The 288,358-nt window shown below is 33.9% G+C and overlaps 6 protein-coding genes across 7 annotated transcripts; 3 read left to right on the top strand and 3 right to left on the bottom strand.

Annotated features, from left to right (window-relative positions):
- Positions 1-113,377: 113,377 nt before the first annotated feature.
- LOC129954219 (putative nuclease HARBI1) lies at positions 113,378-113,953 on the bottom strand. Its single transcript, XM_056067979.1, has one exon. The coding sequence runs from the start codon at positions 113,951-113,953 to the stop codon at positions 113,378-113,380; it is 576 nt and encodes a 191-aa protein (XP_055923954.1).
- A 34,073-nt stretch (positions 113,954-148,026) lies between these two features.
- On the top strand, positions 148,027-149,270 carry LOC129938943 (probable rRNA-processing protein EBP2 homolog). The gene is made up of 3 exons (XM_056046783.1): positions 148,027-148,186; positions 148,252-148,335; positions 148,392-149,270. Exons 1-3 carry the CDS (start codon positions 148,127-148,129, stop codon positions 149,163-149,165), a joined length of 918 nt encoding a protein of 305 aa, XP_055902758.1. The 5' UTR covers positions 148,027-148,126; the 3' UTR covers positions 149,166-149,270.
- Positions 149,271-150,321: 1,051 nt separating this feature from the next.
- On the top strand, positions 150,322-170,684 carry LOC129940278 (protein zwilch). The gene is made up of 9 exons (XM_056048565.1): positions 150,322-150,519; positions 161,660-162,369; positions 162,427-162,593; positions 162,660-162,733; positions 163,020-163,219; positions 163,282-163,562; positions 163,622-163,748; positions 170,228-170,355; positions 170,426-170,684. Exons 1-9 carry the CDS (start codon positions 150,382-150,384, stop codon positions 170,494-170,496), a joined length of 1,896 nt encoding a protein of 631 aa, XP_055904540.1. The 5' UTR covers positions 150,322-150,381; the 3' UTR covers positions 170,497-170,684.
- A 1,258-nt stretch (positions 170,685-171,942) lies between these two features.
- LOC129939019 (chaoptin) lies at positions 171,943-235,581 on the top strand. Of its 2 annotated transcripts, none has more exons than XM_056046877.1 (21): positions 171,943-172,290; positions 184,410-184,643; positions 184,705-184,771; positions 184,839-185,485; positions 185,559-185,734; positions 185,797-185,931; positions 185,996-186,215; positions 186,289-186,507; positions 186,580-186,666; positions 186,733-186,867; positions 222,338-222,412; positions 222,481-222,574; positions 222,775-222,905; positions 223,119-223,232; positions 223,302-223,444; positions 233,224-233,365; positions 233,425-233,898; positions 233,968-234,270; positions 234,332-234,573; positions 234,634-234,820; positions 234,876-235,581. In XM_056046877.1, the coding sequence occupies exons 1-21, from the start codon at positions 172,288-172,290 to the stop codon at positions 234,975-234,977; spliced, it is 3,930 nt and encodes a 1,309-aa protein (XP_055902852.1). In that variant the 5' UTR covers positions 171,943-172,287; the 3' UTR covers positions 234,978-235,581. The 2 variants fall into 2 exon arrangements, with proteins under 2 accessions (XP_055902852.1, XP_055902851.1); XM_056046876.1 differs by having other exon boundaries at positions 185,987-186,215.
- Positions 193,833-202,554, bottom strand: LOC129939020 (zinc finger protein 652-like). Its single transcript, XM_056046878.1, has 3 exons — positions 202,168-202,554; positions 201,829-201,999; positions 193,833-195,776 (listed from the first exon to the last, which is right to left on the bottom strand). The coding sequence occupies exons 1-3, from the start codon at positions 202,279-202,281 to the stop codon at positions 193,983-193,985; spliced, it is 2,079 nt and encodes a 692-aa protein (XP_055902853.1). The 5' UTR covers positions 202,282-202,554; the 3' UTR covers positions 193,833-193,982.
- Positions 235,582-242,582: 7,001 nt separating the features above from the next.
- On the bottom strand, positions 242,583-260,891 carry LOC129941603 (probable 2-oxoglutarate dehydrogenase E1 component DHKTD1 homolog, mitochondrial). The gene is made up of 13 exons (XM_056050275.1): positions 260,685-260,891; positions 254,502-254,634; positions 254,232-254,439; positions 253,882-254,101; positions 253,599-253,760; positions 253,410-253,483; positions 252,692-253,185; positions 252,372-252,639; positions 251,846-252,263; positions 251,436-251,759; positions 251,177-251,365; positions 243,129-243,214; positions 242,583-242,965 (listed from the first exon to the last, which is right to left on the bottom strand). The coding sequence occupies exons 1-13, from the start codon at positions 260,803-260,805 to the stop codon at positions 242,861-242,863; spliced, it is 2,802 nt and encodes a 933-aa protein (XP_055906250.1). The 5' UTR covers positions 260,806-260,891; the 3' UTR covers positions 242,583-242,860.
- Positions 260,892-288,358: the final 27,467 nt, after the last annotated feature.

Below are 288,358 nucleotides of genomic sequence, written 5' to 3'. Positions count from 1 at the left end.
GCCGCTGAAGCAAATGGCTTGAATGCCGAGCTCTTTAAAGAAGCTGGATGTAAGTTGGTTAGGAGCATGCACCAACTTATCTGTAAGATATGGTCTGAAGAAAGCATGCCCTGAAAAAACGAGACCCTCTAAACTGCACCAACTATAGGGGTATCCGTCTACTTAACATCGTTTACAAAATATTCTCTGCCGTAATATGTGAACGTCTAAAGCCCATCGTCAACAACCTGATAGGTCTTATCAGTGTGGTTTTAGACCAGGGCTGTCCACAGTCGATCAAATATTCACATTACAGCAGATCCTGGAAAAAGCCCAAGAACACCAAATTGACACCCACCATCCTTTCACCGATTTCAAGGCCGCATATGACAGAAACTACAGGGTAAAACTGTATACAGCCATGTCTACTCGTCCGTTTGTGCAGGATGTCCATGGAGAATTCACGCTGCTCCATAAAGATTAGAAACAACTTAACAGACCATGATGTCAAAAAAGGTTTTAGACAAGGTGATACGCTGTCATGCGATTTTTTTAACATCGTACTTGAAAGAATAATGCAGATCTCCCACGTCAACACTAGAGGCACTATCTTTGAAAAGTCTGTCCAATAACTAGCACATGCTGATAACATTGACATAATCAGAAGGCTTTTGGGTGTATTGTGGCAGATACGGCAAAAAAGGGTTTAATGGGTAATGTGGGCAAAACAAAGTACTTGCTGTCGTCAAGAAAGGACTTACAACACCGAAATCTCGGTCATAACGTCACAATCGACAGACGTAACTTTTTGGTAATCAAGGACTTCGTCTACCTAAGTTCCGCTATAAACACAGAAAACAACAGCAGCGCTGAGATCAAACGGAGAATACCTCTTGCTAACAGCAGTTCCTTTTTTTTATGGCAAAGTCCTCTCTGGGGCTACGAAAGTGTCGCTATATAATACACTCAATATCCCCGTCCTGCTATACTGTGCAGAAGCATTTACTAGACAAAAGTGGATGAAAGCACCTTGGCTCGGCTCGAGAGAAAAGTTCTTCGTGTGATCTTCGGTCCCATATGCATCGAAGATGAGTGGAGGAGAAGTTGGAACGACAAGCTGCACGGGCTGTACAGGGACGTTGACTTAGCCAGAAGGGTAGTCGAACAACTAAGATGGCTGGGTCACGTTAAGCGCATGGAAACCAATGCTCCAGCCCGGAAATCTTTGAATCCACACCCACAGGATAGCGCAGTAGAAGAAGACCGCGGATCAGGTGGTGGAAGAGATATCGACTCCAAATAAAGGTTTGAAAAAAAGGAGAACATTTTGGTTAACCCTAAATATCTTACGAACCAAAAACGCTAGAGACTTGAATTAAATTTTATATAATATATTGTAAGGTGATATCAAAGAAGTATATTTTTTGAAAAAAATCCATTGTACAGTTTTTTTTTATAAATCAAAAAAAAAAAATTTAAAAAAAAAAGGTGTCACCTCCAAAATTTTACGACTAAAATATGATTTCATCTCTAAAACAATTTTGTGCAACGAAGAATAATGTTTTTGACATCCGAAAAAAATTTTGAAAAAAATAGAATTGACATTTTTTTTATAAAAAATGAAATAGCTATAACTCCAGCCTATGAACTTGGTGGTAGCACACACAAGTTGTTGTTGTTTCATTCTAAATATTCAACTAAAAAAAAAAACATTACTCAAAGTTGGTAAAAATTGATTTTCGACTCAAATATCTTTCAAAAATTTGAAATATTAGCTTCGAACTATTATTTTACAGAAAATATTGTTTTCGATATTCAGTAATTTTTATATAAAAATCTAACAGTCCGTTTTTTCATAAAAAATAAAATCTACAAAAAATAGTACGCAAATTTGGTAAAAATTGATACGAGTAAATCTAGACAAACTTTTAAGCAAGAAAAATCGTCAGACGTGATGGGAAGTTATCAGTGTGGGTCGCATCCCAGGCTTTTTTTTATTTATTTCATTATTTGTATAATACAAACTATTTGAAGTAGATATCGCTATTGATTTTTGACATATGGACGACGAAAAAAGCTTCCTGAACTTGCGCACATACGGACTTGAAACGTCTAGAAATGTCAAAATTTTTAATGCGACAAATCGGACCAATTATAATAATATAAAGTCACTGCATCGGAATTTTAGTTCTTTAGTTCTTTATTTAAAAGGAATAGCATTACACAGTAAGATACAATATTATCTTTAAAGCGCAAGCTTTATATATAAATTCAAATTCGTGTGCTACTTTAGGAGTGATTTAACAAAGCAAAATTTGAGAAATGTTAATTATTTAAAGATATACATATGTGATTCAAAAACCGTACTCAAAAATTAACTAAAATGTTATTAAAAAAAAACAGTTATTTTAAATTAATAGTATTTGCAAAATAAACAAAAGAATATTTAATTTAAATTAATAGGTACTTATTAAAATATATAACATCCATCTTAATTAAGTGTCCCTAGGTATTATTTAAGCCTTAGTTTGAACAAAGCCATTAATCTAACAAAACGGGGTAAGGAATTCCATTGACGGATGGCATTTATGAAAAAATGACGCTCAGCTATTAGGAAAGTATATCGTTCGGGTATGAGATCACATGATCTCGTACACTGTGGAAAACGGATTCTATTATAAAGGTAGGAGGGTTGATGTGTTTGCATGATATTATGAAGCAGAATTAAATTGGACATCATCAGCATACATATCAATGGAGCAGTTTACAAGACATGAGGGAAACTCATTAATGTACATAACAAAGAGTAGTGGTCCCATAATTGATCCCTGTGGCACACCTCTGCTTAAAGGCAAGCAGTCCCAAATACAATCACCAACTGCAACTGCTTGAGATCTACCTTGAAGGTATGAGTTAATCAGCATTTCTGACATTGATGAGAACTTAAACTGCTCTTTAAGTTTTTTCCATAATATACTATGGTTCACAGTATCAAATGCTGTAGAAAAATCTAATAATGTGAGAAAAACAATGTTGTCATTATCTACCGATTGTCTAATATCTTCTACTACATTTATTAGGGCTGTTGTACAGCTATGCCTTGGACGATAGCCAGACTGGTTTAGGCAAAGTAACCGATTTGTATGAAGAAATTTTCGTATCTGTCCATTCATAATTTTTTCAAATACTTTTGATAAGAAGGGTAAAATAGCAATAGGATTGAATTCATCTTTGTTCTTGGGAACAGGAACAATTTTTGCATATTTCCAAGAAGTAGGAAAAACACCACTCATAAGAATGGTATTAAACAAGTGCGTTATATACCTAAGAACATAAGGAAGAATAGCCTTTTCAAAAACCGGATGTATATTATCGAATCCAACAGAATTTGATTTAATCGATAAAAAACTTTCTAATACTCCAGACTCTTCTACTCTTTTAAAATTGAAATCTCTTATTGCTTGTTAACAAGGAATACGAGTATTTCTTAGTTCATTATGAGCGTTGTCTGAGTTTGAATGAATATCAGGTGTTGATATGAAGTTCTTGTTTAGTTCATTACAGTCAATGTTTGTAGTTATTCAGTTTGTTTGCCTTCCAACTCCAATTTCTTTTAGGTTTTTCCAAAGTTTGTGTCGGGCAATAGATGGATCAAGCCGTGGAGCATAAAACCGTTTTTTAGATTCTCTTATTTCATAAATAACCTTATTCCTCAAAGTCTTGTAAACATTTAATATCGCATTTGATCTAAAACGTTTCCAACCTTTATATGCGTTATTTCTCTTGATTGCTAATGTTTGTATGTAGTTCGTAAACCAAGGTTGACCCTTTGATCGTGAAGTCTTTGTTTTAATTTTGACATGAGTATTAACAAGATCAACTATGTTGTCTTGTATAAAAGCGGTTTGATCATCTACTGAGGTCATTCCATACACTCTAAACCATTGAACTACTCTCAAATCTTCTTCAAGCTGAGTTAAATTTATGTTCTTGAAATCACGATAGCTATAGTTCAAACTTTTTACTATTGGCTCACATTGGAAAGTAATGTGGATAAGGTCATGACGAGAAAAGCATGAAGCAGAAAGCTGGCTGAAATGTAGCAATTTATATAAATGACTTACAAAAAATATATCAAGTAGGGTACAACTATATTTCGTAAAGTGAGTAGGTATTGATGTATTAACTGGGTAAAGATTTAGCATTTGCATACTGTCAACAAGGTTCGAATCTACGAGAAGGTTACTGTTGAAGTCTCCAGCGACTATTACTAGTGGCGAAACGTATGAAAGTTCCTCTAACACCACTATAAGTGGGCTTGTGTCAATGTTCCGATTCGGTCTATATACTGTTCCTAGGAGAATATTGTTTTCCTTACGAGTTATATTTACAAACAAGTAATCAATTTCACTATTGGAGCGTGACTCAACAATTACTCTACAATCCAAAATTCTTCGAACATATATGGCAACGCCACCCCCAACACGATCAACCCTATCAGATCGAAAAAGCTTGTAGCCATCTAATCATACCATACATCGCATCATTATAATTTCTCTTCTTCTTATCTTCAGATCTAAACCAAGTTTCTGACACACAGATCACATCAACCTTCGAACCCACAAACAAATACCTGAATTCATCCAACTTATTGCATAAACTTTGTGCATTTATATGGCAAACTTGTAAGCCTTTTTGCTGATTACATATTATATTTAACATTGAACGCGTGTTATCATTTTTATTCGTGTCAATGAAATCCCTGTTTGTATACATTTTAGGACCAACCATTAATATAAAATAATAATAGAAAGTGCCCAAAATATGCACACTGTCTGCCAGCGACAACAAGCTGCAATAACCCTTTTCAAACAAAAACTAACTAACCCGGACACAACATTTTTTAAAAATTTTCTTTCGAGATCCTTACATTAAAATGTTGTTTTTACATAATTTTTTGACCTTGGCAGTTGGATACTTTTGTTAGAGTTTAAGTTCACAGTTGTAGTTTAAAGTTCTCAAGTGTCAATTATGAAAACTATGATAAAACATATCGAATTTTCCTTTTTTAACGATGCTACTTCTTAACTTCTAAATATTTAAATCTTAGATTTGAATATTATTAGTATAGACAAATCATAATCAATAAAGTTCAAATCTTCATACTACATAATTCCCAGGAAAAAACAAATAAACATGAAACTAAAAATATATGTATTTGTATTTTACAAAATGACGACTGACGGATGAAGAACACATAAATATTCTACTTTAACAAAAAGAAAAAAAAGAACACAAAAAAGTACAAGAACAATGCATCAAATTCAAATAAAAATGAATTCTAGAATTCCCGGGAAATATATTTATGTACGTTCTACGACACAAGTAGTATTCTAAAAAAAGCACCTGGAATAGAAGTTCTTATTTTTTATATTCAAAAATGCCTGATGTGTGTTTCAGTGCATAAATCAGTTGCCATCACCGTGAATTACAATCCATTCAAATTCCCATTCACAACCATGGGAATTCAAACAGCAACAACAACAACAGCAACAAAAATACACGCGCTGATGATGATTTTTGATTTGGCGCTTCTCTTTTTGAATATTTAGATTGACAATTGACTCGATTGCCATGTCAGCATGTTTCGTCATTCGACGACATTCAGTGTTTTTGAAATCCCAACTGAATAACAAAATCAACACCATCTCTATGTGAGAGGTGACAATTAGTCTCTGATGGCAATTTTGCATATTGTTAGATATTGCAAAAATAACATAAATTAAAATATAAAACAAAAAATATGCGAGGAAAACGGAAATACACTCGTAATAGAGGGGGTGCAGTATGCAGTACATACGACTGTGCGACGACGCACGGAAGCTAAAGCTCTATATACAGACAGACATTATTCAATTCGCCATTTGTGTCTGCCTGCACTTTAACAAGTTCCATGACCATAGCTGGCTATAAATCACACTCCAGAAAACAGGCCGTGGTTGACTTTTGAAATATTGGACAGTTTTGCCGTGCAATTTTTTGTTTTTCAATTTTTATTTTTCGTAGGTAGGTTGTAGGTTGTACTTTCGACTCGAATCTTCTGGGGTAAGGTCTATAAGGCCGTAAAATGGTGTGTGAATAGTTCAAGCCGAACAAGCCCCCATCATAGAGCTGGAGCGCGTTTTTCTTTTATGAAATGAAATTCCCTGATTTAAGGCAAATACACAACGGAAACGGAAATTTTAAATTGATTGGTTAACATGGATGGAAGAAGCAGAACAGCGGAAAGCAGTAGCAATGGTAGTAGCAGCAGAAAGCTGGAACATTTGAAGGCTATACGAGACGAGTGTAGTAGCGAAAGCGATGCGAATGGTGCGATGGTACTTTGGTTCCAGAACCTATACGCTACGCTGTGAGTTGTGTACGCTCGGTTTGGTTCTGTGTTTTTGTGTACATACGCGCAATGTACAGTACAGTGTACAGTTTATAGGGTACACGGTGGGGCGACGCAGTAGAGAGAGAAGCGAGCTAGTGAGATTCTATGATGCAACTCCAAACGCGACATGGGGGTGCAATTGGTGTAATTTATTACTGGAAAATCAATAACAATTCAAATGGCTGCGACACGGTAGCGTTAGCCCTACAAATTGATGCTGCTACTGCTGCTGCTCTGCTTCGAAAATGCAATAAGGGCAGGACTTTTATACGTTTTATGTACCTACATTTTGTATATCCTAACTTGCAACTTGGAACTGATTTGTTTGTTATTTTTACTGTGTTTTTTTTTTTTGTTTACGTCATGCGTTTTCCTGTTGCAGTTTCGGTTTTATGATTTTCAATTGATTGAGTTATTTAAGGCCATCACAAATGTTATAAAATTAATAGGTATTTGTATTGAATTTAGTATTAGCAGTAGTACAGTTTCATAGATATAAGTTGGGTATAGTTAAGGAAACGACTAAATCCAAATCCAAAATTTATCAAAAATACCACAACATGTGTTATTAAAAAGCTGGGAGAAGATGGGTTTTTCTTGCGTAGTTGTTGCGTTCTTGAGCTAGAGCAGGGCCCATACAGCTTCTGCAAAAGTCATTTGAGAATACACCAGCCGCGTGGCGTGCTTTCTTAGTAGACAGTGTACGGTTATGGCACCTATTATCGAGCTTATATGCGATCTGTTTAAAGATAGCAAGCATCTTGATCGCTGACCTGACTTTCTTCATAGCGTCTTGAATTAGCAACAGTTTGCAAGTATAGATTGGTATTCCAGCATTTGCCTAACGTGGTATAATGGGTTGCATTATTGTGGCCGTTCCTGGCCAATTCATCAGCCTTACAGGTCCCTATAATGACTCTATGCCCGGCACCCAGCAAAGGTGAATATTAAACTGTTTCGCCATCTCCATTAGAGATGATCGACAGTTATGGACTGTTATAGAGTTTATAGAGACAGAGTCCAGAGATTTGATAGCGGCCTGGCTGTCAGAGAAAATACGGATATCAGATGTTGATATCACGTTTTCTTTAAAGCTAGACAAGACTTCTTTAATCGCCAAAAGTTCCGCCTTGGGAAGGCAGAATGAGAGACTTAATTTCAGTCGTTCAGAGTACACACCTCTACTAAACCCTTCTTTTGTTTTTGAGCCATCTGTTTAAAAATGGATTGACTTGTCTTCCAGGAATGTCCTATCCTCCCAGAAAGATACGAAAGGTATAGAAATCTGGAAGTTTCTGTCGAATTGAAGTTGGGGGATGGTGTAGTCTGTGTGCTTTGAAATTGATTCTAAATACCTAAGAATCACGGAGTAGCCAATGTTGTTGTTAGTCCACTGCGATATGAAGCTATGAGGCGAATAGCAGAGCTTACAGCTATTTGTTTGCTAAATATATCAAAAAGTTTTAGGTAAATTAAGGTCAAGGTGTCCAGTGCCGCAGATGGGGTGGTGCAAAGCGATCCGCTTATACATAGGCAAGCTGAACGTTCGACTTTATTTAAACTTCTGCTAATTTGTTTCCAATCTTTATGGAGCAGCGCGAATTCCCCATTTTCATCTAAAACGGATTAATTCGGCAGCGATGCCAAAATACGACATGACTCTGTACAGCCCGTCCCTGTAGATGCTGTCATATGCGATCTTGAAATCGATGAAGAGATTGTGGGTGTCGACATGTTCTTGGGTTTTTCCAGGATCTATCGTAATGTGAATATTTAATCAAATGTTGTCTTTCCTGGTCTAAACCACATTAATAAGGACCTATCAGGTTGTTGACGATAGTCTTAAGACGTTCACATATTACGGCTTAAAAGATTTTGCAAGCGATGTTAAGCAGACTGATACCTTTATAGTTGGTGCAGTTAAGAGGGTCTTCTTTTTTAGCCGAATTATTTCCAGAGCTCGGAATACAAGCCATCTGCTATAGCGACTTTGTTAGATTCCAGTAATGGTAGTCTTTAATTCTTCTAAGTCGGGAAATCGAGATATTTGGCTTTCGTTGTCTATATTGAATGGATCATAATGCCTTATAGGCCAAATTTGGTCGTATTTCTCCTGGCTTTATTAAGGGGCACTCTCGTCCATATAATTAAAGGGAGAAGAGGGATTCACTTTTTTAAAGTTTTTACTGAATGCTTAGAGGAACTTTCTCAATAGAGTTGAATGAAGAATTGTCATTAAGAAAAAGCGTAGAAACTGAGAAAGAAATGGAATTCCTACGCAGTATATTGCAGTATTGGCGCTGCTGTTTTTTCCCGATTTTCTTTAGTTCTAATGACTCTAAAACACCGGAAGCTTTAATCTTTTTTTGATAGACTCTTTGTAGCTCAAATCAAATAATGACTTGACAGTGGGTTTGGTACTTTAAGCCCGATTCGGATTAAAGGTTTTCATTCAAAAACCAATCATAATAGTTTTATACCAAGGAAAAATAGTGACGCATTGTAGACTCACTGTGCTATTCTTGAGTCCTCGCAGTAAATGAAGGGTCAGATGAAAGTCGTAGGGCTTATTAAAAAACTCTGAAAGCATGTTGAATATAACTTCAGGACCTTGGCTAGAGTATTTTTCAAACTCTATGATAATTAGGTAGCCATCAGTATTTCTTTCAATGTCATCGAAATTTGAGATTTAGATATCGACTTGTTTAAGAAAGATTGAACCTCAACCAAGACTTACTATTATTTTGTTTTTCAACTACTTCAAATGCCGATCAGAACTTGGGAGAACTTGTCTTTGGCTCAAATATGGCGCTAACCACAATAAACCTTTAAGTACTATCTTCCCAGATAGGAACGAATGGGTGAACAATGTTCCTTAAATGAATGATTTGATGCTGGAGTAGGTGTAGTTTTCGTTTCTAAAACACTTGCCAAATCTTTCAGACTTTATTGGTATCGATTTCTGTTACAATTATAAAAGCCAAGCTTGTAAATAACTGTCGCCTAATAACTTAATAGTTCTTACTTTCAGAATACTATTAGAGTCTGCTGGCAACCACTCAGTTTTTGGGAACGAGAGAACTGACCTCAATAGACTCGCTTATAAACACTTCCTCCTGTGAACCAAAACAGGTCATTGGTAATAACTAATAGGAGAAAACCTGTGCCGTGGCCAGCAAATTATGGCCTAAATTTGACAAAACTAGTTATTGTGTGGCATTATTTTCGACAGCGCAAAATAAGACAATGAATGAAGTTAACGATTACGATGAACAGGAAGATGGAAGAGAAAATTCTCATGAGTGAATAGACGTGTTAAATAGTAGTGTCTGGCAAAACAGCTTAATTTATACGCATAGTTTGTAAAAGTCCAAGAGTGTGTGTGGAATACGATCTACTGCATTAAACCGACAAATTTGTTCAAAAATCAAAAGGCACTTAGTAAACAAAACAAAATTAATTAAATTTTACGAGTGTCACGAGCCTCGTTTTCTCTGTACATTAACTCCATCAGTTCGTATTTTTTTTGTTTCCTCTCTTTGAAATAATGTCTGGGGTTAAGACTCACGCCTTTGATAAAGAGAATGCAAAAGCTGTTACACATGCAACCTTCAAAAGAAATACTCCCTGAACTAAAATATTCTTTCCCGCAATATTAAAAAAAATCTAATCAAAAAAAAAAAATCTAAGGGAAAAACCTCTGCCAACATCACTCCCACTGCTATGTATGTCAGCTAGGTTTTTAAACTCCCGATCCGAAATGGACACCCTGATAAAAGACCAATCAACCGATTTCGTCAATAGCCTGTCACTGTTTTCTCTTCAAACATTATCGTATGCGGTGACTTTAACTGTGACCATTAAGGGCCCAGCAGATTGCAGAATTTTTTACCCAACACGGAAACCTACAAATTTTTAAGCACGACAAATCGACAGACGGGATGGGAAGTTATCAGTGTGTTTCGTATCCCAGCCTTTTTTTTATTTTACATGCATGCCTTTTTTTAATTTAAATTTTGTACATAATAAATGTTGAATAATGAATTACCCAAACAATTAAATAAATAAAATGTTTATTTTATTTTAAAAAGTAAGGTATGCCACTAATAATGGAAAACCGCTTTATCCTTTTCATGAAAGTTTCCATGACTGATGCGCACATTTGCGGTTGTAAGACTTCGATAATCAGTCCCGTCTTTAAGATCTTACATTGTAGGAATAGGATTGTTTCGTTGTTAATTAGACTAGATTAGCGATTTAATTGTATAGTGTTCCATTTTTAGGAATTGTGTAGTTTTTACTTGTGAAATGGCAGCTTCAAGAATTACTGCTTCTCATATTCGGGCTATTCAAAATAAAACTTCTTTTTGGAAACTCTATTTAAATTTTCACTTATTCATTAAAAGAATTAAAAGTTGTGTTCAATTTGTTGTCCTATTTAAGTAATTATTATGTTAAAACTTAAAAAATATAACTTTTTATTTAAACTTTTATCGCTTCATATAATATTGGAATATAATTTGAATCGATATCCTTAAAAGTAACTTATCGAATTTTGAAAATGTTTGTGCATTCAATTTGAACAACAAATAAATGTGGAACAAATTCCTTCTTTATTAGTTTATAACAAACTTTGTTGTGTCCTTGTATTTGTATATACGAATAGTTTTCGTGCGAAGGAATATTTTCAAAAACTTCTCTCATTATTATCTAACTAATGCTCTTTTCACTCTACACAATTTCACATTGTGTTTTGTGTTGTGTATATCTTTTTTAAAAGGAAACGCATGGGACTTATTTCTATATATTAACATCAGGGAACACAACTTTAACAATACTGCAGATATGACTCTTGACTATAGAGAAAATGAAATGCTATACGCCCATCATCGCCATATTATAAGACTTGATAAAACCTAGTTCTTTGTCTATTTTCTAAAAGCATGTAATAAGAAAAAAAAACAACAACCATCTAACGACGACAACGACAACGACCGACAACTACAACAAAATGACAAAATAGCCAACGTCTATGTTTATCACAGCTTGAAGTTGAATCCTTTAGAATAATAATGATATGTTGTTGTTCTATACCCCTAAGGAGTTCAAAAATTCCTCATCTCATGGTGCAATATCCGCTTTCAACAACATATCCTATAAAACTACACAAGAGCGTATGTTACGGTATACAGTACATCTAAGAACAAGCAGCAGCACAGCCACAGAGGATAATGCATGTCGTCTTCAGCAGAGGAAGAGAGTATGTCGGAGACAAGGATTTTAATGAGGAGGTACACAAAGATTGCTCTCATGCAATCGGTCAGTGTCATATTGAGGTCAATTTTATAATACGTTACGTACATTTATATATGAAAGCAATTCGAAAAATACAGACAATATATATATTTTAAAAATATGATTATAATGTGGGGAAAAACATTTTATGTATTAAATTATTACAAAGGCGTGGCTTAAATAAAAAGTAATAAATGGAAAAGGTTTTTTGGAATATGACGGAAAAAAGTCTGAGTTATGTTTGAAATAAATGTCCAGACTCGATCTTCCATTTATTGAATTCTCTATTATTTTGGCCCCATGGGTTTATCGTATATAAACCATTTTTGATAGTAACTGACAACGCATTAACATACCAGCATTTACATATTAATTTACTATCGACACAGTACAGAGGAAAAAGCGTTATTACCTGAATATACTAAGCATCGGAAACTTTTACAATCTGTTGATCAGATAGAGTAGCATTTTATACTGAATAAAAAACACTTTGGTTTAAGAAAACAGATTAAGAACTTTTTAAGTTACTTTTCCTGCAAAATGTAAAAACATGATTTTATAGTAGGCTCTGAAAGTTGAAACCCTACTGGTCTCCACAAACATGTACACTTCGACACACGAACCACGTTTACCTTCGAAAAGGTTTCTAAAACAAAGAACAGCGGTTATGAAATGCAAAAAGTTTCAAAAAGGATGTCAAGTTTCAGTTTCAGTTTTTTTATGTTTAAAGCTTACACAGTAAGATAACAGATATCTTACAAATTTGTGTGAGCCTAAGACTTAACTTAACTCGTCCAAAAAGAACAGTAGACCACAAACAAAAAATACAATTTTTTCATTTTCTCATCGTCGTCATCATCCCCCCTGATGAAATATGTCCCCAAGTAAACCGTCACTATGGGTCAAAGTGCCGACGCTAAAAATGGTAACCATTTCGCTGTAGATAACTTCGAAAAAACAACAAATCAATAACAACTAACGAACAATCCACCACAACAAATGCCAAAAGTCGACCCCAGCGAGCCAATTATTAATAACGAAGACAATTTTATAATGGACAAACTGAAGAATAAACCTCCAACCCGGTCGTCCACCGTGTAGGATTTCGGCCAACACCTCCCCTTTTATAAATTTGCGGACATCATCTCACTAAACAAAAAACATACAAACAAAAACTACTATACTAATACAAGCAATACTGTTACGAAACCCTTATACGTAGCGACTCTAAACACACTAACTCTCCAATCAAAAGAAAAATTTGTTGAACTAGAAAATTCGCTTAATAAGATACACTGGGATATAATCGGTTTAGCAGAAGTACTCGTAAGGCGACAAGGCGAAAGCATACAAGAACTCAACAACGTAAATATATTTGCTTACTTCGAAACTAAACAAGGTCTTTATGGCGTCGGTTTCGTTATCCATCATACAAGTCTATGTACCAACTGAGAAAGCAACTGATGACGAGATGAATCGCTTTTACAAGACACTGGAAATAGCGACAGCACACTTTAAAACAGAGATTTTACTGATAATCGGTGATTTCAATGCTAAATTAGGTTTCAGGAAAAATGGCGAAGAAACCATTATGGGAGAATATGGCTACGGTAATCGAAATGAAAGAGGTAGTCGTCTTACCCAATATATTTGGCAACAAAAACTTATAGTTGGAAACTCGTTATTTAAAAAAAAAACCGCAAAATCAATGGACCTGGAATTCACCAATCCAAAAGTACAAAAACCAAATAGATTTTATTCTTTGCAATAAAAGATCGATCCTTAAAGATGTGTCCGTACTTAATAACTTTCAATTCGAATCAAATCATCGGATAGTACGCGCGGAGTTGTTAATCAACCATAAAACTAGACAACTTCATAAAACTACAAGAAAAGTATTAACAAAATCGATAAGTACAGATATCATCAAAAGTTATAATGCTGATCTTCAACAACGATATAACATTATATCAAGGTTAAATAAACCTACTCAAATAGAAAAAACTATACAAAAATCTGCAGACAGATTCTCAAAAACCGCAAAAACTATCGAGTGAAACTCTAAATATGATAGAACTTCGTGATAGTATTCGAAAAAAGACCAATCTGAATGCCAAAGAAAAACAAGATCTGAAAAATATACGGAAGAACATCAAGAAACTTTGTCTAGAACACATCCAAAAATTCAATAACAACCTCTTAAAGACAGTAATCGAAGAAACGAGTTCAATAAAAAAGGCAAAGAATGCAATCCAAGATTATAAAGAGTGGATAACAGCAATGGCGGATAATGATAAAAGAATTCACGAAAGGAAGAATACTAACCAAATAAAGATAAAAGAATTCACGAAAGGAAGAATATTAACCAAATAGCTACAAACTTCTACATTGATCTATACAAAACACGCATAGTAGACACTGATGATATATTTCTAGAGCAACAAAACCAGGAAGAAGATTTTCCACCATTTCTTAAAAGTGAAATAGAGCGAGCAATAAATAGTTTAAAGAATGAAAAAAGCAAAGGAAACGATGGGATATTTGCTGAATACCTAAAGTTCGGCAACATTTCACTGGCCAACTGGTTGACTACTATTTTCAATCAGGTTTTGGTCACCGAGGAAGTCCCAGACCAATGGACGAAATCGGAAATAATTCTCATACATACTCGTAAAAAGGGAACAGGGACGATATCAACAATTATCGCCCAATAAGCATAATATCATCGATATACAAGGTTTTTGCGAAGTGTTTATTTGAGAGAATCAACCTTTTGAACAAGCCGGTTTTAGATCAGGTTTTTCGACAATAGATCATCTACAAACCGTTAATCAAATAATAGAAAAATGCAAAGAGTATAACATCACAATATACTTTCCCTTCATCGATTTTGCAAAAGCGTTTGACACAGTAGAGCAGAGATTTATTTGGAAGGCGTTTCTCAATCAAGGTGTAGACGAAAAAATAGTTCGAATACTAAAGAACATGTATGACAGGAGCACATCCCACATAAAAACAGAATGCATCGGATCAGATTTTAAAATATCGCTAGGTGTAAGGCAAGGAGATCCAATTTCACCAGCACTTTTTTCCATAGCCTAAGAAAGAGTATTTAGAAAACTAGACTGGGAAGACAAAGCATTGAAGATAAATGGCAAATGTCTATCAAACCTCCAATTTGCGGATGACATCATAATTATCACAAACAGCAGTGAAGAACTTCAAACGATGCTGAACGAACTGTGCTCGGAATGCGGAAATATTGTGTTGTCAACAAATCAACAGAAAACTAAAATTATGACAAATGGTGCTTCTGATCCAGTTAGTGTTAATAACAATATATTATAATACGTTGAAGACTACACATACCTTGGTCAGATTATCTCATTCAAAGACAAAGAAAAAATTATTTAGAGCAGCGAATGACGAACCCTTGGAGGCAGTTCTGGAACGTTAAGTATCTTCTTACATTTAATATTTCGAATAAAACAAGAAAATATGTGTTTGACTCAACAATTCTCACCTATGGGTGCCAAACTTGGCAATTCACGAAAAACACTGAAATGAAACTCCAATCATGTCAGAGAGCAATGGAGAGAGCTAATTGAACGTTCATATTGCCCATCAAATTAACCATCAGAATATAAGAAGTCAAACTACTTTTGAAGACGTTAGACACAGGCTTAAGAAACTTAAATGGGAATGGGCAGGACATGTAATACGTACACCTGATAATCGATGGACAAAATTAGTAACCGAATGGATACCCTTAGAAAGCAAAAGAAGCGTAGGTGGATAACATAAACGCTGGAAGGATGACATCCGAAAAATATGCCCACTTTATTGGAGAGAAGCACTAGATAGAAGAAGATGGAGAAGTCTTGGGGAGGCTTATGCTCAAATAACCTAAAATTATACCTCTCTTTTCAAATAATGTATATATATATAAATTAGTTTTAAACCTTGATTGAATTATTTGTTTCTTGTAATTTAATTAATTTTACGTACACATACTTGTTTAAATGGAATGTAAATGTATTCAATCAAATGGTAATTATAAAATTATTGTAAATTTTAAAGTATCAATGAATGAATAAAGCTTGGAGTAATAATAATAATAATAAGACTTAACTTTAGATAACAATAAAAAAGAGGCTGGGATGCGACCCACACTGATAACTTCCCGTGCCGTCTATCGATTTGTCTTGCTTAAAAATTTTTAAGGTTTTCGTGTTGGGTTAAAAAAAGTTGTCAGTTTAAATTTTTTTAAAATTACCAACAATATTTTTCATATAAGGAAATAGTTTAATTTGAAAATCTAGTCGAAAACACATTTTTACCAATTTTAGTAGGGTTTCTTAAATTTTTACAAATTGGATGAATAAAATTAATTTGAGAGATCAAGAACCGATCATCAATTTTTACCAAATTGGCGTTCTATTTCTATTTTTGGATTTTTATAAAAAAAACTACTGAATATTGAAAACAATATTTTCTGCAAAATAAAAAGTTTTAAGAGAATATTTTTAATTTTCTTAATTTGTGTCGAAAGTAAATTTTTACCAAGTTTTAGTATTGTTTTTTTGTTAGGTTTTTATTTTTTGTAAAAAAAACTGCCAATTCGATTTTTCTCAAAATTTTATCAGAATAATGAAAAAATTATTTCTTATAAGATAATATAAGTTTGAAGACAAAATCTCAAATTTTTGAAAAGGTATTTGAATCTAAATTCAATTTTTAAAAAGTTTGAGTAATGTTTTTTTTTCGGTTTTTATTTTTATAACAAAAAAAAATGTCAATTCGATTTTTCTCAACATTTTACTAGATGTTAAAAACTTTATTTTTCGTTGCACAAAATTGTTTTAGAGATAAAATCATTTTGTATTGGAATATGAATGAATAATTTCACTGATAACTTTTTTAATAAAACACGTAAGCCTACAAGCTTTCAAGCAAGACAAATCGATAGACGGGACGGGAAGTTATCAGTGTGGGTCGCATCAAATCCTCTTTTTTGTCTTTGTGACGTTGTCTTAGCGATATTTTTTACGACGTTTCTCTTTGTGGGCTTTATGTCATGAGCATCAGAATTAAATCAAGCATAAGCTCTAGGTCTAATCCCACGACATTTTTCCAGTTTAAAACCCAACACAATTCTCTTACCTTATTGCAGTGGACCCCGCAAACGCAAAACTCAAATACAAGTATTTCCTCATATCAAAAAGAAGCTATCGTTGTGGACAGTTCAGTTTGCTTTCAGTCTTGAAATTCTTTTAAGAGTATAGTTTATTTGCTTAAAAACAAATTTAATTTCAAATGAAATCCAAACAGTTAAGCGAATCCGTGGACTTTAAACAAACATAATTCATATAGTTTTGCATTGACCGACATTTCATGTATACACAAAATTTATATCAGAAAATTCAAGATTATTTGCCATTGCAACTTGCATATACCCATAACCTATATTATGCATAACTAGACTTCAATAGAAAGTTCTCTAAAATGGGTCAAGTGAAAGAGATAATAAAGGTTGTCTGTATTGTTTAGAATGTCTGAGATTAGTCTTGTTAAATTATGTTTCGTTTTATCATTTTAAATTTATAAGCATCTCTCTTCTTTGATTCTGATTTAAACTTTATTAAGGGAATTTATTGTGTATTTTTATTAAGATTTGAAGATTTTTTTGAAGTGAATTTAAAATAAAAGAGTGGAATGCAGTAAGATTTTTCAAATTGCTGTTAATATATTACAATTATAATGAGTTTTTGTGTATTTCTGTTCATTTTTGTGATATTTTTAACGATTTAGTAAAATTTGAATTGAAGTAAGGCAAAAGTTAAAAAGATGATTTGAATTATTGTAAAAGTATTTCGTATCTTTGTTGGTCTTTGAATTAACTTCACATGGGAAGTTATTGTAAAACGTCCGACTTGTAATATAAATCTTAAAAAATGCTACCTTAAGTTGATAAAAATTGGCTTTCGACTTAAAAGAAAATGGGAATAAAAACAGATATTAAAATCAAACAGGCTGGGATGCGATCCACACTCATAATTACCCATATAATAATAAATTATAAGTTTTGAAGAAATTTGAAGTCAATGTCAATGAGTAATTTGACTTCAAATTTCTTCAAATCTTATAATTTATTATTATATGGGTAATTATGAGTGTGGATCGCATCCAAGCCTTTGTTCTTATAATACTTGAGTCAAACACTAGTTTTTATCAGTTTTTGTTGTTTTCATGATTTGTAAAAAAAGTTGCTTATTGAATTTTTATAAAAAACTTAACTAATTTTTTTTTAAATATTTGAATCGAACATAAGTTTTACCAATTTTGTTTATTTTTTTTTAAGATTCTTATTTCGTATAGAAAATTAAATTTTTAAATTTTCTTGAAATTTTTATAAATATTAAAAACAATATTTTTAACTCCCCACAGGAAGTTATCCTGGTAATAAGTAATAATTCCGTTTTGTTGAGTTGAAAATGTTGACATTTCTCGACATATCAAGTTGTAAAACCAAGATTTTTAAATCTTTGCTTGTGTAAGCACGTTCGTACGTTTATACGTCCGAGCTTTCTTTATAAAATTTCAAATTCTATTTTGGTTAACGAAATTTTTAGTCAAAACCAATTTTTATTAATTTTAGTAGCCTTTCTTAAAAGTTTTTTTGTATTTTTAATATAAACAAATACAAATCGGATGAATGAAATCAATTTGAAGTCAATGTCTTCTATAATTCGCGAGATATCAAGAACCGAACATTAATTTTTAATAATTTTGCGTACTATTTTTTATGAAAAAACTGACTGTTGGATTTTTATAAAATGTCGAAACAATAGTTTTTATAAGATAAATTAATTTGGAGCTAATATCTTAAATTTTTGAAAAGATATTTCAGTCGAAAATCAATTTTTACGAACTGTTATTATTTGTTTTTAGGTTTTTATTTTTTTGTAAAAAAAACTGTAAATTAGATTTTTCTCAAAATTGTACTGAATGTTTTTTTGAAACATTAAAGTAGTTTAAAGACAATATCTTAAAGGTTTGAAAAGATATTTGAGTTGAAATTCAGTTACCAATGTAATGTTTTTTTTAAGTTTTTATTTTTTATAAAAAAAAATGATAATTTGATTTTTCTCAATTTTTTTTTTGGAAAAGATGTTAAAAACGTTATTTTTCGTTGCACAAAATTGTTTTGGAGATGAAATTATTTTTATTCTTAAAATTTTCGAGGTGAACATTTTATTTTTCAGTTTATTTGATTTAAAAAAAAACCGTTTATTGGTTTAGTTTCCAAAAATATACTGGTTTGGTATCACGTTACAATATAATATAAATTTTTATTCAAGTCTTTAGTGTCATTGGTTCGTGGATATTTAGGGTTAACCAAAATGTTCACCTTTTTTTTAAACTGCTATGGTTAAAAAAAAACCACCCACTCAATTGTCTTGACAGCCCTTTTTGCATTATTATTTGTATAACAATATTTATCTGAAGTCAATATATCCTCTGGTTCTTGAGCTATGGACTACGAAAAAAACGTCGAGAAATTTTAAAATTTTCAAAACGACATAATTTGTCATATGCGAAGTTAAATAAAAGATTTTTTATAAATACAACAAAATTTAAAAAATATTTACCACTTCGAATATTTTTTTAGAAGCAATGATATTTATTCAAAAATAATTTAATATGACGAAGAATAAAGTTTTTAAAATCTGGACAAACATTTTTAAAGAACTGAGTTGACAGAAATTGGTAAACAGTAATTTTCGGGTATCTTGGCAAACAATATAGGTAGTTATTTTAAAATAGTTGTACCTTATAAAGGATATTGTTACTACTAGTTGATAAATAAAAAAATTCAATTATAAGTTTTCTTAACAAATAGAAAATCTTCAAAAATTCTAATGAAAACTGCTAAAAACGATTTTCGACTCGAATATCTCGACAATAAGTGAGAAAATTTGCTTAGAAATTATTTGATTTTGCACAAAAAATTGTTGTTGATATTTACTTAATTTTGAAAAAAATGTTGATTGACACCTTTTTTACAAAGAAAAACGAAAATCTGCACAAAAAATCTACATAAAACTGGGATGGAATCGTCTTAGGTGATAATTGACTATCATTTTTATTATAGTAGTACAAATTAAATTGTGATTTGAATTACTTGAGTTTTAAATAAGATACTGACTTCCAAGTTGTTTCTTGCCACAGAAATATTTGTAGCTATCACATTTTAAACAATTTAGTTAATTTCTTAAGCCGTATTTAACATAATTATTGCTAAGCTTAATAGATGATTTAGCTAATTTTAAATAATTTTAACTATGTCTTAACAATTTGCTAAAGTTAAGATCACGGAATGGTAACTTTAAGTTTTGGCCCATACAACACCTGTACAATTATTATTATATAAGAGCAGTGGATGGAATGGTCCAGTCAATAGTTGGGAATTCCGATTTATAAAGTCAGTTTAAGCGTATTTCCACTGTTTATTTTCACGAACTGTCACTTTTTAGACGCAAAAGGCAATTAGCAATTTACTAGTTAGCAAAGGTTATCAATTTCAGAGTCCCCCAGTAAATTGGTAAATATTTAGCAAATTGCTAACTAGTAAATTATTAAACCCTCAACAAAAGGTTGTTTTAAATTTTGCTATAAAAATATATATATAAAAATATATTGAGTTAACTCTTCAAATAAAATTTTAAATATCACAGATTAAACTTTTGTTTTCGATTACATATTTTCTCTTTCAATAATTTCTCTTGTTAATAAAACTAGCTTTTTATTAAATACTATGATTTGAGTTTTAAGCTTGTACAAATGAAAAGTTATCAGTGTGGGTTGCATCAAAGCCTTTTTTTTAGTAATTATCACTGTTGAGAAGTGTTCAGATGTATGTATCACATTTTTGGAATAGTTATTGAATTCTTTTGCTAAAATTGATAAATATTTAAAAAAAATTATTCACTCACTAAAACACTAAGCCCCTTATAAAAACGTTGTTTGAAATTGTTTTAATATTTATTTTGATAAAAAGCGTACTTTTATATTTTTCTTAAGGTTCAAAATACACAACATAAATTTGTGTAATTACCAAAGCAATATCTCAATAATTTTGTTGTGAAAACTAACCGACGAGTAATAAACTTTAACCATATGTAAGTACATTTCGTTTTGTATCTATTGTTTGCGTTCTATATATATTTATAATATGTGTGGCATGTTTGATACTTACGTCAATATATTTTCAATGCTTACCTTTAACATTCAACACTTAAGTGTTTTATTTATCCATAGCATAGAAACATTTTATGCAGACACATGCACAAGCAACATGAATTTCATTGGGGTAGTTCTATGACTTTGAATAAAATCAGAAATTAAGTTCCAAATTCCACAAGAAATATTCTCCTTTAATTAATAACAGATTGAACATATTCCAAAATGTGCTCATTCAAATTATATAAAATTCATAATAAAAGTGTATGTTAAAGTGGAACTGTTAATAAAATTTGCACTCATTTAACATAATTCTCCTTCAAATTTCCCCTTGAATTTTAAAATTAACCACCCCTTTTTTGCTCAAATAACATACAATCCATTTATCCTTGTTTATACTGATTGGGGTGGTTTTATTGCAACTTGTATCAATATTTTATACATTTCAACATGTTTATATTTTTGCTTTGGATAAGGGTTTTTTTAAAGAAAATTACGTCAATGTTCTTAAATGCTTATAGGACAAAGATTTAAGCATAGAGAAGCTTGAGTATACGGAATGTTCTAAGTCGATAAAAAGAATTTTTTTGAAGGTGTAAAATTTTCCATTGGTATAACTGTAAAACTGCTGCAATACGTGTTTGAGTTTTTTTTAGCATACGCTTCGCAACACGACTAGCCAATATAAGGTTTCATTTATACAAAGAGTATTTTATTCGACGTATGGTTTTTAAGGAGGAATACAATGCATCGAAAATAAGTGTTAGAATTTAATTAATGTTTTAAGAATGATTTCACATAAATAATTGCCGGAGGTGGCTCAAATAAATTCCAGTCGAAAGGAACTATTTTCGACGACTTTTGCAGAAATTGGGCACTATAACACGCCAAATATTCTCTTCCAAGGCTTCAATCGTCTCAGGTTTACCTGCGTTGACAACAAGCTTCGCATAACAGTTCATCGGTGTTAAATCGCACGATCATGGAGGCCACTACTGCCATAGACCCACTTCCTGAGAAAATGCGTTCGTCAAAGGTTTCCTTCAATAAATTGATTGTTTCGTCGCATGAACCGAACCATTATTTTGGTCAGACATTTCCACTATCTTCAAACGTTTTTCAGGCGAATAATTCTTTTTATTAACTTCCAATAGAATGTTATAGTATGGGTACTATCTGTCGAAATGAAAAATAAAAAAAAATTAAAAAAATATTTGTCACCTCAAAAATTGTATGAACAAAATATGATTTTATCTCCAAAACAATTTTGTGCAATGAAGAATAACGCTTTTAACATTTGGTACAATTTTGAGAAAAATCGAATTGACAGTTTCTTAACAATAAATAAAAACCTAAAAGAAGCATTACTAAAAGTTGGTAAATATTGATTTTGGTTCAAATATTTTTTCAAATATTAAAAAAATTGCCTTCAAACTAATTTTATCTCTCAGAAAATATATTTTTTTCGACATTTAGTAAATTTTTATATAAATCCAACAGTCTGTTTTTTTTCATAAAAAAATAAAATCTACAAAAAATAGAACACAAATTTGGTAAAAATTGATGTTGTCTCGATATCTCGTGAACAGTAGAAGATATTGACTTCATTCATTTCAATCGTCCAATTAGTTTTTGTTTATGTAAGAAATACAAATTTTTAAAAAAATGCTTCTAAAATTGGTAAAAATTGGTTTTCGTAGACAGGATGGTAAGTTATCAGTGTGGGTCGTATCCCAGCCCCTTTCTATGAAATGGCACTATCAAATGACAGCTATCAACTTCGAAAAAAGTATTGCCAGATTGAAGGCTAGAAGTGTGCCTTGCTGTTATTTAAATAAAAAATAGAATTTTTCGTGGAATCAATAGATGGTTATTTTATTGTTTATGTGGAGGTATGTTATTAACATTAAAATCAACGCATCTATTTTTGCGGCAAAATGTCTTTTTCATACAATTTTCCATGACCAAATATCTTTTTCATAAAATTTTCCATGACCAATTCGCACATTTGCTCTTGTATAACCTTCGATAACTTCACCATTTCCATGTTGAAGGTCTTAAATCGGTTTATGACCATTGACGTTAATTTGTACTTGCTCTTAAGAAAAAAATCTAAAAATGTTAAATTAGATCTCGGTGGCCAATTTTTACCCTGTCAGCAAAGATACGGCCTTAATGCATTACAAGTGTTTACTAAACTTTAAATGCCGTAAGGCCTACATACAGGCAACTTTAAACATAGTACGTTTATGGAATGCTTAGTTGTAAAGATCGTCAATCGATGGGTTTTCATCAACAATAGGCGCAGTAGACATGTGCATTCAAGAGGACATAAGCGTCCACAAGTTTTTCTCAAAACCCACCTCTGTCTATCAACTCCTACTCTCATCTCCCCGTGGTGAACGTGGGCGCCTAGTACCTTAACTGCAGATTGGGTTCCAACCCTAGTGGAAAGTTGTTGGGCCAGCAAACGAGAAAGGGGTTAGAGGTGTTTCCACTAAGGCACCTCTTTTTATCCAGACGGCAGCGATGGAATTCCCGAGATGGAATCAATGGTGGCGTCTACAGTTCCAGTAATTTTGAACTACTTTGTGAATACTTTATAGGGCTTCTTCGACTTATTCGGAGACCAGGCCTATAAGGAGCTGTATTATCCGGCTCCCCGTCGTTGGAATTATACTAAGGATTTGACCCTCCAGGGGTGGTGCCGTGCACGTGGAATGTTAGGTCCCTTAACAGACCACGTGCGGCCGAAGAATTAGCTGTGGCCCTAGACGGCTATAAAGCAGAAATCCCCGCCATCCAGGAAATACGATGGGATGGGCCGGGCAAAAAGAGGATGAAAAACTGCGACATTTATTGTGGTGACTGCTACCGAGAAAACCAACAGCGCTTATTTGGATGGGGCTTTGCAATTGGAGCCAGACTTAGGCAAGTAGTCTTGAGCTATATGACAACACCAAAGATATGTTCTTCGAGTTCTTAGACAAAACATACGAGCAGGGTCCTAGATACGATATTAAAATAGTCCTGGGCGATTTTAATGTCAAGCTAGGAAGGGATGACATCTTTGGTGGAATAATCCGAAAAAACAGGCTGCACGACAACACTTCCGACAACAGATTCAGGCTCATAGATTTTGCTGCGGGTCTAAACGTTATGGTAGCCAGTACGCGTTTTTCACACCTCAACATCCACAAAGGAACTTGGAGATCTCCAGATCAATCTACCGTCAACCAGATTGACCTGTTGCGATCGACGCCACTTCAATCATCATGAATGTCCGAACTTTCCGAGTAGTTTAAGTCGACTCGGACCACTATCTCGTTGTAGCCAAGGTAGCACTTCAGGTTTCCAGACTCAAGGCAAAACAGAATGATGCTGGGAGAAGGAACAACGTCGAACGGCTACAATCACAAGAGATCGCTAAATTTTTTTCCGACCGAGTTACAAGTAACCTATCTCGAAGTTCCCCGCCGCCAACACAATGTATCGAAGACCAGTGGCAACATTGCCAAGATGCAATCAGAGAAGCCGCCTCTGATGTGTTGGGTTTTAAGAAACAACCCCTGGTTTGATAAGGGATGTCAGCATGCAAATGCAACCAAACAACGGGCACGCAAAGCGGCGCTGCATAAAAGGACGAAGCTACTCATGAGCTCTATGAGCAGAAGAGAGAGAGGCACAGAGACTTCTCAAAAATGGGTTAAACGGTTAATGAGGGCAAATTAAAATACATGCTGTTGTCAAGAAAGGACTCACAACACCGACGCCTTGGTCAAAACGTTACCATCGACAGACGTAACTTTGAGGTAGTCAAGGACTTCGTCTTCCTAAGCTCCGCTGTAAACGCAGAAAACAACACCAGTGCTGAGATGAAAAAAGAATAACTCTTGCTATTCGCTGTTCCTTTGGGGTAAGAAAGCAATTGAGTGGTAAAGTCCTCTTTCGAGGGACCAAAGTGTCGCTATATAAGACCCTTATCATTCCCGTCCTGCTATAAGGTGCAGATGCATGGACTTTGACAAAAGCGGATGAAACCACCTTGGGTTGGTTCGAGAGAAAAGTTTTTTGTGGGATCTACGGTCCCGTATGCATCGAGGAGTGGAGGAGAAGATGGAACGACGAGCTATACGGGCTGTACAGTGACGTAGACTTAGGCAGGAGGGCGAAAATTCAACGACTTAGATGGCTGGGTCACAGCCCGGAAAGTCTTGGAATCCACACCAACAGGACAGCGCAGTAGAGAAAGACCGCGGATCAGGTGGTGCGCACAAGTGGAAGGTGACCTTTTTAAAAATGACCTGTTTAAAATAAAATAAACAAATATTTTAAAATAATTTTAATATCAAAAACATCTACTGTGAATTTTGAAAGCCATTTTTGCACATCTTGGCTTTATTATTTTGTAAAACTAAATTTATTTGAAGTAGATATGTATCTCTTCCCGATCTTAAGATACAGTAGGTGAAAATGTATCTCCAAAGTGCTTACACTTTTACAGAAATATTTCTAAGATCTATGGATCTAAATGTCTAGAAAAACGTCATGAATGTGAAAATTCGAGAAATTCCACCATTATAAATTTGACAAACCTACCGATTCCAATAATTCCCAATTGGAAGGTAGCAAGAGTTAAATTTCTCAAGGAAGAGAAAAAACAGTTTGATCCAGTTTATAAAGGTTTTCACCTCAAAAAAAATCCAACAGTTTTGAAACTTGGCACACTTATTAAGGCCCCAAGAATCCGACGTGAGCTCGAGCGGCAGGTAAGAGAAACATTGTGTTTGTTTTAGTTTTTCACTTCTATATCGAAAACTATTTGTCCTATCAAAAAAATTCGTTTCCATAAAATTAAAGCTCATTAAATTTTTGAAAACCGATTTCGATGATTTTGTTCGCATAGAATTTAGTTTATAAAATAACTCTATCGTCAGTGAAGAGAAACATGAGTTTTTGTCGGGTTTATATTAAAAACTATTTGTCGTTTTAAAACATAATTTTCTACAAAATTAAGGCTTATTAAATTTTCTAGATAAATATGGTATTTATTTGCTTGCACTTGTTTTAGTTTGTTAAATAACTCTATTGGCATTTAAGGAAAACATGTGTTTTTTTACACGAAAATAAAGCTTATTTAATTTTTTAAAAAATATGGTATGCTTTTATGGACATGAATGATCTGGGACTCACAATGCTATTTCCTATTGCGATGCACTTCCTATATGAGTTTCCAGAAACGGTTTTAGGTACACAATCGTCATCTAAGTGTTAAAAAAATTCATCACATGTTTTTGTTATTTTACAAATTAAAAAAAAACCAATTAATATCATATTTCTTTAGAAAATTTAACAAGAATTAATTTTGTAGAGATTATTTTTGATACTGAAAAAACCATAACAAATAAGAAAAAAAAGTCATGAAAGCTTTTTTTTTTATAAATTTGAATGGGATTTAATTTTGTTTAACAAACATTTTTCGTACGGCAAATAGCTTTCGAGATAAACGTGAAAAACTGAAACAAACACCATGTTTCTCTTAACTGGCGCTAGTGCTCACGTCGGATTCTTGGGGCTGTTTTTTGGGTCATCAACAGACATCCCTTAGTAAGTGTGACAAGTTTCAAAACTGTTGGAAGTTTTTGGAGGTAAAGGCAATTTGTTTCGTTTATTGACTGGACTATTTATGATAATTAGGAAGCGAAAAGTATAACGTGGTATCTCAAAACTTTGTCTTGAAAGAAGTTGTGTGGTTTAAAAATTGACCTTTACTTAAAATAATGTTGGTTTGCAAATATTCAGCGAAATATGCACCCTTAGGAAATATGAAGGTATCCCGATTCTTCCTTTTGATATAAAATGTTGGACCAAGATAATAAACCAAGAAAAGAAACATTTCCTCAAAAAGATTTTATTTTTTAAAGTCATACAGGGCGTATGAGTGTTTTTTGTTGTCAATCAATGTTTGTGTTTAATGTTAATTAAATTTCGAGCTTATTTTGTTGCTTCAAATGTAGTTCTGTCTTAATTATATCAAATCTAATATTTTTATAAATTCGAATATAAATTACAGCCTGAATAACTTCTGAACCATTTAAAAATAAAATAATGTAAATTATAATTAATTAAAATGTTACAAGGATTTATTCAAAAGTGAACTTCTTTTAGCAGGCTTACTTAAATCATAGTTGTAATATATGAACTCCAAGTGGAATCAAAGGTATGATCGTAATCCATAATGTTAATTGAAAATACATTTAGGTTAGTTACGAGGAGAGTGGGGAGTGTGGGGGCTAAAAATATGCCTTCTACGAGTTGGTTGTGATATTATTGTGAATGCGTGGGAATTATGCTGAAATCAACCACAAAAAACACTCCATATTTATGCAGGTTAATATATGAGTAGGTACAAGGATCTGGATCTGGATGTGGATATCTACAAAAGGTACATAGAATCAGAATGCAACAAAAGAGAATAATATGCGTCAGATGCAAGATTTGTGTCTATGCAAATGGCGTGCAAGTAATGAGACCAGGAAAAAGGATTTATTTCCTTTCACTCTGACGGTAATGAATTACGAAGAAAAAACAGCAGGGAGAAAAGAATTTACGTTTTGTCGGCAAAACGTATAATTGGATGACATCAATTTTAAAATCCTGCACGCATATTTCTAGTGAGCGGCAGTCAGCAGTCGGTAGTGGCAGCGGCAGTTGATGGTGACGACGGTGACGGTAACTGTGACTGTGACTGTGACGATGACGGTAACGTTGAGCACTAAGGAGAGACACAAACTACATTAAAAATATACCTACCTACAATACATATGTGGATATTTTTGCCAAATCCTTATCCTAACATCGTCATAGAGAGCCTTATAACACACTCGCGTACTCGCATATGGTTGTACATATGTCCTTATGTCATACAAAATGCATTGAAAGGGATATTTTTATGTATGGAAAACTAGAATCAACTGGCGTAGAAGTTGTTTTCCCTAATTAAATTTTTGCCAGGTAAATTATATGGAGTGGTGGTACACTACACATGTGTACCATATATGTTGTGTGCATTGTTGAGAGTTGACGTCATTAGCGGAGAAATAAGTTCAACATTGCAGTCAGGTGGAATATCTATTGTGGTGTCGTATTTTCCTTAGAGTTACTTTGTACTCGTGTATGTAATTTGAAGTGAACTCAATTTATCTTTTGATGTTTTTTCATATGTACCTCAGTACCTATGTATGCCTTCAGGCCTGGGTCATGATATAATGTATGTTTTTTAATAAAACAAAATAAAATATCATATTATAAATTACTTTGGAAAGAAGAAAATAGATCTAAGCGGAATCTGAACTAAATGAAAAATACCTAGATTCTTACCAAAATAGAAGTATTTTTAATCATAAATTGAAAATGTGTTTTAAAATTATATTTTTTTGGTAAAATCGTTCCTGATTTGTGTTTGTGGAAAGTACACAAGGAGTTGATTTCAAGTCCCCCATAAGAACTCAGACTTTCAGTTAAATGAATTTTGAGTCTATTACTTAAATAAGTTCGAAAAATAGAAACATATACAAATCTTTTTGAGACTTTCTTAATTCATGAAGCTGTGGAACTAAAAAGATACTTTTCTGATATATTCCTAGAGGTTTATGAAGTAAACCAAACCCGTTTGTGCGATGTAATTGATACCTTCGGAAACAAAGGGTTAATGAAATTAGTGATGGTGTTCCAGATTTATAATCTCTATTTTAAATATTCTGTTTAAATGTGTATAGTAACGTTTTGAAAGTAAGTCTAGTTCCTGTAAAAGACTTTGTTCTTAAAAGAAGGCAATCACATAAAGTTTTTTGAAAATATTGAGTATATCTCATAGAGTCATTATAGGGGCAGTCATATATTAAAGGCTGTTTTTCACAATCAAAAGAAACAAGAAGATTCAAAAGTAATCGAGTGTAAGCTGCGGATCTGCTTGATTAAGCTGCGAATGAGATATTTTACAGAGAAAGTAGCTTAAAACACTAAACAGCCTTCTAAGTTTTTCCACACACAAAATTATGCCTTAATATTGTTCCGTTTTGACGTGAAGGAGGGGCAAACACACAAACAAATAATCCGGTTTAGTATCTAGACCAATCAGTACGTACAATGAACTCTAACAAGGAGATGTTTGGCCTGATTTTTCCTTGAAGAGGGCGTTGGATGAAGTAATTTGGGACTTTCGCAAGTCAACAAGAGGGACCATCGTTGCCAGGACCTGCCAGATACTAGCTTATACAGACGACATCGCCATTAACAGGATAACCGTACAAGCTGTACACAGCAGCTGTTAAAATACATACGAGTAGAAGCAGAAATATGCGGGCGGTTGCTCGAAGCTAACAGAAACTACTAAAGTCTGTGAAATTCCAAAACTTCTAACCTGTTACTGTACAGGATTCTGGTTCTGTCAGCACTCTCATAGATCCGGACCATGAGTGCTTAGTTAAAGGCACTCCAACCAATTTCAAGTGGAAGGTCTTGCGGAGAATTGTTGGCTGCTTATGTGAAGATGAACGATTCAGGAGACTCTATAAACATAAACTGTATGCATGATAAGAATTCAGATCGGTACACTCCGTTGATCTGGACAACTAGCTTATTTGATTGAAGGGGAACCAGCTAGGAAAGTCCTTGTAGTACATTTTATGGTAGGCGACTGTCGACAGCGTTGTAGACCATGCATAAATGTAGAGAATTATTGTATAGGGCAAGGACCGGATGAAAACCTAGTGATATCAAAATTATAAGGCAAGATCAAGATTTATAAAACAAATAAATAAATTAGGTGGCGCAAAATTCCGTTGAGAAATAGGGTGTAGTGAATTACAACAATCAACCATTCCTGTGTGCGAGTATTGTTGTGAGGGATAGAGGAGACCTACAGATTTAAGCCAAATCCAAACGGCTTATTTGAGAAAGCACTTTTCTTCACAAGAATTTCTCTTGGCGGATCTGTCGATTCCTCTCAAGAGGCAGTACTCGTGAAAAAAAAAATTAGATAGCACAGGTAGGGTGACAGACCAACGCACTAACCATCATGCCACGGGTTCTACACAATCATGATTTATATTACTTAATAATTGAGAAAAGAACTGTTTTGTTGGTGAAATAAAAAAAACGTAGCAGCTCAAGCATTATCTTAACAACCGCCTTCTTAATCACCTTAAGTAAGTATTTCACTATAGATAATCTTGTCGATTACTTCATTTTGAAGAAAGTTGCGTTTGATATTTTAAAAACATTCACTTTTAGAAAATGGATACCTTCGATTTTAATGAATTCCTCCTTCCACGGCTCTGTCCTGTCTCCAACATACTTTTTCAATTTTGTAAATGACCTCCTATATTTTAAGCAAGTTACTCATTCACTGACGACAGTATCTTAAGTTTTTTATTATATTTGAATACAGATTTACAACCCTGCTCTTCGGATGTAGATTTTCAACGGAATGCATGATAACCCTAATAAATTTTGACACTGTTTTGAACATTGTTAAAAGCGTCGAAAATTTACTGCTGATGGGGCTTTGTCGTTTAAACATTAGAGGCCACATGGGGTGAATCGTTTCCACAGGCTTAAAAAAGTGAAATTAGAGTTCTTAAATCATTTAAACAAAAATGACAATTAACAAATGACATCAAGTGGTAGAAGGCAAGTTTGGGAAGTGACTTCGCTAAATAGAAAGCCAAAAAAATACATGGCTGTGCTTTGAGCGTTAGTTTCCTTGGCCTGGAGTAATTAGTTATTCCAGTGCGGCCTCAACCATTGTTTACTACAAATATGCTTACATAAGCTTTAAATTAACCAACCGAAACCAAGAGAAATGTTAAAGAACTCTACAACTGACATGATAAAAACAGCTAGAAGTCTTAAAATATCCACCCATTGTGTTCAATTTGTTTCAGGCTAGGGTATAACACTGATCTCTGAGCTTGTAGTCCGTTATCTCAGTATTCAAAGAAGAGCGTTGTTTAAAATCATTGAAAATATTGACATCGTTGATTAATTTATGTCAGTCGCCCTTTAATACCTTTATTAAAAAAAAGCTATGCTCTATTGGAATAACAAGTTGTATTCCTCCCCTTAAACAATTCACCCGTAAAAATTACGCCACCAGAACTTCTCATAAATATGCCCTTGAGCTCAATTACTACTTCAAGCACAGAAATCCGTTCTTCAACCGTACTACACGAATGTGGAATAATTTTTTTTAGCAGAGCTTCTTTTGATGAAATGGTAACAAAAATCCGAAGTGTCGCAAAGTTCCTTTCCGTAGTATATATTTGGCAAATTACTGAAATCATAAAAGAATAGCTTCAAAAAGCTGCACAAAATTTTTCTTTTAAAGATACAATTAAAATATTAAATATTATTTTCTGACAGGTTATTTCTTTAGCTTTTTTGTATAGCAACATAAAATAACTCACTAAATTTCAATTTGCAAACAAAAATAGAAATGTTTTATCCTTAAAATCTATTTCCTGTTGCTCAGACAATCAATTAGCCTGTAAAATACTAGTAGTATGCATTCTCTGATGGATATAGCAACAAATTGATGTTTTATCTAAGCTATTAGATTACAATCCAAAGACTATTCGTAATACTTTAACTACATGTCCCCCCATCATATTTATAGCTAAAATGCATGGCTATGCTTTTCTGATGCCCAAAACTTGATCCTTTCACATAACTTAACCACTTATAAAGAGAACAATATACAATATATCTAAATGTATCTAGATATGTATGTATAAAGATATGGAAGAATTCTCGAGGGCATCTGTCTGCCGGTCATTTCAACTCTTGGACAAAAGTTCATTTATCTTGCACTTCAGTCCCATTTTGCAAACTTATTTATGGCTCAAGCCACATACAAAATACTTTCATTTATTGTGAACGAGTGTACTTTTGTTAAATTATTCTGAAACGGAGATTTCTTTTTCTATACTTTTCGTTGGTTGGTTAGACCATCAACTATTTAAAAAACAAAAAACATAGAAACATTCAAAAAACAAAACATATATGCACGTTATACAAGGTGTTTCAACGAAATCCTCTCACACAGAAAGAACAACCTGGGGTTATATGAAATCAAAAAACTTATAAAACAATGTTTTCGGTTCTCGTAGGATTATTTGAATTCCAAAAATAATAAAAACCCTCATAACTTGAAAAGGAACCGGAAACGAGGAACTTACCTCATAAGCATTTCCTTGGGCGAGGACTGTTTGTAACACCCTGTATATTGTATTGTTCACTATATACTTCCTTGGGCTTCGTGTTTGTCTAGTTGACAGGGAATGTATACGGACGATTAAACGAACCAAAATAAAACCGGCATAAATGACAGCGAGGGGCATACACCATCAGCACGCGAAGAAGAAAACGAAGAAAAACAACATAGAAGAGAAGAAGATGCAAGACATGGAGAGGGAGATGGAGATGGAAATGGCGATGGCGATGGCGGGAAGGATGCAACATAAAAAACTTTACTCTTCTTGATGTACGAGACACAGAGTACAATTGATGAATAATAAGTTTTGTCCCTTCAGCAGCTGTCCAAAATAGGAGAGACAGTTGAAAAATGATTCGAAATGCAGAGACAAACCCCCTCTTGTTTTGCCTTTTGTTATCATTACTTTGTGTGTGTTATGCGAAAAGTGAAATGTGTCCGTCTCCAACTCGGACTTGAAATCGGTTGAAAATAAAAAGAAGTTAAAAGTTCTGTGTTGATGATTAGAAAAGTACATTTTTTTTGATTTAGATGAGAAAACTCAGTTTGACATAAATTTTTGAAGGAACTCATACACCCTCGAATCATTTTTGACTCTTGAGTATAGAAGGAAGTGTTGTTCAATGGTCTTTGGAAAAAATCATCGCATCATGTAGTCAATTTCGCTTTTTTGATTCTTTGGTGACATTAATAGGACAGATAGACCAGTGGCATGGTGTAGCTCCAAATAGATACAATTTTTCATGACATATCAAAAATTGGCGTTTTTTGATTACTATAAAATAATGTGGATGTTTCGGTATCGTTTTTATGATAAAACCACAGTGCAGCTTTTAGAAAAGGACAAGAAGGCTTGAAACGAGGTGCCAGTACTTATTGGTTTAAGATTCGTATATATTGCAATAATAGGGAGAGAAAGAGTGTCGTACCGCAGTCCACATTCACGAAGTACGGCTTGTTACGATGATCTTATATATAAACTACACCATTCAAGCCGATGCAGAAGACTCGTGGGTTTTTGTTTTTAAAAAATTTTGTTTGCATCTTTACCTTTTTACCAAATTTCCTTGTTTTAATATATTCTTATAGTAAATACTTATCTCTGAATCAACAAAAAGAAAGCTGCTGTACGGAGACTTTTTGGACTATGTGTATATGTGGATACGTGAGTTCGCCTCCTACCTTTATCAAGTTTAGGTTGCAATTTGTTTTGAAAATAAAAAGAGAGATAATTCGGTTCCCCGATTATTCCGCCATCCATGTCTTCTAAGTGTATGATAGACAGACTTAGACCACCCTTCTCTAGTTTTCAATCGTTATATCTGTGGTAACCTTCATCTAAGAAAGTCATTGACATAGCATGTCACCGTGAGACAAAGCATCGATTATCTTCTTCTTTGCTGCCATATTTGAGTTAAAAATAAATGATTACCTACTTTTTTAAATTTTATAAAAAACTGTCAATTCCATTTTTCTCAAAATTTTACTGAATGTTGACAACAATGTTTTTCAAAAGATAAAACTAATTTTAGACAATATCTCAAAGTTTTGAAAAGATATTTGAGTCGAAAATCGATTTTTACCAATGTTGAGTACTGTTTTTTTAGTTTTTTTTTTAAACTATCAATTTGATTTTTGAGAAAATTTTCCCACTTGTTAAAAAAAGTTATTTTTCGTTGCACAAAGTTGTTTTTTTTTTTGATTTATATAAACCGTTAATTTGATTACGTCGCGGACGCACGGACACGAAAGCACATACATATCTTTCCAAAAAAATATTTTATTTCGACTCTAGGGACCTTGAAACGTCGAGAAATATCAACATTTTCAATTCGAAAAATCGAACCGATTACAATAACTTCATATGAGAAGTTAATAAAGTTGGTTACATAAATTTATCATAGTTATTATCGTCACCAATCATGTTAAACGTTCTGATTTGAATACTGTAAAATGGACTTATCAAGTCAAAAATGGAAATTAATCCCTCGGTCCCTCGTTACCATCGTTTTTTAGGTTTTCAATCTTAGGAAGGAAGATAACTATTAGCTTCTTGCGTTCGCTAACAAGTTAAGAATTTTCTCAGTGCAGTTCTCCGCGGTGCCTTTTTTAATTATTATTAATTACACAGTATCAATCATCATCAAACTACACTGATTTCTCTAACTTGTTCCCAGGAGCAACCACGAGGAGGTGCAAGTAAGCGCTTCTTCATATAGCATTTCCTATGTCTACATGGAAGTCAGTTTGACCTACATTTTTAGCAACATTACGTGTTCTACAAAAGGTGATAGTTGAAGGTGTTACATAAACCGAAAAGAATTGTAAGGCGTTGAATTCGCTCAACGTAAGCGCCACTCGTGGATATTGGCAAAAGCATTTAATTAAGTTAGGCAACGGCCTAGTCACTGATAAAGCTTCGGTTCCCATCGATCACCGAAATCAAGCATTAGTGAGCGTGGTTAGTACACAGATGGGTGACCATCTCGAAAACTACCGCGGCCGTATGCTGTTCTCAAGCGTTAAAGTCTGTTGTTCTTTCTCCTCTGTCCTTCTGTCATGTCTTTTTATATAGTCGAAGTCGCTCAAGGTGCTGTGTCTCTACTTTTTACATTTATGTGCTGAGTAGTATGTAATTTAATGTAAATTAAGTTGTTACGACATTAGTCAGCATTGAGATTGCAATATATTAAATAAATCAAGGTCAGATTTAAATGAGTGTGTTTTGAAGTTTTCGAGGTTAAAATAGAATAACCCAGAAACAAGATCGTTCTCAATAACCTTTCAAAAAGATTCCTCACAATGCCGCACTTTCTTTTTCAATTGATTGTTTATGTGAGCATGATAATATACAAAGTAGTCCAAATGAACTCCCAGGTACTTCACAACAGTCTTTGATTCGACGGGGAGATAATCCGAAATTATTATTTTAAGGTTTCAAATCTGAATTTCCGCGTCTCATTGGCCTGCGGAACAGTATGGTTTCACACTTAGTGTTGTTTATTTTAAGCTTACACACCGAGCGGAATAATTGCAGCTTACCAAATTTTCCTTGCCATCCTGTTTGAATGTCTGCAATTTTGCCTAAATAAGAACCCAACAAGAAAGAAAAACATAATTATACACTAGAAATATGAGACTTATCTCCCAAAACCAGAATTGATCAGTTTTTCCAAATATACCAGAACAAAAATCAAAACGAAACTCAAACAAAAACAATATAAGAAAACATTAAGTAGCCACAAGGGAAAATTGATCCGACCAAAAAGTTAAATGATAAAGAAACTAAAACTGAAATCAATACTTTCCACCTTGCCACCTTGAGTAATAAAGGTTCATACCTCCAAAATATCTAATGAAATCAATGAAAAAAATATATTAGGGAATTTAAACAATAACCTTAACATTTGCACATTTAATGTAAGGACTTAAAGGACAGAGGAACGACAGGTGGAAGTGATACTTGCAATAACCAACATCAAATGTGATATCATAGGGCTTTGTGAAACAAGATTGTTTGGCCAAATATAAAGAGATCTGACAAATTTAAAGAAAAACATTGTAGACATTATATTGTTTATACCGAGGGTATTTGATCAATAAGTCTTGACATAAAAACACAAAAATACTATAATCCCAATATATACACAGCAAAACATAATTCAACTTAAAACCTTTTACAAAAATCTAGAGCAGGCTTATAAATGAATGGAATAATGGATTCAATAGGTGATATTTTATTATTTATTATTATTATTTTTTTAATGCAAAACATGGGACAATGAAAGAAGTAGCAGAACATCTTTTTGAACATTTTGGATATATTACTCTCAAAATTGAGGGTACACCAGCAAAATTTTGGAACTTTGTTTTCAAATTTCATTTATTTAATATTTTATGTGCTGGTTTCTGGCATCATACAGCAACCATTCCTTCACAAAAAACGATGTGTGTTTTGGATGGTTATCTTGTTTCAAGTAAAAGGTTGCTGATAAATTCAGTTTTTCTGCAGACTGACGAATATTTCTTTTAAGAACGTCCAAAAATGTCCACTTGTCCATAAATGTGTCAATAAATTCAAAGTTCCTAGTCCCACTTGCCACCATTGACCCCCATAACATAACATTTCTTCTCCCATACTTAAGAGTGACAAGCACATTCTCGGTCTTGAACTGAGTATTGGGCTTTCTCCAAACAATTTGCTTTCCATTAGACCCAAATAAGTTAATTTTGGCCCCTTCTGAGAACAAAACATCATTTTCTAGAAACTTTGGGATTTGCTGAGGTGCTTTTTAGAGGACTCAGGACGTTTTCGCTTATAAATTCTGGAAATAAGAGGTTTCCGAGCAACTTTGACTTTAAAATCATTCTTCCGAAGAACGCGACGAACAGTTTTGGTTGAAATTGGTCTTTCAATAAGAGTCGCCATTTCGGCCGACAAGTTTGGTACCTCGAATTTTGTTATTATTCGTTCGTCTTGCTGAGAAAAGATTTTTTTTTCGCCATAAATACAAAATGAACGCTTAATTTTGTGTCATGAAATGTTGAGATAATGCAGTTTTTTTGTAATAATACCTTTTATTTATCGTGAAGTAATGTTTTTTGTATTCGTAAGAAAAAAATAATAAAAATAGAAATTAAAAAGAATTTTGTAAAAACACTACATTTTAAATATAAAAAGTAACAAATAACTAACTCTCAATTGAGTGTATGCTCAATTTTGGGAGCAACTGTAGAAGAAGTTATAATAGTGGAAGAAAGCTTTTTAAGTGGCTTAAAAAATGGCCTTAAAAATATTAGTTTAGACTTCGAAAACTTTAAAAATGCTAACGACAATATATTTCTTCTTAATTTAATTGACGTATCACCTTTGATTGACATTTTAAAAACTGAAAAAAGTGCAGGCAGTGATGGAATCGAATCTGAAATGCTAAAATATGGTAGGGAAGCTCTGACACCAGTAATAATAAAACTCTTTAATTTTATACTGACACACCAACAATACTTGTACCTAAGACAGACCAAGACGAAAATAGCGGGATGGGAAGTTATCAGTGGGGGTCGCATTCCAACCGCTTTTTATTAAGTTCAGAATTTGCAATTAGTTAAAAAATAATATTGACAAATAAAGCTTTAAATAATCGGCGTACATTGTTTTTGTTTATCCACATCCAAGAAGCAGTGTTGTGAACCTAAAAGAGAATAAGTAAAACTGATGGTAATGTCGTCAGCAAAGCTTTAAAATGGATTATAAGTTACAGAAAGCGATCATTAATGTAAATGAGAAAGAGTGTGGTAGACAGGTCAGACCCCTGTAACACACCAGCATTTATTTTGTGGTGTTTAGAATTGAAACAATTTCTTAAAGATAATTACTCTAATGCAATGAGGGAAGGATCCATCTAAACCAATGTGAAATCACCAGTGGACCTTTTGTTGCTAAATCCGTACTGCCGGTCTTCCTTTAAATGATCTCTAAAAGAAGCAACGTGATGCAGAGTGCGGTCAATAATTAGAGGATGAGATGGTCCTACCCATGTTGGAAATTTAGGTACTTAATATTTTATACCAACCTTCTCCAAATCGTGTGTATAGGTTATATCGAGTTAACATTTAAGGCCACACAATAAAGGATTTTAAGGATAATTTAAAGTGAAAAAAAGTTGTGTATTTGATCCATTTAAATGAAATTATGTTTATCCCCTCAAAATACAGTAAGTTCTAATTTAATGCACTTTTAAAACTGAAATTAATAAAACATTTTAAAAAGTTGGTTAATATCATAAGGGGGGGCAGTTAATGTATTATTATTATAACTTATACTTCAAATAACTTGTCATTTATTTTAATAGGTATAAAACACAAATTCAAATATAATGTAATGTAATCCAAGTTTTCAAACAAAACTATCCGTCATTTATCTACCTTTTATGTTTCTCATTCATTATACCTACTCATCATCAACTATGCTCATATTATTGTCAAAGACCTAAATTAAAACAAAAAGAAAAAGATTACATCTTCTGCTTATGTCCTGACTTCAAGTGAAATATATATATGTACTTCAACGTTATCTTTATCTTCATTTTCATCTTCATCCTTCAAACCACATAATACCATTCATATTTACTCAAGCAACTAAATTAAACTTCATTAACTATACGAACTTGGCTTTAGTACGTTGTATCTATACCTACCTTAACGTTAAAATTGCTTTCTAGAATGAGCGCCATCTTCTTTCGAAAAGAAGTTTAATTTCTTATATTATTTTCGCCACAGAATACACAAAACTTCGTTATTAACTGCTAATTAATGTTACTTACTCTATAAAGCGTCTCCGTATAACTATTTCCCTGAACGTTATCCCATCAGTTTCAACAAATTTTCATCATTTATTTGTTCAGAATTCTACTCTGATGCTCTTCGCTCCTCGGTCCTCGGTCCTTGGTCCTCTTCTCATCCTGCATCCTACGTCCTTCTTAGCTGCCTCCTTACAAACATACACATTATAGTGTTCGTATGTTTGTCCTTGCAGATGCCATTTTGCCGTGCAAAAATTGAAAATAAGAAGAAAAACTGAACCCACTTTCAAGTTTCAAAGGCAACCGACTCGACTGACTTTACGAACATTTCAAATAGCTGAGTCCTCGCGTTTACTATTTCTCGTTATCGTTATACAAAAATAGAAAAACTGAAAGAAAAGTGAATAATTAGCAATAAACATCCAGGTGATGCAAATGCTGGAAATGAACGGGAATTGTGCATAAATTGCTAATTATAAAAAACTTTTAGTTAGTGGAAAAGTTGAATGGGTACAAGAGAACATATAGATGGAATACAAAGCTAAATCTTTCTGGGGTTTTGACAATTAGAAAGAAAATAATGACAAATGTTAATGCCATCGCATCGTGTTGGGATATTACACCCTTACTTTTTATACTTTTTATATAATCAATCAGCTGTAAAGTGGTTAATTAACTCAATTGTATCAAAAAAGTCTTAAGAACTTAATTTAGATGGTGGAGCAAAACAAGACTTTGTATTACTTTTCTTATTTATTGTATTTTATTTTGATGAAAACAAAGATATTTTTGCTTTAAGTACATCAGTGTTTATGTGATCTAAGATTTTAGCCAAAAATGTAAACGATTCCCCAAAGAAATGACTATTTTTTGTTATTTTCTTGCCATATTAGGTCTTGTGTTGGGCGCCATTTATAAAACCAACAAATTGTCATATAGATTAACTCTCATTGTTTTAAATTCGTTAAGTTTTGCTTTTGGGGAATAATGTTATACAATATAGGATACTTCTTTGACCATACGATATCCTTCATTTGACAATAGAATAGAACGACAAACGACAACGATATATAGCGAGACAACATCAGGGAGTTCAACAATAAAACGGCAGGCAGCAGTATAGTATGCTCGATATGGTTCAGCTATGGTATCTATCTATTTGTACATGGTATATTGCACAAACTAACTTGAAACTATCTTCCTGGATCATAAATTAAACTCATATCAGTGGAAAGATAAAGAAGATTTATGAATAAGAAGCATGAGAATGGGGAGGTGGTTAATGTATACATACTTGCATATCTACCTGTTTCGGTTGATTCAACAATATAATGGCTTTGTTTGAGATCTAAATGGGGCGGTGGTGTTGGAGGAATACCTTCTATAGCACCTTTTATATACATATGAATGAGTATTTAAGCTTCATTATTTATTTTGTGTATCTATTTTCAACACTCATTTGAGAGATTTAAACTTTGAAAAGTGATGTTCTTGTAAGAAAGTTATAAAAGATAAGTATTTATGTTAAAAGTGATTGGGATGAAATTTTATTTGTTACTTAAGTAAGACATTGTAAAGTTCTTCAGGAAACCTTACATTCAATGAGAATACTTCTCTTCTGATTTTGAATTTCAACCCGCAAACGCTCTATACTTGTCTCTTCTATTTGATCCTATAATAAATATGCAACCAGTGTATTATAGCCTCTAGGCACATCAGAACGTTGTGTCAAATCTGCAAAAGATAAATAAAAAAACTACTACTAGAACCGTTTGGAAATACGAGAAATCCAACTGGGATGGTCTCTGAACGAATTCGTCAGGAATCTTAACTGGGCACTATGCTTCCTGGATATTGGTGTGGATTCCAGCTGAGATATGATTACAAACTGAATTCTTTGCGGAAGGAGAAACCTATAGAAAACTCATGGTATGATTTGAGATGTAAAGAAGTTAATAGCATCAAAGATGTAAGTTTCCGGATTTATAAAGCCAAACCCACTGAAGAAAACCGGAATAAGTTCAAACACGCTGGAACGACCTGCAACGGTCGGATTCGAAGTTTTTTAAATTTATGGAAGGCAAGAAATTACGGCAAAAAATAGTACAATTTCACAGATCATTTTTATTAATGATTTCCTGTCTTTAACATCTAATCCAATACATTGTTTCGTTGACGATAGAACTCTTAGCTTTTCATATTCGTTTTCAGACTCACATCCCTCTTCTTTTCATGTGGAACTGCAACGACAAAGTATTGTAAGCTCATTAAATTCTGACATAAACAGCATTGTTCAATGGCGATTAAAAAACCGCTTGGAATGTAATGGTTGTCTTCAAAAATGCCGCAAGGTATTTGGGTTTCCTTTGGCGATGCAAGAAATATTCCACCCTTCTGATCTGGCTGTTATCATACGTCCAAAACTTGAGTATAACTCTTATCTCTGGGCTGGTGCTCCTGCAACTTACTTAAGCTTCTTGGAAAATATTGAACGTAGATCATTTAAATTGATAGATGATAATATCATCATAAGTTCATTTACTTCGCTTGAACATCGTCGTAAGGTCTCTTGTCTAACCCTTTTTTACCGTTACTTAAACGGCTTATGCTCTAGTTAAATAGCCAGGTGCATTCCCCCCTTAAATAGTTCAGCCGTAATACTCGCGCCTCTAGGAATACTCATCAGTATACCGTCGAGGCCAACTTCAGCCGTACTGTCAAATACAGAGATTCGTTCCTTAGCCGTACTACGCGAATGTGGAATACCTTTACCTTAGCACACCCTGTCTTTCCCAGTCATTGCAATATTCAGGAATTTAAAACCAATGTGCTCCGACATCGCCTTTTGAACCCTCTATTCTCTTCCTAGTGCTCACACTGTGCCTCTGCATAATAAGGGAAGTAATATCCCCTTGAGTGTGTGCTTATTATACAAAAAAACAGAGATAATACAAATTTCTAGTAATTTGCACTACGTTTTCTTCAGTTCTTGCACTCGTCTCCAATGACACTAATTTTGTAAGCTCGATTTATAAGGCCAATTTGTTTGCAGTACAATTTTTTGTTAATTCGATGCTGCTAACGAGTGACATGACTTCTCCTGTATTCCAAAGCATAAACGATTCTATGGAATGCATCTATTTTCACACTCGTGCAGTTGCAAGAGTACTTAAACCTCTTGACATTCATAAATCCGTTGGGCCGTATAGTTTCCCTTCTATTGTTCTGAAGAGGTATTTTTCAACGCTGACAAGACCACTGCGTAAGCTTTTTCATCTATCGTATTCTCCAAGTCTGTTTTATCGGAAATTCTTGCATTTGGTATTGATGAATCTCTTCTTCGGTGGGTTAGAAATAACTTTTCGGGCATTACAAAATGTTCAAAAACAATGTGTAGCGTAGTTTAGTGTACAAGAACGAGAATATGCTCCTTTAGCCGAGAGTGTAAGACTCAAATCATAGACATCAAATTGCCACCAATATCAAAGCTCAACATTTCACACTCAACCCTGAGAAGAAATCTGCATAATGAGTGCTTACTTACTAGGCTGAATGATGGACACAACAAATATGAAGCCACACTATTAACTTCTTTGCTATCGCTTAAAAGTTTGGACCTCACAGCAGCTTGAATTCAACAACGATTTTGGGAAAAAATCATCTTTTCTGACAAGACATATTTATATCACGGCGTGGTCTGAATTAAGAAACAAAATTGTAACATCTGGGGCTCGAAAAACCCGAAGTTAATACCCCGAGAGACTAACTGAAACTATCTTTTTTGAATAAATTGTGGAATGGTGTCACTATTAAACCATTTTTCTATGAAAAGTCAACGAAGGTCGTTGCAGAGCAGTGTTAACCGATTTATTAAAAAAATAAAAACATGGATTTCGATGACCTCTGGTTTATTTACATCGATGTCAATCGAAAATCGGAGCGACATAGGCTACTGCAAGCAGCCACTTCAACAAAGTCTTATACCGTAATTAATGGAAATGTTTTTATTTACTTATAACAAAGAATTTTCAAATAGGGAAGATGGTGAAGGAAATTAATGACCGTTCACAGCGTCCAACCCATCACAAAATAGAGAAAACTACTTTGGAAAAAAGTAAAACGACGCACAGTCACATCTTATTTTTTAATTCTGTCCAAGTGGCTGTGTATTATTGGAGCACCAAACTTGGCAACTTGTCCAATTGGAAAACATACGTGCGTTGCTTCAAATGGTTTATCTACTTAGATTCTTGCGTCTGTTTGATAATGCTTGAGTTTAAACCAAGATCCCTACGCCATGAATAACATTCTGATTTTATATGATTCGATGATTAGTGCAAGGGTGTGTTCACAAATTAAAAGTTAACAAGTCCTTATTTTAAAACCGGATTCAAGATGCTAAATTCTAAGTCTTTGGACAAATTTCAATTTCGAAGATTTCGCATTTTGACATTTGACGAGTTTTTACGCCAGTAATTAAATTGGAACGATATGCTCTCGAAATTCTATACATTAATTCTTGCAGGAAATTTGCTAGTTTTGTTAACGAGAGAAAACCACTGACAAATAGCGCACTCCTATTTAAACTAGTGCGTTGGACTGTCATGCAAGGGGTCTTGGTTTCAATACTTCCCTGTGCCACCAAAATTTATCACGGGTATTGCCCCTTGCGAGGAATTGACAAATATTCCAAAAGTAATTCTTGTCATAAAAATGGCTTTCTCAAATTAGCCGTTCGGATTCGGCATATAAACTCTAAGTCCCCTCCATTCATGACAACATTACTCGCACAGAGGATTGGTTGAGAGTTGTATGTCACTTGGCCCTGGTTCTTTATGGACTGTTGCGCCACCTAATTTAATTTATTTATTTACTTATGAACCTTTAGAAATAATGGAATTCAAACCTATGCCATTTTCGTACATGATTTAATGGTTGGTAAACCTTCTTCCAATAAGGGATCTCTGTAAATGATTTACTATAAAATATGACACAAAATTAGACTGAAGTTAAAAATCGTTTGATTGTTTCTTCGTAGTTTTTATAAATCTGCCAAAACTCTTATCAACTTTGAGTCCTGCTAAAAATAAATCACCAAACACTCTTGAAGACATCGTCGGCTTAAATTTTAACAACGAGACCTTGACTAGGGTCCAGGCCTCAGCGCCATAAATGAGTGATGATTTTAGATGCTCGAGAGAGGACTTTACTTCTCAATTGCCTTCTAAGTCCAAAGAAGCAGCGATTTGCACGAGTTATGATTTCAGTACTGGTGTCGTTGTCCGTGTTTATAGCGGTGCCTAGGTAGACAAAGTCCTCAACTGAATCGAAGTTATAGCTATCCATGGTGACGTTTTGTCCAAGACGTCGTTGTTCAATGCCCTTTTTTTATGACAGCATAAACGTGGTCTTGCGCTCATTGACCACAAAACCCATCTTCTTCGCTTCCGTCGCAATGCTCAAAAACGCTTCTCTGACATTACGCTTTGATCTTCCAATTATGTCAATATCATCTGCGTATCCGAACAGCTGGATGGACCTTTGGAAGGTTGGGCCTCTAGTGTTGACGGTTGAGTTTTGCACAATTCTCTTCAGAACAATATTAACGAAGTCGCATGACAGTGCACCTTGTTTAAAATCTTTTTTGACACCTGATCTTTTCCGACCTTGATAGAGCAGCGTGCATTCTTCATCGTGATTCTACACAAACGGATAAGTTTAACAGGGATGCCAAAACTCGACATTGCTCTGTAGTGCTCTTCCCTATGGATGCTGTCGTACGCGACTTTAAAATCGCTATTGATTTGAATCTCTTGGGTTTTTCCCAAGATCTGACGTAGTGTGAATATTAGGTCGATAGTGAACTTTCCTGGTCTGAAGCCAGGCTTCAGACATTCACATAATACGGCAGAGAGGACCTTACAAGCAATGTTAAGGAGACTGTTGCGGAGACTGTAGTTGGCGCAATTTAAAGGATCTCCTTTCTTATGTATCGGGCATACTATGATGAGATTACACTCATCGGGCATGCTTTCTCCCGACCCTATTTTGCAGATAAGTTGGTGCATGCTTCCTACCAAGTCGTCGCCTGCTGCTTTGAATAGTTCGGTAGCGATGCCGTCATGTATCTATCTTCACTTCGTCGAGGTCGGGTAGGCGGAATTCTTGATCTGCGTCGCCTATGTTGAGTGGCTCTATCTCACTTATAGCGGACTTTGGTTCGTCATCGCCATTATATGATTTGGAGAAGTAGTCTTTCCATATTCTCAACATAGACTGCGGGTCTACAACGATGTTCCCCTGATCGTCCTTATAGGCTTCGGTTCGTAGCTGGTACCCTTACGGTTTTTTTTTACCTTTTGGTAAAATTTCCGAATGTCATTGCTTTTGTGATATCCCTCTATCTCCTCGATTACGCGCTTCGTTTTTCGTTTAACAAGCCGATGTTCCTCTCTTTTCTTCTGCTCGTAGCGAGCAGCTGTGGTCCTTCTGGGCAGCGCCATTCTGTATGCCTGTTGTTTCGCTGCGTTCTTTTTGCCGGCATTCGTCGTCAAAATAGGGGTTTCGCTTTGGTGGCCGTGTGAAACCTAGCACTTCAGAGGCGGCATCTCTGATGGCTGCAAGGCAATGTTGCCACTGGTTTTAAATGCTTAATGCAGGCAGCATAGGACTCCTTAAGAGGTTATTAGAGACTCAATCGGAAAAGGACATGGCAGTCTCTTGCGATTGTAGCCACCTAACGTCGAATCTTCTCACAGTACTTCCTTGTTTTGGCTTGGTTCGGGATATCCGTAGCCATACTTTGGCTAAAACGAGGTAGTGGTCCAAGTCAATGTTGGCTCCTCGGAATGTTCGGATATCCTGTATAATGGAGAAATGTCGTGCGTCGATCGCAATGTGGTCAATCTAGTTGACAGTTGATTGATCAGGAGATTTCCATGTCCCCTTGTGGATATTAAGGTGTGTGAACTGCGTACTAGCTACCAGAACGTCTCGCCCCGCAGCGGAATCGACCAGCCTGAATCTGTTGTCGGAGGTGGTGTCGTGCAGTCTGTATCTTACGTTAACGCTTAGCGTTAAAATCTCCTAAGACAATTTTAATGTCATAGCCAGGGCACTGCTCATAAGTCTTGTCCAAGAACTCAAAGAATATGTCTTTGGTATCTTCATTTTTCTTTCCTGTTGAGGCATGCGCACATATTAGGCTTATATTGACAATTTAGCTTTGATGCGGATTGTCGTGATGCGCTCGCTCACACTGTTGAAGCTTAAGCCTGATTCTAGTTCCAACAACAAATCCACACCCAAATAGACGCTGTCTTTGTTCTCGGTATCAGTCACCGTTGTATACATCACAGTCTTTTAGTTTGCGTTTGCCCAGTCCATCCCATCGCACTTTGTTGGTGCTTCGCAACTATGAAGCTTTTACGTGGCCAGGAAGTCACCCCGACGCACGGCACAACCCCAAACCTAGAGGGCCAGATCCTAAGTATAACTCCAAGGAAGGGGAGCAGGATATAGTGCTCCTTATAGGCCTGGCCTCCGAATAAGTCGTAGAAGACCTATAAGGTGTTCACTAAGTAGTTCAACTTTACTGGAACTGAAGACGCCACCATTGATTCCATCTCGGAAATTTTTCCGCTGCCGTCTGGATAAATAGAGGTGCCTTAGTGGAAACACCCCTTTCCCCTTTCTCTCGTTTTTTTTGACCCAACGACGATTTTACGATCTTAATACTTTTATTAAAATTTTGTTTTTAAGCCATTCTTAAAATGAAAGACAATTATACGAGCAAAACCAAAGCCTTTCCTTGAACTTTTGCAGTTCAGAATTTCTTTCTCTAAGAACAACTTTAAATTTTGAATAAAACGGTGATAGAAAAAGACAAAACCAAAAATTCTATTGCTAACTTACATCCACTAAGTTATCTCAACTGACCTTACCCCTTTTTTCCACATACTTGAATAAGAAAAAAAGCTCAAACTTTCTAAAAACTTCATTAAAGATTTATTCAAAAACAACTTTCTCCAAAATTTTCAAAACTATATTCTTTCGTTTCCAATTAAACAACCTTAGCTTACATTCGTATATATGTTTGTGCATGTGTATAATAAATTGTAACATTACTTCGTATTCTGTCCAACTTCAAGCAAGTTGGAATATTTTTCTTCTGAAATCCTGAACAGGTTAGTTATAGTAATTCCAGAGTGGAACATCAACACACTGGTATCTGTATCGTGTGCCTGTGTCGTGTGTCGTACTACGAGAATCTACGTATCGTTCAAGGAAAAGTTCAAAATGGACACTTTTTCAACTTTTAATTACTTTTTGCAAAACTAGGTCACTACTATACGAGGATATGAATAAACTATAAAATAGTTGCTATATTATTCGTTTATCAATTGTATTATAATGGAATGAAGTTATATACCAAAAAACCCAACTACAGCACCATAAGGACCTGTTTTAGTTTTTCTCTTCATTTGACAAAAGTTATCTTTTAATTGATAAATTGGTTCATTGAATTTGCGCTGATCTATGTGCTCCATAGTTAATTTGACAGAATATTTCTTAATGATGATCCCGGAAAGTTAGGGCAGCGTAAAACAGCTGTTCAATTTCTAAATTGACACATTATTTGCAATCAGATGGAAGCAGAGCATAGCAAAGGAAAGGATACTCTGTAAACCAATCTAAAATACTCTCAAACCCAAACCACCAACTGGCAAGTAGCACTCAATTGTCAGTGAATGAAAGAATCAACTTTGACATGATTTTGATTAAGTTCCCATCATGGAGCATCCGTTCCGAAGGTATACTATAACTATAAAGACTTCGATTTCTACATAATGTCCATCAGCTAACATCTAACATCCTGCCTCCCTCACATTCTCAGCAGCTTAGTATTAAGTCAAAGTGGCTAACGCAAGTTAAGAAGAAATATTTTGAAAATTTAGAGAGAAATTTGCCCCCTAACCAGAACGATGCATACAGTTTAATCAAAATCCATTCGGAAAACCTCAAAAATCACTGAATTGCATTTTCTATCTGATTCCCTAACCTAAACAAAAGTCATTGTGCTGCTATGGTCCGGTAACTGTTGTGTTCCTGTTTTTATATGTACCTACATACATATGTATGAGCCAATAGATATAGATTTCATATATGCAGACAGGAGAAACAGCAGCAGGGTAGCAGACAGGAGAGCTGAAGAACTGAAGAGCTGGAGACTTGGAACTGTATATATAAATAGAGCACCAAACACAAAACAGAAGCCCACAATCGGAGCATCTCTGCTGGATTGGTGCACGTTTGAAGTTAATGTTAACGTAGATTGCTGTAATTGCAATCCTTGTACCGCCAGTGGTCAGCAGAATTTATTGTTCTTCGAAAGACTATCATTATTCTCTGACTTAATCGGAATTGGAGTTTGAGGTTTTTTGTCTTTGTTTGTACTCTATATACAACACCATACATGCATCTAGGAAAGTATCCTATAGATACATACATACATGCAGGTCCTGCTGCAGTGCAGACTATAGATACATACTACGATACAAGTAGACGATACAAAACAGGAGAATTTCATTTTTAGAACTTTGAACAAAGGATTTTTGAGGTAAAATTAGGCTTTGAAATAGGTGAACAATTAGAATGAAAATCTGTGATGCGATACGGTTTTGCAGTAGCTAGCTGTAGCAGCAGCAGCAGCAGCAACATAGAAAGCATAGATATAATTTTTCCGAAACTAATTGAGTGTTATGGTTTTATTTTATATTAATTTAAGTTTTGCATTAGTTTTGGCTTTGGATTGTCTTTGCAGCAGAATTAAGCAGAAATGTAGAAACCAAAGATATTTATTGCTGGTATTGAAAACCCATATAATTTAAATACTACTCTATTGAGTATCTTATGTATAGGTATAATATTGTGTATATGAAGAAATCAACCAAGTGTGTTTTTTGTGTTTATCGAATTATTATGTTATAAAAGGACAAAGGATTGTTAAATTCTGCATGTAGGAAAACAAACTTAGCAAAGCATGAACATTTGTTTTATACAACTTTATATGCAATTGGACGATATGATCATTTATTTATACATCCATAGATATGCATATATTATTATTAAGCTTTAATATAGTCAATTACGAGTATATCGATAGAATCGATGAAGAAGTTAAAGCTTATCTTTTTAATTATATCAAGCTATCGATTCGGGATTAAATTCTTCTGTCCGTTTTTAAAAGTCTTAAAAGAAACCTTGTTTGATTGGTTATCATTCAAATTAATTAGGTTTTGTTTAAAATAAATAAATTATGTATTGAAAAATATAATATCACTAGCTGACCTGACACACGTTGTTTTGTCATATAAATCATTTCTAGAGAATATTTTGCTAGAAATAAATATTTTGTAAGCGAGTGAGGATGTGGTTGATACATACATAAGTGCGAGAGATAAGGAGCACTGTAAACGGTGACAAAATATTAAAAAAAAAGAATCAACAAACCATTTTTTTTAAATTTATTTAAATTAATTCATATCGATGATTATGACAATACAACAGAGTGTACAAAATTTTTTGTGATCCCATCTTTTCCCAATACAAACAAATTGGATGGTTTGCTCCCTCGAGAGCACGTTACTTATAGTTCTCCGTGTGAAAATCATTTAGTGCTCAAACCTAAGAAGCAGACAGGAATCGTTTGGCCTTGAGAGTTACTGATAGTCAGTGCAAATGCCAATCTAATTGAAAATTAAATGCGTGCCGTTGCACGACCGTCGTTGGTTCAAATTATGACGCAAAATTTCTGGAGATTCAACCTTCACTTGTAATTCATGCGGTGGCATGCCTGGTAAATCCAATGAGTTCAAAAACTCAGTTGGATAATTTGCAGCTTCGGTAGCATCACGGTAGATTTGTATGACACCAAGTCTCCTGGTAACAAATATTGTATCTTAAGATTTAATTCGTTGACATCCACATTTTGGAATCTTGTGAATCAATAATTGTGCAGAAATCAACTTTTAACGTCGAGTATATCTAAAAGTTATTTTGAGAATATTTCAGCGAAACCATTTTTCATACTTTTTCAACACCACCTGATTGGAGTAACAGAGTGCAGCAAAATAGTCTGCCGTTGTTTTTTATATCTTTCAATGTCCTGTTCGACGCGCCTCAAGCGAATGTTTGTGTGTGATAGTGCATTCATCTCAGATGATAATTTTTCACTGTTTCAGCACTGTGCCAAGGATGATTGTTTCTTTTTATATTGCACACCGCGTCTGGGTTACTGTGGCAGTTTAAATACTGAATGAGCTGTTCTGCCTCCATCCAATAAAGTTGCCTTAATCTCAAAAGATGCAACAGCCAATGCCATACCAGTATTTGATCGTAGAAAGAATCAGCGAAATAGTTAATGCTTTGCCAGTTCCACCTGGTGCATGCCAAAAAAGAATCCATCTTGTCCTGCCGAAACTGCGACAATAATGTGGTCAAAAATGGTTCTTTGTTCTTCATTCATAAGTTGGAGTTGCGAGAAATAATCGCTGCCATTTATACAAAATTGTATTGTAGTTTACGATTCAATTTAGTGTCTATTAATTAAGATGTATTTTTATTTGGTGAATACCGAAATGACTGAGTGGTAAGTTGGCAACGATAATGCAAAGATCCTCAATAGCAATCAAAGCTCCATTATACATAGCGTCTATCCTAAGATCGTTGCACCGTGTGCGATGTTGATGCAATTAAACCATAGCACTTAGGAATATAAAAAATAGATAAACACCTATTCTCAGATCTATCTAATGTATATGAAAAATTTCATTGAAATTGGTTAAGCGGTTTCGAAGGAGTATGGCAACTAACACTGTGACAGAAGAATTTTATATATTAGACTAGCGGACCCGACAGACGTTTTCCTGTCTACACGTCTTTAATATGAAAATTTCAAACTTTTTTTAATAAGCTAAAACATTCTGGACCATTTTGATGAAAGTTATTATTCAAATGTTATGAAAATATCTAACTTCATTACATGTAAATTTATTGCAATTAGACTAATCGATAGCGTGTGAGTTTGTGTAATGAAATATTCAACTTGTTTTAATTAAAGATAAAAAAGCTTACACTCAAACTATTTTATTTAAAAAATATATTTTTTATTTACAAAAACTTAATTTATCGTAATGGATGTACAATATTTTTGGTTAAACCCTGAGGTGTATAAATAAATAAATTCGATGGTTTTCCAACTCTGGAACACGCAACATATAATTGTCCGTGAGAAAAACATGGGTTTTCTAAATCTAAGCCACAAATTGTCATTGTTTGGCTTTGTGACTTATTTATAGTCATAGCATATGCCAAGCGGATTGGAAATTGTAAACGTTTGAATGGTATAGGCGAATCTGAAGGAATCATTGGGAACCGTGGTAAAAGTACAACTTCACCTTGAAATTTTCCATTTAAAATAGTGGCTTCAAGAATGTTGCAAAATTATAGGTGAGCTAATTTTCAGTCGCAAATTATGTGGTGGCATTCCAGGTAAATCTAGTGAATTTAGAAACTCTACAGGATATTTTATTTATTTTTATTTTATTTATTTATTTATCTACGATACGAAAATATCAACAGATTTGAAAAAATATAACAAGAACAAAGTAAAATAAATTATAAATATAATGTATGTACATATAAGCAAAAGCAGAAATAAATAATTAAGTTAAAAATCAACATATTTGAGAGAATTTTTTAAAGTTTCTCTGGACATGCAAAATATATCAACATCTTCATTGGCAATATTAAACAGATTGATACTACGAGAAATAGGCTCCCGCTGACCATACAAGGTAGAGTGGCGCTCAGCATACAACAATTCTCTTGATCTTAATGATCTTGACGGTGCATAAACATTCATTAAAAAAAGTAAATTATCACATTTGATTGAAAAACATAAAATATCACGTATAAAAATAACACTAAAAACCTTCCTTCGCTTTTCAAGAGTTTCAAAACCCAACAACAAACATTTAGAAGTATAGCTCAAAGAGACATTAACAGGTAAAACAAAATTTCTCAAAGCAAATCTCAAAAAACATTTCTGCACTCTTTCAATTCTGTTAACTTTTTTTACTGTAGTAGGAAACCAAACAATGCTGCAATACTCAAGGACAGGTCGGACTAAGGAACAATAAAGAGACTTCACCGTATAAGGATCTTTAAAACCAGAGGAATTTCTTTTAATAAATCCTAAAAGGGAATTAGCTTTTGAAACTATGCAGTCAACATGGCGCTCAAAACAAAGTTTGGAATCAAAAACTACACCAAGATCTTTTATTTCAAATACCCTTAATAGTTTAATGTCATTCATTAAATAATCCGACAAAATTGGATGCAAAATGCGATTATAAGTCATTACAGCACATTTGTCATAATTAAGCACAAGGTCGTTAGTAATACACCAATCATGAAATCTATTAAGTTCATTTTGGAAGGCAAAACAATCGTTAATAGATTTTATTTCTTTGAAGATTTTTATGTCATCAGCAAATATAAGAACATGACAATTACGAAAAACACTTACAAGATCATTAATGTACAATAAAAACAAAGAAGGACCCAAATGGCTTCCTTCTGGTACACCCGACAAAGCTAAGATTTCCTTAGAACGATAGTTGCCTATGTAGACAATCTGTTTTCTTCCTAATAAATAAGACTCAAACCATTTTAAAACTAAGCCATCAAAACCATAAGCTTTAAGTTTTGCCAACAAAATATTCAAGTTAGTTCTGCTGAACGCTTTTACAAAATCTGTGTAGCACACATCAACCTGTGCACCGGATTCCATAACAGATGAACAAAAATGGGTAAACTCAACTAAATTTGTGCACGTTGATCGACCTTTATAAAACCCGTGTTGAAATTCAGAAATAGAATTACCAATTATGGAAACAATTTTTTGGTGCATAAGTTTGTCCAAAAGTTTGGGCACTACTGGCATATGGCAAATAGGCCTATAATTAATAACCAAATCCTTCATTCCAGATTTGAATAGAGGAATTATACATGAAGTCTTCCATTCATCTAAATAAGTTCCTGTTGAAAGGGATTTATTAAAAATTATTTGTAAAGGCAGACTTAAGACGGAAGCGCATGATTTTAAAACAATAGGGTAAATCCCAAGCAAATCTGGAAAAGTTGTAGGCTTAAGCTCTTTAAGCGCAGTAAAAACTTCATCAAATTCAACAAACATGGAACAACAATCTGTTATGGGTGCTAAATTACATCGAAAACTTGAAAACGAATTAGACGAACTATAAATTTTTTGAAAATGACTAGCAAACATGTCAACTATTTCATTTGAATTTGTTGATGAAACTCCATTATATTCCATGCGATCAGGAAAACCAACACTGCTTCGCTTATCATTTACAAATCTCCAAAAGGCCTTAGGATTACGTTTTAAATTTTGTTCAATTGACTGGCAATAGGAACTATACAAAAATTTAGATAAAAACAGAAATTCTTTTCTAAGTCGACAGAAAAATTCATAGTCCGAGGGCAAATTAGAAGTTTTAAATTTTTTATGGGCTTTTGTTTTCGCACTTTTGAGTTTTAATAAACGTGCATTATACCAAGGTGGATGATTATTTACTCTTTTTAATAATTTAGGCACATATAGATTTAAACCTTCAAAATAAATATCCAAGAAGATGTTGAAACATTCACTTAATGTCTTGTATTTCAGTTTACATTCCCAATTAATAGAGTCAAAAAAGCGATTTAATGAAGATAAGTTATTACAATTAAATTTAAAGATAAAACTTTCATTATCATTAAAATTACAAATATTATTAAAATTAAAGTTTTGAAAACTTATTTGCACAGCCTTGTGATGAACAGAGTTTGATAATAAAGGGGAACATTCAAATAATTTAGATTTTAAATCTTCATTAACAAACAAAAGGTCCAAAAGTCTATTTAATGAATTATAAATACAATTTATTTGCTTAAGGCCGAGAGAAAATAAACTATCAATTACAATTATTTCAGACTCAGAATTTATTCGACTAGGTAACATTTTATCATCATTTAATTTACGTTCCCAATAAATATCACCTAAATTAAAGTCACCAAGAATACATACATTTAAATCATTATATTGAGAAAGAATAGATTCAATATTAAAGATATGCTTGTTGAAGACATTCGCAGATGATTGAGGTGGAATGTAGCTTAAAAAAAGTAGCAGGTCTTTTGATGCAGCCACATGTATCATGATACAGAGTTGTTCGATGTTGACAACATTTTCTTCCAACACAACATCCAAGTTAACAGCATAAGCCCGAATTGGACGGCGAACAGCCACAAGTATACCCCCTCCGCGACTTTTAGAGATGTCAAACCGATCAAGACGAAAAATTGAAAATATGTTGACATCAAATATTTCGCTTGTATTGATGTGAGCATGAAGCCAAGTTTCAACAAAAACAAATACATCATATTCATTATTTGAATCTATTGCAAAAAAGAGCTCTCTTAGTTTCGAAGAGAACCCACCCATGTTTTGATAATAAATGCAGAGATACTTATTTTTATTGATGACGGCGGCGGTAGCTGCAGCGGCGGTGGTAGATGTAGGCTGAGAAGAAGAACTTGCAGTTTTATTTGAGTCTATGTTCGAAAGTCTCTCCGAGTCGCAAATAAGTTTTTTGTTTGGCGACGAAATTCTCTCACATAAACCTGTTTTGGCCAATTACTAGCAGTAAGAACTTCATTGGCAAAATCTTCTGGCACTCCAATTTTAAAAGTTATGTATTCCAGAGATGCAGGGTCAATGTCTTTTTTAATAAGCTTAAAGCACTTAACATCAGGTTTATTTATTTTAAGTTTGTTTGAGACATAATCTATTACAGATTCACATGATGTGGAATTTGAGAATTTAGACACATGAAACCATTTAAGTTGAGGGAGAGAGATAACATTCATATTGCTCTCCATCTCATCAATCCCAACAACACTATTTTTCTGCTGTTTATTATGTAAGTCTCTCTTATTTTCAGTTAGATTTTGCATATCACTAGTTTTGTTTGGGCAAGAGTTTACATGTTTTGATGCACAATTTCTTGAAGAACCACTTTCCGTAATATCAGATGCCGAATTATCGTTTAGGTGTTTGTTTAATGTACAAGGCGACTCGGCATGCATTGGCAAAGGTGGGACTATAATAGTTTTATCACTTTCTATTACTACCGGTAAGGAAGGAACAGGGGAGCTCTTTTGATTAAGAGATAACTCTTCAAGTTTTAGTTTAAGAGAGTCAACAACAGAAAAAAGCGCGCCAAATTGAATAAACAGATCGCGAAGGGAAAGTTTAGCACAATCAGAGCAATGGAATTGAATTTTCGAGTTAGGTTTTAATAGATCTTTATAAGTATCTTCGGAAATCTCAGCACACAACTTATGATATGCATTTCCACACATTAAACCGCACTTTACACCTTCATCTTTTAAAATATTAGAGCATCCAAAGCATCTAAGACTCGGTTTTAAGTTAGCCATTCTGAAAACACAACCTCGCTCTTCAACAACTCTTGGACTTCCAACTCTTGGATAGTTGACAACTTCGTCAGGATCAACAACAGTGCCAATCGATTTAAATGTAATTTCAACACCAGGCAATGACTGTTGTATTTTAAAATTGATGGCGTCAACATCTAAATTTTTTGCGGCTAAAATAGCTCGCTCTAGCAGACATTCATGATTAGTATAATTATGTCTTAAATCTGGAAAGATACTTGTTATTAACTCATCTTTGGTAGCCACCATGTTGAAAAAATATATTGTTTATCTTCATACAATTGAATTTTAGCGTTGCCAATGTCTAACAATTGTTCAGAGAATCCTGACGCTAATGGATCATTTTGAAGTCGAACGCTCATATTAATAGTAAGGCATAATTTAGTGACACTTGGCCATAGATAAGATTCTTTCAAACATGCGTTTGTTTCGTCTGCATATGACGCGCGTGGAATGACTGGTAATGTTTGTCTGAAATCACCATACAGCAGCAGTAGAGCACCACCGAAAAGCAGAGCATTATTTTTGATATCTTTCAGGGACCTGTCGAGAGCTTCAAGCGAATGCTTGTGGGCCATTGTACATTCATCGCAGATAATAATTTTACATTTTCTCAAAACTTCAGCCATGCCTGAATGCTTCTTTATGTTACACATTGCTTCGGGATTTGTATGAACGTTCAAAGGTAATTTAAGTGCTGAATGCGCAGTCCGTCCACCATCAAGTAACGTTGCTGCAATGCCTGATGAAGCAATGGCCAATGCAATATGATTTTGAGATCGAATCCGCGTAAGTATCAGTGCGATAAGAAATGTTTTACCAGTGCCACCTGGAGCGTCTAATAAAAAGGATCCACCTTGTTGTGCTGTAATTGGAACGTTAATTTGATCATATACATTTCGTTGTTCAGCAGTAAGCAATTGTTCATTTTCCGCAACAAAAGTAGCCAAAGAAGTCTTATCGACCTGGTGTTCACGTTGAACATCGCTGTTGATGATGTCTACTGCTGGGCGATTCGGCGCTGGCATTCAAAAATGGATGAGCGGCATGTTTGAAATAAGAATACAAATATCCTCAATAATTATTAATGACTCGTTGTATATTTCGGCGGAGAATTCAATATTAAGATTTTTATTAGTAATTCTAGTCCGATGCAAAAATGCTCACTCATTGAGTCTTTATATTTGTTCCACAGAGCAGATTCATCAGACGGAAAACACGTTGTCAATATTATTGAAAATAATTGACGAATTTGTTGTGGAGATGAGCTCAGTGCTGCATCTGCAAGTGTCAGATCCCAATGGTTATCATCATGGACTAATTGGGCGTTCCGAGTACGCCGACCAATGTTTTTTGCTCTTCCACGAAGACGTGGCATTTTTCTGTATAAGGAAAATACTGTAAAATAATACATAACGAAATGAATATTTCATTTTATGCTTTTTTACTTTATTCATATATTTTTGTATTCATTTATATTCAATTATTTAAATTTTATTTGCATACTATTTTATTTTACATATAACTGCTAGATGGCGCTTTTATAGAAAGCTTTAATCGCGCCATAGACCCTTAAGGTGCAACAGTGCTTGTTCCTAATAGCACTTTGCAGCTAGATGGAGCTAGGGGCGTAAAATCGTTTTTTTTTTATTTTTTAAAACCTTTTAAAATTGAATCTTATTTAATATTTGACACTGCGATGGTAGCGCCGTCTGTCGGAGCGGACAAAATAGTAAATCTAAACCATTCTCAGATCCCCTTGAACACACACAAAAAATTTCATCAAAATCGGTCCAGTCGTTTAAGAGAAGAATTATATATATTAAGATTTATTTTATTTTTTTAGCTAAAAAAGAGGATATATCTAAAAATATTATAAAAAGCATTTTATGTAAAATGAACAAAGTTTGAAGTCAAATCTTTTTTCTTTTTCGAGATACTTGACTAGTAACTTGAAAACCATTTCCATTAATTTCTAGTTGCTTTTTTTTATTTTTTTGTCAATAGTCTCCTGCAGTAAATTGATTGTTTCGATTCGTCGCGCCAACCCCAACCTACCTATTATTGTGGTAACAAATATATATGATTAGCAAACGTTGTTAAGTATTAAGTTCGTTTATTATAGAATGACAAATAAACATGCAAACATTTTTGGATGTATTTTTCTAAATATTAAACTAATTGTTAAAAATGTTAAGATTAGTTCCTTAACAATCAATCTGTTAAATTAAAAGAGGTTTAATATTCCTTTTACCTAGCTCGCACTATAAGTTATCAAACAAAATGGAAAAACATGACTTTTTCAGGATGGATGTTTGATGATGGATTAAACAATATTTGATATTTTCAATAATTTAAAAATATATCTCAGGTACATTATACTTCAAAATCACATTTAAACCCAGCACAACAAGTAATTTAGTTTTAAGCTTCGTTCTCGTTGATTCTCACTGATGATTGATTAATGTTACAATTACTATGAAAATAAAGTCCATGAAACTTCTCGAACTGCTGATCCTTAGAAAACTTCGCTTAGGTTTGGCTTCAAAGCCTGGCTGAAGGTTCACGCTGACGCAACTTTTGAAACAACAATAGCATGCTTGCTAGTTGTTAACAAAACATTCGATTTCCTTTTAATTTTCTGTCCACCTTGTCCACGTTATACACAGTTTCCTTTTAAATCGTAAATTCTACTTTTTAAATAGAAAACACTGACACCACTCTTAAATATGTCCTAGTGGGGATTGCTCAAGGATCGATCCTCGGACTTGGCTTGTTCAATTTCTACACTTTCCATCAACCGATCAATAACACACAGACAACAACACTTCTATTCGCTGACGATTCAGTTACTTATAATACCTCTAAAAGCCCTGAAATAGCTCTCCAGAAAATTAAAGAAAACATATTTAGACTCTGGGAGTATTATCTTCAATGGGGAATCAAGATTTACTCCCCCCGAAGCAGAGCTTTTGTGTCTCAGAACAGTCTCAAAGAATGGTTTAGAAACACAATGTTAACTGTTATCCCTGAAGCTCCCTGACAACATGGTAGTAAGACCCAAACAAAGCCGTGAAATATCTTGGGATCCCCTTTATTTAAAGATTTAAATTCAATCAACACTCTAAATAACCCTTCTAAAGGAAAATGGTACCTTTTCTCTTTACGCAAGAAAGGCGGTTTTCAAACCCAGACAAAGTTCTTGTTGTATGAGCAACTAATTCTTCTGGTTCTAACCTACTGTTTCCCTATATGATACTCAATAAGTCCCACCTACATTAAGGGGATGCAAGTCTTTGACCGTAAAGTTCTCTGAGCTTGCACTTTACTCTATAGGAAACCAGATTCCGTCCGCTTTTATAGCAATACGGGACTTTACGAAGTTACTGGAATCTTCCCAATCAACGAATACCTCCACCTCCTTGGTACTTGTTGACGGAAATGCCAACCCATTTCAACACTCTTGTAAATTTAATTTCAGAAAAATCAACCGACCTAGATCTAAATGTGTTGTCCATAATGGTACATCCGCTTAGAATATCTAATTACAACAGATAAGGGCGCATGGTACTGATCACACCATCCGCTATTTATCATCATCCAAAATGTATCTTTAAATGTGAGTCATAGTCAGCGTATTTCAAAATATACTTGCTTACTTACGGTGGCGCTACAGCCCTCACTTAACAAACTTCTCCATCTAGCTTGGTCCATAGTTCTCTACTACGCTGTTCTGTGGGTGTAAACTCGAAGACTTTCCGGGCCGGAGAATTGATTTCCATGCGCTCTACGTCCATCTCAGATGTTGTACTTTTATCATTGTGGCTAAGTCTACTTCAGTTCATCTACTCCGCTCACCTTCTACGCATACGAGACCGTAGATCACGCCAAGAACATTTCTCTCGTTTCCGTTTATGCCAATGTCATCAGCATATGCGAGTAATTAGGTAGACTTTTGAAAGATAGTGCCTCTAGTGCTGACGTGAGAGCCCGACACTATTTTTTCAGGAGCAATGTTAAAGAAATCACATGACAGCACATCGCCTTGCCTAAAGAATTTTTCGATAACAAAAGTTTCTGTTAAGTTGTTTCCAACCGTTATGGAGCAGCGTGAATTTTCCATGGTCATCCTGCACAAACAGACTATTTTGTCAGGGATGCTAAAACTAGACTTGGCTTTATTCAGGTTGTCCCTATATAGTCTGTCATATGCGTCATTGAAATCGATGAAGAGATGGTCTGTGACGGTTTGATGTTATTGATTTTTTTTTCAAGGACATGATGTAATGTGAATATTTAATCGACTGTGTACTTTTCTTTTCTAAAACCAAAGTGTTAAGGACCTATTAGGTTGTTGACGTTATGTTTTATATGTTCCTATTTCAAAATATATTTGTATTAAAATTTTCAAACTATCTTAGCAGAGCCCCTTCTTCCTATTAATATCTTTTGAAATTTAATTTTGTTGAATACCTACTAAAAAATGTATTTACTAATATGTTACAATAATTTGTGTTTTTTGTTGTTTTACAAATTTCAAACAAGGCAACATCATTTAATTACCATATCAACAAGTATATTGAAACTAATACAGTAACCAAAACAACAGCACGTCACATTTAATTGAAAGTTCTTACTGTTTTGTTAGATATCCCTTTCGATTGGCAATTTAATTTTATTTCGTTAAAAACAATGAATACAATTTTGTTTGAGGCTAACCAAATGTATTCTAAAACACAATACTGAAACAGAGAAAGGACCCAGTCATGCTGTTAATATAGATATCCTTTCTCTATGTAGGTATATTTGCATCTATATTATTGTAATTGTTAGCCAATATCTTTGTAATTTAATAGATTTTTGGTTTAATTTAATTTACACGAAGTGCAACCAATTGCCTCGACGTCGTCGTCGTCTTCGTCGACTCGACATTTATCCTGGACATGGAAATTGAAATAAATCTCCGTCTTCTCGTCCTCGTCGTTATATTTACTATAGTATATAGATACTTTAGCATTTGCATCTTACAAAACATTCTCACATTGAATGCTAACAATTGAAACAATACAAAAAAATATAAGATCCTTATTCTTTGCATCATTAAGCAAACTGCATTTTCGTGAAAAACTTTTTCGAGTAAGTTTTATTTCTTGTTTTTTTTTTCTTAGCAGTATTTTTTTTTTTTTATTTGTTTAATCATCTTAAGTAGTTTTTCAGTTTGCACTTAAGACCCTATCTATGGCTGGGCTGGACATGGACACGGGGAGGAAAAAGTTAAGCTGCGAAGTTTTCTAGCAGATGGAAGAAGATTGGATCATTGTGGATTTGAGCTGAGGAATGAACCTTATATCTCTTTAAAAATTGCTGCAGACTGGGATGTTAAATCCGAAAGTAAGGATATAATGTTTTGATTAATGACAAATGGAGACACCAAACTGGAGCTGTTTAAATTCTTCTAGACGAAAAAGAAAAACTAAAACTAGATTGAAATTCTTGAGGGTGCACAGAACAAAGTTTATTTTTGGTGACAATTATAAGCTGAGCTAAATTTGCCCATATAATGGAAAAGTAAATTATTTCAGAGAGTTAATTTTTTTCGTGTTTAACTTAATAAAAAAAAGGACAAGATTTTATTCTCCATAAGAAAGAAAGAAGTCCACTATTTTAAATGGACAAGGGACGCAATTATTTAAGGGCGAATTAGGTGACAAATTATAACTGTTTGTTTATTATATATTATAACAGGTGCCCATTGGTCTTAACGCTTGAATATCAAAATAAGTGGGGAAAACAGAGTTGGTTAAACCATTGTACATTCTGCGAAAGAAAGAATCCTTGATAATAATACTATATACATATACTTTATAATATAAGGTTTTTTTTTTTTTTTTGACAGGAGGAAATCTTCAAAAGACACTTGGCAGTATTCGACACCAAGTAGTGTGGGACTTTTAACCACTAAAACCACCTCTTCATCAGGACCAATCTTGAAGGATCCACTTCCGATTTTTCTTTCTTAATTTTGTACAATCACTTTGGGGGAAGTTTAAACTTTTAATACTTTCCCATGTTTTTTTAGACCATAAGCTCATGAGGCTTGGTTCTTCTTAATCTCCGAACATGGTTTCTTATATTCAAGACGGACTCCATTTCAGAATTAGTATGACTTTGCAGTCTCTGGTTGTGCGATACAGCGTATTTTTTAACAACTTCTGTAACCATTTCTATTTGCAAGTCACGATGTAGATCGATATTTCTTATGTACCAAGCTGCATTAACTATTCCACGAAGGGTTTTATTTTGGAATTTTTGGATGATTTCGGTATTTGTTTTCTTTGTACAGCCCTATAATTGGATTCCATAGGTTCAAACAGGCTTTAGTACTTGATTATACAGCATTATTTTGTTTTGGATTGATAAATCAGAGTTGTTACCAAGCAACCAGTACATTTTTCTATATTTCAAGTTTAGTTCTTCTCTTTTCTTTTTGATGTGCTCTTTCCACTTAAGCTTTGCATCCAATATTATTCCAAGGTATTTGGCCGTATTGGCGTAAGGTACAGCTTGATTATTAATGATTATTGGAATATTGTTTATCTTTTTATTTGTAAAGTTTATATGTGAAGATTTTGTTTCATTGACTTTGATACGCCATTTTTCGGTCCAAGCTCTCACTGTGTCGACGGCATTTTGTAGTTTTACTGCTGCCTTGGAGACACATTTGTCGGGTACCAAAATTGCGGTATCATCTGCAAAAGTAGCCATTTTGGTGTGATTACCAACTGGAATATCCCTTGTGTATAGTAAATACAGGGTAGGACCTAGGACACTTCCTTGTGGTACACCGGCTTCTATTTTCTTCAATTTCGAGTATTCTTGATCGTACCTTACTCTAAACAATCGGTCTGAGATGTACGATTTTAATATTTCAAAGTACTGCCTGGGAAGATCCCTTTGCAGTTTGTACTCAAGTCCCTCTTGCCAAACCTTGTCAAAAGCTTGAGCAACATCTAAGCAAATAGATGAACATACTTGTTTTTCTTCTAGTGCTTTTTCTATTACATCCGACATTCTATGAACTTGTTCTATCGTGGAATGTTTATTTCTAAAGCCAAACTGATGGTTTAGGATTAACCTTCTTTCTTTTATGATTTTGCTAAGTCTCTTCAGAAGCAGTTTTTTAAAAACTTTTGCATAATTGGTATAAGCGATATTGGTCTGTAAGCCGTCACTTCTGTAGGTGGTTTACCTTGCTTTGGTATGACTTCAGCAATTTTCCAATGGTGCGGGACATACCGGTGCTTAAGGCATGCATTTATTATACATTGGAGTTTTATGAAGGCTTTCAATGGCATTTCTTTCATAACCTGAGCAGTAATTAGATCGTAACCTGGTGATTTTCTATTTGGTAGTTGATGTAAACAAATACTTTTTATTTCCTTAAGTCTTACAATTGGTATTTCACTTTCATCTATCTTATAACAAACTGTAAGTTATTTTCAGCCGCGTTTGATGAATATGGCCTTAAAACATTCGCAAGATGTTCAGCGAAAAGGTTAGCTTTTTCTTTCGGGTTACCGATCCATTTCCCATCTTGAGATTTCAAGGGCGAGTTTTGTAACTGCGGTCTTTTGAGGCGCTTGGCTGCTTTCCATAGCGAAAAATCGGTTAAAGCATCAGTCGTTGAATTCCTTAGGAATGTACTGAGTGAATCATTTTTGAATTTGTAAATTTGTCTTTTAAGATTGTTGCTTATACGGTTAAACGTTGTTTTATCATCTGGAAATCTACTATTTTGACATTTTCTTCGAGCTCTTCTTTTCTCTATTATCAACTCTATTATTTCTAAAGGATACTTTATTTCATTTTGTCTTCTATTAGAAAATGTTGGAGTAATTTCTTCAGCGGCCTATTGCACATCAGCAATAAATTGTTCCACTTCATGGTCAATTTGCGATTGTATCCATATGAGATCTTAAATTTATAAAACTTAAAAGATTTTCTCTAAAATCACTCCAGTTTGTTTTCTTATTTACAAGCTTTGGATTACTTTTTTCTAGTACTTCCGATTCACTTAGTGATAGAATCACTGGAATATGATCTGATGACAGGTCATAATTACCTTAGACACTAATGTGATTTCGTTTGATTCCTTTAGCTATGAAAAAGTCAATAAGGTCTGGTATTTTGTTAGTATCGGAAGGCCAGTAAGATGGCGACCTGGAGGAAAAGAATTCGCAATTGTATTTACGGCCTGCTTGGAAAAGTCTTTTGCCTTTTGTTGATATAAGTCTTGAACCCCAATGGGTGTGTTTCGCATTGAAGTCTCCGCCAACAAGAAAGTTATGCCCAAGAAGATTAAATAGATCTGTATAGTCATCTTCTGTCAGGGAGCGCCTTGGTGGGCAGTATATAGCTGTTATCTTAAACTCTTTCTTTTTCATACCAATACTAATAGTTGTTACTTGCATATTTTCACTAGTAAACTTAGCTTCTTCATAATGTTTTAAGCTTTCTTTTATAAGAATCGCCGATCCACCTCTTGCCATGTCAGCTGGATGTTTAGCGTGTTAACATGAATAGTTTTCTATTACATTATCTAGACTTTGCCCATTGGAGAAATGAGTTTCGGACACCAGGCAAATATTGATATGTTCTAGATCTAAAAAGATTTTTAATTCGGATGAATGTTGTATAAGACCGTTTGCATTCCATGTAGCGATTTTAAGTGTTCTGTTCATCATTGTTTTTTAAGAGCGACTTTTTCGCTTAGCAGTTTGATATTCAAATCCTGTTTATCAATTCTTTTAAGAATAAGTTGTAGCATTTCTTTTATGGAAGTCTCTTCATTCTTCCGCACATTTTTAACAATCTCAGAATAGGCTTTCTTTTCATCACTTTTACTTTGAACAGCCTTTTTAGACGGTTCCTTCTTAGTATTGTTTTCAGCAGTTAAATCGTTATTTACTGTGTTTCTGGGTTTGTCTCTAGCAGATGTATTTTTGCTTAAAGATTATTTTATGCAAATGTTGAACTTAGCTGGTTCAACATTTCGGCCGGTAACTCACGAATAAATTCTTCAATGGTCTCTTCCAATGCGTCAATTGAAGCGGGCTTGTCTGTATAGACATGAACTTTAACATAGCCCCACAAAAAATAGTCTAAAGGCGTTAAATCGCACGATCTAGGCGGCTGATTGACCGGTCCCGAACGGGAAATAAAATGTTCACCGATCTCGCCTCCCAATAAGTCTATTGTTGCATGTGCTGTGCGGCATGTGACACACACTTGTTGAAGCCACATGTCATACAAGTCAAACTCTTCCAATTTGGGCAAAAAAAAGTTGGATATCATCGCACGGTAGCGCTCACGTTACATAACGATTCCCATAATTTTTGAAGAAGTACGGTTCAAAGCTGCTACCAGCCCATAAACCGGTCCAAACTGTGACTTTTTCTGGATACATTGCAATGCTTTTGGCTTTGCCAATTCGACAATTCTGCTTATTTACGTACTCATTGAGACAAAAATGAGCTTCGTCAGTGGGTCGATTAAACTAACCATAAAATAGAAGAAGCGCGCTGATAAACTTTCTGAACAGCAAACTGCATTTTTATTATAAAATTCAATAATTTGCAAGCATTGTTCGTTTCTGAGACGATTCATGGTTAAATTATAGACCAAACTAAAGATGTTTGACAGTGAAACAAAACACGAAACGTGTGTCAGCTGTCTAAGCCAATGTTGCCAAAAAATAACCTTTGCCTTAAGAGTAAACTGATGTTAACTTCTGATAATTCAAGTATTGCTTCTATATTGTTTGAGCTAGAGAGTGCAAATAGCTATTTCAACAAAATTGTGAGTTAAAATATCAATAAATGACATGAAATATTCTACCAGTGTTTAAGTGACGTAAAAGTTTCGGTTAAAGTTTTATTTTCTATCATCTTCTCTTTCTTAGAATGATGCTATAAAGATACTCAAGTTTTTTAAAAGGGTATGTCCAAATGTTAAACTTAAAGTTTATAAGAATGTAGGTTTTGTAGATACAGCCAGATCAGGATGTGTATCCAACTCAACGTATCCAATGTGAGGATATACGCCAGGGTAGGTGTGATCATAAAGTTGGAGTGGATGAGAGCACAACCTTCCAAACGGACAACATTTGTTAGCAACAGCGATCACGCGCTTCTTAGTATGGAAGCACATTCACAACCAAGCTGATCTAGCATCTAGATGCATTGCTTCTTCGATGTTAGGAACACAAGTACTATAGTGGATAAAACCTTCGTTTTAAGCTGTTCACGACTCTCAAAGGTCGTCAGTTGCCTTCATTGAAGACCTTCATTGGTTGATCTGGGGTCTATCTCATCAACTGAAAATACCGATCAGCTTATTTCACAAAAATTAAGCGATACACTCACAAATAAAATATGTTTTAAAAGTTGTCCTAAATTTAAATCTCGAATAAGAAAATAATATCGAATAATAAAATATGATTTTTAAACGGAATTTTAAGGCTAAGTTAAAACACAACTATAGTTTCTGAAAATTTTTAATATATTTATTAAGTTTTGAGAATTCTTAAACTTAACGCTTTCATGGTTTTGAAAAATACGTTTTGGAATACAGTTATTGTGCTGATTTCGAATCCGAACTCAAATTTTAAATATCTGCTCCAATTATTAAAATGCTTGTTTTCAAAATAATTCTTATATTTTTATATTCATTATATTAAAACAAAAAATGTAGATAGCGAACACTCAAAGGGTTTTGTATACCTTTAATATGCCAAAGACAAAGTGTGAGCATTAGGAAAAGAGGGAAGGGTAGGATGGGAGGTGCACATTGATTATGAATTCCTGAACAATGATAGCGAAAGATAGAACTTGGCAAGGCATTCCACATTCGCATAGTACGGCTATAAAATGAATCTCTGTACTTCATATAGTACGGCCGAAGTTGGGCTAAAGGGTAAGCTGATGGGCATTCCCAGAAGCGCAGGTATTACGGTTAAATAGTTAGTAAGAACCTGTTTTTGTAATTAATCTTTCAGCATTGCTACAATATTTGTGTTTCAAAATTTTATGATTGAAGATAGGGAATAACGATTTGAAAAACCAAAACCAAATTTTATTGAAAAAAGAGGCTGGGATGCGACCCACACTGATAACTTTTCATCCCGTCTGTCGATTTGTCTTTTGTTTTCTATATGAACTCGTACAAATTTTTACTAAATTTGCGTTCTATTTTTTGTAGATTTTATTTTTTATGAAAAAACTGAAATTTTATGAAATTACGGAATATTGAAAACAATATTTTCTATGAAATAAAATAAGTTTGAAGCCAATATTTTTAATTTTCGAAAAAGCTATTTGAGCCGAAAGTAAATTTTTACCAAGTTTTAGTATTGTTTTTTTTAGAGTTTTATTTTTTGTAAGAAAACTGTCAATTCGAATTTTTTAAAAATCTTACCAAATGTTGAAAACAATATTTCTTATAAGATAAAATTAGTTTGAAGCCAATATTTAAAATTTTTGGAGAGATATTTGAGTCACAAAGCAATTTTTAAAAACTTTTATACAGTTTTTTTTAGGTTTTTATTTTTTGTTAAAAAATGACAATTCGATTTTTCTAAAAATTTGCCATAATGTTGAAAACAATATTTCTTATAAGAAAAAAATAGTAAGAAGCTATTATCTCAAAGTTTTGAAAAGATATTTGAGTCGAAAATCATTTTTTACCAACTTTTATACATTTTTTTTAGGTTTTTATTTTTTGTAAAAAAAACTGTCAATTCGATATTTCTCAACATTTTTCAAAATGTTGAAAACAATATTTCTTATAAGATAAAATAAGAATGAAGCCTAAAGTTTTTGAAAAGATATATGAATCGATATTCAATTTTTACCAACTTTGAGTAATGCTTTTTTTAGATTTTTATTTTTTATAAACAAAAATGTCAATTCAATTTTTCTCAAAATGTTATCAGATGTCAAAAACATTATTCTTCGTTGCACAAAATTGTTTAAGAGATGAAATCATATTTCAGGCGTAATATTTGGAGCTGACAATTTTTTTTCAGTTTTATTGATTTATAAAAAAAAAACTGTTATGTTTATTTTTTTCAAAAAATATAACTGTTTGGTATCACGTTACAATATATTATATAAAATTTAATTCAAGTCTTTAGCGTTTTTAGTTCGTAAGATATTTAGGGTTAACAAAAATGTTCACTTTTTTTCAAACTGCTATGGTAAAAAAAACCACCCACGCAATTTTCTTGAGAATCCTTTCTGCATCTTTCTGCCTTATTATCTGTATAACAAAATTTATTTGAAGTTGATATCTCTTCTGGTTCTCGAGCTATGGAGGACGAAAAAAACGTCGCGAACGTACGGACGTACATACATACGGACATACGGACGTACAAACGTACGAACGTACACACGCACGCACAGACATCTTTCTAAAAATCTTTTATTTCGACTCTAGGGACCTTGAAACGTCGAGAAATGTCAAAATTTTCAATTTGACAAATCGCACCCATTACAATAACTTCCTATGGGAAGTTAAAAATAAAAAAACTAATTCATTAATTTAAAAAGACTTACAAATTTTTCGAACTATAAAATGGAATATTCCAAAAATCTGACGTGATATAGTAATTTTAAAGTCGTATTTTATTTGAGATCATTGAAAAAAATCCGAAAAGTGCCAGTAACGAAACCTTACCTTTTAATTAAACAGCGTAATTAAGACCTTGGAAAGAAGAGACGATTTTTTTTTAAATAATTTGTAATATAAACAAGAACAGAAACAATAAAAATCAATCAATCTAATCTAGTCCAACAAAAGTCCGCTAACATTGAAGCGTTCCAATGGCCTTGATACTGCTTTTATATACTGGCGATGATGAAAGCGCTCACCGTGTTCACAGTTAAAATAACCACAATCATCCGGAAAGAACTCCAAGTAGAATGTAAAAAGTGGATTTCTAAGGACATATTACAACCCAATTGTTGGTATGACAAAAGCATATTTTCGACAAGCTCAACACAGTGGTCATTCCTCTTATTTCCCAGAAAATTTTGTGCTACAAGGGGAAGTAACTCTTTTTGTGGATCAATTAGAGGGCATTTTTGACATTTTTCTGCCCAAACAGCTTCGAGTTTGCTACGACTTTCAAATCCCAGCATATTTGCCATTGGTGTTCCTTATATTCAATCAGCAGCAGAAAAGACTCCTTCATATGAACTGCGTAACCAATAGGAATCAAAGGTAAAATATTTCGGTTATTTAGCAACAAATTTTTTAAGCTTAACTTAGAGCTATCTATGAAAAGTCTCCATTCACTCCGTTTATACGTTAGGTTAAGGGCTACCATCAAAGCACAGACATCATTTCAATAAACTAAATTTTCATCTATTTATCGCTGGAACTCCTTTTGTCGAGTACGGAAAGATGTTTTAACCACTCCTCTTCCTAAAAGATTCCATTTTTGCAACCTCGAGCCTAGAAGTTCTGCTTTGTTCTTGGACAATTCTGAGTCCCTTACAAGATCATTCAATTCAGCTTGTGTTATCCCCTGTGGCTGTGTAATTCGTATTCTGACATTGAAGAAATTGTTGGTGTAGCAGGTGTAGGTGTTATTTCTTCTTTGTCAATGTAATGGCTTTTTGGAATCGGGTGAAGATCGCTGTGTGGCATAGAACGAGAAGCCGATGGTACATTTGCATACACTCTATTATTCTTTTTTTTTAAAGAAAGTCCCTTGCCTCTTACAAACACATGAGTCGTGAGGCAGAAAGAACAATCCGTTTCATGACTAATTGATTCCCGCCACTGCATTGGTACTGCGAACCGAAATATTTTTTTTTTTCACTCATCCGATTTCTTTAACCTGTCGCACATGGATTGCAAAAGAAATGCGGAGCCCAGCTTTTATCTTGATGTTTTATACTTTGTTTAAAATAGTAGGAATAGGTGTCTTTTATTGTCAGGGATATGAAACACCTTTGCTTACAAAATACACCTTCACCTGTAATGTAACAAAAGTTGTCGGGATTATTTACACATTTTCGTTACATTTTTCAATATAATAATTTTTTTTTTAATTTTAACACTTAAAAACACTGAATATAACACTAAAGCACAATAAATTTACCATTAAAAAAATGCAAAGAACAGAATAAATCAAAATACACAAGTCTTTTAAAAGATGGCACATGTAAACTCCGGCACGGAAATATTCGAACTAAACTCATTCAAAAGAAGCACCATTTTATACGGGTTTTTAGTAGTTAATTAATAGATCTTTCGGAATTCCAATGCTAGTTTCCAAACAACCCTATACTTTTATTGAAATGGGGAAATATGTACCCTTTCAAAGGTCGTAAACCTTTACGGGTATAAACTTTCAAGTGGTATAAAAACCGAAAGTCGATTGCAAAATTTGTGACCCTATACTATTGGTTGGCAGTGCAGGTTGTTTCAAAACAAATTAAGGACGATAAAATTCAATTTTTATTGAAATTTACATTTTATAATCTTACTTACTTACTTACTTAAGGTGGCGCTACAGTCCGGGGCGGACCTGGGCCACAACCAACAAGCGTCTCCAGCCAGCTCGGTCCCTAGCTAGCTGTCTCCAGTTTCGCACGCCAAGTTGGTCGAGGTCCTCTCCCAACTGGGTGCGCCACCTGAGTCGCGGTCTTCCTCTACTGCGCCGTCCCTCGGGATTGGATTCGAAGACCTTCCGGGCTGGAGCGTTGATGTCCATCCGCTCTACATGACCTAGCCATCTAAGCCGTTGGACTTTGATTCTGCTAACAAGGTCAGTCTCGCTGTACAGCCCGTACAGCTCGTCGTTATATCTTCTATTCCATTCTCCATCTATGCGTACGGGACCAAAAATCGCCCGAAGAATTTTTCTCTCAAAGCATCCTAAGACGCTCTCATCTTTCTTTGACAGGGTCCAGGCCTCAGCGCCATAAATGAGAACCGGGATGATGAGTGTCTTATAAATGGTGATTTTACATGCTCGAGAGAGGACTTTACTTCTCAATTGCCTTCTAAGTCCAAAGAAGCAGCGATTTGCAAGAGTTATTCTTCGTTTGATTTCAGCGCTGGTGTCGTTGTCTGCATTAATAGCGGTGCCTAGGTAGACAAAGTCCTTAACTACCTCAAAGTTATAGCTGTCCATGGTGACGTTTTGTCCAAGACGTCGTCGTTCAGTGTCCGTTTTTGATGACAGCATATACTTGGTCTTGCCCTCATTGACCACTAAACCCATCTTCTCCGCTTCCGTCGCAATGCTCAAAAACGCTCCACTGACATCACGCTTTGATCTTCCAATTATGTCAATATCATCTGCGTATCCGAATAATTGGATGGATCTTTGGAAGATTGTGCCTCTAGGGTTGACGGTTGAGTTTTGCACAATTCTTTCCAGAACGATGTTGAAGAAGTCGCATGACAGTGCATCGCCTTGTCTAAAACCTTTTTTGACATCAAATGCATCGGTAAGATCTCTTCCGACCTTGATAGAGCAGCGTGCATTCTCCATCGTCATTCTGCACAAACGGATAAGTTTGACAGGGATGCCAAAACTAGACATTGCTCGGTAGAGCTGTTCCCTATAGATGCTGTCATACGCGGCTTTAAAATCGATAAAGAGATGGTGGGTATCGATTTGAAGCTCCTGGGTTTTTTCCAAGATCTGCCGTAGTGTGAATATTTGGTCGATAGCGGACTTTCCTGGTCTGAAGCCACACTGATAAGGACCAACCAGGTTGTTGACGAATGGCTTCAGACGTTCACATAATACGGCAGAGAGGATCTTATACGCAATGTTAAGGAGACTGATGCCTCTGTAGTTGGTGCAGTTTAGAGGGTCTCCTTTCTTATGTATCGGGCACACTATGCTGAGATTCCACTCATCGGGCATGCTTTCTTCCGACCAAATTTTGCAGATAAGTTGGTGCATGCTCCCTACCAAGTCATCGCCTGCTGCTTTGAATAGTTCGGCGGTGATGCCGTCAGCTCCAGCAGCTTTGTTTGACTTAAGTTTAGATATAGCTATCTTCACTTCGTCAACGTCTATATAATCTATATTATTTAAAAACAATCGTAAATTGTGGGACTAGAAAAAAAAATCAATATTATAGGCTGTTGTTTTGAGGGTTTCGCAAGAAAATAACCAAAGTAAATATGTATAACGCCAGCTGCAAAAATCAATAAATCCGAAAAATGCAAGCATCGCAAAAACTTAATCTAAAAAAAATGGCTTTTACTCATAAAATTGTATTTAGCACTGAAAGACAAGTCAAATTTATGTAAAATAATTCCAAATATTTTTCCATAGTGAACACATTCTGATGCATTGAATTGCTTAGTTACAGTTGAAACTTCACGCTTTCTGAAACAGCTTTTAGTTCTCTTATTTATACAGAAATCGTTTCTCGGTTCTCATAAAATAGAACTCCATTTTATTATCAAATTACTTCTAACTAATAACATTAAACGAGCAATTTGTATTCACTTAACTCTAAATAGACTACAGCGAACAACCACCACCGACCGTAACAACAACCTTCTACATTACTTCTACGTAAAGTTGCGAAAAGTGAATTTATTTAATTACACATTACATAACAATAAATTGCACTTGATAACTTTACTACATACGACTAATAGCTGGGTATAGTCCTCTTTTTATTATAACTTAACTATAATAGGTTATAGGGAAATGGGTATATTTGGGCTCCTTAAATATCGATCCTTGAATTCCTAGAAATAAAAACACAAGCTCGCTCATTGATATTTTTGATAAATTGTTTTCATTTAGACCAAACTTTTGGACATGGATGTTGAAATAAATTAAAACAAAATGAACCACATATTGAATGTGAAAACTGTGCGGTCATCAGGAAAACCATAATTGGCCTATAAACTGGTAGTTTAGTCAATTTCATTGAACACCCATGAACCATTGAGAAGAACTGATGCAAATAATTTCGACAAGCGTTCCTATCGTTCGTTTTTAGTAAACTAAAACCTCAACAACTATTTTGCGACAGGTATGGATCAAATGTTCGCTAAAGGATTGTGGTCATCCAGGACTACAAAAACAAGGTTTGGTTGGGTGTTATAAACTTATATAGGTAAATATGTATTTAAATTGAGGATGGGATTTATTTTAAAGGGTTATGAATTCAAATAGGAATTTAATTTGTTATTATTTTTTTTCTTTTAGCTTTCAATTGAATTTCATAGAATTAATTTGTTTGCAATTGATGGACAGTTTAGTTGGAAAAAATTAAATAAGTTTAACTAAATATTGTTGTAATATGTGCAGTGGATGATGATTGATGAATATTAGAATGCAATGAATATTCCTATTTGTTTATGTTTGATAATCAATTGCACTTTGAAGTGGATTTTTTCCACTTGAACATTTGTTTTGATGTTAATTAAGTTGTGTTATTTTTGACATTAATTATATTTGAAATCAATATTATTATTATTATTGAGGGTTAGTTAATTTTGTTTTTAATTTGCTGCAGCATAGATTTTACAAACTGTTGATATTGCTATTTGTTTTTGATTTAGTGATATTCTCCAAGCTCTTCTATCAATCCTATTTGGGAAGGAAACCTAAAACATCCATGTCAATTGCAACAACAATTATAATATTAATCTTAATATTTCTAATAGTAACAATTGTGAACAGATCTTTACTTCTAAACCTTATTGCTCTAACAAATTCCTCTTGATTCACCAGAATATTAGAAGTTTGCGTGTGAATTTCGCTTGCCTTGTTTTCCACCTAAATTCTTTTGCTTGTTTACCTGACTTTTTGTGTGTTTCGGAGATTTGGATATATAATTTTGAGAAAAATGATTACTTTTTGCCAGGTTATAACTTTTTTGGTAAAACAAATGATGATTATTGTGCTGGAGGTGTAGGTTGTTTTGTTAAGGAAAATTATGAATGTATATCAACTGTGTTAGATTTTGTGAGCGCTGATATATTAAAACTTACTTTTAAATTAGATAAAAGAGATTTTGTTTTGCTTTGCATTTACAGATTGCATAAATATAGTTTAACGGTGTTTATGTATGAATTTTCTAAGCTCTTGTATGCCGGAAAAGCAAAAAATTTATTAATATTGGGAGATTTAAATATCATTTTGGAAGATTCTGATGCTGTTTCTGCTTATGTGTCCTTACTTGCAGCTCATGGTTTGGCTTCTTTTATAACCGAACCAACAAGACCGGTTTCCGGAACATGTTTAGACCACATATATGGTCGTTTTTCCAATTGCTCTTTTGACACAATAAAAGGCGTATTCAATTTAGGTATAACTGATCATGCCATGACTGGTCTTTTGATGAGTTCCCCTGGTAGCATTGAACCATTATCTACTGATAAAAGTTTTGAAGTAACTAAAATTGACTATTTAAAATTAAAAAGCAAGCTTTGTTTTGAAGAGTGGCAATCGGTTTACTTAGAAAGTGATGCCTCGAAAGCTTTTGATACTTTTTTCGATATTCTTTAAAATTATATTGTCCAATCCAGTGTTATTTTCAAACTAAGGAGTAAACATAAAAAACTTAAGCCTTGGATAAACAACTATAAACAAAAATAAACTAAGAACTAAAAGTATCAAACAGTATTTGTGGTGATCCTTTGAACCAAAACAAATTTTTTTTAAACCCATAACTGCATTTGAACTTTTGAGAAGTATTGGTTCGCTCAAAAATTCGAAGACTTGAGGAGCTGATGGTATCTCAAATAATATGCTTAAAACTATAGCTTGTTACTTAGTTGATGTTTTGGCTTATTTATTTAACCAAAGCATCTTTTCAGGAAAATTTCCGGATGCGTTGAAGTGTGCAGACATTATTCCTATTTTTAAAAAAGGATCAGCGAAAGAAGTGAACAATTATAGACCAATTTCAATTCTATCTTCTGTAAGTTAGATTTTTGAAAAAAGTACAAGAACAGATTAATTGATTTCTTAAATAAAAACAACTTCTTTAGTTCCCTGCAATTTGGGTTTCAGAAAGGTAAATGCACGGAAGACGCTCTTCTAAAATTTTGCTCCGAGATTTTCTTTAACCTAGATAGTAAAAAGTGTTCAGCTGGCTTGTTTGTCGATATCACTAAAGCTTTTGACATGGTTGATCATGATATCATGTTGTCTAAATTGGAAAATGCTGGTATTCGAAGCTTTATGAGAGATTGGATTGGATCCTACCTTGTTAATAGATCATTACGAGTAAAAATTAACAATACTAGAAGTGGCTTCAAATTTCTTAATATTGGAGTACCACAAGGCTCTGTGCTTGGTCCAATATTGTTCTTAATTTACATTAACTTTTTATTTAAATTACTATTCAAGTCGAAAATTACCGCTTTTGCAGATGATGTTGGTTGTGCCTATGGTGCTGATAGTCCCCTTGATCTTGTTGCAGATATAAATTGGGATTTGAATCTTTTTAGGTCGTGGTTTGCTGAACATAAATTATTAATAAGCTCTAAGACGAAAATTATGTTCTTCAGCCTTTCTTCTCAGAATGTTTTCGAAAAGGAAATCTTTTTTCATGAGCCTGAGTGCAAAAAGTTTAAACTACATAGTTGCTCTTGCTCTTCTGAAACAAGCACGATCACTTACTGTGACCCCCTATTTTGTAGTGATCTTTGTTTTCAAATTGAAAAAGTGGATGTTTTTCAATATCTAGGACTGCTAATCGACTCAAAGATGACCTTTAGTAATCAAACTGAGAATTTACAAAAATATTTTCGTACTACACTCAGGCACTTCTTCTTTCTCCAATAAGTTTGCTCACCCGACCTTCTTAAAAAAATTTATTATGGGATTTTCCACTCTAAACTACAATATGGAATTGCTTGTTGGGGCGGAACGCACTTTTGCAAAGTTAAACCAATTCTTACTCTCCAAAAGTATGTTATTAGAATAATAAGCAGAAAACGGCGACTGCATCACAGCTTTCCCTTATTTGTGAGACTAAAAATTCTTCCAATTCGTCACTTCTATTGTTTCAAAGTCCTAAAAACTTTTTTTTTTGCGCTCAGGAAATCTAAATTTCAGAATTTTAGACAGTCATAACCTACGAAACAACTTGCAGTATCTTGTATCTATTCCTAACTTCCGGACTACTACTTTTCGAAATTTTTATACTGCTGCTTCTTCTAGATTATTTAATAAACTACCTTGTATGTTAAGGTCACTTATTTTACCAAATCTTTTTATGAAACATCTTAAGAGTTGGTTGTTTGAATCTGATTTCGGTGATTTGGAAAAAATTATGTTTTCATAAACTTAATGTTTTTTGTATTTTCCTTTTAATTTCTGGTGAATTTTTGGGAATTGGTTTTCTAATTTGTTGAAATTTTTGTATCTGGTCGTTCTTTTTGTAATTCCTTAATTAAGATTTTCTGGACTTTGCTTAATTATTTTTTTAATTGTGATTCTCTTTGATTTATTTTCCAATTGTACATATTTTTATTTATACTTGAAGTTTAAAATTATGGTTCACCCCACCCAATTTATTTATTTGATTTTTTGTTAATTATCGAAGTGGCAATAATATTTTCTAACAATAATGCCACTACTTATTTCAAAAATTTTATTTACATTTTAGTCTTATTGAACATGATGTATCTAAACTTATTATAAGAAATAAATTAATTTTTAAACCTAAAAAAACCTAAAACCTAAGATATGGCAGCCCTAGATTTTAAAATGTAATACTTATGTAATCAATTCTATGGGTATTACCAAAACATTGGCGGCCTGCGAATTAAAGGAAACAAATGATCTTAGCTTCTTCATCTCAAGAAAATGATTTTATTGCAACCTCTTAGGCATGGCTTATAAGCTTCTTCAAAGGTTACCTAATAACTCTTTTGTTAAACACAAGTATATTCGTCTTCAAAGGGAATTCAATATTCTTAACAAGTTTCTTTATAAAATGTTTATTATCTCGGTTGAAAGTAGTTTAAAAGAAAATAGTAAATGCTTTTGGACGTTCATTAAAAACAAAAACAAAAAACAGTGGCATTCCAAAAAATATGCAATACAAAAGTGCTACCTATTCCGTTTTGACTACGATTTGAAATTTGTCTGCTTAATAATTTGAATCAAACTATGCAAATACCATAGGTCACCAACAATCTGTTTATGGCAAAGACCACGATCAATGTTGGAAGATTAGTTATTATCAAGTCTGAAGTTGAAAAAGCTTTTTTAAATGTGAATAATGTAATGAAAATCGTCCGGGTCCAGATGGAGTGGCTCCAATTGTCTAAAAATTTGTGCTGCAGTACTCTCTGAACCTCTTTCTTATATTTTTAATCTCTCTCTTACTAAAGGTGAATTTATTTCTGAATGCAAAAAATCTTTCATAATTTCTATCCATAAAGCAGGATGCAATCTGAAACTATCTAACGATCAATCTGCAAACTATCCACCATTCCAAAACTTTTTGAAAAAATTGTGTGTGATATGTTTTTATTTTTGTTTAAGGAAGTAATATCACCTATCCAGCATGGCTTTGTATTTGGCAGGTCGACAACTACTAACCTTTGTATTTTCACAACGTTCTCAATAAAATTGAGGCAGGGTATCAGATTGACGTCATCTATACGGACTTTTTCAAAGGCCTTTGATAGAGTCAGCCACACTTTTCTATTGAACAAACTAGAATTGGGTTTCATTCAAATATTTTGCAGTGGTTGAAATCTTATCTTATAGGACGCATTCAATTTGTTTTCATTGGTAATGTTCTCTTTACTCCTGTACATGTGTCATCAGGAGACCCTAAAGGTAGTCCTTACTTTTTTATCTTAAGTTTTATAGATGCATAAAACAAACTGATGATTGCCTCCGCTTGCAAGATGACCTTAACAATTAACATGCTTATTGAATGGTGCAAGAAAAATCAATTATCTTTAAACGTTTCAAAATTTCAATGTTTTTTATTCTATCGTTCTTACTATCCTATTTTCTACGAATAAAACTGCAGTAGTGTTCTTGAAAGAGTAAATGAAAAGAAAGATCTTGGTTTTTGACCTCAAACTCAATTTTAACTCCATACTTGGTTTTATTAAAAGAAATTCATCAGACTTTTCAGACCCTGAAGAAGAAATCATTCATTAAGAATTGAAAGAGTCCAAAAGGATTTCACTAGGTTTGTTGTATGGAAACTTGGATGGAATATTGAAATGTCTTCATAGGTTTAGAGTCACTTGAAAATCGACGTAAAATCTTCTCTGTTTTATTTGATCGTGATATTCTGTCGCATCATATCAACTGCCCATACCTTCTATCTTTAATTGAATTAAATTACGCAGTTAATGAACCTATATCTCGCTGTGTTAGGGAAACCAATTCTGTCTCTAATGTAATAGACTTTGACTTCTATTTTAATAGAGTCACCTTAAAAAATAAACTTGTGTTCCATTTCCTCAATATTAATTGAAATTTATTTATATTTTTTATTTATTAATTTTTTTCTTTGTTTAAATATTAATTCAATTTTAATTTTAAGTAAACTGTAAGATGATTAATAACCTCTGTTTGCTAAATAAAGTAAACTAAACTTACTTACTTACGGTAGGATGGGATTCAAAGGCTTTTCGGGCTGGAGTGTTGATGTCTATTCTCTTTACATGACCCAGCCATTTAAGTCGTTGAAGGTTGAACTTTTGTTCGTTTAACCAGGTCCATTTCGCTATGCAGCTCGTACGGTTCATCTTCTTCTCCACTTTCCATCTATACAAAGTACCAAAAATCAATTGAGATGTTCGAGAAAGGACTTTAATACTCAATTGTCTTCTAAGTCCATAGAATCAGCGAATTGCAAGAATTATTTTTCGTCAAGACGTAGTCGTTCAATGTGCTTTTTCGATGATAGCAGATACTTGGTGTGTATTGTGAATATTTGAGCAATGGTGGATTTTAATGGTCTGAAGCCACACTGGTAAAGACTTATTAGGTTACTGATGAACGGCTTCAGACGCTGCTGCTGAAATTTCACTTAACGGGCATGCTTTCTTCTGACCATATTTTGCAGATGAGTTGGTGCACGCTCCCTACCAAGTCATCGCCTGCTGCTTTTAATAATAAGGTAGCGAAGCCATCAACTCCTGCAGCTTTGTTGAACTTCAGTTTCTATATAGGTATGTTCACTTCGTCGAGGTCGGGTAGGCGGAATTGTTGATCTGCGTCGGTCGCCTAAATTTAGCTTTTCTATCTCACTCTTAGCTGAATTTGATACGTCATGACGTTGTATAATTTGTAGAAGTTGTCCTAACAAATTCCTTTAAAAAGTGACAGGAACCTGATTTGCAAAAGATTTGTAAAGTATTTTATCAAAAACAGTGGCGTTTATTTTTAAGGTTTGAAAAGAGCCTTAATATTCGTGTTTTTAGTATCATCATTGTTTTGATGAAATAGAAATGATCAGTGTTTGACACAATTCGGTCATGCAAATTTAAAAATTCAAAATAGTGTCAGAAGAAGAAAATATTGGAATTGTGTTGGATCTCCGGTAATTAACTTTTCATAAAAAGTTACTTCCATCAGTCCGTTTCTAAAAAAAAATTATTAATAAAATCTTCTTTAATCTTAATCTCTCTCGACTCGAATATCCTGGTAACATATAAAGATATTGGCTTCAAATTTTTTACAATTGGTAAGATTTTTAATAAACTTCAACTGCTACTACTTGAAATCAGTCAAATCGGTTCTCAAATGTTGCGGAAAAAAAACTAAAACTTAAAACTGGAAGTATCACACGAAGATCGTACCATGCGAATAATTTTGCAGAAATATGATTGCAATGGCCAAAAAAGACAACATATTGATTAATTGTTTGTCCATGTCTGATGAGGCCCATTTTGACATAAACGGCAATGTTAACAAGTAAAATTGTCGTATATGGAACAAATCAAATCCAGAAACAGAATTTGGTTCCAGAAAAATGGAGCAACTGCACAAACATATGTATAGCCGGCCCAGTTATGGCGTAGCTCCAACGAAAATTCACAAACAAATTTATTTCCAGGAACTCCACTTTTTGCTAGCCCTCAAATACACCTGACATGACTGCACTACACTTTTTTGTATGGGGTTTTGTCAAGCAAGAGGTGTACAAAACGAAACCGAGAAATTTGATTAAATTGAAGCAATTTTTTGATCATCATTTTGATATGTGTGGGTGAGCGTGGAGTTCATTTGCGGTCTATAATCTTTATAACCAATATAATATTTACTGTAAAATTTAATTTTCTATCCAATAAAAAATATTGAAAAAAAATTATATTGTGATTGAAAATTATTAAAACTACTCGTAAGTGGAAATTTATTATTTAATAACTAAGTATCCCTGCATAAACTACGATGTCCTGGCCATTGATAAAAATTATATCTTTAGTACACCGTACGATGAAACTCTAATTATCGAGGGCTTGATTTCTCAAGCTTTTGTTGAAGTATATAGAACAAACTGTTTTTTTTTTATTTTATCAAAATCTTAAAACTATTTTAAAGCTAGACAAACATTCTTAAGAAACTAGCGTACATTTCAAGAACTTAAAAGATATCCATTATCTTATAACTGCTGCCGTTCGGCCTAAGAACAATTTTAATACTAAATAACAAGAACCTAATCTAAAACCAATAAAATTAAAAAAAAAACTTGGTATTTTTTATTTTATATTATAAAACGAATTAAAAAAAAAAAACACTACTTAAAATTACTTCAAACTGCTTAAAAACTTTTCTTAATTTTTTTTGGTGCCAACCTGACTGTCCCTTACCTAATCCTTAAATCTATGTAAGCCGGCGAAGACTTTTGGTAACTAGACAACTTTAAATGACATTCTCAATTTGAAGCCACCAAAACTGGTTCTCCTGTCTCACTGTATCTCTTCGGTCCTTATCGAAAACAGTCATACTTAACCGAAGGCGCTCGGCTCCATCCATCGATCCATCGATTTCGATCAGTTGGCTGATGACCAGAAGGCGGATCCTGAGCTGCAAAGTCAGTTGATTGACAACAAATTTTCACTGGTTCTTAAAACTGTCATGAATCCTTACGTTACTAAAAAATTTCGAAAAATTATTTTGGAAAAGATTCATGGGTTGTCGCACGGTGGAGTACGAGCAACAAAAAAATTGCTGCAACAAAAATTTGTATGGCCCAGTGTGCGAAAGGAATTAGCAAGTTTTGTGTATTGCGTGTCAGCGTTCTAAGCGACATACAAGAGCACCACTTCAGAAATACGATGAGCCAGTTGAACGGTTTGAACACATCCATGTGGATATAGTTGGTGCGTTACTATCATCGCACGGATTTTCTCATTTATTGACAATAATCTATCGACAGACCAGATGGCCTGAAGCTATACCCATTATGGACTTCATGGCTGAGACTATTGCAAACGCGCTTATTGTTGGATGGATCTCGCGATACGGTTTTCCAGCACGAATTACAACGGACCGTGGCAGACAGTTTGAGTCAGGCTTGTTCAACAACGTTCTAGGAGTAAAGCATTTGAAAACAACATCGTACCATCCACAAGCGAACGGCATGGTGGAGTGATGGCATCATTCCCTGAAAGCTGAGCTCAAAACAAAAATTCCTGCTAGATGGTCGGAAGAACTTCCTCTTATTCTACTTAGGTTGCGCGTAACCTGCAAAGAGGACTTGAACGCATCGCTGAAAATTCCAGGTGAATTTTTCGCTTCAAGGAAAGAAAACGTACGATCCTGAGTTTGTGCGCAACTTATCAAAAACAATCGATAAAATTCGACCGCAAAACACAATACATCACAACTCTGGGCAAATATTTTGTATTCAACTAGCGCTCTCAAGCTGCAAAATTGAAACAGTTTCTTGAACCGTACCGGGCACCCATAAGCAAACATAGGTCGGATAGAGCCATGTAGCAAATCACCTTCACCCTGCTGTCAAGACGGCTGCTAAAAAACAACCGTTTTGTCAGGGCAAAAGCAACCCTAGCTCTGACCAAAGCAGCACTCATATGTCTGTCGAAATACAAATACTTTACTACACTTTTATTCGCCAATGGCTGTCAATTTAGTCAAACGACCACTAGATTTGTCCAGTTCTTTCTCGTATACCTTGAGGCTTCATACAGTGGACTCTTGAACAAAATAGTTTTACATTTCTGAATGTTGATTATCAACTTCAAGCCATCGCAATATTGTTGAATCTTGTGGAAGTCAACCTGTAAAACTGTCTTGATAACCTCAACTTTTGGGGCCGTTCTGTTCGCAATTAGGTCAATTAGGTTACGCTATTGCCTGAGTCAGGCTTGCTATCAGATCACTGGTGTAAATACTCAATAAGATCGGCGAGTTAACCTGTTTGGATCAATTAAATTAATTTGAGAGATATCGAGAACCAAACATCAATTCAATTTTTACTAAATTTGCGTACTATTTTTGTAGATTTTATTTGTTTATAAAAAAAGAGACTGTTGGATTTTAAAAAAAAAATCTGTCAATTCGATTTTTCTCAAAATTTGTCTGAATGTTGAAAACAATATTTATTATGGACGACGAAAAAACGTCACGTCACATTTACATGCACTTACAGACATCTTTCTAAAAATCTTTTATTTCAACTCTAGGGACCTTCAAACGTCGTGAAATGTCAAAATTTTCAATTCGACAAATCGGATCCATCACAATAACTTCCTATGGGAAATCAAAAATGTAATTTGGACGGGCCTTATGAATATAGTAGCTTTTTTCATGATTTTTAGAAAGGAAGAAATCTGTCTTGAAAAACGGCACAGCAAAGTGGGCGTTGTAGTGGAATGGGTAGCAATTACCTATTACGCGACCTCGGAGCTAGATTGAAGTTGGGCTTTTTTATTCTACTTTAAATTTAAAAAAAAAAATGGTTAAAAGAAGCGTCTTTTTCTCGCAATAGTGTTGGTCTGTAGAATTAATAAGGTATTTTAGTTAAAGCGTACGAAGTCACTAATTAAAATTTATCTCCCTCCAAGAGTATTTCTTGTCACGAAAAATGCATTCTTAAATTAGTGGTTTGGATTCGACTTACAACTGTAGGTCCCCTGACAACATTACTCACACACAAGAATGGGTTGTTAGTCACTATAGGCCTTAGTTCTCAACGGATTGTTGCGCCACCTAATTTATTTATATTTATCAAATTCATCTGGATTCTCTCATAGAACTTCTCACCTCAACAAACATATCAATGCATATATTTATAAATTTGTATTTTTTCAATATTTAAAATATGTTCATCCCTTTATTAATTAAAATTACCTTTTAGACAATTTTATCCCAAAGTAGGTACTTCAGTTTGGCTTCGTGGCATCTCAAGCACTAGAGAGTTCGTGTACATTCTAACATACCTCCATAGTTAGCCTTCTATAAGTATATGACACTCAAAACCCAACAGGTGATGGATACGAGTGGATAAACTCACCGACGAGCGACGTAGCCGCCGCCGCAAAAATCCTTGATATCACAAAATAACGAGCTCCTTTGATTTGATGATGAATTTGCTACCATTAATCATCATAAATACCACAAAATTTCGTCACGTTAGGTATACTATACAATACTCGCAGATAAGTCAGTCGCAGACAACATCAACGACCCTTGATGTTGATAGCCGAGACCGAGAGTCCTCTGTATACGCTTTCTTTTTTTTTTTGGTGCATTCCCTGGGATGAATCTAAAATATTAATGTACTCGGGATGCAAACTCATGCACACACTGCTCCAAACCTCACCTCACCAAGTAGAAAATGCTTTAAATAGTTTTAAATTCTATCAAGGGTTTCAGTAACGGATAAAGGATAAAATATACCGAGGCCGAAGTTAAAGGGAGTCATGCAAACTCCCACCAACCAAACCACATCCAATTAACAAAATATCCACAACTTCTGTCACTATCGTCGTCGTCCTGGTGGCATTGTCATTGTCGTTATCGTCGACGACGACGACGGCCGATTCCGTGCGTCGCCGTCCGTCGGTCGATGGGTCGGTTAGTCGTTTGGTCGCTTGGTCGTCTGGTTGGAATTGAAAATCCAATCATATATTGCATTGTTATCCATACATGTAATTGTCATGGATGGATATGCATTCATTTAACAAATTAAATGCAACCCACGAATCGAAAGCTTTTGTATGTCAGAGTCCTTCCTCTCTCTGTTACTATTCTCGATCTGGACAAAAAGGACGACAACGAGGACGATGACGACGACAGCACACGAATACTCCAATATCCGGACGACGACATTTATGCAACTTCAGCTGGTTTTTCGGAAATCCTTCCATCTCTCAACTCAATCGCTTCACTTCGCTTCTCTTCAAGTTAGGCGAAGGCAAGGACTATAGAGCAAACGAATAGTACGTAGCTTTATACTGTACGCCTAACTGTTCGGGGTCTAAAATGAATTCCTATTATATTTTGGTGGTAGGTAGCGTATTATCAAATTTCAATGCTGTGCTTTATAGGGCATACGATATATACATAAGTATAGAAATATTCATTAATATACAACGGGGCCACGAACGAAAGAACGAACGAATGAAAAACGGTTTGAAACATATGGAGATTGATGGGGCTCACGTTCCCTTATTTGTAGAATTATATCAAGGGCTAGAAATATGCAGCTGGAAAGTTTAATTCGATCTCTTTTATATTACAAAACATGCAAACAAAAATTATAAATTCACCGAACTGCAAAGGTAATTGAATATGAATTCAGGGGCATTTAAATTAAATGTGAGAGAGGATGCTAAAGTGGTCCTTAGTACACCATTTTCATTGGGCTAACGATTTCTGTCAAGCTCTGATCATTTTGATTATGATTAACAATATTAAGATAACAGAAAACTTCTTTTTTACTTAATTTTAAACAAACTTCAACAAAAACCTCAAAAAAAACCTTTTTCGAAAATGGAAACAGACGAATTTTCGAAAGTTTAAATAGATGTTACGTTATTGATTATTGCTTTTTTTGGATGTTATGGATGTAGGAAAAGTTAAGAGAAATGTAATACGTGGCTTAAGTAGACCTTTTAGAGCCTCGTTTTCATTTTTTTATGGGGCTTACCTCTACCTTAATCTTGATTCATTAATCCACTCAAGTAATTGATGCGATTTTAAACGTAATGTGAAGTGGCAGAACATAGATTTTTAAGCAGTTTGAAAAAATTACAATATCAATATTCACAAGAATTCTGTTTTCAGTAACATTCTATATGCTCAATTTTTTTTTAAGTAGATGTAGAGGTATTTCCTGTTGATGTTGTTCATAATTCCAATTGTTGGGCAATGAAAGTTGAGCATATATTTAGAAATGGAGAGATGCCTCCTTTTCCGCTAAAGTTACATTACCTACAGAACTGGTTAAAATTTCCGTTATATAAGTTTTCATTTAGACCAAGTAGTTCACATCTTGTTTTGGAAATTAAAGACGTTTGTCTGTAAGTAAAGTCATGAAAGTATTTTTAACTTCCCATAGGAATTTATTGTAATGGGTTCGATTTGTCGAATTGAAAATGTTGACATTTTTCCACGCTCCAAGGTCCCTAGAGTCGAAATAAAAGATTTTTGGAAAGATGTCTGTTCGTACGTTCGTGACGTTTTTTTAGTCGTCCATAGTCTAAGGACCAGAAGAGATATCGACTTTAAATAAATTATTTTATACAAATAATAATGCAAAAAGATGCAAATATAGCTCTCAATAAAATTGCGCAGGTGGTTGTTTTAACATAGCAGTTTAAAAAAAAGGTTAACATTTTGGTTAACCCTAAATATCTCACGAACCAATGACGCTAGGGACTTGAATTGAATTATATATCATACTAGCTTTTACGCGACTTTGTCCTCATTAGATAGTTTTTTTTTGGATAGTAGTATTAAAAAACCTGAGCTGTATTTTTTTGCACTTTGTTTGAATTGTGCCGAGATGGGATGAGGCCATAATAAGTGTGATTGTCATAGGTTAGATTAATACATTTTAAGAAGAAGACGGGTACTGCAATATATTTTTATATATGACGTTTTTCGTTGTTCCTTCCTTGGAAAGAACGTAAAGATTTTGTGGGTTTGAGACGCGTGATCATGCTACACATAATTGTCCATGGGAAAAGCAGTTTTGTTTTCCAAATTTACACCTGCAACTTTCAGCGTTTGCCCCAAACTTTATTTATAGTTATTTCAAATGCTGCTTTCAGAGGAAACTGCACTCTTTTAAACTGAAACGGAAAATTGGTTGAATTTATCGGAATACGGGATATTGAAACTTTTGTTTCTTTTGCTATTCCAGTCTTGATTATAGTTTTTATAATATTTCATCCTAGGTGAGTAATCTGTAGCCATGTACCATTACATAATTTTGGTACGTCAAGATTTCTTGCTAGCTACTTGCTCCGTGTCCATAACGTTGTCTACTGAGAGGTACTCGACGATATCTCCCTCCACGTCCGACATAATTTGTTTGTTTATCTGGCTAAGCGATATGCATCACTAATTGCGTCAGAGTCCCATGATGAATCACAAAGACGGCGTACTTTGAACGGTGAGCGCAAAGAAGAACTGTTTTTACGCGAAATACATGGGATGCATTTCAAGGCGCAGCTTTTGATTATGACCCTATAATTGATTACATTAATCATTGATTAGCTCTCATTGGTCAGATGGATAAAAAGTGCACACATTGTGAAGCACTAAAATGATGGAAAGACGAAACTCCGGGCACGTCTTGTTCTGATGTTAAAGTTTCACTCCCATTACTTGGCGAGCCAGAAAAACCTCTAAAATCTCTGTTTTTATAAACAATAAATCACGTCGATTTTTGAGCCGTATAAGAAAATATAGTTTGTGTTTCCAAATGACATCTTTCGGAGTAGACAATAAAGTTGTTATGCCTGGATTTTCACCATTACTTTTACAATTCAAAGGACAGATTTATCATAGGATTGGCTCATTATTGCCTACAAATGATCAGCCAAAATGTTTGCAGATTTCATGGGTGAAGAAAATTGTGAGGTCGACCGAAGATGCCAAAACATTGAAAGATTTATAATGGATACTGTTTTGAAAATTCAAAGAATCTGCACAATCACAGCCGCCTCATTAACACTTTCAAAAAAGCATTAGAAAGAATGCCATATACTTGTATGATAGGTTTAACAAGTTCGACCACTTATTTTAAAAGGGTTAGAAATGCGTTGTTTTCCCGTAATACCAATATTATCTAAATATTATTCAAATCTTTTGTAATTTAGGAGTGAAAGCGATCAGATTCCCGCAAAGTAGTTTTTCAAATGGGAATGCGTTGTTTTCCCGAGGTCAAAAGTAACTCAAGTCCTTTCTTAAATATCAAACTACCTACTCACCAAATTTCATTTAAATCTGTTCAGTAGTTTAGACGTAAAAGCGAACGGACTCACTGAATTTTTCCATAGGAATGCATTTTCCCGGGGTTAAAAGTAGCGTATGTCCTTTTTCGGGTATCAAAATATCTCCATACCAAATTTCATGCAAATTGGTTCAGTAGTTTAGGTGTGATCGAGTAACAGACAGACAGAGTTACTTTCGCATTTATAATATTAGTAAGAAGTAAGATAAGATATTTTAACGTTAAATCAAACAAGTATATGTTTGAAAAAATATCCAATTAACGGGATTTTTATAATAAAAAAAAATGAAAAAAATGTCACCCCGAAAATTTTACGATAACAAAATGATTTTTCTACAAAAAAATTTTGTGCAACGAAAAATAACATTTTTAACACCTGGTTGAGAAAAACCAAATTGACAGTTTTTTTAACAGAAATTAAAAACCTACAAAAAATTACTCAAACTTGGTAAAAATTGAATTTCTACTCAAATATCTTTTCAAAAACTGGAGATTCTTCAAACTTATTTTATCTTATAAGAAATATTGTTTTCAACATTCGGTAAAATTCAGAAAATTGATTTTCGACACAAAAATCTTTTCAAAAAAAAAAGATATTGGCCTTAAACTACTTTAATCTTTTAAAAAATATGGTTGTCAACATTCAGTTAAATTTTAAGAAAAATTTAATTGACATTTTTCTAACAAAAAATTAAACCGGCTCGCATACCAGCCTCCTTTTTAACAAGTTGTTAATTAGCTGTGAGTAAGTAATTCTTCTCTTTGATTTCAGAACTCTTAATATAAACTTATTTAGATTAAGATTTACATACTTATACAGGTTGATTTAACCATGGAATCACATATTTTATGCTTCGCAGATAAGTCGGTTAATTCGATTATTCAGAAAGACGTCTCGCCATTTAACATTTCTCTGAAAGGTGATGAACTCGGTTCAGTTTCACATCCAAATATTTGTACTGATCTACAATCTCCAAACTCAAACCGATTTATATAGGTTTGACTCCTTGCAGATCATTACTTTTGATTTGAATGCTTTTATTTTATGGCCCTATTCATTGCAGTATTTCGCTAAGCGATCCATAACATAACTTAAAGATTTTCTGGTAATTCTAAAAGTAGCACAAGATCATTTGCATGCAAAAGAACATTGATTTTTAAATCAGCGATACGTACTGCACCAGAAAAGAAGTCTTCCACATCGTTTATATAGAATGAAAATTACAGTGCACTCAGAATGCAACCTTGTTTTACTCCTTTACTTGTATTAAAACATTTTGAATATTAGAACCAACCCATAAAGCTGCTTTGGTCTCTGAATACAATTCATTTATAAAGTGTTAGAGTTTTGTTGAAAGTCCTTATTTCAACAGCTTATAAAAGAGAGCATTTCGATTTATAAGGTTAAAGCCAGCCAAAAGGTTGAAGCCACAAAAAAAGGCTTATACTCGTTTCTAGCTTGAAACGCCTTAATAATGGATGTTATCGTGAAAATATGATAAATCATCAAATAACTTTTTCAAAAACCAGCCTCAAAGTCCGAAAGGATATTGCTTACATCCACCCAGTTTTCTTGTCTATTCACAAGTAGACCGCAGAATAGTTTTACAGGATAATTTATAAAGTAAATTTTTTAAAATTATTCAAGTGTCTTTATTTGTAGAGCGAAAATTTTGAACGATGATGGAACTTCATTTCTGTAAAATATTCTATTGAACAATAATTTCAATTGCTTATGAAAGGCATCAGTCGCATTCTTGAAAAATTAATACGGGATATCGTCTTCTCCAGGGCTTTTTCATTTTAAAAATTGCAGTTTTGAGTTCATCAAGAGTGCTTCCCGCATCCAAAATTTTATCCAAGATCAGTAGCTCCCCAAAAGAAAATTTTAAAACAGACTTTTGAAATGTGCAGATAAATAACCAGCAGACATTCCTATGCCAATTCTAAAATGTGCACCATTTATATTTCTAACCAGAATTCTTTGTACTTTTAATTTTGCCAAGAGTAGCAGCTTGGTTGTTTTCGAAATCAGTTTTGTTTTGACCAAAGTTAAAAATTAAATTGACCAAATATACTTAAAAATTACCACTTAAAGTGAAAAAAATAATGACAAAATGTTTTTACAAAACTGTGAGTTGAGCTATCAAATGAGAGACCGTTTTCAATTGATTCTGTTTAAGTTAGAAATTCGCACCCGAGACCATTTTACATATGATATGTATAAAGATAAAGAAAATGTTCGTTACTTTTTGAAAACAAATCTGTCACTTGTATTTTCTCAAAAACTCAAAAATTAAAAGTCAGAAAACTAAAATAGCGCCAAATGAATATGCCAAAAATACTGACGAATTTCAATTCTGCACTTCTTGAATTTATTATCCGTTATCAAAACTAAATTTATTTGGAGGCTGGTTTAATTATTTCAAGATTGCAATACGTATACTATACATTTTTTTGTGAGCCTGAGAAATTATTTTAGAATAATTATGCCGTAAGGACATCATTGTATGCGACGCGGCCTATAAAAAGGTGGCTTTTGCCTCAAAAACTGAATTTCGATAAATCAGCTGTTAGAGATAAAAAATACATTTCGTCAGTTTTCGTTAGTTGATCTCCTTGCTCTTCATTGTCTAGAATCTCTTATTGTTTAAAGGAACCAAGGGAGATGCTGTAAAATAATTTTTGCAGCGTTCAGTCGTTTTATTTCATTTTCAATTGCATTCGTGATTCTGTATTTTCAATAAAATTCAGTTTTTCTTACATTTGTGCTTTTTTTTCTACATTACATTACACCTCTAAGCAAATAAGGAATATCTGGTTTTTACCATGTATAAAAGAGGGTCTCATAAACCGGGGCTTATATTATACTATTGAGGTATTAATTCTTTAATGAAGTACTTTTAGACATACATATGTGTTATGTATTTATTGCTTCCAACATCAAAATTTGTAATGTTTTGTGGAAAGGTCTAATGATACTAAAAAATCAACCTTATTATCAATTCCATAAAATTAAATCAAATTTTAAAAAGGACAACTTTTGCAAGAAATATTTTATATCGATTGGCATACGCATTACAAATGCAGCTTTAAAACTTATTTATGCTTGAATTTAAACAAGTAATTCAAACTTTAAGACAAATACCACATAAAGTTACTCATTAAAAACCCAGCAGTTGAATAAAATTAACATTATCCTACTAACCTACATAATCTTTACATCGTTCCACAACATTAAAACAGCAGCCTGAGTAGCAGTTTATATAACAGTTAAGTCAATATATTTTTTATCCGCTCATCACTAAATTCGAAATTGGAGAATCTTAACCCCATGTTATCCTAACAGTAGGATCCACATCTCTTAGCAGAAGCCTGCACTGTGTATTTCCTTTGGAATCTAAATGTTCATATGTTTTCCTCCGAACTTTAACATACAATATGCAAGTCATGCGCTTTAGAATCTTTTTATGAAATATGAAGGTAAAAACTGTTATTGCATGGCAGGATTTCCAAAAACGAAGCAAAAGAAAACATTGAAAGGGTTCTGAATACCTAAAGTTTGTATTTATTTACATATTTTCCGTTTTTGTATATCAAATACCTATTATTTGTAATGCATATTTACTCTAAAATTGGATAAGGATAGAGATGCACGGCCCTATATATAAAAATATTCTATCGTTGCCTTAAAAAGAGGTTGCCTAAGAAGAGATTTTGTTAATGAACATATTTTTTTCTTAAATATCCGCTAATTCCGGGAACAATTTTAGCCGAAAAATCGAAATTTTGTTTATGACTTTAAAATATATAGAGTAAAAGTTAACTCTTACAAATGTTGTATTTTTAAATTGTGTTGATTCAATCGATCATACCATCATACAAAAATAGGTGTGTAAAAATAAAAATACGATTTAAAAAAAAAGTGGATATTTTGAACTTCCCATAGCAAGTTATTGTAATCGGTCCGAATTGTCGAATTGAAAATGTCGACCTTTGGTAGAAGGTCCAAGTTTCTAAGAAGCTGCATCACGTCAAATAACCACAACGTTGGTTCCATCACATCGTCTTCATCTTTTTTTCAGAATCCGGCATTTTTTTTAAATTCTTTTCTATAATTGGTGTACAAAGAATTAAATTTCTGTATATCTTGAGGTTTATCAGCTTCGGGATATCTTTGGTATTTATGTTCTACAAAGCCGACAGAGTCACAAAAAAGTTGATACATTCTAAAATAAATTTTCTTTCATCTTCTTTTGGTTTTGACAATTTCACTTTCACTCGCAGAGGTCTTTACTCTTCTTAATTGTCTGTTTATTATCCCGAAATTTTTCGTCGAAAACCAAGTTTCATCAATTTTATCAGACATTTTTTGAAAGTTTTTTTAGCTTATAAAATAAATACAGATTGAATTGACGTTAGTACCAACATTTTGTATGAAATGGAAAAATTTTGAACTCATTAGCTTCATTTTTTTTCGAGATATATGAATCTCAAGATATTCAATTCAATTTTTCTAAAAACTAAACCAATTTTTGAAAACAATATTTTTCGTAAGATAAAATTAGTTTGAAAATTAATTTTTGACAACTAAAGACTAATCGACACACGGGCACGGATGGAAAGTTATCAAAGTGGGTCGCATCCCAGTCTCTTTTTGTAATAACTTTTGAGATATTACCCTTAACAATGTAAGCTTCAAGAAAAACTGAATAGATTTAAGGGGAGTTACCAGAACACACTGTTCTTAAGGTTTTGAATATGGGATAAACAACAAAGTTGGGTAAAGCATTTCACATTCTTGCTGTGTGGCTGAAAATTAATTCTCCCCTGATACCATTTTAGAAAAAAAGGCTGGAATGCGACCCACACTGATAACTTCAAATCTCGTTTGCAATTTTTCGTGTTTTGTTAACAAAGTTGTCAGTTGAATTATTTTGAGAAAAATGAAAATTACCAACAATGTTTTGCATATGATCAAATCGAATGTCGAAAACAATATTTTCTGTGAGATAAAATTAGTTTGAAGTTGAAAGCAAATTTTTACCAAGTTTTAGTATTGTTTTTTTTCAGGTTTTTTTTTGGCAAAAAATGTAAAATCGATTTTTCTCAAAATTTAACTGAATGTTGAAAACTGTATTTATTATAAGAAAAAATAGTTTGATCTCAAATTTTTGAAAAGATATTTCAGTCGAAAATCTTTTTTTACCAACTTTTATTAATTTTGTTTAGCTTTTTTATTTTTTGTAAAAAAAACTGTCAATTCGATTTTTATTAAAATTTTACCTGATATTCTCGTTAAATAAAATTATTTTGGAGATACAATTATTTTGTTGACGTAAAATATTTGATGTTTTTTGTTCATTGTTTTTGTTTTATAAAAAACCGTTAATTGGATTTTTTGTCCAAAAATATATTTATTTGGTACACGTTACAATATATAATACGCAATTTCATTCAAGTCACTGGTTCGTAATTTTTTTTGGGTTAGCCAAAATCTTCACATTTTTTACTTGCGACATATAGGAACTATATATATAGGAACTATATGGCAAGTTTTGCATTCGTGCAAAATTTCGAACTCGAGATTTTAATCAAACATTATATTACGATGGTAGAGAAGTCAAAAAAGGGGGTTCAGCGATTCCGTCCGTTTGTCCTGTATGTCTATCAACACTCCTACAACGTAAACCATTGGATCGATTGAGTTCAAACTTAGAAGTTAAGGTTTTGAGCAGATTCGCCTTAGGCGTTTTTAAAATTTTTTTTTAAAGATCAAAACGAACAGTGACCCCAATAATATTTTTTGGTAAAAAACGAAAATTCGAATTTTCTCAAACCAATTGATGTTTTTGAATTTACTCTTAAATTTTATTTTTAATTTGGCTTCTTTAAGTAAGAAAACATATTTTTGTCTTGCTCTGGAAAGGTTCTGCTCATAGAACTGTTTTGGTGTTTTTTTTTTAATTTTCTCAGCAACTTATGAACCAATTTCAATAATTTTTTTAAACAAGCTGTCAATTGAAATTCAAAATTCAAATTCATGGGAATTCAAAATTTTACTAATCAAATTTGAATTCACGCATATATGTATAAATATGCGTAAATTCTCAATATTCGTAAATTGTGCACACATTTTGCATCTCAATGTGTAATTTTAAATTTGATTAGTTAAATTTTGAATTCTTATGAAGGTTACTTGGATTTCAAAAAAGAAATTCTTGATCTGATTGGCTAAACAGTTTTGTTTGAATAAATAAATGTTTAAGCTTTAGGAATTAATTTTAGGGGAAAGCAGCGCCGAAGTTAGCTTTATTGGGCCCTAAACCTGAAGAGTAAATGGTGACCCCTCTGCATATATTCTCTTATATTGTGTGGTTTATAGTTCATACAAAATTAAATATCTACTTAAGAAAACGAAATCCATAAAACTAAAATTAATTTTATGTATAATAGTAGTTACAAGAATATATACATTATGTATAGGTGCCTACACCTACGACTTTTTTTTTACAGATTTTTACTCAATTTTTGAAATATTGTTTTCTCGATTTTTTTAAGGAGCGAAGTCTTTTATAAGTTCTTCGAAATCTATTTCATGAAGCAAATCACTCTCAATACAGAGAAGCGATAGTGCATTAAGTCTTTCCTGCGTTATAATTGTTCTACAAGGACTCTTAATTGACTAAATGATCTTTCCGCAGAACAATTTGTCACCATCAGACTCAAAAATAAACGTAATGCTGTGTCTACGTTCGGAAACGTATGATGTATTTTTATCTTAACACATAATCTGATATAAATTAGGTTGATTGAAAAATTTAAAATTATAGCCATTTTTGTGTATCACATAACGATGGAATTGTATTAACTCGTCAGCAAGAAAGAAAATCAAATCGTTCAGAAATGTCTTTACGTATTTGATCTCTGGAATAAATTTGTGTTCTTAACTTATCGATAATAATATTAAAAGTATTTATTCGAAACCTATCCTTCGGGCTTAGATCTACATCGGGTGCATTACCACCGTTAGCCATTTTTTGAGAATTCGTTTTTGTGTTATCACGTAGTTGTAGTGTTACGTCTTCACTTTGCAAAAGCTAACTGATTTTTTGGAAACTTTGTAAAATATCTTTCCAAATCATAAGCATTTATGCAAATTCTAGTTTATTCATTTTGTTTAGTAAATCAACAGCATCCCCTCTTAATGTATCATCTTTAGAAATGTCGTTTAAAGTATCTAGTAATTTATTATATGATTTAATGATAGCAAAAGTAGCTACAGAATGAGCTTCCCACCATCAAATTATCATTTTAAAGAGCAAATTTGAACGTTTGCCATTTGTTGGTAGTTGTTGCAGAAAAAAAATTGTAAACGATTGTATGACCGAAAGAAAATCAACTTTGATAGGATAGCAATCCACAACACAGCGACCAACAAGATTTAAAGAGTTTGATGCACAAGATACATAGATTGAATATGGATTTGTCAGAAGAATTGTCCCTTTATATAGACCGGACATATTTGGACCATTGTCGTATGTTTGCCCTCTGCATTTCAAAATTGATATGTTATGTTCACTCAGGTACTTTAATGCTTGATCAGCAATACCGGATCCAGTATGAGAATGCATCTTCAAAAACGTTAAGAAGCGTTCAATAGGCTGGCCATCTTTAAAATACCGCAATACAATGTTCAATTGATCCACATAAGACAAATCTGGAGTAGAATCTACAGACAAGCTAAAATACCCAGAAATATTTATTTGTTTAATGATTTCCTCGCGAACTCTTTGAGTGGGCAAGAAAGCATCAAACTTTGCTATTAATTCAAGAAGACCCTAAACACTAATTTTACCTTCTGCGTATGTTCGTCGAGGTTTAAAAAAAAAGAATCATTATGTTTGTTTTTTTTGGTCAGGATTTGTATTTTCATCAGCTTCTTTATTTCATTCTTTTCAGTTACCAAGTTAAATTGTTTATCATACTGATCGATCCAGATGGAACGCCTTTATTATGATTTATTTTATTCGTTATATTAAGATTACTTTATTCGTTATAATGTTAATGTACAAACAGTTAATGACCACTCGAATAGACAGTTTGATTCAATCTGAATCTTAAAACTATGTAGGGACGCCAAAGAAGTTGGTGTTTATAAGAATTTGAAGAGTTGGTACATAACATCATCTACATTTCCATGAATACCTTAATTTGAAGATTTGTGAAAACCTATTATCCATTTTGCTCGTATGAGCAATAAAGATTCGGTTGCTTCTTCTTACTTTTGTGGCCCCCTTTTTCGTGATGCCCCAGGCCTGGGCCTGGTTGGCTTAAGGGTAAATTCTGGACTGGGGGAAAGGGATAATTGAACCGAACCGAGATTTGAGCACTTAACTAGCATAAAATGAGCCCTACATTACCCCATCATTAGTTTTTTTAAATTTTGTTTGGTTTAAAAAATCTCCATAAATTTCAACTTTGCTATTCAATTTAATGGGTAAAAGGGTGGAGATACTAATTTGGTTTTTCGCTAACTTAGGAGCTCAAAAAGAACCATTAAATTCTCTCATCATCAGTTTTTTGAAATAATGAACCTAAAGGTATGGTGTTTCCAGCTTGACGTCAAGCTGGGAACACCACAAGTTTGAGGGGGAAGGTATTTTTGAACCAAGTCGGGATAAGAGCACAAAAAGAGCCCTAAATTTCTGCATCATTAGAATTTCGAAATTTGATTATGGTGTTTCCAGCTTTACGGACCTGTTTTAGACACTTACCTACACAACCAATAGGCGATTGCATTATTTAAACATACACGTTCTGAATCTGTCTTATCTCCAGATAATTTATTTTCCATCCTGGTTCTTCTAATATGAAACTAAAATAAAGCTATTTAAAAGAAAAAGCTTTGAATGAACTAGCTGAATCAAAAATAATTGTTTTCGTTAAGTATGCTTATAAGAATTTTTTTTTCCGGGATGAGTTGTCCTGGGATGAGTTGTGCCTTGGGATGAAAGTAGCTTACCGACAAAAACTGACGTGTATTCGATTAGTTATTCAAATACACTAACCTTTTTCGTTAACATTATATTTCGCGAGTATTTCATATTTTTATTGTAATTAAAAGTTAAGTTTTTTCAACAAATTATAAATTTATATTCAATAAAATACAATTCGCTTAGTCTATGGAAAATTCTCTTTGTTTTGACACCTTATTTTTTAAAATTAGTTCCGTATGAAAAAGGGAGACATGCTAACGAAATATAGTACCGTTTATAGAACCGTAATTTTGTTTTTATAATTAACAAATGAACCGATTTCAATATTTGATGATAAAAAGTGATAATTTTTTGGATTTTTGAAAAAAATTACTATCCGATATCTCGAAAAAGGGTCCACATTTTTTTACAAAAGTAAAATCTAAAACGTATGTATATTTTCAATCACTAAAGAACTGCATAACAAAAATATTTTTAAGGAAAAATGGAAAATTTGTATATACATAGCTATGTATACAAAAATTAATTTAGATAAATATTTTCAAATCAAATGACATTTAAATCTTTGAGGACAAACTTATTTTACAGGTATATTTTTAAATCTTATATGCATAAGTACATACTTTTTTAAACTGACTCTTTGTATAAAGCAGCAAGTTCGTGCGATTCAGTCGTGCATTTTAATTAAATTGATATGGTAAAAAAACACCCACTCATTTGTTTGAAAGTCCTTTCTGCATTATTATCTGTATTATGATTAATTGCTTCTGAACCAGATGTCTCTGAAATTGGTTGGTTGATAGGTTGTGAACTTAAGACATTATCAGTAATATCCGGAGAAATTGTTTACGTTTGAACTATTTTTGTTTTTATCGTCTTGAGATGGATTAATTGTTTGAATTTCTTTTGTACAATCAAATTTTTTATAGAGTTCTACATTTTGTTCATAAAGTAAATCACTAGAACAAAAATCTTCATTGGAAGTCTTAGCAATAAATTGCCTATTGCGCCTAAAATAATTATTTCCATAGTACCATTCTTTTCCAGTTTTTTAAATATAACTAGATCACCAACATTTAATAAAGAAAGTAATTTTGAGTTCCGATCATAATAAAATGTTTGTTTCTCTTTTTATTCTTTAATTTGTTTTGAATTTCCGATTCATTTAGGTTGTTTCTAACAAGAACTGAGTTCCGATGGCGTAAGATGCATACTTCCTATTGGTGAAGTGTTGTATTTTAATATTCGATATTGAAAATTGTTTATATCATTAACTTCAAAACACCTTTTAAGAATATTCTTTGCAATGGCCACACCTTTCTCTGCTAAACCATTACTTTGTGGATATCTAGGGCTTGAAAATCGGCTCAAAATCAGCCGAACCGAAAGGACTATTATCGCATTTTAGAATTGCTGGGTATCCAATTTTGTTGAAGATATGAGAAATAACATCAATTATGTGTTTCGATGTTTTGTTTTCAATCTTTGCAGCAGCTAAGTAGTTTGAATAAGCATCAAATAAAGCAATGTAGTCTCTGCCTGCATATTCAAAGAAGTCCACAAGTACACTATTTGAAAAGGATATTTAGGAATTTCTTCTTGGACTAATAGCTCTTTTTGCATATTCGGTTTAAACTTTTCACAAATATTACAGGAAGAAACTAGTTCCTTTACCTATTTGAGAATTCATTCATTGCACGAGAAAGAGTTTTTCAATCCCTAGATGTGGTTGGAGAAACCAAATAGATACTTTTCGTTGCAATTCTGATGGTACAATTAGTCTATGATTAAAAAGCAGTAATCCATTTTCCAAATGTAGTTCCGATTTTAGTTTAAAAAAATGCTGACTTAGATCATCTAACTGATGAAAACCTGGCCAACCATTTTCTACATAATTGCAAATCCTAGCATATTTCATCCTCATTTAATATTTTCTGATACAAATTGTAGTTCTTTTCCGAGCAACAAACTGATTTTGTGATTGAATTAACGACTCCCGATAGCCCTTCAATTACCGATATTTCAGTTTGTTGTGCACGTGATAAGCAATCAGCTACTAGCAATTCCTTACCCGGTTTATAGATAATAGCCAGTTGCGGACATTTTAATAGAAACAAAAACATTGGTTAAGATTGACCAATGTTTCAAGTGACTTATGATCGCTTTCAACTGAAAACTCACGGCCATACTAAAATAAATGAAACTTTTGACATGCAAATACAATTGCCAATAGTTCCTTTTCGATTTGGGCCCATTTTCGTTCACTTTTACTGAGTGTTCGAGAAGCGAAAGCTACAGGATGTCAATTTTGAACTAAAACGCACCCCAACCCATCCTTCGATGCATCAGTTTGAATAACTACCGGCTGTTTTGGATCATAAATTTCTAGAACTAGATCCGATGTAACAACCTGTTAAATTCGTTTTCGTGTTTTTCTGTCGAGTTAAAATCAACATCATTCCGTGTCAAATTTCGCAATTCCGCTGTTTCTTTCGATAAATTTGGAATGAACGTTGCTAAATACTTGAGCAAACCCATACATCTCAAAATATCTCCTTTGCTTCCTGGTTTTTTCATTTTCAAAATCGCATCCCTATATTTTAAATCTGCTTTTGATTTTTCCTTCGAATAGTATATTACCCATAAATTTTACTTCCCGTTGACGATATTAAATCTTATCCGGATTAAGTTTAATATTGATTTTTCTAGCTCTGTCCATAACCAAATTCAAAACTTCATCATGATTTTCTTTATTTTCTCCACACACAACTAGGTCATCAAAATAAACAACGACTTCCGGTTTATCTCCAAAAATTTGAACCATCTTTCGCTGAAACATTTCCGGTGCACAGTTCAAACCAAACGGCACACGATTAAATCTGTACCTACCAAAAGGAGTCATAAATGTTGTTAATTCTGAGCTCGCCATATCTAATTCCATATGCCAAAAACCGCTTGTCAAGCCAATAACAGTAAAAATGTACTTGTTAGCCAGCTTAGATGTTAACTCATCAATGGTTGGAATTAAAAAATGCTCTCGTCTAATGCACTCATTAAGAGGTTTCGGATCCAAGCAAATTCGAAGACGACCATTAGGCTTCTCAACTATTTGGGTAGTCAACGGTTGAAATTATTCCATCTTTAACCATTGACGCAAGTTCTGACTTTAATTTATCAATGAGTGAAATTAGAATTCTTTTTTTATAATGAAGGTCTGGTTTTGAATTTTCCTTAAGTTTTATTGAAAAAGTTCTTGGGAACTTACCAATTCCATGAAAAACATCACAATATATATCAATGAACAAATCTTTTAAGTCCTTGCTTACTAAATTACTCACATCCAAAGTGTTTTACTAATCCGAAGCTTTCACAAGTATCTAATCCAAGAACAGGCTCACACTTGTCATCAACAAAGAAAAAAAAAACTTGGCACTTTTTTCAGTTTTATTACCTACATCTAAGCATTTAAGTTCTACAACTCCAAAAATAGGCACTTTGTTGTTATTATAATCGAAAACAGAGAAATCATTATGGTGACTATGATATTTAATATTCAATTTTCTTATTAAATTGATTGAGAAGCAATTAACATCAGCACCTGTATCTATTTCATATTTAACAATCTTATTTCCAATACTATACTCCTTTGTCCAACGCATACGACTAGATCTTGAATCTAACCTAAAAATTGTTTTGTTTTTTGAAGAACTTAAACTTTCTATCTCCTTACATACATATTTAGATTTATTACCTTGCACATCACTCCAATTAATACTAGAAACGCTTTGCTTTCTGCTATCAACTTTTGTTTCATATGATGGTTTTCTTGATTTGCGTCACATCTTTTGAAAATGTCCTTTCTTTGAGCACGAACGACAGATAACATCCTTCGCTTTGCATTGATTTATGTGTCCTAATGTCCATGGCATACCACAATTAAAGCATGATCGATGAATTGAATTGATAGATTCATCTTCAACATCGTTTTTAATAGAATGAAGAACTACTCTTCCATCAAGAATACTTTTGTTGGTATTACTGCTTCATATGTCTTGCAGGTCTCAATAACGCGTTCCAGCTGTTCATCACGACCATCAAGCAACTTAAGTTGCAATTTTTTGTCGTAAACTCCAACAATTAGTCTGTTGCGAAGCAATCGATTTTCGTAAGATGCGCCACATTCACACTTGTAATCACATAGACGAACCTGTGCACGCAGTTGAGTTTCAAATTCCATAAAAGACTGCCGTTCTTTTTGAGAAAGAATATTGAATATGTAAGATACCATGGCAATGTTACGTTGTGGCTTACAAAATTCATCAAATTTTTCTAAGACATCTTGTAATGAACGCTGAGTACCAACATCACCACTCTGCATAGTTCCAAGAAAGGAATTTTTGCTTCCATCGTTGGGAAATAAAGTATTATAAATATTTGCAAAACTTGTTCCCATTAACCAAATAAATGTTGCAATTTTGGTTTGTTCTGGAGAGCCTGATTTTCCATTTGCAATCATATACACGGTAAAATTCCGTTTGAAATTTGGCCAATCGTTTACTAGATTGCCACAATCCAATTCCGCTATAGCACGTTCGTTGTTCGCCATTTGGAACAATCTGCTAGTCCAAAATCCGTAAAAACACTGATCCAATTAATTAATATTGATTTTTTAATTCAAACTTGTTGGTTCCTTTCGTTCTGAAACCATGTAATAAGTAGCAAAAACGACTTATTATATAAATTACGTTTATTACATAACGAGAATTAAATGATGATATGTCAAACTAATTATTTTACAAACATTAAATATAATAAAATCTTAGATTTAAAATATAAATATATAGCTGAGTGATGTGCGTTAACAAGTAGATATTGAAACATTTTTATTCATATTATTACAGTTCTTGAGCTATGGACGACGAAAAAACGTAGGGAACGTTCGGATTCTAGTTACCTTGAAACGTCGATAAATGTCAAAATTTCCAATTCGACAAATCGGACTGATTACAATTTCTTCCTGCGGGAATTTAATAAAAGTACATAAGTATATAAACACACGTACAGATGGATGGAATGGTGGAAATAATAGTTATACACCTAAGTGAATGTCAAGATACATAGATTTACTCAGGCTTGTTTAGGTTATTAAGTACAATGTCTTGACTACTACATTTCCAAACGTTTAAATATAAAATCAATTCAAATTAATACGAATAAATTACCTTCTCTTTACAAGCCATTTTTAAACAATTTAATATACATATGTACGTTCCGCAATATAAATAAAATTAATTTAAAGATAGTTAAAGTATGTATATTAGCTCTCAATATTCTTTCTCGTAACACTATTTACCATGTACGAGTATATTTCAAAATATATTTTACTAATCTCTGTCATATTCCTCAATAATTTTAAATGTAAATGAAATTAAAAATAAAAACCATCATTTAAAGCCATTTGCATAGCGAAACATCAAAAGACCAAACCTCATAAATAAAACCATATCCTTTTTATAAGTTAAAAAATAACACGACTTCATAAATAATTGCATACGAGCAGGTACTTCAAGATAATAGAACAGCAGTTAAATTCGTCTACGAATTGTTGTTTTCCACTGCAGGCAGGAATACCTATAGTTTAGCTACTACGTCGTTTAAGTTCACTGTCAACCCGGGGCCGGGACTGGGACCGAAAGAATCCTGAACCACATTTAACTTCGGTCAGAAGACAAAGTAAAACCACTTTACAGAAAGTTTTGTAGAGAAATCTTTGGAATTTTAAAAATTTTCCGTCGCATGATAGAAAAACAAAAGTATAATAAAAACAACAAATAAACAGCTCTCGCATTCTATCTGCATTACTAAATAACAGTGAATGCAAAAGTACTTAGCGTTTTTATTTAATTGCAACTTCCTTGGGGTTATATCTTGTATTTCTTTTTTCGGATGATATTTTGTAAATGGGACCCTTTCTTGTTTTTTAACTGGGTTGGGTAGACCTAGACATAATGTAGAACTCGTTTGATTAAAAGATAAAATGCTTTAAAAACCAAATGCACATATGGGTCAACTGGAATGGCAGAACGAAATGCGGAGTTACTTTAGGAATATGGTTTTAAAAAGGGTGTGAATGAATGTGCATACTTTTTACTAAAATACCAAGAATGGAGCACAAAGTCAATGTTGTTTTTTGACTTAATCCTTTGGTAATATGAAACTACGAACACAAGACCTACATTTACGTTTGCTGCAAATTATTTTTTAATATTGAAAAGGCGTTAGCGTATTTCTGATAGATAATGAATGAAGACAATTCATTTCAATTCATTATTAACGGTACGCTAAAGTCCTTACCTTGAAGGTGCAACGACTAGCAGATATGAATATAAACATTGGTGACCTAGTTTCCAAAGATAAAAAGTTCAAAGTCATATATAAGGTTTTCCAATAAGGGCGGGTAGAGGATGAAAATTTCAATCGTGCAGTGTACTGTGTGACACGTAGCACCGCGGCCATCCTACTGGAACCACATGTCGTCTAGATGCATTTTAGTTATCATTGTTATGTAGGGGTCGCTGTTGACTGTGGCCGCCTCACTAACGTCGGTTTCAAAAAAGTACGGACCAATTACGCCGCCGGCCCGAAATTTACACCAAAAGGTAACTTTTTGAGGATGCAATATCACCTAGTGAAACTCGCGTTAGTTTCTGTCTTCCTATATACCACAACTTGTTGACACAGACATTTATCTAAAAATGCTCCTCGTCACTAAAGATGATTTTTTGGCCAAAATTGGGGTCCTCTTCCTTTCATAACTTTCATTAATGATTGGGCATAAACATCTGAATAATAAACCAAAGAATTGACAGATTTCACCAAAAAAAATGGCCGCCATGTATACATATGATGAAATAGTTTGTTTTAAAAAGCTGGATTTGCAAACGAGATTTTTAATCGCAAAGCAATTTTTACCAATTTTGCTTACTTTTTCTTATAATAATATATAATATTAAAGTTGAAAAACAATAATTAACAAATTTTATTAATTTTGTTTAGGTTTTAGTTTTTTGTAAGACAACTGTCAATTCGATTTTGGGTTAACCAAAATGTTAACCTTTTTTTTAAATTACTATGCTATTTTTGAGAGTCCTTTCTGCATTATTAACTGTATAACAAAATATCTCTACTACGAAAAAAACGTCGTGAACGTTCAGACGTACAAAAATACGAACGTACGTACTCACGCACGCACAGACATCTCTCTTAAAATTATTTTGAAGTCAATATCTTCATTTATTCTCGAGGTATAAGTCAATTCATTTTTATAAAAACTAAACCAATTGTTGAAAACAATATTTTTTAATACAAGTAGCTTGTGTTATTTGTTCGTGAGATATTTTGAATTAACCCCAGTTTTCACTGGAATTTCATCAATATTCAGTCAATTTTAAATTATAGGGTGCTTTTTAAAAGCTATAAGAAATTTAAAAAAAAACATACAATTCAGAAAAGTGCATGAAATATTTATTTGAATCGATAGTACGGTCTATATAATTTAATGTTTGAGGATTATTTCATGCTCATGTTGATTTTGAATGAGCCTCAAATGGTCCATCCACTAAGTACAATTTTGACATACTCTTTCCAAAATTTTTGCCGGTATCTCACGAATAAATGCTTTAATGTTATTTTTGTAAAAAAAACTGTCAATTCGATTTTTCTCAACATTTTTAAAATAATGAAAACAGTATTTCTTAAAATATAAAATAAGATTGAAGCCCAAATTTCAAGTTTGTGAAAAAATATTTAAATCGATATTCAATTTTTACCAACTTTGAGTAATGTTTTTTTTAGATTTTTATTTTTTATAAAAAAACAGTCAATTAGATTTTTCTTAAAATTTTATCAGATATCAAAAACATTATTCTTCGTTGCACAAAATTGTTTAAAAGATGAAATCATATTTCAATCGTAAAATTTTAGAGGTGACAATTTTTTTTTTCAGAATTATTGATTTATAAAAAAAACCGTTATATTGATATTTTTCGAAAAATATACCTGTTTGGTATCACGTTACAATATATTATATAAAATTTAATTCAAGTCTCTAGCGTTTTTGGTTCGTAAGATATTTAGGGTTAACCAAAATTTTCACCTTTTTTTTAAACTGCTATGGTAAAAAAAACACCCACGCAATTTTATTGAGAGCCCTTTTTGCATCTATCTGCCTAATTATCTGCATAACAAAATTTATTTGAAGTCGATATCTCTTCTGGTTCTTGAGCTTTGGAAGACGAAATCTTTCTAAAAATCTTTTATTTCGACTCTAGGGACCTTGAAACGTCGAGAAATGTCAAAATTTTCAATTTGACAAATCGGACAAATTACAATAACTTCCTATGGGAAGTTAAAAATGTAAAAAAATCAGTTGCATGGACATACTCGGAAGAAAACAAAATTAATCGAGCGCGTCAGATTTTCAAAGGGGATGTTAAGTAAACCTACAAGAAGGATCTTCTTAGTCTGAGAATTTGGATGTGACCCAAACTCTTGGCCACTATTAGAAGTTTCAAAAAAAAATCGCCGTTTTGAAATACTCAAGCGCGTCAGATTAAGATTTGTATGGTTCATTTTTATACCCTAAACATGCTGTCTCATAATCTGACGATTATCTGACGGGAGGTATAATCTGACAATGTCAATCTGACAATGTCAATTTTTGTTTGTATTTTTTTCAAATCTTTTAACTAATTGAAGACCTGAAAAAACATGCAGAGAAAACAGTATGTATTCTTTAAAGTACAAAACTTTTATTTATGAGAAAATAAGTACAAAAAGTAGAAATTTGTTTGAGAATTATTTTCTCAATCATCATCTTCGTCTGTATCATCATCTTCCTCTTCTGGCTCGATTTCATTCATTTACATTTATACATTTCTTTAATGTATCTAATGTAAATTTGATAGTTTTTTGTAAATTAGTTTCACCACAAAACACACACTTTACATTAATGTCACTCATAGTAACTTTTTTTAAATTTGAATTCACATAATAAACATCAAAATTGCAAAATAATTTCAGGCGTTACAAATACGTTGTAAACGAAAAAACAACTGCGCGATCAATTGTCATGGCGTCATGGCAACAGAACCCACAGTGGGGACGGAGTGAGAAAGTCATAGATAGAGAAAGAGTGAGAGAGTAATAGAAACGCGGGAAGAAACCGGCATGATATACCTTACCTGCACCCATTAAACTTTATCGATTATTTTTCCTTACTTCGGCTTACGGACATCGTCACATTATATATTATTTGAGCACGCTAAATTATTGCCTTCAAAATAAATAAAAATTTAGGCACGCTCGAGAAAGTCAAGATGACGTTTTTTTACAAGTTTGTAACCAACCTTCTTCTTATTGTCAATCGCGTTCTGGAAATAATTGTGCAAAACTTAACCGTCAACACTAGAGGCACAATCTTTCATAGATCGGATAAACAGATGATATTGACATAATTGGAAGATCAAAGCGTGATATCATTAGAGCGTTTTTCAGCATTGCGACGGAAGTGAAGAAGATGGGCTTAGTGGTCAATGAATGCAAGACCAATTATATGCTGTCATCCAAAAAGGGCATTGTACAATGACAATTTCGTCACCATGGACAGCTATAACTTCGAGTTAGTTATGGACTACCGGAGAAAAATTCTCCGGGTGTTTTTTTTCCCATATGCCTACATGGAAAATGGACGAACAGAATTAAAGCCCAACGGCTTAGATAGCTATAGGTCATGTAGAAGGAATGGACATCAACGCTCTAGTCCAGAAGGTCTTCGAATCCAATCCCGAGGGACGGCGCAGAAGAGGAAGACTGCGACTCAGGTGGCGCACGCAGCTGTGTGAAGACCTTAACCAACTATCCGTGCGAAACTGGAGACAGCTAGCTAGGGACCGAGCTGGCTGGAGACGCATGTTGGTTGAGGCCCAGGTCCGCCTGGACTGTAGGGCCACCTTAAATAAGTAAGTAACTTCTGACACTAAGTTTCTAGCTGCTGGTAGATATTCTATCAAACGTCAACGCACTGGTAGCTAGTTGTAAAACATTGTAATATTGTCACTATTGTTAGTTCTACATATTTTAACAATTATTCGGAAAATTGGTTTTGCACTGTTTTACTTTTCACGAATTCCTGAATTATATATGGTTTATATCAAGTGCAATAAAATTAATTTGTTTCCTTTCACCTTAATTAAGGTCCGTACATCTACATCCCCCTTTGTATATTCAGAATATAGCATTATTAACCTAAAGCTTATTGTTTTGTTCACAACTTAAGCTGTTTCATACAAATTACTAAAATACAAAAATAAAAATTCTCATCTAATATATGTACACAAAAATACTCAACATAAAATGTTAAAACTATGTTAGCTTATAGGTCGCTGAGTCGAGTTAAGGTTAGCTACCTAACCTTTAGCTACCACATAACCTATATCTGCCATAACTAACTATAGTGCCTTTGCTTGGTTGTTAAATTTTTAATTTCAATTTCTGGTTCTCACTCTAAGTTTAATCAAAACTTTTCGCGCGTTCGTTGGCATAATGAATTTCTAGGCAAAACAATCTGGACTCGAAATATGTAGGTATTATATATAGGACTTTATTTTATATGCAATATTATATACAGGGTGTCCTATAAGTAATACGCTTATCTGAATGGTGGTAAAAAAGCCAGTTATGGCCTAACAGATTTTGATATCTTATCTTAAGGGTTTTCAAGTAAAAACTGTTTTAAGAAACATTTCGACAAACACCTTTTTTAGTCATGTTTTAACTCATCCTGTTATTAATGTTTTTGGCATTTAAAAATAAAATAATGTCGGGACAAATATTTTTTATAAAACAAAATTTGATGGGCTTAGCAACCCCTGACCTTTCATAATACACATTCAGTTTGTAATATTACTTATGGGACACCCGGTATACATACGTACGTTATTTAAGCTATTGGCAAATGCTTTTCTTATTTCTTCAGCCAGCAGTCGCATCAACGCCTCTCATTTCAAATTAGGTATTTTTCATCATTTTAGGATTGAATTGAAAGTCTTCCTCTTCATATTTGGAAAACGGAAAATGTCAACTTATAACTAAGTCATTGTCATAAGATGCAATCTAGGTTTCAAATGAATTTGATTTTGCTGAAATTCGTGACTCAAAAAAAGTTGAAGAAAAAGTAAAAACAAAATATAGTTCATCTTCGCAGAGAGTGATTCATTACAACTTTAGAGCACTTGAAGGCATCAGAGAGCTGCCATACTTCTGCTTCTGCAGTATTAAGGACAAGGCAAAACTATGGTAGTTATTCTTCAGGTCTTATAAACTACATATATGAGTTATCGTGTGTGCATTTATGATTTACTTACTTTGCATATTTTAAGAAGGCAAAACACAGAAGTAAGTAGTACAAGAAGTCTACATTATAAATAGAATATATAGAACATAAGTTACGTAGGTATAAAGTTGATATGAAAATACAAGCCGAAATAAATGAATGTTGTTTTTAATTTTGCAGGATTAGAATACAATGTTGTATCTGCAAAATGTACATAACATATGCACAATTTTTTGTTTATGTAAATTTTATAAGCATTATTTGCAAGTTTTCAACAAGGAATTTGAGAATTGTATAAATATATACTCGTAGTAAATGCTTAAAAAGACACAATATGCTATGGAATAGGGTACCTTATTCTAAAGTCTTCTTTTTATATTTAGCTCTAAGTATTTATTTGCTTAGGGATTTGGATATTGAAAAAAAAACAACAGTTCACATGATGATTAAGTTTTGGGCCACAGAAAGTTTTACTGCGTAAAGGTTTTTTATTTCTACTCTGTTCATTGGATTTTTAGTTCAAGAAAACAACAAGTTTTAACAGAAAGTAGAAATTTACATGACTTGAAAAGTGTGAAACTTTACATACTCACTTTTTGGAAGATAGCCATTTTATCAGCTTTTTAGGATCAGCTAGTACCTAGTGTTCGGAAATAATTATAACTTAAGGTGGCGCTACAGTCCTGTGTGAACTGGGGCCTCACCCAACATTCTACTTCTAGATCGATGCCTAGCTAGAAGTAGTCGCAGTCGTTGGACTTTTAACTATGTGGCTAAGTCTATGTCACTGTACAGCTCGTCGTTCCATTTTCTCCTCCAATCCCCTACTCTGCAAATGGGACTGTAGCTCACGCGGAAAAATTTTCTCTCGAAACGACCCAAGGTGATAGCAAACGCTTTTGCCATAGTCCATGCTTCTGCATCGTATAGCAGGACGGGGGGAAATAATGGCTACCTTTCTTGCTGTCCATATCTCAAGAAACAGTAGAGATATCGAATTCAAATAAATGTTGTTATAAGTGCATGGTTTTTACTATAGCAATGTACAAAATTATGGTTGATTAACTTTTACAGTATATAATGTGACGTGATACCAAATCAACAAAAAAAAACGGATGTCCGATTGGAATATCTCAAATAAAATTAAGCCATTGACTCCAAAATTATTTTATTCTGTGCAAAACTTTATTATTAATGTAAGATAATGTTTTTAGAAAACTTCAATCAGTATTTTTTTTATAACAAATAAAAACTTTCAAAAATGCTGCTTAAATTGATATAAAAAGATTTTCCACTAAAAATTTCTGTAACACAAATAGATATTGTTATCAAACTTATTATTAGTATTACATGGAAAACAGTGTTACTTCTTTAAGTTGTTTTTTCAGAAAAATTCAATTGACAGCTATTTTTTTACAAAACACAAAAACAACAAAAAAAAACTAATAAGAAATGATTTGCGTCTTAAGTAGTATGAAAACAAATTGACTTCGAATTTTTATCTTACACAAAATATTTTTGTATTAATAATTCGTTGAACTTTTTAACAAATCAACGGAAGAACACGGATTGCAAGTTATTACCTTGGGTTGCATATCAGCCTTTTTTTTATTGATTTCCTTATTTATTTATTAATTGATAGCAACAAACATACAAGAACATAGCATTTCAGGAGTTATTTTGTAATATCGCGTAAAATTGTATTGAAGAAAATAATATTAAGTTACATTTGTATGTAATGATCGCAGCAAAAAGTAATCATTACCGCTTTTTTATCAGTAATTTTGTTTTCAAAAGTACTCGTAGCATGATTGTTCGTGCATTGGACTGTCATGCCAAGGGTCTTGGGATCGATATGTCATCTTAAGTTTTTTTCACGGGTACTGCCTCCTGTGAGGAATTGACAAATTGTCAAAGAGTTATTCTTGTCATGAAAAGTGCCCTCTATCGCTGAATGGTTCGCACAGGAATGGTTGAGAGTTGTAAGTCACTAGGCCCTGATTCTCGATGGATTATTGCGCCACTCACCTTATTTATTTATTATTTAGCGGAAAATTACAAGCCAATAAAGTATTTAAAAAAAGATTTTGAAACAAGTCTTTTGACTGAGGATTTGAACATTTCTCACAAAGCTAACAAAGCAGGAAAAAATAATCACAATTATCACAACTATTAAACGTTAAATTTCATCTATCTGACAAAGTGGTTTGTGCGGAAAGTTTAGGTGTTAAATTGTATTTTGAAAGATTGCTTTTGAATTGCAATTAGTCAATATCATCTGCTTATCCGAGTAATTGGATGGAATTTTGGAAGATTGTGTCTCTAGTGTTGACTGTTGAGCTTTGCACAATTTTTTCAAGAATTATATTGAAGAAGTCGCATGACAGTACATCGACTTGTCTAAAACCTTTTTTGACATCAAGTGCATCAGTGAGATCTTTTACGACCCTGAGAGAGCAGCGTGTACTGTCCTTCGCCATTCTGCACAAACGAATAAGTTTGACAGGGATGCTAAAACTAGACATTGCTCTGTAGAGCAAATCGATAAAGAGATGGTGGGTATCGATTTGGAGCTCCTGGGTTCTTTCCAAGATCTGCCGTGATGTGAATATTTGGTCGATAGTGGACTTTCCTGGTCTGAAGCCACACTGATAAGAACTGATCAGGTTGTTGACGAACGGTTTCAGAAGTTCCCATAATACGGCAGAGAGTATCTTATATGCAATGTTAGGGAGACTGATGCCTCTGTAGTTGCCGCAATTTTTCGTTCACCTCTACGTTGGCGTTTATTCTCATTATCGACACTGCTGTTCGAAGAAAATCATTGCCTTACATCACCTATATAACCCCTAAAATTGTTATTAGTCCGTTTCAGCTTCGTATTTAAAAGCAAGCAGGTTGAAGAGACCTTTGTCATGAAAGCCGCTTTAAACAGTAATTTTTGTTTGAAATTAAATAAAAATGGTCTCAAGAGTCTTATGAAGACATTTCTGCTTGTTTAAATACTCGTAAATAAAGAATTTCAACGGTTTTATAAGCGTTATTCTTATGTTGAATACATACATATACTGAAAAAGAAAGAATTCAAACACTTAATGTCAAACTTACTTATTCCTGTTGTTCATATCTTCCAAATTAAAAGATTTGAAAGTGCTTTATGATAACAAAATTTAAATCTCGATTTAATATTTTAATGGTACAATTCTTATTGTCATAACTAATATTAATTCTTGATTTAAATATAAACAATTTCTTACAATGTTACTAAATCATTTAGCATTCTGACAATAAAAATGCAAAATTCTTTACTTTCCTTACATAAATATAAACTGTGATATCAAGAAAACTGTTTTCTATAACGAACTAACTGCCCCGGGTTTCTCATGTCATGATATGATATTCTTAACCTATGATATTCAATTGGACGCTAAAAACGCAGTCATAAGTTATAGGCCATAGATTACCATACTTAAAGTTATGATGTACAAAGCACACAATGGGAATATATCTATCAAATGCAATCTGTGCAATAACGGGAAGAGTTTTTGCAAGAAAATCTAAACAACCTTTATGATCGTCACATATCCATCATATATAAGGTGGTTAAAAGTAATTCTTTGCCATGGTTAAATGATTTTATAATAGATTTGATTAAAAACGAAACTAGCGGTTTTTCATGATATCTTTAGTTTTTTCGAAATTTGAACTATGAACATTTATTGAAACCAGATAACCAATCTAGGAAAAAACCTTTGGAAAATCGTTCGTAAATTGGGCAATGGTAAATGAATTCCTGAGCCTAATGGTAACATAGATTGCAACCAACTTAATGCCCAGTTTGTGTCTTTATCTGTTCCCAAAAAAAAATAATTCAATTGACTCTCGTGGATCTGCATATGATGTTTCCAGTAATGAAATTGACGAACAAAGTTTTAATTTTACTTGTGTCAAAGACGAAGATATCGCCGAGGCAATGCTGTTCATTAAATCAGGAGTGTTAGGCATATATGGGATCAATCCGAAGTTCTTGAAAATTGTATTTCCTCATATTCTAAAATACATAACTCATTTATTTAATTCTAAATTAACTACTTCTGAGTATCCAAGAATATGGAAATATGCGAAGATACTTCGTATCAATAAGACTTTAAACTGTACTAAACCAGAATATAGGCCAATTGCTATCCTACCACTCCTATCTAAAGTCTTTGTAAAACTACTTTTAAAAAGTGCATCTGTTTTAAAAGTAGTTTACACCTAACATAGAATAGCCTGCTAGATACAAACCAATCCGTGTAAAACGGCGCTTTTAGTTGTTTTTGATGATATACGCAGAACGATGGACATGAGTTGTGCTACATTCTTATCGTTGCTAGATTTTTCAAAAGCGTTCGACACAGTCGATCACTTTGTGCTGTTCCAAAAACTTAAGTATTATTTTAAATTCTCTCGTTTTGCGGTGAAACTTCTGCACTCAAACTTATCTAATCGACAACAATGCGTTGCTGTAGGAAATCACACATCTTGATTTCTGACAGTGCCAGCAGGGGTCTCTCAGAGTTCTATTCTTGGACCTCTATTTTTTCACTTTACGTTAATGAGCTTCCTCGACTGGTTAAATCTTGTAAAGTTCATATGTTTGCTGATGACTTCCAATTATACCTGGGCACTCCTGTAGATAGCATAAGAAATGCTACTAACCATGTTAATAAGGATCTAGTAGTTATACAACAGTGGGCTCCCAAGCATAACTTCACCCTCAACCCAAGAAAATTTAAAACTTTGTGTATTTACAAATGCGTTCTTGATAAGTCAAGCTTTCCACCGGTTCTGCTGGGTGGCTCAGCTATTGAATTTGTAACATCTGCTAGAAATTTAGGTATTATTTTTAACCATACTTTAACATGGAATCATCATGCAGCTTCTACAGTTGGAAAATTATTTAGTGCTTTTGCGTCTACTGTGTACATCCCAAAGGGTTGTTCCTGTCAGTAGTAAGATGTTGCTTGTAAGGCGAAAACTTAATGTTATATACAACAACTTTGCCAGATACATCTTCAATATTAGATATTACGACCATATTTCATGTTATTCTAAACAAATAACGTTTCTGACTTTTGATAACCTTATAAAATTTAGAACTCTTATTCAGCTCCACAGTATTATACAGTCTCGTCAACCTGATTATTTGCACAACCGATCAACTTTTTCAAATTCGATAAGAACTGTTGTACTGATCCAGCCAAGATTTGTCTGCATGCAATCTAAACTTACATTTTTTGTCCATACCACTCTATTATGATGACTATTAACTAACTCTTACAATTAGAAGAATAATAAGCACAAACGCATTCAAATATTGTCTTTTAACGCATCAAACATTCGTCTGACAATGGGCAGTGTGAATAAAAACGAGTATGACGAGTATTTACTTACAAGTAAAGTGTAACGAGTATTTAAACTCCAAGTAAACCGATGTGAATAAAGCGTCGAGTTTACTTGTGACCGTGTACTCGTCAACCCGAGGGTTTACTAGCAAGTATTTACTCGCGAGACAACTGAATTCACAAAAAAGGCAAGTAAATACTTGTAGCGCCACACAGACTACGCATCATTTACTGTTGTGACTTGTTCTGTTTTCGCCTAACGTTCTGTTTTCGCCTAAACTGACCTTGACTCCCCGTCATTACTCACAAGTCAGTTGTCGTTCCCGTTTGTTTTTATCCTCTTGCAGCTATGGATGAAAGTAGTGTGACTTCGGGTTGTGACAATAGAGCTATTTTTGTAGCGTTATTGAAAGAATTTAGTGTTGTGCTAAAGAAATCCATGTTGCCTAAAGTTGCATCTGCTAAAGAGAAGGCATGGGGATGTTTAGTCGACCAATTTTCGAAAAATGTTGGGAAGCAAACTAGTGTTGGACAGATAAAAAAGCTATTGAACAATATGAAAACCGCAGTCAAGAAAAAAACTGATGTCAACGCAACTGGAAATAAACCAATAACATTGTTGTCATGGGAGGCAGATTTCCTAAAAATTTGCGATTCAAACGAGGACCCAGTTTATTGCAAAATACCTGGGGCTTCATGCGTTGGATTGGGAGCAAGTTCTACATCTGAACTCAATGAGGAGAATGAGAATAGGGAAGACGAAGATGACCCCGTTGACATGTTAGCATCAAACCAGCCCATCACACCAGTGACTTGCATACGTAAGAGCGATGCGACGAAGTTGAAAAAAGATAAGAAATTGAAACTCTCAGCTGAAACTGAAGAGACGTCAAAGTTGACAACTGGTGAGCTGCAGCGTTTATTATTACTTGAACAAATTATCCGCTATCCGCTATTACCAAGGAGACAAACATCACCATCATATCGGCGCACCACGTCCTGAATTCCACTCACTCGCCAAATCCTGCCATCATGTACACTCCCTGGCCATTAGCGTCCACACTTGTAATTTTTTCATTAGCGTCACAAGTCATCTGAATGTTTATTGTTGTTTTTCCTTTTCTGTTCACATACTCGTCGCCGAATTCCGAAGGTTTCATAATATGCACGTGAGTGCAATCTATAGCACCAATGACAGTCGGAATGCGAAATTTTGAAGCACAATCTGCCTTGGCCTGATCCATATCTTCAATAGTGCGTGAAAATTTAATCCAATCTTCAGACTTCGACACTATTTTATCCAATAAACTTGAAAATGTTCTGCTGACGGTACTTCTTTCAACCCCCATGTCGTTGGCAACACCACTTTGGAATCCTGGATCACTAACGTATCTCAGAAAAATTTCCATCTTTTTCCGTGCAGTTAATCCTCCACCCCTTGTATCAGTGTTTTCATCAAGAAAGTGCGAAGTGAGAAAATCTACGTTTTCGCTCTCAAACCGTAATAGTCCCTTAGATAGATCGGGACTTATATCACGCCGGTCTTTATAACGTTTCACACCACGCAGGTTCATAAATGCAGCCATCTTTCGTGTACAAGTACGACTGCAAGTCTGGGGTCGGGTTGACTTGCGAGTAGACGAGTATTTACTTGCTACAGAAGTATTTACTTGCGTTTATTCACACCAAAATTGGCATTTTTCCGGGTTTTACTAGCCTCTCAAGTATTTACTCGCGAGTAAGAGTAAATACTTGTTTTATTCACTTCAATTTTGGCGTTTACTTGTAATTTTGATATGTTCAAGTATTTACTTGTCCTACTCGTTTTTATTCACACCGCCCAATGACTTATAATAACTTTTTTGGCAATTTTTGGCAAGTTTGTAAGTAACCTCAGAGATTTCAGTATTCTCAGCAAAAAAAAAAAATACTCTTACATATTCTTACTTCTTTACTTTTCAGAAATCTGACAACAAAATTTGTATGATTTGATTTCTCAAGAATTTAAATATCAAAAAGGATAAAAAGAAATAGAAAGATAATTTGAATGTTAGGTGAGAATTTAGTTTATATTTATGTAGTTAATTTCACGGTCTGTCAATCACCTTGAGAAAATTCTCAAAAACATTATGAATATAAACTGGCCAATTATCATACGATTTAAAGACACTTGAAACACTTTATATTTTACAAACTTGATAAAATGTATCGTTTTGATAAAAATCTGTACTTATTGTTGTTTTTGTTTAATATTATTATGCGCGCCAAGCGGACATGAATACCCTTAAAATGATTAAACACATTGTGAGCAATTTGAAAGAGAGGATAGGATTAGAAAGGAGATACTGATGCACATTGGTTTTAAATTTCTGCGCATTGCAATGAGTGAGAAATATTCCCACTTTCCACATTCGTGTAGTGCGAATAAAGAAAGAATTTCTATACTTTACAGTACGTCCGAAATTGGGCTCAAGGGCAAACTGATGAGCATTCCTAGAAGAACGGAGGAATGCAACTAGCTATAGGATAGGAGCGATCAAATAATGACAGGCATCAAAACTTACGACGGTGCTAGAGAGATACAAAAGTTTCAGTTAGTCAGTACGAAAAATACTTTTTACGCAATTGACAGCAATGGCAACTTAGGATTTGGCACCCCTTTTTCGTTGGGAGGTTCTTCCTTAAGAAAGCAGGGAACATATTCCAATTGTAATTCGTTCTCATGAGCAAGAATTAACTACAAAATTCACAGCACGTTTCAAAGATGAACTAGCTATATGGACCTTATTTGAAGACACCACTAAAGCATTGACAATGACACATCCTACACCCCGAAACACCAACCAAGAGCCGTTCAAGACAATTCCTAAAAATTCCCAAAATCATCACAGCTTCGATTACGAGTATTACCGACCTATTGCACTGCTTTCCATTCTCTCTAAATTTTTTGAAAAAATTATCGCGAGACGGATATTTGCAGAAAAAAGGCACATTCAGGACAGCACGCTTTTAGACAGAACAGAAGTACATACACTTGTTCACTTGCTAGAGCACAATCTCGCAGAAAATCTTTCTAAAACCAAACATAGTCTAGTTATGTCATCGGATCTACAAAAAGATTTTGATCGCGCCACCATTATTCTCGTCCTTACACAAATGTCACATTGAGGGGTCCCCTTTCGGATAGTCAAACTTATTGCGTGTTTTGTGACTTCAGGAACCTTCCGAGTTAATGTTGATGGTTATAAACCCACACTATTTAAACTGGAAAATGGAACACCTCCAGGATCTCCTCTCTCGGTAGCAATTTACAACACCTATGTTGATAGTTGATTCAAAAAATCAAATGGGGTGGCGCAACAGTCCGTTGTGAACCAGGGCCTAGTGACTTACAACTCTCAACCATTCCTGTGAGCGAGTAATGTTGTCAGAAATGGAAGGGACCTACAATTTTATGCCGAATCCGAACGGCTAGTTTGAGAAAGCACTTTTTCATGACAAGAATTACTCTTGAAGGATTTGAAAATTAATTTTTTTTTTAATTAAGGTGGCGCAGGCAGGGATTGAACCCAAGACCCCTTGTATGACAGTCCAACGCACAAACCATCATGCCACGGGTACTACTATGTTGATTCGGTTTTAACTAAACTCACGCAGCTTCAACCCAACTTGACTTTGTTGGGGTTTATGCTGATAATATTTATGTAGTAGTATCCGGCTACCCGATGCAGGTGAAATCTATTTTAGAATATGCAGATAGGGCTATCCACACGTGGTCCAAAATAAAAGACACCGTAATCCTCCTTCCAAAGTAGATTTATGGCACCTATGCAGTAAAAGAAATCATAATCCATTGCCATTGAATATTCGCGATACTTAAGTCTCGGCTTCAAAAGAATTACAAAATTTGGGTATTACATTTAGTTCTAATTTAAAATGGAATATTCAGGTATAAAACGTGATCCTTCAATTAAAAAAAACGATATAACCTCCTAAAAATGATTTGCTCCAAGAAAAAAGGACCTTATCTTGAAAAAGTCTTAAAAATAGCAAAAACATTCGTTGATGGTACTTTACAACATGGACTTACAACCTACATGTGGAAAACAATCAAAAACTGCAAAGACATCAACAACGCGATGAACAATTGCTTTCGTTCAGCCTCAGGAGCCCTAAAATTAACAAGAATCGAGGCTCTTAGACTGGAAACTGGGTATCACTCTTTTCATAACTTTGGCAAAAGAAGAGCTATTAACTTATCAAGCAAGGCCCGCCAATACAAAGCATCCCTTGTATAATATTGCCAATACAATTACTAACACAGAAACAAATAAACGGAAAAACTCGATGTCTGCACTTGTAAAAGTATTTAGCTTGATAAAATTTCAAACACATTCCTTGTTGGAATAAGGTTCAATAAAATATATTCCGACCCCTTGGAAACGAAATCTGCTTCAAATAGATACAATGATGATATGTTTCAAGCTCTTCACCAAGAGATGATCGAAAAGGTCAACCCTGATCACATCTTTTATACAGATGGTTCACACAAAGATGATAACTCATCTTTTGCCGTAGTCAAGTCGGAACAGCATTTTCAAACCTCCTCGGTCTGTCAAGGACTACTACCTAGTGAAGCAGGCAGCTACATTGCTGAACAAGCCGCAATTCAAAGAGCTATTTTAATTGCGAAAACTTATCTGGGATGAAGTATTATTATGACAGATAAACTTGGGATATTAAAGGACCTACAAAATGAGACAAACCGATGCCCTACTCTGGAAAAATTAAGATGCACAATGACGGAAAACAAAGTACTAGCATGGGTACCAGGGCATTCTGGTATCAAAGGCAATGAAATGGCGGATGATGCAGCTAGAGATGTAACTAAATTTCCACTTGTTATTGATTCGCCAAATTTCTAGCACATGACTCGGCAAATCTATTTCCAGGAACTAAAGATAGAACTTAAAATTAATTGGAATAACTGCAATACTTTTCTTACTCTGTTATTAAATTTAAGTGTTCTATAAGACAGCATCACTTATGGCCTTATTAAAAAATAATTTTTAATTTTATTTGGAAATTATTTGATTAAATAAATAAAAAATTTAAAAGAGGCTGGGATGCGACCCACACTGATAACTTCCCATCCCGTCTGTCGATTTGTCTTGCTTAAAAGTTTGTATATATGTATTTTTACCAAATTTGCGCACTATTTTTTGTAGATTTTATTTTTTATGAAAAAAACGGACTGTTGGATTTTTATATAAAAATTACTGAATATTGAAAACAATATTTTCTCTGAAATAAAATGAGTTTGAAGCCAATATTTTTAATTTTTAAAAAGCTATTTGCGCCGAAAGTAAATTTTTACCAAGTTTTAGTAGGTAGTGTTATTTTTTAGAGTTTTATTTTTTGTAAAAAAACTGTCTATTCGAATTTTTTAAAAATTTTACCAAATGTTGAAAACAATATTTCTTATAAGATAAAATTAGTTTGAAGCCAATATTTAAAATTTTTGAAGAGATATTTGAGTCGAAAATCAATTTTTACGAACTTTTGTTAATTTTTTTTTCGGTTTTTAATTTTTTGTACAAAAACTGTCAAATCGATTTTTTTCAAACTTTAACTGAATGTTGACAACAAGATGTTTTAAAAGATAAAAGTAAATTAAAGCCAATATCTCAAAGTTTTGAAAAGATATTTGAGTTGAAAATCAATTTTTACCAACTTTTATAAATTTTTTTCTAGGTTTTTATTTTTTGTAAAAAAAACTGTCAATTAGATTTTTCTCAAAATTTTATCAGATGTCAAAAACATTATTCGTCGTTGCACAAAACTGTTTTAGAGATGAAATCATATTTCAGTCGTAAAATTTTGGAGGTTACAAATTTTTTTTTTTAGTTTTTTTGATTTATAAAAAAAACCGTTATATTGATTTTTTTCAAAAAATATACCTGTTTTGTATCACGTTACAATTTATTATATCAAATTTAATTCAAGTCTCTAGCGTTTTTGGTTCGTAAGATATTTAGGGTTAACCAAAATTTTCACCTTTTTTTCAAACTGCTATGGTAAAAAAACCACCCACGCAATTTTCTTGAGAGCCCTTTCTGCATCTTTCTGCCTTATTATCTGTATAACAAAATTTATTTGAAGTCGATATCTCTTCTGGTTCTTGAGCTATGGACAACGAAAAAAACGTCGTGAACGTACGGACGTACGGACGTACGGACGTACAAACGTACGTACACACGCACGCACAGACATCTTTCTAAAAATCTTTTATTTCGACTCTAGGGACCTTGAAACGTCGAGAAATGTCAAAATTTTCAATTTGACAAATCGGACCCATTACAATAACTTCCTATGGGAAGTTAATAAGTTTTAGTTAGGCAACGTTCACCTATTCGTTTAAGGGCTCTCTTTTGAATTCTGTCCAAGAGACTCAAGTGGGTAATAGGAGCACCTGCCCAGATATGAGTTTCGGACGAATATAGGCTTTTTAGATTACAGCCAGATCAGAAGGGGTACAAAACTTTAGTTATTCAAAATTAAATATTTTATACAACTTCAAAACCGTACTCAGCCATACATATGTCTTAACTTGTATACTTAGAATTTTTATTTTTTATTAAATTCTACATGTGCTGTGCATACATATGTACATGCGTATGTTTTAAAACTTTACAATATCTAGAATATTTTTGTTACAGAAATACATCTATTCAAATATTTTTCACTGGATTCAATTCACTTTATGTACAATTCTAAACACTTTTTCTTGAAAATTCATATTGACGTGTTCACTTTTTTTGTAAAAAGGTACATTTCTAACTCTATATAGTTAAGTTTTATATTCAATTATAAACAACTTCATTTTTAAAATGTCTGATGCTTTATTGAAAATAAAAAGAAATCTATTCTAAGATATAGTTAGTTAAATAAACGTAGGTATAGACGAGGGTGTACCTACACCTCTCTATCCTTATCTCTATCTTTTTCTCTAGCACTAGAATCTAGAAAATTCAAAACTTAATTCGAAAATACCATTTTACAGAGTGTATAGTGTACCTACCTGTATATGTATTTATTCGTTTATGGAGAATGAATTTCAAATATACCAAATGCGTTTTTGCCAGTTCAACAGTGCTAAATAAAGTCTATTCATTCAAGTTGAATGTTGTTAGCTTGAGAATTATAAGGATTGGAAGTATTATATTCGAAAGGAGAGTTTATATGCAAAATAAGAAAAAGAAAAAAACAGCAACAACATCTCTGCAAAAAGGATGCATCTACTTGTGCTGTATGCATTTCCATTTATGCTGCAGGAGGTAGACGTACAAGAAGATGAAGAAGAAGTTGGAATAAGAATTTTTATTTGAATTTTAATCTAAATGTTAATGCTGTAAGTAGTTATAATTTTTTCTATGAAAAAAGAAACACATATCTACTTATTTCTTGACATTCCTTACAGGCCAAGTAATGGTTTCGTAAAGGCAAATAGTTTCGAAATAGTTAGTGGAATAGAAAATTTTGTGTGGACCATTAAAGAAAAGTTTTAAAAAATATTTGGCTTGTCGTATGTGAGATGTACGTTACATAAATCTTTCTTTTCAATCCGTTATTCAGCTTAGTTCAATTTTCTATTTCAATGCCCTTAATGTTTAGTTTAATTTGATTAAGTTAAAATAACAATTTCTTGCACTTTTGATTAAAAAGACCTCTAGGCCACTAAGTGCCGCCTCTTAGGAATCACGAAAATAGTACTACCTGTTATGTATGAAAGGGCCAAGAAGGACTTTTATAATAAATTATGTATAATTAAAAGGGCTATTAAAATGTCTAGGTCGTATTCCAATCACAAGGACTTGCTTCTAGAAAGGCTACGATGAGAATGCCCCAATTCTCATCGTTTCACTTTTCTCTAGACGAAAATTATTTATTGTCTTTGTTTCATTTTCAAACAATCCTTAACGACGCTTTCAAAGCTTATCGATCTGCTAATAACAAATTTACAAAGTGTTAATTTTGAATATCTTTATCTATCATGTATGTGTATGTATGTATGTTTGGTTAGGTGAAACTGTTAAAATACTTTGTAAGGGTCCCAAAAAAAGAAAAAGAGAAAGAAAAAATCCAACTGGATTGCACCACATTTTATTTACACATGAATTTACAAAATGAATATAATGACAGATCAAGTATGCAGATTGGCAAGGTGGTCACTTATTATTTTTAGAGCTGAATACTTATCAACATTCCGCCCACCTCGTCCAGTTATTGCGACGAAACATCTGGCCGCCCACCTTGCTCATCCGCAGAGTCGTTGTCGACAAGAAGCACGGCCAGCTTTGAAATAGCTCGTTTTATTTTTGATGACTGTGTACGGATGGTCGCAACACGCACTAGATCGTCCTCTCCAGTATGAACTTCCAAAACACGGGCCAATAGCCATTGGGTCGACGTTTCGCGTTCATCTTTCACTAGGAACTACCTGTGTTGATGTCGAGCAAATCCGGTGGCAGTGATGGCACCGCCCACCAAAAAGTGCAAAGGGGTCAAGGCAGCAAAATCTCCAGGATCATCTGAGAGGGCTGACATCGGCCTTCAGTTCAGCACAGCTTCAATTTGCTTACTGACTGAGTAAAACTCCTCGAAGTTTAACGTTGCTTCCCCCATTGATGGTGTTTCATGCTTTTGACTCCAGCCTCCCATATGCCTCCAAAGTTCGGGGAGCCGGGTAGAATAAAGTGCCAAGATATACCATGGCAAGACACGGATCGTGCACCTGCTTCCAACTGTTTTTGATAAGCCGCAAAGTCTTGTTTCAGAATTGCATTTGCACTTGCAAACGTCGTTGCACAGTCGCTATAAATGCTAGAGTTGTACCCTCGTTGAGAAAAGAATCTTCGTAAGGCAGCAAGGAATGTCTCGGTTGTCATGTCAATAACGAGATCTAGATGAATAGCTCTAGAGCTTAGACAGACAAAAAGAGCTACGCATCCCTTGTAACTTCGATGACCTCGACCTTTTGTTGTACGGATCGTATAGGGCCCGGCATAGTCTAGTCCAGAATGCATAAACGGAACGGCTGTGCACCGAGGTGTTGGAAGAATTCCCAAAATTTGTGTTGTAGGTTGTGGCTTATGACGACAGCATATGAAACAACGACGAATTAACTTGTTTTAGTTTCATGCCAATATAACGATAGCACCAGCATGTCACACCAATTAAAGTGTTAATGTCAGAGTATTTGTACAGAAGACACAGTCCCATATCTTATCCTCTGTATGTACATCACTGACGACAAATTTTTGTTCTGGCCATTCTCCTTCATCTTTGCTAAAACTATGAAGCTGAGAAGAGTAGACGCCACGAGAGGCTATGTCAGCTGGATTGCTTTTAGTTGGCACATACCTCTAGCAATCGATAGTTGTCAGCTCTTGGATTTTGATGATTCGGTTCGACACATACTGCTTATGTTTTCCTGGGTTTGATCGAATGCAGCTCAGAGTTGTCTTCGAGTCTGACCAGCAATAGGTGGTTATGGATTGAAACTTTAAGGTGTCGAGGACTTTAGACGCAACCTTTGAAGCAAGAAGTGCTCCGTTAAGTTCCAAGCACAGAACGGTAATTTTCTTCAAAGGTGGCACTTTAGTTTTTGCCATAAGCAGGTAAGAGACGGCAGCATAAGCAGAAGTAGACGCCTCGGAAAACACATGTAGTTGGTAACTTGAGGCATTTGCATTTCAGACGAGAATATCCACCTAGATACCTTGATGTTCTCTATCGATGGGAGCTCTTTTCGAAATTGGATCCAGTTCTTTCGATGAGGTTCTGGAAGTCATCCCAAGTTATACCAGAAAGCCAAAGTTGCTGTGACATAATTTTGCCTGTAATCACGACAGGAGCTGGAGACAAGTTGGATCATAGATTTTGGCCACATCAGGGAGCTGTTTGGAGATTGGTGTTTAGAGTTTTGTGATATTCACTTTGTAACTAGTTTTACAAAACCAATAGATACGAAGTGCCTTGGTTTCACGATCCAAATTAAGATTGCAACACTGTTCAGTCAACATATCGTGCACACTTATTCCTTGTAGAACCTCAATAGAATTTTAATTCCATTTTCGGAGCACGAAACCTCCCCGTTGTAGTAAGTTCTGCAGTTCTAGCTTTAATTGTTGAGGTGCCTCAACAGAGTCAGCACCGTGTAGACAGTCATCCATATAAAATGACTCACGAAGTACTTTAGCAGCTTGAGGAAATTGAGCAGTTTAAACCATAAGTGACAGTAAGGAATCTTTAGACAGCTGCTCGTCCTTCTTTATTTTTCCATATGATTCTCTGCATATCCGCATCGTCTCTTTGTACCAGTATTTGTCTATAGCATTTCTCAATATCTGCCATAAATCCAATTCGATGAGTATGCCATTTCAGGATAATAGCCGACAATTCACTCTGCAATTTGGGGCCTACATAAAGACAATCATTAAGTGTTTTACCTGATTTATACTTCCTGGATGCGTTGAAGACAATTCTCAAATTCGTTGTCGAACTCTACTCCTTGTATACGAAATGGTGGGGAATGAAGCAAGTCGATTGGAAAAGACGTCATGAACAAGTTACATATGCCCAAGTTCTAAATATTCAGACATAAATTCATCAAACATCGTCTTCATTTTTGGGGTCCTTCTCTAGGCGATAGAGTTGAAGGTGAAAAGGCTTGTAGGCATCTTCTTTTCAGTCTGCCAAAGTTGTTTGGTCGATGGAATTTTTCAAATGGGTACTTGATGACATAGCGTCCAGACGATTGCAAAATTTCACCATATAACAGAGAGACATAAACATCAGTTCCCAGAATAACGTCTATAGATCCAGGTTCGCAAAAGTCTGGATCGGCCAGCTCCAAATCCTTAAATTCACCAAACTGTTAAGTGTCAAGACGAAGATTGGGCATAAGAGGACCCAAACGTGGCAAAATTAATGCTCTGCAGTTAATGTTGACGTCTGGGTCTGTGAGAGAGCTCACAGAGATGTCAACCAGACCTGTTGACTTTTCAACACTTCTGCCTCCTACCCAAATCACCGGCATAAAAAGCCGGGCTCGCCGAAGGTGAAGTTGTTGCACCGCATACTCACTAATAAACGTAGCCTGTGACCCGATGTCCAAAAGAGCTCGAAGTTTAAGTTTGTGCCCAGTGGCACATACACCTTGATTTTGAAAGGTGAGGTGGGTCACAAGTGGGGTTTCGTTCTCAGATGATTTGTGTTGATGTTGACGCGGGGTTTTTGAGCCTAAATGCTATTGTGCAGCATCGTGTGGTGTTTTTGGTGACATACTTAGCAGGTATAGTCTGGCAGACATTGTTATTGGGCATGATTAGCCTTAAGGCAATTTTTGCACAATTTTTTTCTTCGTCACAAATGTCATTCTATGTGCTGGTGTCTCTTTTCTGAAATCAGAACAAAAAATTAGCACATGCTTACCAGAACACTTAGGGCATCGATTGACACTTGCTTGATGACTTCGAACTGCCTGTGTCTTAATTGCCTTTTGTTAGTTAGGCTCATTTTGTTTTGGTCTAAAGCATGCAGCCATACCATCCAGGCCTTGAGTCTGTTTTCCAAAAACTTTTCTAGCTGCAGGTAAGTGACGAAGGAGTTTAGACTGTCAAGTGACGTTTCCCAATCTTTGATTGTGACAGAATCAAGTTTTTCAGTCACATGTAGAATCAGCCAGTCGTCCCAATGATTCGTTGGTCGTCCTAGATGCTGTAGAGCACAAACAGCTTCAGTGATTCCATCAAGTATCTGATTAACAATGTGGTGAAGGTACTGCTTAATCAATTTGCGCTTATTGTCATAGCGGCCTTTTAAGATGTCCCATGCAGTCTGAAAGTTATCGCTAACTCGAATGTTCTTGAGGACAATTGTAACACTACCACGGAGAGAGACTACAGTTAAGGTAGTGTAACCGTTGTGTATCAGACAGCATTTTATCATTGATGACGCAGCTGGTGAACATATCCTTTAAGTTCAGCCACTCTTCAAACGATCCATCGAAAGTGGTGGCAGCGTCGACTTAACTGTGCTGATGCCTCCGTTCACGACAGGACGCATATTTGCCGATGCATATGTATAAGTTTTCAATAACTCCACGAATTCCATTTCTATAGTCTTGAAATCTGAAAATTTTTTGTTGCTTTTGTGTTGATCTGCCAGGTTGAAAATAGACTTCATACACGGTAATATCTTCCAATTCCAATCGGTGGGCAATCCATTTAACGTGACAGTCGCTTTACCCTGACTTTTGAATAAGTTAGCTTCTACCCTTTCAAAAAATGCAACGTTGGGGATAGAACCGCTTTTTAATAATTTTTATATTTTCTGGGTCAAAAATGCAACGATCCCATTCGAGCTGAAAATGTACCTCATTACGAAAGATAATTTGTGTATGAAAATCCGGATCAAATGATCTTTTTGTTGATTCAACGCCTTGAACTCTAAAAGTTGAGGTATAATTTTTGGCGTGAAAGGAAGCCCTATAATATAAAAGATGAAGGTAGTGTTTATATAAGCTATAAATGAAAAACGATAATAATCTGCCAGCACGCAGCACTTTTTCGAAAATTGAAATAAGGATTCTTGACGTCTACGACTCCTTGATTTCGACAGAAGTGAAGGTGGTCGCATTTGTCTTACAGAGGCCGCCCAAAACGCTTGTTTTGAAGTTTTTACATTTTTGGGAAACCAATTTAAATTGATCTTAACCAGAAGCTGTCGTCTACCTGAACGAAATTATGTACATGAAATTCATTAAGGTGTCCGCATTTTCCCGGCAGACGTTGCCGAAAATGCCTTTTTTTATTGGACTTTTGGGAACAGACGATTCAAATCGCGGGTAGAGCAATAAGACATAAATCAAATATCGGTATATTTTGTCAAAACTACGCTCCACCTTGGGTGACCCAACAGCCGTTCTTCAAAACGAGCTTTTGTTTTGGAAAATGTTCACCTTTTTTTGTAGTGGATCAAATGAAATTACTTTTTTAGCCGTGTTTTGTTCTATTTTTTCAAAATAGTGTAATTTTTTCTTATCAAATGTCAAAAGATGACAGCTTTAGTAGTTACAAATAGATATTTAAGATGAAAGCGCTTATTGGGAACCCGTTTAGTAGTTTTCAACAAATCTTTAGTATCAATAATATTAAAAGCAAGTTCGTGCGATCTATAATCTCACACTAAATTTGTTTGTAATGCCATAGACACATTTATAATGAAAAATCAAGTAAAAATAAAATGAAGCAGATGATTTCAGTTAATATATTTGTACACATTCAAAAGACTGTATCTTAAGTACCTTTAAGAATCTTGCTTTAGCCATTTAGACTCTCGACACTATTTATTTAACCCTAACTAAAACTATAAAATTACGGTGGCTTACAAACTAACATGAGATTTTTTTTTTATTTTGAAAGATTGAATATGGGTTTATGAGGTTAAGTTTTATGTTTTTAACATACATTTTTCTGACTCATTAAACAGCACTAAAATTATGGTGTGTTTTTAAGTATTTTTTTTTTCAAAAAAATCGTATTTTTTTAAGTTTTCTTTACATAAAATTCTAAAATAACATATGTATGTATTGTATACGTGAGATTAATAAATTGTAAAGGACAAAGTAACCGACTTATGTGTCTTCATTTTAACTGAAAAGTATGTATACTGTACATACAAATATTCCAACCAAGGTAAGGTCTAAGAAAAATAATATTTTATCATTGGTATAGCTACTGCATGAAAGCATAAAAGAAGATAGCACATATACAAGTTAAAAAAACACCATAGTTTCATAGTCATTCAATTTTGTATTTTTTTATTTCTCATTAAAAGCAGACACACTTTATCAAAAAATTAAAATCTTTCTCTATTTGAAAAGAAAAATATTTTTGCAATTTATTTTTGTACGCTACGGAGAACACGACATTGAACAATATATTCATATAAAGTCATATAATTAACCACAGAGAATAATTCTTTTTGATTAAAAACAGCAAATAAAAAAACTAATAAAAACTTGGCTTATATAAAATACGAATGTATGTAGTATTGAAATGTTCAAAGAAAAAGGTGAAAAAAAAAGAAATGTGAAATATTTTATGTACCTACACCTATTTTGCACTTCTTGTAATGTGTACTTTTTATAAATTGCATTTACATAAGCAAAAAATTAAACAAGTAAACGATGATTTAAAATCTACATTATTCGTGGTACATTTCCGAGTTTTGAAAACATACATCTGAGAAGTATGAAAAAACTAATTCATGTTTTTTAACTATTTTTTAAAGAAAAGGCTTTAGAAAATTAATTATCGATATCTCCATTACTTAAAAAAATATTTTTAATTATATTTAAGACTATGGTGAAACACACCAATCAATTGCTAAAAAATCACACACAAACTTTTTTTTATTAGCACTAAAAATACGTATACGCCACAGTGTATAATTGAAAATTCAAGTAAATTAATGTAGAACAATATTGTTTGGTTAGATATTTTTTGTTATCTTCTGGGCACATTTAAGGGGTTGTGAATACTTTTATAATGATTAAACTTTTAAAAGAACACATTCGTGTAGTGCGGCTAAGGAAAAAATTCCTGTACTAAAAGTACGTCTAAAATTGGGCTCAAGGATAAACTGATAAGCATTTCTAGAAGTACTGGTGAAAATATCGATAAAACAAAGATAGGTATAGATAAGACCTTGTGTTGTTCAGCAAGAGAACAATCGCCTATCATTCTAAGAGCTTTTTTTTCAATTATATTCAAAAGATTTAAATACGCCTTCGAGTTATTTAGGAACTGAAAATAAATCATCGTTCTATGACCTAGAAAAGGAGGGACGTAAATAAGTGTAATTGGATGATATTAAAAATGGGAGAAGACTTAATATCCACTTAGAAAGAGACCTGCATAGGACAGATTGAAAGCTTATGCAGTGGTTTTTGCTAGCGTTGAATATTACCTCTTCAGAACAATAGATGGGATAATATCTAGGTAAACTGTAGCGAACCTTTCGCTATGTGCTTCATATCTTTAAGTTAAGCAAAGTGCATCTGAAATGCAAATGAAGCGTTGCTTCATGTACATGATCGGCATAACTATTTTGCCAGAGTGAATATCTTGTTATTTTGATATTTCAAAGATTTTTTTTTTGGAAAAACTGAAATAGGAATTGGATCTTAATTTTCAAAAATAGTTTCATCCCTCCTGCGACTTAATGATGTATTCCTCTTTCCTTTTATATAAGCACATACATTTTCTATGAGATTAAAGACAGGGCTTTGGGGTGGCCAGTTCAGATCATTTTGCTTTTGTGGCAAGGGGCATTATCTTGTTAAAAAATGAAATAGTTTTTAATGAATCTATCGCCAGATGGAAATGCGTTCCTTTTTAATACATCTTAATATTTGCTTCGGTTCATGGAGCCATCGATTGGGACTAGGTCCCCATGACCGCTTGCAGAAATGCATCCCCAAAACATTACTGATCCACCACCATGGGACATGGTCTGTAAGACTTTAGGAAACTTTTTATGCATTGCTTTCCGCATTCGAACAGATTTCTTTTTAGGTGATCCATGAACCTCAAAGGAATTTTCATCAGTCCATAAAACTTTGTTCCAGAAGCTAAGAGGCTTATTTACATATTCCCTAGCGAATTTCAATCTTTTTAATTTGTTCTTAGGAGTTATAAATGGTATCTTTCTTACGGTATAAATTCTTTGAGACGTCTGCAAATTGTTCATTCACTAACGGAACTTTTTTGGAGGGATTTTACTTCAAGCTCGAAGCTTTAAGGGGTTAATGCAGGATTTTTGGTGAATTCTCTCAAAATGTGCGTGTCTTCTTTTAGAGTAGTTTTTCGTTTTCTGGTAAATGATTTTGTACAGAATTCGTTCTTTTATGTTTATTTATTTGGTAGTGTATTGTTTGTCTTAATAAATTCAGTTCTCTGCATATTTGTTTAATAGACACGCCGTCATTGAATCTTGCAACAATAGATGCTCTAACCTCAATACTTAGTTCTGCCATTTTAACCATTTTTGCACAAATCGGAGTCTTAATGAATTTAACTTTTTGATATATGCTTTAAATTTGTAAAAAAAAATTATTTTAACTTACCAAGCATACAGAAGAACATCCGTCAAAATAGTTTTGTTTAGTCAGAAAATAGCGCTTTAAATACAAAAAGAGCAGCTTTGTAGCAGAACACCATCCAAATGACTGAGTTTGACCATCACGTGATCTAGTATAACATACTTATTAACTTGTCATCGATTTGCTCTCTTCAAACTTTAACTTTTATAAATTATTATCACAAGAGCGAGAGATTTACATCTGTCAAAATAGTTATGCCGACCACTATAGAAGACAAACAATGCCTAATATATGAAATATAACAGCGTTCAAATGTAAACCGTGGTTTTCTGTGTGGCGCATATCCGAATAGTCTACCATTCTTGCACAGAAATCGAACTAAATTTGAATTTTTAAAGGGGTTTAGTTGTTAAAAGATTCGATGGAGTTTATTGCTTATTTGCTTTTCCCTACAATGACCCTTACCAGGACGAGAAAGTTTGATAGAAAGTGTCGGTGCATTTTAATTTTGAATTTCTGAAGTTGCAAAAATAGAGCGTGGTAAAGTATTCCACATTCACGCAGTAAGACTTAAGACTAAATCTCTGTACTTGATAATACAGTAGTACCCGTAGCATGATGGTTAGTTCGTTAGACAGTCATGGCAAAGGTCTTGGGTCCGATCTCTGCCTGTGTCATCTAAAGTTTTTTCAGGCCTACTGCCTCTTGCGTTGAATTGACAAATTCTCCAAAAGTAATTCTTGCCATGTACTTTCTTAAATTAGCCGTTCGGATTCGGCTTTACACTGTAGGTCCCCTTCATTCCTGACAATATTAGTCGCACTCAGGAATGGTTGGGAGTCGGAAGTTATTAGGCCCTAGCTCTCAACAGACTATTGCGTAAACTTATTTATTCAATTTATTACAAGATAATACGAACGAAGCTGACTCTAGAGTATACTAATGAGCAATTCTGTAGATGCAATTATTTCTGTAAAAGGTGTCCAAGTTATAACCAACCTTCTATAAGGTTTTTAGATAGTAAACAGATCATAGGAAAGACACATTTTTCAACTTTCTCAAAAAACCTAACCATCATGATTGTTCAACAAGAGGCTAAGATTTCGAGGTGTTCTATTTCCTTGATGCAAATAAGGCTTTTACGACAGTAATCAGCGATGAGACTTCGACCAATTGAATTCTACACGATTTTATATTCCCAATGATTTTAAGTTCAGAATTAATTGGGATTATCGTAAATAGTAGTTGAAAGTCCACATCTGAAGAGTAGGGTTGTGATTCCAAACACGAATACGAAAAGAAAAGCTGAGGGTACTGCTATCTTGGCAACAAGTAAGTTGATCAGTGCGTTGAATATCGATCACCAATACACCTGCTGTTCATCGACTTCGAGAAGGCATTTGATAGCGTTAACAGGGATTATATCTGGTTAGCTTTGTGGAGGATAGGCTGGGCATCCCAGAAAAAGTAATTGCTATTATGAAAACAATATATGATGGATCCCAATGTCCCGTTCTGTACGATGGTAGGTTGTCAGATGATTTTGAAATCCAAAGCGGAGCCAGGCAGGGCCGTATTCTGTCGCAAATATTGCTTTGGTTGGTGATAAGCGATGTACTGCGCTGGATCCAATGGACTTTGACATCCTATTTAAAGCACGGTCGAGAGAGATAAGCAGAAGTTGTGGGGCTGAAAATTAATTCCTGCAAAACAAAAATGATCAGCCTCGGAACCCGACCATCCTCTCAAATAAATATTCTCTCGAAAACGGTGGGAAAAGTGGAGAGCTTTTAATACCAAGGAAGCATCGTTTCCTATCAAAATGTCATCTGCCGCATCGGTAAAGCAAAAGCAGAGTTCGGTATGCTGTAGAAAAGTTGGAGGAATAACTCTATCAGCTTTAGAACAAAGCTACGACTGTTTCGCACAAATGTCGAATCTGTACTTCTTTATGGGTTCAGAACCAGGAAGGTTACTTCAGCCATAACAAGAAAGCTGCAAACCTTTGTGAATAGATGTCTTCGTAACATCCGAAGGATTTTCTGGCCAAACCGTATATCAAATGAGGTCGTTCATAGAAGGACAGGTCAGGAACCTATAGAATCTATAATACGAAGACGTAAGTGGCAATAGATTGGACATTCGCTTCGAAAAGGTAAGGACAGTATTGCAGGAACAAGAGCTGGACGACCGAGAAGCACATGGCGCAGGACAGTCGAGGCTGAATCATCGTCACTAAGAAAGAGTTGAAGTTAGCTGAAACACATCTCCGGAAACCGTACACTATGGCGCGTAGGCGTAGTAGAGGCGTAGTAGAGGCCCTACCTCGCCTAAGTTCCCAACGGACCTAACAGGTCTGAGGACCTAAGTAAGTTTACAAACTTTACAAAGATTTCTTTCGCTGAGAAGCCCATAAGCTTTCGCTGAGAAGCCCATCAGCTACAAAAGCTGTTGTTCATTAGAAGCTTTTGGCCTTTAAGTTATTTTTGGGCCGATAAGTTATGACTGATGTGAAGGATTCGCCTTTTTCGTTAGACAATTAGCTGGAGAAATACGGTTTTTGATTTACTTGGAATGAGATTAAGATAAATGAAATTCTCACGCAGTAGTTTTACCAGCGCAGCGTTCTAAATATAAATGGGGCCAATGAATTTGTGTACGACAAAATTTATCCGCTCTAAAGAACAGGTGAAATCATAACACAATCAAGCAGCTATGCAAACTGCTTAAGGAAAAGGATGAAGCTTCTCAAGAAAACTAGCAACTCCAATGTGCACGAAACGTATGATCCCACGAAAAATTCCGCATATTGTTTACGAAACCAACTGCCATAATTTTTCGTTATATAGAAATTTGATCCGTCAAAAAAGGGCGTTAAAGACCTTCCTGGCTTATAATTCTTTTTAAACCTAATAACCTCATATCAAACCGTAATGCGTTGACTTTGAGGCTGATAATTTAAACATTGTTTGGAATGAAATTTCTCATTCCCAATAGAATGAAACTTTTGATTCTATCAGAACTAGAATCAATGTCACTATCGAGAAAGTATAGGAAGACTAGTTAAAGATCCTGCAATTTAGAAAGATTATAAAATAGTTTAAAATAAGTTAATTCATATTGACATATTATTATAAGACTTTAACGAAATTATCTTATTAGTCAAATGTTCTTGTTATTGAATGGCAAATATTTTTGCTTTCCAATACAAAAATTGATTCAATACAGTGATTTGATAGGTATAGGAAGGAACGTATATTAAGTTATTCCTCTCTTATAAAAGGTTTCACAATCCTTTTGAAAATAAATTCATGAATGATTTACGATTTCAATGCACTTTCTTTCTTCTCTCACTTTTCAGCAAACGTATACCTATAATTCCTCAAAATCTTACATCATCCTCAGGACTCTTCTGCAATTTTCTTTGAGACCGAGACGGAAAACTTTATCATTTTTTATTTTCATTACATATCCTTTCCTTTAAATAAAGTTATAAGAAAAATAAAATTAATAAAAGGAAATAGAAAGTCGATTGCCTTCAATACCATTTATTATATTAGCATTTTGGTAAACGTCTTCGCTCAGGTACGTAAGAGTTTTTATTCAATAAAAAAAATATGAATACCTTCACAAGCTTATTCTAAGGAATTGATTTCATAATTACAATAACAGAGATTTGCTTTTGTTTTATGAATTCAAAGAATTTACGATTTTGAAAATGAATGCAAATAAAAGCATTCAATTCATTCATTTTTGTACATGAATTTCATTTGGAACTAAACGAGAGTTTGAGAGTTTGAAAAGTGAAAGTTTTCACTCAAAAATTCTTGGAAAAATTGTAATAGGAACAAAAGGACACAAATATTTGGGTGAACGTAAGTTGAAAAGTTCAATGTTTTTCCTATGAATATTTGAATTTAATAAAGTTGTTGTTGGTATAATGGATTTCATTGTTTTCAGAACTTACTAGAAGTTCTATAAATAGATTTTTGTTTTATATTTAGAAAAAGAATTTGCATTATTATTTGAAAATACAAAAATTGTTGTTTGCATTTATAAATATTTTGTTGGAATTTGTTTTAAAAAATTCATTGTCTGATTGAAATTACGGTGTGAATTTGTTTTCTCTAAAAACATCATATCAAGAAATTCCAAAACTAATAGTATGGCGTTAATGGATATGACCCCTCTTATATTTTTAATTAATTATGTTTTATATATAAAAATGAATTTTATATTTTACTGCTTTACGGAAAATTTGCTGAAAGTATTAATTTTAACTGAGAACTTGAAAAAGACCATAATACGAACCGAAGTTCCAGTCCTATTTCAAACACTTGGAAGAAATTAATCAACTTTTGACCAATGGACGATCCAGGGGTAAGGGGGTCGTATGAGCCAAAACTTTTACAATTAGGTTGCATAAGTAGGTAAAGATTTATATGTAAATGAATATTCAAACAAGAAAAAAAAATCGGATGCAGGTTTTAAAAAATATTTGTACTTTCAAAAGAGTATCGAGTTGTTTGTCAGTTTTAAAAACAAAAACATCAAATTTTTGGACAAGAATAATTATTACGAAAATGGACTCCGTTGGAATTTGGTTTAATTTACAACTAAATGAAGAATAGTACGAGCAAATTAAACGCAGAAGAATAAGAAATAGGGTGTTAAAAGGTCAAGTAATTCAGCCACTTTATTTTCCAATGGCGTACGGAATTTTCGCTTCGGAGGACCCCCACCAGGGTCCAATAAATTTAATTTGTTTGTTCTCAACTGTAGGATTATAAATATCCAAAAAATGACAAAAATGCCACTTTCGTTCATATTTATATTTCATATTCTTATATTCTAGGTTCTTGCATCTACTTTTTTAGCGTTCTTCGCATCTATAGAAATGCCAGAACAAAATATTATTTTTGGATACAAGCTATTATTATCTTAAGCTATTTTTCAACTTCATTTTTTAATATTTTTAACTTCTTATAGGAAATTATTATAATGATTCCTATTTGTCGAATTGAAAATTTTGTGTGTGTACATATGTTCGTATGTCCGTACGTCCTTACGTTCGCGACGTTTTTTCGTTGTCCATATCGACTTCAAATAAATTTTGTTATACACATAATTATGCAGAAAGATGCAGAAAGGGCTCGCAAGAGAATTGCATTTTGGCTAACCCAAAACGAATATAACGTTATACCAAACAAGTATATTTAAAAAATTCAATTAATAGTTCTTTTTATAAATCTGAAAAAAAAATGTTCACCTTTAAAATTTTACGAATAAAAAATTATTTATTTATAGCATTCTAATACTGTCTAAATATGCCATATTTAAGAGCTAAAATACAATAGCTTAGAGGGTTTTTTTTGCATTTCGCGCACGTTTTTCCAAAAACAAAACACGCTTTTCTTGTTTTCATTTCTATTTATTCGAAGAACGCAGCAAAAATTTAAAAATCCAAAAAATGAGAGGGGATCTGAAACGTAAAAATTTTGGGCTTTTTTTGACATAGGATCTTTTAAAGTCGTCAACAAAACTTAAAAATTGTAGAGACAAAAAGGTTTGGTTCTTGAATTTAAGGAAATAGTTGCATTTAAGCTAGCGTTGCCATCCGGCCGGGTTTTCCCGGACATGTACTCTTTTTAACCTATGCAGGGAATGTCCGGGATAGTTTTTGCTAATTGTCCGGGATTGCCCTTTTTTATCACTAATTTTTAATATTCTTTATGTATCATTATCTATGTATTATCTAAAACTCAATCGCTGCTAATAAGATTAAAGAAATAAACAGAACCAATCATTTAGAAAGAGAAATTCCAAACAAACAGAATTTGATTGAACAGAATTTACACAACAGAATTTTTTGGCTGTCAAACGTCAATGTCATCTTTTTCAGTTGGATTGGATTTACACCTGAATGTTTTTGTTTTTCATTTAATATGTATTATTGAGACCGTGATTGTTTGAGACCTATCTATCATGAAAAAACTTGTTGAATCTGGTTTACAAGAAAAAGTAAACAAATTTAAAATTGATACCAATAACCTCTATAATGTAACTGTCAAATATATTGAATCCTGGCTAAAACCTTTCGAAGAATTTATAGTTTTTTCGTGGATGCAGTTCAATGATAAAAACGTAACGTGGAAACTAGTTGAACCATGTTTGATTTATATTCAGGAAAAAGGTGTTAATGTTAGGGACAGTGCGTTATTTGATCAATTTTGTTATCTTGCGATGAAACTAATGTTAACACAAAATGGACTGAATTCTTTAAAAGTTTTACCTCCATAGAATTATTCAGTGAATTAAATAAAATTGGGAAGTTTTATTTCGCAATTCCTAGTCACAATGCCGATGTTGAAAGAGCTTTTTCTTTGATTAATTCGCAGTGGACAAAAGAAAGAAACAAATTGGTGGCCGACACTGTAAAATGCATAATTATAACAAAATGTAATATTCAAGCTATTTATGATTCTTTAATGTCAAGCGATGGTGAAATATTTAACAAAATTAGATGCAATGAAAAATACAATTAGAACAGATCATTCTCAAAAATCTTTTCAGTTAATTAACTATGTAGGTATGCATTTATAAAATTTCCAACCTACGGGGTACCTTAAACTTTTTTTTTTTAATTTTAAAATTTCATTTATGCAATATATAAAAATGTATATAATGTGCTAAATGTTATTAACTTAACGTATACAAAATATGAAATGTTGGTATGAAATTTGATGACAAATGTACCTACATAAAATGTAACTATTTATAAATTAATTTATTTTTATTATTTAAAAATAACTGAAGTACCTAAATAAAATATTTCAAAAAAAGTAAGTAGCCTGTGTGTCCTCGTTTTGTACTCTTTTTTGGACTCTAATTTGTCCGGAAAAGTCCGGGATTGCAAATCTCGCCGCCTTGTTTCATCAAAATTCTTCTGGCAACCCTAATTTAAGCACATAATTTCTCTAAAAAAAATTAAATTAAAACAAAGGTAGGTAAACAAATAAGTTGGGAAGAAGAGTTTAGTAGTACTCACAAATTACACGTTTCAATGCTTTTATATCAATAGATATAAAACGTTTATTATGTTTTTCACTTAGCCATTAGTTTAACAAAAGTGTCACTTTATTTTTTGGGACATTTGTATTATTGAAAATCATGTTTGAATCTCAGTTCTAGAGCATCCAAAGCAAATTCACTTCAAAAGTAGATTTATTTAATTTTTTAAGATCTTTGTATTCAAGAGAAAACCAATTTTGAAAGAAATGAAATGCACGAAGAACTTGATAATTTCGTCCAAAAAGATAATTTCGTCAAAAAATCTAGATTTACCTATTTTTTTCGAGAATCATTTTAGTATAAGCACTAAATAAAGAGCTTATAAATATATGAACATTTTACATTTAAATTGCGTAAAAAAATGTTGTCCCCTCTCTGAGATATCGAGTTTAGTAAACAAAATAAGTATTTTATTATAAATAAAAAAAATACAATACATTGACAAGAGCTTGCACAGAAAGAGAAGAATTTTGAAACCGGTCCATTAATTCTTGAGAAAACTTAAAAACAAAATAAAGGTTTTTTGAGGGGTACCCGTCTGGAGCAATACGAAAATAAGTTTTTCTTGTAGAAAAAAGCCAAATGAAGAACACAAAATTTAGAGAAAGTTTTAGAAAAATCACATGTTTGCACCAAAAAATTTGTGTGGGGATGTGCTGTTATTTTTCGTATTAATAAAATGATAAAAACTCCTTACACTAATCAGCTGAAAATCTTAATTTCAATCAACACAATTGTTTGAACTATAGGGGCCAGGAAAGACAGACAGACGGAAGGAATAGTTCCTATATGCCGCAAGTAAAAATCACTTCAATGCTCACTATCTATGTGTGTCAAAAAAGTTTAATAATAAAATTGAAGGCTAGTTTAAGGAATTTAAAGGCAACTTAATGACCCCCCCTGGATCGTCAATTGGTCAAAAGTTGATGAATTTGTGCTGTGTTTTTGTAATAAGGCTGAATATTTGTTTCATATTATGTTTTTTTCCAATATTCAGTCAAAATTAATACTTTTAGCAACAAAATTTAAGGAAGCAAAATACAAATGTTGTTTTCATATACAAAAAATAAATAACTCAAAATAATCCATTAACGCAATACGATTAGATTTGAATTGAAGGGAAAAAGCAAACAAATTATCTCCAAGAGGGTCATGACCCCTAAGACCCCTCCATGGATCTGCCATTGTATGTAGGCGGGTTTATAAGGTACTCATTAGCATAGAGGATTTAAATAGAAGTTGATATTAAGAAATTTGTACTCAATTATTACAAAGAGAAAATGTTATACGTACACATATGCTCAATCAAAATATTTTCAATTAGCATTTGAGTGTATATAGCAATTTGTTAAAAGCTCTGTTTCTAAAATAATTCTACTTTGAGTTTAATTAAAATAATAGAATTATTGAGAAGATGGAAAAAGTGTTTCATAAATTAAAACAAGTATGACTTTAAAAATGTATGCAATTCGGTCAAACTATATTTTGGAAATCAGTCTAAGGTCACTGATCTAAATCAGATATAAATTAGCAGTGTTTTTTTGGTATTCCATTTATAGTACAGTAAAAAATTGCCAAAAAAACGATCCGCAGTAGTCCAGTTTTTATATTGGAAAGTTGGTACAATGGAATATTTGTTAGAATAATTTATCAAAAAATTCCAAAAAATAGCGAAATTCAGACCAGGGGTGAAATCGGGTAATGTGATTTTTAATAGTTGGCTGCCAAAATCAAGAAAATACGTCTGTGCAAGATAATAGTCAATTTCAGAGTTTTAACCAAATAATTTGACATGTTGTTTTAATCAAATGTACATTGAGTAGGTGCTGAACTATTCAGTTTTTCATTGTTGAACACAAATCAAACTATCTCACTTAAACTTTATAACATCGAAACACCATTTTTGCATTTTAGAAAGTGCTTCTTCATGTGTGGTGGAAACACAAAAAAGATTTATTTAATCTAAACTGAAATAAACCTTTGGTGGAAACATAGCAAAACTTAATTATCTTTTCTATTGTTTTTTCTTGCAAAATAAGCCCAGTTAGTCCATTTTCATTAACAAAACTGAATACTACCAACAGTAACAGATTGATTTTTTCCGCAATGGAAAATACATGATTCCAAATGCACAACCACTCAACGAACACAGCCATCGAGATAGAAATGCAATATCAATAGTACCAACATTAGAGAACGAAATCATATAAGATCCATTCGAGACTCGTATAAATATCAAAAACCCATCCGTAGTAAGATTCTACTTTAACTTTTATCGGTAGTATCCATACTGCGGATATAACATATATATAGGACCCAGGTTTTTGTCAGTTTAACAAAACATACAAAATAAAGAGCGGAAATGAGTTTTGAAATGAATTGTTTTTAAAGAATCTGGCAAAATGTTGTCTATTTCACCTTTCACGCTTGGTATCAAAGCTTCTTTTGAAAAGTTTTTATTTTCTGATGCACAAAGCTCAACAGTCCGTTGAGACCTAGAGTCTAGTGACTTACGACTTTCATTTCAATAATTCCTGTGTAAGAGTCATGTCAAGAACGAAGAGGACCTAAAGTTTTAAGCCGAATCCGAAAGGCTAATTTGAAAAATCACTTTTCATGACAAGAACTACTCATCGAGGATGTGTCAATTCCTAGCAAGAAGCAGTATTAAGGTGACATATGCAAGAATTGGACCCATTTTATCTAATCGATAGCTTAAAAGCAATAAAATTGAGGGTTTCAGCTGTAGCCTAGATAGTAAAGGTAAGAAAAAACACTAAGAGCGACCAAATGGGTTTCGACTATATTCTAACTTCAGAACTAATAAAAAAAATAACGTTTTCAACATCTGGTAAAATTTTGAAAAAAATCAAACTGATAGTTATATATTAATTATAAAAATAAAAACCCTAAAAAATCAGTACTCAAAGTTGGTAAAAATTGAATTTCGACTCAAATATATTTTCAAAAATTTTAAATTATGGCTTCCAACTTATTTTATAGCATAAGAAATATTAAGAACTAAAAAGATTTTCGACTCAATAACTTATAAAAACTTTTAAACATTGGGTTTAAACTTATTTTATTTTTATATTAACATTCAGTAACATTTTGAGAAAAATCGAACTGACGATTTTGTTTGCAAAACATTAAAAAACCTAAAAAAATGGACAAAAGTTGGTAATAATTGGTTTTCGACTTAAATATCTGTTTAAAACCCTGAGATATTGGCTTCAAAATAATTTTTTCTTATAACAAATATTGTTTCGAATTGATAGTTCTTTAACAAAAAATAAATACCTACAAAAAATGAATGAAAGTTCGTTAAAATTGATTTTCGACTCAAATATCTTTTCAAAAAATAAAAATACTAGCTTCAAACTTATTTTATTTGAAAGAAAATATTGTTTTCGACATTGATTAAATGTTATATAAAAATCGAACAGTCCGTTTTTTATAAAAAAATAAAATCTACAAAACATAGAACGCAAAATTTGCTAAAAATTGATGTTCAGCTCTCGATATCTCGTGAACAATAGTAGATAATGACTTCAAATTAATTTTTAAGAAATGCTAGAAGAATTGGTAAAAATTGATTAACGACTAAAAATCTCGTTAAGAAAAATAGATTTTTAAATAAATCTATTTCATCATATGCAAAATATTTTTGATAAATTTTAAATTTTTAAGAATAATTAACTGACAATTTTTTTACAAAACAAAAAAACCTACAGAATTTTAAGCAAGACAAATCGATAGACGGGATAGAAAGTTATCAGTTTGGATCGCATCCCAGCCTCTTTTATTATAATTTTGTTAGCCTCCTTTACAGAACATTAAAGATAATTTTTAAGCGGTGCTCAAACCCTGAATTAGCCCTTGTAGTAACTCATTTCATTTTGAAGTGCCAGGTGGCGTTTTTTTATGAGTTATAACTTTCTTTTCGCCTTTTTTCTATTCCTTTATAGAATCATCAACCAGGCAGTCATTCATACCACCAGATAAGCCAGATTCTAGCTTGGAAAAGCAGTAAGTATTAGTATTTTTTATATTTAAAATTTTTCGGCCATATAACACAATTCCAAAGGAATTTAAAAAAAATGATATGATGTTTTTAAGGTTAGGATAAAACACAACCAAATTTTATTTAAAAGTTTAGTTTAGTTTAGTTAAAGTTTTATTAGTTACATTTTATAAGTCTAGATTACATTCAAATTCAAAATATATTTTTTTTGTAGAGTTTTAGGTCATTTTTTTAACCTTTACAGCTAAGATATAATTTTATATAAAGAAAAAGAGTATTATAAATTTGGTATTAAAAGGGAAAAGAACTAAAACAAAAAACCCTTATTCAAAAACTTACAAACTAATATTGCACATTATTATTTTATACGTATATTTCATTGTTATTGAAGTAATTGACAAACGAGTTCATTATCGGATAAAGAACAATTGCGATAAAACTTGTCTTTATAAATTTGAATGTTTAAGTTTAAAAAGTTGATATTTACTAGTTCGTGTAACCTGTGTGTAGAGTGACACCTTGGAAGATCTAACATAATCTTAAGCACTTTATTTTGACATCTTTGTAGTTTCAGCTTATGAGTTTTGGCACAGTCGCCCCAAACAGGTGCACCATAGAGGAGGATGGATTGAAAAACTGATTTGAACAAAATAATTTTGTTGTCCTTACTCAGTTCAGATTTTCTGGATATCATAGGATAGAGAATTTGGATATACCTATTTATTTTATTTATAGTTACGGATATGTGTGTATTAAAACTGAGTTTTTTGTCTAACATAATGCCAAGATATCTGCAATGCTCAGACCATTCGATGTTGACTGAGCCCAAATGAAGATTTACATTTCCAGGTAAAAAACAAGGCTTACGACGACGTGAAAACCATATTGCTTTGGTTTTTTGAGCATTTATCTTGATTTTCCATTTTTTGAAATAATCTTCGAGTTTATTGAGTGATTCTTGTAGTGTATGGTGAACATCACTATACAAAATTCCTGAAGCGAAAATGGCTGTATCATCTGCAAACATGGCAATTTGGACATTGTCGCCAATTTGAGGAAGGTCAGCTACAAAAATATTGAAAACTATAGGTCCGAGTACCGAACCTTGTGGTACACCGGACACTGTAGCTTGTGTAGAAGAAGACTTTTTGTTCAATATGACCACAAACTCTCTATCAGACAGAAAGCTTTGAATTATTTTTATTATTGGCATTGGAAAATTAAACAACTTGAACTTGTGAAGCAATCCCTCATGCCAAACCGTATCGAATGCCTTTTCTATGTCCAACATGATGAGACCAGTTGATTTTTTGTAATTGAAGTTATCTTTTATATGTTTTTTAATCCTTGCAACTTGTTGGATAGTATTGTGGCTTTGTCTGAATCCAAACTGAAAGCTGGGAAGAATATGATATGTTTCAATATGTTCATCTATTTTTTCTTTGATTATTTTTTCTAACAATTTGCATTTAAAAGTTTAATATCAATTGTATGTGTCAAGCTTTCTAAGGTTAATGCAAGTTTTTCTTGCCCTTATTAAAGTTTATAGAACCGTTTTTAATGTTTTGTTTTAGAATTAATCTTTAGTTTGCTGCTGTTGTTTCATTTTCAAGCTGTAAAAACCACCAAATTACAAAAATCAATTTTTCCACCCGTAACTTTATAGTGCCTACATACGAACCACATTCCACCTTCCTGAAAATTATTCTAAATTATTAAAATAAAATAAAAAATAAATTGGGTGGCGCAACAGTCCGTTGAGAACTAGGACTCACAACTCTCAACCATTACTGTGTGCTAGTACTGTTGTCAGGGATGGAGGGGGCCTACTGAAGCTGAATCCGAACGGCCAATTTGAGAAAGCACTTTTTCATGACAAGGATTACTCTTGGAGAATTTGTCAATTTGTCGCAAGAGGCAGTACCAGTGAAAAAAAAAACTCTAGATGGCATAGGCAGGAAGCGAAATCAAGACCAAGACGCACTTTTTTTTTTAATTAATTTTTATTAGTTCATTCTTAAACCTATCTTAAAGCTAGACAAAAATTCATAATACTAGCCTTATTATCCATAACTTATAACTAACTTAATGGTCCCATAAGGACACTCTAAGTTAAACTATAACACTAACTACTAATGCCTTCTGGCCTAAGATCTATTTTAACATCAATTCAATTTTATTTATTTTTGTATTAATTAGAAAATTTAAAAAACTAATATCAATATCCTTTTTATTTTTGCTTAAAAACTACTTAAAATAAGGTCCCTAATATAAAACTTAAAACTAACTTAAACTACCTATTTTAACTATAAACTACTTAAAACTAGAACAACCACAGCAGCAAATCTAACGTTTTTTGTTTTTATATTTTATTGTCTTTTTTATGTTTTTTTATTTTTTTTCTTTTATTTTTTTTTGTTTGTATTTTTTTTTTTGTGTGCCACCATGCCTATTCTACTTAAAACTAAACCCTAAAACTATAAAACAAGTATGTAAGCCGGCCAAGGCTTAAAACCCCATCCCGACTACCCACTATCAAGTGCCGATTGAAGCCACCAAAACTAGTTCTCCTGCTTCAACCTATCAGTTCGGTCCCGTTCGGACACAGCCCTACTGAACCGAAGGAGCTCCGCTCCGCCTTGTGCCAAGACGTCCCGATTGTACGGGAGTCGCCTATCCACGGTTCTTCGTCTGACGTGGTAGATTAACGGAACTACCAATCTATCCTGTATCAGACCGCATTTGTCTAAAAAGAGGAATGCCTCTGGTGGAATGAAGCCGCCCAAGCGTGCACTTTCAAAATACTCGTCGTTCGGATAGAACGCCCCGAAAATTAAATTGTTCGTAGAAGACATAGCTCTTACAATGTGAAAATGTGAACGAGTTTTATCACGAAATTGTCAATTCTGTTGATTCGAGCCCCGTTGTATAGGACCTCGTTGGAATAGTAATGCACATAAGAACATTCGGCTGTTCGATATAAGCCTGTACAGCGTCGTAAACACTGCCGCTCGAGCACCCGAAACTTCTCCATCTGGGAAGGGGCAACGTTGAACCACACAGGACAACCCCAAACGATCAAGCCGACTGCTAAAAAACAGCCGTTTTCTCAGAGCGAAGGCTCCTCTGGCCCTGGTCAGAGCAGCATTTATATGTCTGTCGAAATATAAATACTGATCTAACACAGTCTAACGCAATAACCATAATGCTAAGGGTACTACTCCTACATTCAAAATTATTAAATTTAGTCAATACCTAACTACTTTCTTTCAGTATAGGTAGAGGCACTAGTACCCGGACATCGCTAGAAGAAATTTCGTATTTTCGTATGAGTGCATTATAAAAAAATGATATGGCGACAACAATCAGAAATGGATTTCGTAAATGCGGACTTTATCCCTTGAATCCAACTGCTGTCGATTTCTCAAAATGTGTGAAGAACACAGTTTTAACAGATAAAAAGGATAATTCGTATATAAATCATATAATATCATCTTATGAAAGAATTAACAAAAACTAATTTTAAATTGTGTTCTCAATCTGGAGTACAAATTCCAGAAGAACTATTTTATTTTCTTCATTAGGTTTTTCAGTAATAATTAAGCTTAAGTTAGAAGAACGAAATTGTGACTTAAACCTTAAAATCTCTCGACAACTAGTAGCAATTCAAAATAGAACTAAACAAACAAGCCTTTCGAAACATTCAGCACTCAAACTAATGTAAACAAAACAGCTGATGGCTGCTGTCAAAACAAATATTTCATTTTGAAATAATTTTGGTAGTGGTAATTAATATTAAAAAATTAGGTGGAGCAACAGTCCGTAGAGAACCAGGGCCTAGTGACTTACAACTCTCATCCATTCCTGTATGCGAGTAATTGCAGGGATGAAGGGGACCTACAGTTCATATGCCGAACCCAAACGGCTAATTTGAGAAAGCACTTTTTCATGACAAGAATTACTCTTGGAGAATTTGTCAATTTCTTGCAAGAGGCAGAGTGAATAAAACTTCAGGCAGGGATCAAACCCAAAACCTCTGGCATGACAGTCATGGCATGACCCATTCGTTCTTTTGAAACTCGTATAGACTATAGATCTTTGTCTTCGTGAAAATCAACTTTATAAGTACCTACATAAGGCTAAAGTTTATATCTTACATTTTCAGATCCTTTAGTACGTTGCAGAGTATATCGAAAGTTCTGCGGCTCATTCTGAAATGTTGTTTAAAATACTCATAATCGTTTACTAACATTCTACGTTTCCAAAAAGTGCTAGTTTGTACCTGCATAAAATATTAAAGCTCTTCTTTTCTTTCGAAGTTTCAGGATTTGCAAATGCAAACGACGTTTTTTTATGATAGAGGCTTGAGATAATGAAAAAAAGTTTTTTTTTGTTTTTTTTCAATACAAAATTGGACAGTCATGGTTAAACAAATTTAAATGTCAAATAAAAACAAGTAAATGTTCAGTGTGAAAGATTTTCGGGTTTTCGAAAACTTTTTGCCGAAAACTCGGTTATGGGTTTGGTGTGAAAAGGCTATTAGATTAGGCGCGCACATGCAACTCTTAGTTTCGAAACTGTTTGATTTCTAAACTGAGCACTATAGCCTTATATGAGAGTCCTCTCACATGCAGAAACCATTCTGTCGCCCATTCGAGCAACTTTTTAGTTTGTGTTTTGACACAAACCAGTCGATCACCTCGAACAAATTCCTAAGTTTGTATAACAAGGAATTATAGGTAACTGCGCTGACATTCAACTAAATCGTGGAATAATTTTCTGTAAGTGCAAGAGAGAGACAAATTTAATTAAGGTCAATAAATGTTTCCTGTGTATTGGTTTATTTCGTTGATTACTTTCGGAGATGCTTATGTGCGCGATGTTTGGGCAACTAATGATCGAACTATTTGGTTTCGAAAAAGTTACATGTGCGCGCCTGGCCTTAGCTAAAACAATTTGAAAATTGTTCTATGCTCTATTTCGCTTTCAATATTTTAAGGCTCTGATAAACTAGATAGTTTCAAAAAAAAACGAATCGTCAAAATGTCTATAGGATTATTTTTACAAATTGTATGATATGGAAAATAATTATATTGTATTTGCCATAGGAAAATTTGATTTAAACGCCAATTTTAGCTATAATTGAACATGAACATTTTATCAATGAAAGAAACGTTCAATGATCGCTTTAACCAACTTATAAATTATTATTTTTAAACTAGTGAAATCGTACATAATATGAGTCGAATTGTTCTGAGATTTTGTACCCAAAACTGAATCTATGCGTTTGTTTACTTCCCTGAAAACTTATTTATTTTTTTAGTTGTTTTCTCTTAACTTTTTAAAGATCATCCTAGATACCTAGCAGTAATTTTTACTTTCTTTGAGTTTTGGGAGACAGTATAAAAACCATTTGAAATCAGCAAATTTGTATAAACTCACATTTTGTAATTCATTCGTCGTTCGTTGGTCGCGCTCATGTGAATACTACTTTAAGCAGTATTCGCATTAGCGCGACCAACAAACGACACGAATGTATTACAAAATGTTAATTTATATTCCTTTAAAGCCATATTTCCACGAAAATTCTTAACAAACGATAGTTTCTATTTGATTTATGATGCATACTTTTACTTTTCAATATTATATATTAATAAAAAAAAGAAAACAAAATTATTCGTCGCGAAAAAGTTGTTTTTGATACGTACTATTCAACTTTATTCGCGTTCCACATTATCCACACTCGCAACGAACAAAATAAAACATTTTGTAATTCATTCGTCGTTCTTTGGTCGCGCTCATGTGAATGCTGCTTAATCGCGCGTACCTAATAGGGCCCATACACTACACATGCCTGCATGCGCATACAGTGCTTGCGCATGCAAACTGCCAGTGTATGGTGTGAACTGTGTGTTTGTGCAAGCGGCATGAGCAATATCAAAAAATTTTAATATTTTCCTGCTTGTGCATGCAAGCATGAGTGGTGTGTGTGCTACATTTGCTCAGTCAAGGGCTAAAGCAATCAAAATTGCCGCAGCAGCGGAGTCGGAGCTTGACATTTTTTAAAGTTTTCTGTTCAGCGGTGAACACAAAACTGAATTTTGTACAGTTTGCATGCGTAGTGTATGGGGAAAAAGTGTTTGCGCATTTTTGTGCTTGCGCATGCAGGCATGTGTAGTGTATGGGGCCTATAACCAAAAAAAATCATTCTTCTTTTGGTTTCGGTGGTGAATGAAATGTAGTCATATGTTTCCTTTGACATCCTAAAATATGTAAAGAACTTTTCTGGATATTTTTCCAGCAGTCTTATTAAGGAAACATATTCTCCTTCAATATTCCGGAAATAAATGAATGCACATGAAATATTTTTCTTATTTTGTTTAGTAATAGGGACACCAATTTTTAAACAAATGAAGCTTCTACCACATTTTCTCAATCGTTTGTTTTCAAAACAAAATACGCTACGAATTAAAAACTCACATGTGAAAGAGCTTTAGGCCTTAAAGAAGAAATGTACTTAAGTAGCTTGATCATAATGCCCGTGTGGCTTCCTTTATGGGAAGTTACGCACTATCTCCATTTATGGTTTTAAAGAAAGTAGGGACAGTTGTTTTTATGTATAAAAAAAAGAATGTGAAAAAGAGTTCCTTAAAGAATATACGAATTACGTATTAAAATCTGAATTATTGCGCTTTCTATACTCTGCATTGTTAAAGATCTTCTGCGTATATTAAATAATGCATCTGCATTTGAATTCTGCTAAAAAACGGGATGCTTTATACAAAATGAATGTTTGAGAGATAGAGAGGAAAGACTAAAATGCAGAAGATGCACAAAATTCAATATCATCTTTGTCTACATTGTTACAACGTCACCTGGATAAACTATTGTCTTTTTTACATTCGAATATTTTTGGGAAAATGCAATCAAAGTTCAGATTTTTTTCCCCGAAAACCCGACGGTGGATTTTTTTTGAAAATTACATGATATTAGCAGAAAACATTTGTGAATTGAATCATGTTTAGATTATTTTAATATTACAATCCAGAAACAAATAATAAGCCGTTGTCGTGTATAACGTTTTCAATAAAACTATTTGTCAGTCAAACACATACGTCAAATTATGCCACATACAACAAAAAATAATCAAGTCCAATACGACAAAAGTGTATAACATACGACACACTGAAAATAAATTAAATATGAGAAAAACCTTTTTATTTTGATAGGTACTTTCCATAAAAAAAACTTAAACTTTAAATTCTTAAAAAAGTAAGTAAACATTTAGACATAATAACTTCATGTGCAGTTTCACAAAAATTTCGTAGGGCCGAGGGTTCATGTTCATTTTCCAAATGGTAAGTGGGATCGTCATCCTCATCGTCTGCCGAAAAGTCGTTGTCGCTCTCACAAGAGGGACCCAATGGATTAGGATCAAGTGATATATCCCACAATATTTCATTGAGCATGCTAAAAGAATTTTAAAAAATCATATAAACACAATTATGCTTTTTGTACGCATTATCATAATGCTCGGCGCTGGGGACATCTTGACTGCGACTGAAATAATACTAGACTGTGTATATCCTTATTGGACATACGATAAATGTTTAACAGAATTTCAGTAAAATATTGTTGTATGTGCAGTGAACATCACATACGATAATTGTTTACCGAACGAAAAAATGGCAGATTTTGTATGAGAAAATTGTTGTAAGATTTTATTTTGCCGTATGTGCAGTATTTTGGTGCACATACGACAATAAACTACTGAAACGATTAAAACCTATACACATACGACAAAATGCAAGTTGATTATCTCGAAAACTACGATATCTGTCCTAGTTTTCGAAATAATCAACTAATCAATCGATTTCACAGGTGTGTAGAGAAAAATTGAAATAACAAAAATTTTAAGACTACGGAAAACAATGTGTACTTAATTATAGCCACCATTTTTTTTTTTGAAGCATTTTGTTTAGTTGTCCGAAATTTTTTAAAATGTTCTTATTATTTTTAAGCTTTCGTCATGTTTTTATTTCATTATACCTTCAAAAACGTTTATGGCAACACTGTATTGTCAAAAGTATTTTATAGGAAGTTGTTTCCACTGGTGTTTTCTCACTCACCTTTCGGTTTCAACATGTAAATTCACTTTAAATATGCGTTCAACATTTAATTCTCAATTATCTTTGCATGCAAATATTATGTCTAAATTGTGTAAGAATTTTTGTATTTTTTGTTCGAAAACAAAAGTTGATAGATATCCAAATAGTGTGAACTGACAATAAGAACACACATTAAAATAGTGTGAACTGACCATAAGAACTCAATGGTAGTAATTACGTTCCACATTTGTGTCAAATTTATCAACGTCAAGCAACTGTCACTTAGCACGTGTGTCAGTTTTGTTTTTCTTGTTCAATTCGGTGTTCTGCGGGAAGCAGACAATAATTGTATTTATTTTAAACTTGGGAATATTTTAACATAAAAATGGGAGACTTTTCAATGTTTTCTGACTCAGAAGAAGAATATAATGCATCTGATGCAGAAGTAATAATTTTTTAATTTGTTGTTTATTCTTCTTAACACTACAAGATACATTTTTATATTTTCAGATTCAAGATGCATTTGCTCGAGGTGACCTTAAGCCTGGACTTAACATCGAATTCAATCCTCGCAGTGAAAGAAAGAATGACATTGTAAGTACCACAATCAATTCCAGCTAAGATCATTTCAACATATTTCTCTATTTCAGCTCAAAATGGCTGCAAAGCTTGAAGAAATGAAACAAGACTTGCCCTGGATCGAACGCATGGACATGGTAAACGACTTAGCACCCCTTGCTCCAGAACTTGCCATCCAACTAGAGAAACACGAACAGAAACGCGCAAGTGTATTCAAAGGCAACGCCAAAATTCCCTACCTCCGGCCAGAGGAAGATCCAGTCTTGAATGATTTCAAACGAGAAATGCTCTTCCATCGTCAAGCTCAATCGGCTGTCCTCGAAGGCATTAAAAAACTCCACGAACTGGGCATAGCCACAAGAAGACCTGACGATTACTTTGCCGAAATGGCAAAGACAGATGAACACATGCAAAAGATTCGCTCCAACCTGATGGCCAAACAAGAGGGACAAGCCAAATCCGAACGTATCCGACAGATTCGTGAGCAAAGGAAGATGGGTAAATTGCTTAACAAACAGACTAAGGTGCAACGTGAAATGGATAAGAAGGAAATGCTCGATCAGTTGAAGAAATTCCGAAAGGGTAAACTAAAGAATTTGGACTTCTTGGAAGATGCCAAGGCATTGGAAGCAAAGAAAAAACAATCGGCTGAGGGTAGGAAGTCAAGAAATAAGAAATTCGGTTTCGGTGGCAAGAAAAAGGGAATGAAGAGGAATACCAAATCATCAGCAGCCGGATTAGATAGCACAAAGACGTTCCGTTCGAAGAAGGGAGTGAAGGCAGCACCCGGAGCAAGGACACGACTAGGCAAGTCTAGACGGATGAAGGCTCGTTCAAAGAAGTAGATTTGAGATGTTAAGGAGACGTTTTAGGCTAAATCTGTAGAAATTATGTGGTCCTATGTTTTTATTTTCATAACAATAAACATCGGGATTTTTATTCTTTCATAATTTGAAATGTGTTTCTGTTATAGTCCATGGGTTGGTGGGGAAAAGTTATAGCAGTTATAAAAAGTTAAAAGTTTCATTTGCTGCCGATATGATTTCAGTCTGCTAATCTACAGGTGGCGTAGAAGAACTCTTAGTTAGACTCGAAACTCGCTTAAAGCCCTTACTCTTCTATATCTTCTGAATAATTGTTACAGACTGAAGTTTCGTAATTGTCGAATCTTTGCTAACATAGTTTAATCAGTATAGCTACATCTCCAGCCCGCAATATCCGAATTCGCATCGTGTCAATGTGATTATCATTGTCGCTACCAGATTTTTCGTATTGGTTTGAACTCAAGAGTCAAGACTTCAACGTTTCACCCAAACATAATCTCATTTAAGAAAAGTTACAATTCAGAGCACTTCAATTATACACCTTCTATTCTGGTATTGGGATTGAGAAATCCAATGGAACACAATCAATTGCTTCTTTTTAACACTAAAATTTGTGTCCCTAAGTCTGGTGGCAATAATTGAAATCATTATTGAATGTTTTTGGAAGTCTAAAGAATGAGCAAAGTTTGTGCCTTTATCTAAAAGGTCTACATCAATGTCTTATAAACTTCTTAACTGGACATTAACCACCGATCAATTCCACACATGCAATGGACCTTTGTTGATTCATTTGGAGTATATGGGTTTCCAAACTTCAACAGTTTATTGAGCAGAAACACCCCAACAACAATTGCCTCGACCTACCGATTTGGATTTCTAGAAAACAAGATATTCGTGTGGATTAAGAATTGTTGCGAGTGTTTTGATGGAAACAATTCTTATTAAAAGGTGGATTTGTGATTTTGATGGCGAAACTTGAACTTAAGTATTTCCACATTTTTGTTGCTTATTTTTTGAACTCCAGTGTAACGCTTGAAGCCATCTGTTGGCCAATAGATAAACTACAACTATAAATTGACAGATATGCTCATTGGCGCCTGTTATTTTGTTTTCAAATTCAATTTTGACAATTTATGTTTTGCTTTGATTTATTTTGCAAATTGCAAACATTGTTTTATTTTAGTTCATAGCAATTTCTTTTAGTTCTAATTAAATTATTTATTAACAATTTTGTATAATGGTTTCAAATTTAGCAAACCTTTACGCATTGATGCGTCGGAACTTTAGCGATTGTGGAATAATGTACAGCTCGCCGGTTTCTTACTTGCAAAAAATTACCGGCGAAACCAAGAAAGTTATATTTGTTTATGAAGAGGTAAGTTTAATAAAACAAATGTTTGTAAATCTATTTCTTGGCATTGATTAGAACATTTCATAAAACTTAGCCAGACTTGAAAGAGTCTTTTAGCTTTAAAAAACTATCTTTAAAAATAGATTTTTGTTGCTCTCCTAAATCGGAGTCAAGTGGCCTAAACTTTACTATCCGATATAAAATCTATTTTTAAAAATATCAAACAAAAAACTTAATATGACGACTAGTAAATTCTATTCTGTGGCCAGTCTTTAAGTGACGTTCATATCGTACTCAGAGTTTGATTAGAAGAGTATGATCTGTTGTTTCTCATCCCTACTATATAGGACCATAACCACCCACAACCTATTTAAATTACTGTAAAGACGTGGGTTCTTAGTAATAAATAATCTTTGTCGTTTAAATGCGTTAAATATGGAAGTTCTGATTTTTTGGTAAGTTGTTTATGATGTTAAATTAAATAAATTAGATGGCGCAACAGCCCATAGACCAGTGACTTACAACTTTCCATCCCTGTGTTGAAGTCATTTCAGGAAAGAATGCAATTTATATGAACTACTCTTGGAGGATTTGTCAGGTAGGGATTTGTCCCAAGACCCCTGGCAAGAAGAATGTACTTGATTAATTTTAATTTTATTCTAAGATTGTGTTGTTAAAACTAACAGCAAATTTCTTCACAGAACCTGTAAGAATCTTAGAATAAGTATATCATAAGTCATTAGCTACACTTGGGTTAGGTACATGAATCCTAAATTCAGAACTATCTATTTTCAGGTACCGCAAAATTGATAGTATAGGAGGCAAATACTGGAACCCGAGCAATGCATTGCATTCTTACTTACTTAATTAAGGTGGCGCTACAGTCCTGTGTGAACTAGGGCCTCATCCAACAAACTTCTCCATCTGGTTCGGTCCCTAGCTAGCTGTCTCCAGTTTCGGGCTCCAAGTTGTCACTTCCACTTGTGCGCGCCACCTGATTCGCGGTCTTCCTCTACTGCGCAGTCCTGTGGGTGTGGATTCGAAGACTTTTCGGGCCGGAGCATTGGTTTCCATGCGCTCTACATGACCTAGTCATCTTAGTCGTTGGACTTTTACCCTTCTGGCTAAGTCTACGTTGCTGTAAAGCCCGTACAGCTCGTCGTTCCATCTTCTCCTCCACTCCCCTTCGATGCATACGGGACCATAGACCACACGAAGAACTTTTCTCTCGTAGCGGCCCAAGGTGCTTTCATCCGCTTTTGTCATGGTCCATGCTTCTGCACCGTATAGCAGGACGGGGATGATAAGGGTCTTATATAGCAACACTTTGGTCCCTCGAGAGAGGACTTTACCACTCAATTGCTTTCTTAGCCCAAAGAAACAGCGGTTAGCAGGAGTTATTCTCCGTTTGATCTCAGCGCTGGTGTTGTTTTCTGCGTTAACAGCGGAGCCTAGGTAGACGAAGTCCTTGACTACCTCAAAGTTACGTCTGTCGATTGTGACGTTTTGACCAAAACGTCGGTGTTGTATGTCCTTTCTAGACGACAGCATGTACTTTGTTCTGCCCTCATTAACCGTTAAACCCATTTTTGCCGCCTCTGCCTCAAAACTCACAAAAGCCCCATTGACATCACGCTGAGTTCTTCCGATTATGTCAATGTCATCAGCATATGCTAATAATTGGACAGACTTTTTAAAGATAGTGCCTCTAGTGTTGACGTGTGAGCTCTGCACTATTCTTTCAAGCACGATGTTAAAAAAATCGCATGACAGCGCATCTAAAACCTTTTTTGGCATCGAAAGGTTCTGTTAAGTTGTTGCCAACATTTATGGAGCCGCGTGAATTCTCCATGGTCATCCTGCATAAACGGACGAGCTTGACAGGGATGCCAAAACTAGACATGGCTCTATACAGCTCGTCCCTGTAGATGCTGTCATATGCGGCCTTGAAATCGATGAAAAGATGGTGGGTGTCGATTTGCTGTTCTTGGTTTTTTTCCAGGACCTGCCGTAATCTGAATATTTGATCGACTGTGGACTCTTCTGGTCTAAAACCACACTGATAAGGACCTATCAGGTTTTTGACGATGGGCTTTAGACGTTCACATATTATGGCAGAGAAGGTTTTGTAGGAGATGTTAAGTAGACTTATTCCTTTATAGTTGGTGCAGTTAAGAGGGTCTCCTTTTTTCAGGATCGGGCAAAATATACTGAGGTTCCATTCATCGGGCATGCTTTCTTCCGACCATACCTTACAGATAAGTTGGTGCATGCTCCTAACCAACTTATCTCCAGCTGCTTTAAAGAGCTCGGCATTCAAGCCATCTGCTCCAGTGGATTTATTAGACTTCAGCTTAGATATGGCAATCTTTACTTCGTCTAAGTCGCGATTACGGGATTGTTGGCTTTCATTGGCCATGTTGAATGGATCATCCTGCCTGACAGCGGAATTCGGTTCGTCGTCGCCGTTATACAGTATGCAGAAGTGGTCCTTCCATATCCTCAGCATTGACTGCGGTTCCACTATGATGATTTCACTTTCGTCTTTGCAGCCTTCTGTTCGAGGTATACGTACTTGTGAATTTCATTTCATAAAACTTTCGAACTTCATTTCGGCTTTTGAACCTCTCAACACCTTTTCTTTTGAGAAGTCGGTGTTCCTCTCGCCTCTTCTGCTCATAGAGGACATGAGCAGCTCCTTTTATCCATCACCGCTTTGCGTGCCTGATGTTTGGCTGAATTTACCTGCGACATTCCTCATCAAACCAGCGGTTCCTTCCTTATTGGTGGCTGCCTGAAACCCAGTACGTCAGAGGCGGCTTCTCTAATTGCATCTTTGCATGTTGCCACTGGTTTTCGATATCTTGAGTTGGCGGCAGAGAACTGCGAGAGAGGTTATTTGTAACTCGGTCGGAAAAGGATTTGGCGATCTCTTGCTATTGTAGACGTTTGACGTTGTACCTTCTCCCAGCATCTCCCTGTTTTGCCTTGGGTCTGGAAACTCGAAGTGCTACCTTGGCTAAAAAGAGGTAGAGGTCCGAGTCGATGTTAGCTCCTCGGAAAGTTCGTACATCCGTGATGCTGGAAGCGAGTCTGGCGTCGATCGCAATATGGTCAATCTGGTTGACGGTAGATTGATCTGGAGAAGTCCAAGTTCCTTTGTGGATGTTGAGGTGTGGAAAACGCGTCTGGCTACCATGACGTTTCGCCCCGCAGCAAAATCTGTGAGCCTGAATCCGTTGTCGGAAGTGTTGTCATGTAGGCTGTTCTTCCCGATTATTCTTCCCTTCCTAGCTTGGCATTAGAACCCTGCTCATATGTTTTGTCTAAAAACTCGAAGAACATATCTTTGGTGTTGTCGTCTTTCTCTTCTGTGGGGGCGTGCACGCATATCAGGCTGATGTTGTCGAATTTAGCCTTGATGCGTATGGTCATGAGGCGCTCATTGATGCACCTATAGCTCAAGACTTTTTGCCCAAGTCTGGCTCCAATGACGAAGCCGCATCCAAATAAGCGCTGTTGGTTTTCGTGGTAGCAGTCACCATAGTAAATATCGCAGAACCAGGGCCTAGTGACTTACAACTCTCAGCCATTCCTGTGTGCGAGTAATTCAAGTATGGAGGGGACCTACAGTTTATATGCCAAATCCGAACGGCTAATTTGAAAAAGCCCTTTTTTATAACAAGAATTACTCTTGGAGAATTTGGCAATTCCCCTCAAGAGGCAGTACCGGTGAATAAAACTTTAGGTGGCACAGGCAGGGATCGAACCCAAGACCTGTCGCATGACAGCCCAACGCACTAACCATCATGCCACGGGTACTACAAAAAAACAACCTTTGTTTTAAATGCGATAAATACAATTTTTCATCAAATGTGCTAAGGTGAAGATCAAAAAACGAAAGAATGCCAAAATTCCTGATCATATTAAAAATGTCTCTTTGTTATAAATTATTTGTAATTTGCAACCTAATATTTTTGTTATAACTTTAGCTTTCAAATTTTATTCCATGTGAGTCTTTATTTATATTCGAATTCAATTTATCACGTTGCCATTTCAGAATTGATCAGAAATGTTTGCTTTAAAATTTATAAAGCTATTCACACCTTCAATCAATTTAGATATCATTTCCATTCTGTCAACTTAAATCAATTGTATTCTTATTAAGTTTGGTACTTAGATTAACTTACTTAGTATTAATATTATTTTACTTAGTATTAATATTATTTTTAAATATTTTTTACAAGTTTCTGTGTTTAGTTGTTTAAAGCACTTTACTTACAAACTAATTCGCTTCCTCGGATACAAATATAAGATTGCGTGGATTAAAAATACGTTTAGAATAAAGATTTTTAAAAGTATAGAAGAACGAAAACGTTTTTTACAACTATCACATCTTTGAAGAGAATATGTATTTCTTGCAAAATTTGGTTTCATTTATTTAATTTAATAACTGTAAGATACAATATCTTATAAAATAGTTACAAGCTAATAATACAAATTGATAGAGCAAGCTAATAATTCAGTATCTCATATTATAATACGAGTACACGATTGAAGCTAAGTATTGCGAAAAAAGAAAAAAGAACAAGTTAGAGTATCAGAAATATACATTTGCAAAAAATAATTCAAGTATTTAAATGCTATGTGAAAAATGATCTTTAAGAGCCTTATTAATTCTTGTTGCGTTTTGGATTTCCGTAATAGCGCGAGGAAGAGAGTTCCAGAGTCGGACTGAGTTTATAAAGAATTGACGTTCGGATGTTAAACATGTGAAGCGAGGATGAATCAATTGACGAGATCTACTAGAGGTAGGGTAATTTATCTTGTCAAAACAGTATTGTGGTTGGTGTGTAAGCAGTACATCAGCGAATAGCAACAAACTACGAAGTTTAAGGTAGTTATCAAAGGTCATAACAAGCAACAGGGTAGCAAAATTGGATACACGATCATATCTTCGTAAGCCAAAGACATAGCGAACAATATTGTTAAAAGTGACATTAAGTTTACGTATACTTTCATAACAACAATAGCAATATAGTTCACAACCATAAATTGGTAATAACAAGGTCTTGGCAAGCAGCATGCGTGTGTTTACTGGTGTAAAATACTGGGTTACCCATAAAGTACGTAGGGCACCATAAACTTTGCCTATAGTTCCATCTATATGGTTGTCCCAAGTTAAAGAGCGATTAAAGTTAACACCAAGATTTTTGGCAGTTTCAACATATTCAATGGAGGCATTACTTAAAAAATCGAAGGAAAGTAAGAGAGATCAAGAATCTTTTTGGAGATTACTATGCATTTAGATTTCTTAGGGTTCAAAAAAGACCATTTAAGTGACACCAGTTTGAAATAGTCTCAAGATCCTCATTGATATTAGTGGTGCCATGCTCAATAAGTCCCAGGGGACAACTGAAATAAAGTTGAAAGTCGTCGGCGTACAGATGACAGGAACAGTTTTTGATTAGACCTGGAAGTTCATTTACATAGATACAGAATAGTAGAGGACCCAAAATCGACCCTTGAGGAACACCGGACGAAATAGGTAAAAAACTAGACAGACAGTCACCAATTTGAACTGCTTGTTTTCTGTTAGACAAGTAAGAATAAACGAGCTTGGCAGAGCTTGCCGAAAAATTAAACTGCTGCGTAAGTTTTTTACACAGAATTACGTGGTTGACAGTGTCAAAAGCCTTCTAAAAGTCGAGCAAAACTAAGAAAGTTACATCACCCTTATCCAGCGCTTGTCTTATTTCTTCGGTCACGCAAAGTAGTGCTGTTGTACAGCTGTGCTGCTTCCGAAAACCAGATTGTTTAGGAGCGAGCAAGGAGTTTGCTGCAAGGTAAGCGTTGATTTGTCGCTGTAAAATTCTCTCAAAGACTTTAGACAAATAGGGTAGAATTGAGATAGGTTTATATTTAGATCCCTTAGAATTTTTAGGAAGTGGTATGATTTTTGCTGACTTGCAAATGTCCGGAAAAACTCCTGACATCAAAATAGTAAAATTGGAAAGATTATTTTTAAAAATTTGGGGTTAATATTGTTCAGACCGACAGCACTTCACTTCACTAAAAGCAGACTTTCAACAATATCGGCAGCATCCACCGAACAAAAACTGAAACAAGAGTATTCTAAATGTTCCCTAAATGAAATGTTATCAAAGAAAGTCGCCCCGGTTGATGGAACTGAGATGAAAGTTTTATTAAGTGAGTTTACATCAACATCGTTAGTAGGCATATTTCTTGCCTTACCAATACCAACGTTTCCCAAGTTCCTCCACAATTTACGTCCGTTTAATGAAGAACTCAGTTGATTAGACAAAATTTGAGATTTGGCTAAACGGATTTCAGTTGTGACTTTGTTTCTAATTAACAAAAGAAGCGTCGCAATTCGGTCAACCGATATCGCTTTCAGTTGTTATATGCATTATCTCGTTGTTGCATCAACAGTATAATATTTTGCGTGAACCATGGTTTATCATTAGAATTTAGAGTTTTTGTTTTCAAAGGAACATGCGTATCGAAAAGGGTTTGGATATTATTTGTTAAGAATTGCCATTGTTAGTTAGTGGAGGGCATAGAAAATATACTCTCCCAATTGATGAGTCTAGTATGATCTTCAAGATACTGAAAGTTAATGTTTTTGAATTCACGGTATGATATTTTTTTGTCAGAATATTCGAGATTAAATTTGATTGTTAAAAAAATTAAGTCGTGTTTTGGACAGGCAGGTACGGAAAGTTGATTATACAAGGCTACATCGTCTATGTCACTTACAAAAAACAAGTCAAGCAGAGTTGCCCCACTATCAAAAAAATGAGTTGGATTCGTGGTGTTAACTGGATTTAAACTGAGCGATCGCATGCTATCAGTCAAAGTATTGGTATTCAATAAGTTGCAATTGAAGTCTCCGCATAATACAATATTAGAATTAGAATTTTTTTTTTTTTTTTTTAAGAATTAGAAACATTTTATTCAATCATTTTTTCATTTCCAACTTAAAACTAGTACAATAGCAAGTGTAAAAAAAAGGAATAAATAATAGCTATCATTCTTTAACTTGAAAGTTAGTATTGAATGATACATTGTTATTTAATTTTAATTTTACAATAATTAGAAACTGTTGTGGGGTGACAATCAGCAATACAAATAATAAAACAATGGTTCAATGAGTTAAGTAAATCAATAAATATTTTAAAGATAGAATAACTGAATATAAAAAGAGTAGGTATATACATACATTCATAGGTAATAAATAATTCATCATAAAATTCATTCAAAAATAACAACAAAATGGTACATTTTTTATGATTATAAAACTATGATACAAAATTTAATAATAGTTATCAATAGAATTTAAATCAATTGTAAAAAACCAGTCTTTTAGTTTTTTTAAGAAATAGTTTAAGTTTTGAATTGTTCTGATAGACAAAGGTAATTTATTAAATGACTTTGGTGCTGCGGCAGTATAAAAGTTAGAGAAATGAGTCTTATTGGCAGTGGGTTCATTGACAAGGTGCATGTTGTTTATTCTTAGATTATATAACTGCGAGTTTCTACTACGCTTTGCTTGAAAAATTCTTTAAGTACTTTGAAAATATACAGATGTCTCAAAGGTAGAATCCGCAATTCCTTGTATAAAGGCCAACTTTCAGTATAACGATTTTTGTTGCAAATAATTCTAATAAGATGTTTTTGGGCAATCAATAACGGTCTAAAAGTATTTGCATAGGAACCACCCCAGCTAGATAACCCATATTGTAATTTAGAGTGCGCAAGACCATAATATATTGAAGTTAGAACCTTTTTAGAGCAGAATGGTTTTAAAAGATACATTTTTCGCGTTATGAGCATCAAATGATTCTTGATGTTGTAACTATGATCTTTCCAATTAAGGTTTGAATCAATTGTTACACCTAAATATTTAAAATTATTCACAGAATCAATTTTGAAACAAGAATTGGAACAGGAATATTTATTTTGGAAATTAGGTTTACCACAATTGTGAATTGGAAAGCTAAATTGCCTACAACTCGAAGCATGAAAAAATAAATTGTGATTACAGACTGGATGGCCAGATGTTTTAAAAGTCATGAATTTAGTTTTTTCACTAATTATTAACTTATGGTTAGAAAACCAAGTCCTTAGAACTTCGAGATCTTCTTCAATTAGTAAAACACAAATAAAATCCGAATTAGACTGGTAGGTAAATGATATATCATTTCAAATAAGTTACAATAATACTTTTCGCGAGTCAATTCAACATTTGTACTAACGGCTTTACAAAGTGTGAGGTAATACTTTTTTAGCTTTACATTATTTGGATATTTTTTTAGCTTAATACCAATTGTGTTCTTTTTTTTAATCTGCTTAAGGAGACTCTTGTTCATCCAAGGCTTTAAAAATTTGGTTTTATTAGAATTTTGTATCGACACAGAAGTACATGACTCTATATGTTTTTGCAAGATTGTGATAAAAATAGCAAACGAAGTTGATGGGTCCGTTTCCGAATAAACCTGATCCCAAAATTCATGCTTCAAAATATTCCGCAATAATATGTAATCGGTGGTATAATGCTCTTTTCTTTGTGTTACTGAAGTAGAATTCCGATTATTTTGTAACTCATTAAATAAAATGATCGATTTATGATCAGTAATATTTAGGTCCAGAACACTTCCAAAAAATTTGGATTTATTGCTGACTTTAAAACGAGTATTAGGGAAACCCAACGAGACTTCTTCTATAACTGACAAAAGAGTTGAAAAGTATATGTTTCTATTTGGCTTATAAATAAACCTTTAAAGTGGTTTAGTAGTCATATAAATTTAATCGAGAACAACTTAAAGACAATTTTGAAAATTTGTAAACTTGAAGCGTAAGTCTATTGGTTTTATAATAATGTTATTTCCAGTGATCAAAATATTTAGAAGAATTCAGATATTTTTGAAGGCAATAATTATGATTTTAAAGACTTCGTACCTATAACAGATTGCTATAGTTTTTATTGTAATTAAGAAGATTTTAGAAATGCTCTGATTGAACTAGAACTATCAATCTACCTCGACTTTCACTGAATTGGTTTAAAGCATTGCTGTGAATTTGTTAGCTAACCACTTCAAATGATTTTTAATCAGTCTCTTTTTTTAAGCTATCACTTCCTCAACGAATGGAAAAATTCTTACATTAATCCGTGTTCAGGCCCAAAAACCCGATTTCCAATTACCGTCCCATTAGTAAACTAGCATCGATTCCAAAGCTTCTAGATAAAATAGTTGAAATTAATAATGTGTTATTAGAAATATTAATTTTTCTAGTTTTTAACATGATTTCTTCAGTGATCTATCAATTACTACGAACTGTTCCATCCTTCGTTCCCTCTTTAAGTCTCCTAGAGATTTGCTTGATTAAATAATCCACAAATAGCAATACTAATTTAATTTAATAATAATAGGTAGATGTTTGTTGTTTAAACAAATATATTTAAATACTATATTCATACAAATATTCAAAATACAGTCCAAAAAGGTGTGCATTGTCTTCTACTTATGTGTAAATAGAATTTGTATTAAAATACTATTCTTATAAAAAAAAATTAACCTTACCCGAGGAAACCTTTTTCCAGCCTTTATAATTAAAAACTTTAATCTGGTGGCACATGTTTCACATTAAATTTTTGTCATAAAACTTGTTGAACCGCACAAAAACAAAAGTTGCGTATTAACTAGGTTTTTTCAATCGTTAACTAATGAGTCCAAGTGCAAATACCGAGACAAAACGCTAATATACCAATTTTTGATAGACTTCGCAAAGCTATTCCGGAAACAGATTTAGTTTATTTGTTTACTAACCTATTCATCCAAATGTAACAAGGTTACACATAAGCTTTAAATAAACTAATAATTAAATTAAATTTTTAAACATACTTAGTCAAATGTAAGCTGTAAGCCCTTCTTTAGCTTGTTTAAAGCAATTTATTTAGACCAACGCAGACAAAACAAATTTAAAATTTGATTCTGTAAAATATCCAATAAAAATCAACAAACATTTCATGGAACTAATTATTCATGAAAGTAGTTTGTTCATACTTTAGATAATTCTATGTCTAGACTAAAGAAAATGTATTCTTCCCTAAGTGGACTTGTAGGTCAAAGGATCATACACACAAATTCAGGACATTTGAGTAAGGCACTAAATGTGGTACCCAAAAATTAACGACCCCAAAACCACATGGAAAGTATTCCATATTGATTTTTTATTAGATTTCTAGATGACGTCTGCAGTGATTTGCAGAAATAATAATGAATAATAATTTATCGTCAATATTATAATCTGGTACTTCGGCAGACCTCTCTAGACATCTTTTTGCATAAAGAGTGTTTTTTTCTATAGAGCGCTGAAAAGTTAGCCATGTTTCAGAATTACCACCCTCAGAATGTTTCGGTATTCAAGCGCAACTGATTTTTCTTACAGCATTTTGGAATTTTGTCTTAATACACAAATTTTATAAAAGAGTTCAGTTTTGTGCAATGATTTTTGTATTGGATTTTCAAGATCTGCTTAAATCCACGATTTATATTCAACTGACATCCTATAGTTTTATTTATGTATATATAGGTTCAGGTGTTTCAAGATAAACAAAATCAAGCAAAAAATGTTCGTGCTCTTAAAATCTTTTTTAATGGGGACAGTATATAAAATATGCCAAATAATTTGTCATCATCAAAAAAGAAACCCAAGAAACTGGTTAAAAAACTGAATTTCTAAAGACTCAAAACATAGAGTAGAAGTGTCGGTGGTCCAACGTACACGTACAGCTTTGGTTTGAATTAGGTTCCAAACATACAAAATATCATAGACAAAGATTTTCTACGTCTAACTTATGTTTCAAAATTATTTCAAGTGGTGTCGAAAAATGTTTCAAAATTAATAGAAACTCATACAAAAATTTAATGATGGCCTTGAAAAATGTAAAAAAAATATTGAGACCATTTAAAACAAAATATTATTGTGTTATCATTATCATACCATAGGGGCCCCTTTGGTCAAGAAAAGGAGTAACAAATAAGAGTATTTTTCCCCTATCACCTTTTTTTTTATACGAAAACGATGTATCTTAGTTGTTTATCAATTTAACAGAAAATCATTCCTTTTTTCAATTCAGGATAAAAGCAAACTAAAGTACGTCTCGAATTTTGTTTCGCCCTCGAAATTGAACATCAAACAAGACACCGACCTCAACCTTACAGGATCACCACTCAAAGATGATTGTGTCGTCGATGCCATTGACATATCAATCGATCTAAAATACTCCTCCGATACACCTTGGTCCCTGGACGAAGAATGCTACAAAGGTCTTCGACTCGACTTGGCTCGATCTATACTAACGGATTTTAATTTTCAAAAAGAAAGTCTCACCTGTCAAGGGTCTGTCTGGATACTCTGTTCCGGTGCGGATAGCGAAAAAACAGTTCTCATCGAAATGGAATTCGAGCCGAAGTCAAATATCCGCGGTATGATTGTCTTCAAAGGAGTCATTCCAACTGCAAATGTAACATCGCAAAACATATTTGAACACCATATGCAGTTGATCAATAGAAACTCAAAGATTACAACACAAATTGAGAACCTTTTCCACATCAAATCGAATATAAGTTTGAAAGTTTCATGGTCCACAGCCTCGATGGCTCCATCTTTGAATAATCTTAAGAACAGTGATGTAGTTCTCTATCAGACCTTCTCTGTCAGCGATTGTTCGTCTCTGACTGAGGACTTCCTGAATCAATTGAGGATTTTAGCCTACATCAAGGAAGATATTGTTGATTTTAAGGAAAACATCAAAGATAATAGTGACCCAATTTATCGTTGTGGAAGGTTTGCTCACGTCACGTCGTCTTCTAGTTAAAGTTTTATAAGATTTTTCCTTTGCAGGGGTATCGAAATGGATACTTTGAAGGAAAACGTTTTTAGCATCATGACAGAGCTCTCAGGAATCTTCGATATGGAGGGAACTTGTTTTGAAATTGAAGCTGTTGTCCAAAGGGCCAAAGAACGTACGCTAACTGACCTCACTGATAAACTATGGGAAGTCCTCAAATGTAAATACCACCGATTTTTCCTATAAACTTTTGTTCCAATGATTAACCCCGAACTTTTCTCTCCAGGTTGTTCGTCATACAGAGACCTTAAGCAGGCGCTTAACTACGTTTTCCAATGTGCAGCCAAATGCAATATCGTGGTAAGTGCTCAACATGCGCTAATATTTCCGGTTTGCTACAAGTTTTTATACCCTCACATTCCTCATGGTTAAGTTTTACACACAAACAAAAATGTTCAAATAATAATCTAATAAGGACAAACTCGTTGTCTATTGATTCATTGATTTCTTGCTATCGTCTTATTGTTGCACTGCACGTACTCTCGTGCATAGTAAATTGTTTAATTTTTGTGTTTCTTTTGGCGCTAATCACTTTCTTAAGGTTAAAATGTTAAATGTGTATTTTTATCTACAATTTTATTTTTAGAATCTACCAACGAATCACAATAGATTGGCGGAAATAATTAACGAGGTCTCGCAACAACGTTTGGCCATACCATGCCTGACTGGTTCAGAGCCGTTGGAACTACTTCTAGAAATCGGCTTAGAAAAATTGCTAAAAGACTATGAGTTCATATTTACCGAATGTAAAATGTGTAGTTCCAAAGATTTAAAAGCCACATATGCGTAAGTATTGAAGTCATTTTCTTTTCAATAACACTTTAATTTAATGACTGTGATAAATGAAGGCCCAAAGCAGAAGAAGCTGATTCAGGTGAAATACAAATGAACATTAGGAAGTCTATTCGTAGTGCTATAAGACCAGATGCAACACCATCATCACATCGAAAAACTTTTTTACACAGCAATTCGAATGGGACGAAAAAGAATCGAGACTCTGATGTTGTTGGATTTCAAAATAGTGTTTTTAATCAAACTGATGTGGAGACAAAGTTGGCACGTCTTTTGCAAATTCACTTGGCTTTGGAACATTTGCTATTAATTCAGATTAATTTGAATTTAGAAAATGGTATGATTTTTTATAAAATCAATCTTTTATTTGTTTCAATAACATTTTTATTTTTTAAGTCCACGTTTATGTTTGTGAGCAATTACTTAAGAAACAACCTCGAACTTATAAAACCATTGATGACTCACTCGTGGATAAAATTGAAATTCCTCTAGCTTCGGAAAGCGTTAGCCAACATTTGGAAGGGTGAGTAACGCAAAAATTATAAAGTCTGTTAAGCTATAAACTAGGATCGTTGTAGAAAAGTCTACAAGTTGAAGTCTTCGTCTTTGTGGCAAGGCATGAACATAGAAAGTGAGGCACTGTATCCTGTTCTTCTTCATCCATGAAGCTTCTCTAAAAGTTGTTTGGAGGAGCTCGAAATCTACCAACTGAAATGAGTTGCTTAGAGCCTTCAGCATCAAACTTTCTTTATGGAATCATGCTTTAGCATAAATTTACAAGTAGCTGGGGGTATACCGATGTTGGGATTGTTCCATTTCTTGTCAGCTTTTCCTGGAATGTCGCTTTGAACCGATACCCAAATAAGGTGAATGTTGAACTGCTCCGCCACGTGTACAGTTTTCTCTGATCCATTGGAGAGCAGAATATTCTGTCTGAAAAACGCTACAGTGATTTTAATATGATGATGCATCAGATATGGACGAAAACATGTTAATTGAATCTACATGAATCCATAATGTTTCCAGGATGTTAATATATTATCTATAAATGTTGTACCATCCTTAATTAGAGAGTTTTGCCTTTCTGTTTCTATCTACGAAGTAAAATTTACGCCTAAATCAATAGTTCGATACCCATGCTGTTAATGTGGGCTCCAATAGGTTGTGACCTGTCAGGAAAGCTATGTACCACAAGAGTCTGTTGGGACCTGTTAAGATGACAGGCTAAACACCTACCGTTTCATTCTTGAAGAAAACTTAAGTGTTTATGGTTGTTATTTTATATTGTTGACAATATTGACAATGTGACATTGAAAAGGAATATTTTGTACGCAAGTTTCTCCTTTTCTCTAGACAACATGGTTTTTAAAAAATTTAGGTATACAAGCACTATTCTAGTAGATTTTGTGCCCTTTAAGTTCTTGAGCTTTGAAAAAGAAAAAGAAGTTGATGATATATCCGCATATTTTAACAGTAGCTCAATTTCTTCTTCAAATGCTCTCTCTTTTACCATTTTTATTTTGGCCATTGGCCTTTATGTGATCGGGAGTCAAGTTCTGGGCTTATTTAGACGATATAACACGAAAAGCAAAATTCTAGTTTGTGAAAGTAGAAATAATAAAAATAGATAATTTTGTAAACACTTACTTACTTACTTAAGGTGGCGCTACAGTCCTGTGTGAACTACGGCTTCACCCAACAAACTTCTCCATCTAGCTCGGTCCTTAACTAGATGTATCCAGTTTCGCGCTCCGAGTTGGGTGAGGTCACCTTCCACTTGTGTGCGCCACCTAATCCGCGGTTTCGAAGGCTTTCCAGGCCGGAGCATTGGTTTTCATGCGCTCTACGTGACCCAGCCATCTTAGTCGTTGGACTTTTACCCTTCTGGCTAAGTCTACGTCGTTTCATCTTCTCCTCCACTCCCCTTCGATGCATACGGGACCATAGATCACACGAAGAACTTTTTTCTCGAAGCGACCCAAGGTCCTTTCATCCGCTTTTGTCATGGTCCATGCTTCTGCACCGTATAGCAGGACGGGGGTGATAAGGGTCCTGTATAGCAACACTTTGGTCCTTCGAGAGAGGACTTTACCACGCAATTGCTTTCTTAGTCCAAAGAAACAGCGGTTAGCAAGAGTTATTGTGCGTTTGATCTCAGCGCTCGTGTTGTTTTCTGCGTTTACAGCGGAGCCTAGATAGACGAAGTCCTTGACTACCTCAATGTTACGTCAGTCGATGGTGACGTTTTGACCAAGACGTCGGTAATTTATGTCCTTTCTTGACGACAGCATGTACTTTGTTTTGCCCTCATTAACAGTCAAAGCTGCCTCTGCCTCAATACTCACAAAAGCCCCATTGACATCACGCTGAGTTCTTCCGATTATATCAATGTCATCAGCATATGCTAATAATTGGACAGACCTTTGAAAGATAGTGCCTCTAGTGTTGACGTATGAGCTCTGCACTATTCCTTTAAGCACGATGTTAAAAAAATCACATGACAGCGCATCTAAAACCTTTTTTGGCATCGAAAGGTTCTGTAAAGTTGTTTCCAACCTTTATATAGCAGCGTGAATTCTCCATGGTCATCCTGCACAAACGGACGAGTTTGGCAGGGATGCCAAAACTAGACATGTATCTATACAGCTCGTCCCTGTTGATGCTGTCATATGCGGCCTTGAAATCGATGAAAAGATGGTGGGTGTCGATTTGGTGTTCTTTGGTTTTTTCCAGAATCTGACGTCATGTGAATATTTGATCGACTGTGGACTTTCCTGGTCTAAAACCACACTGATAAGGACCTATCAAGTTGTTGACGATGGGCTTTAGACGTTCACATATTACGGCAGAGAAGATTTTATAGGCGATGTTAAGTAGACTGATTAATCTTTAGTTGGTGCAGTTTAGAGGGTCTCCTTTTTTCAGGTCAGGCAAACAATACTGAGGTTCCATTCATCGGGCATGCTTTATTCCGACCATATCTTACAGATAAGTTGGTGCATGCTCCTAACCAACTTATCTCCAGCTGCTTTAAAGAGCTCGGCATTCAAGCCATCCGCTCCAGCGGCTTTATTAGACTTCAACTTAGATATAGCAATCTTTACTTCGTCTAAGTCGGGAGGACGGGATTGTTGGCTTTCGTCGTCTATGTTGAATGGATCATGCTGCCTGACAACGGAATTCGGTTCGTCGTCGCCATTATACAGTCTGCAGAAGTGGTACTTCCATATCGTCAGCATTAACTGCGGTTTCACTATGATATTTCCACTTTCGTCTTTGCAGCCTTCGGTTCTAGGTTTATGTACCTGTGAATTTCGTTTCACCTGTTCATAAAACTTTCGAACCTCATTCCTGACTTCTGAGAAGTCGGCGTTCCTCTCGCCTCTTCTGCTCATAAAGCTCATGAGCAGCTCTCGTCATTTTATGCAGCGCCCATTTGCGTGCCTGTTGTTTGGCTGTATTTGCCTGCCGACATTCCTCATCAAACCAGGGGTGCCTTGTTGGTGGCTGTTTGAAACCCAGCACATCAGAGGCGGCTTCTCTGATTGCATCTTGGCAATGTTGCCACTGGTTTTCGATACATTGTGTTAGCGGCAGAGAACTTCGAGAGAGGTTACTTGTAACTCGGTCGGAAAAAGATTTGGCGATCTCTGGCGATTGTAGCCTTTCGACGTTGTACCTTCTCCCAGCACCTCCCTGTTTTGCCTTGGGTCTGGAAATCCGAAATGCTACCTTGGCTACAACGAGGTAGTGGTCCGAGTCGATGTTAGCTCCTCGGAAAAGTTATTCTAATAAAATCTCCCTAACTATTAAGTCAAGTTATGTAAAAATGACAATTAATCATGTTTTTCCCATTCAAATGAAAGCTGAACTTTATAACTCTTTGATTTATTTATTTTCTGCACAACTTTATTTAATGCTCTTTTCAAAAAGGGTCCTTGTGTGAAAAGTAATATTTCTTTACAATACAAAATACAAATCGTGATGGACTTGTAGTTTGCCTGATGAGAATTTTATGGACAATAATGAGTTTGGTAGTTTTTGTACTATGAACTTAAAGTAGGTCTCTCAAGTTGTGGGGAAGTGTATTAAAAATGCGAATAGCAGAAATATAAATTGTCTCGGATGTAAGGCAGGTAAAGTGAGGTAAAATCAAACAAGCAGATCTGTTGGTTCCGAAAACTGGATTTCATCGTAGCGAGATGTAAAATATTTATAATTTAAAATAGAACAAGGAAAAATAATTTACATTATTGAAAACAGACATGCCCAATAAACTTTTTCCTAATGAAAAATATGTTCAAATCTACTAATGTATATAGCGAGTACTATTAAACTTGGAATACTTGGAACTTGCTTTTGAATTCAGTATCACAATTATAAAACATTTCACAACCATACAAACAAACTGGTACAACTAAAGCCTTTGCAAGAACTAATCAAGTTTTTGGTGGTGTAAACTTTTGAGCTGTCCATATGTATTACCCACTACCTCTTTTATATGATTATTCCATGTTAAACTTCGGTTGAACACTAATGCCAAGTTCTTTGACCTATATACGAATTAAATTAAAGAGGAATCAAGCATAATTGAAGCCAAATAGGAAAGGTCCAGCTTCTTTTTTGAGATAACTAGATATTTACATTTTGCGGAAAAGGGTGAAAGAATATTGTTTAAATTCTTTTCAGACCTTCGTTGAGATCATTGGCGCATTTTTAAATGAACCCATTACTCAATTTAAGCTGTTTTTTGGATTTGAATTCATCCTCGTCTCTAAACCAACACCACCTTTTGCTATAAATTACTTAGTTTGTGAATAAAATAATTTATCTATTAAGCTTGATTTAAGCTGAACAAATAGTAATTTTGGCTCCTCCAAAATTTGTGTGTCATTTTGCTATTTTGGTTCATGAAGGTTTGCAAAATATTTTTTAATGGAATTGAAGATAATTGATTATTATGACAAAAAGAGCTGGAGTTAAAACGGAGCCCTGGTATACCAAAACATAATTGATGGATATCAGGCTTGTAATATTATACGAATTGGTTTCAAATGTAATTTTTTGGAAGAAAAAACAAATTCATCAAAATCAATAGACGTATGTGTAATAATTTAATATGTTTAATTATCTCACCGCTTCCTAATGTTGTCCAAGTAAAGATTTGTTCTTGTTTTTTCGGTATTATAAATGCACTAGTTGACTAGTTTTTTAGATTATTAAGAAGATATCGTCCATTAAGGTATTTCTTAGCTTTATTGTTTAGCAGAGTTTGCATGGAAGAGATGAAGCATGAAAGTTCTTAGAAACGTGCACAGTCTCGTACATATGATGCATTAATTTAATTAATTTAATAGAATGAAAAGAAGGTAAAGGAATACTTCTGGTTTCTTAAAAAAATATACTTTATATATACTGTGGCGAGAGTTCTAAAAGATCTTGATACACATAAATCCGTTGGTCCAAATGGTTTCCCCGCTATTGTTCTGAAGAAGTTTTCTTCAACGCTAGAAGCTTTTTCATTTTTCCTACTCCTCTGGTCTAGTTACGAGCAGATGGAAAACTGCATTTGTCCAGCCTATTCCCAAAAAAGGCGAATCTTCCCCACCTTTTAATTATCGACTGGTAAATTATCAGCTTAAGAAATATCTCGAAGACCAAAAACTTCTTAATGACTAGCAGTGTGACGGAGAAAGTAAGATTATTGCACTTGATAATTCAAAAGCATTTGATAGGGTTTGGTATCAGGCTTTCTTATCGAAAATGCGTGCTTTCGGTTTTCACGAATCCTGCTGAAAACTACAAAATAAATGCTGGTGTGCCCCAGAGCTCTGTTCTATCTCCAACACTCTTTGTCATTTTTATTAATGATCTTCTGTCTGCAACTTCTAATCCAATACATTGTTTCGCTGACGATAGTACTCTCAGCTTTTCAAATTCGTTTTCAGAATCACATCCCTATTCTTCGGAACTGCAACGACAAAATATGATAAGCTCATTAAATTCCGACCTAAACAGCATTCTTGAATGGGGATTAAAAAACCGCGTAGAATTTAATGCTTCGAAAACGCAATGCTGTCTTGTATCGTTAAAGCCAGATACACCCCCTTGCCATTATCCATGGATGGCGTTTGCATCGAAGAGACTGAACATCTCGATACTTTCGGTATGTGTGTCACCAACCACCTTTTGTGGAATGTTTGGGTTTTCTAACGTGATGCAAGAAGTTTTTCTCTCCATCTGATCTGGCTGTTATTTACAAAACTTATATACGTCCAAAGCTTGAGTATAACTCCCATATCTGGGATGGTGCACCTGCAACCTACTTAAGCCTCTTGGACAGCATTGAACGTAGAGCATTTAAATTAATCGGTGATAACACCATCATAGGGTCATTAACGTCGCTTGAACAGCGTCGTAAAGTTTCTTGTCTCACGCTTTTTTACAGTTATTTTAATGGTTTATGCACAAAGGAAATAGCCAATTCCATTCCTCCCCTTTTAACAGTTCAACCGTATTACTCGCGCTTCTAGGAATGTTCATCAGTATACCCTCGAGCCCACCTTCGGTCGTACTGTCAAGTATAGAGATTCGTTCTTTAGCCGTACTACGCGAATGTGGTATGCCTTACAATATTCAAAACCAATATGCACCGACACCTCCTTTCAACTTCTCTCTCCTTTTCCTAGTGCTCACACTGTGTCTTTACATAATAAGGGTAGTAATACCCCCTTCAGTGTGCGCTTATTATAAAAACTAAATTTATTAAGTTATGTAAATTTGTATATAAAATGTGTTGCGTAAAAAATTATAAATCATATTGTGTGATTTAGTGCTTAGAAATAGTTTATATTGTCTTTTTCAAAATTTTAGGCAACTATTCACAACTGCAAATGTAAAGTGAAGAAAATGATTTTATTTAACTACTTTAAAATTTTCCATACTTTTATAGTAATATTAAACTTGTGAAAAGATACTTTATAATTTTGTTCACATTTTCAGCAAAGACCCAAACTCTCGAAAAATAACTCTCCTCTCCAAAAACGCATTTCGAGAAGTTCAAAGTACATTTTTCTACTCTATGGAAAATATATTCCCATCAAATGCAGCTGAATGTTATCAAACGGACGGTAATTATTTATTTGATAGTTTATGTAATTTATTTATAAAATAATGTATGTCTTTTTTTATATTCCATAGATAAAGAAATGGTAAAAGAAAATGTATATTTCTGCTGGAATTATACGAAAATTAAATCACGAAGGTGTTAGCTCCAAAAGCCTTCTATTATAGTATTTGTTTTATAAAAAAAATGGAAACAAACAAAAATACAATAATAATCTTTATAAATTCTAGTTTTTAATTGTTTTATATTTCCTGTTTATGCATATAATGTCCATGTAACAAAAGCAAACACACAAAAAACTATCGTAAGAATAAGAAAGAAACAATAAAAATATGTAAGCTTTAATACTTTCATCGGTTTTCATTTCTATTTCACCCTTTAAATAAATTACATACTAAAATTATAAAACAAAATAAAAAGAAAAATATAGAAAAGTGAAGAACAAAATAAAACAAACACATGACAGGAATCTGTGTTTGGAGATTAATGTTCTCTTTTAGAAGAATGCCCACCTACCTATCTACCCACCTTCCTAGCTTTCAGTAATAATAGTTTTTGTTGGTTTTTGGCTGAAATCGAGTTTGCTTTGAAGCCAAACAAATGTTCACCCCAGTTCTCTTTTGAAGAGTATAATGTGATAATATTTTTGTGTTTCCCCTAAGTGTAACCAAATATGCCTAGATTTTATTTTAAAAAATATATTTTAAAACTAATTATTGCAAAATGGTATTTTAAAGCTAAACAATTTCGGAGATTTTTCTATAGTGAGGTATCCTTAAACTTAAGCTAAGCAAAGGAAATGCAAATGATGGAGGATAAAAACGGGTAATAGTTTACTTCTATTGAGTTCGAAGACATAAACCATATTTTAATATACTGGTTCTTGTAACTGATTAAAATGTAACATTATTCCATAGGAACATCTTATGAGATCAAATAAGCTTGAAAATATGCAAATCTATACAGCTTCTCCGGTCTCTAAACTTTTCTCATCTGCTTTACTATGCTTAAGGCCCTTCAGAAGGTTTTTTTAGAACTTGCTTCTATATTTACAAATCAATGTATACGATATCTTAGAAGGTGGATATTTAAAACGGTGTTAAGGAAACAGGATCTCTCTCCAGTGGAGCTTCGATCACCCAACTTACAAAAATTAACCATCAACAAATAAGAAAATACCCTGGTAACTCTATCATTTTATTTAACGTGAACGCCAACGCACCTCTCTTCTTATAATTCAATGCACTGAAAACTAGAAATGAGGTGAAATCATAAGACATGTGAGTATACAAACATAAGACAGTTAAAGCAAAAGTTAAAAAGCTCAATAATTGTGTTTCAGCAAGCGATTTAAGTTCATCCCCTAGTGGCCCACTGAAGAAAATACGAAACAAATATTACCTATAAAAACTCGCGTAAACGTAAAACGCTACCCTATACATTATGTAGATCGAAACACAGTTCAAACAAGAAGAATTCGAACGAAGCATATGACCAATTGCAATCCAATTATAACCACTAAGCTTGTTTCCCTATCCTAGAAACCTACAATATCTAAAGAAAATTTGCGGCTCAGAATATCGGAGCGGTTGCTAAGGTTCGGACGTGTCTTGCACATATGCATCGTATTGCATTGCAAGAAACAAGGATTTAAGTAATATCTTTCATACAAAATAATAGAAAGGAAAAAAAGGACGACCGTCTCGTCATCGGGTGTCTTTCCTTTTGAAATAAAATATTAAATATTTGGTCCAAAACCCAAAAAAGATATTTTCACCTATGTTGACTTAAGTCCTTTCTTTTATCAAAAGGATTTTCAAAAAAGATATTGAGATAGATTCTTTCGAAACAAAAGAATTCAGTTGAAGTGGAAAAAACTAATGTATTCCTTGTGGAAGTGAAAAGAAAGATTTAAAAAATAATAATTAAAGGAAAAATGGTTAGTTTCAGTGATGTAATAAAATAATATTGATTTAAATAATTTGTTTTACATTCGATATTATGATTTGCAAAATTTAAAATCAGTGAATTGAATTATTAAGTGTGCAAAATTCTATGTTCAACTACGAAATAACTAAATTTTATAAGGATAATTCTATATTAAGGATATTTCCACATGGTTTAGAAAGTGAATAACATCGCCTAAGGATATTATTTTGAATCGAAGGATTACCAATATGGATTGGATACTGGATTCATGCTTAAATCAGAAATGGGATATGATATAATTTAATTAAGGATTTCAATAACTTTTTGTGATATGAACTTAAGTTGTCATTTATATCATTTATCATAGAACAAACGTTTATCCATTTAAATTATGTGCCTGCTTTCTCTAAGGATACAAGGATTAATATTGTTTTAAAAAATATTTCACCATAAGCAATAATAATTAGAAAGACAAATAAGCAGGTCGGTAGCAAAAGTCGATACAACTCCAATGTTTCGGTACCTTCAATTTTACTTAAGTACGCAGTTTACCTTTTATAAAATTTTGTAATGGTCTTGATTTATTAAGAGAACCGAACTTAGTTATCCAATGAATCTGTTGTAAAGTTAGTTTTTAAAAACATATTTTGAACCTAAGGGGACATCCGTCTATAAAACCAAAAATATTTAAAACGTTAATACACTTAATATGTACATTCCCTGCTTTTAGGATTTTTAGCAGTTAGGTTTCATGAATAAAGGTAAATTTTAAAGAATACTTTCTTTCATATTCCTTATCAGAACTTTTCACTTTATGGTACGAGCTTTTGTCACTTAATTTTTTCAAATAATATTTAAATAAAAACTTTTCTTTACTTTACTATATCTACAAAATGTAAAAAATATATGTTAAGGAATGCTAATTTAAATTGTTGAAAAAATTTCATTTAAATTTTAGTCAAAGTAAAATTAAAATCACTTCTTTTGAAAAATACTCAAAAATATTTATGTAGCAAGTTTCAAGAAGGGCTAACATATCTAACAATTCCTTAAAGGCAATCTGATTAGGTTTGATATATGTCCTTATACCTACCGTATGAGTACTATGCGGGCACTTGAATTCTAAATCAAATCATTCTTATCTGGGATAAGACAGAGAAATCTAGATAAGGATATTTAAAAAAAAAGATCAAGGAACGAAAATCCTATAACCACACACATTTTTTCAAATAAATAATTAAAAAAGGCAATAAAGAGGATGTAAATTCTAAAATTTAGCTTCATACCTTTCATGCATTTCATTTCAAAATGTAGTGAGTTCATTTGTTGGTCTAGATTTGAATAAAATGATTGCTGCCGCATATATGCGTCTTTTTTAGAGCTGGCAACACATAGTTTTTAGATAATTGATTTTCAGTTTAGTATTAGCAACTTTTAAATCTTTCAAATCTAAAGACCTTGTTACTTTTGTCAAAATCTACATTTTTTCAATGAACTATTGTCTTTTCTTTAACAATTGAATTATAAAATTAAAAGCGATTGATCGGTTAATATTTCTAAGCCAGTACACTTAATATCGGTTCAGAGAGTGTCTCTGTTCAAAGATTTCTGATAATTTTCTCAGTATCCTTGACAGGGTACAAGAAAACTTCTCGACCTAGAAGTGAGATGAGATTTGCGTTTATTTTCTTCTTTCATACGATAAAGAATAACTTTTTGTCTGAGGAATTTGGTTTATATCTCTTCGAGATCTAAGAAAAATAAACTTGCCAGATAATGAGGAAAAAGTCTTGTATTTAAGTGTGTTCTTAAGGTTTTCCAATATGCGAAATAATGGTTTTTATGATTTGTAATTTCATCCTAATGGTATAAACAGAACAAGTCAAAATCTATTTTTTAAATCCAACTCAAATTAAGACTTAAAAATTCAGACAAAATTTATTGTTTGTAAAGTCAATATTAAAAAAAAAATTATTTGTAAATAAATTTATTTCTATGTATGTATGTATATTTTTTAAATTAATTTTATATCATACAGAAAGAAAAAGTTTTGACTAATGTCACTTTGCTTCGGCGGCGATGACAAAATGTTCCCATGATATTTATTTTCTTATCTTCTATTTAAATACTAAATAGAACTAGTTTCTTATATTAAATATAAGTTTTAAATTTATATTTCTCATTAAAAATCAATATAATAATTTTATACAAATTTGTAAATAGTGATTTATTTTTGTTTGGTAAATAATTTTAGTCATGTTATTTACTTGAACTACGAGAACCCAACGTGCATTTTCTTTAGACTCAAAACCATATTAGTTAAGGGCATAATAGTATTAATAGTTCGTTGTACATAACAAAAACATTGGCATCAAATTCGATATTTAAATCAAGTTTTTAGTAACTCCAAATTTGATAAAATATCTTATATATAAAATTTTCCTGTCACAGTGTTAGTTGCCAAACTCCTCCGAAACGACTTAACCAATTTTATTGAAACTTCGCATATATGTATATTCAGTAGATCTGAGAATAGGTTTTCATCTATTTTTTAAATTTTTAAAAGAAGAACAAAGAACTATTTATGACCACATCATACTCGCAGTTCCGGCAAGACAAGCCGGATTCTTTTTTTTTTGATGTACCAGGTAGAACCGAAAAAACATTTCTGATTTCGATAATGGTATTCATTATATGGTATCGCATTGACTGTTGAATCTTCTTGCATTGCGGCTTAAAATCATCGCCACTGTTGCGTAATGTTGAAAAAGTACAACCGAAAGTAAATATGCGTGTTCAAATGCTTCAGGATCCATCCGCTGAAGCATTCCCCAAATAACTGTTAGATATAGGTGACGGAAAAGCTACTACAGATGAAACTGGATGCATAAAATTATCGGTCGATTTCTGAATTTATCAGGCATGCCACCGCCTAATTTACAACTGAAGGTTTCGTAATTTGAACCCACCTAGGTTGTGCAACGGAACGCGATTAGTAATTTAATAATTAATGAAAAATGTTATCGAAGCCAGAGTTCTAAATGGCAAATTCCTAGGTGAAAATATATTATTACCCAAAATTATATCCACAGATGTGATTCAAACACATTCAATTTCCAATTAAATTAGCATTTGCAACGATTATCAATAAGCCTGATGACCAAACGATTTCTGCCTGCGGCTTAGATTTGAGCACTTTATGTTTTCCACACGGACAATTATGCGTGGCGTTCTCTCGAGTGGGCAAACCAAACAGTTTGTTTGTATTGGCAAAAGATAGGATAACAAAAAATATTGTACACTCTGTTGCATTAAGGGATTGAAATTGTTTTTTTGTAGTATTGTCATAGCGATATGTATGTAATTTTAAGGAATACATTTTAATAAATTACTAAAATTGGTTTGGTAATTAGTTATTTTAATAGTTTGCACCGTTAACAGTCCTCTATACCTCAAACCATAACCACTTATATACCACATCTTAACACACCTACAATAAGTAAGTTATTTATTTCTAGCAAAATATTCTCTGGAAATTATTTATATGACAACACAACAATTGTCGGGTCAGCTTGTATTTAAAAAAAACACGTAAAATTACAAATATCCATAACACGGTGGGAAACTCTGATTCCATTGAAACAAAAAGTAAAAATATGTAGTTTAAATCTTTCTTAGGTCAAACTTAGATTTAAAAAAAAAAATAACTTTAAACATTTTTATTCACGAAATTTTATGGCTCATTTGATAGCCGCACTTTCCACTTTCCAATGATGTAAAGGTATTCATAATACGAGATTCAATGGGCAGGTTCAGGTTCAGGTGCTATCTTTGAACGTACTTTACTTCACTAACTTCTACTTTTAGTTTATTGCAATAAAACAATATTTTGTACAAGACACTCCTCAGGCAAGCTATAAGTCCATTTTATTTTGTATTGTAAAGATATATTACTTACTTCTTTTCCAATTTGATGAAGAACCCTTTTAGACATAACATTAAATACAATTGGTCAGAAAATAAATAAATCCTAGAGTAATAAAGTTCAACTTTCAGTTGAATAAAAAAAACATGATTAACTGTCATTTTGACATGAGTAGATATGACTTGATAGTTAGGGAGATTTTTCTTGACTTACTTTCCAGTCAGCTTTCCAATAAAGTTGCCTTAAATGGAAGGTACATTTTGGCAGCTAGCCAATCAGATACTAGAAACTTGTCCCTTATGTCGCCTGTGTCATTTTTGGTACACGTAGTCCTTACAAAACTGGAGTCCTATTCTGTAATGAGCTTCGAAAGCCAATCCGATTCGTTTATGAATTTTTTTTTAAAGTTTGATATTGGTAATGTACAGTACCGAGCAAAAAAAATGCAACCGAAAAAGTTGGTACAATCTTTAGCAAGAACTAAGTCATTTTAGATTATAATACTTTGAAATTTAGCATAAAATGTTCAAATTAATTTTTTTCTTTAAACAGATTTGAATTTTACCCAATCTTACTCCATGAAAATAGTAATTGTAAAAAATGTTCCTACACTTGGATTTTACGCCAAGCAAAAAAAATGCAAATTCGTGGAAAATTTTAAAAATAACGGATTTATTCATCTTTTTTGAAGAAATTTTGTACTTAAATATTTTAATATTTTGTTGCGAAACCTTTATTGGCAATAACGGCGCGTAACCTTTTAGGCATTGAGTCAATCAACGACACCAAATAGCTCGCAGGTATTTGTTCCCATTCAGTCCTTATTTGTTCCATCAACTCGGTACAATTTGAATGATTTCGCTTTCTTATCTCCCGATCTACATGATCCCATAAATTCTCTATGGGATTGAGGTCGGGAGATTGTGCTGGCCAGTTCAAAACATGAACCCTCTTCTCTTCTAAGAAGTTTCTTACCAAACGGCTGGTGTGTTTTGGGTCGTTGTCGTGTTGAAATAAGCTGCTTTCAGGCATATTCGTCCGCAAATGTGGAAGCATATGGTCTTCTAAAATGCCCTTATACATTTGGGCATTCATCCGGCCGCTTACTTGACAAATCGGGCCCACGCCTTGACGAGAAAATGAGCCTTTGAAAAAGCCAAACTACAAATTTGATTTAATGAATATTTTAAATTGCTTACCCCACACCATTACTGACCCTCCCCCATGTTTAATTGTTGGAACTTGATATCTAGGGCTGTACCTTTGTCCCGGGGGCCTTCGCACATACCTAATGCCATCTGACGAGAACAAGTTGAACTTGCTCTCATCACTTCATAAAACTTTTGTCCATTGCTCACTTGTCCAATGCATATGGCGCTTTGCAAAATCTAGCCGTTTCTTCCTATTGATGGAACTGATGAATGGTTTTCTAGCTGGTCGTCTTGCATACAGTTTTGACTCCACTAATCGTCGCCTAACTGTGTGTACCCCTACGTTAACATCAAAATGTTCATTCAAGTCCTGAGTAACTTCCACTGCAGTTTTAAAGGGATTAACTTTAACCTGTCTTATTATCTCACGATCTAATCTGGAAGTTGTTTTGCGTGGACGGCCACTTCCCACTTTGCGATTGATATCCCCTTGTTCTCGATATCGGGATATAATACGCGATATTGTTGATGTTGCTACACAAAACTCCAAAGCGATATCCTGCATTAATCTTCCGTTGTTAGCAGCGTTAATTATTGCTTTCTTGCATCCAATCGATAGTTGCTTCTATTAATTGCATATTCTAATTAATTGAAACCAAAGAATACATTTTATGTACCTACCTTCCTAGTCATATTTGCCATTTGCATTTTTTTTGCTCTCAGTAAAATTATGTTTTTCTAACTAAATGTAAATTTGCAAACACTAGAGAGAGACCAATTACATATTGCTATTATAAACAGAATGCCTACACAATGGGTACACATATCCGAAACGGAAAAACAAAATTTTACCGTTACGAAAGATAGAGCAATAATAATTGATTTTGGTGTGACTGTTTGCATTTTTTTTGCTCGCTACTGTATGTATGTGTTCGAGTTGCAGACAATTCTTTTGGACAACCGGCGGCGCCGCCGGCGTCTGACGGAGTTCTAGTGCAGTTGGTCCTAATAACTTGAATATTTGTACATGTTGAAATTTACAATTTTGCCAATTTTCAAGTAATTTATAAGTATTTCTTCTAGCATATTGTTTCTTTTTCCTATAGTTTTAAGTATTAATTTCATTGCGATATTGGAATTAGGTGATGAGACATGGCGAATGGAAAAATAGCCATACACATCCTCTTAAGTTGTTGGATCCTAAAAAATGTTCATTTAGTATATCTATTTTTGCTGCACAAAACATAACATACTTGTATACATTTATTTAAGTAAAGGCTAGGGGTTGCGTACACAAAATACCGCATCACGGAATCCTCCCGATTCAATACTAAACCAACTTTTCCATAGGTATGGTGACACCCAAATTAATGAGAATCAACAAGAACGAAGTTTAATACTATATTTCTTGAATGGTATAGTGTAAAAAGAATCTCCGAATCTTTTAATTTTTCAAGAAAGTATAAAGAAAATGTATAATTCGAAAATAGGGGGGGGGACAGTATTTTTTATTTCAATAATATAATTTGTATATTTGTAATTAAATAAAGTTTTGAAAAAATTGCCTCTTGGTATATTCCAAATATGGAAGACAGGCTTCAATGTTAACATTTTTCTTTTTTCAATAAAAGGTGCAGTGGATTTTCGCGGGTTAAACAAAAAGAACACATAATTGAGTTCAAGCATACATTTTAATTCTTTAAAGAACTTTTTACAATAAAAAAGGATAGAAAAATTGTGATTAAAATAAAAATTTCCTTAAAAAGAATAGCTGAATAAATATTTTTGAATAAAAAAATCGTTGAACATTTTAAAATGTTTCCAAAAAAATCTGTAAGAAAATCTAAGAAGAACTGAACTTTTTATCATTCTACAAGAATTGGAAGTTTTTTTTCACAAGACCTGACTTTGGCTGAAATTTTAAAATTCAACCACATTCAAAAGTGATCTCATGGTCTGTTAGTTAGTGCTATGGATGTATTGATAGTATGTTCCTCGCAATTAAAAACAAAAGAATTTCTTACAATTACCCTTTTCGAGGTAACCGATATTTTTTTGAATTAGAGAACTGCACTGCACGAGAGTCACTGTTCAACTGTCTCTTCGCTTTATTTAATTTTATTTTAATTTTATTTACATTTGGCTTAATTCTTACGTAAATAATATTTAACAATAAATTAAATTAAAACATTTGTTGGCACAAAGGGCCTAACTTTATATACTAGCAAATTACAAAAATTAACATGTGTTCAACATAAAGTCGATGGCTCAAAAAAGAGTCTCGTTAGCGAGGTTCATCTCGGGTTGTTCACTCCTGGTTGTCCTGGTGGAGGTTGGTTAGGTGTGGCGGTGTTCAGCCGCGGTAGTATGCTGACTCCAGGCCAGCATAGAAGGAGACGTTTGTCATCGTCGTCAGTGGGGAATTTATACAAGACTTTGATTATTATCTTTCTTGCTGCCTGTTCAAGAAAATGGTCAAGGCTTGATTTCAGCTTCTTTGTCGACTCTTCGATTGCTATGTATCAATGCGTATCTTCCTCTCGAAGTTTTTAAGTTTTTATATTGCAGTTTTGGATATGGTGAACCAAATCGGAAAACTGTAGGTAATAACCGGTCTTAGCAGCTGTTTGTATATCAAAAGTTTCGTTGGTTTGCTCAATCCTGTTTTCTTCTTCAAGAGAGGATGAACTCGATGGAGTTCAATGTTGGCTTTCGTTATCACAACCTTAGAGTGTGGGTTGAAGCGCAGCAGCTCATTGAAGTGTATTCCCAGGTATTTGGCGTTCTTCTTGCCTTTAATCCTTGATTCATCAGGAAACGTCAGAACAAGGTTTCGGGCCACTGCCGGCGATTTACAGCGGCTGATGTTGGTGACGGGTCTCCGGAAGCACACAAATTCCAATTCAATTAAAGTTCGGAGCTTATGGATGAGGGCTTCAGTAGATACGATGTGGAAACTTTCTCGATATCCAGAAAGCATCCAGCTGTGGTTCGGTGGCTATTGAGAGCGGGGGTGACGTCGGACTGAAACTTTAGATGTGGATGGATCGTTGAGTGAACTGGTTGGAATCCAAACTGCATGTCGAATATAATGTTATGTTCGTTGCAGAATTTCTTCAGCCTCCTTGATATGACTTCTTCCAGAATTTTGCTAATGTTGTTGAGGAGTGGGACCGGCATAATCAAATTGGTGCTGCCTTTCTTCGGAATTGCCACATTACCACTGTCATACACTTTTTTGGAAAAAAGGCGTTTTTGAGGCAGTTATTTATGATATTAGCCAAGATTATCATACAAACTTACGGAAGTCTTTTCAGGATATAGTTGGAAATCAGTTCCTGTGTTTTCGGTCGCTTGCATTGTCCAGGTTCATGTTTATCCTTGCACTTTACGCAGACGTATGGGCGTTCTAAAGTCTTCTCAGTTCAACGACGAAGTTATTGTAGGTTTTACCCTGCAGTTTCCTTGATTTGTACCGAGTAACTTTGATAACCTTGAGACCTTTGATCCTCAGTTCGTCCTCAACTTCGATGGCGTCGAAGGCTGTGAACGCCCTTAAGCAGCAGCACACTTCTTCCTTTCGTCACGGGGTGTAAAGGAGTTAAACTCAATTTTCCGGCACGAAAGAGGTCCTTGATGTCAAATGCTCATGATGGTGGTTCTGGTGTTCTTGTTCTTGAACGTTACCGCCAAGTTTTTGCTTTTGCAAAATCTGCTGATTTCAGCTACATTTGCAGAATAGCAAAAAATTGGTGGTAACATGACAATTTTTTGATCACTGGTGTTGGCTGCATTTGTTGTTTGGTGGTTGTTGGTGCTGGAGCCTTTTGTTCTGTTGTCAATGTTTTAGTTAATAGTAGAGGTTGGATTAGTGTTGATGTAGGGCTTGGTGGTTGGCTGGCTTTCGGTTGGACAACCTCAGTTGCTCCTTTTGTCTCCTGGGTCTCTCTAGGCCGCGTTTGTCCTGGCTAAGGTGATTCCGTTTCATCTGAGCTGGATGGAATTTCGTTGGATACTTTTTCGTCCTAGGCTTCCTTGTTGGTATCTTCGTCATCAGTTGTGATGCTTAAATCATTATCCAAAGCAGAAAATGCTGCCTAAGGTTTGAATTTAGCATTTAAGGTTTGAAGAGAACCTACAGTTTTTATGTTGAATCCGAACGACTAATTTGAGAAAGCACTTTTTTTAATGACAAGAATCACTCTTCGTGAAAAAAACTACGTGGCAAAGATATGGATTAAATCCAACATATTTAGCAAGACAGTCTAACGCTCTTTTCATCACACTATAGATACTACTGTTTCATCTAGTTAGCGGTCATAAAAAGACGTGTTTTTTTGGGAAAATGATTGCAGGTTTTTTAAGTTGTTATCTTTTTTTCTTTATTGAAAATAGTTTATTTTCCAATAAGACGTTTGCTTTTGAATAGCCCGCTATTTGGACAGCACTCACTTTTAGGGCAGTCATTTTTTGACATTTGACATGTTAAGACTACACCATTAATAAAACCAAACAACAAAGAGCAAGTGCAGACAATATAAGGGACTTCATTCGCATTCTTTGAACGTACATTTTGACCAGGGCAACTGGCTAGTTTTTCAAGTGACATACATTTCAAACTCTTAACTTTACTTCACTAACCTATACCTTCAGTTCATCGTTTAAAAATTATCAAAAACATTGTTGTCAACAAAACACTCCTCAGGCAAGCTACAAGTCCTTCACGACTTGCATTTTGTATTGTTAAGAAATATTTCTTATTTCTTTTCCAATTTTACAAGAATCCATTTTACACAAAATTTTAAATGCAACTGTGCAGAAAATAAATAATTCATAGAGTAATAAAGTTCAGCTTTCAGTTAAATAAAAAAACATGTTCAATTGTCATTTTGACATAAGTTGACTTGACTTAATAGTTAACGAGATTTTTCTTGAATAATTTTTCAGCAAACTTTCCAATAAAGCAAACCCAAGTTCTCTCGGAACTCCTACAAAATGCCTTAAATAGGGTAACAAACTGGGCTAAGCAATGGGGATTGGACGTCAATCCACATTAAACAGAATTAATACTCTTTTCGATAAGATATAAAATTCCTCAGATTAGCCCACCCAAGATTAAAGGAATACCATTAAGCTTTTCCGACCAAGCTATATATTTAGGCCTCATTTTAGACAAAAAACTAAATTGGAAGGCAAATATTGATGAAAGAGTAAAAAAGGCTACTGTAGCGCTTTTAACTTGTAAAAAGTCAATAGGATTAAAATGGGGCTTCTCCCCAAAAATAACCCACTGGCTATACACTTCGGTAATCAGACCGATACTCATTTATGAAGCTGTCGTATGGTGGACCGCACTGGACAAGATGGTAAAACTAAATAAGCTCATCAAAGTCCAGCGGTCAGCAGGTATGTGCATCAAAGGAGCACTTCTCTCAACACCAACCGCAGCACTAGAAGTGCTTTTAAACCTAACACCTCTTGACATCTTCTCCAAAATGGTGGCAGCCAACTCATGTGTGAAGCTTAGAGCCACCTCCCAATGGAACAGTAATAATACTGGACATACTACTATTCTAGACAGTTTTAGATCTATCCCAGATCGCTAAGACTATACCACCCCAAAAATGGTATTCGGTAAAAGCTTCCATGTGTCCATCCCTTCAAGATCCTCCTGGGAAGAAGAGAGACCCTTGGAAGACGATGCGGTACACTTCTATACAGACGATTCAAAGACCGATCACGGAGTTGGAAGTGGTATGTATTCGGAACAACTGAATCTCAGTCTATCATATAGACTTCCCAACCAATGTAGTGTATTCCAGGCAGAAGTAATGGCGAGTAAAGAAGCACTATCCTGGCTCAAAGAAAACGTTATATCTTGTAAGGATATACGAATCTTCTCGGACAGCCAAGCCGCTCTTGAATCTCTCGCGTCTGTGTCCACAAACTCTCAAATAGTCCACGATTGTCGATCATCTCTGAATGAGATGACGGAACAGTTAAATATTCACCTCATTTGGGTCCCGATCCACAGAGACATTCCGGGAAATTGCAAAGCCGATGAGCTCGCCAAAAACGGAACACTTCTGCCTAATGTTAGACAAAAACATAACATAGGAACACCACTTTCTACATGCAAATATCTTCTCAAAAAATATGCTCTAGAATCAACAAATGCTAGATGGTCACAGAGTACCACCTGCCTAGCAACCAAGCAAATATGGCCAAGCATAGACTTAAAACGGTCAAAAGGCTTGATATCCCTGAGCAGACAAAGTATTAGCTCTACAATTGGAGTAATAACAGGACACTGCCTCATAGGAAGACATGCTCTGAGGCTAGGGGTCTACACAAATGACTCCTGTAGAAGCTGCATGGACGAGGAGGAAGAGGAAACAGTTCAACACCGTCTATGTTTCATGTCCAGCACTCTCCATCAGAACTAATAACTTTCTCGGTAATCCCTTCTTCGATAATACCAGTGAACTGGCAACGATTGACACAAAATGTCTCTCTAACTTTAATTAAAGTACAAAATGGTTTGTTTAAGTTCATTACTCTCCCATGAGTAACCTCATTAGTGGTATCACAATGGACCCTTGTGGTCTACGTGCGTCAATGACATCTGGACAGCCACTCAAACCTAACCTAACCTAACCTAACCTTCCAATAAAGTTGTTATATTTGGAAGGCAATTTATTGGCAGCTGGCCAATCAGAGATCAGAAACTTGCATCTGAACCTGCCCAATGAAAAGAAATAGCTGACCGTGGTGTTTCGTAAAACCATTGGCTATAGTGATTTAAAACCTTTATATTTTTTCTCTGGGGCTACGTGAGTGATACGGTCCTCTTCTTAACATTGAAATACAAATCTATCGGTTTTTTTATTTTTTTAAACGCCAATATTCAAAATTTAAAACGGTAGACATTTTCTTGTTCTTATGACTATCAACTGAATAATAATAATTAAAAATTACTAAAAAGAATTCAAAATACAGTTAAGACTTTCTAATGTAAAGAAATTTTAAATAAAGTTTTTATTTTGTCAACAGGCTACGGAAATAATATTCAAAATCGGCTATGCCATTCTTTTAGTCTCGATAACCTTAATGATTTGGGCTTCTCTGACCAGAGCAGCTTTTATTCGTGAAATGGAGGAAATGCATTATCCACCCTGCACGTACAATCCCTTGTGCACATGCTCAAAATCATCAACAGACTTAGGAATAGTCTATTGTCGAAATGTACCGCTACCAGCTTTGCCGAAAATGGTTAATCAATCTAAGGTATTTAAAATAACCAATTTTCTTAAAACGGAAGTCCAAAATTATTTCATTTTTGTTAAAGGTTTTCATGCTTCATATGGAAAACACTGGATTACGAGAGGTTGAACCATATTTTTTGCAATCCACAGGTTAGTAAGAATAACACTCCATAATATTTGAGGAGCTTATTAGTTTTTTGATGTTGTTGTTTTAAAGGAATGTACCGATTGAAAATATCTGGGAACCATTTAACCGAAATACCCGATGACGCTTTCACTGGCCTCGAAAGATCTCTCTGGGAATTGATATTGCCCCAAAACGACTTGGTTGAAATACCCTCAAAGTCTTTTCGTCATTTACAAAAACTTCGACACCTTGACTTGGGCTACAATCACATAACACACATTCATCACGACTCCTTTCGAGGACTTGAAGATTCCCTACAATCTCTCATTCTAAAGGACAATTGTATTTCGATGTTGCAATCGCACAGTTTTTCAGGTCTTCTGATTCTGGAGACTCTCGACTTGAGTGGAAATAATCTCTACGAAATCGATCCGAGTGTCTTTCGAGATGGCATGCCAAGATTGATGAAGCTGCTCTTGACTGATAATATTTTCTCTGAAATCCCATACGATGCCTTGGCTCCGTTGAAAAGTCTCAAGACACTTGATATGTCACATAATGTTATTTGGTCAATGTGCGGCAATGAAACTTATGGCACCAAATCCTCGGCGAAGCTTAATTTAGATAGTCTGCATTTGGAGTACAACCATATTGACATATTGCGTCCGAACTCGTTTCAGAATTATGACACCGTTAATCGAACGTTCTTTGATGGCAATCCCATTCATACTTTGAAGGTTAAAGACGTCTTTCTAAAGTCATGGGAAACCAAACTCCATTGAAAAGTCTGTTGTCTTTTTAATTTTTTAGGAAGATGCATTCAAGCCAGCCAAGATCCGAGAAATTTACATGAGGTATTGTGGTCTGACGGACATTTCTCCAGTGGCGTTTGACAGTTTGGTAAATACCCTTCAAATTTTGGATCTTTCGGGAAACAACCTTACAGACTTGCCAAACAAACTATTCAACAACTTTGATGTCTTGAGGTGCGAGCTATAAAATTCATCTTCAATCCTCATATTTCTAAAGCTTCTACTTTTTTTTAAAGGGTTATAAGCATGCGTGACAATAAAGTGAAGCTCCAAGCACCAGCGGAAATGTTCAACGCCATCCAGTACACACTTTTGAAATTAGATTTGAGTGGGGACAAGAATGATCCAACCAATTTGCAAGCTCTGCGCAAGTAATATGATTTCACAATTAACTGGCTATAATGTCTTTTATTTATTCTCTACAAGTATGACCAGAATGAGAAACATGAGATCATTGTCCATATCTCGAATGAGCGGCCAATCCCTGGGCCCCGATGACTTTATGGACTTTGGTGTTGAACTGGAAGATTTGCAGATAACAAGGGGAGGCCTTCAAACTGTCCAATCGCATGCTTTCAAACATGTCCGAGGATTGAAGCGGTTGGATTTTAGTGAGAATAGCATTGGAACAATTGAGAATGAAGCATTTACTGAGGTTCTGTTTTTCGAGATTTTATTGATGGAAACGATGGATTTTCAATGATGGTTTGGTATTTTTGGTTTTTCAGATTGGACACTCTTTGATATCTTTTAAGATCTCTCATGGGTATTCTGGAAGTTCGTTGCCAGCAGAAGCTCTGAGGCACTTGACATCCCTGCAGGAGCTTGACTTCAGCAACAACAAGATAACAAGCATGACCGATACAAGTTTTCATTTTTTGAAAAATCTACGTTTGCTTGAGTTGCACGATAATCGTATTGAACAAGTCATGAAGGGCACATTTCAGGTAAAGCATTTTAAATTTCTCTTTTTAATCCTTACAAAAGGACTAATAACTCATTCTTCTAATTTTGTATAGGGAGATATTCATTCGAAATTGGAAGAGATATCGCTGCGGTTTAATCATTTAGGAAGTATATCTCAACACACGTTCTTCGACTTAGAGGTACATACTTGTTCTTAAAATGAAGCTGAAATGAGTAAAATTTTAAACATTTAATTTGAATTCAAGGCACTTCGAGAACTTTATTTGGATGATAATAAAATTGAGAAAATTGAAAGGAGAGCTTTTATGAATTTAGATGAGTTAGAGCATCTTAGCTTGAGGGGAAACAAACTTAACAATCTAGCTGAGGAATCATTTCAAGTAAGTAGATTTTAAATTCCTAATAATAAAAATATTAAATAATTTAAAATTTGGATACATATGTACATTTAAATTAATTTATAACTTGATGTTCAGAAAGGAATAACGATGAAAAAATAAGAGTTATACTCGGGTGTATGCTTACTCTTTTCATTGTATTCTATTCTAAAAACAAATTCTTATAATTTGTTGATTTTAAATTAAATATATTGCTCTTTAAAATAAATTCTTTAAGAAGTAATTAACAGTCCCTGTTGTTGGCGAATTGAATGTAAAGGGTTAATGTTTCCTAAAAATAAGATCAAACGAAATCGTTTGTAAATTAAAGCTGGTGTCTACATTTCACTTCTATAAGTTTGAAGGGGTTTTGTTTATCCTGTTGAAATCATAGGATTTAGCAGTGAAATTTAATTTTTTTGAGGAAATCTGAATCTGTTTCTTTTATTCCCAAAATTCTATACATATTTCTTTTTTAGATACTTTATGTCGAGCAATGTTTCTACTTATTATCAAATATAAGTTTTTTCTACTCTACTTTTAATATCTATGATAAAATTCTTTTCATATTCATGTACAATAGGGAAAACTTTTTTAAAAAGAAGCTAAAGGAGTTTTAAATGAAAGACATAAATGAAATCTAGGTTCACTCAGATACAAACTTTAAAAAGTTTCTCGATATCGTCTACTTAGAAGTCTGTGCCCCTAACCGCTAAAATGTAATTAGGATACCAAAGTATATTTTATATTAAATACCTTTAAATCTTATGAAAATGGTCATCATGAATTCTGAATTGGTGTTTATAAATGTTTAGTTACTGAAGATAACCCCAAAAACAAGTACTTGTTCAAGGCTACTAGACAGAGCTGAAAGAATCTTGATGGTATTGTAGTGTTTACTATAATATTCCAACTGCAGTTTTTTCCCACTTAAATTGAAGCCAAATCTTAAACAAAAGAATAAAGCTAGATAAAACTAGTTTCAGCTATTTTGAAAAGCTTTGGCCTGAAAACGGTTTTTTTCTTATTTTAGCTTTAACTCATCCACCTAAAAACCTTACTTTTGTTTTAAAGTCCAAATTTGAGCCTTAACTTACTTTTATTCGCCAGTCATAATCTATAATTGCTGTCCAAAAAGTAGTTGTACGATATTTTCAATTTCAATACTGTAAGGGGCCGGTTATAGCTATCAGTAAAATCCATCAGTAAAATTTTTGTTTTTAGTTTTTGAGCGTGTTATAGATTTATTTCTAACAAAAGATTGATGCAATAAGATGAATCCTATATTGAAGTATTTTTTTCAAAAAGAAACAATGCATTTAAAGTTTTATTTAATTTATAAATCCATTTTAATTTTTTTAATGATGAAATTTCATTTTACTGAACAGCTGACTGCCAAAAGTCAAAAGAAATTCCATTTCGTTTTATTATTCGTGTTTCAATTTTTTGCTGTTCCGATCACATCATTAAAAATTTTACTGATGAAAGCAACAGCAAAAAAATTGTCTGAGGCGCGAAGCTCGATGTTATGATCGAAAGTAAACAACATTTTCCTAGCAAAACAAATTAAAAAAATAACAAAAATGACTTCAAAAAAAGAGTTTGAAACCAAATTAATACTTGAAGTGAAAAACCATATGTGTCTTTATCAGAATTGTTGAGAAGCATTTTTTATAATTGAAATTGAAACTGCCGGACTTTCTTGGGGCAAACATTTTCACATGCTTTCCATCAACAGCTCCAAGACAGTTGGGAAAATTCCAGTTTGACAAAAAATCCAAAGAAATTTCTTTCCAAAAACTGGGGCTTTCGGGGACTGGCATAACCAAGTCTGTAAAATGCTTGTTGATTGCCTGAATAGTCTGCATTATACACCATCTGACTGTTGTTTTTTTCCCATCAAAAATCGGAAAGATAGGTCCGCGAAACTAGCTCCCGTAGCGAGGAATCTGAAACAATCAGTGTAATGAAAATCTCAAATTATGATAATATTGAATTTTTGTACCTTAAAGTCAAACAAATTTTTTCCTTGGCACTTATGGTATCGTTTCGAAACAAATTAAATCTAGGCTGGATATCACTTCGTATTTTTAAAAGTATACACTGGAACTGCTGACGGCTCATCCGAAAGTACTCAAAAAACTTAATTGGGAACAACTCGAGTCTCTCAATAAGTGAAAAATTTTCGCCATGTATCTTCCGAGCATGGAAAAGCGGGTGTACTTGAAAGCGTCGTATTTTTTTAGAAGATCTTTTATTTATTATACACAAAGCTGTTGCAATCAATAAATTTTGTTTATTTTTTGCACGACCCATGATAAGATCAACTTAATTTCACAGAAGCACAAACGATAACAAACAAATGAATAACAAAACGAACTCTTCAAATAGAAACTTCAAAGTGACATTTAATTTAATGACGTAAATTTACTGATTGCTATAATCGCTCATCAGTAAAACATTTCAAATTCCTCCTGTTTCAAATTTTACTGATGCATTTTACTGATAGCTATAACTGGCCCCTAAATGTCAGGCAACCGATAAATTCGGATCAGATGTAGCAATGTTTTGACTTAGCGTACATTATGATAATGCATAGGGCTTACGACTGCAGCAACACTCCCAGTCTCGCCAAATGTCTTCAGAATTGTTCCTATTACTTGCGTAGTCGGTCGTTTATGACGATCATTATTATGGTGTATTACATTCGATTTGTAAATTTTAAATTTAGTTTAATGTTTTGTTCAATTGTAAAGCGATCCAAAACATTCAACTAATATTATGATACTAAAAATACCAACAGAGTTTTATAAATTTTAAATGCCACCACTATCAAATTGAAACCACCAAAAGAATGACTGTAATTCAAACAAAAAATATATGATTGTTAATAATTAAGTGTTTGGCATCCATTGTGTAAGATTTTAGATACAATAAATTTACTTAATTAGTTTTTTTAGTGAGTTAATATGTTGGCTATTTGTGTAAACTTGGCCTAGGGCTATGCTCATTACGAGCTTGATCAAAATATTTTGGGCGTACTGACAAGTACCTACCTACTGAGATCGTTTCCTTAGCATCACTACACGAATGTGCGTAGATGGTAGAATCAAAACCAATGTGCATAAGAATCTCCTTTGAAATTCTATGTCAGTTTCATTACGGCTCGAACAAAGTCTAGGAATTAAAGGGAACTTAAAACCCTTTGAGTACTATTATAGAATAAAAGCAAGATATTAAAATTACTTAATAGTGGGTCATGGCCAGGAATATAAGTACAAATACAGAACTATATTTTTTGATTGTTAAAAAAGCTGCAATAAAATCGATATATATAATGTATATAGAACAGATTAGCGCTTTATGCTGTTCACTTTTCCTGGTTACACTTCAGAAATTCTGAGGACACTAATTTCATGTAAAATTATTTTAGTTTTATGAAAATTATTAAGTTTAATGTTTCTATAGGTGAGTGATCGAACCTCGAATTATTGCTGCCAACTCAGGGCTGGAAAATTTGTAAAAATGGTCCTATTGCCTGAGTTTGCTTGCTTTAAAGTGCACATGATATCATCGCATCGATTGTGAAACTTGGAATTTTCGGACCACATTATTTTGTTATCTTTTCATGAGTCAGGAAGTGGAAACACGATTAGGTACTTTGGAAACAGTTTAGCCAATTTTATATAATTCTTTCAAATTCTGGTGAAGATGCCAATTAATTAATTTAAACCAAAAAAATTCTTTTCCGATAGTCTATGAAATATAGAAATTGAATCTGTATCTACTTACCAACATATCTGCATTAAATTTTTCAAAATATTGGCCTTGTGTCTTAGCTACAGATCTTTTTTACTTAGACCAAACGTAAACGAATTCAATACTTGAGTGCACTAGTCATTTGGAAGTCGAAGTTTAGCCAATTTTTGTTTGTTTGTTTGATCTTAACTGACATCAATAAGTTGAACAAAATGTAGATTGTATTATTAAAACGTAATTTACAAAAATATAAATAATTTATTTAATATAACGTAAAATAAATTAAGTGCACTACTGGGACGTACGACCTTGATCCTGTATCCAAATAGTCCGTTTAAAAATATTTCCTGTAATTTAAAATTGTAGCTGTAATGTTTTCAAAAATTAAAATGCCATTTTATTTCTTAAAAAAACCTTGAATTTTCAAAATTGATACTTGAAGATCGATAGGACAATTTTATTTAATACATTTTTTAAATGTAAAATTCTTCAGTTTTAGTAAAAAATATTTTTAGTATGCCGTTATTTAGAACATATTACCCGTGTTTTGGTGGAAAACCTATCCATAGTAAAGTAGGATTTTACACGAATAACAAAAACAATATCCATAGTATTAATAACACCGATAAAAGTTAGAGTAGAATCTTACTATGGATGGGTTTTTGACATTCATACGAGTCTCGAATGAATCTTATGTGATTTCGTTCTCAAATGTTGGTACGATTAATATTGCATTTGTATCTCGATGGCTGTGTTCGTTGAGCAGTTGTGCATTTGGAATCATGTGTTTTCCATTGGGTAAAAAAAAATCAATCTGTTACTGTCGATATGTTTTGTCAATGAAAATGAAATGAAATGAACTGGGCTTATTTTGGAACAGAAAACAATAGAAAAGATAATTAAGTTTTTCTAAGTTTCCAATAAAGGTTTATCTTAGTTTAGATTAAATAAATCTTTTTGGTGTTTCCACCGCACAAGAATATTTAAAAATGATTAAGTTTGACAGCACTTTCTAAAATGTAAGTGAGATAGTTTGATTTGTGTTAAACAATGAAGAACTGAATAGTTCTGCACCATATAAGAATATGCTACCTACTCCATTTTTGTTTTTTTGTAATTTTATTAAAACAAAACTATACGTATGTGTCCACAAACATGCAAACAAACAGACCATAATGCATTATCTGTTAAACCAACTCCTACACAGGTTTTTCTTCTAAAATTATGACTCGACTCAGATGTCCGACGGGAATCGAGTCAAACCAAGCTCATTTCAATTCGATTCAAGTATATATAGAATTGAGGCGATCTTAAAGCTCGCTTCAACACTACATGTTAATGCATTAGTCTACGAACAAACCCCCTTCTTGAAGCAACGTTTTTTTTTTTATAGAATCTCAATTTCCAGATGTTTTCTTACCATTATCTTGAAAATTGTCAATTTTATTAGCTTTAGTTAGTTTTTTTTTGCTATGTTAATTTTAACTTTTGATTTTCACAAAACTTTTTTCTATTTGTGTGTTTTTGTTTATAATTATCTAATAGAATTCTTTCAGTTGTACCAATTTTTAAATACAAAAATCTGGATGCTGCGGATCGTTTTGTTGGCAAATTCTCACTGTACTATATATAGTATACCAAAAAACGCACATATTTTATATTTTTGACTTAAAAAAAAAAAAATATTGATCTATTTTGGGAAATTGAATTTAAAAAAAAATGTATATAGTTCAAAAAATGCAAAAACCAAACAATGACATTTTTGATCATGATAATATAAGAGATTGTGTGGAAAATGAAATCGGTTACTTAGTTCTTGAGAAACTTAAAAACAAAATAACGGCTCTATGGGCACCCTTCTGGTTCAAAAATATTTTGTTCTTTATTGAAAGACTCCAAATTAAGAAACAAAATTTTAGAAAAAAAATTAAAAAATCTACCAGAAAATTGAAATTTTCGAATTTTTACTAACTAATTAGTATGAGGACTGTTGTTATTTTTGGTCTTAAAAAAACCTGAAAAAAGGCCTGCGCGAATCGCCTCAAAACCCTTATTTCCAAATTTGAAGTCAATCGAAAATGGATCCATTGGTTAAGTCTGTAGGGGCGAAGAAAGGCAGACAGACGGACGAAATTTTTTTGCAAAAAATAAACTAATGTTAGCAACAATATTTTGTAAAAAATTAAATAATTTTGAAGTCAATGCCTTCATATTCATTCTCGAAATATTCTACTCCAAAATCAATTTTTACTAATTTTTAAAAGTAATATTCAATAACGTTATTCCTCAATGCATACAATTTATTTGGTAATTTTTTCTTCATTCTTGTAATATTTTTGTCCAATGTTTATAGTATAAGAAAACCGCCCACTTATTTTCTTTCAAAGTCCTTTCTGCATCATTCGATGTTATCTGCAAATCAAAATTTATTCGAAGTGGATATATCCGTTGCAGACATTAACACATAGAGAAACATCTCTAATAGCTTTTATTTAGACTATGTATTCTGTTCAACAAAAATAGTCAGCACGAGTGAGCTGTAAGCTTTTGAAAGCAAAACCCTGTTAGAATTTTAAAAGCGACAACCTTATGCGAGCCAATGCAATCAGAGTGAGAGGCAAACTTCCTGTCTTTTCTGTACATTTTTTTTTTGTTAAATAGAATATGGATACCTTTTAACCTCCAAAAATGTATAAATTTTCAATTCGACAAATCAAATCCATTACAATGACTTAATCAGGAAAGTTAAAAAACTTTTATTGTGGCACTCTTCATACAAATATGTTTTGCCTCTTTAAAATAAATACAAAACCACAACCCCTTCATTTTTCAGGGAATTTGCAAAATGAAAAAGGGTAAGTGTTTGAGAATAACAAAAAACGCTTTTATAAATCTTCAAACTGCATTTGGAAGATAAAGTTATGAATTGTTTGTAAAGAACCATATCGTGTATGTAAAGTTTTATACGACAAGAACATGGCTTGAAAGAGAAATTCTTAGGAAATATTCCAATTAAGGACAACAAACTGTCGAATAATGTATCATTTCAAAATGCTCTTGTATTCCTTACTTCATTATTTTAAACAAAATAAACCTATCTAAATAAATATTTTTTCATCGACTTCCATTACCTTTTTCTTCGTATGACTATTTAAAAATTATTAAAATAATATTCACTAAACAATTTAAAAAAGAGAAAAGAAAACGCATTTTTATACAATTTATGCTAAGCTCAATATTGCTCTTACCTCTCTAAGTTTATTTCTTAAATCCTATAATATAACATAATAGTCAAAACTTTTTGTTTGCTTACTAAAATAATAACTAAATGGAAATTTGTTTAAAACATTTTAAAAATGTTACTGTGGACAGCTATTCTTATGCATTAACATGATGTGCATTTGCATATCTGCACTAGTTATAAAATGTTTGTCGCAAAACTGACATGGAAACATATTGTTAGCGGAGCATTTTCTCTTGTGTCTGAAAAGTTCCAATTTCGAGTTGAATTTGAGGCCACACGGATGACAGGTGAAGATCTGACAATAGTTCATGTTGTCCTTGGGTGGAACACCAAAGTCAAAACTCAGTCCATTAATTGAAGGTGTTCCATTTGAAGGAGGAATTGCGGTTACTGTTGCTGTTGATGTTTCCCCAAAGAACAGCTTTTCGGTATCTTCAGATAATTGTGATGAGACGGCAGGGTCCTGTAAATCGACAAGGGACTTCACCTTGAGGGGCTCCTGTGTCATCAGACATGGTTCTGTTTTGACAATGACTGAGCTGGGGATGGCTGACTTTTGAATACTTTTCTTTCTCCCAATTCTAGTGGGTATCACTTTTAAGCGTGGATGTTTTATTGTTGCACCGACTTTAGTGAATGCGGGCCCCGCTTTACTTGTCGAAGGGGCGGCTGCTTCGAGCGGATTCATTCCTTGAAATAGAGTGTTCTCGATTTCTAGAGGCTCCTCTTTGATCTCCAACAGTCCATCAGTCCGATTGAGAGCCATCAGAGTTTCATTCAGTGGTGGCGGTGGTTGAGCTGGTAAAAACGGTGGGTGTTTGTGGGCACGCATGTGGGAGTTGCGGGCCTTAAAGTTGGCAAATACCTTCAGGCAAATACTGCAAGCCACTTTGACAAGAAGCGAACCATTCGGCACTGGTTTGTCCGCCTTAGTCTTGGTCGGTGAAGGCTTGCTTCTTTGTAATGATGGTTCCGTTTTAATTGGAGACTTAGTCGGCTTGCAGGGTGATTTTTCGATTTTAAGCGGTTTTCTGGGACACGACAAAGATATCGGACGAAGGATCTTGGATGATCTATAGGATATTCCGTGCGCAGCCGGAATATGCTCTCGGAGCATCTTCGGACTTGTGGCAAACTCCTTCCCACAAATTTGACAAAAGAAATCACACTCCCCATCGGACCAATGCTGCAGAATCGACTTGTTGTCTGCAAATATTCGCCAACAATTCAAACAGCGAATGCACTTTTTCTCCTCGACCATAATCAACCGTCCACGGCGAATTCGTTTGTTTAGGATCCGTCTCTCTGATAGTTTCCAAGTTGCAAGACTCAAATGCTCCAACTGATGAATAGCCAGCTCCTCAATTGTTTCGCTGCTGAAAGGACACATTTTACACTTGACCTGGTATTCTGGTTTTAATTCTGTCAGTACGGGAATGTACCCCATCGCCTCCATCTCCTCCGGCTCGTCAAGAGGTTCGGCTTTAATATCGACTACTTTCATTTCTTCAAATGAATCTTCGAGTTTTTTCTTTTGTGCACCAGGAGAAGTCTTAGCTGATGATGGCTTGAGTTTAGTTAACGTGCAACCGTTCAATTCGAGAACGGATTTAAGTTGGGTTATTTTTGCTTTTGGCGGCGTTGTGGGTTTGCTAAGGCTGGCTTGTGGTGATGTCGATTGCTGTCTCTTTGCTTCAGCTGCCAACTCTGCTTCAATCAATTCCACAGATAGATCTTCACTTTCTTCTATTTTGTCGGTTTCTAATGAGGCATTCTCATCACCGGCCGCACGCTTCTTGGGAATGACATATTGGTCGCTTTCAAAGTTAAATAACTTTGAGATCGTACGTTCGCCCATTTCGGCGCCAGCTATTAAGGAGACAAGTTGACTGGTTTGTTTATTGGCGCCCTTTAAAGATAAATAAAAGAACATACAAATTGTGTTACTATTTATGTGTTGTGTTTGTTGTTCTTCTTGATGTTTATAAAAATTATGTCAATTTATTTAAAGAATTTACAATTTACAGATATCTTCATGCTTCACTTTAGAGTTGCCTTTTAAATCGATAAAGACAAGTTTAAGTATTGATGCCAGGAAATTGATGGTATGAAAAAATAAAATACTTTGATTCATTCTTCAAGTAAAGATGATTAACTTAGTTTATGTTTGGTGTTGTTTAAAAAAATATTAAAATTGTATAAATGTCTATGATGTGCCTTAATGTATTTTAAAAATAAACTATTTGTTGCAGAATGAAATTTGATATTATTTTCTTCAATACTGTTCACATAAAAATCGTCATCGAATTTGGACAAATGAAAAAATTAATAAATATTTTTGTGGTTTTGACTGACAAAAGAAACTAACACCATTTTTGTTGCAAATGACTAATACTTTGCATTTTGTGACGTTGAGTCGAATTTTTGTACAGGCATCAGTTTAATAAAAAAACAAGTTTCGAGAAAATACAATAAAAAACATTTGAACCACGATTTTCACTTGAATCTCCTTAAAAATATTTCGTCTTTGTCCGCATGGCTGTTTTAAGTTGATTAAGCTGAAGTCTGCACCCTCCATAATCTTACTTTAACATTTTTCTAAAAAAAATCCAACAGAGCTAAATTTTGGTGGAGACGTTAAGATTTTATTTTTGTTGAGTTATTTCGGGATAAATAATAAATATTAAAAAACCAAGCTTGAGAGTAGTTCAGCCAAAGAAGAACCATCATCAGGAAAACATTTTTTAGAAAATCGTATGGAAACAACTTGCGTAATTTTATTGAAACCACAGCTTCTGCACATTATGATATGAAACAGCACACATAAAGTGCATCAAACTGATTTTGTGGATATAACGGTGTCTTCACTTCCATTCAACTAAAAGTGAGCTTCATCGCAAAATAAAATTTACTTACAGAAAATTCTGTGTATTCGAACAAAACGATGATTTTCAAAATAAATTTGCACAATTTGGAAATTTTGTTGCCAATTTGAAGTTCTATAACTCTAAAAAAATATAACTACTTTAACTTTTCTGAAATTCTAACATCGGTATATAAGTAAACTTATGTTTAGACGTGACTCCATAGAGAAATTAAACCACAGGTGGACTTTTATCAATACTTGCTTATCAACTAAACTAATTTGGCCAAAACTTGATAAAGAACCCTAAAACCAACTTATTTGTCTTGGTAGACTGCACAAAAGCTCAATATTAAGTTTCGTAATTGGACACTGCTGACTACCACCGAGAATATCAACAAGTCTTGAGGTATAGTTGCATCAACAAATACCGCCAACATTAGCCTGATATTCCCGCACACTTCCATATAAAAAAAGGATGACAACACACAAAGATATGTTTTTCGAGCTCTTAGACAAAACATACATATGAGAAGTTAATGCCAAGCCTAGGAAGGGAAGACATCTTGGCGGAATAATCGGGAAAGACAGCCTACACGACAACACTTCCGACAACGGATTCAGGATTATGGACTTTGCTGCGGATCGAAACGACATGGTAGCTAGTACATGTTTTCCACACCTCAATATCCACAAAGGAACTGGGAGTTCACCAGATCAATCTACCGTCAACCAGATTGACACATATTGCGATCGACGCTAGACACTCTTCCAGCATAATGGATGTCCGAACTTTCCGAGGAGCTAACTTCGACTCGGAACACACTCATGACTTCTATGAGCAGAAGAGGAGAGAAGAAAAGGTGTTGCGAGGTTCAAAAGCCGAAATGACGTTCGAAAGTTTTATGAAATGAAATTCACAAGTACGTATACCTCGAACAGAAGGCTGCAAGGACGGAAGTGAAATCATAATAGTGGAAAGACAGTCAACGCTGATGATACAGAAGGACCACTTCTGCAGACTGTATAACGGCGACGACGAACCGAAGTCCGCTGTCAGGCAGGATGATCCATTCAAAATAGACGACGAAAGCCAACAATCCCGTCCGTCAGACTTAGAAGAAGTAAAGATTGCCATATCTAAGATGAAGTCTAATAAAGCCGCTGGAGCGGATGGCTTGAATGCCGAGCTCTTTAAAGCAGCTGGAGATAAGTTAGTTAGGAGCTTGCACCAACTTATCTGGATGGAACCTCAGTATTGTTTGCCCGATCCTAAAAAAAGGAGACCCTCTAAACTGCACCAACTATAGAGAAATCAGTCTACTTAACATCGCCTATAAAATTTTCTCTGCCGTAATATGTGAACGTCTACAGCCCATTGTCAACAACCTGGTAGGTCTTTATCAGTGTGGTTTTAGACCAGGAAAGTCCTCAGTTGATCAAATATTCACATTACCCTGGAAAGAACCCAAGAACACCATCGACACCCACCATCTCTCATCGATTTCAAGCCGCATATGACAGCATCTAACGAGCTGTATAGAGCCATGTCTAGTTTTGGCATCCCTGCCAAACTCGTCCGTTTGCTCCATAAAGGTTTTAAACAACTTTACAGAACCTTTCGATGCCAAAAAAGGTTTTAGATGCGCTGTCATGTGATTTTTTTAACATCGTGCTTAAAAGAATAGTGCAGGGCTCATACGTCAACACTAGAGGCACTATCTTTCAAAGGTCTGTCTAATTATTAGCATATGCTGATGACATTGACATAATCGGAAGAACTCAGCGTGATGTCAATGGGGCTTTTGTGAGTATTGAGGCAGAGGCGGCAAAATGTGTTTAAGGGTTCATGAGGGCAAAACAAAGTACATGCTGTCTTCAAGAAAGGCCCTACAAACCGGCGTCTTGGTCAAAACGCCACGATGGTGTAAGTTACAGACGTAACTTTGAGGCAGTCATGGACTTCGTCTACATAGGCTCCGCTAAACTTAGAAGATAACAGAAGCACTGATATCAAATTTTAACCGCTGTTTATTTGGGCTAAGAAAGCAATTGAGTGGTAAAGTTCTCTTTTGAGGGACCAAAGTGTCGCTATATAAGAGCCTTATCATCTCCGTCCTTTTATACGGTGCAGAAGCATGGACTATAACAAAAGTGGATGAAAGCACCTTGGGTCTGTTCGAGAGAAAAGTTCTTCGTATGATCTACGGTCCCGTATGCATCGAAGGGGAGTGGAGGAGAAGATGGAACGACGGGCTGTATAGCGACGTAGGCTTATCCAGAAGGGTAAAAGTCCAACGACTAAGATGGCTGGGTGAGGCCCTAGTTCACACAGGACTGTAGCGCCAAATAAGTAAGTAAGTAAGATACGTCTACAGTTACAGTTTACAGGAATTCGCATTACTTGAAATAGGTCAGTGGAAACAATTGCGATTAACCAATCACAATATATCTCCAACATTCTGAAGCGATTTAGAATGTTCAATTACAATTATGCATCCACACCTTTGCATTTGGATCAGAAGATTTCTCTGAAAATGGCTCCCACTTGAAAAGAGGAAAACAATTTATGTTTAAATCACCATACATAAAAGCTTTTGGTTCCCTATTTGCCTCTCAAACAACTAGGCCGGACATATGTTATGCGGTCTCTTTGTTAAGCAGGGACAGCAGCAATCCAGCGAATGCCCACTGGATAGCCATTAAGCGGTTCATTTTATATTCGAAAGAAATTGTTAACTAATAACCTATCTCTTCTTTATTCAAAAGAAGGAGTTGGTGGAGGTGTGTACTCTCAACGACTGAAATTAAGTCTCTCATTCCGCCTTTCTAATCATTGTAGCGTGTTCCAGGAGGAACTTTTGGCGATAAAAGAAGTCTTGTCCTGGCTAAAAGAAAGTGTGATATCAACGTTTGATATCCTTTTTTTCTCAGATAGTCAGGCCGCTATCAAATCTCTAGACTCTGTCTCTACAAACTCTATAACAGTCCACAACTATCAATCATCTCTAATGCAGATGGAACAACAGTTTATTATTCAGCTTTGCTGGGTGCCGGGCAATAGACATTCCAGGTAACTGTAAGACAGATGAACTCGCCTGAAACGGTAAATTGCTTTAACTTTGCAGAAGCTCTATGGAAGAGGAGGAAACAGGGTTTCACCTTCTCTGTACTTGCGCTGCTCTAGCTCAAAAACGCAAGAATTACCTAGGAGAATTCTTCTTTACCGATCTAAATCATATCAGCATAATCAGCCACTCACGTGTCGTATGGACTCAAACTGGTTCCATTGAGCTTAGGAGGAAGCCTCAAGATTCATGTGGTATCACAATAGGCCATTAAACTGGCCTAAGTGTGTCCATTTCCATCTTTTAAGAAACCTACCCATATTCAAGGAATCTGCGTAAAATATTAGGTCTCTTAATAGGCCTTCTGCAGCCGTACAACTAGCGGACCCTAGACTGCTATAAAGCAGATATAAACGCCATCTAAGAAATGCGATGGGATATGTCGATCAAAAAAAAGGAAGATGCTTAACACTACAGAATAAACTAACATTTTGGATGCGGATTTGTTATTGGTCTTGACCTATGGACGCATCAACCAGCGCTCTTATAATCATTCGTGTCAAGTCTAAATTCGGCAACATTAGCCTAGTATGCGCAAGCGCCCCCACAGAACAGAAGGATGACAACACCATGTTCATCAAGCTCTTCGAAAAGGCTTATGAACAGTGCCCTAGGTATGGAGGTATAGAGAATTTACGCCGCTTCATATCGGTTGGAAACAACTTAACCAAAACTTTTGACGTCAAAAAAGGCTTTAGACAAGGTGATTCCCTGTCATGTGATTTCTTTAACGTCGTCTTTCAAAGAATAATGCATGGCTCCCATGTCAACACTAGAATCATTATCTTTCAAAGGTATGTTGATGGCATTGACATAATCGGAAGCACTGACTTTTCTGATTATTGAAACAGCGAACATAGGCTAAGCGGCTATTGACTGCAAAACAAAATACAGGTCATCAAGAAAGGACCTACAACATTCAAGTTCTGCTCAAAACGTGTCCATCCATAGGAATAACTTTGAGGTAGTTAAAGACTTTTTCTAACTGGGCTCCTCTATATATGCAGGAGATAACGCCAGTGCTGTGAAAGCAATTGAGTCGTAAAACCCTCTCTCGAGCAACCAAACTACCTATATAGGACCCTTATCATTCCCGTAGAGAGGATGAATAGTCGTTTCGAGAGAAAAGTTCTTTTGTATAGAAGTTGAGTAGAAGACAAGATTGTTCGGGCTTTGCAGCGAAATAGACTTATCCGATGAGGATAAAGGTCCAATGCCTGATAACAGAACAAATTGAAACCAATGCGCCGGCCCAAAAGTCTTCGAATCTACGGTCACTGGACATCGCAATAAATGAAGGCTGCACATAGAACTTGGAGTTTCGCTTTAATTCTTTGGTCGCTGTGTACGTGTGACCACAATTTCCAAATCTTCTAAGAATACATCCTAAAGACAACCTAAGATAAAAAAAGGTTTTAACTCGGGATACTACCTATAGCAGGAATTTTCCGTATTTTTAAAGACCAAATGACTTTTGCGAGGAAGTAGCTAAATTGTTTATTCAAACAGTTTTCAAGTGAAACAAATATCAAACGGGGCAATACGAATTTTTTGTTTGATAAAAGTTGACAGGTGTTCACCAGAATACTTCTTATCTCACCTGAAATCAACAATTCCAAGAAAAAATCATATAGTTTACCCTCTTTAAGCACCATCTGTATGTTTTTTTTTTTTTTTTTAAGAGTTCCTTTTCAGATTAATACGTAAACAAACTACTAAAGGGGCTCTCCTAAAGGTCGTCTGTTTTCTCAGTTTTCAAACTATGTATACCACTCCTTGGATAAGCTTTCTCAATTTGACTTTCTAATGAAGTAGGTAGTTTTAATTGATTCGAGTTTGATTAGTAGTTACGTTTTCTATTCCTTAATTTGAGCTTTCAACAAAAAAGCTATCGAAACCAAAGCACTTTGCAAAACATTATTTTAGATCATCAAGTTTAGTAATTACGAAGGAATGTTCAATTTTCTTACCGCTATACTATCCACAACTTTAAGATATTGATTGTCTGGCTGTGCCAACCGTATGTTAGCCATCCATTTGGCCTGGTTCCTAAGAGCCCGCTCCATCTCCGTGTACATGTTGTGGGTAGAGACATGACACTTCTTGCAGATGTGTTTTGGAAGCGGATCATTGCGATACAACTGAAATGCAATAAACACAATCAAATCAAAAAATCACTTTCATAAACACAAAACAATTCATTAATTTATATCACTAATTATCTTTGATAAATTGGCCCCATAAATTACCAACAATTAATATCACTTTGACCACAAATTGGGATAGCTTCAAGCTTCCAAGAAACTTACAGCAATTGGATAGACTGCAACTATCTTAGCCGGTAGGGTTTTCGATTGGAATATATTGAAGTTGTCCATGTCGGCTAGGCCGCAAATTCGACACTTTTTGTCTTCCATTTCCATTTTTGTGCAGGTGAAATGACGATAAGCCGTATGAGGCTTTCGCTTCGCAGTCAATCAAAGGATAAACTCACTTAAACTTTAGCCAAACTAGAATATCAAATCATTGTTTTTTATTGATTTAATGATAATAAATGAACAATTGTAAACAATTTATATTAACGAGATTCATTTTATTTATAATTTTAAGCAATGAAAAGGTAAATTAATTGAGAGAAGCGCTTGGGACAGGAGAAATTTTTGTTTTCGAAAATGTTTTTCGGTCGATATGTCAAACATTTCTATTAGCTGTCTATTTTTGTGTGACAGGAGAGCTGACATTTGGACAGAGTTTGCGTAGAAAAGCAAACAAACCTTTTCTGTTGAGTGGTGGTTTGGGAAGGACTGGACATTTTCAGTTGATTGTTTGTTTTAAATTTATTTATCTTTGTTTTCGATTTTTAATTAACTATTTATTAAACTTTCTAATTTAATTAGGGCTCTTTATATACTATGTAAGGATTTGGTGGAATGCTTTTTTTGAATGTTTACACACAGAGAAATGTTAAAGAGAGCATTTGTTGGGCTTCTACACGACGAGTTGCGTGCTGGTTGCATTATTTGCTAAGTATAAATATTATTTCCGGTGGCCATGAAAATATTGTGGACAGGTATTTGATACAAAATGTCATAGCATCCAGTTTAGGAACAAAAGATGACTTCATTTCATTGTTAACCATTGAATTTAACCGAATCTTTTAACATGCAGCAGTTCCCGACAGCTTTAAAAAAATCAATTATATATCCTCTCCTCAAAAGAAGATCCATTAAACTACAGGGGGATTTCCTTCCTTAACACCAGTGCCAAACTATTTGCCGGTCTGATTCACAGAAGGCTAACGCAATGGGTTAATGAGAGAAAAATTTTGTCCGAATACCAGGCGGGATTCCGAAAAAATTACTCGACGGCAGACCATAGGTATACCTATTTACAATTTACAATATTGCTGAAACTTACTTGAAGAAAAAGAAGAAATTATATGCGTTCTTTGTTGATTTCCGTGCAGCCTTTGACTCAATTGTGCGAGAAGCGCTTTTCTATAAATTATTTGAGTCTGAGAGCGTTGTACAATATGAACACAGCATGCGTATGGGATGGACAACAATGGGCTTAAAACATGGCTGTATTCTAAGTGCCTTGCTTTTTGTGCTGTTCATTAATGACATAACGGATACAGTCAGAGGTGGAATACAAGTTGGGGGAACAACGATTCCTGCTCTTATGTATGCAGATGATATAGTCTTCTTTGCTGAAACGGTGGTTGGAATGCAACTTATGATGAATAGATTAGGAGATTAGGTACTGCAAACACTGGAATCTGATTGTAAGCTTACAAAAATCTAAAATGATGGTGTTCAGAAGAGGAGTGGGCAGGCTCTCGAAAAACGAAAAATGGAGATGCTGTGGAAACTGTGCGAGAGTACAAATACCTTGGGGTCCTTATAACTTCAAACTCAAACATGAAGAGGCACCTGGACGGAAAATTATCCGAAGCAAAACGAGCGGTTTCTGCTGTATGGGAGCGATGCATCAACAACAATTACATCGAACAAAGTGCAAAGCAAAGGTTATTCCGCTCTACAGCAGCGTTGATTCTTTTATATGGAGCGCAAGTCTGGGGTTATCTTTCTTTCGAAGCTGTAGAGAAATTTCTTCGATACTATTTTAAAAGGATTTTTCCTCTATCAAAAAATACCCCAAACTATATGCTTTATTTTCATTCGAGAATGGATTATTTCCATGCTAAGTGGTAGGAAGATTCGAGCCACTCTAGGCAATACAATCGCAACAAAACAAGTGAGTAGGGGAACACCCCAGGGTGGTGTCCTTTCGCCTCTTCTATGGCTTCTGGTCATGGATACAATTCTCGTTAAATTAGAGAGATGTGGAGTGGAGAGCCTATGCGGATGATTTGGTGCTACTGGGGTCAGGAAAGTACACCTCTGTGATTAGTGAAATCACGGAGTCAGCTTTGAAGAAAGTTAGCAACTGGGCCAAGAGTTGTGGACTAGGAGTTAACCAAAGCAAAACTGAACTGTTGCTCTTTACCACCAAAACTAAAGTACCGCCCTTCACGCTACCTCGACTCAACGGTCAAATCCTATCATTGTCTTCCAGTGCAAAATATTTGGGTGTTATACTCAACCCTAAAATTAACTGGAAACTAAATATTGAAGTACGGGTTAAGTAGGCCTGTGTTGCCTTCTACGCCTGCAGCAAAACTTTCGGCAAAAAGTGGAGACATCGGTCGAAGATGATTTTATGTACGTACACAGCCGTAGTATGTCCAATCTTAACATATGGTTCGATTGTGCGGTGGCCTGCTCTTAGCAAAGCCTATAATATTGATAAGCTAAAGAAGGTTCAGAGAACAGCTTGCGTGGGCACCACAGGGGCCATGCGTACTAACCCAACAAACGCCTTAAACTTTATTTTGGATCTTCTACCAATCGACCTTTTAATTAAATACATAGTTTCCTGAAGCGCTATTAGGCTGAAGGAATCAAATAGCTGGTTGTCAAAACCTTTTTAACTTCCCATAGGAAGTTATTGTAATGGGTTCGATTTGTCAAATTGAAAATTTTGACATTTCTCGACGTTTCAAGGTCCCTAGAGTCGAAATAAAAGATTTTTAGAAAGATGTCTGTGCGTGCGTGTGTACGTACGTTCGTACGTCTTACGTCCGTACGTTCGTGACGTTTTTATCGTCGTCCATAGCTCAAGAACCAGAAGAGATATCGACTTCAAATAAATTTTGTTATACAGATAATAAGGCAGAAAGATGCAGAAAGGGCTCTCAAGTAAATTGCGTGGGTGGTTTTTTTACCATAGCAGTTTAAAAAAAGGTAAAAATTTTGGTTAACCCTAAATATCTTACGAACCAAAATTGCTAGAGACTTGAATTAAATTTTATATAATTTATTGTAACGTGATACCAAACACGTATATTTTTTGAAAAAAATCAATGTAACGGTTTTTTTTATAAATCAATAAAACTGAAAAAAAAATTGTCACCTCCAAAATTTAACGACTAAAATATAATTTCATCTCCAAAACAATTTTGAGCAACGGAGAACAATGTTTTTGAAATCTGATAAAATTTTGAGAAAAATCTAATTGACAGTTTTTTTTACAAAAAATAAAAACCTAAAAAAAAAATTAATAAAAGTTGGTAAAAATTGATTTTCGACTCAAATATCTTTTTAAAACTTTGAGATAATAGCTTCTAATTAATTTTTACTTATAAGAAATATTGTTTTCAACATTAGGCCAAATTGTAAGAAATATCGAATTTACAGTTTTTTGTACAAAAAATAAAAACATAAAAAAAATGTATAAAAGTTGGTAAAAATTGATTTTCGACTCAAATATTTTTCCAAAAACTCTAGATATTGGCTTTTAACAACTTTTATCTTTCAACAAATATTGTTGTCAACATTCAATCAAATTTTGAAAAAAATCGAATTGACAGTTTTTGTGCAAAAAATTAAAAACCTAAAAAAAATGTACCAAAAGTTGGTGAAAATTGATTTTTGACTCAAATATCTTTTCAAAAATTTGAAATATTTTCTCCAAACTAATTTTATCTTATAAGAAATATTGTTTTCAATAATCGATAAAATTTTGAAAAAAATCGAATTGACAGTTTTTTTACAAAAAATAAAACTCTAAAAAAAAAAACAATACTAAAACCTCGTAAAAATTTTCTTTCGACTCAAATAGCTTTTCAAAACTTAAAAATATTGGCTTGAAACTTATTTTATTCCTTAGAAAATATTGTTTTCGATATTCAGTAATTTGTATATAAAAATCCAACAGTCCGTTTTTTCATTAAAAAAAATCTACAAAAAATAGTACGCAAATTTGGTAAAAATTGGTACGAGTACATATAGACAAACTTTTAAGCAAGACAAATCGACAGACGGGATGGGAAGTTATCAGTGTGGGTCGCATCCCAGCCTCTTTTTGATTGATTGATTCCCTCAGATATTATCTCGGTAGACACTGACTACTGCACTTCTACTTTGAGCCTTAGCAAGGGATTTAAGGTTATTTTCCCATCGAGAGAAGATTGGGTGAATAACATCGTGTCGATAGGTTTCGACACAACCATCTTTACTGACGGCTCAAAGATGGAAAGCGGAGTAGGTTCTGGGATCTTTTCTGAGTCCCTAAATGTAGCCAAATCCTTTAGGCTTCCTGACTTTGCTAGCGTTTTTCAGGCTGAACTGTTGGCAATAAGGGAGGCATGTAAGATACTTAAACAAAACCCAAACCAAAACCGAAATGTGGCTATCTTTACAGACAGTCAGGCAGCTGTCAAAGCCATTAACTCGGCCATATCCTCATCTAAATTGGTCCAGCAATGTCGCGATGAACTTGCGAACCTGAATATTAACCTCGGTGTCACCCTGATCCGGGTTCCGGGCCATAGTGGTATCGTGGGAAATGAACGGGCTGACGAGCTAGCCGGGCAAGGATAGGCCCTTCATAGCTCACTTGCGGAAATGGTTAACATTCCTCTTGGTGCTATGAAGGGTAAAATCTTTTCTATCTATCAAACTGAATCAAACCGAAGGTGGAGCAATTTACCCAACTGCATTATATCTAGGAAGATATGGCCCACCTATAACAAAACCCGTACAAACGATCTTCTATGCAGGCCAAGGCAAGACATAGCCAGGATTGTTGCGGTTTGTACCGGACATTGGCCTATAGGAGTTCATGCAGAGAAGTTGGGTATCTCCTACAACACTTTTTGCCGTAGCTGTAGTGACCAAAGAGAAAGTGAAACGATAATCCATTTCCTCTGCAAATATCCTGCTTTGGCAAACACTAGAATGAAATACTTTGGAAAAGCATTCTTTCACGAACTTGATGAGCTATCTGAGACAAAGATTAGAGATCTAATCTTTTTTCTCAATGCGACAAAATGGCTCTAATATAATCGCTATGAAGCTTCTCTATAAATCTATCCCTTTCAATCACAGGTCAAACGAGTTTTTGGTATCAAAACCGCTTACTACAGCGCTTATTGGATCTCAGGCTAGGTTGCCTTGAGATCGCAATTTCTACCTACCGTATGCTTTATTTAGAAACGGGGACACCACCTATGACAATGGACACTCTTAGCGTGCATTTTAACTATGTTGTCAAGGTTATGGAGATGTAGAATGATAAAAAATTCCAAATATCATTCTTAATAACATGATTCGGACGAGAGGATCAATGATGGTAGAATGGGAGAGCCTGACAACCGATGCGGTATAAATTTATTGATTGGTCAAGATGAAAACTCGTCTTCACTAAGATTCAAGTTCAACGACATTCTCAAAAAGCTTGGAAAGGTTCTGTATGACAGAAATGTAGTGGAAGCCAGATCATCGGTGTTTAGATGCTTTTACAGCCGCCTTGAATACAACCTTCGAAGCAATACTTAACGGCAATTCAATTAATAAGATAAGCATTGTTTTCAAAACGAGAGTGGAATTGTTGAATTTGAATTATGTACCGCACAGATCTGATCTTCCAATACTTTGCAGCCTCTGCAATATGAAGACGCAAGAAGATACCTGTCATTTCATTGCCGTTTTAAAGAAGTTTCGGATAAGGTATTTTAAGAAGAGTTGCCTAAATGATGTTGTTGCTGCGCTGCGTTACAGAAATTCCATAATGGAAAAAAATTATTAAAATCAAAATTATAATTACATATACAAAAGATTTGAATAGAATTGAGGCGCTTTGGTTTAATCATCTAATTAACTGTCAACATAACAATTTCTCTATTGATGTTTGGAATTGTTATATTTTCATATTCCTTTAATTAAAATCGGATAAAATCTTGTCAATAAGAGCATAGAATAATTGTATCGATTTATTTCATCATTTTTTATAGATAGTTTAAATATTTTTTGTATTGAATTGACAACGTCAATTTCTGTCAAATTATTTTCTGAAAACAATTTGGATTAGGATTCTCTCTGGTAACGCGAACGAGTGTGGACGTGTTTCAGGCAGCGCTTCATTAATTGATTTGAATTCGAAGTTTTTCTTCTGTGAGAATTAAATTTGCGAGTGATGGATGGTGATAATCACCCTCCTCTTTTGGCGTCGAAGGGGCCTCCAGATAAACGCTCATTTTATGAGAAAATCAATCTTCCATCCAGTTTGCTAAGTGAAAAAGATAAAAAAAGAATTATAGAAACAGTTACAAACGAGTGGATTTCAGATGAAGACGCGCAATATTCCGGTTGCGAAAAAGAGATGGATAGTGAGACAAAATTAAAATCCACTAGTGTTAGTGCAACAAATAACATCGGAAGCCATCGTCTCCCGTTAACTAACTGCGTTATAATTGGGCACGCGCAAAATATCTCAACGGTTGAAGGACAAATTAACCCCAAACCGGTGAATGAAAATGTTCTGGAGAACCTACTAGACACCGACAAGAAAATGTTTACGGCAGTTATTGCCAGAAAAAGTCGTCAACACGCACCAATGCAGGAGCCAAAAAGAATGGCCAGGGAGGTAGTGAACACCCACAACCGATTCCATCCTTTGGCTGAGCAGGATGAGGAAGTTATTCCACCAAAAAATATTGGAACCAACTCAAGTGCTACAAGCGGCAGTAATATTGAAAGCTTCAACCACGTAAATTGCAACAACGGCAGCAGCAGCATCGATGGAGTTAATGCGAATCCATCTTCAAAAACAGAACCATGGTGTCCTACCATCTTTACCAAAGGCGTTTCAGCAAAGACCATTATGGATTTTATGAGTAAGACTAATTATAACCTAAATAATGTTAAATTTATATCTAATGGTTTTGCAAAACTTAAAATTTTCGTAAGTGATGTAGAGTTGTATAGCTTTTTCATTAAAAAATTCAAGGATCTTGGTATAGATGCCTATTCTTCTACCCCTAAACAATTAAAAAAATATAATACTATCTTAAAAGGTATTTCCAGCGTTTTTTCGCCCACGGAAATCCAAAATGAATTACTTTTGTTGGACCCATCGTTGAGGGTGACTGTAAAAACTTTCGAGACCAAATGGTCTAAATTAAATGATATACCTCTTGACTTGTTTCTCTGTACTACGGAGGATAGGGAAAGCATCATAAAACTTAAACAGCTCAAAACTCTGCTTAGACATAGAATCACTTGGGATTCAATTAAGAATTCAGATACAAAACAGTGTTATCGTTGCCAAAGATTTGGGCATATTCTTGCTTACTGTAGTTTTCCCCCGCGGTGAGTGAAATGTCTTAAAGATCAGGACATTGGAGCATGTGAACTCAGTCAAAAAACAGGAACATCTGTCGCATCTTGCGTCAACTGTCAATCAGAGAGCCACCCTGCAAGCTACAAGGGGTGCCCAAACAGAGTTGCTTTTCTTAAAAAAAAAGGATGCCCTGGAGGAAGCTAAGGCTAAAAAAACAAATTTCTTCGTTCCTTTTGTGAACTTGGCTAACAGCCATCAAGTAAATGTAGTATCTTTTGCAGACGCTGTAAGGGGATACAAGAAATCTCCTAGCTCGCAACAAATTCAAGCTTCCCATCCGGAAATTTCAAAAAATGATGTCTCGGATTTCATGAACGAATCCAATAGACTTTTCAGGCTTGCCGATGACCAGCTTAATTGCTAGAATCAGAGATTTCTGGCCTAATTATAAAAAAATGGACGATTCTCAAAAACCAGGTGCGTACCTGTGTTTTATAGCATCCCTTTCCTCCTCCTCACCATGAATTTTAATGTCTTTACTTTTAATGTCAACTCCATATCCAAAGAAAAAGAAATTGATCTTTTACTAAAATACTATTGCAAGAAACTTGCCTTTCAAAAAGCCTCAACGAATGTCGTTTTAACAACAGTTACGATTTTATAAGAAACAATGAAGGCCGAGGAACTGGAATTCTCCTAAAAAAATTCCTTAAGATTTGACCAAAAGTATTTTTCAAACAGCCTTATTTCGGCAACAATAGCCTCTATTCACTTAATTCACTTCACTCTGCTGGATCCTTAGCACTTGTCTCTATTTACATTCCCTGCAACGCTGGCTCCACGTTGCCGACTGCATTGGATAGCCTGCTTTCTTCCTTACAATCCTTTACCTACATCATAATCGGTGGTGACTTTAACTCTAGACACCCTCTCTGGGGTGACACGGTCATAAACCATAATGGCTCCTATTTAACCTCATGGTTTCAAGATAGCCATTTTCTCAATCTAGACATCGTAGCGGCTAAAGGCCCTACTCGCCCTAGCTCTGGCTCTCATATCGATTTTTTTATTATCTCGTCTAACCTCACAAGCAATAACAACACTGTATGCTTAACTCTAGACCTAATATCGGATCATTTCTCGGTCTTTATGAATATTAAATTGACACAAAATGTAACACTCCCTGACTTTCCGCAACATTCGATTAGCTTCAAAAACACTAATTGGTCGTCTTTTAACCGCTCTCTAGGCCAAAAGCTCTCACGTATAGATATTCCCACAGCGAAAAATCTATCCAATCCTTAAATAGATAACATTATTGAGGCAATGACAACAGCGATAACCACCTGTATGGACAATCACAGCAAAAAAGCGCCCCCTCGTAAAAACTGGTTTAACATAACGGAAGCAACGTTAAATTTATTAAAAATTCGAAAAATTTGGAAACAAAAACTAAAAAGGATCTTCCACCACTATGGAGATCGTATAAGTCAGCAATATACAGAACTATCTGTGCGTATAAGTTGCCTCAGTAAAATTATCAAAGAGAGGGTTCGCATAAAGCTTAACGAAGAGTTCAGAAACAAATTGAATAGTCTAAAACCGTCCTCTAACGTCTTCAAAGTAATCGACTAAATCACGGGGAGAAAAAGGAATAATAATCTAACGGATGTTGCTTTGGAATTATTAAAAATGCCATCATATTGTGTTTTAATATTATAAAATATGTTCCAATTTTTTATCATGTAGATTCTAAGCCATAAAATATTTAAAAGATTAAAAATACCAAATATAGAATAACGAAAGGTTATTGAAAAACAAAAAAAAACTTTTAAGTTCCTGAAAAATTTCCTAATTTCGAAGAAATTCCGCACCAGAACAACTTTGGTGTAGAGCCTTTTTTCGTTTCATTTATTCGTCCTTAAAATTAATAACTTCCCATAGGAAGTTATTGTATTGGGTCCGTTTTGTCAAATTGAAAATTTTGACATTTCTTGACGTTTCAAGGTCCCTAGAGTCGAAATAAAAGATTTTTAGAAAGATGTCTGTGCGTGCGTGTGTACGTACGTTCATACGACGTTTTTTCGTCGTCCATAGCTCAAGAACCAGATAATAAGGCAGAAAGATGCAGAAAGGGCTCTCAAGAAAATTGCGTGGGTGGTTTTATTACCATAGCAGTTTGAAAAAAAGGTGAACATTTTGGTTAACCCTAAATATCTTACGAACCAAAACGCTAGAGACCTGAATTAAATTTTGTATTATATATTGTAACGTGATATCAAAGAAATATATTTTTTGAAAAAAATCCATTCAACTGTTTTTTTTATAAATCAAAAAAACTGAAAACAAAAATTTTTCACCCCCAAAATTTTACGACTGAAATATGATATCATGTCGAAAACAATTTTGTGCAGCGAAGAATAATGTTTTTGACATCTGATTACATTTTGTTGTCATAAAATCGAATTGACAGTTTTTTTTATAAAAAATAAAAATCTAAAAAAAATATTACTCAAAGTTGGTAAAAATTTAATATCAATTCAAATATCTTTTCAAAAACTTGAAATTTAGGCTTCAAACTTATTTTATTTTATAAGAAATATTGTTTTCAACATTCTGAAAAATTTTGAGAAAAATCGAATTGACAGTTTTTTACAAAAAATAAAAAAAAAATTGATTTAGCTTTTCAAAAATTGAAAATATTATTTTATTTCACAGAAAATATTGTTTTCGATATTCAGTAATTTTTGTATACAAATTCAACAGTTTTTTCATAAAAAATAAAATCTACAAAAAATAGTACACAAATTTAGACAAACTTTTAAGCAAGACAAATCGACAGACGGGATGGGAAGTTATCAGTGTGGGTCGCATCCCAGCCTCTTTTCTTAAATTTGGAATGGGGTAAAGCTAAGACTTAAAAAAAAAAGTTAACGTACACGTTTTTTTAAATAGTCAGTTTATAGAAATTTGGTAATGTTAAAAAGTTAGACCATTTGTGAAAAATGAGACTCAGAGAGTGTTATTAAAGAAGAAATGTTTCAATATTGGCTATCAGTACGTCAACTACAACAGGCTTGTCACTATAAATATGAGCCTAAACAAAGCTCTGCACATAAGAGTATAGAGCGTTAAGGCAAACGATATAGGCAGTCAATTTTACAGCCCGAAACGTGGAATAAACTTTTGAAGCCACGCTGAACACAATTTTCCCATGAAAAAGCGCGCGATAAACTTTCTTAACAGATCATGCATTTTAATATTAAAATTCAATAATTTGCAAGCGTTATTCGTCTGTAAGACGATTTATGGTTAAATTAAAGAACAAACTGAAGTTTTTGACAGTGACACAAAATACTAAACGTGCGTGAGCTGTCAAAACCATTGTTGCCAAAAAGTTTTAAGGTATGATTGTGGTATTAACAAAAGTACGTTTTAGGCAAAAGTGACATTTTATTGAATTTCAATTAAAGCTTACAGTAGTACCCGTGGCATGATGGTTAGTGCGTTGGACTGTCATGCAAGGGGTCTGGGTTCAATCCCTGCCTGTGCCACCTTAATTTAAAAAATTAATTTGCGCGGGTACTGCCTCTTGCGAGGAATTGACAATTCCTTCAAGAGTAATTCTTGTCATGAAAAAGTGCATTCTCAAATTAGCCGTTCGGATTCGGCCTAAAATTGTAGGTCCCTTCCATTCCTGACAACAGTACTCGCACACAGGAATGGTTGCGAGTTGTAAGTCACTAGGCCCTGGTTCACAACGGACTGTTGCGCCACCCAATTAAAAAATTAAAGCTTAACCTATAGTACATAATTCAATATATATAAAGAGAGAGAGAGAGTATACACCAGCCAATCTTACTTATACCTTATACAACATCTCCTGCAACAATTGGTTACAGATGAGACATGTGCAATTGTAGCCACAGCTTTTGTTTTTACGGTTTATAAAAATCAGGTTTTACACATTTACGCCCGTACCTAGTAATGTAGTGATCTTGCTTGTGATTGTTAGTTGACGAGGTCGTTGGCTTTTCAATCGGTTGTGGCAAGGTAGGCTGCTTAGGAGTTTCAATTTGAGTTCCAATTTTATCTTCAGAAACTGAATCTTCTGGAGGCTTAAATTGTGGCTCATTGTACGATTTGCGTAAGTGTAAACTATTTCTGCGTAATATGTGATTGTATTCATTGCGTATTAAATAAGACCTAGGAGATTCGGCTGCTCCTACAATCTTGGCTGGTTCCCATCTTGCATCCCTCCTATAAACAACATTATCCCCTTTTGTAAGACTAAATTCGTAATTCCTACTATTTTTGTTATACCAATTCTGTTGTTTCTCTTTTATAAGGGACATCTTGTCCCTGACTTCAAAGGGTACGGTTTTTGGTATAAGTAGCCTTTTAGCAACAGGATGTTTTGTTTTAAGTAACTTACTATTTAATAACTGTGATGGGGTATAACCTAAACTTGGAATGATTGTTGTTCGATATTCAAGTAGAAAAATGTTAATATCCTTATTACTTTATTTAGACTTCCTCATCATAGTTTTAGCAATATGAACTGCCTTCTCTGCTAGTCCATTAGAGCGAGGATAGCGCGGACTTGAATAATTGAACTTTAGACCCCAGTCGTTTTCAAAATTATGGCATTCAAACGAATTAAATGGCTGGTTATCACAAACCACCATTTCCGGTATTCCATGAGTGGCAAAAATTTCTTTTAATATGTTAACAACACTTTTGGCTGTTTTATTTGGTAGCTTTTTTAAATCAAACCAGCGCGAAAAATAATCTATGACAACTAAAAATGATTTTCCTTCAAATTCCAAAATATCGCAACCAACTTTTTGGTAAGGATACTCTGGGATTTCATGCGGATGCAAACTCTGTTTTATATTTGAACTTCGAAATTTTTCACGGATTGGACACCTGTATATCACATTTTCAATATCCTGAGCCATCGTTGGCCAGTAAAATAACGTTTTAGCCCATGAAATAGTTTTGGTGATACCAAAATGATTTTCATGTAAAGCCTTTAACGTTTCATTTTTTAATGTTTTAGGAACAAATATCCGATCTTCGTAAAAAACTAGTCCATCTTCAAAACAAATTTTATCTTTTATATTCCAATAGAATTTCATATGATCTGGTAATTTGTTCTTAGAGTTAGGCCATCCTTTATTCAAAAGTTCTATTAAATTGCTTAAAATTTCATCTTGAGTAGTATGTTCTTGATACTGTATTTTCTTAGGGTCACTCATGCTAACGCTATGGACAACATCTGTTAAAATATTTTCTAAATTTATTTTATAATCAGGTTGTGAGTTTCGAGAAAGCAAATCAGCTATATGAAGATCTTTACCCGGCACATATTTGATTTTAAGATCGTATTTAAAAAGTTTGACTTTCATACGTTGCAATCTGACAGAATATGTTTTTTCTAAAGGTCTATTTATTATGGACACAAGTGGCTTGTGGTCCGTATGGATAGTTATGTGCCGGCCATAGATATAATCATGAAATTTTTGACTTCCATACACGATCGCCAAGAATTCTTTTTCGATCTGTGCATAAGAAGTTTCAGTTTTAGTCATGCTTTTTGACGCAAAAGAAACTGGCCTTCCTTCCTGGAGTAAGCAACAGCCTAGTCCATTCTTTGATGCGTCTGTCTGTATAATTATTGGTAAATCGGGATCAAAAGAACGTAATGTGCTAGCATTGACAATTGCATTTTTAATATCGTTCAGTGCTTTCTCATGTGCTGGTGACCAGCGAAAAATATTTTCTTTCTTAAGTAAATCTCTCATAGGAGCTGATAACTCAGCTAAATTCGGAATAAACGAGCGTAGATAATTAATCGTGCCTAATATTTTTTGTAGGTCATTTTTATTAGAGGGTGTCTGAATATGTCTAATCGATTCAATTCGTTTTGGATCTGGCGATATTACCTCTGATGAAAAGATGTGCCCTAAATACTTAACCTTCTCAACCCTATACTGAACTTTTTTCTCATTAAATTTTATGTTTATCTCTCTGGCCCTTTGCAATACTCTATCTAAATTCTTATCATGCTCTAATAATGTTTTGCCTCCAATAATTAAATCATCAATATATCCAAATACACCAGGCAAGTTTCTAAAATATTTGTCATTAAGTTTCTGAAATTTCTCAGGGGCGGTTTTGATACCAAAAGGTAAGACTTCATACCGGTAAGTTCCAAACGGTGTACTAAATACCGTGAGATTTTTTGATTCTTCATTTAGTTCTAGTTGCCAGAAGCCCTCTTTAAAGTCCAATATAGAAAAGAACTTCATGCCTTGCATTTTAAAAATAAAATCTTCTATTTTGGGTATTAAATGATGTTCTTGTTTTAATCCTACGTTTAAGTCTCTTGGATCTAAACAAATGCGAATAGATTTGTCATCCTTTTCCACTATAACCATATTATGTGACCAATCTGAAGGAGTCTCAACCTTTGTAATTATATTTTTCTGTTCCATTTTCTTAAGAGTATCGTAAACCTTTGCTCTTATACTAAGTGGAATTCTGCGGGGTGGCTTACTAACCGGATAAGTTGAACTATATAATTCCAATGCACATTTGTCAGGAAAGCTACCCTGACCCATGAAAACATCTTTATTCTTCTCTATAAAATCACGTAACACTGAACTTTTAGGCTCAACTGAATTAACGCGACTTATAAGGCCTAACTCTACGCAAGATTCAAGACCTAAAAGTGGTTTTGAGTTGCAATCAACAATAACAAAATCGAGATCAAAATTTTTTGTCCTAAACATCGTTTTACAGCTTGCTGTTCCCAGAGCACACAATTTAAAACCACCATAAGCTTCAAGTTTTTGATTAAATGTTTTTAAGTTCGATAAATCTTTAAATTTAGTAAAAATATTTTTTGGCAGAATATTAATTTGTGCGCCACTGTCTAATTTAAATTCAATAGGCACATTTTCAATGTGCAGCACTTCTGTCCAGTACTCTAATTTATTTGTATTGATTGATTCAACCACGTGATCGATATATAAAAAATCATCGCTCTCTTCAACATTTTCACAAGCAACATCACTTACCTGACGATTCTTATTTTTGCATGCTGACGAATAGTGGTTTCGTTTACCACAGCAATTACATATCTTTCCAAACGCTGGTCATTTACCTCTCACATGACTCAAATTACAGTACTTGCATATGTTTCCTGATCCAGTGTTGTATCGATTATTATTTCCTGATGGCTGGTGCACACGTCTCTGTACAAATTTATTGGAATGTGAATTCTGAAATTTTTTAGAATTATTATTTTCATTAGCATGTTTTAATTTATTATTGTTTAAATTTATATTTTTCACTGCATGAATTTCCGATTTAGGATCCTCCGATGTCCTCTGCATAACCTTGCTTTGCTCCATTGTCGTCTCTGCGATTCGGCATGTTTCGATTGCTTTCTCTAGTGTCAGGTTCTCAATTTTAAGTAGCTGCGTCTGGGTATTCTGATTGATGATCCCAATGACAATTCTGTCCCTCAGCATGTCGTCTTTGTGACCATCAAAGCCACAGTTCTCCACTAATGTGGCTATGTCTTTTAAGAAATGATCGAATGGTTCGCCTTCTTTTTGTGCCCTTTTGTAGAATACGTATCGTTCGTAGACTATATTCGTGCGTGGGTTACAATATTTTTCGAATTGTTCAACCACTTTTGTTGGAACTTTTCTATCAGCTTCGGTCATATTGAAGGTTTGGAAAAGTTCAATAGCTTCTCGTCCAGCACAGCTAAGTAGTCTCGCCACTTGAACTTCAGCATCTTCTTTATTAATTTTTGTTGCGGTTGAATATATGTCGAATTGTAATTTAAATCTTTTCCAATTTTCTTTTAAGTTTCCGTCCAAACTTAATGCTTGTGGTTTGGTAAAATCCATGTTTTTTTCAGTTGATTTTATTTTATTACTTAGAATATTAACTTTTTGTGTTTCTATATTTTATAATATAAACTTTTACTTTTTGAGTTTCTATATTTTATAAGTATAAACTCTATTCAAAATCCGACTGCGCCATGTGGTATTAACAGAAGTACGTTTTAGGCAAAAGTGACATTTTATTGAATTTCAATTAAAGCTTTACCTATAGTACATAATTCAATATATATAAAGAGAGAGAGAGTATACACCAGCCAATCTTACTTATACCTTATACAACAATGATATAAGTCTTGGCTTGAATATTGGATGTAAATGGACAGGTTTAGGCGACTTAAGGGACTTTAGGGACTAGTATCTGATTTGCCAGCTGCAAAAAAATTGCATTCTAATTAAGGCAACTTTATATAAAAATTCACTGGAAAGTTTGTCAAGAAAAATGTAACAAACAATCAAGTCAAGTCTACTTATGTCAAGATAAAAGTTGATCATGTTTTTACATTCAACTTAAAGCTGAATTTATGACTATGATTTGTTTATTTTTTGAACAATTTCATTTTGTTTTGTGAAAAAGTGTTCCTTGCCAAATAAGATATCTTTGCAATACAAATAAATACAAGTCGAAATTGAATTGTAGCTTGCATGAGGAGTGTTTCGTAGACAATAATTTTTTTGATTGTTTACGTACCATGAACTTAAAGTAGAGGTTTATGAATTTAAGTTCCAAGTTTTAACTAAATGAAACTTGAAAAACGAATTAGTTGCCTTCACCAAAATGTACGTTCGAAGAACGCAGTTGACTGCAAATGAAGTCCCTTATGTTGCCTTAACCTGCCCAAAGCTTCACGAATTGCTGGTATGTCAGCATAAGCTAATGACAACAAAGCCCCATAAGAAGCTTTCGAGAGGCTTTCCATCCGACAAACGCCAGTTAACAGGACCTCTTCTGAAATAAAGTTTTTACCAAATTGATTTTACAATAAGTTTATGGTATAGCGACCTGTAAATATGTTTCAACGTCTTGTTGCAACAAAAATGGTCGATATTTAGCTGATTAGTTTTTAGAAATAAAAATCAGCCAGAGTGACTCAATAGCATTGGAGATTCACTGAAACGACAGCTAATTCCTCATTAAAAAAAATAAGGAGCGATGATGCCCCTAGCAAATAGTCAATTTTATTGGATTTAATGGTGATTTGTAATGGCTTGAGGATTGATTGCCTTCGGTCTAAATATAGGGCTTATTGACGAAGCCATTTAAACAGAAATGAGCGTCATCACATCAATAACACAACTCTTTGATATAAGTGCTCTATGACAACAGATTTATTTATTAAAAGTAAATTTCCACTATTTTGGCGTTTCGCGTTGCATGCCAAAGCTTAGGGAACAGAAATGTTAATTTAGACCTTTACCATCGAAACTTCTTAAGTGGCTAAACTAACATTCTATATATTATGTATTTTACTTTAGACCATTCTCCATCTATAAAACCTTATTTATAAATATTTGTACACATTAATTAACTATGAAGAACAAGCTTTGTTGTCTAAAACTAATTTAAAATCTTATTTGGAACTTCTCTTGAAGTTAATGAAATTTTCATTAAACTTATTCATAGATACCCAAAATTAAACTCACATACAGATACTAGAATATATGAGTCAAATCAAGGAATCTATTGCAATTTATATGTAAATAAGAAGCTAACCAACCATATAAAGGTTGTATGGCCGGCTGGATGAATGACCAAAGGTATTCCAAGAATATCTAATAAATACAACTCCCTGCTTTAACCACCTTTAATTCAAAGAAATAGTCGGTTCAGAGAAGATAAGTAAGAATTTACTGTGATTAGTTATTTGAAATGGGTATGTGATTTTTCAGCATTTATTTGTTTCGAAAAAGTTAGCAAAAATATTTTGGTGACCGAAGTACAAAACAAATAAAAGTTCTTAAGCTAAATATAGAAACAATTCAATAAATCGGATATTCTATATGTCTCGTGTTAGAAAACAATACTAACGAAGCTATTTTCTTCTCGAGAAGTTGTTTGTGAGTGGAAGTTTCTGAAGTGATATAAAATGCGTGGGATTCGATTGTCATCCTAATTTTCTAAAGTTCAATATCATCCCACACAGTAAAAGTTTTCTTTTCATGGTCATTGCCTTTTCCTGGAAATCGAGATATTTTCTAAAAGTGTATCCTATACCAAGAAAATGTGGTTTTCATACAAACAATTTGAAATGCTGTTCTTAACTGTTTTCCATGAGTTCTTGTGCAACCAAGCCAACATTATTTTTTTAGTAATCTGTTTTCCAATAAGTGATCGCTGTCATTTTCTGACATTTGACATAAATACACCAATACTTTAAATGGAACGATACACAATTAAATGGAATGACATTACCCGTGTTTTGTTGGAAAATCTATCAATAGTATAGCATGATTTTTCACGAATAACAAAAACTATATCCGCAGTATGAATACTACCGATAAAAATGAGAGTAGAATCTTACTATGGATGGATTTTTGACATTCATACGAGGCTCGAATGGATCTTATGTGATTTCGTTCTTAAATGTTGGTACGATTGATATTGCATTTGTATCTCGATGGCTGTGTTCGTTGAGTAGTTGTGCATTTGGAATAATGTGTTTTCCATTGGGGAAACAAATTAATCTGTTATTGTTGATAGTATTTTGTCAATGAAAATGGAGTAACTTGGCTTATTTTGCAAGGGAAAACAATAGAAAAGATACTTTCGTTTTTCTATGTTTCCACCAAAGGTTTATCTCAGTTTAGATTAAATAAATAAGTTTGACAATTTCTAAAATGCAGATGGTGTTTCGATGTTTGTTATAAAGTGAAAGTGAGATATTTTTATTTGTGTTAAACAATTAAGAACTAAACAGTTCACAAAAATATAAGAATATCTACGCTACCTATTCCATGTGCAATTTGTTTTAATTTGATTAAAACAAAACTAAATTTTTTGTACACAAACATGCAAATAAAAAGACTATAATTCATTATCTGTAAAAACAACTCCTCCACACAGGTTTTTCTCCACAAATTTTGATTAGACTCCGATCCCCGACCAGAATCGAGTAAATCAAGCTCATTTCAATTCGATTCAGTTATATAAAGAATTGAGACGAGCTTCAAGCTCGCTTCAATACCACATGTTAATGTAGTAGTCTATGAACAAACCCACTTCTTGAAGTTTTTATGTTATGTCAAAGCTGCAATTGTTAAATGAACTTTTTTGTAAAGAATCTCAATTTCCAGATGTTTTCTTACTATTTCTTCTTGAAAATTTTCCATTTTATTCGTTTTAGTTAGTTTTTTTTTTTTCGCTAAGTTTATTTTAACTTTTGATTTTTACAAAACTTTCTTCTATTTATGTATTTTTTTATTATTTTTTATTATTCTGACAGATCTTCTTTCAGTTGTACCAATTTTGAAATACAAAAATCTGGCTACTGCGGATCGATATGTTGGCAATTTCTAACTGTACTATAAATGGAATACCAAAAAAACGTACTTAATATTTCTCAAGTAAAATCCCATCATTAATATCACTTAATCAAGTTAAGTTGTGTTGTAGAACCAGTGGCATGATGGTTAATGCGTTGGACTGTCATGCCAGAGGTCTTGGGTTCGATAGCTGCCTATGCCATCTAACGTTTTTTTCACTGCCTCTTGCGAGGAATTGACAAATTCTCCAAGAGTAATTCTTGTCATGAAAAGTGCTTTCTCAAATTTGCCGTTCGGATTCGGCTTCAAACAGTAGGTCCCCTCCATCCCTGGCAACAGTACTGGCACGCAGGAATGGTTGAAAATTTGAAGTCACTAGGCCATAGTTCTCAACGGACTGTTGCGCCACCCAGTTTATTTATTTAAGTTAAGTTGTTAAGTCTGAATATATTATTTTCCAAAACAAGCATTCCGAAAAATATCTGAAAGCTATATTCCAGGAGTTGTTGGTGCAATTGACGGTTGCCATATACAAATTAAACAACATCTACGAAACCCTATTGATTATTATAACAAAACTATCTACAAAATGAGAACAAAATAAGTCAATGTTGAAGTTTAAAAGAATAAATCATAATTACCTTCTAAAATTCGGAGGCAAATAGCTTCTTCATCGTCTACTATGTACAAAACATCCTCAAATACAACTTTAACTAACATTTTGTATCTTTTTGTTTACCAACAAATACAAAAAGCTGAAATTAATTTTCAAGTTTCTTGAAATTCAACCATGTGTTGGATCAGCTGTTCTGTCAGATACCTACATATCCCAGAGAAATTCTTGGATTTCCTTTTTTGACATCTCAGCTGTTTTTGATCAGCTGTTTAGTTACACGTAAAACTCTAACAAAAAGGTATCCGGATACCCTATCTGTGTGAGATTGAACGCAGCCAATGTCAACGTTCAAACTTTGTAATAAAAAAGAAATGTCATGAAAATAAATATTTTATATGTGTTTCATTTACATTTACTTTTAAAACCTTAAAATGTAAAACTCTGTATTATAAAAAAGGATACGTTTACTTTTCAAAATACTCGCTTTTTTATTATCGGACTGAAACCCCTTATTGAAACAACTTCCACTTTATATGGGTCAATAATATTAATGGTCCTGATTATTTGTAACTGTGGGCCACTATGTAATCCAGAAAGTTAATCAAAATTGAGCTTAAAAGCCTTCAGGTAATTTGAATAAAGGGCAAAAACCGTGATTTTCACTCTAAAGTGTTTCTGTTAATTTAAATATTTGAATCAAAAAGAATTGTTTCACAGAAAATGAAATAATTAAAAATACAAAAGTTTATTCCCTTTTTTTGTTTTTATTTTCAGAATCTACCAAAACTGGAAGTATTGGATATGGCATTCAATTCGCTTCCCAATTTCAACTTCGATTACTTCGATCAGGTATTTCCGTTAAAATTGTTTATAAAAAATGAAAACAAAATAAACAATAACACTCAAATTATTAACAGGTTGGCACTCTGTCAAATTTAAATGTTAACGTCAGCCATAACATGATAAAAATGTTAATGTATAATTCATCCTGGGTGACGCGGTCCGAACATGGTACGTACAACAACGACTACGACGACTTACTTTCCTTCCAAACGTACAAACCATATCCTTTCCGATGAAAAATTCCAATGTGAAATTGCCTCCTTCATGATTAAAAATGAAATCACTTTTTTCATCCTTCGTTTCATCGTTTTTCTTTTTGATTGAATTTAACTTTGAAAATGTTTATTTTTTCGTGTTTTCGTTTACAGGATCGGTTTACCATTCGAATATTAAAATTCTCGATTTATCACACAACAACATATCACTTATTCATCCTGGATATTTCAGGCCAGCGGAAATATCCTTGACCCATTTGCATTTGGGCTACAATTCTCTTATGGTGAGTAGGCATTTCGATTTCCATTTCCATGTCCATGTCCTGTCCGTGTCCGTCTTTGGCAATCAACCAATAGCAACGGATGCTTGGCGTGCATGCCATTCCGTTTGATTTCGGGCTTAAAATTGATTTTAATTTTAAACCTCTGTTTATTTTGTTTGATTGTGTGATTCATTTGGAAAATCGAAAAATGGACTAACTTCAACTCTGATGTAGAATGCAACAAGAGACATTTTTGGTAACATGCCACATCTGCACTGGCTGGATATATCGCACAACTTAATTCGGGAAGTTGACTTTGACGCCTTCAAGAACACAAAGAAACTTCAGGTAATCTATAACATTAATTGCACATACTTAAGAGTTAATATTTAACTAATATTTGAATATGGCTTACAGGTTTTGTATCTATCACACAACAGGTTGGCCGACATGCCACAGGATATGTTTAAGCCCATTTATGCTTTAAGGGTGATGGACTTGTCATATAATCATTTGCGGTCGCTGCCAGATAATATCTTTTACAATGGAGGAATGGAGAAGTGAGTATGACTGGCAAGGAGTATGAATAATATGCCATGACGTTGGCAAAGCAGTTTTAGTTTTAATTAAAGTTAATGCCATGACAGGTATTTGCGGTCGTGACCGGAATTGGTTATAAGACGGAATGCTCTTGTTGGTGGAAATTTTGGTTTTCAGATAATAGGCATGTGGTTTGGTTAAACAATAAACCTACATATGATTATTTTCCTTTTTTTGGTTATGGTTGATGATGTTGTTCGTCGTCCTTGTCGTCCTTGTTGCTTGGCAAACATGTCACATCGCAGCTCTTTGTCGTCTTTGTGATATAGCACCACATGTTTAAATGATTTTGATGGTGGTTAATCACTTGTGATGTGTGACATTTGAGTGATGAAAGCATTCAGTGCTGATCATTTATCCAGAAACCAGAATAATAGGTTGTGTCTGAAGTAATTATGGGAGTTTATGTTGACCGAAAAGTAAAAGGAAAGATTTAATCTGGGAAAGTGCCAAAGTGATTATTTCATATTATTAAAACCCAAAAGTCTTTTTTTCCCCTGAACTTCGATTCAAAATTGTATTTTCTTAATCTAATTTGATCCAATTAAGTTTGAGGCTTTAAAAAATGTTGGATTATAGAAAAAACAAAAATATCGGTTGAAGTGTAGTTTAATGGAACCATTGTGATGTTTTCTTTTTACAAGGCTGAGGCAAATTCGTCGGTGTCCATAGTTTTTTCCAACAAAAAGCAATTTGGATATAGAGTTTTCAAACTCTAATTTGTAACCAACTTTTATTTTCTAAGTAGTAAAAGTAATCCTTGAACTCATATAACTAAAACAACAAGGTATTTTATATTCTTTAATTTCCTAACTAGAACTAACAGTTTATTGCATAAACCAATCAAAAGTCAGAGGATGGTAAGCGGAGCCAGGGCCGGCCTCAGGTAACTTGCACCCTGTGCACGATTAGTAGAAAGCACCCCTTTTTTTATTTTCACACATAAACTGATACACAAGAATTTAATAATTCCTTTTCAATGGACATAATAGATAAGCCTACCAATCTCTCTTGAGTCATAGTTGTCCCAAGATAATTTTTAATAATTCTAAGTTTAGAAAAAATACGTTCTCCTGAAGCTACCGTGACTGGGATGGTATCAGACATTTGGAGAGCAATTACTAAATTCGGAGTAAAATCTTTAAGGTTTAAACTAAAAATTAAATTTAACACATCTAAACTTTTGGGTGTAACAAGCGGGATTGTACAATTAACTCTTGAAACAATTCTTCTCCATCTAATCTTTAAAACTACCTAATGTTATAACATTCTGCAAATTAAGGCATGAAGCACGTACATTTTTATTTTTTAAACATTCGCTTATGTTACTTAAAAATGAAAAATTGATGTTATATGTACATATCAAGCTGTTCAAACATTTCTGTAATTGTTTGATAGGCTTGATCAAGTATTTTGGAAAAAAATCTACTTTAAATCTTTGTTTCGGGTCTGATACAGTTTCAGGACATCCATCAGCATAAAGTCTTTTTCTCCGTTGATCGGAATGATGAAGCTTCAGGAAACATATTTAGTATTTCTAGGGAACTAGCAATACGCTCGGTTAATTGAACAAAATTATCCATTCAATTTTTCATCGGAAAGCATTAAAATTAAACTGTATTTTGTATTTTCTAAAACTCTTATGGCAGTTGATAGATTAACGGAAGAACTTTGCAAATATTTACTAGTTTTATTTATATTTATTAAAACTTCAACCCAAATTTGCAGACAGTAATTAAATGGAAAATCAAAAATTTTATTTCCTAACGATTCTTCAATGCTTTTTGCGTCTTGATTTCCTATTTCTATAAGGGCTTCATGTGTTTCTTCTAAATTTGTTTTTAAAGGCCTCAATGCTTCTAATCTGTTCTCCTATCTAGTTTTAGAAAAGGGTTTCAAAGTAAGACTTGGAGTTTTTTTCTTTTAAATATTCCACCTGGTAACGGACGTTGAAAAAAAGTTATACAAACATTGAATTGTATCGAAAAATTTGACTGCATATAATAAGCACCGAGCAGCATTATTAACCAACAAATTTAAGGAATGCGAGCAACATGGAACGAAAAATGCTCTGGGTTCTAGGGATCGAATTCGATTCTGAATAACCGCTTCTTTTTCTTTTATATCTGAACCATTATCATAACTTTGATTCGACAGTTACTTATTAAAATTCCATGTAATTCAATCAAATCTACTGAGTCAGTCACATTCCGGTCTTATCTTGTCACAAAATACGTCCCTTCTATTAAAAACGGATAGCTATTTATTTAATCTTATTTAACCAACAAAGGGAAAAAACAAATCAAACAATGCACCACACTAGATATACATTAAAAGTAGCCTTTACAACAGCCATTAACTTAAAAAAAAAAGAGTCTGGGATGCGACCCACACTGAAAACTTCCCATCCCGTTTGTCAATTTGACTTGCTTAAAAGCTTACCAACTTTTCCAACTATTTTTTGTAGACTTTATTTTTTTATGAAAAAAACGGACTGTTGGATTTTTATCAACAAATTACTGAATAACAAAAACAATCTTTTCTGTGAAATAAAATAATTTTGAAGCCAATATTTGTAATTTTTGAAAAACTTTTTGAGTCGAAAGTTAATTTTTACCAAGTTTTAGTATTGTTTTTTTTAAGTTTTTATTTTTTGTAAAAAAAACTGTCAATTCGACTTTTCTCAAAATTTTGTTCTAATGCTGAAAACAATATCTCAAAGTTTTGAAAAGACATTTGAGTCGAAAATCAATTTTTACCAACTTTTGTTTAAGTTTTCAACTCGATTTTTTTCAATATTTTACTGAATGTTGACAACAATATTTTTTTAAAGATTAAGGTAGTTAAAAGCCAATATCTTAAAGTTTTGAAAAGATGTTTAAGTAGAAAATCAATTTTTACCACCTTTTATAAATTTTTTTTAGGTTTTTAATTTTTGTAAAAAAAACTGTCAATTCGATTATTCTAAAAAAAATTTTCTAACGTTGAAAACAATATTTTTTATAAGTTGAAATTAGTTAGAAGCCATTATCTCAAATTTTTGAAAAGATATTTTAGGCAAAAATCAACTTTTACCAACTTTTATTTACGTTTTCTTTTTAGGTTTTTAATTTTTGTAAGAAAACTGTGAAATCGATTTTTCTCACCATTTTTCAGAATGTTAAAAACAATATTTCTTATAAGATAAAATAAGTTTGAAGACTAAATTTCAAGTTTTTGAAAAGATATTTGAGTCGAAATTTAATTTTAACCAACTTTGAGTAATGTTTTTTTAGGTTTTTTTTTATACAAAAAACTGTAAATTATATTTTATTGATTGCAAAAATGAAAGTGATGTCAGTTAGTGCGCAAGAGATAACTTAGGACAGTTGTGATGAATGTTTTTTGAGATTAGTTTATTTATTTATTATGTATCGTAGTACATATTTGTTTGCACAAGATCAGATTACATTTTCTTTCGTCTGGTAATGCGCCCCCAGAATTTTGCGCCCTGTGCATTTGCACATCTTGCGCATATGCTTTGTCCGGCCTGAGTGGAGAACTGTTCACGACACTACGCTTATCCGAAGTGACTCCGGAATAATCGATAGGGATTGTGACCGTGAATCTAGCAGCACCTATGGAATAATAGAACGGCATAAGCCTTGTCCGTCGAACACTTCCAGTAAGTGGACGTTTTATTAAAACAGGATTAAATTCCCTTTGGGACCCTGGTAGCAAACCAGAAAATAAAATGTGCTTTGCCTCGCGGTGACAAGCTTTGTCCGTGAAGAAGGTTGCCACGGCATAAACGGGACTGCTTTAGTACGTTCACTGTCATTAGCAAACTAGATAATTTACTTGTCGCCCAATCCTGTCTGTTGTGCCATACACTTAAACGCAGTTGATAGCGGAATAAATAAATCTCTAAAAAATTCGAGACGTTTCTGTACTCGAGGTACTAACCATGCTTGGGAATATTTTCCTTCAATGTACACAAGATTGGTACTTAATCTGGGTAAAGTTAGAAACATAAATTAGCATTGAAACTTTGCTTCGGTCGGTATATAAAATATTCTGTGAAAGTCACTGTGAATCGAAAGCAAGCGAATGACAAAAGTTTTACCATATATCTGTGGCAGTGAGACAGAGTAGCATACGTCGACTTAAGTTACTTCCCTGTTTTTCAATAGATACTCGTATTCATAAGCACTTTGAAAGCCATATTCCTGTCTTACCCCTATTTAAAAAATTGTTTCCGTTACAAAGATATCGCACAATTCATAACCACTTATATTTGAACGGTAATACAATGCATTTGACAGAATATCTTATGTTATTAAATTTTCTATGTCCTCCAAACTCAAGTTTTTTGATTTAACAAAAACCCTTAGATAAATTAAATTAAATTGGGTGACGCAACAATCCGTTGAGAACTAAGGCCTAGGGACTTAAAACTCTCAACCATTCCTGAGTGCCTACAGTTTAAAGCCAAATCCGAACGACTAATTTGAGAAAGCACTTTTCAAGAATTACTCAAGCAGAATTTGTCAATTTCTCGCGAGAGGCAATACCCGTGAAAAAACAAATACAAAGTTTTTTTTTATAGAAATTTCAGAGAACCAACATTTTCGAATGCTATAAGAATAAGAAAATAAAGATATTGACTGTGAATAAAACGCTGTTTTCTCAACTGAAAGTGAAAAACGCTGGTCGTCAGCTGGAACAAGACTTATTGTTTGGAGATTTCAAATCAATTTTGGAGAATGACTAAAATAAGGAAATGGCTAATGTAAAACAATCAAAAAAGATGCGCAAAAAAAAGAAACTCTGGCAAAAGCTACTTGTCTACAGGTGGAAAAACCGTACAGGAACGAACTCTACGCAAGTTAGATAACTGTCGCAAGACATATAAAGAAAAAAATTCGTATGAAACCAACCAAAAATATTGGGAGCTTGGTTCTTATGAGCTGAGACAAATGTTTGCATCTGGATTTATTGCGGTTGAGGAAACTAAGTCTGAATCAAAAGAAAAGTGTCTTACTAATCCGAGTCAAAAATTAAGCTAGTGGTGAAAGGATTCCAGTGTGTAAAAAATGTTTCAGATGAAGACCATGTGAACCTCTTAAAAGAACGAAAAAATCACACCTAGAAGCAAAGTTTGCTTATAAGTCGAAAGAATTAGACAAAACAAACACTGAAGACAACAAATCTTCAAAAGTTTTTATATTCGACCTGTAACAGTGCCTCCCAACACCTTTTTTAAGGTTCTTAATTTCATTCTTTAAACAACCATTATGAAACTATAATTTAACAGTTCATGACTGTACAACCGGGCAGCCAGTATGTTAAATCTGACATAAATCAGAAGGAAATCGTGGTGGAAATTAAATTTCATCATGTGATTTCAAACACCTTCAAGACCTTCCATCAGACACAGATAACTAAAACGTTATCCTGAATAATGACTTTTCTCAAGGACAGAATAAAAATTCTTTCATTGCTTCAATGTTTGAAATTTTTTTGCAAATTGACACCAATTTGCATATCATTGATCATAAATTTATTCTCCCTGGACACACTAACATGAAATCCGACATTGACCATGCCTTTATTGAAGAAAAGAAAAAGCGCACAACAGTTAAAATACACCATCTTCGTGGTTGGAACCAATTCGTGAGAACTATTTCACGTTCAAGAAATGAATCAAGACCAGATTTTCAATTTCTGTGCAGTTTATAAAGAAAAAATTATGTGGCGTAAAGTGGACTATGATGGTCAGAAGTTCTGTTGACAACACATTAAGTGGATTAGCTTTTGTTAAATAGATTTTGAGTCGATAATAAATGTTTACCAATTTTTAGTAGCATTTCTGTAATGTTTGCAAATTGAACGAATTTTTTTTTTTTTTATTTTTTTTTTTTTTTTATATCCGATGGAAATCTTCAATAGACACTCGGTAAGAATCGGTACCGAGTAGTGTGGGACTCTTACCGCACTAAAACCACCGGTGAATCAGGACCAATCTATGAAAGATCGACAAATGATTTTTATTTCTTAATTTTTTAAAATCGCATTGGGGGAAGTTTAAGGTTATAACACTTTCCCGTAGCTTTTAGCCCATCAGCTCATGAGGCTTGGTTCTTCTTAATCTCCGAACATTGTCTCGTACATTTAATACGGTCTCCATTTCAGAGTTAGTATGACTTTGCAGCCGCTTATTGTGTGATACAGCGTGTTTCTTAACCACTTCTGTAACCATTTCAATTTGAAGGTCACGATGTAGATCGCTATTTCTTATATACCAAGGGGCATTTATTATTCCACGAAGGACCTTGCTTTGGAATTTTTGGATGGGTTCAGCATTTGTTTTCTTTGTACAGCCCCATAGTTGGATGCCATATGTCCAAACGGGTTTCAATACTTGCTTATATAACATTAGTTTGTTCTGGATAGATAGGTCAGAGTTCTTTCCTATTAACCAGTACATTTTTCTGTACTTCAAGTTTAGTTCTTCTCTTTTCTTTTTGATATGTTCTTTCCATTTAAGCTTTGCATCCAAATTCATTCCAAGGTATTTGGCGGTATTGGAGTAAGGTACTTCTGTACTGTTTATAAAAATTGGAACATTGTTTATGTTTTTGTTTGTAAAGTTTATATGCGTCGATTTTGTTTCGTTTAATTTGATACGCCATTTGTGCGTCCAATCACTAACTTTATCGACTGCATTTTGCAATTTTTGTGTAGCCTTCGTAACGGATTTATCTGGCACCAATATTGCAGTATCATCAGCAAAGGTGGCCATGATAGCGTTGATGTCCACTGGAATATCCCTTGTATATAACAGATACAGGGTTGGTCCTAGGACACTTCCTTGTGGTACCGGCTTCAATTTTCTTAAGTTCCGAGTAATTTTGGTCGTACCGTACTCTAAAGAGTCGGTTCGTAATGTAGGATTTCAGTATTTCGTAGTACTGCCTGGGGAAGTCCCTATGTCCCTATTGAACGAATGAAATTAATTTGCGAGATATCAAGAACCGAACACACATTTTAACCAAATTTGAGTACTATTTTTTGTAGATTTTATTTATTTAAGAAAAATTTGTATAAAAAACTACTGAATATCGAAAACAATATTTTCTGTTAAATAAAAAAATTAGAACAATATTTTTAATTTTTCAAAAGCTATTTGAGTCGACCAACCAACTTTTATTAATTTTTTTGTTTACGTTTTTATTTTTAGTAAAAAAAACTATCGATTCGATTTTTCTCAAAATTTTACCAAATGTTGAAAACGATATTTCTTAGATAAAATAAGTTTGAAGCCATGATCTCAAGGTTTTGAAAAGATATTTCTGTCGAAATTCAATTTTTACCAACTTTCAGTAATGTTTTTCTTAGGTTTTTATTTTTTATAAAAAAGTTGCCAATTTGGTTTTTCTCCAAATTTTACCAGATGTAAAAAATTTTTTTTCGTTGCAATAAATTGTTTTTTGGAGATAAAACCATTTTTTATTCGTAACATTTTTTTAAAAATATACTTGTTACAATGTATAATATAAATGGCGTCATTGGTTCATGAGATATTTAGGATTGACCAAAATTTTCACTTTTTTTTAAACTGCTATGGTAAAAAACGCACCCATACAATTTTTTGAGAGCCCTTTCTGCATATTTCTGCATAAGCTTTGTCAAATATACTTTTACCCCTTAAACCCCTCCTCAAAAAAAAAGTTGACTGGTTTTAAAAAAAACTATAAAATCAGTGTGGCTACATAATGTATATGCCCAAGGTGTGTTAAAAATTGTTTGGCACCAAAAAAAGAACGTATTCGACTGACTGTACCTACCAATTAGTTTTCATATAGCACGATGTGTTTTTTATGGCATGTTTTTACCAAGGAAAGATTGGATTTAAGAGGATTTTTGAGATACAGGCTTATTACATAGGGACACATATAAAGTTAAGGCATTTATTTCTTTATTTATGTAACAAAATTATGAATTCTTTCATAGGTTAACATCATGGGCAATTTTGGGGATAAGGGCTGGAGAAATTAATAACACAAAAAAAATCACTAAAAATCCGATTATTGTTTGTTTTCTTTAATTTAGTTGGTTTTATAATGTTTTTAAAACTTTGAAGTATTTTTAAATTAATTTTCAAATCGTGGGTTTTCTTTTTCCACTTAAAGGCGAACTTTTAAATTTTGAAGCTTAAGGTTTGGTGTAATGGTTAACTCCTCTTTGGATTCAGCCTGAATTAAAGCAAGAAAAAGACTTGTAACTCTTGCTTTATTGAAATTTCGATTGCGGTGAATTAATTGAGTAAACATTTTTCTTAGATCGGAAGCTACGTTTTATTAGGATCTTTTCCAGAGTAAATTTCTAAGGTTAAAAGTGTCTGATTTTGTGCCAAGTAGTTATCACTTTCAATAGTGTTGGTTTGCTTCTTTCATTTGAAAAAATGGATGTTTAAAGAGCTTCTAAAAGAGTCCTAAAAAATCGTGTTCCACAGTTTCTTAAACAAAGATAAGTCAATTAATTTTACATTAAAAAAATTTAAGTTAAAGATGAGTAAATAATTAAATTCAAAATATTGAATAAATCACAATTTTTGTATTGTACAACAACATTTTTTTGAGAAAAATTGTAGTTTTTAAAAGAACAAACATTTTTTGTTATAAACTGGGAGACATTTTAAGAATGGTCTTAAAAACTGAAATTTTATTAAATCGCTGAAACTTTAAAGTAAAAAGAAAGCTTTTTTGAAAATAACTTGAAATTTTCGAGGTCTAAATGAAGTCTGACATCTTCAAATGTCCACCGCACTAACTGTGGGTGAGATGCATTTCAAATGTCTACTTTCCCATAAATCTGCTGCATAATTTTTTAGCATTGGTAATGTTGGCGTTGAGCGTCTCTTAGATTTGTTGCTGATCATCACCTCCTTGTGCGATAAACTTTACCGTGTTCTCGATTCACTCGTATAGAAGCCTCAAAATAGCCTAGGACCGTCATGTCATAATCACTTGTGGTTGGTATCCATATCATTAAATGGAGGTCAACAGATCTTAGTTTTCATCGACTCATGTCACCAAAAATTAAACGATGACTCAATAAACCAAAAAAAACAAACAGTGACCTTTTCGGAATGTAAAGGCCGATTTTGAGTCTCGTGTGGATTGATATTATCCTGAATCAATACACGGAAAGTGACCTTATCGTAGACGATAACCAAGCTTTGGTCACAGAAGAACTAGTGACACAGAAGTGAGCGAAACAAAAGGGGCTGCCTAAAATTCTATTGCTTATAATTTTACAGTCAGTAGATATAACTTCGCAGTTCCTGCGTTTCAACAGTATAAGACTGTAAGTGTTTTTGGTTTATTATAACGTAAACTAACTATTTAACCATACTATACTGCGAATAGTCCTCCTTGAAGGACGACTATTGTGATTGTTAAATTGACGGAAAAGGAGTACAATGTTTTGCACGCATTGATTTCGTAAAACACACTGACAGTCAATTTGACAGGTGTAGCTTCAAAAAAATGGCCACCATCAATTGTCAAAGTTTGGATATTCCTATTGAAAGACCCATTATGTATCCATAGCATGTTTTTTGTACGAAACAAATAATTCCAAAATATCTACCTCTTTGTATCAAGCTTAGAATTTTGGGCAAATCAAAACCCGAGTCTTCAAAACTTACCAAAGTATAATTTTTACATTCTGAAAACCGGTTTTAATCTTACAGATTGGACGTATCACACAATCAACTGCTAAAAATACCATCATCGTCTTTATCCAGTTTGGCAGCCCTCACTTTATGTGAGCTTCATTTATCCAATAACTACATTGCCACAATTCACAGCATGGATTTGTCAAATAAATTTAGGGTACGAATTTACCACATTACACACAAATTTATGACACTTATCTCATTTTGTTCTTATAGTCTCTTAGATACCTGGACATTTCATATAACTATCTTCTTCGAATCGACGATGCAGTATTTGCAACAATGCCAAGACTTGCAGTCCTTGATCTTTCACATAATCGTGATTTGAAAGTTATGGACAAATCGTTTATGGGCTTGGAAAATTCCCTAATAAAACTTGGCTTAGAGAATGTATCTCTAAGTATGGTTCCGGAAATTCGTCTAAAACACTTGCGAGAATTCCGTTTAGGCTACAATAATCTGCCATCAATTCCACAAGAACTTGCACACAATATGACGAATCTAAGAATGTTAGATCTATCGAATAACGATTTGACGAATGTACCATTAATGACACAATCTCTGCCACATTTGAGAACTTTAAAACTCTCAGGAAATCCTATAACATCGCTAAACAATAACAGCTTCGATGGAGTTAATGAAGATTTGGAAATGTTAGATATTTCGAACTTTAGACTTCACTATTTTGAGGTAAGTTTAAGCAACTGTGTTATAGGTTTTTTTGTTGAAAAATTAACTAACGATATCTATGCCCTAAAGTATGGTTCATTGGAAAACCTGCCACACTTAAGGTGTTTGAAAATAACAGCTTATTCACATTTGAAAGAGTTCAATATTCCGTCATTGTTGGAACACCATCATAACATTCGAGAGCTCTGGATAGAAGCACCTCAACCGTTTATGCGAATAATCCCTCAAAGTCAGGGCCAAGAGCCGAAAGTCGTTCAAATGGGCTCTCCCACAGACTTAATGAAGGAGATGTCCGGACATTTGCCATCAAAACTGAAAAACATCACATTTAGCGGACCACAATTTTCAGCATTGGGAGAAACAATATTAAAGGTAAGGGGATTTGTCAATCACTATAAATTAAAAGTTTAATCAAGATTCTCTCTTTATTCAGGGAATGCGATCACCGTACATTTATATTCAACTCTTTAACACATCACTGCCAGGCTTTCCACCTAATTTCTTCAAATACATGGGCCGCGTTCGAAACGTTTCTTTAGACATTCGATACCATAATCTTATGCTGAAACAGATTCCGAATCCAAATACTGGATCTGTTCCATATCTACCGAACAGCGTTTTCCTAACGGACTTGAAAATGTCAGGAGCTGATTTGAACTGTGATTGTAGTTTAGGGTATGTTTGATTTTGTTTTTACTAAAAGAATGAGTACATAATTGTTCAAAAATATGACAGTTGGGTTGAGTTTTGGCAACGAAAACGAAGACAATACATTTGCTCTTCTCAAATATGGACAGACACAGTGTTCCGAACATTTATGAACTCGCCTTGTCAAATTTATGGACGACACAATTGTGATGATCACGATGACGATCTTAGAGAAACAAAATGTGCAAATAAGAACTCGGCGCAATTGATGGAGGTAAATATTGTACATTTAATGAAACAAACAGATCTTATTTTACATTTTCATACAGATACTAAAATCTGAACTTGAATGCGGTTGGGATTCAGGGAACCGTCTGGAAACAGTGATGGTTGTAATAACCCTTTGTCTCGCTTTAGTTCTTTGGATATGATTTCTAAAATTTGTGTATGACACTTCTAAGGAATTTTATGAAATTATAGGAGAAGTTTATGGAAAAGAATGTATTTAAACTTAAAAGAAAACAAAAACACTCCAGTAGTTAGAATAAAATTAACAAGAATTTGATTCGGCCAAAAAAACAATTCGGTGTCCTACATATTCGGATAAAACAAATGAAAAATAACAAAATTCAAAATTTTAAATCTTAAAATTACTTTTTATAACAAAATCTCTGCCAGTTCTAATGAATTAATTTAAATCCACTTAAATGCCATTTTAGTTAAATAAGGTTTAATATTAAGTTTAAAAAATATATATAAAACCTTTCAAGGGACTGCTATTCATTAAAAACAAAAAACATAAGAAATCACGTCATCATAAACGAAAGCTCTTTTTTAGTAGGTATATTTTTAAGAATAGCATTAAAGTTTTAAGGTTAACAACTTTTTTCACTGTTCAATAGATAAAACTCAAAACTCAAGAAAATAAAAACTCTTTTTTGAAAAATAAGTAAATATAAATGAAAACTAAAAGTTAATTGCTTAAAGTGTAATTACTGCTAGTTTTTAAGTTTATGTATAAAATCAAATAAACAGTCAACAAAATGAAGAACTTGGTTTTATTTTCAACGCCACCAGCGCCAGAAAAAACAAAAAAAGGTTTGTTTGATGTTCCTTGCCCTTAGGTAATTCCAGAAAAAAATGTCAATCAACTGTCAAAAACTGTTTGATTTCTTTTTCCGTGCAACAACCTCGATCATGGGGTGTGTGACGGCGAGACTTATAGTGCATGACCCAAACACACATCAAATATAGTGTGAATAACCCTGGAGCTGTAAAAAGTGCTACACACAACACCTCAAAGTAAAAAAGCTAGTTCAAGGGTGAAAATTGCGGCCAATACGTTGACACAAAACTAAGCTATGAACTGTTTCTGACGTTTGACAAAGGGAGAGCGAATGAAATGAATATTTTGAATTACATATACGACCGTTTATGTAAATAAAAAATAAAGAGAAATATTTGAAAAGTCATATTCTATTTGTGGTTATTTTGAAGAAAATACACTGAGCAAGTACGTTACTTGCGTGCCTAAGGTATTAACATTGCAACACTAAACATATGACAGCAAAACATAAAGTGGCATATAATCCATTGTATTGGGAGAAATATTTCTTGCCTTCAAAAGGACTTGGTATAGAAAAAAGCAATATGTTTTCTTTAAGGCCAAGTCGTCTTTTTTTCCATGTGTTTTGACATTTGTTTTTATTCAAAAGGAAATATAGATCTGTTTTTAATAAGATTTACTACTAATTAACTGAATTGTTTCATGATTCAAATTATTGAACTGAATTAAATGTTCAAAATAAACAATGGGTTTTCTTAAAAACTTAAGGACACTCAGTTCACGTTAAGAACTAACGGATAAGTTTATACGATTGAAATTAAATCAAATTGGTCATATCAATAGAGGTCAAGTGGTAAGAATTGTTTCGGCATAGCTTCAAGCTTAATTCTATGAAATTTCAAAACATACAAATACAAATATGTTTTGTCCAAAAAATGTGTGTTGTCTGTTAACGCAAGAATGTTAATAGCAACCCTAATTTAAAGAAAAAAAATACTTTTTCAAGAATGAGGTGGTCAGATAGCAGTAGTTTCAACATAATAGTTATTTTTTCAGCTGCTGTCAAATTTATAAATGACATATAGCTGTAAAATTGTTAATATAATCGATATAAAATCATAGTTCTTCTTGATTGGGCAGTGTGATCGTGAAAAAACTCAAAATATTGTGTGAAAATGAAGAAAACGTACCGTAACTGCTGTAATGGTCAGTGTCGGAAAAGATTTGGATCGTCATCTCGACTTTATTAAATTTATTGAATCTTTGGCTTACTCTCATATAAGATTGTGAATTTAGTTCAAACCGTCAGAGGGCTTGGGTTCAGTTCTTGCCTTTGTTGTTAAATGGTCTTTTTTCACGAGTACTGCCTCTTCCAGGGAATTGAAAATCCTCCAAGAGTAATACTCTTGTCATGAAAAGAGCTTTCTCGAATTAGCCGATCCCATTCGCCATAACAACTGTAGGTCTCATAAATCCTTTCATCGTTCACTGGAATGGTTGAGCGTTTCTAATTCAAAAGTCCCCCTGCTTCTTTACGGACTATAGGAAGTTGTTGCAATCGGTCCGATTTGTCAATTTGAAAATGTTGACATTTCTATATCGCTATAGAATTTAAAAAGATTTTAAGAGAGATGTCCCTGTATGTGAGTGTATGCACATACGGGATACAATTTTTAACTTCCCATAGGAAGTTATTGCAATGGCTACGATTTGTCAAATTGAAAATTTTAAAATTTTCCGACGTTTCAAGGTCCCTAGAGTCGAAATAAAAGATTTTTAGAAAGACGTGTTTGCGTGCGTGTATTGCGACGCTTTTTTCGTCGTCGAAATAAATTTTGTTATACAGATAATAAGGCAGAAAGATGCAGAAAGGGCTCTCAAGAAAATAACGTGGTTGTTTTTTTTACCATAGCAGTTTAAAAAAAAGTTGAAAATTTTGGTTAACCCTAAATATCTTACGAACCAAAAATCGCTAGAGACTTGAATTACATTTTTAATAATATTTTGAAAAGTGATACAAACAAGTATATTTTTTGAAAAAAATCCATTTAAAGTTTTTTTAATACGTACAAAAAATTAAGAAGACAAAAATTTGACATCTCGAAAATTTTACGAAAACAAAATGATTTTATCTCCAAAACAATTTTGTGCAACGAAAAATAACGTATTAAACATCTGGTAAAATTTTGAGAAAAATTGAATTGACAGTTTTTATTACAAAAAATAAAAACCTAAAAAAACATTACTCAAAGATGGTAAAAATTGTATTTCGACTCAAATATCTTTTCAAGAATTTGAGGCTTCAAATTAATTTTAGCTTACAAGAAATATTGTTTTCAACATTCTGAAAAATTTTGAGAAAAATCGAATTGACAGTTTTATTTTTACAAAAAATAAAAATCTAAACAAAAAAAATTAATACAAGTTGCTAAAAATTGATTTTCGACTCAAATATCTTTTCAAGAATTTGAGATTAGGGCTTTCAGTTTATTTAAACTTACAAGAAATATTGTTTTCAACATTCGGACAAATTTTGAGAAAAATCGAATCGACGTTATTTTTACAAAAATTAAAACCTAAAAAAGAAATTAGTAGTAGTTGGTAAAAATAGCTTTTCAAAAAGTAAAAATATTGTCTTCAAACTTCAGTAATTGTTTTTTTAAAAAATCCAACAGTTCTTTTTTTCATACAAACATAAAATCTACAAGAAATAGTACGCAAATTAGTTAAAAATTGATGTTCGGTTCGCGATATATCTCTTGAATAATAAGAAAAAGGCTTCAAATTAATTTCATTCATCCAATTGGTATTTGTTTGTATAAGAAATACAAATTTTAAAGAAATGCTACTAAAATTGGTAAAAATTGGTTTTGTAGATTTTGAAATCAAACTCGTTATCGTTATCATATGCAAAATATTGTTGGTAGTTTTTAAATTTCTTAGAATAATTTTACTGATAACTTTTTGAACAAAACACGAAAACCTACAAACCTTTTAAGCAAGACAAATCGACAGATGGGATGGGAAGTTATCAGTGTGGGTCGCATCCCATCCTCTTTTTATTCTGATAATATTGGTATGGTTCAATTATGTGTGAAACAAAATATCGGTTAAATGGCGGCGTAACCTCCTTCCAATGGGCCAAATTTTTGATGACGCTGTGGCTTAATTGAGGTTCTAAGTAGTTAATGTGCCGTATAAGGTACAGCTCTTGAATTGTTGCTTGCTTATCAACTTTCGATGTACACCTATTCCTTGAAATAACCCCAAAGAAATAAGTCCATTAGCTGTGTAGCAAGTTGCAGTCCTGTTAAAGGTACATATCTTTCAATTCGGGCCAGAAAAAGTTCGTTATCATCTCACTATAGCTAACGCCATTCTCAGTTAATTAATTAAGGTGGCGCTATAGTCCTGTGTGAACTAGGGCCTCACCCAACAAATTTCTCCCTAGCTAGATGTGTCCAGTTTCGCACTCCAAGTTGGGTGAGATCACTTTCCACTTGTGCGCGCCACCTGATTTGCGGTCTTCCTCTACTGCGCTGTCCTGTGGGTGTGGATTCGAAGACTTTCCGGGCCGGAGCATTGGTTTCCATGCGCTCTACGTGACCCAGCTATATTAGTCGTTGGATTTTTACCCTTCTGGCTAAGTCTACGTCGCTGTACAGCTCGTCGTTCCATCTTCTCCTCCACTCCCCTTCGATGCATACGGGACCATAGATCACACGACGAAACTTTTCTCTCGAAACGACCTAATGTGCTTTCACCCATTTTTGTTATAGTCCATGCATCTGCACCGTACAGCAGGACGGGGATGATAAGGGTCTTATATAGCGAAACTTTGATCCTTCGAGAGAGGGCTTTGCCAGTCAATTGCTTTCTTAGCCCAAAGAAACAACGGTTAGCAAGGATTATTCTTCGTTTGATTTCAGCGCTGGTGTTGGTTCCTACGTTTATAGCGGAGCCTAATGGCCCTCATTAACCATTAAACCCATTTTTGCCGCCTCTGCCTCAATACTCACAACAGCCCTATTGACATGACGCTGAGTTCTTCCGATTATGTGAATGTCATCAGCATATGCCAGTAATTGTAATAGTGTTGACGCGTGACCTCTGCACTACTCTTTCAAGTACGATTAAAAAAATCGCATGCCAGCGCATCACCTTGCCTAAAACCGTTTTTGACATCGATAGGTTCTGTTAAGTTGTATCCAACCTTTATGCGTGAATTCCTCATGGTCATCCTGCACAAACGGAGGAATTTGGCAGGGTTGCCAAAACTAGACATGGCTCTTTACAGCTCGTCCTTGTAGATTCTGTCATATGCGGCCTTGAAATCGATGAAAAGATGGTGGGTGTCGATTTGGTGTTCTTGGTTTTTTTCCAGGATCTGCCGTAATGTGAATTTATGATTGACTGTGGACTTTCCTGGTCTAAAACCACACTAATAAGGACCTATCAGGTTGTTGACGATGGGCCTTAGACGTTCACATATTACGGCAGAGAAGACTTTGTAGGCGATGTTAAGTAGACTGATTCCTCTATAGTTGGTGTAGTTTAGAGGGTCGGGCAAACAATACTGAGGTTAAATTTATCGAGCATGCTTTTTTCTGGCCATATCTTACAGATAAGTTTGCGCATGCTCCTAACCAATTTATCTCCAGCTGCTTTAAGGAGCTGAGCATTCAAGTCATCCGCTCCAGCGGCTTCATTAGACTTCAGCTTAGATATGGCAATCCTTACTTCGTTTGTTGGTTTTCATCGTCTATGTTGAATGGATCACCCTGCGTGAAATCGGAATTCGGTTCGTCGTCGACGTTATACAGTCTGCAGAAGTGTTCCTTCCATATCCTCAGCATTGACTGCAGTTCCACAATGATGTTTCTATTGTCGTCTTTGCAGCCTTCTGTTCCAAGTTTTTGTACTTGTGAATTTCGTTTCACCTGCTCATATAACTTTCGAACTTCATTCCTAAATTTGAACCTATCAAAATCTTCGACCGCTTGCTTCCCATGCATTCTCTTGTTCCTTCTGTTCTGAGCAGTCGGCGTTCCTCTCGCCTCTTGTGCTCATAGAGCGCATGAGCGGCTCTCGTCCTTTTATGCAGCGCCGCTTTGTGTGCCTGTTGTTTGGCTGCATTCCTCATCAAACCAGGGTTTCCTTGTTGGTGGCTGTTTGAAACCCAGCACATCAGAGGCGGCTTCTCTGATTGCATCTTGGCAATGTTGCCACTGGTTTTCCATACATTGTGTTGGCGGCAGAGAACTTCGAGAGAGGTTACTTGTTACTCGATCGGAAAAGGATTTGGCGATCTCTGGCAATTGTAGCCGTTCGACATTGTACCTTCTCCCAGCACCTCCCAGTTTTGTCTTGGGTCTGGAAATCCGAAGTGCTACCTTGGCTACAACGAGGTAGTGGTCCGAGTCGATTTTAGCTCCTCGGATATTCGTACATCCATGATGCTGGAAGCGTGTCCGGCGTCGATCGCAATATGGTCAATTTGGTTGACGGTAGATTGATCTGGAGAATTCTAAGTTCCTTTATGGATGTTGACGTTTGGAAAACGCGTACTGGCTACCATAACGTTTTGACCCGCAGCAAAATCTATGAGCCTTCATTTTGGCAAAATACGTCCTGATGATACCTCAAGCCCAAACAGTCAATCTTAGTTAATGCATTGGTTCTTAGACAATGACTTATTATTTGCCCAAATGTGGCAATTCTGCTTATTGACGAATCCATACTAAGGTGAAAATGTGCCTTATCAATTAAGATGATTTTCTTCAAAAATCGATCATCCACCACTGTTCCCATTTCCTTTCTATTAAGGATGCTTGAAATGGTCAAGATGCTTTTGTTCTTAAATCGATTACACCTTTAAGCGTGTAAGTACGAGTCTGTATGCTTAAAGTTCAACAATGACGACCGTGAGAGGTACATTTAGGGTACGAACATGCACTAGTGTTTTCACATCTCCTTCAGACCCGTTTTGTTCAAATTTTTGCAAATATTTCTGATTGTATGTACATTTGGACTATCAAATTGACCGATAAAATCAATGAATGATATACATTTTGATTTGAACTTGACGTTTAGGTATTGTTCGATCTCAACATCAGCCCTTAAAATTTAAACACCCTTTACAAGTTATTGTTGTAACATTCAAGCACTTTAAATGACGTATGATAGCATACAACTTCCCTACGAATATTAATGTTACACTCTTCTCTCACAGCTCATGTAGTAAACCACTAAGTGTTTGACCTTTAAGGCAGTGAAATTATCTTAAATAATGTTTAATATATTCCTTTAAGTTGATACACTGTACTTTTCAGCGTAATTCTTGAAGTTAGGGTTGGGTTAAAAATATTTAACTTGTTCTATTTAATAAACCCTTCAAAAAACGCACTTGTCTATATCAACACTCCTTGCTTTCATACATTATTTTATTTCACTTTTAATTTTTAGAGCTTAATTTTCTCAAAAATCTACTCACCTTCAAAAGAAACCAATTTACATAAATTACAAAAAGTTATTGTAAACGTTTCAGTATAATGTCCTTTTTAAATTTTCCCTTAAAACCAATTATTTGTGACATCAGTTTCGATGTTTTTAAGGATCAGATTTTAATCTTTTTTTGTTTCTGCTTAAACTGTTTTTCCTTAACATTTTCTACATTACCTACTTTTTCATTTAATGAAAACTGAAAACTTTTTCACGCCTATCAGCGACAAAAAAGTTTATTATCGCATTTTAAAACTTTCTCTAAGACACATAGCAATTTTGTCCTTATTTTGTGTGCGTTGTCCTTGAATATGGCTTGGTTTTTTTTTTGTTAAATTAAGTAATGAACTTTCATCGGATTGGATTTGGAGTCGAGTCTAAACACTTTTCATGTTCCTACGTTTTATTTCTTTTTCTTTTTTATAAAGATATAAGTCATTTTGTTAAGAGAAGAGAAAAACGAATGTAATAAAATATATAAGTAGGAAAAAATTCCTTTTTATTATTTATATGTACACACTTTTCTTTACTTGATATAAAATTGAGCTCCAAAGAAACGAAAGAAGAAAAAAGAAACTAAATTCAACAATTTAAGCTTACTCGACTCAACTGAAACTAGAAGAACACCATAATATGTATAAAATCTTAAGATACAACATCTTTATAACCACACGTCGTCGTCGCTCGTCGTTGTCGTCCTCATCCTTATCCTTAACCTTACTTTTTCTCGTCATCATTTTATAGGTCTTAGGCTCTAAATGGATTCAGGACGATATCTTCGAGTTCTTGTTTGTGAATTTTACCAATTCCAGTTGCTGTTGTTGCAGCTTCAGCACGTCCGCAGTATTTCAACTGAAATTCAATAGAATGAGAATAATATAAATTGATTAGCTGAAGTCTTGTTAAAATATCTATAAGAGCAAAAATGATATTTGCCTAATGTGTGATAGGCTCTATTTTTGTTCCTAATGTAAATACGATGAGTATGAAGATAATCAATTTTTCTATACGATACCTGTTTTCCAATCATGTGTTCAAATCGAGGGCGAACAAAGCTCCAAGCTCCAGCATTTCGTGACTCTTCTTGACTCCAAATTAAAGCTGTCAAATAAATACATGTTTGGGGTATTAATAAAAACTTCGCATATATAAATTTTGTATCGAAGTTGGAATACGATTTTAGGATTGCAAAAGTTACATTTACTTATTTAAGATTTAATAACTTCGAGCATGGAATATTAAAAATAGCGGGAACGTTTGACGTTTTGATAGTTAAAGACTTTTTTGCTAGGATAAAGGTATGATATACGAGTAATGTTTATTTCAAAAACAATGACAAGTATACGGTACCGGTATTATTATTGGATCTTCCGAACCTTTGCTCTTCAGAAAATTATATTGGTACTTTTAAAATGTGCTTCTATGTGATCAGTATGCACAAGGAAGGCTTTCATTTTAAATCATAGGTTATCTTGACACTGACAGAAGTCACGCACTCGAAAGCTTGATAGGAAGTCCGTTCAGTAACACATCTTCGCCAAACGAAATAAATGGATTCAAAAATTAACAACGTTGGATTAAATTGATGACTTCCTCCAAAGTAAGTTCTGTGTAGTCCAAACAGTGGGCTTTTTAAAAAGAAGCTTTAGCTGATATGATATGATAGCATACCAATGGAAAAACAGTCAGTACCCATAGATGAATTCACAAACATCTACTAGCAATCAAAGCCTTATAAGAATTCTGCACAAGGATCTATTCGAAGATCGGGTCTTCGAGCAGCTTGAATTACATGACGCGCAACAAATCATTTCAATGTGGATTGTAGAGTTGTTAAATCATTAGAACATTTTTTGTTTAATTTATGCTCTTAATATAGAATCATTAACACTATTGATTATCAACATTTCGTCAGCCCGGAATTGTTTTGTCGGAAACGCCAACTTGGTCGTTTTTTTCATTGCTGTCATCAGAATTGCTGAGTTAGTAAGCGTGAACTTTGTCGTATTTTATACGCCAATATTTTTGGATAAACGACAAAATTTCCATACGATTTTTCTTTTTCCATGAAAGAATAATTTACTATTTTTTTGATCATCTGAACGAAAATGGTTGCCATTAAAACAGGGAAAAATGTTAAGAAAGTAACTTCTAGAGAAAGTATCATATCATATTTTAAGTTTTCCAACCAATGATTTCCATTAATACAGTGCTTCTTCTACCAGAAATATATTGATGGAAATCTGAACATTCATCAAATGTTTAAAAAATGTATACAGACATTTTGGAAAACCATGTAAATTAATATATTTACAGAAGGGAATTCAATTAAAAGTTCAACATATCTTTTTAAAGACCAAAAAGAGACCAGTTTGGTTTTTAAATATAAAAATAATCCAACAACGGAGGGAACCAAAGTTTGAAAAAGCAGCAATGAAAGAAATAAGGACCTAGATAGACAAAACATTGATTCAAAACACGCAAAAGTGTGTTTTGATTTACAAAGTGTTTTTGTCTTCCAAAAGGAATCCTCATCTTTTTTCAATATAAAAGAAAAACCTTGATGTTTTCAACATAAATGCTACTCTTTTTCTGCCACAAATATCCAAACTAACATATTTTGCTATTTGGAATGAAAGGCAAAGTCAAAATGATGCACCGATGTTAAAAATATTGAATCAAATTATTTCTGATAATCCTTTCATTGAAATAATAACTCTTTGGAGTTTCTCATGCGTTCCCCAAAACAGAATAAAGTGATTTCGACAGCTTTAATGATTTAACTTAACAAATTAACATTAGTAAAATTTATAATTCAAACATTTTCGAAACCTGATCATTCACTAATTCAAGAAGCAGATTGTGTTCATTCCATTGAAAAATATCTCAAAAAATTAAAATATTTAGCCAAACTTCAATTTTAAGAGAAAAAAATTAATTCAAAAATAAACAAAGATTTCACGGCATTTTCCTCCAAGGGTGGTCGCAAAATACAAATTTTGAAATATTGTAAACATGAAATTTTAACACTAAATTTTGAAGCAAGCGCTTTGAAGCTTTACTTTGTAGAAGCTTACATTTTTAAAAGGGGCACTTAATATGCATTTCCAACTCCAAAAAACTTATTTTTAATACAACATCAAGTGCAAATATCAAAAAATTGCTGAAAGAAAAAATTGCAGACCTTAGAAGTCTTATAAATTCACTTGCTTTGATTTAATTTTAAATATTTTATATTTTATATTTTTTTATGATTTTAGATATTAATTTGAGATTTTATAATAATAAATGTGATTTTCATAGAATGGCTTTTTGATTTATAATTATTTTTATTTTGATTGCCTCATTTAATTTTTATTTTTTTTTTTAAGTAATTCAAATTAATATTAATTTATTTCCTAATAATTTTTTTTGTTGATTTGTTTATAAATAAATAAATTTTCAATCATAAAATCATTGCATTTTTATTACCAAATCTCTTCATTTTGTAAAAGAGCAAATTTTCTATTGAATATTGGGATGTGGAACGTTGACTCTCTTTGTCGTACGTGTATGGACTAAAAGCAAATGGTGAATTTGGTGGCATTTACGACAAACTCATATTAGCTTAAAATTGTTGTAACTTAAAAACTATAACTGATTGCAGCTTTTTATAAAGATTATTACAGAATGTTCTAAAATAAAAAAGCCCATCGACTAGATTTTCGTTTATGATGTCCTGAACTTTCAAATCGTTTTTCTCAGAACAACAAATTTGGCGTTCATGACCAAGCAATTCTTGGGCAACGATTTGGCCTTATACATAAACTCACAATTTTCATTTAAATTTCTTTAAAAATTCACAATTTTGAGTAATGAAATTTTAAAAAAATGATAAAGTTGCTTCACATTCATTAACTAAATTAATAATAAAATATGATAAAAATATTTATTTGTGATGTATGAAAAATTCATAAATTAACTGTTTATGTTCGCTTGGTACCAAATCCTTATGCTAAAATCTACTTTTAACTTAGTTAGAATGACTCACACGGCCTAATGACTTACAACTCTCAATGATTTCTTTGTGCGTGGAATGTCGGGGACAAAGTTGACCTACAGTTTTTTATATGTCGCATCCAAATGAAGAATTACTCTTGGAGAATTTGTAAATATTTGCAAGAGGCAATACCGTTAAAAACACATCACGCCACGGGTAAAACAACATTTATTACTAAGGATTAATTTTGTTTAATGGTTCAAATTTCAATAGATTGATTTGACTTCTTCAAATCAAGTCAATACGAATTCTAAATGTAATTCTAACTTGTTGATTTCGTTCACAATTTCAGGTTTTGATTTCATTTCGAGTAAAAATGAAATTCAGAACTTTTCCTTTAATTTGTTATGACAACAAAGGTATCTTTTGAGTGCTTAGAGTTGTTTGCTCAGTCAGGGCCGCATCCAGCCATTTTATCAAGGGGAGGGTGATGGTTTCACACATTTAAGTACCCAAAGACAAGTGTTTGGGTACCGCTTATAATGTTCTTTAATATTCTGTTAACACTGTTGTCTAGCACGGTATGGTCTAACTTTTTAATTTGACGACTACACATGAAACCATTACAAGATTTCAACAGTTTTCTAAATATGCTTTTTTTTTATAATAAGCGCACACTCAAAGGGATATATTACCCTTATTATGTAGACACAGTGTGAGCACTAGGAAAGGGAGAGAGGGTTTGAAAGGAGATGTCGGTGCACATTGGTTTTGAATTCCTGAATATTGCAATAGCTGGGAAAGACAGAGTGTGGCAAGGCATTCCACATTCGCATAGTACGGCGAACGAATCTCTGTACTTGACAGTACGACCGAAGTTGGGCTCGAGTATATATTGATGAGCATTCCTAGAAGCGCGAGTATTACGGTTGAACTGTTTAAGGGGAGGAATGCAGCTGGCTATTTCTCTAGAGCATAAACCATTAAAATAACGGTAAAAGAGGGTGAGACAAGAAACATTTCGACGATGTTCAAGTGACGTAAATGATCTTATGATGGTAATATCACCAATCAGTCTAAATGCTCTACGTTCAATACTGTCCAAGAGGCTTAAGTAAGTTGCAGGAGCACCAGCCCAGATATGGGAGTTATACTCAAGCTCTACTTCAGAGCTAAAATACAATAGCTAAGAGGAGGTTTTGGTCCATGTCATCCGGATATATAAATTGTGTTAGAACGTAGTTTGTTTTCCCAAAATAACGTATTCTGTTTTTGTTCCCTACAAAAATATTGTTGCAAAAAGGCAGAAAATGATTAAGTTTGCCAACAAAATTTGATATTTTTCCTGAAAACTAAAACAGAATTTAATATTAAGAATTTTCTTCTGACGAAATTTTAGGGAGTCTATAACCGTCTAACTCGTAGATTGGAGTTGATGCAAGAAGACATATTTAAAAAAAAAACTGTTTTGTGTTAAAAGCAGTCAAAAAAACTTAAAAATTGGAGAAAAAAGAATGTTTGTTTATTGCGTTTAAGGAAATAGGTGCATTTTGGTAAAGTAAACATATAAGTTGGGAAACAACTATTATGTGACACTCACAAAATACACGTGCAGAATCTCTTATCACTTCAGTTCTTAAGAGAATCAAAGCTTTTATAATAAACTAGCAGACCAGACAGACCTGTCATAAAGATTTTTAAGGTGGCAGTTTTTGTTCCTACGTATTTTGTATATATTCTCCTGAACAGAACCGTCACCTTGGTGGCCTTATGGTAACAGATAATTAAATGAAATATATATAACGATTTAAAAGTAATTTATCACTTTATTGTTAATCATGTCAATCATTATTATTTAAACAAATCAGTTTTACTATCATTATCGTTCTTTGTGATATACGATGTTTTTTGTTTGATTACTTGGCGCATAGACAAACAAATCTGATGATCCAACACGGGAACATACAATTGACCATGTGAGAAACATGGTTTTCTAGATTAATACCACAGACACTTAATGATTATCCCTGGGACTTGTTTATGGTCATCACTCCCAATCATTGGGATGCGCGGTATAAGAACATCTTCTAGTTTATACTTTCCTTTGAATATAGTTGCTTCTATAACGTTGTTTAGTAGTTTTTTTTATTGCTAACCGTGTACCGTTGCAAATACACGGTTGGTTCGCGGGATATTTCGCAACACTATAACTCTATTGATCCAACCTCTAAGTGAAGACTGTGAGGTGGCAATCCTGGCAAATCTAGCGAGTTTAAAAATTGACTACATCATCTTGGTTATTTACCGAATCAACTGATTTATATATCCTAGGTTCGGCTGTAATTTGTTCTTGAATTTTGATATTCAATTCATTTACATCAATGTTTTTTGCAGCCAATATATGTACATAGCTCGTTCGCTCAACGAATCATGGTTTCTGTAATTTTGAGAAACATCTGGAAATGCCTTTGAATAAGTTCGTCTTTTGATTGCGTTAACTGACAAAAACTTTGAGGAAAGATAAGCAGCCAGTCATCATGTCTATAGAAAATTTGCCATTACCAATGTCAATGGTTTCAATTATTTATTGTAGATTGGTCACTTTGCAACTCGACACGCATATTCTTGCACTTTGACACGTTTCCACAAATTGGAGGACTTTAGACATGCATTAATTTCATCAGCTATCGTTGATCTTGACTGGCAATGTTTGACGAAAATCTCCTGCTAATAAATCGTACATTCATCCCCAACAGTGAATTTACATTGCTGCAAAACCTTTGCCATAGCAGAGTTCTTCGAAATGTTGCAGGTTGGAGTTTCATTGCTTTGCATATTTAATGACAATTTTACAGCTGAATGGGCTGTACGACCACCTTCAAGCAAAATTGCTTCGATTCCCGACGAAGCGAGTACAAGTGCAATTTTATTTTGTGAGCGAATCGTTGCTAATATTATTGAAATCAAAAAGTTTTTCCTACCACCAGGAGCATCTAAGAAGTAAATCCCTCCAGTTTCATCATTTGTTACTTTTATAAGAGTATCAAATTCATACCTTTTATTCAACATTTCGTCTTAAGAATCTGAATATCTGCTCTTCCATTAAAAAAAGATCTTATGAAAATAATATAAAGCATTGAATAATTATTTCCAAATTCTAATTTTTTTAAAAACCTTTAAGATTATTATAAAGATTCTAGTTGTTTTTGATAGACAAACACTTTGTTGGTGAATATTATTAAATTACTAAAAATTCTGCTAATACAAATAAATAATGAAATAACGGGTTATCCATTATGCGGTTTCAAAAGTATAGGGCTGGAATTCGACAACTGTCAAACTAAGCTGTTAAACCAATTTTTTTCACTTGAAAATCACATACGAAAATTGTTCGCTTAGTTATCGCATAACGCATACAAATTGGTAAAACCTACTACAAAAATGGTGATTCTGCCACATTAAGAGGATATTATGGCTACTGGTCGTCCAACTTCGAAAGCAATCGGCAAAATTGTGAACGAAATTTGAAAGGACTGGATTGATAACAGATATTGTAAGGCTTGTCATTCATCGTTTCGCTCGTAAAACTGAATATATTGCTGCTGTAAGTGAAAGTGTTACCGAAGACACGAATTTGTCGATTCCTCGTCGTTCTCAGGAATTAGGACTGTCTTACGGCACATTATGGCGTTTGGAGCTACACTTATATCTTTGTAAAGTCCAACTCACACAACAGCTAAAGAAAGCTGACAACGACGTAGATGGGACCTTAAACAACAGGTGGAGGACAATGATTTTTCGAACAAAATTTTCTTCAGCGACGAAGCACATTTCTTACTCGTTGGGTATGTTACCAAACAGAATTGTCGTATTTGGGGTTCTTAGAATCCTAAAGTAATTGAAGAGGGGCCATTACATCAAGATAAAGTCACTGTTTGGTGCTCTCTTTGGTTCGGAGTTGTAATTGAACCTTACTTCTTTGAAAACAGAGAGGGAATGACTGTTACCGTCAATTCGGTGAGTAATGGTCATATGATAACCGACTTGTTTGCCTGCTATTGAAGCATACGACTTGGAAAATATGTTGTTTCAACAAGACTGTGCCACATGCCACACAACTCGAGTGAATATGGCCGCGTAATTACTCGTCGTGGTGATATCAACTGGCCATCAAGATCATGCGATTTGACATCATTTTTTTATTACGTTTTCATTAAAATATGGCATTCGGTTTTATCGTTTAAAATTTCATAAGATAACACCCTAAGTGTATAATGTATCATAATGCACCAACTCAAAATCGAAAAAAACATTTGGCCAACATTTACATCAAAAATGTTGGCATTTGAGTAATTTTTAAATCGTTTGAATATCAAGTTTGGTTTTGGGGTGGAATTTATTTTATTTCTGTAAATGTGAATTTAGGTATTTAAAAGTCCATTTCGAGAATACATATTACAAAAATCGGTACAATCATTAAATAAACTTACATAATATTTAACGAAAGTCCCAGCGGAAAATTTAAATCAAGATCTTTTGTTCCAAATTTATCTGAACAATATTTACAAAAGAGGCCGGGATATGCGGCCCATACTGATAACTTCGTATTGGTGCCCTTACAAAACATGAAACTTATTTCTGTTTAGATATTCAAAAAGTTAAATCAATCAAGAAGTATAATTGAACCTTAAATATTGTATTTACAAGAAACTGTCTATACTTATTTTTCCAAAACTCTTAACAAAAACTAACAGCATTATTGTGAATGAAATGAAAATAAAAATCAATAAATCTTTGCTTTCAAGACATTTTATGTGGATTTACCTAAAATCCAATTAAAAATCAAGAACGTCATTCTTCGTATTGAAAACTATTCTGCCACTAATATAATTTTTCGTTCATTAAAGTTTTAGGTTCATAAATGCTGTCATATGTCCAGAGTGTTTAATAAAATTTCCATGTCTCCAATTACCCAATTACATTTTCAAATACAATTACTTTTTCACACTTAAGTAAAATATATACTTCTACAAGACCTCTGGATATATAAGTCCCATACCCATAAAGATAATTTTATAACTTACATTTGACATTTTTGTACTTGGCCAACTCCTGTTGGATTTCATGCAACGGAAACGGACACAATGTCTCCAGTCTCAAAATGGCAGTATTCTCAATCTTCTTCGCCACCCGTTCATCGTTTAGGGTGTAGTAATGTCTGCCGGAGCACAAAATTACCCTATTGACCTTAGTCGGATCAACGTTGTCATCCCCTTAAAAAACAATCACATTAAGTCATCACAATAATTGTAACAAAATCCTTTTCGGCCCATTTATTCTCACCTAAAACATTTTTGAAATAAGTTCCCGGTTGAAAATCGGCTTGCACCGAGGTGGCAGCCGATAGACGCAGGAGCGTTTTCGGTGCCACGACTATGAGTGGCTTTCGGAAATTCCTCACCATTTGTCGCCTTAGCAAGTGGAAGTACTGGGCCGGTGTTGTGGGGTTGGCAATGTGCACATTCACATCATCACCATCCGGACTGGTCTCTTTGGAATCGGTCAGTTGCAAGAATCGCTCTATCCGGCAACTGCTATGTTCGGACGCAGCTCCATCGTAGCCATGTGGCAAAAGAACGACCAGACCATTCGAGTCCATCCACTTGGCTGTGGAGTCGTAACGATACGATGATGACAAAAGAGCAAAGGTTATACCATGAATGAATTATACAATTATCTCTATATCGACTTACTCTCGCCTGTAAATATGAAGTTATCGAAAATGATTTGGGCGCCATTGGCAAAATCCCCAAACTGGGCCTCCCATATGATCAAATTATTCGGGTTATCGATGGCCATGCCATACTCGAAACCTAGAACTGCTTCTTCCGAAAGGATACTATGAGCCACTTCCAGCTTTCCTCCGCTGCCTTGGTTCATGCCATTGAGGGGAAGGTACATCTCGTTGGTTTTCTGGTCGACCAGCATAACATGACGATGCGAGAACGTTCCCCGACCAACATCCTCACCACTTAGCCGAACATTGTGTCCCTGGTGCATGAGGCTTCCAATGGCAAGAGCTTCGGCAGTGGCCCAATCAATTTTTTGGCCAGAATTTAATTTCCTCAGCCTCCCTTCGACATGGGTCTTCAGTAAATGTGGGTGGATGTTCTATATAGATAAGAGTAACGAGAGTTTTAGAGAATTGTATCGATTTATGGGATTACCAGGGAATTGTATTTTACAATATTATAACATAGATAGCATAGAAAAACCTACAAAGCCGGGTGGATATTGGACACTTTGGGTGCCAACATAAAGCAGCATCGAATAATCCAGGCCAGTGTCCCAGTAGGTTATGGCATTGGGTGCCGATTGCAATCCACTCCACTGCCTTTGGAAGTATGTCGGTTCGGGTTGGTAGGCATCGACATTGGTCAGTTCTTCGGTAAGGTAGTTCATAAAATTACTACGCACTTCATTGGCCTCGTTAGAGCTTAGAATCTCGGCAATGGCCAACTCCTCTGCATAGGTATCTGGAACAGATCTGTGTGCATGGGAGTTTTATGTGTTATCGGAGTACCATGTAAATTTCGTACTTGCGATTGTGAATGACCGAATACAGAGCCGGATTGGTGAAGGTGGGATCGTCGAGCTCGTTGTGTCCCCAACGGCGGAAGCAATTCATGTCGACGAACACGTCTTTGCGGAACTTTCGCTGGTAGTTGAAGGCCAGTTGGGTGACAATAGCAACTTGTTCGGGGTTATCGCCGTTAACGTGAAACACTGGGGCCTGGATGGTTTTGGCCAAGTCGGTTGCGTAGTCAGTGGAACGTCCTTTATCGGCGGGAGTGGTGAAACCGACTTGATTGTTGACAACCATGTGAATAGTTCCACCAACTTCGAAGTGTGGCACATAGGCCATGTTAAGGCATTCTTGGTTGACTCCTTGACCGGGGAAGGCTGCATCTCCATGGAGAATCACATTAAGGACGGATGTGGAAAATGGCTTATGGGATTCGGTATCAAAGTCTCCATCGCCCAATGTTTGTTGCTTGGATCGGGTTTTACCCATTGAGACGGGGTTGGCAGCCTGAAAGAAGACACGAATAGAAAGTATTTTAGCTTGAGTTAACGAAGGAAGAATTGAGGCTAGACGCCTAGTTTTTAGACATCTTGAGTATATCATTTATTCAAAATAAAATTAGAGAAGTGTGTGTCAAAAGTTCTTGTGAGGCATTTTTATTTGAAAACCTGTTCAAAAATTGTTTAAATCCCATCATTAAATAATAATTTCGAAACTTCAAAAGTACAAACCTCTAAGTGCGATGGATTTCTTAAGACGCTCACACGAATTTTCTTCCCACCAATATCCAACTCTTCGGCAGCATCTTCAGTTAGTAGCAAAATTTATGCGAGAATACCAAAAACAAAGCAATAAAATAATTGAAAATTAAGAAAACTTTTCTTTGTTTTCAAGCATAAACTCTTTTGAAAACTACTTACGAAAGTGACTAACAACGTCGCTCATTGCATTCACACCATCAGCAAACTCTGACTCGCCTTTGAACTTTCGAAAAACTTTTGCCGGTCTTAGATTCAACATTGTTGTCAGCAAATTTCCCCGACCACGATGTGGCATCGCCACAACAATGTGTTGCAACTCCTCTGATGTGAGGCGGAAACGGATGCGGATGTGGATGTGAAATTTTATTAACAACGAGATGAGAAAACAACCAAAAAATATAAATCTTGTGGGCCGGCATCGGCAGCGGCATCGCACACTCACCTTCAACACCACTTGCAAATAACTGCCAAAAGAAGGCCAAAAGGCTTTCGGCACCTTCGCCGCCATACCGTTTGACGGTGGGAAACTTTGTTGCCAGAAAATTGTCCCATGCCTGAGATTTGATAAGGAGTTCTGCAATTTTCCTCCGCCCCTCCGTGCTGACACTTTGTGTTCTTAGTTTTTCGAAATTCTCCGCAAGCCATTCGCGTTCTTCCTGGTTCTAAAAAAATACACACAAACGAAGGAAGAAGATATAATTCATTCAGCAAACAGAAGGAGGAGCATGAAAAAACAGTGATTCAAGTTTTAAGGACTCATGGCCAGGACCACAAGACGACCATATCACATACCTCGATGTAAGCAAACTCAGCGCTAGCTCCCGAGTTGCAATAAATATCGTTAAGGATTTTTTGAAGCTCTCCCACGGTTGTAGTGTCACCGTTACTGTTACCGACTGCTGATGCTGAGGTTGAAGCTGAAAGATTCAATATTCCCCGAGGTGTTATTCTGTCGTCGGAGGTAAGTCCATAGTACTCCGGTGTTAGTTCATCCATTGAACTTAAAAAGGGCTAAGGGTGATTATTTTGGTACAACTAACTCTTAGAAGATATTAGAATTACCTTGTTGAGTTTGAAGTCGGTTGGAATGCCACAGGATTTATTGATGCCAATTTGTGTCCATGTTTCCTGTAAGCTTCTACCCAACGGAAGACGTTCGGCTGTGAGTTCCTCGATTGAAGGATATCCTCTGATACTGTGGTATAATGAATATAGAGTAAAGGAATGGAGATTGAAATAAATTGTTACTGAATATACTAAAACACTAATTTAATTTCTTCTAAGTTATAGATACTTTATACTTAGTTAATGTTTTGTTTATGGAAGAAACAAGTGTTTTGTTGATTGCTAAACAAACCAAGAATAATTTGCTGATGAAATAAGTTATTGGAAAAAAGACGCAAGTGGAGTGAATACAAATTTAATTACTGAAGATGAAGAAACTGACTAAACAGACTTGATTTTGTAAGAAAAGTTGATCTAATGAAGATGCTTCTCAAAAAAGGATTGATACATGGAATTTAATTTATCAGTTTCTTTTGAATCTGGTCCTTTAAAATATGTTATTGTTTTTACACATGATGAAAATATTTAGAATTCGTTGAAACTTATCTATTAATTTCAAACAAAGCTCTAGTAGAGTGACAATTTTTAAATCTCATAAGAACTGAACATACTATTGACCTGAATTATAGGATTGTTATTTTAGATTTAATCCTAAATTTATTCTCTGATCTTTTCTATGTTTGTTAGCAGCGTTTTTTTCAAGTTACGTTTCAAATTGTGTATCTATAGAATAATAGTTACGAAAGGATTGGAAAATCCTTTAAACTGTTTTTGAGAAACGCAAGCTCAAATCAGCCTTTTTCAAAATATTGTCAAGGAGAGAAAGTTTAACTTCCAAATTAAACATTTGCAGAAAAAGTCAATAGACTAACACCATGTGGCCAACCTATTTGTCAAAAAAATGTGAAGTTAGGGACCAAAAACTGGGGGTTTTAAGCTACCGAAAATTCTTAGATGTGTAATGGTTCTCAAGCTTTCGGTTACAAATATTTCAAATAATTCAGAGATATTTGCATAGAGTCGGGTATCACCCTAATTTTTATCAGAAACCTTAAAACCAACTCCGTTTATATGGTAACATTTTGAATGGCGAGTATCAAATAGAAGGAAACCCCGATTTCAGTCTTGAGGTACACCGGAATTATGGTGAATTGGTTCACAAACCAGATTTCTGAAAGTTAATCAACAATATGGTACTCAAGATAAAATTCTATCCATTGAATGGATATGGAACTTAAATCCAAATACTGCCTAAGCGCTGCCTTTAAAACTGTACTGAGATGCGGAAATAATAGATTTGCAATGAAAGCGAGAGTCATAACATACGCTATCTAAAAGCTTAGGAATTCAGAAAATTTAAACAATTTTCCAATAATAATTGGGAAAGTAATTCAAAGAATTTTTTTAAAAATATTGGTTTAGTACCTTGAAAAAACAAGAGTTGGAACAGATAGAAGTTAGATTTATCAAGGAATGTTAACTCTTTTTGAGAAATCTAGATGGGATCTAGTCAGGGCACAGTGAAATTTCATTATCTCAACTTTGGTTTCAAGGTCAGCAAGAGATGTCTGAAGATAAGATACTAATTAAGAAAGAGTTGTATTAAAAACGAAGTTCATTTTTCGTTGTGAATGTTAAAAAAAGGTTATAACGAAAGTTGGAAGGAAGTTGACGATTTCGTTCAAGTCAATTTCTGTTTCAAAATCATTTTTTGTATGAAGGCTTTTTTAACTTCCCATAGGAAGTTATTGTAATGGGTCCGATTTGTCAAATTGAAAATTTTGACATTTCTCGACGTTTCAAGGTCAATAGAGTCGAACTAAAAGATTTTTAGAAAGATGTCTGTGCGTGCGTGTGTACGTACGTTCGCGACGTTTTTTTCGTTGTCCATAGCTCAAGAACCAGAAGAGATATCGACTCCAAATAAATTTTGTTATACAGATAATAAAGCAGAAAGATGCAGAAAGGGCTCTCAAGAAAATTGCGTGGGTGGTTTTTTTACCATAGCAGTTTAAAAAAAAGGTAAAAATTTTGGTTAACCCTAAATATCTTACGAACCAAAAACGTTAGAGACCTGAATTAAATTTTATATAATAAACTGTAACGTGATCTCAAAGAAGTATATTTTTTGAAAAAAATCTTTCTAACGGTTTTTTTTATAAATCAAAAAAACTGAAAAAAAAAATTGTTCACCTCCAAAATTTAACGACTAAAATATAATTTCATCTCCAAAACAATTTTGAGCAACGGAGAACAATGTTTTTGAAATTTGATAAAATTTTGAGAAAAATCGAATTGACAGTTTTTTTTATAAAAAATAAAAATCTAAAAAAAACAATATCGATTCAAATATCTTTTCAAAAACTTGAAATTTGGGCTTAAAACTTATTTAATCTTATAACAAATATTGTTTTCAACCTTCGATAAAATTTTGAAAAAAATTGAATTGACAGTTTTTTTACAAAAAATAAAAACCTAAAAAAAAATAATAAAAGTTGGTAAAAATTCATTTTCAACTCAAATATCTTTTCAAAACTTTGAGTTATTTTCTTAGATTCACTTTTATCTTTAAAAAAATATTGTTGTCAACATTCAGTAAAATTTTGAATAAAATCGAATTGATAGTTTTTTTACAAAAAATTAAAAACCGAAAAAAAATTAATAAAAGTTGGTAAAAATTGATTTTCGACTTAAATATCTTTTCAACACTTTGAAATACTGGCTTCAAACTAATTTTATCTTATAAGAAATATTGTTTTCAACATTCAGTAAAATTTTGAGAAAAATCGAATTGACAGTTTTTTTAAAAAAAATAAAAACCTAAACAAATTTATAAAAGTTGGTAAAAATTGATTTTCGACTCAAATATCCTTTCAAAATTGTAGATATTGGCTTCAAACTTATTTATTTTACAGAAAATATTGTTTTCAATATTCAATAATTTTTATATAAAAATCCAACAGTCCGTTTTTTCATAAAAAATGAAATCTACAAAAAATAGTACGCAAATTTGGTAAAATTGATACTAGTACATATAGACAAACTTTTAAGCAAGACAAATCGACAGACGGGATGGGAAGTTATCAGTGTGGGTCGCATCCCAGCCTCTTTTTTTAATAAATGTTTCAGTTTTGTAATTTTCTTACAGTTTTAAGGTGGCAAATATTGCACAACATTTAAATTAACAACAAATTTCAGACTTATTAACAATTAATTTAAGAAACACAAAAATTGGTTCTTAACGAAATAGAAAACATTTTTCAGATAAAGGCAACAAAGAATCTTTTTTTTATTAATAATTAATTCAGGGCATTCTATTACTTTGAAGAATTTTATTTTTTTAAATTGCAGAGTGAAAAACGAAAAGTGTTGAGTGAAAAAGGACACTGGTTTAATTTCGCTAAATTTTTTACGATTTTGTTGAAAATTATTTGGAAAAATATTCAATTGCATCAGCTTTCAAATATAAACCAGGTCTTCAGCGGATCGCGGTCCCAAAACACAAGCCTAATGTCTCATATAAATATATCCGTCGTGAATTATGTCTTCATTTAAACTAAACAAATCCAAAAGAAGAAGCGTTGTTTTTTTTCGAAAAATGAATTAAATAAATAATGGGTTATCCATTTTACGGTTTAAAAAGTATAGGGATTTAAGTAAAAGTGTTGCCCAACAACCGAATGTGTCGATTCCTCGCCGTTTTCAAGAATTAAGACTGTTTTACCGCACATTATCATCAACTGTTTGGTGCGCTCTTTGGTCAGGAGGTGTGATTGGACCTTACTAACTTATGATAAATTACTATTATTTGCTTGATATTGAATAATACGACTTGAAGAATATGTGGTTGCAATAAGACGGTGCCACACAACTCGAGCGAATATGGCTTTATTACGCTTTATTACAAAAGACATTTTCTGGTAGCGTAATTTCTCGTCATGGATCAACTGGCCCCAGGTTCATGCGAATTGACAGCACTGGACTTTTTTTTTGTAGAGCTACGCGAAAGACCGTGTCTATGCAAATAAATCTTTAATTCTTAAGAACTTAAAAAACAACATTCGTCAAGTTATGGCTGAGATACCGCTCAATATGTGTCAAAAAGTGGTCGATGGGCAATTACCTCAAAAGAATCAATCATTTAAATGATGAAGAGTTTCACCCATAATTTAAACGTTCAAATTTTATATTAAAAAAGAAATATTATGAAAAAAATATTGTGTAAGTGTTTTATTTACGTTTACTTTTGACACCGCAAAATGGACAAACCTCTATAAAAGTAAATGCAAACAGGTGCTACACGACAAGGTTTTGTTCCTGGCTATAAATTGCACTTTTCCTATGGCTTTAATTCAAAACCAACTCTGAAAAAGGAAAAACAGGTTGAAAAAAGTAAGAATCCGTCGTTTAAGCTTGAAAAAAATGCGTTGAAAACGGATAGTTTTAAAACTGTTGAGTTTTTAAGTCGTTTAAATTAAGGATCCGATTTCAAAATCAATACTTTGAACTAATTTCAAGACGTTTTTCTTAAAAGCGAAACAAAATTGGCTGAATCACAAACACGCTTCAGCTTCGGCTTCAAGATTTTTCATAACTTCATATAAAGTCAAAGAAAGACTTAACTAATGAAATGTTTAAGAAACTTAATAAGATACTAAAATGTTTTAAACTGTATCTAGAAGACATAGAAATATTGTTAAGAACTATGTTTAGTTTAACCCTAGCTTTTAAAACATTGTTTTAAGTTGTCTTTAATATGTTTTCAAGAGGCATATTTTAAAAACGTGATATGAAAAAAGAAAGAGTAACATAGGGATCATTAAAATCCAAGCACAGAAATTGCCTTATTGACAGTAAAATTAATGTAAATTATACGTTGACTGTTGATGAACAGAAAAGGGCCAAAATGGCTTCCCTGGGGAACACCAGATTGAGCAACTTAAGGTTTTGAATGACAAATTTTAAATTTTAACTGATAAGATTTGTTTTAAAGGTATGATTTGATTCAAGCTAAGAAAAGTAGTGGAAAACCAAGAACTTTAAGTATAAATAAAATAATTCTGTGGCTCACTTAGTCAAAGCCTTAGAAATATCAAAACCATGTTGCTAATCGCAAATTCTTACTCGAAAAGGCTACACTTTCACAAACAACTTGTTCAAACAATTTAGAAATGCAAAAGTCTGTGGTTTGCTATATCCGTCTTTTTACCTTTCTTGAAGTTCGATTTGTGAAATGAATTTTTCCATGTACTAATAAGGGGCTCAGCTAAATTACAACACTTCTTTAATACTATCGTTGGAATACTATCGGGACCGGCTGAGCAGTCAAAATTCAAAGATAAAAAATCAAGGAACGTACTCTGTAGCACAGCTGGTTTTCCAAAAGGTGAAATTCGAATGTAAGACAAGTTAATTCTTAAAAAAAAAAACTTTTTTATTGTTTTAACTTTAACTTTAACGAGTTATCAATGAATGTGTTTTACATCTCTTAAAAAATTAACAGCCAATCATGATGGAGGGTTTACTAGTGAAAAACTCAGGTGATAAATTTTGTATGATATACAATTTTGTTACAATATAGTGAAATAACTTATAATTCGTTTAATAAAAAAATTGTATTATTTGTTTTAAATTAATATAACATCAAAAGAAAGAAACTCCAATACATGGGATATCATAAATATGCTTTGACACTTTCTCGAAGATATGCTTGTCCATTTTTATCAATTTATTCACTATAATATGTTTGTTTAATCATATCTATAAAACTTAAAGTACAGCGATCTACACATAAATGTTTAACACACATCGTACGTACTTCATAAACTAAAATACTTTAAAAACCGATCTTGCATTGAATAAATAAACAACTAGGTACCTATACCCATAGATACTGATAACAGATGATAATACACCTAATTGCCTTGGGTTAACTCCATTTAGAATTTATTGTATTTTAAGAATTTAATTCAAATTTTCAGATATTAATTCAGATAAGCGGTATCAAAAAATGAATGTTATCTTAATTTGAAGGTAAAATAATCACAGAAGAAAACAATTCCATGGATGCAAACTAAACTAATCCTCCATACTTCACTTGCTCAGATAAGGAATATCTTTAAAATGGACATGTGAGGTGATAATATTCTAATTTGTGACCTTAAGTTTTGGTTTCAGTACCTTTGAAAACCTTTTTGGGTTTTGGTTTATATCCGTAAATTCCTTTTACTGTGTGATATTTAGCAAACGACAAGCCTCCTTTTTGAGAACTGACATTTTTGATAAGGCCGAACTTAAACATTCTCGGTGTGTTTTGATGTTTATAAATGTTAAAAACGAAAGTATATTTCTGTACAGCCGGGCTCAATATAGTGAATCCACACGACGACTACGCGGAACAGTGCCAATCACTATCACTTCACAAAAAATACTAAAAATTGAATGGAAAAATTAAATCTTTTTAGTATTCGGTCAATATTTTTATTTTTGAATAGAGAACTACTCTGACTCTCCCTCTCTCTGTTATCTTATTGATATACATTTGTTTGCAACAACAACAAACAAGAAATCATTAATGCAATCGCAACCCGAGTTGCCGACACCACCAAAATTAAATATTGCATTTTAATAATATCTATATAATTGCTTTAATAAATATTTTGTAACTTATCTATGCAGTGAATATTTGAGCTATGATTTTATAAATTTTAAGTACCTGTAACTAACTGAAATTGATAATGTATTTAAACAAATAAGACACATATCCTAAATAATATTTTCCAAACATTTAATAGTTTTCAAAAAAATAAATTTATATATGTAGGGGCAACATTTGACACTTAATTTTTAAAAGTCTGTTTTTCCGAAGATTATATACGAATTCCAATACTTTTTTATTTTTAAGATGCATTGACTATTCTAGATAAGACTCACAGATACAAAGTATATAACAACTGCAACAATTTGTTTAAAAAAAAGTCATTTTGTCAAAAGTGCCACGAACATGGGCACTTTACTTTACTTTACGCGGGGAACATTTGACAATTGCAGTTTTATCTCATGATCGTATTCATAAAAACGACTCCATTCCGCCTAATGTAGCGAGAGTTCAGAATTTTGTTTTAAAATCCGTAAAGCCAATCGTCTCCTGCTTTTTTTTTTTAAATTTTCCAAGTTGGTGGGCAGCTAATTTTGTTAGCCTTAATAAAGACATACACAAATTTCTTGAAAGAATCGTTTGATAAGCCGTATGCGAGAAAAGATCATTTGTTCACATATTCTACCAGTTCTTTTTTTGCAGCTTTGTAAGGGTTTGACGCGGCGTATATTTCGATTGAAAAGTGAAACCTTCGTCAGTGCTACTTTCATTACCCGAACCTGACCAATTTTTTAAGGGATCCTGTTTTCTCATAGGCATGATCAATGTGGTTCTATTTATCCCATATTTTTCAGCAGCTGATGTTTCAAGTTTTTTCCGTATGTCTGTAATAGCCCTCTTCACCTTTTCTTCGTCGATTGAAATCCTAGTTGTCTTTCTCTTGTAGTTTCTCACTTTTTCTTCAAAATAAACATAAAAACAAAATAAAACACAAATATAAGCATAGCAAATCATGCTGGGGCATATTTAACAAATGTCAAATGTACCCCTACTATCAGCCAAATGTGCCCCCTTTGCAAAATTCAAAGATGCTCCAAAGGTTTTTCATAATATTTGTAATGTTTTTGTTTATATTAATGTTTTAATTTAACAAAATTGGCTGTAAAATATTAATAATTTAGGAACAAGGCTATGATAATATTATTTTACAATAACAAAAACTTTTTTATTTTGTTCACAAATCTCTTACAAACATTTAGTCAAAAATTGCATCAAAAATCCTGAAATCACAAAAACACGTGTTACTCGAAGACGAGTTAAAGCAAAACTGCCGAAATTCATAACGTTCCTTTATATTAATTGATGCAAAACGGCAACGCCTTCGATCATAATTAGTCGATAAGTTGAGAGAACCGGTAGAACACCAAACCAAGCCAACAACGCCTACAGATAATTTCTTTGTTTATGTGATCCCACTTTGATGAAATGCGTTTAATATAGTTTCATTTACGTTTTCTTAGAAAAAATGTATAAATTGTATTTAAATACAAAAAAAAATAAAATATGATACCACATTGAAAATGAATTAGTGACTTCATAGTTATGTAAAAGCATATTTTTAGGCGTTCTAAAGTGTATTTGAGGTTGATTTCTGATGATACTTCAAACACCCAAAAATTACCTTATGTGCATTTTCCTATGGCTTTAACTTCCGGCGGGGAAACTACTAGTAAAGGCCGTTGGTATTAGGAGTTTGACCATAGGCTAAAAGACTCTTTAGTCAGTACCATCAGATGTTTTTAAATTTAGTTTAGTTTAGTGTAGTTAACATTTTTACTATCTATACAATTTTTTAGAACTTAAGTCGCTTTGAAACTATTTTTCGAAGTAATAATTTTTGATCATATCAGCCTTTGAAAGTCATGGACCTAAAACTTTTAAGTTTCCCAGTTTAATGTGGCAGTCTCTGTGTTCTCCGGTGATGGCGGCTAGTCATCTTTTGTATTTTTCATAGTCATTTCTAAATCGTTATTAGTTCGTTTTTTTCTTTCCATACAAAAAAACAGATCTAAACAATAACCTTACGTTTAAAATTTTACTTGATCAGTAACTAAGGGTGATTTTTTAAAAACTATAGGAAAGTTTTTCAAAAAAAAAAAAACACATCAAATTCCTTGACTGGTCCTCAAATGGTCCATCCGCTTAGTCCAATTTTGGCATACTCTTTCCAAAATTTCGGCCGGTATCTCAGGAATTAATGGTTCAATGTTATTTGTTGTTTGAAGCGGGTTTGTGTGTATAGACATGATCTTTGACATAGCATCACAAAAAATAGCCTAAAGGCGTTAAATCGCTCGATCTAGGCTGCAAATTGGCCGGTCCCGAACTTATACCTACTTACTTTTGTACTTTTTTGATCACAGCATATACTTGGTCTTGCATTCATTGACCACTAAATCTACCTTCTACACTTCCGTAGCAATGCTCGAAAACGCTCCAATTATGACAATATGATCTGCGTATCCGAGTAATTGGATAGATCTTTGGAAGTTTGAGCCTCTAGAGTTGACGGTTGAGTTTTGCACAATTCTTTTCAGAACGATGTTAGGGAAGTCGTATGACAGTGCTTCGCTTTGTCTAAAACCTTTTTTGACATGAAATGCATCGGTGAGATCTTTTCCGACCTTGATAGAGCAGCGTGCATTCTCCATCGTCATTCTGCACAAACGGATAAGTTTGACAGGGATGCCAAAACTAGACATTGTTCTGTAGAGCTCTTGCCTGCTTTTTTTCCAAGATCTGCAGTATAGTGAATATTTGGTCGATAGCGGACTTTCCTGGTCTGAAGCCACACTGATAAGGACCTATCAGGTTGTTGACGAACAGCTTCAGTCGTTCACATAATACGGTAGAAAGGATCTCATATGCAATGTTAAGGAGACTTATACCAAATTTTAGATGTTTGACAGAGAAACAAAACACGATAACTTTTAAAATTATAAATTTTGAGTTTGTACAAAATTCACAGCTCGTTTTCCTTTAACTTGCGTTACTTTTAAATTAATATTATTTTAAATTTTATTTATTTCTAAAGCAGCTGTAGCTGTATGAATAGTACGGGATTTATATGATTAAATTTGTCTATTATAAATAAGAATATCAAATAAATAAAAATTACTATATTCAAAAGTGTATTTGAGTTCATGTTTGAGAAATGTTAAAAATAAATATTTTGGCACTTTCTGGAAACATCTCACAGCCATACGTAGTTATAGGCAGAACGAGTGACTTAACCAACTTTTATTTAGTATGAGCGGGTAAAATTGATCTTATAATGGATATTCCTCTGAAGGAAGCTTAAATCTTTTACACAACAATATCGGCTTGGGTACCAAGAAAGTCTAGTTTTAAAGATGAATCCTAAGTTTTCACTTGTGTTACATAATCAATTATTCGATATTGGAAGAGGTTTAGTTTTTTCTGGATTAAGTTTAAGCCCGTCGCGGGTCGACGAAATGTTCATTTAAGAAATTGCACCCATTACAATATGCGTAAGATTCATCAAATATAAATTAATAAAGTTTTTAGTTGGCATGTAACATCTACCAAAATATATATTAAATATGGTCTTCAAAAGATATTAAAAATGGTCTTCAAAAGGGAGCGGTTAACTCACCGATCTTATTCGGCATTTACACCAGTGATGTGATAGCAAGTCTGACTCAGGCAATAGCGTACGTCGACGACGTTATTGCGTACAGAACAGCCCAAAAAACGGTTTGCAGGGTGAGTTCGACAAGATTCAGCAATATTGCGATGAATGGAAGTTGAAAATCAACATTCAGAAATGCGAAACTATTCTGTTCAGGATTCCGCTGTATGGAGCCTCAAGGGATATGAGAAAGAACTGGAAAAATCTAGTGATCGTTGGACCAAATCGACAGCCACTGGCGAATAAAAGTGTAGTAAAGTACCTTGGCATCTGATTGGATCAGTATCTACTTGAATTTCGACAGACATATGAGTATTTCGAGAGAATTTCAACAGAAATATGAGTACTGCTCAGGCCAGAGCTAGGGGAGCCTTAGCCCTGACATAACGGTTGTATTTTAGCAGCCGTCTTGACAGCAGGGTGAAGGTTATTTGCTACATGGCCCTTATCCGGCCGATGATTGCCTATGGGTGCACGGTATGGTTCAACGTTGCCCCATCTCAAATGGAAAAAATTCTGTTGTTTCAGAGACAATGCCTGCGACGTTGCCTTGGGCTACACAGAACACCATAGTCGGAGTACAAACATTGCTCTTCCACCCAGGTTCTATACAACAGAGGCAACATAAACAAAATAAATAATTTATTGCTGAAGATTGGTAGAGCTCACATTGCGAGAGCGATGTCGTCGACTAACAGCTTAATTTTTTGGGGCTTACTACCCCAGCAATGAGTACTACGAAAGTACACGTTTAAGTGGCGACATTTTGCTCGAAGCTTTTTTCTATTTAGACAATCGAGGGCTGATACAGGATATGGAGGCGGTTCTGTACTCGTCCACGTCCTCGGACTGGACGGAGCTGAATGCCTTCGGTTCAGTAGGACTGTTTCTGATAAGGACCGAAGAGATAGGGCGTGGCAAGAGAACCAGTTTTGGTGGCTTCAAATTGAGAATGACATTTAAAGTTGTCTAGGGAGCTTGGTCTTGACCGGCTTACATACGTTTAAGGATGGATTAGGGTAGGGACAGCCAGGGTGGCACTAAACCAAAATATTAAAAAAAAAAGCTTACTGTGGCTGTTCTTTTTTTTAAGTAGTGTTATTGCTTTTGGTTAGTTTTAAGTAGCTTAAGTATTATAATCGGTTTCGGTTTTTTTTTAGTTTTAAGTTTTATATAAAATAAAAAATAATAAGATACCGAATTTTTTTTTAATTTTCTTGGTTTAAGATTAGGTTCTTGTTATTAACTTCCCATAGGAAATTGTAATGGGTCCGATTTGACAAATTAAAATTTTGACATTTCTCAACGTTTCAAGGTCCCTAGAGTCGAAATAACAGATTTTTAGAAAGATGTCTGTGCGTGCGTGTGTACGTTCGTTCGTTCGTCTGTACGTCCGTACGTCCGCGACGTTTTTTCGTCGTCCATAGCTCAACAACCAGAAGGTAAAAATTTACTTTCGACTCAAATAGCTTTTTAAAATTAAAATATTGGCTTCAAACTTATTTTACTTGACAGAAAATATTGTTTTCGATATTCAGTAATTTTTATATAAAAACTCAACAGTCCGTTTTTTTCATAAAAAATAAAATCTACAAAAAATAGATTTGGTAAAAATTGATACCAGTACATATAGACAAACTTTTAAGCAAGACAAATCTACAGACGGGATGGGAAGTTATCAGTGTGGGTCGCATCCCAGCCTCTTTTTATTTTTAATGTTTGATATTTACATTGCGATTTTTTTTTCAAATTGATGTCAACATTTATTTGTATATACAATATTCGAATATCTTTCATAACTTTCAACTTTTCTTTAGTTTTCAAATTTCTAAGTTTTTCTGTGAATACAAGATGTTGTGGGTTTTAATATAGACAATCCTTTATATTTGTATTTAAAAGTCCAGACAAAAACTCAAAGTAAGTCCTATAAAATTAAATTATTCTTATATTTCCTTTTTGAAATTTCTTTTCATACTTAAACGAAATTACAAAACATTATAGTTTTTTTATTGCTACAAAAATCAATCACACCATTTCACATTTATTTCTTGTTCTCTTAGTCAATACAACATTTTATACAATTTCAATAATATAATATTCTCTAACGATACAGAGCTGTTTAAATATTTTTGGTCGAAAAAATTCATATAAATAAAATTCGTAGATTACAAACTCTCTGTATAAATATATTAGGGCAGTGCTACGTACCTTATACCATTTTTCGCCTGTCATATCTCAAGAACCAGAAAAGATATCGACTCCAAATGAATTTTATCTTACTGATAATAAAATCGAAAGTTGACGGAATGACTTTAAAGAAAGTGAACATTTTGGTTGTACCCAAATATATCGCGACCCAATAACATTACCAAATTAATGTTTTATAAAGTGAAGAAATGTCAAATTAATAACAATTAATAATTACTAGAACACTTCGCGTAACGTTTAATGCATTGGGCTTTCTTGCCAGAAATCTTGGGTTAAAACCTTGCCTGAGCCATCTAAAGTTTTTTGACCGGTACTGCCTCTTGGGAGGAATTGGCAAATCCTCCTAGAGTAATTCTGATCATGAAAAGCGCATTCTCAATAATTCCATAATTCTGAAAATTCAAAATCCTCAAAAGGCAAAATTCCAAAATCCCGAGAACCCAAATTTCAAAAAGGGCAAAATTCAGAAAACTGAACTAATTATTTTTGTAATGAATAATAAGTGCTTATTTTGATGAGCAAATTAGACTATAAAAATTAATTATTAGAAATATAAATATGAAATGAAAAATTTGCGTGAAACTAAAAAAAAATCGATTTTTTTAGGAACAATATAACGAAAATGAAACGTTATTTTGGTAAATATTTAACAATAATCGATGTAACCAGCGGCTTCAACAATAAAAACCCCAAAAAACTATTAAATAAAGTTAAAGTTTTGTATTGTTATAAAAAGTGTTGTTTTCAACATCAAGTAAAATGTGTATAAAAATGCCAAAGTGAATTGTGTTATAAAAATTTAAATCTACAAAAATACTACACAAAATTGGTGTGAGATTCTCGATATCACGTGAATAAATGAAGTTAATGACTTCGAAATTCTATGCAAAATATTATTGCTTAGTTTTAGTAACTTCGTACAAAAACAGCTAAAAACTGATAACAAATGGTTTTCGACTCAAGTATTCCGAAAACAAGGAAATATATTGAGTAATTTTGACTGTAAATTTATTCGTTGCACACAAAATATTTTAAATTGGGATTAGGCGAGTAAAAATGAAATAATGGATACGATATTGGCAACCATGTTCTAAGACATAAAGCATTTTTTTTAGCGAAACAAGGTTGACCAATTTAAAGCCTCTTCTAACTGTTTGATGAATAAATTCAAAAATTTCAGATTCTCTCGTCAAATTTCAACTCCATTTTGTATAAAAACAGAAAATAACAGATGGGATTGAGTTACATACTGTCTCAATAACTAATCAGACAAACTATCAAAAAAAAGATATCGAAGAACGTTAATTCTTCTAATTTCTGTAAATCCTTAAAATATTATAGCGAAGTAGTAACTCTTGAAATTTGAGATTGCATTAAAAACATGAATACTGCTATATACATAAATCCTGAGTAACAGTTCAAAAATTGTCCAACTTATAAATTTACTAATTCTTTGATATATTTTCAGTAGTTCAATCTTCAATATCGAAATAACTCCACTGGTCTACAGTGAAAAAGTATTCGGAATAATTTGAACTAATTTTGACTTGTATTCCAATGCTAAATACAAGCTTATGAGTAAAAGCCTTTAGATTAAGTTTTTGCGATATTTGCATTTTTCGGATTTTGTGATTGTGTGTGTGAAACGAGTGTTGGAATTCCTCAAGATCTATCAATTAACTACTATAAAATGGTGCTTCACTTGGATGAGTTTGGATTAAATATTTAAGTGCCGAAGATTACATGTGTCATCTTTTAAAAACTTGTGTATTTTGCTTTATTCCGTTTATTACGTTTAAAGCGCAACTCTTCAGATTTTGTAATTTATTAAAACACTTCAAGTTATAATTCAGTTTTTGTATTTATTGTGTTATCTTAAGTTACAAAAAATATATATATTTTAAATTACTTTTTAAATACTTTTAGTTCGCTTCTATTATTTTATGTGGGTGATATGACTATGCCCGCCAAGTTAACCTCAAAAAATAAGAGGACAAAAAGGTCGCATCGTTTATTTTTGACGTTTTTAATTTTTGACGTCATGTTGGAGGCTGTCTGGCTGGAGAACAGAGATGTTACAGTATCCCCCGGTATGGCCACTAGAATGAGTGGGCTTTACCAGATAAATACCATCGACATCTTACACAGCCACTTCACAGCAGGCCGTTCGTACTGAACTTGTTTGAATGGTAGCGCTTCGTACCTGTCCATCGCTGGATATCTTTGTATCGATTACCTAGCCTTTGGGCCAGCAACTTCGTGGGCTGTTAGGATCTGCGATGATGACAATGTTGCCTACTTCAATTGGCTTAGCAGGAGTAAACCACTTTGAGCGACGTGTAATAGTTGGGAGGTATTCTTGCACCCAACGCCTCCAAAATGTATCTGCATATTGTTGACTGGTCATCCAATTGTTCTTGAGCACCAACCGATGGTCGTTGAAAATTGCTAAAGGTTTAACTCCACTAGTTGACCAAAGCAAAAAATTATTTGCGGTCAGCGCTTCTTCAAACACGCTTGAAATAGGCAGATATGTAAGAAGACGCGAATTTATAATGCTATCAATTTCGATCAACGAACTTCTTAAAAGCTCTTATGAAGGATTGCGAGTAAGTATAGTTATAGTTAGTAGTTAGTTAGAGCTTCCTCCCATGTGTGGGGATCCTGGTGGAATAAAGACCCATTTAGTCATAGTTGATGTAAAAGTTAATTTTTCTCGATCTGCCCCGCGAAAGTTCATACCATTGTCACAATGGAATTCTTCAGGCAATCCATTTCGGGCAGTAAAATTAGGAATTGCCAGTATACACGAGTCAGTAGACAAGGAGTGGGCAACCTCAATGTTTATTCCTCGAGTAGTGAGGCAAATCAGTAAGACTCCCCATCGCTTTTCTGTCCTTTGGTGAATTGTTGCCGTCAGTGGGCCAAAGTAGTCAATGCCCACGAACGAAAATGGACGGCTTAAAGAAGCCAGTCTGGCAGGGGGCAGCTGAGCCATCATTGGTGGAAATTGTTGTGCCCTTCCATTTTTACAATATTGACAATGCGGCCGGACAGAATTGAAGACATTTCGCAGGTTTGGAATATAAAATCGTTAGCGAATTTCATTTAAAGCTGATTCATGTTGTCGGTGTTTGTATGGTAGTCTAGAGCTATCAATCGAGTGATCTGATGTTTTCCCGGGAGCAACATTGGACGCTTGAAGTCATGACCTACGTCTTTGGAAAGGTTAACTCTTCCACTGGCACGTGTTAATTTATGTTCATCTAGATATTGAACAAAAATTGTAAATAGAGCTCGATTTACTCACCGGCCTTTTTTTAGATAAACAATCAATTTCGCCTCAATATGCTGAAAGCTGAACCTCCTTCAGTACTGTCACCTCTGCTTGCTGCAGTTCTGTTTGAGTGAGAGGTCCAATGGTGCTTGCTACTTCCTCCATGACCGTGAGATCTATAAACTGCTGTTTCGTCGGTATCAAATGTTGAGATACAAATTTCTTCAACTTTGCTCTTGACTGCGACTTTCTAAAAAACTAAAGAAGATATGTACAGCAACGAAGACATTTTTTCCACTTCGAGAATCGTTCAGCCGTAAATAAAGCTTCTTGAGTGTTGGGTGATTGCTCTTGTTCCATTGGCCATCTTTCTGGAGGCTGAAATAAGAAAGATGGGCCGACAAACCATCGACTGGACGTGAAGAAATCTGGAGTTTTAGCCCATTTTGTGGCCTCGTCAGCCCAATTTCTTTGGTTGGGTTCCACCGCCGACCATCAGAAAGCTCCAGAATCTCACTTACGCAATAAGTCACAAATTGCTTTTATTTTCAATGGTCCGAAAGAAGCCAAGAAAGTACATTTTTTGAATCAGACTAAAAAACTTTGCTGGTGAAGGATATGTCAGGCGCCAAGAGTTGCAGCTTGGAGTTCCAATCTAGGTATTGATAGACTTTTTAATGGGGATACTCGTGTCTTCGCTCCAATAAACCGCATTATCAGATCTATATGAGCATCTTAAATATTCTACAGCTGCATAGCCCGACTCACTCGCGTCGACGAATACATGGAGCTGCATTTACGGCTCTCTTTCAAACTTTTTCATAATTAAGCACCTTGGTATGTGAAGATTTTTCATCACAGCCTATACCTGATCTACATATCACTTGAAGGAGGGCTTTGAAATACATTAAAAAATGAGTAATCAGTCTCAAAGGGTCAAATTTGGTCATCAACAGCCGCAAAACATTTCGCTTTGTGGGGCGGCAATTTCCAGGCAGAATCGATAAAAATTAGGCTTAGCTGTTGTTTTGAAAATAAATATGTCATTATAGGTGCACCACCACATACCTAAAATTTTTTCTGACATCAGTTCAGGCTCCTTATTCAGACTTATCACTTGTGTGCTGCTGCTGGATCGAAGAGCTTTTAACACCTCAGGAGAGTTCGATAACCAGTTTCGAATATGAAAACCTCCTTGGCTGTGAATGAAACGGATGTTCTTAGCTAATTCTATCGCTTCTTCGTGAGTATCGCCGCTAACAAGCAGGTCATCAAAATAGTGATTTTCCAGAATTGCCTTTACTGCTGCTGGGTAGACTTCCGCAAACTTTTCGCATTCTCATTTTTTACATATTGGGCAGAAGCGGGTGAGCAGGTTGCACCAAACGTCATGACAGTCATTGCGTAGGTCTCGGGATACTCTTTTTCGTTATCGCACCACGAAAAAAGCTGGGAGTATTGATCTTCATGTCAAATCCTTACTTGGTGGAACATCTCTATAATGTCTCCACAAAGAGCAATGTTCTTTTCTCTGAACTTATAAAGCACTGAGACTAAACTAGTAAGCTGGTCTGGGCCCTTCAAGAGAAACGAATTCAACGACATACCTCTGAATTTGGCCGCAGCATCCCAAACAATCCGCAATTTTCCGGGCTTGTTCGGATTCGCCACGGGAAATACGGGTAGGTACCAAAACGCTGACAGTTTCCCTTTAATTCGCACGTAGCATTTAAGAAGATAATCTTGAATTTTGTTTTGAATAAAGTTTACCTAGTTCTGGGTTCTTTGCCATCCGCTTTTGTAAACTTTTAAAGCGATTAGATGCCATTGCAAAGCTGTCTGGCAATACGATGTCGTCTTCTTTCCATAGAAGTCCCGCTCTTCTTCAACAGGAATTAACTTACTTTTTGGCACAGACACCCCAAAGTTTTCGTAGCACAGAAACTGCTTCACAAGTTCTTGAAGATTTCCTTCATTCTCGTCACATTTTTCACACTTGCATACGTGAAAATTGCAGCTGGCAGTCGCTGTCATTTCTTCATGATGAGTATTCTTAAAGCAACCATGAACTGTTCAGCCCAGTCGTGTCTTGGTAGCAACAGGTTGACCGGCAGCACCCTCTTTAAATTTTAAAGGTAAACCCAGCTTCCAGTTATTAATGCCGACAAGTAACCGGAGTTTCTGGCTGGCAAAGAAAATTATTGGTAAACCTTTCAAATAATCAAACTCTAATTGGAGCTTTTCATTATCCGATATTTTAAGATCCAAAATTTCAGAGTCATTCTCACAGCTATGCTCGTTCGCAGTCCATCTCAATCGCAACGGTGTAGCAATGCCTTTAATTTTGAGCTGACGAGCTATTTTCTCATCTAACAAGGTCACTGATGAGCCTTCGTCAAACAGGGCACAAATATTTACCTTAGAACCGTTGCCGTAGAGGGTCACCGGAATCACCCTAAAAAGGATTGCTTCAGAGTTGTGGTGATAAAGATGGTCGTCATGATGAGTCGATGTGTCTTTAGACTTTTTGGTCGCATTTTGCGTTTTATGTATTCCACAATCCTTCCACAATGTTTCTTGTAATTGACAACAAATACTTGAAAGTCACTCTCTCCGAGTGGACAATGTTTGTACCTGAATTTGTTGTGCTTATAGATACACGTCGAACACTCTACAGAATCAACAACATTTACCACGCCCCATAACTCATAAAGGACGACTTTTCGATGTTTGGTCTTTATTTGCACCACAAGTCTAACTTACATACATTCGAAATTTCAAGTACTTCCGGGAAGTACTATATATTTTTGATGATCAGTCAGTCAGTTACTGTTTTTGCGATTTTTGAAGTGCCGTATTTCAGAAACTATGTATTTAGTTTTGCTATGAAGCTGAAATTAAGTGCATGTATTTAGAAAGTTTAGCAAAGTATTGGAAAATTTTACTTAATTGGTACTGAAGGGTATCGAAGTTACGGTAGAGGTTGTTTCTGTGCAAAACCTTGCCGTTGATATTAACTTGAATTTTTTAATTAAAGGGGTACTATCCGCCTACATTTCTAACAATATTTCTTAATCAATATTTGCATGGAAGACTTTTTATTCTTATTAAATGACGAATTGTATGAAGAAGGAAGTTGAGAATATGTAGCCAAAATCTCTCTTTTCAAGAACGGTCAGGTTTAAAAATAATGTGTTTTTTAACAGCGCTATTTTAAAATCTATCTCTTTATTATTTTGCAATTACATTTTATTTTTATACTCCTTTTCAAAACAGACGCAGAGGCTTCGATTTGGTATATCTATGCCAGAAAAGGAAATTTCTTATAACAAAATAAACCCAAACGAACGGTTAGATTCATTCGAAGGAAATCAGTTTTACAAAATCTTGTTTAAACTTTCTTCATCTTTCTTTTTCTTCAGTTTCTACGACATCTTCTATCCATCGTCCTTTTTGTCACGCGCAAGTTGTATGTAGCTATAAGAGTAACAAGATATAGAAAGCAAATCCTTATCCAATCCATGAAGGAAATAATTTAAATTCACCAGAGGGCAACAAATGCCGACATTGTGGAATTAAATACATAATAACAAAAACAACAATGAGAATAAAATAAAAAGTAGATATCAAACGAAAAAATGGTTTATTCCATTTCACAACCTCATAACTTCGTTTATATAAAAAGATTAACATAATTTGCTTTTGAAATTCATTTTAAAATAAACAAAAAGAGAGAAAGTGCTTTAGAGTTTTTGTTTGAAGGCTTACATAAGTTTTTCGAGAACATTTTGCATTAATAATACTGATTTTGTCTTAAATGAAGAAATGTGCCTAATCGAGGAAGAAAATAAAACAAAAAAGGTGAAACCTTTTCCATTAGAACATCAGGTACGTAAAATATAATCCCTCAGAAAATACTCACACTTTGAAACTCTTTTGAATCTTTTTAGTGATGATAAATTACACATTTTTTGCCAAATTCCATGAGGGGAAGAGTTTTGTCATTGAAAGTCCTACATAATCTAATTTGCCTTACAACTGCAGCCTGGGAGGATTAAAGGCTTAAAAAGCTCACATTATTGTCACTTCTTGGTATTGAAAAATGTTTTTCAATTTTTCCTTTATAGTAATCGATTTTTTGAAAACTCAACTTGAAAGGCATAGTTAAGTGATTACAGTGTTGGGGGAGAACTGCTACTTGTTCCTCATGTTTCTAAGAATAAAGTACATACACTTCCTGTTAGTAAAACTGCAAACTTGCATCATGGCCAAAAGTTTTCTTGTTATATTGGTACTGATTAAATGAGAGACCACACTACAGAGTTCAATATTTATGAAAAGGGAAAAGTTATGTACTGTAGCGCGAAAGTTTTCACATATACCCTAAGGATTGAGTGAATATACTCATCATATCAGACAATTCTTGTTCTGTAAACTGAAATCAATTCAATTTAGCTGTTTCCGCGTGTAGACTGATTTAATGGAGCAGATGTAGGCGAGGAAACTTTGATAAATATCTACAAAGTCTTGATCTCAATTATTTGCAATATTGTAAAGTTCATTAGATGAATTCGCGTTATAATTTTGGCCAAGAGAAGAAATAGCTTTTGCAAAATTTTCAAATCAAATTTTTTTGTTATATGTTTTAAAGATTTATTTTTAACCTTAAGAAGACTTGCTAAAAGTGGAGGACGGCTGGACCGATTTGTCTAATTTTGGTCTTGAAATATTTGTGTAAGTAGAGAGATGGTTTAAAAGGTAAATAAGTATAAAAATGCTCGGATTCTTCATTAAACTACGAGTTGCGAAGAGAAGAACAATACGACATAAAAGCATTGGCCGAAACATTTCAAAATAAAATCAACAACAAAGAATTGATGGAAGCTATGAACAGTGGATCTAGTGTAATTTATTTCCTCAATACTCCTGGAGGACCCGGAAAAACGTTCTTAATTTTATTGCTTTTGGCGAGGATCAGAAAAAGTTTTATATTGTAGCTCTAGCTTTGAATACCAAGAATACATGTGACTTCAGTAGAAAGCGGGCGAAAGCACATTCTGCCTCTAAAAAGATCGTACAGATATGCTTATAACATGTCTCTGGATGCATGCCTGGACGGAACGTTGAAAGATCTTCGTGACAAGTGATAACCAAAATATTTTTGGTGGTTGGTGATGAGCTAGACACATGCCTCCAATCAACATACACTTCGTGTCACATGGTTAGGGACAAGCTTTTTTGGTTTTTTATTAGCCGATATTTCTTTAACACCAAGGTTTTTGGGAAAAATCCAAATGTGGAATTAAAAAGGTACGTGTGGTGTTTATATCTCAAACAAAAAATAAGATTACGTTTTTTTAACATGAATAGAGACAAGATCTTAATTTATCTATAAGCCAGAGTATCCTTAAAGCATATAAAAGGATACTCTGATTGTTTGGGAGCTTAGTACGAGTATTAATTTTATAGAATCACGAAGTATGGGACGAGGTAAAAGTCTAACCAAGAAAATAGGCCAAATCTGAGCTTACCGATATCTCGACAAAACCATTCGTTTTATTGCCAGAAAAATTAAAACAATCGTACATACTTTTAGCCTTGGCCCGTTCCGCCAACATCTTTGCCAAATTTAATCTACTTACGATTCAAAATATTTAATTTTAAATATGGAATAACCACTGATAGAAAAATTATAGTTTCGTTTGGGAAAATAATTTTAGTGAAGCAAAGCTTATTCAAAACCAAAATTGTGGTTTTGAATAGCAGTCTAACTCAAGTTAAGAAAATTAAATAACAGCCTAAGTAGACTTTGGAAAAATTGAAAACAGTTACTAATGATTTAGGTCCTCAGACCAGTTAAGTCCGTTGGGAACTCCTTAAGGGGCATAGGGCCTATACTACTCCTACTCGCCATCGTGTATGGTTTCCGGAGATGTGTTTCAGCTCCCAGAACGACTGTTCTGTGTCATGTGCTTCTCGGTCGTCCAGCTCTTCTTCCTTCTTGTGTGAGCGTTTTCCACTGCATTGCTTGGCCTGCAATGCAGTCGTTACGCTTCGTTCGAAGCGTATGTCCAATTCATTGCCACTTACGTCTTCGTATTATAGATTCTATAGGTTCCTGACCTGTCCTTCTATGAAGGACCTTATTTGATATTCGGTTTGGCTAGAAAATGCTTAGGATGTTACGAAGACATCTCTTCACGAAGGTTTGCAGCGTTCTTGTTATGGTTGGAGTAACCTTCCAAGTGATGCACCCATAAAGAAGCACAGATTCGACACCTTTGCGAAACAGTCGTAGTCTTGTTCTTAAGCTGATAGAGTTATTCTCCCAAATTTTTGACAGCATCCCGTACGCCACTTTGGCTTTGCCGATACGGCAGATGACGTCTTGGTCGGTTCCGCCTTGGATGGAAACGATACTTCCAAGGTATTGAAAGCTTTCTACTTTTTCCATCGGTTGCGAGAAAATATTTATTTGAGAGGAAGGTCGGGTTCCGAGGCTGATCATTTTTGTTTTGCCTTAATTAATTTTCAGCCCGTGGCATGATGGTTAGTGCGATGGACTTTCATGCGAGAGGTCTTGGGTTCGATCCCTGCCTATGCCACCTATATGTACTGCCTCTTGTGAGGAATGGACAAATTCAAGAGTAATTCTTGTTATGAAAAGTGCTTTCTCAAATTTGCCGTTCGGCTTCGGCTTAAAACTGTAGGTCCCTTCCATTCCTGATAACAGTACTCGCACTCGAATGGTTGAGAGCTGTCAGTCACTATGCCTTAGTTCTCAAACGGACTGTTGCGCCAGCCAATTTATTTATTTTTATTTAAGAGCAACAAAGCGGTAATACTTGATGGAATTCCCGCAGAGCTATTACAAGCAGCGCCAACGTCACCAAGGAAACTGATTCATCCGCTCATAAAAGAAGCCTGGACCACCAAAAGCTTCCCCCATGAGTTTAAGAAGTTAATTATCGTGAAGCACAGTAACGTCTACGTTTTTGCACCAGGTGTTGCTTTGAGCTGTGTGTACCGGTCAGGTCTATGGTTATTCTGTAAACGGCCCTGCTGTCGCACCTGTTTGCAGCATCATCTTCTGAGTCTTGCGCCAATGCTTTGATGTAGTTACGCTTGTCGCGGCGCACACTGCAATGAACCCCTCTGTTTTTCATGTGATACGAGGACTTTGGTTCGTTTCTTTCTTCCTCTTGTGCAGCAGTTATTCAAGCCCTTAACTGTTTGCGATCTTTGATCCTTGCCCAAGATTCTTCTGAAAGCCAAGTGTTGTTATTTCATTTTTTCCGACCGACATTCCATTGGTGTTCGGAGTCGTCATGTACTGTGCTGCTGATTGTTCTCATTTCGTGTGACATCCAAGAGACTGCTTTTAAAATGCTAACTAATCTCGAAGTGGTCTATTTGGTTGGGAGACGCTTACCTGTCCGTCGACACCCAGCTAATTTTATGACAAAGTTTGTGTTCAAACATAGTCCCAGGCTATTGGCGTTGCAGAAGACAATGAACCTCTCACCATTATCATTGCAATTGCTGACTCCTTGAACACCCACTACATTCCTTAGCCCGTTGTTTTTACTGTCAACCTTAGCATTGAGGACTCCCATAACCAAAATAATATCTCCGCAGGGAGTGTTGTTGTAGGCGGATCCTAGTTGACTGTAAAAGCATTCTTTTTCTTCATCAGATGCAAGTTCCAACAGGGTGTAACAATGTATAATGGTGACGGGTCAAAGTTTACTCTGAAACCTAGCTTTGATAAGCCGTTCCCCAAGGGGCTTCCACGAAATAAAGCTTCTGGTTGCCGTTTTTGTAAGGAGTAACTCAACTCTAGCTTCTCGAGCGTTTTCTAGATCGTGACCAGAGTAGAACAGTACAGTGTTACGTATCGGTGGCTTGTATTTGCCCGATCCCAACCATCGCACTTCGCTTAATCCTAAGATGTCTATTATCTGCCGCATAAATTCTCTCTCTATTTGGAGGAATCCTGTATGGTGTGGACCTTCACTTTCTGCGTCCAGAAGCGTCCTAACATTCCAAAAACCAATCTTTGCTTTAATTTATCATTAATAAGCCCAGGCGTAATTTCGGTTTCCGTAGCGGGATGGAGTTCAGTTACGAGGAGTGCTAATCTCCTTAACCTATCCTGAAGAGTCAGGAAACTTCGCCCTTGCAATTTTTGCTAACTTATGTACATATGTACTGAATCCTAACAACACTTTTTTGGTTAGGTTTAAAGTTAAGATTGGCAAGAAAAGAACAAAATTTGTAGACAAGGTAGAAGTACAGAAAAAGAAGTTTCTGCTGTCGTAACCAATTTTTCTAACTTTATATCTTTGCTGAGCTTGAAGATGGTATTATTTTCGTAGCTTTTGCTCTAACCGCCTGTCGGGCTTACCACGAAATCTCCAAACCTTTAATATAGATAGAAAAATCTCGAAAATACAGAACAAAATTTCGAAATACACACACAATAATATTAAATTTTTAGAGAATGGTTCCATATGCTCGCTATGTTTCGCTTAAGTTGAACTTTTTAAAGGTAAATTAGCAATTTATTCTAGATTTTTGTTTCATTCAGTCATTCGAAATATTTTTGTATTCAAGGTTTTTGCGTTCAAGATTTAAAAAAAAATCCTTTTTTTGATATTTTTGTCGCTCAATATTATGTCATGATCCCTTCCTGCCGATTTCCTGAGACTGCATATAAACAAAAAAATTTAGTTTGAACATTTTATTTTATTACCGGTTTGATACAAAATTGTTATGTTTTGTTCAGTGACAGACAAAAATCATCCAATTGAAAAGTTTTCAAAATGGTACAAAAAGAGATTGTAATTCAGTCTGAAATGATTCGTAGTTGCAAAAAGAGGAAACATTTGAAAGAAATTAAAAAACTATAAAACGATAAGACAATTAATCAAACTTTTAAAACGATAACTGTTTCCATTTAAATTTTGTATCAAACCCGTTTTCCAACGTTAATCATAAATAAATTCAATATTGTTTTTGTATATATTCTAAAATTTTTCAAAATGATGGATACAAATGTAAGGCATTTTATGAAACTTTCAATTATATGCATTCGTTAATAGTTATTGGTCAGAAAAAGTCTCATCTTGTTGCATTGTTCAATCAATAATGTTCAACAAAGGATTTCTAGACCCATAAGTTTCTTGTATTTACATTCATGTTGGAAGAAAGCTAGCTATGGTCAACACAATATTATCCATGCATGCCATGCATATGTATTTGAAAGCCTTCAAGCTAAATGTATCTAGGTTCAAAGATATACTACACTATGCAGTTAAATTGTACTTGTACTCTCTGAAGCTTGAAGGCATGTTTAATATTCATGATTGATTTTCGATTTAGCTTCAAAGATGATGTGAAACCACATTTATAGATAATGTTTACAGTATATTCAACAAAGCCACTAAAGTCTATGTGTAATAAAAGCGGTTCTTTTGAGAAATATATGAATTACGTTTGACCACATTTCAAAATAGAAGCTACAATTTATTTGTTTAGTTTTATGAAAATGAATTAAAGTGTTTAATTGATTCATTTATAACTTCGGTTAAATTTTAATGAGTTGCACAATTTCGAAGAGTACTTACTTACGAACACCTATATTTATTTGTTTTTTAACAATGAATTTAAAAAACTGGCTTATATTGATTCCGAGAAATAGCAATAAAAGGAATATTTACTTTTTTAATAATTTTAAGACTAAATATAATAAATAAAACAGTATTATTAAGAAAAATAAATTAAAATTAAATTAATAATGTCATTTTTATATTTACAAAAAAAATAGTGTCTTTCAAAACAAATGAGTTAAAGTTTGTCTATTTAGGAAGAAGAAAGTTTTGCTTTTAAGAAACCCCCATGACTACGGTTGCATCAATGTATCCTTTTTATAAAATTTTTCATAACCAATTTGTGCATTTGAGGCTATATGCTTGCGATAGCTTAATAAGTATAATTTTTATGGAATTGAATTGATTGTGGAGCTTTAACATGCATCCCAAAAAATAAATTTTAATGGTTAACTTTGATCACTTCTACGAGAAATAACAGGACCAGGACTCTATTTAATAAGAATTGACCGGTAACAATTCTACAAGTTTTTCACACTTCTCTTAAAAAATTGTTTTTCGATTTATTCGAGAAAATTATGCGTCAAGACAAAGTGGAATGGTCATGTTCTGATGAGCCCAACCATTGCACCGGGGCGAAACGCATATTTGAACTCTATCCCATAGGAAGTTATTGTAATGGGTCCGATTTGTCAAATTGAAATTTTTAGAAAGATGTCTGTGCGTGCGTGTGTACGTACGTTTGTACGTCCGTACGTCCGTACGTTTGCGAAGTTTTTTTCGTCGTCCATAGCTCAAGAACCAGAAGAGATATAGACTTCAAATAAATTTTGTTATACAGATAAAAAGGCAGAAAGATGCAGAAAGGGCTCTCAAGAAAATTGCGTGGGTGGTTTTTTTACCATAGCAGTTTGAAAAAAAGGTGAAAATTTTGGTTAACCCTAAATATCTTACGAACCAAAAACGCTAGAGACTTGAATTAAATTGTATATAATAGATTGTAACGTGATACCAAAATCAATTTAAATCAATAAAACTGAAAAAAAAAATTTGTCACCTCCAAAATTTTAGGACTGAAATATGATTTTATCTCTAAAACAATTTTGTGCAACGAAGAATAATGTTTTTGACATCTGATAAAATTTTGAGAAAAATCTAATTGACAGTTTTTTTTATAAAAAATAAAAATCTAAAAAAAAACGTTACTCAAAGTTCGTAAAAATTGAATATCGATTCAAATATCTTTTCAAAAACATTAAATTTAGGCTTCAAACTTATTTTATCTTATAAGAAAATTTGTTTTCAACATTCTGAAAAATTTTGAGAAAAATCGAATTGACAGTTTTTTTTACAAAAAATAAAAACCTAAAAAAAAATGTATAAAAGTTGGTAAAAATTGATTTTCGACTCGAATATCTTTTCAAAACTTTGAGATATTGGCTTTAATTTACTTTTATCTTTCAAAAAATCTTGATGTCAACATACAGTCAAAGTTTGAAAAAAATCAAATTGAAAGTTTTTTTTACAAAAAATAAAAACCTAAAAAAAAAATTATAAAAGTTGGTAAAAACTGATTTTCGACTCAAATATCTTTTCAAAACTTAGAGATATTGTCTTTTATTTACTTTTATTTTTCAAAAAATCTTGTTGTCAACATTCAGTTAAAGTTTGAAAAAAATCGAATTGACAGTTTTTTTACAAAAAATAAAAACCAAAAAAAAAATTATAAAAGTTGGTAAAAATTGATTTTCGACTCAAGTATCTTTTCAAAACTTTGAGATATTGGCTTGAAATTTATTTTATTTCACAGAAAATATTGTTTTCGATATTCAGTAATTTTTATATAAAAATCCAACAGTCCATTTTTTCATATAAAAAATAAAATCTACAAAAAAAGTACCCAAATTTGGTAAAAATTGATACGAGTACATAAAGACAAACTTTTAAGCAAGACAAATCGACAGACGGGATGGGAAGTTATCAGTGTGGGTCGCATCCCAGCCTCTTTTTTTTATTTTTGTTTTCATTTCAGGATTTTAAAAATAAAAATATTATTTTTCATTTTAAATCATATTTATTAAAAATAGAAAGCTTTGTAGATTATAGCCAGATCAGATGGGGTGACAAATTTCTTGCATCGTCGGAGAAATCCTAAGCACCTGGCAGCATTTTTGGCGATATCGAATATGTGATCATTGCATAAGAGGTGACCTGTAATGAACATACCGAGTACTGATAGTTGATTGGTTTCCTGGATGCAAGTGCTACTCTTATCGTAGAAAAAACGGAGCCCTGGTGGACACCAGCATTTATTTTATGAATTTCAGACTTGAAACCATCTAATACAACTTGTATTGAACGGTTAGAGAGGTAATTTCTAACCCAACGAAGAAGAGATTCATCAATACTAAAAGAACTCTTTTTTGATGAGAGAGCTTGGTGCCAAACTATATCAAATGCTTTTGAAATATCAAGTGCAATTATCTTACTTTCTCCAAAACGATTTTGTTCCACTGTTCGGTGAGATGGATCGTGAGATCACCAGTAAACCTATTGATACAAAAGCCATACTTTCGGTCATTTAGAAGTTTCCGTTCTACAAGATATTTCATAAGTTGAAAATTAATCAGCGTTATTATGACCTTAGAAAGAAGGGACGCAAGTGCAATTGGATGATAGTTTGAGGGGCGTTTTCCATCCACTCGGGAAGAGATCTGTAGAATAGGACAGATGGAAAAGCTTACGCAGTGGTTTTGCCAGCGTTAAAGAACACCTCTTCAGAGCAATAGGGGAAATACTATCCTGGCCAGTGGATTTGTGTATGTCAATGTCTTTCAGTACTCTTGCGACTGCACGAGTGCGAAAGAAGATTCATCCCATAGAATCATCTAGGCTCTCAAGAACAGGAGGACTTATGACACTATCCGGTAGAATCGAATTAACAGCAGAATGTGCTGCAAGCTAATTGGCTTTATCAATCGAGCTTATACATAAGGAGTGTCATTGGAAACGAGCGTCGGAACCGCCGAAGACGTAGTGTTAAGCAAATATTTTACAAATTACCAGAAATTTGTACTACCTTTGGGACATTGTAGTATTTTTTGCCTTAATTTCTGATCATGCAAAAATTTGGTTCGTCGAATATGACCATTACAGGTCTTTCTAGCTTGTTTGAACTTATTCCGGTTTTCCTCAGTCAGGTTGGCTTTATAACCTCGGAAACTTACATCTCTGAACCTAATAACCTCTTAAAGATCCAACCAAACCATGAGTTTTCTGTGGGTTTGATAGATTTTACCCTATTCGGGATAAAATTTCTCATTCCACAAAGAATTAAATTTGTTAACATTTCTGCGCTGGAATCCACGTCACTATCGAGGAAGCATAGTGTCCCAGTTGGCTTTCTCATATTGCCAAACGGTTCTCATATGAGTTTTTTCTTTAACTGGGTTTTTTGACTTGAGTATTTTGCAGATACGATACAATGGTCTGATGTGCCTAGAGGTGGTAATAAATTGATTGTGAATTTAATAGTGTCAGAGGTAAGAAACAAGTCTAGGGTGTTGGCGGAATGACGATTTTAGTGTGAGGATAATAGGCAAAAATTCTTTGAATGGATTCAGACAGAGCATCAAACTCGTTAAAAGTTGAATTTCTATCAAGATTTGGACTTCGATATATTCACATTAAGTAGATTATACACATTTTTTTCTGATTGTGATTCACATTTACAAACTTTTTGTCGTGCAACCGAAAATCTTTTTTTTAACAATTTTGTAATTTGTGAATCACAACTACAATTTTTTAGGCTACAGAATTTTACAAAACACAAAACATTATTTTTTTTACAAATTTGTGGTAAAAACGCCTGTAATTCACAAATTTGTAAGGTAATTTAAAGGCCACAGTTATTGTGGTAAATAAACTTTTAAAGTCTTAGGACCTTAGATATAATACAAAATACACGATAAACTATCGTATTGGAATACTCGCACCTAATTCCAAGAATAAACAAAGATTCATCAACCTGCTTTGATTCTTCAAATCAGTTTTGCTGGCGAGATGATTTCACAACGGCCCAGGACTGTTTTAGTTTTACAAACTATTACTGTAAAATTGACACCATTTTTGTAGTAAATTTCAACAAAAGAAATAACAGCTGACGTTAATAACATTATTGAATTTTATGTCAAGAAAAATATTTAAACGGAAATATCTCAATTCGATTTGAATTTCTGATCATGATTTTCAAAAGTTGAATTGCAATCGTAACAATTTCAAAAGCATGCCATCAACTGTCCAACTTTAAGGTACTTTCTTTAGAAATTTTCGAAACATTACACCAATTTATTAATATTTTTAACTTTGTCGGTTTTAAAATTTTGACATTTCTTGACGTTTCAAGGTTTTTAGAGAGATGTCTGTGCGTGCGTGTGTACGTACGTTCGTACTTCTGTATGTCGTCCATAGCTCAAGAACCAGTAGAGATATCGACTTCAAATAAATTTTGTTATACAGATAATAATGCAGAAAGATGCAGAAAGGACTTTCAAACAAATTTCGTGGGTGATTTTTTTAACATAACAATTTTTAAAAAATGTTGATAATTTTGGTTGTTGTTTAAATTGACCAGATATCAAACAATGTAATTTTTCTTAGTAAAAATTAATACCAGTAATGAATAAATTAATTTTTTTTCTAGCCGATAACATGATTGATCCGTGCGAAAATTATTATATTTTGAAATTAATGACTTTTCATTCAACGTTTTGCGAAAAATACTACCAACTTTTTTAAATATTGTTTCTAGTTTTAAACGTTACTTAGTAGTCGTATTTTATACCAATGTACTTCAGATTTATTAATTCTTCAAGCATTATATTTTTATAATTTATTAGGAATGGCAGTTAAATTGTGTTATAATGTTGATCGGGTCAGACCTCATTTTTCTTTTTAATTCCAAAAATATATTTTACTAGCTCTTACCCGTATCAAATAAGGATATAAGAGGGGTAAGAAAGAAAAGAGGAACGAAAAGTAAAGAACTTGTAAAAGTTCTGCTTTTCTAGTTTCATATCGCCTAATTTAAGTTTTTAGACCTTGTTAATTATTAATAAATTCAGAACTACTCGGTACTAAATTACAAAATCTTTCGTTAGTTTCACATAACCCTCGGCAATGTTAACCTTCCATATCCTCTTTTCAACAGTATTTCAGCATTGCGTTAAAATCATTTTATGGAACTCCTAATGATAAGCAACAATGATAGGTCCAAAAAGAGGTGTTTCAAAAAAGAATACATGGAATATATATATATAAAATTAGCCTGTCACAGTGTTAGTTGCCATATTCATTTTGCGTTTACTTTCGATAGGTGTGATAATAGGTTATTATCTATTTTTTATATTCCTAAGTCCTATGGTTTAATTGCATCAACTACGTACACGGTGCAACAATCTTACGATAGTATTCAGTGACACTATGTAAAAGGAAACATTGATTGCTATCGAGGATCTTTGCATTATCATTGCCAACTTACCACTCAATCATTTCGGTATGAATTCACCAAATCGAAATTCATCTTATTTAATTGACACTGAATTAAATCGTGAACTATACAATAGAATACTGTAGAAATGGCAGCGATTGTAGCTCGTAATGTCCCACTAATGGATGAAGAACAAAGAACCATTTATGACCACATCATGCTCGCAGTTTCGGTATGACAAGATAGATTCTTATTTTTGGAACTGGCAAAACACTCCTTATTTCGCTCATTCTTGCTAAATAGGATCAAGAAATGGTTTCGAATTGGTTGTTGCATCTTCTGTTATTGAGGCAACTTTATTGGTTGGAGGCAGAACAGCTCATTCGGTATTTAAACTGCCACAAAATGTTCAAAATATCCCAGACGCGGTGTGCAATATGATACAAAAAAAATCATCCATTGCCATACTGTACAATTGTCGTCTAGGAGAAACGCACTATGGCACACAAACATTCTCTTGAGGTGTTAAACAGGACATTGAAAGATTAACAAAACAATGACAGACTATTTGGTGACAATCTGTTACTCCTTTCCGGTGATTTCAGACAAACACTTAACCTTATTCTGCGTCCAACGTACGCTTATGAAATCAACACGAACTTAAAATAATTGCCACTGTGGCGTAATGTTGAAAAAGTACAACTGAAATTAAATATGTTCGTTCAAAAGCTTCAGGATTCATCCGCAGAAACATTCTGAAAATAACTATTAGATATAGGCGACGGAAAAGTTACTACAGATGAGACTGGATGCATAAAATTACCGGTGAATTTTCCCACGATTATTGTATTCACAAGATGCTCTCATTGACCAGATATTTCCCAATATATATACATCATGAGTGGCTGGCAGCAAGACCAATTTTAGCAAAAAAAATTTAGAACTCAAGGAATTAAATCTCAAGATTTGTTACCAGGAGACTTGGTGTCATACAAATCTATTGATAAAGTTAGTGATGCTACCGAAGCTGTAAATTATCCAACTGAGTTTTTAAACTCATTGGAGGCATGCCACCAAATAATTTAGAATTGAAGATTGGATCTCTGGTAATTTTGCTTCGTAATTTGAACCCTACTCGGTTGTGCAACGGCACGCGATTCGTAATTCAAAAACTGATAAACAAATGTTATCGAAGCCATTATTTTAAATTGCAAATTCCGGGGTGAAAATATGTTATTACCGCGAATCCCTATTACACTCACAGATGTACAATTCAATTCAAACGCCTTCAATTTCCAATTAGATTGGCATTTGTAATGACTATCTTTGATGCTCAAGGCCAAACGATGTCTGTCTGCGGCTTCGATTTAAACACTTCCAGTAAGTTTGTATTGGCGAATGATAAGATCAGAAAAATATTGTTCACTCTGTAGCATTAAGGGATTGATATTATATGATATAGAGCGTATATAATTTAAAAGAATTAAATTTAATAAATTAAAAAAAAATTGTTTGGTGAGTTGTTATTTTAATATTTTGTCACCGTTTATAGTGCTCTATACCTCTCCTACTTACATACACTGCCAATCACTAGGATGAGGCCACATATACACATACCTGTTGGAATTTCTTTAACCCGGAAAATTTTACTACATGAGAGTAGGTACATATTTTCTTAAAACAAAGTGATACAATTATAGGGTTAATTAGAAAAGACCGTTGGAATTTCCCTACATTAATGAATGAGCTACCTAAAAAGGATATAAAAAAGTGAGTCACTAGGATGAGGCCATTGCGAATATTTCGTTGTAGAAGTTCAGATCAGCAATTTTTTTCAAAATTTGGGATACAATATTTAAGAACGTTTTACAAATAACTATTTTTATTAAATTTCAACTACAAATGGGTTCCGGAAAGACGTTGACAGTAGCAGAAAGAGGACAAATCGATGCTTTCAAGGAAATGGGACTCTCAAGCCGAGAAATAGCAAGGAAGCTGAAAATAAGTAAGACAGTTGTAAACAACTATCTAGCTGATCCTCAAAACTATGGAAAAAAACAAAAAGGACGCACAGCCCAAGCAACAACATCCCGAGAAAAGCGGTTAATTTTACGTATTGCTTCAAATTCTACTCAATCAGCTACTAAAATAAGGTCCAAAAGCGGAGTATCAGCCAGTATTTCGACAGTCCGAAGGATAATAAGAAAAGATGGTACTATCCAGAGAAGAAAACTCAAAAAGAAACCTGTTCTAAAGCAAGTACACAAGGAGCTGGGAATGAACTTTGCAACAGAACATGTCTCTTGGAGCAGTCAATGGAAACGCGTCGTCTTTTCGGATGAAAAAAAGTTTAGCCTTGACGGCCCCGATGGTTACAACTTTTATTTCCATGATTTAAGAAAAGAGGAACTAATTTTGGGAAGACATCACAGCCGTACATCAGGTGTTATGGTATCACCTACTATGGCAAAATCGAATTGGAGTTTCTTTCTCTAACAATGAACGGAAACAGCTACAAATACTTGTTGGAACGCTCATTTCCGAAGATGAAAAATATTTTTGGACCTCTGCCTTGGATTTTCCAACAAGACATCCACACTTCCAGGGCTGTCAAAAGCTGGATTTTATCAGAACACGTAGAGCTTTTGCCATGGCCACCCTATTCACCGGACTTGAACATAATCGAAAACGTATGGGCATGGCTATCTCGAAAAGTTTATGAAGGCGGTAGACAATTTGAAGACAAGGACTCCTTAATTGAAGCTATCCGTGATGCCTGGGACGAGATTTTACTTGACTATTTAAAAAAACTTTATGATTCCATTCCAAACCATCTAATAGAGGTCATATCGAAAAATGGGGGGCATACTCATTATTAATTGAGAACAACTTAATAAATAAATGTTTGAAAACCATAAACTGTAAACATTTCTTTCATTTTTTTGATATTTTATAAGATT

The sequence above is a fragment of the Eupeodes corollae genome, chromosome 1 (assembly GCF_945859685.1).
Source record: "Eupeodes corollae chromosome 1, idEupCoro1.1, whole genome shotgun sequence".
Taxonomy (NCBI): Eukaryota; Metazoa; Arthropoda; class Insecta; order Diptera; family Syrphidae; genus Eupeodes; species Eupeodes corollae.
The sequence above is the reverse complement of the archived record's forward strand: the minus strand, read 5'-3'. Positions and strand labels throughout refer to the sequence as shown.

What these genes read in the sequence shown, in the direction of transcription:
- LOC129939019 (XM_056046876.1), top strand. An exon ending in ATCCCATTCATACTTTGAAG is followed by an intron (nt 185,486 to 185,558) that starts GTTAAAGACGTC and finishes TTAATTTTTTAG; the next exon opens with GAAGATGCATTCAAGCCAGC. An exon ending in TCATGAAGGGCACATTTCAG is followed by an intron (nt 186,508 to 186,579) that starts GTAAAGCATTTT and finishes AATTTTGTATAG; the next exon opens with GGAGATATTCATTCGAAATT.
- LOC129938943 (XM_056046783.1), top strand. Translation starts at nt 148,127, where the DNA reads ATGGGAGACTTTTCAATGTTTTCTGACTCAGAAGAAGAATATAATGCA. An exon ending in ATAATGCATCTGATGCAGAA is followed by an intron (nt 148,187 to 148,251) that starts GTAATAATTTTT and finishes TTATATTTTCAG; the next exon opens with ATTCAAGATGCATTTGCTCG. An exon ending in GTGAAAGAAAGAATGACATT is followed by an intron (nt 148,336 to 148,391) that starts GTAAGTACCACA and finishes TCTCTATTTCAG; the next exon opens with CTCAAAATGGCTGCAAAGCT.
- LOC129954219 (XM_056067979.1), bottom strand. Translation starts at nt 113,953, where the DNA reads ATGGCTGCATTTATGAACCTGCGTGGTGTGAAACGTTATAAAGACCGG.
- LOC129941603 (XM_056050275.1), bottom strand. Translation starts at nt 260,805, where the DNA reads ATGTTTAAGTTCGGCCTTATCAAAAATGTCAGTTCTCAAAAAGGAGGC. An exon ending in TCGGTCATTCACAATCGCAA is followed by an intron (nt 252,640 to 252,691) that starts GTACGAAATTTA and finishes CCATGCACACAG; the next exon opens with ATCTGTTCCAGATACCTATG. An exon ending in TTATTTCAAAAATGTTTTAG is followed by an intron (nt 251,366 to 251,435) that starts GTGAGAATAAAT and finishes TTGTTTTTTAAG; the next exon opens with GGGATGACAACGTTGATCCG.
- LOC129939020 (XM_056046878.1), bottom strand. Translation starts at nt 202,281, where the DNA reads ATGGAAATGGAAGACAAAAAGTGTCGAATTTGCGGCCTAGCCGACATG. An exon ending in TTGCAGTCTATCCAATTGCT is followed by an intron (nt 202,000 to 202,167) that starts GTAAGTTTCTTG and finishes ATTGCATTTCAG; the next exon opens with TTGTATCGCAATGATCCGCT. An exon ending in AAGTTGTGGATAGTATAGCG is followed by an intron (nt 195,777 to 201,828) that starts GTAAGAAAATTG and finishes TTATCTTTAAAG; the next exon opens with GGCGCCAATAAACAAACCAG.
- LOC129940278 (XM_056048565.1), top strand. Translation starts at nt 150,382, where the DNA reads ATGGTTTCAAATTTAGCAAACCTTTACGCATTGATGCGTCGGAACTTT. An exon ending in CAGCCAAATGCAATATCGTG is followed by an intron (nt 162,734 to 163,019) that starts GTAAGTGCTCAA and finishes TTTTATTTTTAG; the next exon opens with AATCTACCAACGAATCACAA. An exon ending in GATTTAAAAGCCACATATGC is followed by an intron (nt 163,220 to 163,281) that starts GTAAGTATTGAA and finishes TGATAAATGAAG; the next exon opens with GCCCAAAGCAGAAGAAGCTG.